At 38.1% G+C, this 225227-nt stretch overlaps 2 protein-coding genes across 7 annotated transcripts; both read right to left on the bottom strand.

Annotated features, from left to right (window-relative positions):
* Positions 1–9891: 9891 nt before the first annotated feature.
* Positions 9892–149079, bottom strand: ARHGEF3 (Rho guanine nucleotide exchange factor 3). Of its 5 annotated transcripts, XM_026723740.2 has the most exons (13): positions 148659–149079; positions 135672–135764; positions 102740–102803; positions 90086–90148; positions 30022–30129; positions 25879–26049; positions 20760–20822; positions 18919–19015; positions 17850–17926; positions 16951–17208; positions 15016–15186; positions 13025–13211; positions 9892–12729 (listed from the first exon to the last, which is right to left on the bottom strand). In XM_026723740.2, the coding sequence occupies exons 1-13, from the start codon at positions 148691–148693 to the stop codon at positions 12383–12385; spliced, it is 1734 nt and encodes a 577-aa protein (XP_026579525.2). In that variant the 5' UTR covers positions 148694–149079; the 3' UTR covers positions 9892–12382. The 5 variants fall into 5 exon arrangements, with proteins under 5 accessions (XP_026579525.2, XP_087779974.1, XP_026579536.2 ...); XM_087923848.1 differs by lacking the exon at positions 25879–26049 and having other exon boundaries at positions 148659–149027; XM_026723751.2 differs by lacking the exons at positions 90086–90148; positions 102740–102803; positions 135672–135764; positions 148659–149079 and adding an exon at positions 52977–53303.
* Positions 149080–157423: 8344 nt separating this feature from the next.
* On the bottom strand, positions 157424–217220 carry IL17RD (interleukin 17 receptor D). 2 transcript variants are annotated; one of them, XM_026723726.2, is made up of 13 exons: positions 216950–217220; positions 177528–177585; positions 174663–174788; positions 172598–172716; positions 171821–171941; positions 170816–170860; positions 170566–170717; positions 169228–169293; positions 167913–167967; positions 166950–167060; positions 165546–165730; positions 161286–162225; positions 157424–160092 (listed from the first exon to the last, which is right to left on the bottom strand). In XM_026723726.2, exons 1-13 carry the CDS (start codon positions 217091–217093, stop codon positions 159977–159979), a joined length of 2238 nt encoding a protein of 745 aa, XP_026579511.1. In that variant the 5' UTR covers positions 217094–217220; the 3' UTR covers positions 157424–159976. The 2 variants fall into 2 exon arrangements, with proteins under 2 accessions (XP_026579511.1, XP_087779968.1); XM_087923842.1 differs by having other exon boundaries at positions 165546–165709.
* Positions 217221–225227: the final 8007 nt, after the last annotated feature.

The raw sequence follows: 225227 nt of genomic DNA, 5'->3' as shown, positions 1-225227 counted from the left end.
TCCATCAGTCCAAGCCAGTATGGCCAGTAGCAAGGAAAGTGAATATAGTAGATATTTTCTGTGCTATCAAAAGATAATTGAAACTTACATTCTTAGCAGTTTTGCTTGGATACCATTTGGATTACTTTTTCTCATCAAGATCACCGCTTGAATCTTTCCATTGTGGTTATCAAACACTTAAAAACCAAAAAGAAATTTATATCAACACAAAGTGTATTCTATGAACCTTGCTGGTTAATGGATAACCCTAATTAGTTAAAATTACTAATACAGAAGTTTGACCTGCTAACAAAAGCCTGCTACTTTGCTTGTTATGAGTTGCACTATGTAATTACTTGCAAACTTTATTACTTGATTACACCAAGAATATGAATTATTCTTGTGATGGAAGGAAACATATTGGGACAAACTCATATAGGATTTGGGATCGGTTGTTAGTAAGGCTTGTAAGAAATGTGATTAAAATTTCATACATTTTAGCTCTTAATTCAAAAGATTGAATTAGGTTTCACAGAACTTATCACATCTTTATTTCACTGAGTAAATTATGTCTTTTATATTTTTCCCCCAGAGGGAGGAAAACCTGCTTCTGATTTACAGGTTAATGAATATAAGAATTGAAAGTTGGTATTTAGTTGCCTAGGCAACACTGCAGAGGAAAAGATCATCATTCTGGATTTGCTACATGTATGCTTAGATGATCCTCTTAGGTGCAACAATTCTCATCAAGGTAATAAAGTTTTAAAGCACATACTTTCATGAACTATAGTCTGTAAAACATTTGTCATAAAAATGTGGCAATATTTAAAAACTATTAGGACAACATCTCATTGATGGCATTTGAACGAAAGATACAAAGGCTGATTTCATTGTAAAAAATGAAGCGGTTAATTTGTGAAGAGGTTTTATTTGGCATTATATCTGGTTTGTTGATTGAGTCTGAACATAATCTCTGAATATATCCATTACGACTCAGTGTGTTTTTTGTGTTTTCATTTTTAAAAATATTTTATTTTTAAAGATAACTACAGTATTTCAAAGATCTTTAAAGAATGAAAACAAGAAGGAAAAAATACATTAAGAATTTACAAAATGTTGGGTGGGGGGTAGGAACAATATTCCACCATTCTTACAAGTAACTTTAAATTTAAAGAGGAAAATGATAACCAAACATTCATCCCAGGTGTAAAGGCACTAAAGTAGAATACTGGAGATTTAGTCCTGTTTTGACACAAAGCCAGCTGGGTGACCCTGGGCCAGTTTCTCATGGCAATAATGGAATGGAATAGAATAACAGTTGGAAGGGATTTTGGAGGTCTTCTAATCCAACCTCCTGCTTAGGCAGGAAACCCTATAGCATTTCAGACAAATGGTTATCCAGTCTCTTCTTAAAAACTTCCAGTGTTGGAACATTTACAACTTCTGGAAGCAAGTTGCTCCACCGATTAATTGTTCTAATAGAGGGAGGCAATAGCAAATCACTTTTAAAAATGCCAAGAAAACTGCAGAAACTTCTCCAGGCAATCACCACAAGTCAACGCTGACCTGAAGGAACAAAACTAAAACTAAATGAAACTATCCTAATGATCATATGTTAGTTTGGCACTTTAAAAACTAGTTTTTTATATCACATCAGAAATTGAGATAATAATTATCTGCCATTAATAATTGGCAAGTATTCTAGTAGTATGCATCATGTAGAATGCCAATTTAAGATATTATGGGACTTGGGCCCACTTAATAGAGAAGCATTATTTATTTATTTTTTATCTTATGATGATTCACTTCGCACAAAATGGGAGGCTATATACATTTCTTTAATAAATAAAAATCAGAATTGCTGAGTTTGTGACTTTGCCATTAAAATACAGAAGAATTATTGAACCTAGTTGTTGCATTTTCCTGCAGTTTTATATGAATTATCCATTTCGACAATAGCTCTGAAGTACGATATCAGTGGAAAACAATACCAGTAAATGATTTCATACCAGTAAACATACTTTTCTTCCACTGGTAATTCCCATTGTTACATATCAATTGTCTTGTTTCAACTTCTACATTCATTTTTTCATTTAAACATGGGCTTGTTCATTTCCTGTATCATAAAATCATAATTTCTATATAAGCCTTAAGAGATTTTCTGTTATAAGCATTCCAAATTGGTCAAAACTTTAAATATGCCATCTTGTTTTATTAGAAAGTGAGAGAAATGATCATGACTGAAATACTGTATAGAAAAACTCCTACCTAGGCAAAGAAGACTGAAATGTTTAATACTGAAAAGTAAGATAATATTTGGAAGCAGCTTAGACAAATGCCTCCCTAATTAGTTGAAGTGTGAGGAGGAGGGGAAAGATAGCATAATGAAACTTGCAAGATTCTTTTATTCATATTTACTTCAGCAAAATATATTTCTAGTCTTCCATTGGCATTTATTTTTGGCCTGTCTAGCAGAACTAACAGTTTTTATAATTCCTTTTTTAACTATATTGCTTATTTAAAAACACTGAAACCATTGAGACATTTCTGAACATTCTAGTGAAAAGGTCTTAAAAATATTTCAGCTTTCCTAGATTGCAAATTAAAACTTGCAGTCCATATGAATAATTTCTCCTACGATTAATTTTTAGCATGTTTGCTTTCAAGAAAATAAATATTCAACAACGAAGCAAGAAAGGAGAAGCCTGAGGGTTTTCTTCTTTTATATTTGTAACATATTTTTAATCGGCTGCATGTAACTGAATACTGTTTGGCATTGATTGAACAGTTGTATCAGACTTGGGTATTTACGCAGGCTTTCTGAGAATCCTGTTCCTTCTATAGTAGTCTAAATGTTAATATGGTCCAATCTGCAACTCGGATAACAACTTGATAGTAGATTAAAACTGGACAGTCAGTCCAAATTTTGCTTATTTCTTATATGCATAGCATATTTTAATGCTATTATCAGTAGTATTAAAATATGCCTGATACTATGTCTCATATATTTCTTTGGGACAGATCCAAATTAATCAGGATAAATTATTTTGCTTAAGAGACTATGTAACCTTTTTGCAAGAAAAGCTATTAAAAGCTTACAATTTATATCCAATATAAGGAGACAGGCCTATTGAACCCAATAGTTCATTCCCTCCTTAAAAACCAAGGATATAAAAGCTTCCAGACACAAAGGAGGAAATGCTTGACATTTATTACCTCTATTAATTGTTTCATCAGCATCCCTTTGAAAATCTTCAACTATATTGCAGAAAAGTCGTCTAGTTCTAAGTATTCAGTTTTAATTTCTGTCTTGCTAAACTTTCTTTAATCTTTTTAATTGGCTTGTTCAGTAATAATTTGATTATAAATTTCATAATCTGTGTTGCATCTAACAACTCTATAATAGCCTTAGATTTCCTGAAGATAAATTGTGGCTTAATATTATATACAAACTAGCCATTATGGACATTGTTCAATAGACAGTTCTCAGTGCCAGTTTTTCCTGTGTTTATTTTTATTCTGCTCTTAATGTTTTCTTCCAAACTTCCAGAAACCGTAAGTGGATATTTGTTGTTGCTTGAAACAATTCCCTCTAGATTTGATAAAGCATATTGTACTATACATTATTCTACTGACAGCCAGCAGTTCAGTTCTCACCAGTCAAGGTTGATTCAGCCTTCCATCCTTCCAAGGTCAGTAAAATGAAGACCCTGATTGTTGGGGGCAACTTACTGACCCTGTAAACCCCTTAGAGTGGGTTGTAAAGCCCTGTAAAGTGGTACATATATCTAAGTGCTATTGCTATACAGCACACACACACACACACACACACACACACACACACACACACACACACACCAACAGCAGTGCTATTCTTGTCATTGTCTAAGTGATTCTTCCTTAGATAAAATCCAGAGAAATCACAATCTAGCTTATACTTTTCCATCAAAATATTAACCAGTCTGATCCTGTGATAGAGAAGGCCTAATTTCCCAAATAAAAGTTGAAAGCATAGTGCTTAGTTTGCAAAAATGTGGTCCCAGGCATACTATGGGGTAAGGCATAAGACATTGTTAGTGTTTGGGGATAAACCCCCGAGCAGAGTACACAGCAGCAGTCTAACCAGGCAGCCAAATGAGAGAGAGAGGCTGGGCCCAAGAGTATACACACACTAGAGACAAAAACACTGTTTGTGGTTTTAAATAGATATTTAATTCACACAGAGATTGAGAAGAGTCATTCAGTCCATATGTCAGTATCCAGTATATCCATCCAGTTACCTAGTCTATAAACAGTAAATACAATGTCTTTAACTGCTTGTAAATCTTCTTCTTCTGATACCTTTCTCTCATAGACAATGCTGAGTATGAATAGCTCACCAAGTAAACACAGTCCTTTTGTTCAGTAGAGAGAAATATCTTGCACAGTAGACATCTCATACAGGAGTAAACAGCAGGCAAACAGCAGACAGACCAGAGACCAGTAACACCAGGAACCAGGAATCAGAACAGGAACTCGAAACCAGGATCAGAAACCAGGAAGTGTTACGTCTCTCTCACTGCCTCTTATTGCAGCTTACAACCGCACCCATAATTATGCAATGACATTGCAGTTTTGAGCTTAAAGCTGCAAACACTTAAACCTAGGTTTCATATATTCATTCACCCAAACCAGTTGGTGTATCCATATACCTAACAGACATAAACAAGAAATACTTGTAGATAGTATTGCTAAAAATGTATTGCTGAAGTTAGAAGAGTGCTGGAAGAACCATGTTATAGCATATGTAGAGATAGTGTGGTTAAACTATAATTTAGGAATAGTGTGTGTGTGTGCATGTATGCATGCATATGTAGAAATGCTGACTTGCAAAAACATCGGTTTCAGAACATGGAATATCTTGTGATATTGTAATGTCAGATATATTATAACTTGTAAATATTGTATAAAAAGCACTGGTAGGAACTGGTAGTTTGAGAGAGATCTCCTTGTGTTCTTTTGCTACAGAATACAATTTATTTTACAATCTTCACCTCGGTGAGTTCACGTCAGCGAAGTGTTGTGGCTTAAGGTTGGTAATATGTATCAAAAATTAACAGCAACCTGTACATAATTTTTTTAAACTATGCATGTTTGTTTGTGTTGTATGTATGTATGTATGTATGTATGTATATGTGCAATATGTATATATGTTTTCTGAGGTTTTCGCAGGTATTTGTATGTGGATCTTTGGTTATTCGGGTTTTCTCCCGCGTAAAATTTGACGTATCCTGGCAATGTTTCGACGAAATCTCATTCGTCATCTTCAGGCTTGTGTCTTTGGCTACTCCGAGAAGCACAAAGCCGAAGACACAAGCCTGAAGATGACGAATGAGATTTCGTCGAAACGTCCCCAGGATATTTCCAATTTTATGTGAATTTTATGTTACCCGAATAACCAAAAATCCATATATATATATGTATGTATGTATGTATTAATGTATGTATGTCTGTATGGTATTCAGCTTTGTATGGGTATTTTCCCACATCATTATAGTTGTGCTTTTAAAGTTGTAGCAATGTTTTGGCAGAATCTCATCTGCCATCATCAGGCTTCTGTATTGTGTTCGTCTGTGAGTCAGACTTTCATAGTTGTTTCAGTTTTAAATTTGGGGCTAGCCTACTGCTGTGCCAGAATGGTTTTTTCTTCATCCTGATTGGTTGGGAGTCTTGGTCTGTGTTTATTGGTCTTGGAGTTTGCTGTGTTCTGCTTGATTGGTGTTTCTAATATCTTCTGTCTGTTTTGTGGCTTTTTTGTGTCTTGATTGGCTGGCAACATTGTGTTCCTGTATTGGAGGCTTTTAGTGCAGCTTGGCTCCAAGTAAATGGATGGCTATCATTTGTTAGGAAGCTAGGTTTCATCTGGGTGCCTGGTTGGGGTGTGTTTGAGCTGTAGGTATCAGGGGGGATCTGTTTGTGCCCAGGTGTTTGCGTGGCTAGTGGTGTGGAGATTTTTTTTATTTGTGAGTGCAGGCTTCCAAATGATTGACAGTCTGGTGGAATCATCTCTTCTATTCATGCTTTCAGGTCTTTTTTCAATCTCTATGGTTTCTCTGATAATTCTGTGGCTGGGGTTTTCTGTAGAGGCTAGGGTTTTGGTGCCATTGAAGTTGATGCTATGACCTGTGGCTTTCATGTGTTGGACTAGTGAGGAAGTATGTTCCAACTTTTTTATTGCATTTTTGTGTTCATCTAGGTGGGTACTTATTCTTCTATTGGTCTGTCCAATGTATGTGGCCGGGCATGATGCACAGGGGACTTCATATATAACTTGGTTTTCCAGTCAATTTTATCTTTGGAGTTTCTAAAGATGGCTGCTATTTTTCTGTCTGTTTTGAAGGCCGTCTTGATGTGATGCCTGTGTAGTATCTTACTGATTTTGTCTGTAGTACCTCTTATGTAGGGCAGGACAGCTGTTCCATAGGTCTGTTCATCTTCTAGGTCTCCATTATGTCTCAGTGGGTTTTTGTGGATCAAGCCGGTGATTTTGCTTTTGTGGAAGCCGTTGGCTGTCAGTACTTTAGTCAGGGTGCATAGTTCAGTCTTTATGTGTGTCTTGTCTGCCAGGCATTTGGTTCTAGCAATGAGTGTTTTGGACACGGAGTTTATCTGTGCTGGGTGGTGGTGGGATTGGGCATTGAGGTAGCGGTTGGTGTGTGTTTTCTTCTGGTATATAGTGTGTCCTATTGTGCCATCTGTTTTTTTTGTAGATTAGTACATCTAGGAATGGTAGTTGTTTGTTTGTTTCCGTTTCCATGGTAAACTTGAGTTTGGGGTGTGTGCTGTTTAGGTGTGTTAGGAAATTGTGTCATCAATGTATCTTAACCATAGTTTGGGTTTGTGGGTAGCATTAGCCAGGGCTCTGGATTCGAAATCAATACCCTGATAGACTAACATTAATTCAGAATGGTTCTGATTAGAGCCATATCTGGTCAGCCAAGTGCCTGACAACCACTATATGGCACGGAAGAGATATCTATATATCTTTGCTACTATCTCTAGGTACCGTAGATTAGTTTTTGCGCCTTAGTTTTCCGTTATAACAGTGAAAACATTAAATGCGTAATTATTATATTTGGGGGGGCGTTCTTTTTATAATTTAATCTTTCCTTATATGCTTAAAACTGTCAGTAAGGGCTATCCCAAGATATTTGGCTGCCCAAGGTGCAACATCAGCAAATAGGCATATTTCCCTAGCCTAGGCTAATTAGGGCCATAAAATAGAAGAGTCCCACAAACCATCACACATGTAATTAACTGTGTCTTTCATGGGATTCAAAATTAATCATCTGATATACTTGCCTTATTACAGTTAATAGTTAGGAATCTGCTTTTCCCGGAAGAAAGTAGGGTAAGCAGAGAAACAATCTGATTTCATGAGATCTTTCAGGACTTGACAAAATAACCAGGTAATAGTCATTACAAATCTACAGGGAAGCAATCATCCAGGATAATCAGAGTTTGTACAATTTATATATTATGTTCTAATGAGATTTGATTACGGATCAAATTTTTAAGCATGTATAAAAATGTGACAAACTTCATTTTGGTTAATTAGGCTACTTCTCTAAAAAGTTGATCCTTGGGTTGAACAACCCAGATTTTTCTTTCCTAGAAAAGAAATTTCCTATTCTGGATTGGAGTCTAAAGAATTTGAGCAGACAAAAGGTAATTGTAGGAATCAGATCTTTAAAGTGAAATAATTACTGGATATTAAGAAAAATAAATAAAAATAATGATGTTCTTCTAAACAATTTTACTTTCATTAAAATAGTACCAGCAGATGGCAGTAATAGTTTAAACAATTTTCTCTTGGTGTGAAGGTTACTTATTCATAATAAATTGAATCAAGACCACATTTATGAAACAAGATGCAGCCTTTTTATCTTCCCTGTGATATTTATTTTGCTTCTTTTGATGATGGAGTAAAAGGTTATAATCCTGTTGCTGCCAAATATTGGAAGGTAAGATCTGAAATTCATTGATAGCAAAATAAGCCCAATAATTTTGAAAATTATTGAGAAGTAGACACTTCTCTTCCTCATATTTTTTTTTTCCTTCATCAGGGCTTTTATTTCAGCTTCATTCTTTTTTTTATACTATAGTATGTGTTTTTCCATAGCCAGTTGAGTTTATTCCTGTTTTTATTTAAAAAAAATTTAGTATGCTCATTTCAGATTAAGCTTTTCTATTTTTGCCTTGGCTTCACATATTGGGTCTTTCCACTGTATATATGATGCCTAATGTTTTAAACAGTGTCATAATATTTTCATGCAATATTAAAGACCTGAGGTATTTATTTAAAAAAAATTGCAGCATGGAAACGGTATTTATTTTTACAAGAAACTCATATAGCTCTTGATTTAAAATTTTTTAAAAAAAATGATATAGAGAGCTCTGATGTTCTTGGGATCTGTTAGGGCCACTCTTCCAACTTTAGAGTCACAGCCCCGAGGGCTTCTACCCCACTATAATCACTTTGGCCTTTATTTTCCTCATACCTCCTATGCCTATACTCTATGGCTACCTACATGCTCTGATGCCTTCAGAATTTTAACATTAAATTTGTAAAGGAAACCATGTTTCCTAAATTTCAAAAATCTACTTGACTGAAGAAGAAACAGATCTACGGTTGCTCCAAAGATACACTTTTCTTGTAAAATAAAATACTTGGCATTGGTTGGCTTGGGAGAACCAATCTAAAATTTCAGCAGAAAGATCACCATAATGTCCTGCCTGCTGTCTTAAATATGTGTAAAAAAATTAGCCTATTAATCATAAAACAGATTGAAGGAAGCTATAGAATAAGAAGCTTCCCACTTTAAATTACTAAGCAACTATAGCACATGAAGCAGGTCTTTTGAATTATTTACACCAGAGGTTGCCAACCTTTTGGACCTCAGGGACCACCAAACTCATAATTTTAAATCCCAGGGACCTCTAAGCGGTTATGTGGGTGTAGCCTAATTTGTGGGTGTGGCTTGGTAGTCATGTGACTGGCTGGGCATGGCTTGTATGTAAATATTATAAATATTTATATAAATATTGATTTTTTTTTTATAAAAAAGAGCAATTTTTACCCAAAATCAGGCAAAGCAGGCAGGCAAGTTGAGTTGCTCACAGAATCATTCAGTGATCTATCTATCTGCCATCAGCTAGCTCAATCTGCCACATAAAATTTGCTTGCCGTGAGTCTGCACTGAATAATAGAAACTTCAGTCCTAAGGAAGGTTTGGCTGTGCTTAAAAGCAGAGCCGAAGAGCTAAAGACTAGCTAGAAAGCAAGAAATCCAACCATTTCCTGCTTCCTAGCTAATCTAAATCTCCAGCTGATGGTCCGAAAAAGGAAAATTTAGCAGGCAAGTTTACCAGGTAAGGAGTGAGCAGGGAGGGTTCCTGCAGGCCATGTGGGCAGCACAGCCTTGTGTTTCTGAACAGCCTGGATTAATTGCTTGGGGGCGGGTTGCTCCAGGGGTGAGATTTCTCTGCGGCCCACCAAAATTTTCTCACGGGCCACCAGTGGGCAAACGCTGATTTACACAGCCCTATTGCATTTGCTAGAACATAATGGAAGTTTGCTTCCCTTTAAAAAAAATAAAATCAACTCCTATTGTAAGATTTCTAAGATGGTATGCATTTTGATCCTGGACTGCAACAATTACCAGTGCTTGTTCCTGTTCAGATATAGCAAACATCTTTAAACTGATGAAAAAGAATTTGATAAAGTTCATTCTATAGCTGTCACATTTCAAAACCTTCATAAACCCATTTTGAGCATCAGTAATATACAATAGGTTTAGCTAAAATGTAAAATTAATAATACTTTGAAGTATAAGATATTCTGCCTTTCCCAATTAAGCATGGAGATATGGAACATAATTCAGTGTAATTTATTTGAAATGTTTGAGAACAGTATAAGACTATTATGCAAAAATATTTAATCACTAATACAGTATTTTTAATAAATGAAAACCATAAAATTTTTCTAACATTTTGGCAAGTATTTGTCAGTTCAGTAGTTCACAACTTCAGCACACAACCCTTGGTATATTTACTGAGAAATAGTCCCACTATGTCATTTGGATTTATTCCCATGTGTTGTAAGATTGTAAAAATCGTTAAGATTGCAATTTAATGTATTTTCTATTGCATCTCCTTTGTAAGTATTACTCCAGTTCCAGTCTGGAACATTGCATTAAACCGTAAGTCACTGGATCTGTTTCCCTTGATTGGTGAACATTTTCCAGAATAAAGCAAGTTAAATAAATTACAAGTTTGAAACATGATCATTATATTTTAATCCTATACATACAGAAATGTCCTAAACAGTGATATTGGTAATTAATACTTTTTTAAAAAAAAGAAGTAAAATAACCTACTATATACTGATTATTTTAACATTACTTATGTAACAGATTGTGAAACATAAAAACCTGACACCTTATTTACTCCACTATTTTTTCTGTAAACATAAAATGCTTGATGTACATATTTTGCCAATATTACTGTTGTACTGAGGTTAGACTCTATACTGTATGGAAAATAATAGTAATTATATTTCAGTGCACTAAGTTGCATATTATAGGCCCATTTATAAGAAATCAGCAAAATACTGAATTTATTGTTGTTCAAACCTATTTGTAATTTTTTTACTCAATTTCCCAGCTTATTCACATTTTCCCAACTTTAACTTTAAAGCTAATCAAAGAATAGCTGGACATTTTTCTGAGATGTTAATCAGAACACTTTGCAATTGAGTTGATAGAATAACAATAGGTGCTACAGACACAACAGAGAATTATAGAATGGTACTGGTGCTAAAGAAGCCAATGCTTTATTGGGAGGTCTGTTATAAGAAAATATCTGAATCATGGTTTTAATCATGGCAATCATGGCTTATTTTAATCACAATTAGCTTAAGAAATTTAAATTCCTGATAAAACATTATAAACATGAAAGTGAGTTAATTTAAAAATCTGCCCTTTCTAATGTTTTCTAGTGGTGCTCCCTATTTCAAATTTTTGCTAAGGTTGCTAATGTTTTGTTTACATCTAAATCATATGTATTCTGAATTTTAATATAAAAAGCATATTAAACAAGTTTCTTACACAGAATTCATGACAGAAAGTATATAGTCTCAGTGGTGGCAACAGAATATGATGCTTTTGTCAAAATGAGAAAAAAGAGTCATCCTCTAATTTGTCCCTATTTTATGTATTTGTGATGTCACAAGACATGTATATATAAGAGGGGTGGAGCTTGTGGCTTCTTTTATTATTTGCAACCCTTTCCCTGTCAGGCATCTCCATCTGTACCTGCAATGGAGGCTAGAAATATGAGCAATCATGGAAAATGAAAAAGAGAAGGTTCATTTGCTGCTCACCCAAATAATTTCCCCAGGATAGGTCTTGATTATAATTTTTATTTATAAAATGTAAGAGAAACCAAAACATGTAAAGAGAGAGCACCATTTTATATACAAACTGATATGTTACCTTAGAAAGGCTACACAAGCAAAACAATTGTTTAAATGACCTTAAAATATTTCAGCTGTCAGTTTTTGTGTTTCCATGCTCTTCTAATGTTTATTGAATCTGCTTATTTCACAGCACAATCATATGAAGTTTTAGATTTACCCTATTAATGAAGTGCCAATTTTCAAATTATTATCTTGTATCTATGCACTTGGAGGAACCTATTTTATTGCATTAGCCATGTTGACGTGTATCTTTTCACCCTAAAAATGTAAATCAAGCTGTATTTAAGATTCCTGCCGGCTTAGTATTTTAGTTTATCCTAAAATATAGCACTACTTTATAAATGGTTGGACATCACTTGAGTTCTCATTATTTTTGAACACCATCCACTGTCGAATACCCTACTTGCAAGTGATGTACTTAATGTAATGTACTTATGTCAAATCACCAGGTAATAAGTTGTAACTTCAGACTTTTTAAAACCTTGCTTTACGTAACTTCCTGACTTTGATACTTTAAAAATGCCATGCAGATAGCTTTTGTTAAGTTGCCATTTGACACATCAAATGTGGGAATTTTATAAATAGGGACACCTGCTATATAATATGTCTAAAACTGGTAGTTTAGAAATCTTGTCTACCAACAGGACGTGAAATATTTGGTCAAGTACCTGTCTCAGTCATTGAGACATTTACAGACTATCACAAGACTATAGTTGTCACACATTCCAAATCACACATACCGGCAGTTACAGTATTATGGTCAACAGATACAAATATAATAGGGATTGAATTGACATTGTCACAAAAATATTAAAAAGTGCTTCTTTCTCCACATATGGATGCAAATACATACATAAAAGACACTGAAAGCCTCATGAAGTTTTTGTCAGACATTGCTTTCTAATTCTCTGTCATTCTCCCAAGAATCTGTCTCTTCCATGTGATCACACTCAAGGCTAATTTCACTAGTGTCCATGCTACAGTTTGATCCACTGTCTGATTGGTCCATTTGTTCTGACTTGGATTCTTGCTGGAATATTCTGTTCCTACTTGATGTTATTACAGGTCCTTCCAAATCAAGGACTCCATTCTCACCCGAGGCATGCAAAATCAGTTCTTTGGCTTGACGGATAGAGTTGAGCCAGAGTTGTTTATTGAAAGTATCATTTGCTTGTAATGAGTGGGATTGACTTTGTGATCCATTTTTGAAGCTGATTCTAAAGAAGTTTTTAACTGCAAGAAAGGAACTAAATCAGTACATGGAATGCTTTCTGTAAGATTATTTAAATGCTGTGTTAATTTTGAAAATGTTGGATTTTGATTTGTAATTTTCTACAAAATGCTAAGGATTTAAAACAATGGCACATTATTAATAATTTAAGAACTGGGATTCTCTACGTACCAGCTATATGAAGGATATGTTAAAATAGCTCCTTAACAAAACAGCAAAATGGATAGAATTTTAAATGAATAAAATTCTGAAATGTCATTATTTGACAAACATCAAAATAATCTAACCAATTCTTACTTCTCTCATTGTTGCTAAACGCACCACGTATGGATCCACCTAATCGCACCTCTCCGTCTTGCAAGTCTTCCAGCGTAAGATCCTTCACAGGGATGGGCTGGCGATACATTTGATAGCAGAGTTGTTCATTATGAAGAATTGCCCGAGTAATTACTAGCACTTCTTGGAAAAGAAAGACATGAAATTTCTAGGAGAAAAGGAAAAAAGCTTGAGTGTCTTTTCTAGAAGTTTCTAAATTTCTTATTTAAAAACAACCATTTACTCTAGAAAAAAAACAAATATTCAATTTCCCTCCCTCTTGTTGTGATCCACCGGCAACCTGTGGAGACAGCAGCAGAGTCAGACAGTGGGGAGGAACATGGGCCAGTACAGGAGTCTGGGGAGAACTTGGACATGTATCCGATACAGAGAGGGGGCCAGAGCCATCTGGGAGTTATGTGCTGACTCCGGAGCCTCCAGAATCTGACAGCAGTGAGGCAGAGGAACAAGGGGAGCCTGTTCCCAGTGCGCATGTGCGCAGAGCTGTCAGAAGGCAAGAACAGTTAAGACAGGAGTGACTCAGGAGTAAGACTTGGAGGTGATTGGCCCTCCCATAAGATGAGGAGCAAAGGGACACGAACCTTTGCAGGAAGCAACTTTGTTCGTACTGGTCAGTTTGAAATCTGAAGTTCTGTGTTAAATTTGCTGTTTGGCACTGGCAGCATTTCAAGGAAGATAAAGGTGTGTGCTTATCACACTTATCCTGAAGGACTCTGGCAGACTTCCATGGGACTATTTACAAACTCTTTAGAATTTCTTGTACTCCTTCCTGATGCTATTATCTTTTAATACTGCTACATCTATTGCCACTGTTATCTGCTAGTCATTGTCTACTACCATGTTGTCTAGTTGATTGGCCAGTACCTGTCTGTCTGGATCCAGAAGTTCCACAGTACCTTGGTGCTATTATTCTCCACAGCCATCTGCGAGGGACGTCTCATTTGGACTTGGGATGGTCTAGCTAGCTCATACACTGTGCAGATGTTCTTATACACAGTGTCAACTACTTGGTTGTGCTGTTGAATGTATGGTGTTAGTATGTCTTGCACCTCTGCATAATTTGCATCTTGGATCCTCTTAAGTGCAATCGGATCTCTTAAGTGCAGTCGGATGCTTCCATGGATCTAGTGCTCAGTGGCTGTTCTTGTGCTGCTCTGATCTGTCTCTCAGTCAGCCCTTCCCAGCCATTGGTAGGACTTCCCAATGTCTGCCACTTTAGCTATCTGTTGATGGTACATCCCATGCAGGTCTTGTCTTCCCATGGCACTTTATCTTTCTCCTTGACTTTCTTCTCATGTCTGCTGTTGCTTCAGGCATTTTCTTTGAAGCTTGTTTTTGGCTGTCATCTTACTGATGTATTCCTGGATGCTATGGGTTTCAGACTTCGATACTCAATAGATCCCACTCCTCCCTCTTTCTACCTGGTGCACAATCTCTGTTGGACTTGTTGAACATTCCATATATTGTGAGAAGGTTCTGGATCTTCATGTTCTGTTTTGACCAGCTCATTCTCCCAGTAAGATACCTGATGGCTCACATAGTGTATTTGTTGATGGCATGGATCTTGTTCTTACAATTAAGTTGAGTCTTTAAGATCTGTCTTATCCTTTGATGGTGGTACTTGTGATGCCACACTTCTCCAGTCCTAATGAAATCCCAATATCCTCACTGTAAATGTGTGTCAGATGGATGTCTTGCTCACTCTTGCATGCAGTTTTATGTCATCTATGTACAGATAATGGCTGATGGTAGTTATCCATATCACTCCTTGTGATTATCTGGTAGAGGAGATTCAAACCTGTGTAGCAGCAGGGTCAATATATCGCCTTGGAATATATGCACTTGATGGTTAATTTGAGAGTATGGTTAATTTGAGTAACAATCTGTTGATGTATAAACCAACATTCAAAGGAAAGAGAATAAACTATCCCAGTATTTTTTAAATTCCTTACCGCTCCCCTGTTGTTTTTTAGTTCACCATGACAGCAAACAACACGTGACTCATCTATCAGGGAGTCCCTTTGGGTATCATCAAGATATATCAGCCTCTCTTTGTAATACTGACATTCAGATTCTCCTGTCTTTTTATTGATTTCTGCTACTATGCCTTGAACAATATTCATCTAGAGAAAAAATAAAGAGATTATTTACAAGGAGGTCAATTTCCAACACAGGTTGACAAATAGCTGCTAAAACAAGATCTATTGAAAATTAAGTTTTCAATATTTTTCTGGCACAGTGTTTCTCAACTTCTGGCAGCTTGAAGGTTTGTGGACTTTAATTCCTAGAATTCTTCATCCTGCATAGGAAACCCTGTTCTAGATACTACTGAGTGGTTCAACTGAATGTGCAGGAATGATATCTGCAGGAATTTCTTGGTTATCATTAGAAGAAAATATTCATAGCTCAGGGTTGAAATGAGGGGTCCTTGGTGCTCTCTGAGCTTAATTGTTTCCTTGCAGACATTTCATTACCCAAATTAGGCGACATTATCAGTGCTGGACAAGTGAATGACATGTCTGCAACAACCTCAGGGAGCATGAAGGATCTTTCTCTTCTTGGTTATGTTTTGCAAGCATATGCATATGATAATCAATATGAATACATCCAGTCTTTGTTTAGTGACCAAGTTCCATTCCAGTGATCAGGTTGTTAAGTGAAATAATTGCTAAGCATACCCTTCATGCACACGCATGCGCGCACACACCACGGACACAGTGAAGATCAGGTGCTGCTGTCTCATTCAGATAAAGTTCTCTTGTATGGCATTAATCTCACTGTGGTGTACATTTTCAGGCGTATGAATTTCATCATAAATATGTGCGCTGGTTAGAATTTTTTTTTTACCCTTTATTACCATTGTATTTACAAGTGATCTCTAAATGTAGTAGTTGCTAAATGAATGACACTTTAGCACATTTATTCATTCAAGTAGACTGAATGAAGTAGCCTATATCATCAGAATCCTTTTACACATAAACAGCAGGACTTCGTTGTTTGATTTTCTAACTAAAACCACTAGTATTACGTGTGCTTGACCCCAAATCTGTGTTGTAACTTGCTATGCTATAATAAATAGGGATGATTTTCTAAATAAACTTAAGTGATTAAAGTTAGTCCTGCAGACTTCTGGTAAAAAACTGTTGTACTGAACTTTCACATCTGCATTAAGGGGAAGGAATTCTAACATTTATGGAAACCCTAAGCACTTAGTGTGTTTGCTATTGCAACATGGCTAACATACAATATTCCTGAATCCTTGGTCACCCTTTGAATATTTAAGCAGTAGCAACTATTTCCAGAGGATTAAAGAAAAGTTTTGGCATAAGTAGCTTTGGCATGCTTCTGTTTCTTAGAACTATATCTAAGAAGCAACACTATGGAAAGGAATATTTGAAGGTGGGATATTTAGCCATAAATACATACACATATACGCACAGTCATGGTAAGACATGGTTATGTGTTATCAGATTGATTGTTTCTGCTTCAACAGCTGAATACAATATATGGAACCATTAATATGACTAACTAATTTGGGTTGTGGAGGTCACATGACCTGCTGTGTCAAAGGAAAGAGACTACTTGATTCACTTCATTAAAAAGGGGGCTTGAAGGTAGATTCATCTCATACTGGGGCTGCTTAATCTGGAAGAACACTTAGCCAGCGGAGCAGGAGAAAGCACCTTTTCCACAGCCTCTAAAAACAGTATTGCTTTTCTACTTCTACATTGCTAATTAACTGTAAGTAATTTTGCATATCAAGCACCTACAGACTCACATACATACACACACTATTGTAATTCTAATCCAAGCAATTGCCTTGAAATGGATAATTAAACATTTTTTAAAAAATATCTCTACTTGCTATATTGTTGCTAAACACATACAGCTTCTTCAAGGTGCTGATAATCTGGATGATCATTTGGTGTGTGCCTCAAAATCTCTCTGAGTAGCAGTGGATATTTCACCAGACGGCTGCGTGGGATATCAAGGAAATTCCATAAATCTAATTTACGACTGAAAGGGGATTCCAAGCAGCGCTGTAGGAAGTCCTGCACTCGGTGGTCCTGTTTTTTATGATCCAGCAAAGCTTTAGCAGCCACTTGATTGCTACAGTAACTATCGTAAGCATTCAAGAACGGCAACTAAGGGAAAAAAAGAAAAATAATAGGTGGCAAGAGTTTTTGCATGTTATATTCAAACATATTTGTTGCTTTCAGATAGGTTTGTTTTCCAATCTTTAAATCTGCTAGTCTAAGGTTCTAATTATGCAGTATTGTAAATTCTAAAACCTTTATTTTCCTACCTACAGTTTAATGGATTTAAAAATGGTTATTGTGGCCTTGTATCCAACGATGAGTTTAAAAAGCACATTTTCTGAATAAGTCCAATATATTTGAGCTAATATAACGATGAAATATTCTGAAGCAGGTTGATATATATTACCTTAGAATGTTATGTTTAACACTGTGCAATGATTATATATCACAAGCATTGCTCATTGGCCACAAGCAAAGCTTATAAAATAGACATTTCTTAATATATGAAATTTTGAAAAGAGTTTGAAATTTTTAATTTAGCCATAATCTTCTACAGTGTTGGAAAGGTGCCTTAAGTGTTAAAATCACAGGTCCTTTTCTTTAAAAAAGTATAACTTTTCCAACTATATTAACTCAAATATTCACAAATCCTGTTATTCATGTTTCTGTAAACATGTTTGTAATGCCAAATAAGATCAGTATTGGAAAAATAGGAACAAGAAAACATATATGAGTATTTTACATACCCAGCTCACAAGAATGTGACCAACTGATTCAGTAGATCCATCAGACTTCCTAATTTCCTTCAGTCTCTTAAGAAGATCTGATGAAAATAAAATACTGAATATTATGGAAATAAAAGGAAGACTTGGTTTATGAATCATTCACTGATATTGTTCATAACATGGCAAGCCAGGCGTAGCAGACAATGTAACCCTGGCTTTTACAATGGACTAGGCTTTTGAACTTTTCTGTGAATCAAACATACTGGGTTTCCCTATATTTTGGCTAAACAACAGAAAAGGGAAGCTTGTCAATTTAGTAGTAGTTTCTACTAATAAAAACTTTGCCAAATGACATTAAACTCCCTATCATTTTTATAAGAAAGTCAAGTGGCTGCAACATACCTAATAGTTTCTTCATACATCCGTTTTGACTGCTGCATTGACAGTTTCAGTTTTGATAAGAGCAGAATGATTTGGTATTTCTTATTACAAAACATTTCCACATTTAAGCAACCAGCCCACCCTCTAAAGATGAAACAATTAGAGGAAAAGCAAAACAACCAATAGCATGATCCTCACTTCAGAAATGACCTTTTTTGCAATAATGTTAAGCCTTTATTCTAATACTGCTGCTAAATTTGAAATCAGTCCCTCCCTTCATAGCACCCTTAAAAAAAGACAGCAGTAATTTCAGGAAGTCCCAAAAGTAGCTCAATAGAGAGAAAAAAAACCAAAGACACACATACCATAATTTTACAAATCTGAATAAACTGAAATAGTCAGCTATGTAAAATAACTTCTGGTATGTACTCCAGAATTACTAATAGTATTATTAGTGGTGTTGTTATTGGATGCTGATGGTGATGGACAATTTGGTTTTACTAGGAATACTCAATTCCATAATGAAACATTAACAGATTCCAACCAATTCCAAGAAAAAAGTCATCCTCCATAAACATAAACCTACATAAATATTATAGAAAAATGTAAATATTGGACATTGCTGCATATTTCAGCTTATAGATTTTGCACACTACTATAAAATTGTATACAACCATTTCTCCAATATACTGAATGCAAGAAAATATACCTTCATGAAGAGGAATTAAAGAATCTAGTGTTCCAAAAATTTGCTTTAATTCTTCTTCAGACATTATAGATAGCTTAAGCATTGGATCATGGTACGCCTGTGAAAAGACAGAAAAGCCATACAATAAGCAAATATTTAAAATCTTATTAGTGATCATATACGCTGCTCAAAAAAATAAAGGGAACACAAAAATAAGACATCCTAGATCTGAATGAATGAAATGTTCTTATTAAATAATTTGTTCATTACATAGTTGAATGTGCTGACAACAAAATCATACAAAAATTATTAATGGAAATCAAATTTAGCAACCCATGGAGATCTGGATTTGGAGTTACAAATCCAAACAAATCCAAGTGGAAAGAAACAATACAGACTGATCCAACTTTGATGTAATGTCCTTAAAGCAAGTCAAAATGAGGCTCAGTAGTGTGTGTGGACTCCACGTGCTTGTATGACCTCCCTACAACACCTGGGCATGCTCCTAATGAGGTGGCGGATGGTCTGAGGGATCTCCTCCCACACCTGGACTAAAGCATCCCCCAACTCCTGGACAGTCTGTGATGCAACGTGGCGTTGGTGGATGGAGCGAGACATGATGTCCCAGATGTGCTCAATTGGATTCAGGTCTGGGGAACAGGCGGGCCAGTCCATAGCATCAATGCCTTCATCTTGCAGGAACTGCTGACACACTCCAGCCACATGAGGTCTAGCATTGTCATGTATTAGGAGGAACTCAGGGCGAACCGCAACAGCATATGGTCTCAACAAGGGATCTGAGGATCTCATCTTGGTACCTAATGGCAGTCAGGCTACCTCTGGCAAGCACACGGAGGGCTGTGCGCCCCCCTAAAGAAATGCCACCCCACACCATTACTGACCCACTGCCAAACTGGTCATGCTGGAGGATGTTGCAGGCAGCAGAACGTTCTCCACGGCGTCTCCAGATCCTGTCACGTCTGTCACATGTGCTCAGTGTGAACCTGCTTTCATCTGTGAAGAGCACAGGGCACCAGTGGCGAATTTGCCAATCTTGGTGTTCTCTGGCAAATGCCAAACGTCCTGTACGATGTTGGGCTGTAAGCACAACCCCCACCTGTGGACGTCAGGCCCTCATACCACCCTCATGGAGTCTGTTTCTGACCATTTGAGCAGCCACATGCACATTTGTGGCCCGCTGGAGGTCATTTTGCAGGGCTCTGGCAGTGCTCCTCCTGTCCCTCCTTGCACTAAGGCAGAGGTAGCGGTCCTGATGCTGGGTTGTTGCCCTCCTATGTCCTCCTCCACATCTCCTGATGTACTGGCCTGTATCCTGGTAGTGCCTCCATGCTCTGGACACTATGCTGACAGACACAGCAAACCTTGCCACAGCTCGCATTGATGTGCCATCCTGGATGAGCTGCACTATCTGAGCCACTTGTGTGGGTTGTAGACTCTGTCTCATGCTACCACTAGAGTGAAAGCACCACCAGCATTCAAAAGTGACCAAACCATCAGCCAGAAAGCATAGGAACTGAGAGGTGGTCTGTGGTCACCACCAGCAGAACCACTCCTTTATTGGGGATGTCTTGCTAACTGCCTAAGCTTTCCAGCTGTTGTCTATTCCATTTGCACAACAGCATGTGAAATTGATTGTCAATCAGCGATGCTACCTAAGTGGACAATTTGATTTCACACAAGTGTGATTGACTTGGAGTTACATTGTGTTGTTTAAATGTTCCCTTTATCTTTTTTTTGAGCAGTGTATATGCTCTAGCTTCTAGTCAAACCTTTTCTTCATTAGCATTGATCACAGAAATAGTATTAACCAGTTTCAGATAGAATACATAAGCATGCAATACCTTCTTTGCTAACTTTAAGTCTTCAATCAAGTCTTCTTCTCCTTGTGAAAGTTCAAATATTGCCTGTAATTTTGAAAACAATTTGAAAAAGAAAGTGGTATTTTTATAAAATAAACAAATGTACTCTTCTGATATTTCAGTTTGAAATAATGCTAAAGAAACATTTTTGTTTTCTTTTGCAAGGAAAAAAAGATGATAAAACCAATAATTATGTAGTCGTTCTGTTTTTTATGTATAAGTTATATTCCAATCTACAGCTTTTGTGTTGACAATGATTTTGTATGACTAATTATATAGTGCATTTTGCTACAACAGGAAAAGTTATAAAACAATGGATGCTAGTATAACAGATTCTGACTTTCAGATAGCATACTTCTTAATTAGAGAATATTATTTTTATAACAGTATTTCAGAATGAGTTTCATTTATTTACACATAGACACAATTTAAAGACTCCAAGTTATGACCAATAGTAGGGTGAAATCACCAGTGTTTATTTTGTCCATTTCCCCTATATGTTGCTTGAAATATTCAGTTATTATAGCCTGCCTGCCTGCCTTCCCTCCCTCCTTCTCATCAACTATCAAGATTTTTCAGTGGTGTACAAAAATATCATTATCCTCTTAAATGTGTGTAAAAAACATGCTGTTCTTGCTTTAGTTCTGGGGCACTCAATTTAACAGATTAAGAAAATAAAGTTTTGGCAATCAGACCCTATAATGAGATGGCATCATAGAATTCAGCATTACTGAGCAGTTTGTGAGGACCACAACTGGCCAGAGAGCCAATAGCTGCTAGAGAAACTAAGAAATGCTGTGTGCCTTTTGTGCAGATTCTGTTATTGTGATTTGTAACCAGTAATCAGGGAATGTGCACAGAGCACTACGTATAAAGCTTTAAAAAATAGATATTTTTTCCTTCCTTTTCATTCTGCTCAAAGGAGAAGAGGAGAAATGAGAAGACCTTGCTTCTTTTTGTCTTTTACAGGTAGTTCTCAACTTACAATCACTACTAAGCCCAAAGTTTGCATTGCTAAGCGAGGCAATAGTTAAATGATCTATTTATGACTTTTTTGCCACAGTTAAGTGAATCACTGCAGTTGTTAAATAAATCATGTGAGTCATTAAATGAATCTAGCTTCCCCAATTCATTTTGTTTGTTGGAAGCCATCTGGGAAGTTTATAAATGGTGATCACATGACCCTGGGATAGTGCAACTGTCATAAATACATGCCCAGTTACCAATTGCCGGAATTTTGATCATATGACCATGGGGAGGCTGCAATGTCGTGTGAAAAACAGTCATAAGTTATTTTTTTTCAATGCTTCTGTAACTTTGAACGGTCTCTAAACAAATGGTTGTAAGACAAAGACTACCTGTATCTTGTATGTTTCCACTTTCTTAAATTTTAAATGCAACATTCATCCTACTATTGGTTTCAGGACAATTTGATGTGTGCAAATTATATTGTTTCCTTTAAATAAGTTGGTGTACATTGTATCTTCTTGCCCTTTACAAAGTGTATTTTAATAGCTTCAAAATAATTTAAAACAGGAGGATGAATTGTTCAAATGTTTTTTGCCCTTGCTTTACTCATGAATTGTTTCAAGAGATTTTTATGCTACTCATGACTTCATTCAAGAGATTTTTATGCTTAAAGTTCTTGGAGTGCACAATGGCTTTGCATGGGGTTTTTGTGGCAAAGCAAATTGACTCATTTGATTTCCAGATGAGACACAATCTATTTGTATAAAAAATAAGAAAAGCTACTACTTTAAGCATGAATGCTTGGAATATCAAATAAAATGCCTTGCTTCTTATTAACATGCACTAGATCATTCTGAATGAACAGCTCAAAGGCTAATCAATTTACACCAAGAGACTGGAATGAAAAAATAATAATTAGTACCACATGCCTGATAGGCAATGAATACTTCAAGGCAAGAAGATATAGGGGTGGAATAATATTTCTTTGAACCATCTCTGTGTTAACAATGACCAAATATTATTTCTTCATTCATTAAGCTGCAGTTCTCTGTTAGCATATACTATGCGGGCTGTAAAAATTTGGACAACAGATAACAGATAATCAGAGTTGGAAGGGACCTTGTAGGTCATCTAGACCAACCCCCCACCCAAGCGGGAGACCCTACATCATTTCTGACAGATGGTAGTCCAATCTCTTCTTGAAAGTCTCAAGTGATGGCGCTCTCACAACTTCCGAGGGCAAGGTGTTCCATTGGTTGATTGTTCTCACTGTCAGAAAGTTTCTCCTTATTTCCAGGTTAAATATCTCCTTGTTCAGTTTCCATCCATTACTCCTTGTCTGGCCTACAGGCGCTTTAGAAAATAGCTTGACCCCTTCCTCCCTGTGGCAGCCCCTCAAATATTGGAAGACTGCTATTATGTCTCCCCTGAGCCTTCTCTTCACTAGATTAGCCAAGCCCAGTTCCTGCAAACGTTCATTGTATGTTTTAGCCTCCAGTCCCCTAATCTTCCTGGTTGCTCTTCTCTGTGCTTTTTCTAGAATCTCAACAACTTTTTTATAATGTGGTGACCAAAACTGGATGCAGTACTCTAGGTGTGGTCTTACTAAAGCTTTATAGAGTGGTATTAGTACCTCCTTTGTTCTTGATTGTATCCTTCTGTTAATACAATTTAGGATTACATTAGCTTTTTTGGCTGCTACTGCACACTGGTGGCTCATATTTAGCTGATTGTCCACTAAGACTCCAAGATCCCTCTCACAGTTACTGCTGTTGAGCCTGGTTTCACCCAGTCTATATGTGTACTTTTGGTTTTTCTTGCCTAAGTGTAGGACTTTACTTTTCTCTACATTCAATTTCATTTTGTTAGATACGGCCCAGTGTTCTAGTCTGTCAAGATCCATCTGGATCTTGAGCCTATCTTCTTGGGTGTTAGCTATTCCTGCCAACTTAGTATCATCTGCAAATTTGGTAAGTTCCCCTTCTATTCACCCATCTAAGTCATTAATGAAGATATTGAAGAGTACTGGGCCTAAGACGGAACCTTGTGGCATCCCACTGCTTACTTCCCTCCACGTAGACTTAGTCCCATTAAGGACTACTCATTGAGTACGGTTTGTCAGCCAGTTGTGAGTCCCTCTAGTGGTGGTGCAATCTATTCCACTTTTTTCTAGCTTACTAAGAAGTAGGTTGTAGTCTGCTTTGTCGAATGCCTTGCTGAAACCTAAGCATTAGATGACAGCAAAATGTTCTTATTTTGGGGTTCCCTGTTTAGTGGATCACCTGGATTTTTCAGCCCACATTTGGTAAGTCTTCTCTTTATAGAATATTTACATATTCTTTATAGAATATTCACATATTCATTAACCTTATGATATAACATGCATTTCAGAAATATATTGTTCTCCATCTCATTGCTAATAAAAGTTCTAGATTGATTATCTGATAATGTTTTCATAAATTGTCAAACTTTGTTGTATTATCTCCAACAATTCTTGCCAATATAATCCTCAGTATAGCCCTTCAATTGTAAAAATGTTTAACACTTTGATCTTATTCTCATGACACAAATATCAAGGCAGTGGAAGGAGTGTAAGCATCTCACACATGCATTCCAAAACTGAATTAACACAAGTAACAGAATAATGGAAGTTAGTAGGTTAAATTCAGCCTCAAACAGAGCCATGTTTTGTTAAGCTAAATCTTTATTATCTTCCATTGTTATGCAAATTATTTATCAGAAATTTAAGTATTCCTTCAAATGTCTAAAGGCACTTTGTGAAAATGGAGCTTCTCTAGGTAATAACTCTAGTTGTTTGGGTTTTCATCTGACCCTTAATCAGGAGGCTGGAAAGGGGCAGAAAGTGATGTATATTATTCACTTGTACCTGATTCTGGGGGTGGTGTCTCAGTACCGAAATAATGTTTTTTCCAACTCTGGAGAGGGAAGTGGGTGGGAAAGCAGACATGAAAAGGGCAGTAAAAATGACAATTGGATGGCTAATGGAGCCATGTGCTAGGAAAGCACATTTAAAGGGTGGTAAATGTGTGTTGTGTTAACATCTTGAGAGCTGCACATGTTCAGGAAGGAGACCTTCTTACCTCATAATTATTGTCTAAGTAATCATTCTAGAACTAAGACAGGAAGCAAAATGTGCAACCATAACTTTGTCATTTTTTCCTGCCTTTCAATAATATTAATCAATGGAAAAACATTTGTAGTAACAATTCACATTGGCTGAGTTCACATATCAAAAAAGTCTATAATGTTCTTTGTTTGCTTTTAGCTTAATATATTATAGGTGCCCAACCATTGTGGTTTTTAAAGTACATTTTACAGCTTAGCACACAATAGATTCTACATCACTTTCCTTGCTCATTTGACTAATGCTCCATTTAAAAACAAATCAGAAGTACAGAGGAATCTTTTCTTCCTATTTGTAAACTCCACCCACCCCTCAAATTATAGCTAAATGAGGAAAATATCTGGGTAGCAGCAATAGGAAGAAAATAGAATAGCTACAGAATGAGATGATATATTTTTTTAAATGGCCCTGTCCTTATATTCAGGCTTTCTTCCTTGATCCAGACTTGTTCTGCCATTACACTGCTATTCGCCAAGGATTATCTTGGCTTGTGAATATAAAACAGAGGGGGGAAATGATTTGTCCATTGTAGTATAAGCAAAATAGACAAGAGCTCTGTAGCAGGAGCCAATCTAAACAGGTGCTGTGAGAGTCACTTTTACAGACAGGAATAGAAATGTATTAACAGTTCTTAGCAATATCGTACTCAAAAGATATGTGATATGTGGCTCTTTGAGCTTATTGTTTGCTTGTAGATATTTCATTACCCAGCTAGGTAAAATCTTCAGTGTACCGCTTAATGGGGTAATGAAACATCTATAATCAAACAACCACGCTCAAAATATACCAAGTTTCCACTGTTCAACCCGGAACTGTATATGTTCTCTTTTATAGATATGTGTCAATTCTATCACTGCCCTAAATGCAAAAAGACGGAATGTGTTTGTGGAGAACGAATTTACTGTACTCAGTCAGGTACACATACACTTTTACCTCTTAAATCCATTTCAGGAAAAAAAATCTCAAAGGCAATGTAAATAAGCAAACCTCTTGGCGCTTAATTTCTTTGGATGTGAGCATCTGATTGACACAAACATCAAAAGTCTCACTCCAGAGTTTACTGTCTCGTCGCTTGGTGCTAGCTGAGGGTACATTTTTCATCCAGGAACGGGATGCAAGTAGATCAGATCGACTGTCATTACGAAAACTGATAGAACGCTAGGAAAAAGGAAACTATAATTACTACTTAGATAACATTTGATTTAAAGTATAGGTGCAGAAGCAGGATGAAACTTGGTTGCTGATTTTGGACCAGCCTAACTCACTGGTATCATGGCAATAACATTAGGTAGGAATCCATATACTACTTTGGTATTTTTGGAGGGAAATTATAATAAATACCAATTTCTTTTTAAAAAATTATGGATAACTAAACTTTGTCAAAGAAGAAAATTGATAACTTTGAATATATAACTTGTTAATATAATCTCTTTAACAGATGTCGTGTTCACTGCTAACAGCTATTATTTAGATACTGTCTGTATGGAGGGAGGTTTCTAAGCAAGGGGCACTGGCTTCAAGTAATTCAGTTTCAAACCATTTAAGGTTTTTAAATTAAACAATAGCACTTTGAATTTGGCTTGGAACCAAATTTACAGTTGATGAAGTTTGCTGAAATATAATTGAAGGAAGTACGAGCAGCCAAAAATCTGATTGCTCCCGTCTTCTCAAATTGAAGTTTTTAGATTATATTTTCAGAGGTCTTAATATGATTAGGTGGTTACTGCAGTACTTTTAGCAAAGCAAACTCAATGTCACAAAGGCAATCTGGATTTTGTAGTCATGTGTTGAATTCAGGAGCATCTCCAAAGTTCCAACCATTTTTTGAGGGGGGGTGGATTATTCACTCTGAAACAATTCGATAGATTTATTTAAATTAAAGAAAAATTGGAGAATTGTGTATCTACAGGACTGAATTCTTAATATTCATCCTTCCTGTTTATCAAACAATGTGCCCTAGGAACTTTTTATCATTGCCACTATTACAAAGTAAAGATACCAAAACAAATGCAACAATCTTAAAGCTGCCAAAATTTACATGTTTTATCAATAAAATATAGAACATTCCAAAATAAGTAAAACAAGCTGACACAGCAAAATCCTGAATATACTACCTTACCTAACTCTAATTCTCATACATATCAGAAAACACTTCGTTGAGTAAATGACAATGAAATAAAATGTAACAAAAAATATTTTTAGTCTCACAGTTGTTCTTGATTAGGTTTCATTACTATCTCAATCTTTAGAGGAAGTGATTAATAAATGTAATAGATGCATTATAACCATGCCAGCAACATTATCAATTACCACAAGAAAGAGTTGTCCACATTTTTATAGATGATACTGAAATATTCTTTATTAAAGGATTAATATTTTATAAAACAAATACAACAAGAGTTTGAACAATTCCTTTTAATTATAAACAGACATTCTTATATTTATCAGAATATTCATGAACTGGCAGAGACGTGGCAACTGGGTCAGCCAATGAATAGGCATGGCAACTGGGTCAGCCAATGGGGGCTGTTTTGGAAACAGAAACTTAAGGAAGGAGTCTGGATGTGGCTTAGCTCTCTGCTCAAGTCTAAAGTAGTCTGGACTTGTCTGCCTGCTGAACTGAAACTTACTTATAATCTCTCCTCTCTACCACTTTGGAAGAATCTGCTGTTGGTATTGCAAATTTACTTCATGTGTTATTATACATATAATTATATGTATATAAAGAAGTTAATGAATCCTACTAAATCAGTTATCTGTGTGTATTTTCTGGATTTGATTTTATGCAGCAAATTCTTGACAATATTTACTAGTTGCTTAGGACACCTTTAAGGTATCTATATACCTTATTCTAAGTGGCTTAATAGGAAAGAAAAACAATCAAGAAGTTAAATGAGAAAAGATTGGAGTTAGGGGGGTTAAGAAACGTTTGAGCATATATGAAACATACATGTAAAATATATATTTTATGAATACTAAACAAGAACCTAATTATGCACTTGAAACAGAATATTAATTGAATTGTATAAAATAAAGATGCTAATACTGAAATAAAAGATCTGATAAATTACTAGCCAGGGAACTCAGTGGAGAAACTATAACTAATAATGGTGAGAGCTAAGAATGTATCATGATGTCTATTAAGAGTCAAGGAAGATATGGATCAGCCCATCAGGATGGAGAGCATTCAGCTAAGTCAAACCCAAAGTTTTTTATTGTCTCATTGATACAAAAGAGCCTGCCAAAGGTGGAGAAGAAAGAGGGTTGAGACATCAATGTGAAAAGATTCTTTGCCTAACTGTGGAGAGGTTATATAGGCTATCTATTAGTTGACTCTTTTGCTACCAAGGTTGACTGTGGTAAGAAAGATGCTATGGAAGTTACAGTATATCATGACCATATGCTTTGCAATGATTTTATAACTATTCAGGTGCCAAAGGTGCTTTTTCAGGAGACAACTGGATTTTCTTGTTTTTTCTTTGAAGATGTTTCACTTCTCATCCAAGAAGCTTCTTCAGTTCTGACTGGATGGTGGGGAAGAGAAGGATTGATACTCATTGCAGACGGCTGGTCATTTGCATTCTTTCTGAGGGTCATTGAAGCACTTGGAGGGTCACCTGAGTAGTGCTCCTGGTTTCTGTAGTCTGCAATTTTTGGAAATCCATTCCTATTCCCACGCTCCAAAAGCTATTCCCAAATTGCATAGCTAAAAGTCTGTAGAGATTCTCAGCCATCCAGGTCATGGTTGTCCAAATGGGCTTTTTCAGGAGCCAATTGGACTTTCTTATTTTTTCTTTGAAGAATTTTCATTTCTAATCCAAGAAGCATAAGCTTCTTCAGCTGTGACTGGATGATGGGGAATGGAAGGATTTCACTCATTCAGGACCTGGCATCATTATGAAAAGAGATGCATGTACAATAATAAAACTTAGCAACCTTTAATTCACTTTTCACTCTGAGCAACAAAAACTAATGAGTCATCTTTCTCTCTGGGTAATACTTTTATTAAAAGTAAAAGAGTAAGGTTGCTTCAAGCCAGAAGACTTCTGTTGTTTCTTTTTGACTGGAAACCACAAGAGAAACTAAAATTTATTTTTTAATTTGGTCTCGCCTTTTTTGGTATATATTCAATTATGTTTTGTCTACATCAATTAGTTCAAATAAAGAAACTATTTCAGAAAAGTATTTGTATTCAAGCAACAATAATCACTGGTGCATGTATTTCATGTTCGTGCTTTCTTCCATCTCCATCCTCATTTTTAAACCAGAAATGGACTGGACGGCTTTTGAAAACACTGCTACTTTCTCAAACTGAAAGTGGAATGAAATGAATATGAATTGCTTCATATTTATATTGTCTGACTATCTGTAATCTAACAATCTATTTTCTCTCTCCTCAAACAGATGCTACACAAAAGCAACTACTTAGTTATATAATCAATATTGATCTACTTTCATGTATAATTTAACCTTCAAATTATCAAAGCAGTTGATTCATCAATATTCATTTTCATGCAGTCTGTTCAAGTGTAAACAAACAACTGGATCTTTTTCATTAAAATCATAATTATTTTGCCTTGAATTTGCATTTTTAAATACATATTTGAAATCTGAGTTGAGTGCATCAATTGAAAAATCTGTTCATGGGATATCAACAAAAATATTGTTTATTTAAAATTAAAGCAGAATTATCAAAATAATTCTACTTGTATATTTAAATATTTTAATTATTATGCTTTCCTATAAAAGTTATAACTTTAGGCCAAAAAATCTCTAACTGAATATTTTACATAACCATTGATGAGAAAGTAAAATACAATGATATTTTAACAATAAGTTTTATGCTCATTTTTGTCAGAGAAAAAAGAAGGGTTTAAAAAAGCAAGCAACCCTAAACGGAACTCTCTATTTGGTTTCCCAAAGTGAGAAAACATCATATTTTTCAGATTTTGGGAGCATTTTTCACTGATACATGTGTTCAGTATGGAAAATTGCTCCAGCTTAAGACCAGAAAAATTTCATAAGCCAGTTATATTCATTACACATAATCTCACTTAATAATTTTTAAAACATACTTAACCATATCGGGGAGATGGGCAGCATTATAAATTTAATAAATAGATAAAATACCTGGAGTGTCTGACCAAATCGCTTCAAGGGAGTTGTTCGGACAGGAGGAATTAAGCTTGCTAGTGATGTCACTCTAGAAAGAGGCTTGACCCGCTTGTTACTGGGCTCCTGTAAATTTTAGACAAATTAATTACATATAAGCATCGTTATATAGGTGATTGTAATGATAATACAAGGTAATACAAGAGGAATAGATAATACAAGAGGAAAGTCATACACATGTTATCTATCCAGTTACTATTACTACCCCCAGGGCTCTAATCAATAATGGGGATTTTTTTTTTTAGGCAACTGCTGACAAGTCATATTTACAAAAGGGAAAAAAACATGTTTATTCTTATATTGTGTTCTGGACAAGTGTAGAGGCTCAGATAATCACTCCCATTGAGATCCCATCATCTAGATGATCTCGTGTGACAATGAGAAGATAACAGATTTGTATGACACTGATTTGTAATGACCATTTTTCTTTTGGGGCTCCTGAGGTGTCCTAAAATAGTGCAAAGAAAGAATGTTATGCTCATGCTTTGTATGTGTGTATTCAATTTTTATGGGTCTTGAGTGCTATTAAAATATTGTGTGTTATATTCTCATGCAGGCGTATTTACTATCGCCCTATGGCATTCTCTCCTCCCAACACACACATTTAATACCCTCAGCATTTCATGATTAAGTTGCTCTCTTCACTGTGATCCTCAGGGTTAAGTTATCTTCATCAAATCATTCTGATGTTTCTTTCTTTTTCTTTTTTCTTTTACAGAGTAATATTCTTTTGTGTTAGGGATGGTTTTTTAAAAATCTCTATTTGTTGTTGTTGTTTCAGTGCAGTATACATGACAGTTCCCTTTCTTAAGCTGGCTCCTTGGACCACGGGTCATAATACCTGGGATGATGGGAACTGTAGTCCAACACATGGAGGAAACATTAGGGATGGCTAAGCTATAGTAATATATTTCCTAAATAAAGATATTTTTTCTCAATACACCCGGCTCTAGCAAACATGAAATGTCTGCAGTTACAAGAGACTATGTGTTTATTTGTTTCTGTATGTGTAGTGCGTGTGTAAGTAGTGGACACATAGCCGAAAATGAAGGAGATACTTTCTTTGAAATTGGGCTTACTATTTCAAAAGTGTCTACAGAATTATATTTTATTAAATAACCTCATTCCAAAAATTCAGTTCCCAAAACAATTTCTTATCTCTTTTAATAACATAAAAGATTCAGCTGCCTATGGACGATGCTATGTTTTGACGAGCTCGTTCCTCCTGAAGGGCATAGATATAGTGTAAAACAGAAATATTTATTAGCCTCAAATATTTCTCCCTCAAATCATTATACATTTCTGTATTCAATAATTATCGTTTGAAAGAGACAAAAGTTAGAACATGAAAATTACAATATCTGTAAAGAACATTTGCACATTTAACATTTTTGTTGAAGTATACACTGTTCAACATTCTATCTTAATCTAAATGCACTGAAAAATATTAGTATATTTATTATTTTTAAACATTTAATAAGCATATAGCATTGAGTAAGAGACATAAATAATATACCCTACACTATTTAAATTAATGTTTCAAAATTTTCTGAAGAAATATTAAGGTACTTCTGCATGCCAGAAAAATATAAACAAAATTGACAAAACTAATAAATAATTTTTAAAGTTGATGATTACCCTTGCCTTCCTAATATCCATCCCGCATTGAAGGGATCTTGGGTAGCACATGTAAAAGGCAAAATCTGAGAGAAAAAACTGAAAATGTTCCAGGTGATGTGAAATTTTTTCCCAAAAATATAAAAAATAAAAACAGAAAAACCTTAGGACTTCTAGAAGATATGAATTTACTAACTCATCAAAAATCATATTTTAAAGAACATTTTAAGCACAATCATCTCTCTTTTTCAGCCATAATTATGAAGTTTACTTAAGTACTTTATAATTCCAGGTTTGTAGGGGGGAAAATTCCCAGGGAAAATAAGCCAGCTCTTACTGTAATCTTCCATATGTTAGTAAGTTCATGGTAGCAATTCCTCTTGTAAACAACAACAAACAAACAAAAACCAGGACCATGGCAGCTTCTTTAATTCTAGTCAAAAATACTATTTCCATCAGTATAGATATGGAAAGGAGAATCAGATGCAAAGCTATATATTTATTTCTCTACAGATAAGCTGAAGTTCATCACGATCCCCTAAAACCAGGCACTAAAATGTGAAAAAGCCTCCCATATATCAAGACCCTATTCCATTGTGGATGCTCAGCAAACAACAAAAGCCAGCTTGCCCTCATCTTTAGCCAAGGTGGATTCAATTTCCTTTGTCTTCAGCAGCGGTGACTTAGCTCAGTCTTTTGGATGGTACATTTATTTTTACGCTATTGCAGCACCACCAGAATACTGAACACAGGAGGGAAGTCTTTGAGCATCCGTTCACTCTCGTTCTCCTCTAAATGGCCCTTCAAGCTCCCAGCTGCTTCTTGCTCATGCATGCTGTTGCTGCTGTATGTGCCACTGTTCTCCTGGAGGCGGAGAAAGGTTTCTCATCATTCCCACTGCAGTCCCAGGCACCTAAGTCCCAAATGCATGGGGCAGAACTATGCTGCAATCTCCTTTTCTGAAGGGGCAATGTTCTTTAGAATATAATAACAATAACCTATATTCAAACTAGACCGAGTCACAGCTTGGTACCAAAATTGCATTTCAGATATTATTAAAAAATTGTTATTTCTACACTGTAACTCCAGGAAGTAAAACACAGAGATGTTTAGAGACTTTGAGATGTTTAGAAACTCCTTGTTAATTGTCTGATTTTTCTCCATGAACAATGAACTTCACAAAAATAAAATACTCTAACTCCAGATAATAAGAGGAAAACTCATTTGAGGTACTGGTTTGTTCCAACCTTTGATGTTGGAACAAAGTATCTTTTAGACATTTTACCAAACCTTTGAAACCATGCTCATGAACAGCACCTTTGCAGTTAAGGAGCAAGGAGGTTAAATAAATTGTCTGTCTAGATCCAAAGACCTTTCAAAGTATTCTGTCAGGGGCTGCAGGTGGATGAGGCCACATTTCTACCTTCCCACTTTGTCAGACTAGCTGCCAGTGGAGATACAGATCACTGATTACATGCAACCTTAAGTTTAAACTATCCAACCATATGGGCAAGGACCAATTGCTTTGATCTTTTTGCAGAACGAATACTCCCTGTCCTAGTACAAAATTAATTTCCAGAAGCCATATCATTGCTCTTTGACAATCCTCCCCATTAGCATTCATGTCCCAGCATTTTGCATCTGGATGAAAAAGATCTCTAAAGAACACTCAAATAAAGGGACAAAGGTCAGAGGTGATATATATTTACATATATGATATACTTTCCTAAGCTTAGTACATGCCTGACAATGGAGAATGCTGCTAGGCTAAACTGCTAGTGTAGTTAGATGGCTACCAGGGCTTACCGTGATAAGACAGTTGTTGAAAAAATAGCATCATGCCGGGTCTTTCGAAGTGGTACAGGACTGGCCCTTTTTGTTTGTTATGTTTCCAGCTATTCAATAACCATTCATAAATCAACCTATCACACACTGCTGGAATAATCTCTGAAGATTATTGTTTAATTTAATCCCACTCTTCTTGGCAATTCTGTAAACTTCCATAGATCTTTTAAATCTTCTTTTTCTCTTCTAAAGAGTTAGCCACTCCTAGTTTTTGGCCACAAATGTTGTTATTCTCCCCCTCGATTCAGATCATTAACAAAAATGTTGAATAACAGAAGGCCTTGTACAGCCTTGTAACATGTCACTTGATACTATTTACCAGGCTGATCTGGAACTACTTATGTGTAATGCACCCAATAATGAATTCATTGAAAAGCTGTATCCTAACCTGTGTTTTTATCTTTTTATTAACGAGGATATCATGAGAGACTTTCAGAAATCTTTTGCTGAGATCAAGGTATAGTACATCCTCCCCCAATCTATTAAGCTGCTACAGCTGTCAAGAAAAAAGGGCAAGATTAGTGAAACATGACTTGTTTGTGACAAACCCATGCTGGTTCTTGTGGACTTTGCATTTCTGTCTAAATGTTCATAAGCATGCTGTTTAATAGCCTGCTTCTGGATTTTGAGCTGTCAAACTGTAATTTTCTAGGTCCTTCATCTTCTGCTTTTAAAGAAGTTGATGCTTGCTTTCCTTGTTTTTCTAGGCCTTGCCAGTTTTTCACTGGGACTCAAAAATTTCACTTAGTGACTTTGAGATCACCTCTTCAGGAGAATCAGATGTAATTCATCCTCCCTGGAGAGTTGGATTCATTTAAAATTAATGAAATGCCCTTATTACTCTCTCCTTGTCTATCTTAAGTTGCAACTTTCTCTTCCTACTATTGGCAAAAAAGGTGTAAGAGTGGGTATAGGACTGAAAGGTTGAAACCTTACACATGCACACAGACAGACACAAACACACAATTGCAGATTTTTCCATTATCAATGAAGAAAGCTGCTTCCTAGCCAATGCACCATACTGCTTTGAGGGAAGAATCTCAGAAAATTTCTATCAATGTACTTTCATTAAGATCATCGTGATTCTAAAGTAAAGAGCACACATGCTGGATTCCTTGTATTACTTATTTCTTTCGCCTTAATTTTTTTCTCTAAAACCAACTGGCTATCCAGAGTTCTTTTTCATTATGAAAGAAGATAAATATAAAACACAAGTATTCCATCTTTTTGCCATCTCCTATTACTAATTCATATCTTTCCTTTTTTTTTTTTCAACAGTCCTACAGCTTCTATGCCTTTCCTTTTTATTCCTGATATATCAGAAATAGCCTTTTATATTGTTTGGAGTATTTTTCACAAGCCACAGCTCCTTCTCAACTTTAGGCTTTCTGCCACAATCCCTAGAATTTCTGGCAACTGCTTTATATCCTTTTTTGGTTATGCAATCTTCCTTCCATTGCCTATAGATATCTTTTTTCTTTTTAACATTTCAGGAAGCTATGTGTATCCACACTGATCTTTGTAACAGTCTACTACTAGCTTGTGATTGTGCCTTTTTTTTCTTCCACTAGCAATTGTTTGTGATTGTACCTTTAATTGTTTCACAAGATTTCCCATCCTTCTCAGTCATTATTCTCCATCAGGTTTTCAACCAATCTGATCTAAAATACCTTTCATCTGAGTTCCTTGAATCCCTGGTGTGTTGTAATAATCCAGAAAGTAGTTTGGGCTCTCTTCGGGCAAGAAGTCAAACAATGCACAGAGTCATGTAAACCACCATTAAATTTCCTTTGCTAGCCATGTTTCTTAGAATCTTCTGTAACATAGACCTTGTCAAATTCACTAAAAACTCCTGTATGCTCACTATTCAGTCAACTTTCAGATGCTGCTTTTCCAGATGTGTATCAGCACTCCAATGAAACCTCCCATTTCATTCAGCACTCAGAAACAAAGTTTATCCAAGTAAGAATTTATTAAAGAAGTCATACTGGCACATCTGGGAAAACCAAATCTTAGAGTTCCGGGTTTTCCCTCTGTAATTGAAAATCAAACCCCATCCCCTGCACCCACCAGTCCACCACATGGTCCAATCAACCATGTCCCAACTGGAGACATTCCTCCAACCCACTCCTTTCCAGGTGCAGGGTAACTTGTCCGTGACTTTATGAGAAGAATGTTATTATGTCTAAACCTCCCCCTCTCATGAAAGCCCCCCCGCCATTCCCAGGCACTAAGATGTGGCAGTGTGGAAGCTTCTAAATAAAATATGGCTTCCAAAGCTGACAATGTGCTCTCACCTGGACTAAGACTTCTTCCCATTGCAAGGAATATAGCCTTACATCCAGTGATACACTGGTAAATGTTTAAGAACTAGTTCTTCCAGTTCTATTGCCACTGTCATTCCCTACTGGTACCCACAGAATAGCTGATCAGCATGCTAAGTATAGTGGCTCAATTCTGTTTGCAACTGGCTTGCAAAATTCCACAAAAATTAACAATTGGTTCTCATGAGCTAGTATGAGCAAATGCTGGCATACCACTTACATGTAGTCTTAGAAAATGTCTCATGTGTCTGTCTAAGTTACATTTATTTATTATTTTTCTATATAGTTCTTTCAGCAAGACTATCCTGCCTTAAAATTTCTTTCTGAACAATTAAAAAGCCATTTCCATTTTTCTTACAAACAACAAGCCAGTTTTCCTAATGATTCAGTATAAAAAGGCACTGACCTGAATAATCAGTGTTAAAAGTTTGCAATTCTATCAGCACAAATATTGCAAAAATAATGTTATCACATTTGCTGTTTCTTAGGAAGCTATTTTTCACCAAATAAAGGCTGAATACATAAACATGCTTAGGACTAGGAAGTTGTTTTAAGAAAAACCTTCTCTTAGTACAGTAAGGTAGAACAACTGCACAAATGGGGAAAAAAACTTTAGAATGATAAATCCAGAGGATCTACTCTAAGTCTAAAATTTATTCATGTACTATTCCATTTTACTCAAGAAAGTGCCAGATTATTCTTTTGGTCATTCATACTGCGAATTAATATTACTAAAGGTTATAGAATTTATCTTTGATGCATATTAGTAACAGCCGGGTTATAACATGTTTTATAATCAGTTCTGAAGAAAGTAACCCTTAAAAAATAATTATAATCATAAATATTATATTTGAAGATACTTTACCACATTATATCCCCTATATTTCTAGAATAGGTATTCCAAAATTATGTCATACCCTATTGCAAGTACATTATAAAGCAAAAAAAAGTTTAAAAATACCTAACTGAAAGTGGCATATATAATACATAGGTGCTAAACAGTATTTTTATGGTATTAAAAAAAACCGAGATGGCAAACCATTTATGGCAAAACTAGATAAAAATAAATATTCGCACATATTTCTCAACTAGAGTCTGTGTTAACTTTCAGACTGGGTTTCATACACAACACTGCAGTAGCCTACCATGTCTATGAGGTACCCTTCATGACCAAGGTTGTTTGCAGATTGTTAGTAAGTGTCACTAATTTTAATAATGCCAATGAGGCACTGCTAGCCTAGATCAACATTCATCACAATTCTAGTTTACTATTGATACCATCTAAACATTTTATCTGGTAAAATCCCTAGACATTCCTGCACAGACTATTATGTTCCTGCATTGAAAACCATTATGCTACATATATTTTATATAGTGTAGTATGAACTAATTATAAATAAAAGTCAAGAGACCTTCCAAATATGGGAAGTGTTTCAGGAATACATAAATGTTGGGGTTATTTCCACAGCACTGAGCAAAGGATTAAGGCTAAAAATAGGCAACCTAGAATTGTCAATAATGTCATAAAAGATACTAAAATTGAGAAATGTAGCCTCTGTTTCAGATATAAATTACTGGTGGGGTAACTAAAATGAAATAGAAAGGTTTTGCTGTGGACACACTATTTCTCAAACAGTTTCCATATTTTACTTTCAAAATTTCTAATTGTTCAACATGGTTAAAAGAATATGAATACAGATGCTAGTAGTGGACAATGGGGGTGGGGAAAGACAGAGGTCTACATTAGTTTAAATTAGCACTGGATGAAATTAAAAATGACAGACCAAAACCTTTTAGTGAAAAAAATACATCATAGAAAACCACATTGGATCACTCTTCTGTAGGATACTCCTGAAATTAAGAACTGAAGGGATGAAAAATATCCCTGAAATCAAACCAATTTTTCTCAGTAAAATCCAGAATCCCTGAGGTGTATTGGAGAAACAGACCACCCACCAGAGTTGCAAAGAAAAGTCTATATTTAGTTTTGCTTCATGTTTGTCACAGCTAGGCCCAAAATAAATCATTTCAATTTTCAAACATAGCAGACACTGCAAGATCACAGAAGTATGGAGCTACTTTCAGTTTTGCACAGAATTCTTATGTAAAAATGCATAATTGAAATAATTGCTTCCAAGTGCTCAAGAAAATGCCAAGAGAATGATGAAAAATGTAAGAATGAAGGGGTAGATAGTATGGGAGCAAAAATGTTAAAATATGGATGTGGTTTGCTTTTGGATTGGTTCTGTGATTTGTTTGTTTGTAAATACGCAGCTGTGCCCGAAGATTGGAAGAATGCTGTTATTGTTCACTTGCACAAAAGGAAACTTAACGTGAATGTGAGATAAACAAACTAGAATTTGTTAAGTGTCTAGAAAATTTTGTTTTGCAGAACTTGGATTGAAAGGGTACAAGAAGCACAACATCTGGAAAGTGCAATATAGCTAAAATTATTGTTGTACGCATTGTGACAAAAGTCTGTGATAAAATGAATAGGTGTGAATTATGAATTTTTTTGTGCATGGAGTTAAGACTTGGATGCTGAATAGAGCATGGATGGTACACGATAGAACTAAATTATGTGCAAGAATAGATTGAATGCTTAGTTAATGGTATAATGTTGAGCAAAGAATAAATGTAGTGTCCCCTTGTTTGTTTAAGGTTATTGATCAGCTTTCTGCTTAACATTTGAATTAGGCTTCCCTTCCCATATTTTTTTTTTCAATTGATATTGTACATATTTTCCAAATTGCCAAAAGTATGATTTCTCTCTCCAGTATATGAGCAAAGAACTATAATCTTATTCGTGATTTGCAAAGTGGATAAACTCTCCTTTTAATTAAGCTTGGTTTCCTAAATAGACATGTAATGTCAAAATTGTTTTTGTTATCTGCCTCAGCAGAAAGCTGGCATAAGTAGAGCTTCTCCCAGACAAGCTATGCTAAGGAGGCTTATTAGTCAAGGTAGGAATTGCCATTACGAAACAATTCTAATCACATTCAAATTTTTGCACCTCTTTTTCCAACCACAAGAGGTAACAGTCTGAATGCATCCTTTTGGGAACAAGGGATAATTTCTGCCTCTGTTTCTCTGTATTGTTAGAGGTGTAGTCTAATTTCAGGCTATTTTTGCCTGTAACCTTCAGAAAATTGATTCTCACATTTTTCTTGGTAGCACTGAGGAAGTTTACTATTCAATTCTTTCAGTTTTTTGTTTTAATTTTCCAATTCACTCTATAAACATGGGGTTATCTGATGAACTCTCATTTAACTACAGGTAGTCCTTGACTTATGACCACAATCGAGCCCAACATTTCTGTTGTTAAGTGAGACATTTAAGTGAGCTTTAACCCATTTACCACCTTTCTTGCCATAGTTATGTAAAACATCGCAATTGTTCAGTTAGTAACACAACTGTTTAGTGAACCTGGCTTTCCCATTGACTTTTGCTTGTTAGAAGGTTACAAAAGGTGACCACATGACCTTGAAACACTGCAATTGCAGTGCCAAGCACTCCAGTTGCCAAGCATTCCAATTTTGATCACATGACCATGGAGAGGCTGCTACAATCCTAAGTGTGAAAGATGGTCATAACTCACATTTTTCAATGCTGTTGTAACTTCAAAAGGTTACTAAAAGTGGTTGCAAATTAAGGACTACCTGTAACACCCTTCATCAGCCATAACATCCAAAAAATAATTTACTGTCTTTTAGCTCTCTTCTCCCACTTTTTAACTGAGACTACCATCCAGAGTGGCTTTGTGTGATAAAATGAAGGAAAACCCCAAGATATACTACCTAGTCTCCTGAAGAAAACTGGGGAAATAAATTGAATACTTTCATGAAAACCAGATACAATATTGCAGTGTTCTTGGTAAAGTATGGTGCCTGCAAAAAGCTGATTCCAATATTATATTGCATTGTACTGCAATTCTGCCTTTTTCCTCCTTAATGGATTTTGGGGCTGCAGGAAGACAAAAAAAAGATAGGAAAATTAAAATTAAAGCTATCATCTTCACACTGCCCCTACCCACTTGCTCAATATGTTGTCTGTTTAAAATAAAGCAGGAAGATGGAAGAATAAAAGGAAGTGATTGGCTAAATCAATAGAAGTTTTACATTCAGTCCTTCACATTGATTTTTAGAAGGGAAAGTGACTTTAGGGCAAACTATCATCTATCCCTCTTCCTTTACTTGCTGATACTTCCAGCACTGAACCTCTCCTATCCTGGCTCAAAGTGCCTTAGGTTGGAATTTCTAATAAAGGTTAATAGAATAACACCACTGGTGTTATTCGATGGGAAAACTAACAGATGAACTCTGGCAAGGCTACCATTTAAGTTTTTGAAATATCCAATCCAAATTAATTAACCATTATAGATAGAATTGTTCTTCAAAATCAAACCTAAGTACATAAAGGACCCAATTCTCAGATAGGCCAACTCAAACTTTTTTTTTTAATCCAGAATCTTGTTGAGTGATGGCAGAAAATAGCACAAGACACCCTTGCTTATGCCCCCAATTTGATAGTGACAGTCCTAGGCTGCATTAACAGAGAGACATCATCAAGATCACATGAAATGTTAATACCATTTTTTAATGATCTGGTAAGACCAAACTTGAAATATTGCATCCAGTTTTGGTTGCCATGATATAAAAACAATGTTGAGATTCTGGAAAAAGTACAGAGAAAAGCAACAAAAATGATTAGTGGACTGGAGTCTAAAACATACAAAGAATAGTTACTAGAATTGGGTATGTCTAGTTTGATGAAAAAAAGGACTAAGAGTGACATGATAGCAGTGTTCCAATTATCTAAGGGGCTGCCACAAAGAAGAGAAAGTCAACCTATTCTCCAAAGCAGCAGTCGCCAACCAGTGGGCCACAAGAAAATTTTGGTGGGCCGCAGAGAAATATCACCCCCAGAGCACCCCCCGCAAGCAATTAATCCAGGCTGCACAGAAACACAAGGCTGCGCCGCCCACATGGCCCGCGGGAACCCTCCCCACCCACTCACTCCTTACCCGGAAAACTTGCCTGCAAAATTGCTATTTTTCCTTTTTCTGACCATCATCTGTTCTGCTGTACCGGGAGATTTAGTTTAGCTAGAAAGCAGGAAATGATTGGATTTCTTGCTTTCTAGCTAGTCTTTAGATCTTCGGCTCTGTTGTTTAAGCACAGCCGAACCTCCCTTAACACTGAAGGTTCTATTATTCAGTACAGGCTCACGGCAAGCAAATTTTATGTGACAGATTGAGCTAGCTGATGGCAGATAGATAGATCACTGAATGATTCTGTGAGCAACTCAATCTGCCTGCCTGCTTTGCCTGATTTGGGATAAAAGATGCCCTTTTTAATAAAAAATTCAATATTTATATAAATATTTATAATATTTACATACAAGTAATGCCCAGCCAGTCACATGACCAAGCCAAACCCACAAATTAGGCCACACCCACAGAACTGGTTAGTGATCCCTGGGATTTAAAAGTATGAGTTTGGTGGTCCCTGAGGTCCAAAAGGTTGGAGACCCCCGCTCCAAAGCAGAATAAGAAACAATGGATGAAAATTAATCAAGAAGAGAAGCAACCTAGAACTAAGGAGAAATTTCCTGACAGTTAAAACAATTAATCGGTAGATTGACTTGCCTCCAGAAGTTATGGATGCTTGTGAGGATATGTGCAGAGTAACCCTTGTATAAAAAGGATATGCACAAGGAAACAGTTTATGAGAACAGTTATGAATAAATATACAGCCACACAGAGTTCAACAAGTTGTATTAATGTTTACTTGAAGAAATAGCACAGTCCAATAAACAGTCCATGTCATACACATTTTTAACAGTCCAGAAGTACCCAGTTACAAAGTCTTCTTTCTGGTTTCACGTCTTTTTACAGCAGACAAATATCAAACCATAATACAACAGATAACCTTCGATATCAACAGAATATCAAAATAAACAGGGTTAGTCAGTATCGGTCCGTAGTCAGTAAGTATCAAGAGAGATCATCAGTAACAAAGAAAAAGAGAAAGAGAATTAAACCATGATCTATAGCTCCCTCTTATGACAACTTGTAGCATAATTAACCAACCAGAACACAGCATAATACATTACAGTATTTTTCCTTAAAGCTACGAACATATATATTTGCAGTTTATATTTTGTCAACCCAACAACGTTATTTACATATACATAACATTCTTCCCTTTGGGTTGGTCAATATATAATACATTACTTCTTTAATTCATAATTTTTTACAAAATTAATAATTCATAGAATTTCATAGAGATTAGAAGATTCTTTATCTAACTCTACATACAATGCTTGTTTGAACTCTGTTGTATTTACACCTCTCTCTAATTGACCTTCTAGAAAACTCAGTACATGTTTATTTTCTTCCTCTACCTTCCCTATCGAATCTTTTGCAGTTATAGATGGTTCTTCTTTTACTGATTCATCAATATTCCTATCATTTTCATGATCAGTTAATGGAGTTTTTATAATAATACTATGTTTTTTATTATTATATTTTTGTTTAAACTTTCGCCAGCCAACATGCTCCAGAAATTTAGCACTTGCACTCCAATATATATTAGTAGTACTGGGCTCCCAAAATTTAAATAATCTATGATTAGCTCCATAACTTACAAAATACAATTTCTTAGCTCTATATTGTCCCTTTTGCCTTACTTGCGTGGGAATATGAACCCATGATGGGGTTCCAAATGAATGCAAATAACTAAGGTCTGGTTTTCTTCTATGCCAACGAGTAAATGATAATTCACCAGTCGGTAAATTTATTACATTATTCAAAACATGGTTAGCACACATTATTGCCTCATCCCACAGTTGCTCTGATATACCACAATCAGACATCATATTCCTAGCCATAACCTGTAATGTTTGTCTTCTACATTCAATATATGAGTTATGTTGTAGTCTATAAGAATCAGAATGCTCATGTTCAATTCCAGCTTTTCGTAACATGGTTTCAAATTTGTTATTAGTAAATTCAGTATCATTATTTGCAATTAATCTAATAATTTTCTGTTCCTGTTTTCTTTCAGTAAACTTTAGCCAGTTTACAAAATGCTAGTATGTTTCTTGCTTTGTTTTCATTAGGTAACAGAAACCATACCTGGAAAAATGATCCATAATACTCAATATATAACAGGCTCCACCTATACTAGGTTTTCTAGGTCCAATGATATCAGCAAACACAACCTCTAATGGTTTACTGGTTTTCAGTCCATTTACCATATTTTCAGAAATTACCTTGTTTTCCTTTTTATTACACATATTGCAATCTACATATCTTATAAAGATTTTAAATCTATACCAGTAGACAACTCAACAGTTTTCTTGATCATTTTGAAATTTATATGACCCATACGTCTATGGAGCAGATGAATACATTCATCATGAGGCTTCTTATTCTCATAAACTGAGTTAACATTACTTGATGGATCATCATTTATAATAAACAAACCATTTCCCAATCTTGCAGTAATACTTTTACCATGTTTGTCTATTAAACATGTATCTTCCTTAAATGTTACTACAAATCCTGCTTTTTCCATTTCTCTTACAGCTAGCAAATTAAACTTCATTCCAGGTACATACAACATTGGTAAACTTTCATTTATACATGAACAATATGCAGTACCTTCTCCATATGCTTTCATTTTCTATCCATTAGCTAATGATATATGCTATTCACTCTTTCTCATGTTAACAAATTTCTCTTTACTTTTAGTTATACACTGTGATGCTCCACTATCAACTACCCATATATCATGGTTTACATTTGTAGTTATATTTGATATTGCTAAACTAACATTCTTATGAGCTCTCTGTATATTATTCTGTTTCTTACCCTTTTTAAAGTATCTGGCTATATGTCCTTTAGCCCCACAAGAAAAACATTTCCTAACAATATAGGCAGTTGAAGAGAGTTTTTCTTCCTATGGTTGTCTTTCTCTCAGTTGAATTCTATCTTGCCTTCTTCTTGAAACTCTTCTAACAGTCTTCCAGTTATGCAAGTCAACGTAAGTTCATCTCTGTTTAAAACTTCCAGTGAAGACACATAATCATCATAAGTTTCATCCAAAGAAGAAAGAATAATGTAAACTTGCTATAACTCAGAAAAAAATCAGTTCTTTTTCTTGTAGCTCCTGAAAAGTCTTTCTCATAAACTCCAAATGAGCTAACATATTGCCACCTTTTATAAGACGAGCTCAAAACAGTTTACATGTAAGATATATGAGTGCCCCCACACTATCTCGAACATAAATCTTCTTCAGAATGTCCCAGCATCTAGCAGCAGATTCTTGACCATGAATATGGACTAGCTGAGGATCACTCAGTGCCAGTCCAATTATACTAAGAGCCTTTTCATTATCCTGGTTAAATTCAGCTATTTTCTCTTTATCTTCATCATTCGATGGTTCCAAAGTTGTTACATCCAGTGGATTATTCACTACAGTCCACAATCCTTCTTTATGCAGAAGTAGGCTGCACTTCATAGACCAGGAAACAGTTTTTTCCATCCAACAGGGTTATCAGGGATAGACTGGTTGACTGTTCTTGTGCCATTGTAACAATTAACCACAATTAGCTGTCTGAATATGAAACTGTATATTCACACTGGTTCTCAATATCTCTCTGGGCCCATAACCAATGTTAGGATATGTGCAGAGTAACCCTTGTATAAAAAGGATACGCACATGGAAACAGTTTATGAGAACAGTTATGAATAAATATACAGCCACACAGAGTTCAACAAGTTGTATTAATGTTTACTTGAAGAAATAGCACAGTCTAATAAACAGTCCATGTCATACACATTTTTAACAGTCCAGAAATATCCAGTTATAAAGTCTTCTTACTGGTTTCACGTCTTTTTACAGCAGACAAATATCAAACCATAATACAAGAGATAACCTTCGATATCCACAGAATATAAAAATAAACAGGGTTAGTCAGTATCAGTCTGTAGTCAGTAAGTAAGTATCAAGAGAGATCATCAGTAACAAAGAGAAAGAGAATTAAACCATGATCTATAGCTCCCTCTTATGGCAACTTGTAGCATAATTAACCAGCCAGAACACAGCATAATACATTACAGTATTTTTCCTTAAAGCTACAAACATATATATTTGTAGTTTATATTTTGTCAACCCATCTATGTTATTTACATATACATAACAATGCTCCAACACTGGAGGTTTTTAAGAAGAGATTGGACAACTATTTATCTGAAATATTATAGGGTTTCCTGGTTGAGCAGAAGGTTGGACTAGAAAACCTCTAAGGTCTCTTCCAATCCTGTTATTCTGTATTCTGTTATAGTATTTTTTTAAACTTAACCATGTAGACTTCATCTCCCAGAGTTCAGCATGCTGGCTGGAGAATTCTGCGTGTTGAAGTCCACATGCCTTAAAGTGGTAACACTGATACATTGTGTCAATGCTGCTCTTCAGGAGGTGACAAACATCATGTTTTAGGGATGTAGTTTAACATCCTTAAATGTCATGTTTTAGAGATGTAGTTTAATATTAGGATCTTTAGCTCTATTTCTTCTAATGATTATATTATCACATGAGGTATTTTAACTCCATATAACACTATAACAAGAGATCTAATATATATATGAACTAAAGAATGTTTAAATATCTGAGGTGCCATCATATGAGCCACGGTGGTGTAGTGGTTAGAGTGCAGTACTGCGGGCTACTTCTGCTGCCTGCCGGCTGCCTGCAATTGGACCGTTCAAATCTCCCTAGACTCAAGGTTGATTCAGCCTTCCATCTTTCCGGAAGTGGGTAAAATGAGGACCCAAATTGTTGGGGGAAATATGCTGACTCTGTAAACCACTTAGAGAGGGCTGTAAAGCACTGTGAAGCAGTAAAGCAGTATATAAGTCTAAGTACTATTACTATTGTTATATAAAAAATTGCTATTCATCCTCTTTTTAAAACATTCTTTAAGGGGCAGATATATAATTATATTTTTGTTGAATTTCATTTTGTATCCTAAGAAGTATATTTCAAATTTTGAAAAAACACCTAGATCTAAGGATTTCCCCAAAACAGGTACTGTAATCTCATTTCATAGTTCACATACATAACCAATATTTAATTTTACTTTTTTACTACCTTTCCAGCTGGCTGACATGGGATGTGGTGGGTATGCCTTGCCTACTGGTTCTATCTCTGCCTCCTATGCCATTTCTTACAAAACTGTTCAGCTGTCTGACACAAAAGACTGGATCTTGGGGAGCGGGGTATTTCTTATTTTATTTTTAACAGGTTGGTAGGAAAGGATGTCCATTTTGTTTGGATGAAATACCAATCTGTCACTGTAACCAAAGCAGAGCACAGGGTTGAAATGTGGAGCAGGGTTTCTTAAACTGGCCATTTCCAGATTGTTTATACATAGGAGACAAACAACTAAAGGCTACATTGCAGAAAACCCAAAGATTCTCAGACTGGATTTTTTTTAAAGACTATTCTGAAACTGATCTGAAGAGACAGACATAACACATCATCTGTTATCAGGGATAATAGAGGTCACACCAAAGCACACAATCATCTATTGCAGGAAAATCAATTTTGTGAAAAGCCATGCCTTCCCGTAGATAATGATTTTAGTTTCAGGTTTTGAAAAGCTACAAATTAACCCTGAAAGAACAGGTGGCAGAAACAGAGTTGACCTCTCTGCATCCCAAATCTTTCATCTTCTATTGTGTCCCACTCAGGTTGCTATTTTAGACAAAATAAAGTTGAATTAACAAAGTTCTTTACAGGAGAAACAGCTTTGAACACTCATTTTAGAGGATGTTATATTTCGCTATTTTTTTCTCTTCTTTCCCTTTTAAACATCCATTAAAAATAGATGTTTAAAATGACAATGTTAAACAAACAAAGCTAACTAACTAACTAACCAATCAATCTTGTGACAATGGATTTGTTTACTACTCTACAGTCTGAAAATAAAATGTTTCAACTTTGTTATGCCACACATAAAATAGCCTTTGGAAAATTATCAGGTCCTGTCCCTTGTTTCTCAAAAAACATGATTGATCTGTTTGCTATAACTTGTATCATTTTCCACTGAAATATTTAAATATTAAAATTAAATTACAGTTTAATTTAAACAATTTTTTACTTCAGTAAAATAAAAATACACAAGTGCCAGACTCCTAATTGAAATCCCAATCTGAATCTGCTAATATTACCTCTACATCTCAGAGATGAAGACTGCTTCTAGACAAATCTGATATTTCACATTGATTTCATTAACTTCAAAATGTTTCTCATTCTAATCCTCCACTAACCAACCTCTCAACTCCCTCCCTTTCTGTATCTTCCTCAGAACTTACTTCTTTTTATCCAACCCCCTCCCCACCAGTTTGTGTATGAGCCTCCTCTATGTTTTCCAAGCGGCCTAATTGGAACAATATATTCCAGTCTGCCTTATGTTTCGAACTCACATTGCTGCCACAGGAAGGCGTTACGCTCTTCAGAATTAGATCTGAGGGTTTGCTATCTCACCACAGCACAGTACATATGTTGGGCAGATGAGCTGATTTATTTTTGACTCAGGTGTGGTCTAACCCAAACCCTGGGCAGGTAGAGGAGAGGGGGAAGAGACAGTTTTTCCATTTGCATCACTGTAGTACTGTAGAGCTTCTGGGTAACGTGTTTTCCTGTAACTCTTGCCTCAGCCCACCTCCTGGCTCCTGGGCTTCAGCTGATGTTCCTCTCCCTTCACAAGCCCTTAAAAGAAAAAGGCAGCCTGACAGATTCCCCTCATGGCAACCTTTCAGAAGCACATCATTCTGCAGAATCCACCTTAGACTACAGCCAAGACTGTCAGTTCTGCTTCGGCTGCTTTCCGATTCTTGGAATTTTTCCAGACAGCAAGGAAACCCAGCAAAGGAAGCAGGGGTGATGTTGACAACAGCCTTGTCTGCTTCCCATTGTTTCTGGCACAAAGCCAGCTAGCCTGCTACAGACCAGGCTGCTCTTTTCTTGTTTAACTATTTTCAGGTGGAGATCAAGGAAGAAAGAGTCTAGCCATTTCTTTTCCTTCTTTACTTTTGGTTAGAGAAGAGAAAAAGGTATACAGTAATTGATTTTAAATGCAGCGGTGCCTTGCAAAGTATGGTTTTAGCTGTTGGGAACATTACCTAATTGCAAAACTGCTACCATGTTATTGTTTTACCCAGCAAGAACCTTCCACCTCCTAGAAAATTTTCAGAGCAACAGTGGAATAGAGACCACGCATTTCTGCAGCTATTCCTTTGTAACAATTATTCAAATTGTTTGTAAAAAGGTTTTTTTTTTAAAAAAAGTAGATAAACATGGGAATTACATACTAGAAACATAAATGTGTGTGTCCATTCTATTTAGCCCCCCCCGCTTTAGTGCATGTATGTGTATGCATAGAAAGTGGCATCATTTTTGCTCCTTCGTGTAGCTTAGATAAATTACTGAAGAAATTATTATTATTATTGGACTCTCATATTAGTCAGCTTGAAAGAGAATACTGATGGGCTCATACTTTCCTGCCTTGGCATTTCAAGGCCAGCAGAAGACATCTACAATCAGGTTTAAGAGGGACAGGAGAATGAAAGAAGCAGTACTACCATGTAAGAAGGACCTTTAGAAAACAATACACAGTGTTAATTTATGAAATAGATGAATTGGTTAATACAGTAACAGGTAGCCAGAAAATAGAAGGAAATCCCATTCTATAAGATTTAGAAATAGAAAGAGTTATAGGACACCTTGGCCTAGTAATGGAAACAAATGGGTAGAAAAACACAAAAGTTCACAAAAATCAAAGTTTGAGAGGCCATTTAGAAACTGGAACTAAAACCTCTCAGATAGGCTTTTAAAAACTGGAAGGGCGAGCTCCATTTCTGTTTTTGCCTTCTGCTTCTGTTCCTGTTTGAGCTCCAGCTATGGCTAAAAACCAGGGTGAACTTGGGAAAGCAAAGTGCCTATTTGAATATGAATTTCCTTTAGGGTTTGGGTTGAATTAACCTTATCTTCTCATTTTTTCCCTTTTTTGTGTCTATTTTTAGTTCTTTAACTTTGATTGACATATTGTAATAATGGCATAAATTCTTAATGCATCAGTGGCAATTATTTTGAGTAAAGAAGATTCTTATTGAAGCAACCTATTCAAGGAAGAGATTATTGCCACTTGTGTGAGCTAACTGAACTCAGGCCAATGTTATTCAGATCTGCACATACATGCATATGCACCATTGTACAGATCTACACAAAAATTATGACATTTCTCCAAGATACCAATCTATCACTAGAGTGCACTCCTAAATTTTCACAATGTTTTGGTCTTTGCTTAACCAAGATTACTTTGTGTAGCTTGGTGATGGCACTGTTCAAATTACAACCTTACAATTACACAATTACAAACTGTGATGCTCTGAAGACCTTGAGGATAGTTTTGCATCATCAGCATCTACAAAGTTTTATATTAAGTCCACAATTATTATTTTTGTTTAAAAAATCCTTTAATGATTAACAAATCTCTTGATTGAGGGCAAAAAAAGGATGGAACGGCAGAGAATGAAGTGGCTGGATGGAGTCACTGAAGCAGTAGGTGTGAGCTTAAATGGACTCTGGGGGATGGTAGAGGACAGGAAGGACTGGAGGAACGTTGTCCATGGGGTCACGATGGATCAGACATGACTTAGCAACTAACAACAACAACAACATCAAAACTCTTAAAAAGTGTTCTAGTTAGGGGCTTTGATGCTATTGTTGTAAAAAGAAATAATCTTATTTCAGGTTAAATTCAGTTCCTTGTGATTTCAAGGATACGTTCATGTTATTCTTTTAGCAGTAATATGGAAGTGTTTTTCTTATTTTTTATTGCAGGATTTTTTCAACTTTCCAAAAGCTACAGTTCTGGAATTTCCTGGAGATTTCCCATCAAAGGTTAAGCAGGTTTACTATACATATATTAAATGCAGAAAGTATTAATATATAGGTCATTTCCAACTTTTCTTTATCTGTATTTGCATCCCTGTTTTTATTTAAAAACAGGATGGTGACAAGATGAAAAACATGCAAATTTATTGCTTTAAGTAGCATTCAGTCTCCTTTGATGTCCACAATTGACACTCCCTAAATATGAACCCACAGAGTTGAAGCTTACTATCATTATGAATCTAGGTTACAGTGTATAAAATGGTTCTCCTTCTTCAGTCTTTATCCCATTATATTGCAGTTCAAAATTCCTGATTTTAGATGGAGTCACAAAACTGAAAAATTGTGAAATTATATGTATTATTAACTTTCCATGTATTTGGTTTAGTAATAACATACAATATATTGTATGTTATGAAAAAGCCTTGTGCCCATTTTAATGAAATCTACTGACTAAATTAATACATATACTAATAAATAAAGACAATGGAAGCAATTTATGACTGCACATCTGTTCACTTCATTTTGAGATGTAATTTCTCTAACTGATATTTGTGAAAGTATCATTGTAACCAGAATTTCCAACATTAACTGACAACAAAAAATGTTAGATACGAAGATAAAGAAAAAAGCTCTGCAATTAAATGGGCAATCAAAATAATTCTTCCTTACCAAAGAGCCCTAAAAGTTTAGAAAAGTGTCTTGAACTGGACATCAGTATTCTTTTCTATACTCTAGAAAATAAGAGCATAGAACTTGGATGGAACAATTAATCTAAACTATATGGCATTGAAGCAGACTAGGAGAACTACATCTTCCACTATTGGGTTGAGCATCTCTCAACCCAATAAAAATCAGATGACTTAGCAGGCTCAGCCGAAAAAGGTAATTTATTTACAAGCTGAGCTGGCACAGACCGAATTCGTAAGCAGTGCTTGGCTTGTATAGCTTTTAATACTACTCTTCATTACTTTTTTTTTATTTTATAAAATAAAGTAGCTCTTTCTGGAACTGAAAAATACAATAAAATTGTAATAAGATATTGCTTTCTTCCGATGTTCTCATTCATATACACTTTCCCTCCCTATTTCCATTTCAGGTGTATATGCAAACCATTCTTGAATTATTTAGCTACACAGTCCAAATTTCTTATACACACCTATATCAATCTACTTTTCCTGGTAAGCCTCCTTTCAAATTCTTATGATTTTATATCATGCCACAAAGATGTGCTCCTAGGAACGAGCAAGATTTGTTCCAACAAATTTCAACAACTGTCTAATGATGACTTGTTATACGGTACTTTACAATACTTTCTGATATTGTAATAATAATTTTGATATATTGATATGAGTTTTCCAAAATACCAACTTGTATGGACAATATAAGATTATAGTACTCTTATAATAAAATCAAGAATATCATTTAAGACTAAATACATGAATCACACTTTTAAACGCAGGACTGTAATATCACATTCTTTACTTCGCTAACATTTTTTAAAGCTATAGACATAATTTCAACCTGTTTCAAATACTAATGGCAAATGAGAGAGTGATATTTTCTAGGTATTTAGCTACTTTCTTTAATAATCTAATACTCTTTAACCAGGAGAAACCAGAAAACCATGAGTTCTAGTCTTTTTTAACCATGAAAGCCAGTTGGGTGACTTTGGACCAGGGTTGTTGTAGTAGGGAAAATAGGAGGCATGTTTGCTGCCTTGAGTTACTTCGAAGTAATAAGGGTGAGTTAAAATCAAAAGTAAATCAATAAATAAACTGGTACTAATTTCACTTATAAAATCATAAATGATTTTGATCAGATTTGAATAATCACAAATCCAAATGTGCAGTATTCATATTCTTGCATGCAATCACTTTGCTCTTTCCTTTTTGCAAGTGAATAAGCTGTGAGGCTTTTGTAGACCACTTGTTTTATGTTCCAGCAGGGAATGTATTAATAGCCCCCCAACTTCAAACCATGGTTCAATTTTTTTGTTTTTTTGGAAACCATAAAAAATAGTTTCCCACTTACAGCATAATGGAAAGCTATAATTAACCATTTCCTGGCTTTTCTTGCTCACCTGCACAAAGAATGAACTGAAACAACTGCCTGTGAAATACAGGAAACATATTCTTATTTTAGACTACAAAATGGAGATTTGTCAAGTTATGTGGATATCGTACTCTATAATTTCAAAAATCTATGCATTTATTATTTTTAAAAATTCTTAAGAGAAAACATCACTATAATTAGAATAGTGAAATACAAAAATCACATCTTCAGGACTCATCTTCACTTAAAAGTACAAAATGTAATTTTCAACCTCAAGGGTCAAAATTATTATTCTTAAAAAAATTAGACTTTTTGACAGATATGGAACAATTACAGCTTCTTTAAAGCATACATGTTAAAAACTATTTTTAACTAATTCAAAGAAGTCAGTTCTAGAGCTTATATTTCATGCAATTATGCATCAAAAACAATACAAAATGTAATATAATGCTTATTAAAATATAACAAAATGCAAAGAACTTTGCAAAGTAATATATTTTATAAGACATAATGGCAAAATATTAAGCTGATACTTAAAAGAAATGACTAATTGTCAAAAAGTTATGAGATGTATCAAGTTAACATAAATAATGTTTAAAAGTTGCAGAAAACTACTTGCATAGTAAATTATCTCAAAATTACATACATAAAACAATATGTCTTCAATATTATCATTCATTCTTTTAGCCTACTTGTTTGCTAGTAGGGTTGCCAGATTATAATAATTTATCAATATTAAGTCAATATTAAAATCCTTAAGAATTTTAAGTATATAGTAAAGATTTATAATATTTGCCTTTTCTACCTATGAAAAATATCACTGTGTATTTTACTAAATCAAACCAATAATATTAGACAATTAAACACACATTAATACTTCTCAACTATCTACTGTACTGCAGCAATTAATCCTGTTTTTTAAGAAAGTATATTCTGTGTCTATGAGTGTGCATCACTGCACTGTTCCATTTGTATAAAGCCTCTCAGTGCAAAATATGACATCAATATCCACCTCTGAGGTTCTGAGTCATTGTTCTCCCCTCCTCTAATGTAGATTCTTTTGATTAGAAAACTACTCTGAAGCATTTCAAATATTTAAAAAACATACCTCTAGCTCTCGTGCTGAAACGCTTGCTGTCTGTACTTCCAAGCCACAATTTGCTCTCTTGACTGTGAAATAAAAGGGATAATCCTTTGCCACCATGGTGGCTGAAGTGGGAGCAGTTTCGGAGATCACTGCTGATTCTGTAGTCTACTGAATACTGAAAGGAAAGCCAAGTTTTCTCTTCACAGCCTGTGAGGCATTTAGCAGCTTGGCGTTTGAACCTCCTCCTGCTGCTGCATTATCAATGACAACTCTTGTATCCCACAGAAACAGGAAGCAGAACAGCACTTGAATGTGTCAAGAAAGTGTAACAGAATACAGCTTATTCCTGAGATCCACCCACTTGACACTGGATGGGAGGAGAATGGCTGACATACATCAGTTTACATCAGCAATATACAGCAATATACTCAAAGCATATTCAGAAGTCAGTGAAAAAACTGCACTAAAACCATATATATTCAGAAAGCAGAGAAAAACAAGACAGACTGCTCATAGACCTCATCTGTTTAAAAATACTGTGTGTGAATAATGAACGTTTACATCTAAAGTGTAACATCCAAGAGTATTAGCATATATGTACACACAAAAAGAAAGTTAGAATTCTGTATCCTTAGTTCTACATTTTTATAAAGATCGTTGACATATACAATTCCTCCTCCATCCCTCCCCACTAAAATGGTACACTCTCCTCAATCATAAGTTATCTTATGAAAACAGATTTTGAAGATGGCATATCAAATATTTACATATACACACATGCACGCACTCATTCAAACATACATAGGCACAAACTACATTTATGTGAGTAGTGTTAATTATGTATATGCACTTAAAAAATTAAATGTCTTTATAGATACGCCACTTCAATATTACTTTCTGAACTGTACTTATTGAAGTAGTGATTTACTGGGGGGGAAACAACTCAAACACTTGTTTATCTACCATTGTTGCCTTTTCTCATTTATATATATAAAAAATTATTTGTATTAAACTTTTCCCATTAGCTGTTTAAAGTGCAATTGCAAAACATCATATTCAGGGTGCAAGAAAAATAATTGTGATTTAAGCTATCAGAAAAGGAAAAATAACTTTTTAAAAACATTACAGAGGAAATTGCAAAAGTTGCAAAAGTTATCAAGAATAGTGTATGATTTACTAAAGATATGGACTGTTATGTATTTTTTTTAAAAGTGTAACCAAATTACAGCACTTAATTCTTATAAGTTTTGTAAACAAATATTTTAAGGAGGCTTTAAACCTAAATTAAACTTTGCATTTTCAGATATTTTTCCATTGGATATGTTCTGTCTTTTTATCTAGTGATTTGGCCAACACATTTTTCTTAGAGGTAGCTTGTTTTAAAAGTGTAGAATCAATTTTTGGGGAATATGTTTTAACTTGTTATTAATAAATCTAGAATTCCCAAGAAAATTGAGAAAAAATGTAAATATTCCCATTCTATTGTCAGACAAGACTACATATTGTTATAACAATCTATCTTTTCCAAAGTCTTAAATCATTCAGCACTGAGTATTTTTTTTTTCTCATCCTGGGATCTGGATGCTAAACACTTTTTCTCTGCAAATTCAATACAATGCCTTCTTACTACAGTGCAAAATAAAGCTGATACAAGGTCATTTATGAGAATTTGAGAATTATACAATATTTATTTCAGAATTTGAATGCGGGTCTTGGAGAAACTCCAAATTAGGAAACGTAAGAGACACCCGGAGCAGTCCTGGAAGAAAACAGAACCTCATCTAAATATAGGAAAGAGCTTTTCTTAAAGATTACCTATTAGCAATAAGGCCAGTAAAATTATTATATCTTCAGAAAGATGGCAGGTAGCCCTGATCATCTAGGGTTCAGGAAAACACTTACAGGATGGCTGGGAGGACTGTTCTACACTTCTATTAATTAAAGTTACTCAGATTCAGTTGGAGTTGGAATCTGAATATATAGATCCTTTGGACTTGCATCAGGTATGGTCTCACCAAATAATTTGATGATTCAGATGAAGCAGATTAGGATCTTTGGAATTATGAGTTCATCTCTCTGTTTTTCAGATTAAGGTTCACTCCTTTTAAGAGCTAAGAGTTAAGGACTCTCAAGAGGTAGAGAATGCTTATTTGAGAGAAATGTTATTTCCTCATCTAGAAAGAGGAGGTTGTCCTCTTTGATACTTTCTCCTCAAGACCAACAGAACTGCATAATTTTCATCCATTTGAAGGAAGGTAGTTTGGTTTACAGCTGCAGAAGGCCTTGGAGGAAGCAGATTATCTGTATCTCTTTCAGTTGGGATTAACGAAACTTAACTCATGATAACTTACATAATCTCCCATTTGGATTAGTGTAATGCATATTACATGGAGCTTTCCCCCGAAGAGAATTCAGAGGCTGCAACTAACAGAAGGACATCCTGCATGGCTCTTCTATCACCAAGTGTCATCTTACTAGACCCCAAAGCCATAATCTATCTGTTGCATCATCTGCTCTACGGAACTGCATCCCACCAGATTTGAATGGCCTTGACCTTGTTGGCCTTTTGCAAGGCATTACAGACTTCGCTGTTCCCACAGGCATTTGGGCTGGAAAATTAAGCAGGCTCTGCTGGTTGATCTGGTTGGCTGTTGTTTTACTGCTTGTAAACTAGAATTATTTTTAGATCTCAGAGATAAGCTATGTTGATTATTCAAGTTGTTTTTATTTTTACTGCTTTTGGTTTTAATCCTTTGTATACTGCCCAGAGCAACTGATGTGAGACGGGTGACCATTAGATAACTCAAATTAATAAGGGAGTGGATAAAACGTAATGCTAGTTAATACTGGCCCATGAAAATAAACTTTTAAAGGGAGGCGGTCTCAGGAGCAAATGCTAAGAAATTGCTTTCAGAGAGAATGGAAGGGAGAGAGAAGTAAAGTTCTAAAACAAATTATAAAAAGTAAGGAGGGAGAGTTTTTGTGGGGGAAAAATGGAAACCAGCTTAGAAGAGGAAGAACTGTCTCTGGAGAAGAAATCCAGGCACCATTACATCTCATAGGCTGGATCATGGATCTATCTCATCAATAGCTCTAAGGGGCAAGCAAGAATAGGACACTGGCAGGGTAGAAAGTAGAAACAAGGAACTGTAATATCCTTTTGTGCTGTATCAGATCCTATCTTCCTTTTAACCTTCCTTTTAATCTGAACAGCATAGCAAGATTTAACTGAATTTACATGACAAATAAGCACAGATTGATTTTTAATATATTAATCAAACTTATACACCACCCATCTCACTAATTAGTCTTTTACAAAACAGCATTCAGTAAACCAGAGGTACTTTTCTGCTTTCCATCACTGTTTCCCATCCTCATTTTTGGAACGGTTTTTTCAGAAAAATTAAACTTCCTTTATTCTTACAATTTGAGTGGAGCCTGACATTTGCTTTCTACAGATTTCTAAGTCATCCTCCTCCCCTCTGTTTTAAGGGAAGGCCCTTGACTCTTCCCATGGTTGTCCCATGTCCCTTTTCAATTTCTTCCACTTATTTCTCTGTTCATTGAGGTCTTTTCCTGGGAATGCTCCTTCCCATTACTCAAGGAATCTGTTTATTCCCTGATTCTGGTGTGTCTATTTAGGTGTGTCCTGTCCATCTCAGATATCATACATAGATACATTCACCACAAAACAACTGACATTAAATACAAACCAGGTCAGAAAGTCAATACGATTGTTAAAGAAGAAGAGGGTGATGCATTGATGCAAAATTAATATGATTTTTCTATGTATAATTTATCTACTCAATCTTGGATTTTTAATTCCCATCTCAATCATTTATATGAATTCACTGTTATCATCTGACACTGTTACATGCAAATCCTAGTTTATATTATAGGTAATTTTTCGGTTATGACAGCAAATGGAGCTGGCACTAAGTGATGCAATCATAAAGCACAATATCATATGACCTTAGGCTTAGATAATTCTTATCAATGTCTTAGCAATCCATGCAGTTGCCAGCATCATAAGCCTAAGGCTTGTGGGTTGATAAATGGGAACTGGCAGGAATCCCAGGTAAGGAGCAAGGGAGGGAAGTGTGACAGGGGTTGTGGGAGGCTCTTGGAGGTCCAGTGAAAACCACATGCAAGTTAGAAGAAAGGGTGCTTTGGTGCAGTAGGAACACAGGGAGGCACAGAGAAGGCAGATGCAAATTGGTGCAAGTGCAAGGAGACCAAGGGAAGAAGAGCACAGGCTGGCACAAGTACAAGGCAGCTGAGCAAAGAAAAGTGGGGTCAGTGCTAGTGCCCAGAAGCTGAGGGAAGGAGAGCACTGCATGGTGCACAGGAAGGTCAGGGAAGTACATACCAGAGTGATTTGCAATCTTCTGTACTGGCTTCCCCATTGACTTTGCTTTTGGGAAACTCTCAGAGAAGGTTTCAAATGGTGATCACATGACCACAAAATGCTGCAACTTAAGTGTGAGCTGTTAGCAAATGCCTGAATCACAATCACATGACCGTTGGAGTACTGTGACAGCCAGATCTTTGAGAACTGGTCATAAATACTACTTGGTCGGCGCCATTGCAACTTCAACAATTGCTGAACAAGTGATTGGTAAGCGAGAACTACCTGTACAATAAGTGTAAATGTAGGTCACAACTGATTAATAATTAAGTTTTATTTAAATGATACTTTGTTCAAGGTTATCATGTATAAGTCATATACACAAATGACATCATAACCACAGAATGTTGAAACACATGAAAAAAAATTGGGCTAAATTAGGTTCTGAAGATCAGAAGAGGGATTTTCAAGCTTTTTTGTTTGGTAATTATTTAAGTGCCAGCAGACTCCAGACTGACTCTGAGGAGCTCAAAATAAAAGAACCAATTTTATGCAAGACAAAAGTTTACATATTTATAAGCATTATTTTATTAATCATTTATGGTAATTTTTAAAGACAACCAAAATGTCAAAATGATTGAAATGGCCAGGAAACAATGTCAAGCTTCCATACTGCCTTATATCTAATTTAAGTATTCCAATTTAAATGAAACTTTAAAAGAGTTATAGTAATCACACATGCATGCATTCATTTGTGTTATTTTAAATATATGCATACATGAGCATCCAGCATTAAAAAAATGCTGATGTCCCTGCAAAGAATGAAATATTATAACACAGCACACTCAAAACAGGCCATTTTAAAAGTCTGTGAAGAAGCTGAAGCTGATTCAGAATGCAGCCACTACACTAATGTACTAAAATAAAACAAGGCCTTGAGAAACATTCAACAGAAAAGGTTTGAAAAAAAGTATTTCTGGACTTAATTTGCAATATTGGTGCTGACCTATACCATCTTAATATTTCTTCTCTCATCGGAAGCTACCAAAAGGCCCAAACTTATGCTTGATATTCCGTCTCTGCCTATGACACAATGAATGCTAACTTCAACCATCCTGATGTAATTCCAAGTTCTGCTGCAACTATGTACATAAGGAAGATTGCTTTAATATATAATAAATGAATGTTTCCTTTTTCTAAAACAGTCCTCCTAGGAAGTTGAGTTTTTCATGAGATTCAACTTCTTTCTGTCCCCCTATCAAAGGGAAACAAATTAGCCCTGTTGCTACTGAAAATCAAAGTGAATCTGGCAGTCAGACAAACAATCCAACAAATGCACTCATCTTCCCTGACAATGCTACACAAACTCTTGCAAAGTAGTTATAGAAATAATTGTAAAGTGCAAGTAACAGGATCGAGTTTGAGCCACATGTATATCTTCATGCCTGCAGTGGATCGCTCAAGGCTGACCTAACGAACCTGCCCTTTTTCTCTTTGCAAGCTGACACTTGTTTAAGCTCTGGTAGGACAGCTACATCCTATTAAACTACAAGCAAAGGGTCATGCTTCTGTCACAACAGAACAAGGACCTTTAATCCAAATCCATGTTCCACATGAATTCAGTTTAGAAAAATGATTACTACCTCACAGGAACAACTTTTATAGACTGATAATTAATTAGTTAAATTGTTCCTATTGATTTGGATATCAAACTGCTATTTGACTTGAATCACCAGTTTTCAAAGACATGTAGATGACATTCTACAGTAGTTGCTAGCCAAACAAACGTGTGTGTGTGTTTCTGTTTGTGTTTGTGTGTGTGTGTGTGTGTGCTTCCCTCTCCATTTTTATACATCTATATGGAACACAAGTCTGTACTTACTAGGGTAGCAGATTGCTGAAGTTTTTTTAAACAGAAGATCAAGTCTAAAATATTATCAAATCAAACTAAAACATTGATACTAATACTCTTCATGGAACAGAAATGATTTTATCTTTTCCTTCAGATTTCTTTGTTTAAAAAAACCCAGCCATCTCCCTTTCTAATCTTTTTCCTTCAGACTAGACACAGCCATATGGTGATGCATGCTTCAAAAATGAGTCAGAAATGTTCAGCTTCATACAAATTCACCTCTCTGCTATTCAATATCCTACTTTCTTCAAGTTTTTGTGTGAGCTTCAGAAAAGGATTCCATTCCTTTAAGTGTCTTAGTTTTAATGATTGGATTTCTTAAAGTAGCAGTGCCTTTTCTAATAAACGCATATCTTCTGAATCACTTTCAGGTACAGACAGCCCTTCTGTGTTTCATGTTTTTTCTATTCATTTCTAAAATTCAATCTTTTCCAAACACCACTGCTCTCATCTGGGTTTCCCTATTTGGAATCAAAATTTTATTTCTTCTCTATCTAGTCTAGGGCACATGTCTCTGTTTCCCCCTTCTCATTTTCTGTTATCATTCTCTTCTTTTACCTTTCCAATATAGTAGTTTAGGAATCCAAATTGTGATTTCTCTTGTAATACTAACATAGCTGCAGAAATAACAGTAAATCAGAGTCAAATGTTCTTCCTGCCGGCAAAACAAAGGAGTGGACCCTCTTGGTTCCCGGAAATAATGCAGCATTGCTTACAATTACCCAGATAAGTGTTTTCCATTTTTCTCTGATTTTTAATTATAGTCATGCTCCACCCAGTTCTTATTATACCTGGAACCAAGTGTCTCTATCTGTGCATGGCTGCTTTCTAGGGATCTTGTTCTACAGCATAGGAGATTAATGCAGTTGCCTCAAGTAAGAACAAGGCAGGGTAAGAAGCAATTTGTCTTTAACTCTGGATAATATCACTGCAGAGAAATTCCTACACAAACTGGCCCTTAGTCTGTCTTTGATATTCTTCTAATATTGCTATTAGTAGGATACCTTCAGTTGGCAAATCAGATTCTTGCCCATTCCAGAAATTAATATAAAGTTCATAGATAGGTCAGTTCATTCATATTCCCAAAGCCAAACTGAAGAAGTTATAAACATGCTTGGAAGATTATAAATTTCTACAAGTTGAAGATAAGTTGCAGGAACAGGGGAAAAATAATTATAAGGAAAAGAATGAAGAATTTATATGGGGGGGGACTCAACTTTTGACTATTGAAAGTTTCCTCAGCTTTCATCCTTTTTACTGCCAAATATAAAAGCAAAACCTTTTGACTCTAGAAGTTAATATTGAATCTTGCTCTTTACAACAAACATTGCCATGTTTTCAAGTGTTTAGGTACATCCTCAAGAAGAGTAAAACATACTCTTATAACCTTTCCTCCATGGCCCCAGCAATCTCAGAACATCCACAAAATCAGGGAGAAAAAGTAAGTTTAGGTTTAGGATTGTCCACACCCATCAGTTCAGGGATCCAAATCAAAACCTCTCTGATAGGTGTCTTATCAGCTGTCTATAAGGCCTCCAGTTAAGGGGGACACCTTTGCAAATAATTGATTCTGATGTTAAAGGCTCTTACCAGTCTGATTTTTTTTTTTTTGCTAATATTTAATAATTTGCCTTTCTGAAACAAACCCATTATTCTGCATCTAACAATCTGGGAGAATAGATGTTCCTTAACTTTTTTGTGTGAAGCACCTTTTTTATTTTTACCACTTAGGTACTTCAAAAATGTTAACATTTTCCTTCTTACTCTGAAGACTTAGGTTCAGATCCTCCTCATTGCCCTTTTCTGAACTCGTTCCTGAATGAAGCCTAAAACCTTCTTGAAGAATGGTAGAAAAACTAGGTATACACTTCAAGTGGTACCAGATCAATCAATAACACAATTACTTCCCATAATTTGAAAATGATACATATGTACAGATGCAATCAAATTCTTTTTGCAGATAACATTACACAGTTAATTCATATTCACTTTTTAATCACATATGAAATGCCAAACCAGTTATCCCGCAGCCTGTACAAGTCAATATTAATTTTGTTTATAAGGATAGAACAAATTTTAATTTTGTGTCTTCTAGATTATTAGTTATTTTGTCCAAAGCATTATTTCCAAATTGGGTGAGCATTTTCTTCTGTTCTTTCTCCAGGTAATAAAATATTAATAAAAACTCTGAAGAGTGGAGACCCAGAACTGAGCACTGTGGCATCCCATTTGGCATCCCATTGGCATCCCATGTGGCATCCCATTTGATATTTCCCTCCAATTTGATGAGGACTGTCTCTGATTACAATGTTAGAGCCACCAACCATATTTACTTAGCTTGTTATTGAGAAGGGTAAGAACACTAACAATAGTGAAGGTCATTAGAAGACTAAAAATTATCTGAGTCACAACTATTTTCAAGAATAAAAGTCACAAAACTGACGGTGGGAGAAAAGATTATATAAAACCAGCACATGCATTTTAGTACATACTTAACAAGGTGTCCAATTACCAAGTACTTATTAAAATAGTGATAATATAAAATGTGTACTGTTCGTTATTTCAAACCAATCCTACATTTGAAGACTTATTTGAGAATTGTTACTATAAATCGATTACGCATTTGGCCAATTATGTATGATTATCAAAAAGTGAACTATAAAGTAAGCAGAAAAATTCTTACATTTACGCTAGATATTAGATCAAGTATGTAGGTGGGGATGGAATTTATTATTCACCTAGGAGCTTTTTTATTGTTTCTTCAGTCATGGAAGCCTATCACATTTCCTAGTTACTTATCTTTTCTAAACCTGAAATGTTTAAATTTTGTATCTCGCACAAAGTATACAACATAGGACAGACATCTCTAAGATACTTGCCAGAACAGGCAAAAGTTTCCCCTGGCTGTTTTCTAGCTTTTCTTTTTCTAAATGATCCAGAAGAGAGAATGTTGTATTGCCTCCAAGCATATAAATCTGCAGAAGATGCACACTTCCACCCAGAAGATCAATACCTCCATCTAAGACCATTTACCTCTATAGTATAAAAAACTACACAGATGTCCAAGCAATTTTATTGTAACAATTTTGAGCATCTTTTAAAAAAATATAAAATCATCAGGCTTCTGTATTGTGTTCGTCTGTGAGTCAGACTTTCACAGCTGTTTCTGTTTTAAATTTGGGGCTAGCCTACTGCTGTGCCAGAATGGTTTTTTCTTCATCCTGATTGGTTGGGAGTCTTGGTCTGTGTTTATTGGTCTTGGAGTTTGCTATGTTCTGCTTGATTGGTGTTTCTAATATCTTCTGTCTGTTTGTGGCTTTTTGTCTTGATTGGCTGGCAACATTGTGTTTCCTGTATTAGAGGCTTTTAGTGCGGCTTGGCTCCGAGTAAACGGATGGCTATCATTTATTAGGAAGCTAGGTTTGTTTCATCTGGGTGCCTGGTTGGGGTGTGTTTGAGCTGGAGGTATCAGGGGGGATCTGTTTGTGCCCAGGTGTTTGCCTGGCTTGTGGTGTGGAGTGTTTGTGAGTGCAGGCTTCCAAATAATTGACAGTCTGGTGGAATCATCTCTTCTTTTCATGCTTCCAGGTCTTTAAAGCCATAGAGATTGAAAAAAGACCTGAAAGCATAGCAATACACTCACAATACATGACTACAGGTATTTCAGGATTAGATTACTACATTTCAATGCCATAGTGCACACTCCATTGGAAAAATTACTGACAACTTCATGGTTCCCCTCCCACTTTACACAGCATCAGTACAAGCTACTAACCATTATTGGTCCTTCTCTAGAGAATTGGCAAGGGCATGGAATTGTAACTTCAAAAGCACTATTTCTTGTAAAAAAAATATTCATTAAAATTATTGTCTGGAAAATAGCCCAACAAACTCCAGTTTATTATGTTTTCTTCCAAATCCTGAGATGAGATCAAAACAATTAATGAATATATTATGATTTTTACTTATTTGACTAACAAGAGAATCTTGAAGTCAATTCTGTGTCTGGATTTCACAATTTTTCCTTATATTTAACTAAAGCCAGAGGGTAGAGAGGGGGAAAGGTTCCCCAAACAACCAAGTGTCCTATTTTTGTCATCTGTCATATTTCTTTTCTCTCAGTGGCTTCATTCCAATGTCAAAAATCTCACCAAACAAGTCACTGTCCATTAATTATTTGGAACGTAATGGATATTTGTAATATCAGTGCTTTTAATAGCAAAAACAGACTTTCTGTATAATGTGTAGAAGACAATGTAAAGTGCCTACCCTTAGAACCCATGGATCCTATAACTACTATTTCAAAATACTGTTGGTTTCTGGATTTTTTTTAATATTAAAGATAAAATGAAATTTTCCAATATAGATGGGTCTTGGCTGCTATTGACCCCCCCAAAAATAGCACCATAAGAAGATAGATTCAGATAACAAGAAACTTGGTCACAATAAATACATCTCCAATGTTTGTTCTTTTCACAATTGACACAACCAGAAGTTTCTCATTTCTTAGAAGGGAAAGTCAAAGTAGCCAACAAAAAAAACACCTTGTGGTGATGTCTTGAACTGGTAGTCTAGTCTCAAGGATTGTGCTCTTAAAGACCACTGAGAGATTAGTGAAGTAACACTGCAATGAAATAATTGGCTGATGACTCCAATGCAGCATGATTGGTGTAAGAAATAAGAACAGTTCTAAACAACATGCATGCCACAAGAAACTTTATTGCTGCCACCAGGAAGGATCTGTCATTACCCAAAAAGGCACACTGCCAAGCATCTCTAGGTCTCCCAGATATTAACACCTACAGTGCTGCTGCCATCCACTAGCCACCCAATTGCTGATCAGTCTGCTGGCTATTACTTTGCAGCCTGCAATTATTTTTAATTTACCAGTGTGGCCCTTTTTCTTCTGCAAAAGTTATTCAGATCTGATCTATGTTAGTCTTCTGCGGCAGGAGAAGAACCTATGACATTGCTATTTTAACTTAAAAAGTTTTATGATTAAAATGCCATAATGAACTATAATTGCATCAGACTTTAACACAGTGCTTATTTTCTCAGAAATGGTTTTTAAAAAGCCTTCTTGAATGTATTATGGAAATATGCTAGCTTTTAATTGTTCAGGTGCTTTGGATAGCATGATATCAATCTAACTGTGGAAAATATAAATCTGTTTTTGTATTGTTACTGCAACAAGAACATGAAATTAATCTCTGATCACATTTACATTTATAAAGTCTCTACATTTAATGATGTTTAATAAGCTGATATTTTTATCCATGCTCTGAAAAATGGGTCTTAACATCTAATCCATCTTTTAACTATTAACTAGCTATTACATATTTATTCTTATATGCTTTTAAATCTAGACTTACAAAATGAACTATTCATTTTTGGTTAGGTTCCCAAAACATTTCAGCTTTTTAAAAAGTATATCCTGAATATTCTACGATCAAATGAAACAGGGCAACAAAGTTAGAACAAAAACTCATCTGTCACATCTAATCCATCTTTTAACTAAAAGGAATGGAAGCCTTTTTAATTATTCTAATAGCAGATGAAGTGGCCTCTTTCAAAAGTATTGCCTGAGGCCAGATCAAGTCCAGTCTATGTCATGAAAGGGAAAGCCCCTTTTACAAAGAAAATGCAAGAGAAGGCAAGATCAAAGAAGCAGAAAATTTTTTGAAAGCATGTTTCCTTAGTTCAAAATATTCTTCTAAAAAAAAGGAAGATTCATATCCCTTTACTGCACCACTCACAATATCCCTATTATATAAATAAAAGAGAGGTAATAAAAATATAGCTCATTGAAAACGAAGAGGAAAAAACTTTATCTCTTTTTAACTCCTGAAGGCACTTGTTTTCTTTTTTACCTTGGCTTTTCTTTTTTGCCTTTTCAGTAACAAGTCAGAAAAATCTCCTAGAATCCAGGACCTATATTAATTTGTTAAAAGTTATATTCACTCCCCTTTCTACATATTAAATAACACAAAACTTTTCTTATTTATTTCTAAAACTTAAGAAAATCTGTAGCACCTGTTCACTTACAGTAGGTCTGATAAAACCAGGATATAGTCCATAAATAAAGCACTTAATGATGAATATATGTCAGGTATGTCTGAGCATGTTTGAATTCAGACACCACCCAAGCTGATCCATTTATATCTAGCTTTACCTTGACCGATGACCTGGAGATCTTTATGAATTCATTTTAATAATTATGATAGACTAGTCATTTTATGACATTTGTTTATGCAAATTAGTGTGGCCACCCATCTTAATCAAACAATTCTGACGGCTAATAAACTATAATAGGATTTCCATGTGTGGGTGGAAATGGTTATTGATAACCTAACTTGTTAAAGCTATGTTGTACCTTTATAATGTCTCATCTATACTAGTCTCCCCCCATCTAGTGCCCTTTAGAAGATTTGGAATGCTAATCAACAATTCTTACAATTTAGCCTCGATTAGACTTTTCTGTCACTGCGTGTCAAGGAATGTATGCATCTGTCATTTTGGGACGGTTGCTTAGGTGTTGCTTTTATAGTTTTTCAAATGTTAACATACTCAAACAGCAAAGCATGCAAGGCGTACACTTTTCCACAATGCTCAATTGGGGTTTGGGAGGTGTGCACATTGGCCTGTCTGTAGCCATCTGCAACCTACACATGCCCATCAACCACTTCACAGCATAGGTATGCAGCAATGCCTACATATAGTTGCAGGCATCTCTAAATCAAGCTTTACTAGAGTTCTAGGCTAATACTTCTGGTGTTCCCCAGTTTGGGAAACTACAGTATAATCTATATTCTCATGAAATTTTGTTTCATCACAGAACCTTATTATTCCATTCAGCTATCTGTGTTGACTACTTGTCTACATCATAACAATCTTAAGGTCTGTATTTTCAATATTAAATAACTCAGTTTGCTCTCAAAGGTTTTTGCTCATTTATTCTTGGTATTAAATAACTAATACCTAGATTACAACTCAATCTGCTAAACAAACAAGTTTTAGTTTCAATCCTTCTCTTACAGTGATCTTCATTATTGATCCTGGGAAGAAAAACACCCATCTACAGTCTACTAGGCAAAGCTAAACAACTGTCTGAAAAGGCAATTTTCCTTTATCTAGCTTCAAAATTAGCCTAAATGCTAATTTTGAGCAAAAATGTTGCTCCAAAGGGAAGGTATTTGATTAATGGTTACAGAATTATTATATTAGTTAATTTAGTTCTGGCCTGGCTTAACATAATCTGACATAAAGAAACAGTTAACCCGCGACAGTATAATATTTTCATCTTGATACATATAAATATGTAAATGTTGTAATTTTACTTGAAAGGCACTTTAATTTATATTTGCTCATAAAACAGTTGGAGTAATATGATTTTTTTAAAACATTGATGTTTTTTCATGATATTGTGTAATTGATGTGATCAGTGCAAGTATTGAATGCCAGTTCTGTTAATACAGAATGTGTAAACTTACTATTTGTTTCTCTGCATTATTAATACAGTTTAGTTTTAAATTTTACTAAACTTCAGGTTCATGAAATATTACATCTATTTCAAGATTATATATTACAATGAACAGTGTTTCTTGAAGTAAGCATTCAACTTCTTAAAGACAAGAGTTACATCTTACTGTGCTGGTGCTACTTCTTTTTTTAATTAAACCTCTTGGGAAGAATAGACAAACACCCACACAGAAGCTAGGTCCTTCCTTAAGCTTAAAAGGGCTTCACACAGAAAGGAGGAAATAATTAGAAGTTCCTGACAGATTAAGAAAAAGGAAAATATGACCTTCAAGTTAATTCAAAAAGCCCACTTCTTCCCTTTGAATGCAACTATGCATTTTTTAGTTGAAGCAGAAATTTTACCAGTAAGATATTATCTTTAATGGATAATAGAGGATTCAAACATTATCACTGTAAAAATGTACCATGGTCTTAATTCCTGTTCATATTTATTTAAGTAAAAACACATGTAAAGAAAACATATCCACAGCATAAATTGAGGGCCAGTGCATACACCTGAAGTTTGGGAAGCATACACTGGCATATTTTCACAAAATGCTCATCATAATGACAAGTCATAAAAAAAACATCTGATGGAAAAGATACCCATGTGCCGCTGTCTCTCTCTAAAGCATCTACAATATTTTTTACAATATAACATTCAGCTTTTGGAGGGCTAGTATAAGGACATCTTTTCAATTTCGATTCAGCTGATGACTATACTGACTTAAATGATTAGAGTAAATAAATCTGCACATTTTAATTGATCTTGATTTCCTCTAATATATTTTAAAAATGCTAGACCAAACATTCTTTATTCAGTATTTTTTATTTGGTTTCTCTAATTTCATAACTCAGTTTACAGAAATTACTTCAAATCAGTTTATTAAACATTAGAGGTTTATAACTGGCAGGACTTTGAAGTTAACTGAAAAAAATGCTTTTTAAGAAACTCTAAGAAATATTTCCCTTAATTTTTCAAATGTCACATTAATCTTTCTGTAAACCTAAGAAATGTATTCTCAGTCATACTCATTAGTTTTCTATTATCATTTTATTCTTGCAGTCACGATAGAATTACATTTATTCAAGTAATAATTTGTTAACAGAAAGTAGGCTTAAAACTTTTTTCCTTCTCCATTCTTATGTTAACCGAGTACAATTACCTCCTTCAAAACTGTTCCTGTTAGTGTAGCTGCATGAAAGCTGATATTCTGAGGATAATTTGATTTTTCTATCAATTTTAGCCAAATTACCTTTATTTTTGTTTATGAACTGGAAGAATATTTAGGAAGTTCAATAAAAAAGTACACCACCATGATTGTAACAGAATTCTATCTGTGTCCCTCAACTGGGCTGTGTGCCTCCATACAAAGCAGATCCATAATCTCTTGGTCTCAAAACACTGTAAAGAAGATTTCTTCACAGCTACACCATGTGCACCAGATGCCTCCATTCCTGTATCAGGACACTCTGCTGATCTTTATACAAGCCTTTGTCACCTCATACTTGCCTACATGGGTCATTCCCTGAAGATCACTGGGAAATTAGACTTGGTCCAGAATGTAGCAACCAAATATTTATGAATGATTCAATATGTATGTTTTGGACCACATTTTGGGAATTGAACTAATTATTACTAGGCACAGTTCAAAATAGGCTTCAAATTTCAAAAATCAAAATGCTAGTTGTTAATCTTTAAAACAATTCAAAACTTGGATTGCCTTTTCTAAATTGAATCAGCTCGTTTAGAAAGATCAAGCAGGAGAGGCTTGCTTTATATCCTGACTTCCAAGGAATGTTATCATCAAGGATGCCAAACAAAATCCTCTTTAGCGCTCGCCTCCTTCTTCTAAAATAACCTCTGGAGATATAAATATGGAGAACTATGAACTGTTGCCAAGATTGGCAAACAGTGCATTATACAATTTTTGAATCAAGGTATCTAAAATCTGCTAATTTAAAGAATATGTCAACAATTTGCGACCGATTATTTTGTGAAGTTAAAATTTCCAAGATGTTCCCACCACTTTTAGTCATAAAGTTGTGGCCGTTTCAGTGCACCCATTGTCATGTAATTATGATTTCCAACACTCCCTGCCAGCTTCTCACAAAGTCAATAGAGAAGCCAGCAGGGAGTCAGAAGTTGCTCTGACTATGACTGCCTTTTTGCCTGCCTGTGATCATTTTATTTATCTGTTTAGGTAAGAAAATATTAACTTAGGACCATCCACCATTGGGATAAAAATATAGTCAGCCTAAAATTTAATATTTATTCTGGCCATATCCGATTGCACTACTTTCTCTCAAAGGATAACCCAACAGGTTACAAAGTTGTTTATTTAATTATACATTCATCTACCTAACTTTCCCTTCATCCACTCACATGTTTTTGTATTTGATTTGTGGCCTTATGGCCATAATAATGAAAGTAGACTATTCTGATTTTTATTTTTTATTTATTTATTTGATTTGTCAATTGCTTACAAGATAATAGGCATAAGTATAAACACAGTTATGAATACATGAAATAGATACATATAAGAAAAATAAAAAGAAACAGTTGGACAGGGACGGTAGGCACGTTGGTGCGCTTATGCATTCCCCCTACAGACCTCTTAGGAAAGGGGTGAGGTCAATAGTAGACAGTCTAAGGTTAAAGTTTGGGGGATTTGGAGAAGAAACTACAGAGTCAGGTAGAGTATTCCAGACATTGACCACTCTGTTGCTGAAGTCGTATTTCCTGCAATCAAGTTTGGTGCGGTTAACCTTGAGTTTGTATCTATTGTGTGTTCTTGTATTGTTATGGTTGAAGCTGAAGTATTCGTTGACAGGTAGGACATTGTATAAGATTTTATATACTATACTTAGATCGGACTGAAGGCGCTGTGGTTCTAGGTTTTCTAGGTCTAGAATTTCAAGTCTGGTGGCATAAGGTATTCTGCAACAGGTAGAGGAGTGGAGAACTCTTCTTGTGAAATATTTCTGGACTTTCTCAACTGTGTTAATATCAGATACATAATGTGGGTTCCAGGCTGAAGAGCTGTATTCAAGTATTGGTCTAGCAAATGTTTTGTATGCTCTAGTTAGTAGTGTGATATTACCAGAGAAAAAGCTACATAGGATTAGGTTAACAACTCTTAATGCCTTTTTGGCTGTGTAGTTTCAGTGGGCTCTAGCACTTAGATCATTAGAGATGAGTACTCCAAGGCAACTGGTTCTTTACTGATTAACCTATGGGGAGTATAAACTGCTTAGCTAGTTCTTTTTAAAATGTAGTATGGAAGACCTTATTAAATATGTAAACAAACGTTTAGATGCAGTTGCCTACCTTTCTTGACAATGAAGAGCTATGAAGTCTGATTCAGCTCTATGATGCAATAGTCTGTCACAGCTTGCCAAATCTGAAAAGGCAAAGGTCAGCTAGCAAACCAGAAAAACAATTATAACCTAGTAGGACAGAAAAAGAGAGTACTATATACCCAAACCTTGTCTCTCCAAAAGAAGCCTAGACTCATAATCTTAAGGTTATATAATACTTCCAAAATCTAGCAAATTTTCTATGCAGAAAAAAAAAATCACATAGTAGAAACAGTTAGAAGGTTTTGCGATTTGAACACTTTTGCTTAGACAATATAGCTGTGTCTTGGAGTCTTACTATTCATTCTTTGGGGAAATGCTTTTTTAAAATGTTAAAAGGAAATGACCGATATGGAAAACTATAGAATTAAACATCATTTTCCCTCATATTTTTCTTTTATCCTTACTGCAGCTAACTTAGAAATATAGTATTAAAATTCAGAATATGAAAGATACAGAATTCCATATAATATGTGGTTTGATCCTAAAACTGACTCTGACAAAATAGGTTACAGGTGCAGGAGAACAACATTCTAAGCTAGTCTAAACTAGCATTCAAATATCAATGTCAAGGTTCTGACTAACGAACCCAACCAATTCAGCACTCCAAGATGGTCAGATTTCTCTAAGAACTGTTTTACTGAGTACAATACAGAAGCTCACCTTGGAAGTGAGACTGAATGACCAAGAACTGAAAGCTATCTAATAAAAAAAACTCTGTGTCCACATGCCTTGTCAAGTACACTATCCACTTTCTGTGGATCAACCTCAGTTAGTTTGCTTGCATTCATACATGTACCATCACTTATTTGGACTGGTGACATCTTGCCTTCAGCCAGTCGCATCTCTTTATCCTTACATTTCTTTTCAATAACCTGTCAAAAGTTATTCGATTCATATGTGTATCCAAAATGTCTCAAATGGAATCGCATACCATTACAAAGGGAACCTTTCAGTTACTAATTCAACCAGAATGTCAGGTTCATGAATCCTGTCAGGCCTATATATTCAGTGACTCATCACTAAAGCTTCAACTTCTGCTGTTTTTCCCCTTGATCTGCTTTGACCCGTCGGCACCAGTTGCCTTCTGTTATAGGAGTCCTGGTGTACCTGTCATATTTTAAAGAAGGATTGCTTCCATTATACCAGACATCCATCCCCTCCTTATCCACCATATCACAGTTCTGTCAGTTCAACAAATGTTTTGTTGAAAAAGGATACGCTGAATGTTTTGAGGAAGGCAAGCCAGCCAGTAAGTTGTTTGTGTTCTGGAAATTTCTACGATTTAATTTTATCTCTACTTGCAAATGACTTCAGAGAAATGTCTTCGTTTCCTGACTACACACTAAAAATTCATATATGTGCACGCACAGTATGAATAAACAATAAAATAATGCATACAACTACCAAAAGAGGAAATGCCAAATAGGCAGACAACATAGCCATAGATAGCAATAGAGAGATACAATTGCCAAGGGAAAATTGCAAATTGTCCAGCACAAAGAGCAGTAGCAGGTCCATCAAACTGAACAACCAAGAAACTCTGTCATTAAATAGGCTATTTGGTTGATCTCCTGGGGAGACATATTAGAAATATGCCTGGCCTCAAAAAATCAGTCATGCCACCCCAGCAAAGGCAGCTTAAACAACATACTTAAAAATAAAGTCTTGTTTCCAAGTGCTATGCTATGGAGCAGAGAGTAAAATCTATCAGCACTATCAGTGATGCCCATATAATTCACCCTCCACCTCCACAATAGAGGCTGTTGTGTCAGCCAAGCATTGCAACAGTTGCAAATTAAGCAGGCTAAGGCAAAGTAGATGTCTGTCTAGATTCCCTTCCTACCAGCCACGTCCCTTTGGAATTCTGCATCAGCTATTGACTTGTGCAAGATGACACAATCAGGTACAGCCTTCTGCCTATAACATCAAGAGATCTCCATCATTCAGCAATTCCCTTGGCTTTCTGATGTCTTCCTAATGTATGTACCAACAGATGTGGAAGCAGAAAATTAAGTGCACTCTAAGTTGATTTTGCTTTTCAAAATTCATGCACAGTATTAAACTGACATTAATAAAGGTCTAAATGGTGTGGGTGAGTGTGGGTTTTTATATTTATTTATATATCAAATTTGGAGACCACCCATCTCACTCACAGAGCAAGTATGTGTGCATATGTAAATAAATATATAAAATCTAGGGCTTTATTAATATGAATTATTAATCTACAGACTTGATATTATTTAGTACAAGAAACACTTTGCAGCATAACAGGAAAAAGACCAGCTGATCTTTCTCAAGTGTGAGAAAACCCTACTGAATCAATCATAGACATATCAAGGCAGCATGCCATCTCTTACAGTTACTCAAAAGATGCACCTAGAAAGCTTGCAGATAGAGGAATGACAGCTTTCCTCTTCCATTATTGTTCTTGTACTCCGAGCATGTTTTGATAGGTTGTTCCTATCCTGAAGGCTGTTCTCTAGCAGGTACTGATAAAGCTGTCCTTTAGAAATTTGTCTAGACCTCTTCTGAAGCCATTGAACCTATCAACCAATGCATATTGTGACAGCACATTGCACACATTAAACCTCTATCATATGTTCTTGTGTCTTTTCTCTAAAAAACAGCTTAAACCACTGCATCTTATCCTCATGTAGAACATAAATTCAAGTCTCTAGATCAAGGGTCTCCAAACTTGGCAAGTTTAAAACTTGTGGACTTCAACTCCCAGAATTCCTGAGCTAACATGACTGGAGGAGGAATTCTGGGAGTTGAAGTCCACAAGTCTTAAAGCTGTCAAGTTTGAAGACCCCTGTCCTAGATCATCTTGATTTTCATGCCCTTTCTCCAGGTCCACAATTTCTCTCTCAGATGTGGCTACACAGTAAATTTGGATTGGTGCATTGTAATATCAGCTGAACTACTGTGTCTAATCCCTTTTCTGATGACTTAGCAGAAAAAATGTTTTCTTAACCATTGTTGCATACTGCACAGATGGATTTCACTTAACCATCATTTTACAACTGCCACAAGAACTTTTTCTTGGTTGACCATTGACAGTTCAGTCCCCATCATTTTATAAGTGAAGCATGGATTCCTAGTTTCAATAAGATTTTTACACTTACACCACATGAAGACTTGGGAACAAGTTTTTTTATGAAAAAGCACTAGTGAGTTGATTTTTTACTCCCATATTTCAGAAGTAGATTATAGCAAGAAATGAATGACATACATTTGATGGTCATAATTATAATCTATACAGGATAAATTGATTGCCAAACAGTATTGTATGTGCAATGAGAAATTTCATATTTATATTTCTAAAAGAATTTATTTGGAAAATGATGACATCACAACAGAGTGACAGTTCATTTATTTAAATAACTTAGTTCATATTTGTTTTTGTTTTTTAAAGAATCAGGGAAAAAAGCAGGTGTGAGTATCTTACCATTAAGCCAAAATATATCTTAATAATATGTTTATTCCCATACAATTACCACTCACCTTAAACTTAGGGATAGTTTATCAGAACTTATTAAATTATAGTTTACAAAGTGTTGGCTCCTTTCCATGTCCTCTTCTCACCTCATTAGCAACGAAGACTTTTATAAAAGCAAGTGTTGTGATGTGCATATACTGATGTAACTAATCCTTACGAGAGCAGGGAGCTTCTGTTTTCAGATGAATCATAATTGATGGAAGAAGCTGAAACTGTTTTAATCACTCTGCTGAGGATGAAATAATCCAGATACATGCAGCAGAATATCAGACCAAAGAGACTATAGAGCCATAGAAGGAAATGTATATGCCAAATAGATTAGGAACAAGACATACCAAGATAGATGAGCTAAAAGTGCTTTATTTTAAATGAAAACATAGGTAAGGAATTGTAAATACCTGGTGGAATGGAGTAAATACCTGGTGGAATGCTACCAACTATTTAGACTATACCAGATATAAAAAGGCTTATTGAGAACTCCATCCAAAGAAATCTGTATGATAGCAAAACAGGGGTTTTCAAATTGTAGTCTAAGCTTTTGGGGAATTGTGTGCAAATCTGAGAAGCATCACACATTTTGGGGCATGACCACACAAAGCTGGATTGCTGTTAAAACCTGGTTCTGTTCTGCCCAGACAAACTATGTTCTTAAGTACATCATACATAATTAGAATACAAGAAAACCTAAGACTACCCATTACACTTACATTTCTACCTTAAACAAAATAAAGAACAATGAAGAACAATGTTTAGCTTAATTGTTAAATGACTAAACAATAACAGAAAAGCAAAGATCTCTTCTTATCAATTAATGAGATTCTCATAATACTAAGAAAGTCATAAGTATAATCAACAAGATTAAAAATATAACAACAGGTTATATGGCTTATCTGTTTAAGTAATTACTAATCTTTTTACAAAAGAAGTAATCTTTACAATGCTATCTAGAATACAAGGCATTCAGACCAGGCACTCTGAGAACATTCCATTATTCTTATATCTGCTGCTATTTAATTAGTTTTGTAACAATTATTTAATTACTTGACAGAATTGTAATACCTAATGGTTGGGGGAATGTTTTTAGTGTTGATGTGAAGCACAAGATCATGGCACACAAGATGGCTTACTGTATAAATCTAATAAATAAATAAATGAGATAGTGTGTAAACCTCAGAAAAAAATTATTTACATTTCAAATTCTGCCATAAGCTACATTCTTAGGTAATGTAAATAATGATTCTAGTTAATCAGAGAACTGTCTTATGCTTAATATTCTACTATTCCATACTTCAGCTCATAAAATCTACATGCATTACTTCAGTGATAGAACAAGATAGGAAAGTAGTTAATAAACCTATTGGTCCTTCAAATATAATTTTGAAGAAGTTCTTTGGAATATGCAGGAACATGAATGCATGATCTCTTCAAAGTTGCGTCATTAAAGCAGCTGCATTTGTGGGGGAGGGTAACTGAAAAAACTGAAAAAGATACTATATAGCTCTTTTAAAGAGGTATTGTGCTCCCACATTTTCAAAGAAATTCTGAGGATTTTTCAAAGCCCACATAGTGCTAAAATGCATCTATTTTATAGACAGGCATAAATGTTAACATGTTATTTTAGATCACATACTGAACAATTTGATCACCACTAAGATAACTTGTTAGCTTACTCTTTATTACTCGATCATGTGGTATGAACTCTGAGGGTTATACTTGATCATTACTATAGTAATGACTAGTTCATATTTAATACATGTTCTGAGACTAAATAGAAGTGGCCAGCTAGTATAAAATGGGCGTTGGTATAATTACCTGAGAACGCCCTTTCTATCTACGCTGCAAGAGAGTCTAGGAATGGGTATGACTCCTCTGTCTGATGTCATCGAGCTGAATCTGACACTATATAAAAAGCCAGCTGCTAGCTGGTTCCCCAGCTTTTAGGCAAAGATGCTTGATAGACGTAACATGTCTCTGGAAGATAAACAGTGAAAATTAATTCATCCCCCGCCACCAAGACCAGACGCATAAGGATGGGCTGGACTCTCTTGCAGTGTAGATAGAAAGGGTGTTCTCAAAGCCCATTCTCATACACACTGTGATGAGAGTTCAGGAATGGGACATACCAAAGCCTCCATGTCCATGAGAGGGCCATCGTCTAGTCCAATCACTCTGATTGTGGGATGACCTTTTGAAGCACCCTTCGTCCAAACTCTGCTTTAGCAGAGGCAAAGGAACCCAGTGATAATGCCATATAAATGGCGACCGAGATGCCCAGGTGGCTGCCCTGAAGATTTCTTCCAGAGACAGGCATTGCCTCGGCGATTGCAGCACTTCTGGTGGAGTGGGTTGTTAGTTTCTTGGGCACAGCAAGAGACAAAGTCTGATAGGCCTTGAAAATACATGCCCTGATCCATCTACCTATGGTTGGGGAAGAAGCCTTATTCCCCAAGGAAGTTGGTTGGAAGGTCACAAATATGGCTTCAGTTCTCCGAAATGTTGCCGCACGTTTGATGTAAATACATAGGGCCCTCCTTACATCCAATGTATGCCACTTATGCTCCAACTCATGGTGCGGTTTGGGACAGAAATCTGGTACCACTAAGTCTTGTGCCCAATGAAACCAAGTATTTATTTTAGGCACAAAGGTAGGGTCTAGCCTTAGAACCACTCTGTTCTCATGAAAAATACACAAGTCTTGTCTAACTGACAGAGCTGCCAGTTCAGAAACTCTCCTGGCCAATGTAATGGCCACTAGAAAAACTACATTGATGGTCAAAAATTGAAGTGACATAGATTGGAGAGGTTCAAATGGAGGTGCCGTAGGGCCTGCAAAACTTTAGTGAGGTCCCAAGTGAGATATCTGTGCACTACAGGGGGGCACAGATTAGAAGCCCCCTTCAAAAACCTGCGAACTGAAGGATGATGAGATAAGAAGGGATAATTTTCCTAGGACAATACAGATGACAGGGCCGCCACCTGATGGCGGAGGGTGTTAGGTGCGAGTCCTTGATCTAGCCCATCCTGAAAGAACATTAACACCTCTGCAACAGATGCCAAGACAGGATCTCCAGCTATCTTAGAACACCAATTACTGAAGACTTTCCAGGTGGCATCGTAGATGCGTGTCATAGAAGACTTACGGGAAGCCTGGATGGTTTCTATCACCCTGTCAGGGAGATTAGAATCCCTCAGATATTGCCGCTCAAGCACCATATGGTCAAGCGGAACCACCGAGGGTCCGAGTGGAGCAAGGCTCCCTAGTGGAGTGAGATCCTGTTGGTCAGGATCCTGCACAGCTGGGCTACAGACAGATTCACCAGATCAGTGAACAAAGGTCTCCTGGGCCAATGGGGTACCAGGAGTATTAGCTCCGCCTTCTCCTCCAACACCTTCCCAATGACCACCAAAATGATGGGAAGGGGGGAAAGGGCGTAGAGGAGACCTGGGGGCCATCTGCTCCGAAGTGTGTTGGTCCCCTCCGCTCCCTGGGTTGGAAATCTGGTGAAGAACCTGCTTACCTGTGCATTTTGGGGAGTAGCAGTCTACTGCAGGTGGACCGAACCTGCGAGACAGATTTAGGAGCAAGGATGGATGGAGGCTCCACTCCGATTGATCAACCTTGGACCAACTCAACCAGTCAGCCTGGGTGTTGTTGACCCCTGAGATGTGGTCCACCCTGATGGAAAGAAGATGCCTATCGCCCCAGACATTCGGCTTCCCTCATCAAGGCCCTGGACCTGGTCCCCGCCCCATCTGTTGACATGTGCCTTTGCGGCCACATTGTTTATCATGACTAACATGTGGCCACCTTCCACCCTGCTCCGGAAATGTTTCAGGGCTAGGAAAATGGCCCTGAGTTCTAGCCAATTTATGGGGCAGGCCCAGTCTACCTTGGACCAACTCTGGAACCACTTTCTCTGGACTTAATTGGGCGGTGACTAAGGCCTTGTGCAGGAGTAGTTTAAACAAAGATGGTTTAAAAACCGCTGCTGACAGAGGTTGATCATACCTAAACCCCTCCTCCTCTGATAAATTAGGATCCCTAATCTCACCTTCCTCCTTCTCTGACATGGAGGATTGACTGTGTTCTGAAGGATTTGTATAATCCCCTTCCTCATACTCCCCCCAATCCGATTGGGTGGATGGGCAACTGTTGCTGTCTGGGCCAGGATGGGACCCTTTGATAGTAAGCAGGGAACAAGGAGTGACCACTATCCCCTACGAGGTGGAGGAGTTGTTGGAACCCCTCACCTAGGCTCTGCCTGATGCCCACTGAGACCATGTCCCTAATATCATCAGGCCTGCCACCTGTGGAGGGGGTCCACTGGCCACAGGCCTGCAGCAGTGGGGGTGAAGGTTGTCTCGGGCCTAGCCCTATGGCCTCCTTGTATCATCTGACCTAAGGATGGGAGGAACCTGGACTCCATGCAGCCTGTTTGAAGTTGGACCTAGATCTGCTTAAATCCTGGGGCAAACACTCTTCCTCCACCCTCTCTGGGGACCAAGCTTGAAGGTGGCTGGTGGAACTAGTTTCAGCCTCCCCCGCCCTAGCCATGACCTCTGGGCAAACCTGCAATTCCCCTGCCTGGGAAGATTGTTTCATCCGGCTTCTCATCTGCTCCAGGGTCTTGGCAAACTGTTTTCCCAAAGTAGCATGCCTTCGTTTCTCAGCCCTGACTTCAGATTTGGATGTCTTTTGGGGGGCCAAGGCTTTGGCCCTGATCTTTGCTGCAGCCTCTCTTTTAGCTGAATAGTCTCTTTGTCTTTTCCTCTTCCTCATTGGAGCCTGAGAACCCTGTATTTCTTCCAGGCCAGTGAAGTCTGGCTGGGCCCTTTTGCTCTCCATCTCTTTTGCCAACAGGACTGACACAAGAGGTGCTGGGAGCTTCCCCTGTGAGAGTGTCACCTGTTGCATGGGCCAGGCAAGCAGGGGCAGCTGTGATGCCCCAATAATGGTCACTCCTGCAAACAAAATGGCTGACCACCACTCAAAATGGCCACCCGCCGGGTGCGTTGGCCCCCAAAAGGCTTCACTGCCTCACTGGTTCCTTAGGCTCTCTACAGGTCCTGAGCAATCGAAAACCACTTATCTTGCTGTCAGCTGAGAGGTGATGAAATGGAGCTCCGAAAATCAGCTGCGGAGCGGTCATTTGGAAAGTGCAAGGGAAACTGCATGGGAGGCTCACAGAGCACTCCCTAGGCTCGCAGCTTCATAGAAGGGCAACACCGAAGCCTCGACACTGCAGGAGAGCAGATCCCCGCTCTCCTCGTGGCACAGCTCAACCGGAGCCCCGGGAACTGTGTCAAAGCTTTTATCTCTTCTTTATGTTAACTGTTATTTTAGCTTTTTTTCTCTTTTTCCTAATCAGAGACCCTAGCTCTTGTAACAAGAAGCTGAGTCAAAAGCTGGGAAGCCAGCTAGGGGCTGGCTTTTTATATAGTGGCAGACTCAATGACATCAGAGGGAGGAGTCATACCCATTCCTGGGCTTTCATCACAGCATGGATGAGAACTGCTTAATTATCAGAGGCTGAAGCTAGTACGGCATCGAAAGTACAATTCCGGATGGGAATTATTACCTATAAACGCCTACATGATATGGGCAGTGTTGGGCACAGTATGTTTGAAGGGTCACCTTTCTTCTATTGCTTCTACCATTAAGTGAAGCAGAAGGGAATTTTCTAGGACTCCATTAATCAGATATTGTCACCTTGTGAGATTCAGGAAGTGTGCCTGTTCTGTAGCTGCACTAGCCCCCTGGAACATCATACAGCTTGAAGTTTGGCTAGTCTTGACTTTACTCACTTATCAAAAAGCTTGAAGACATGCTGTTTTTCCAGGTCTGGAGACTAAGAGAGTAACTTAGTCCATGCTACTGGTCAATGGTGTTTTCAGGAACCTCTCTGTGCTAGTTGGGGCTGGGAAATGTAGCTATCAGTCCTATGCAACTTAAGAATGGGAGGAGGGGTAAGCAAGATTTAAACTTGCATTATGCCTGTCCGTATATGCCTGGACTCTTTATTTTGGCAGAAATTGATCTTTGTCTCTTTGGGTTGCTGTGTCTGTAATAAAGGAATGTAACATGTTCAAGTTGAAACCTGTGACTGCACTGAGTTCCTTGTAGAATTACTGCAGACATCTGAAGGCAACCTTTACATTTATTTTTTCATTTAGCAAGTAGACATGATAAAGCATTAAAATATACTGGATTTTTTAAAAAGGCTGTAGCATTATGACAGCCTTTATGTGAATAGATTAAAAGTTATGTAAAAATTCTATGCTTCCAGCCCTTTAACCGTTCGCCTACAGATTTAGAATCTCTAAGAGAAGAAGGCTCAGCCAGCTGATCAATCTCAGTCTCTCCTCTGCAAATTAGAACATCTTCATGGTTCCATCTGCTATCTTGCCTTTCTTTTTGGAGGTAAGAGTTCTCCAGCAAAAGTACAGGTAATCCTCAATTTACAACAATTTGTTTAGTGACAGTTCAAAGTTACAACAGCATTGAAAAAAGTGACATGACCACTTTTCACATTTATAACCATTGCTGTATCCCCATGGTCATGGGATAAAATTTGAACGCTAGGTAACTGATTCCTAGTTATGATAGTTGCAGTGTCCCAAGGTCATGTGATCACTTTCTGTGACCTTCTCACAAGCAAAGTCAGTGGGGAAACCAGATTCACATAACAATTGTGTTACTAATTTAAAAGTGCAGTGATTCACTTAATAACTGTGGCAAGAGAAGTTGAAAATGGGGCACAATTCACTTAATTAATGTTTTGCTTAGCAACAGAAAGTTTGGACTCAATTCTGGTCATAAGTCGAGGACTACCTGAATAACACTCTGCCTAAACATGCAAAGACAAAGCCCTAGATGCTCTGCCTCAGACCATTCTCACTGAAATTCATGTTTGAAATCCAAAATCTGTTTCAAAAAGGTAAATTCATCATTAGTTTAGTCAAACTGACCTATTTGGAATTCTTTTTCTTGCTCTTTTATTCTTTTTTTAATACTTTTTAAATAAGTTCCTTTTTGTACCTTGAGCATTGATCCTATTTCAAAACCAGATTTCATATTAAAATCCAACTCACATGTAAAGAAAGAAGGTTCACCCTTTCTATTCCAGCACAACAGCTGGTGAGGAAAGACTCGGAGAGGAACCATCTTGGGGAAGTAGAAGTGTGACTGAGAATTGGGAAGCGGTCTACTCTACAGAGCTACATCTTTCTAATGGGAAAACAAAAGAGGAGAGAGAGTGGACATTATGGTTTGGTCTGCCTTGATTAGAGGAGATATTGATGAATGATTGAGGATGATGGTGGAGTGGCAGAGGGGAGAGAGAACATGACCATCACACCAAGAAAGAAGATAGAGAGAATGGGGGTGATCAGTGAGGGAGGCATAAATGGGCTCTTCATCTCAGCCATGTTGCACAAAGAGGCCAAAAGATGGGAGGTAGATATGGTGGATCTGGGAAGTTGAAAGGAAGGCAGTCACTTGCCTTGGAAGAACTGAGGCTGGGGGTGGGATGACATAGATCAGGGTGATTAAGTACTGCTTGGGATTTGCTTAACAACAACAACAGGGACTCCAGAGCTGCTGACACTAAACAAGACAGTTATGTGATGTTTTGCTTGACAAACCATTTTGCTTAGCGATGGAATTGCTTATCCCAATTAGGATTGTTAAGTGAGGACTACATGTAATTAACTTTGGAAAGATCCTCATCCCTATCTCTTGATCACTTATGAATCTTGGGAGATGTGATTTCTTCCAATCTTCAAATATGACTGTTCATTTATTACTACACTCTAATTTCTAGTTTAAAACAAGTTATACTTCCAGATTGTTATAAAGATTTGAAGGGGGAAAGAATAAACATGTATAATCCTATTTTCAGGTTCAGCATTTCAGCATTTCACCAGGCCATATTCTTCTGATATATAAGCAACAGAGGGTAATATTACCAGTGTAGATTGTCCTCAGACAGGATTACAAATAGATTAGACACACTGACTTTATTATCCATTCTGAATCCAGATTAACATTGGCCTGCTCTATTGGAACTAGACTGGCATGCATAATTCATGAACATAGAGAGCTACAGCTTGAGGTCTGCATCCTTTCTACCCATACTGGGTATCAATTTTAAATTAAAATCAAATAATAAAAGCAGCAACAATATATTTTTCATTATCTCAAGTCCAGTAATCAGAGCTGTAGTTAATCCCTTCTTATCATCTGAATATAAGCTTCCTAGAATTTGGCAATTACGTTTTATTAGCTTTAATTAGATATAAAGAATAGTCAGCAAAATTGAATTTCTCATAGCCTCTCCAAATTCAGGGTTAGTCTTTAAAGCTATCAAAATCCATGCAGAATCCATGCTGCCAAACAGTACGTGCATGTGTATGTGATCCAGAATAATTCCGTACACAGAATTCATAACCCCCAACTAAGAACATTTCTAATCACTTAATATTACACCAGGTCAGAATAAAATATTAAGAGTATTCATTGTTCAATGTCTGCTACAACAGGCGTTTATGATATATTCTCAAAATTTGTGGTGCCAAAAATACACATTCAGAATGATATTCCTTATTTTATGTCACAGACAACCATATTACATACGCATTGAAGAAAAATACAGTATATTTAAGTGTTTTAACCATATAAAACCACTCTGGCTAATACAACAAAGGTTACAATTTGCCAGCACTTCTCCTACAGCAATGATTGATGTATAAAAATAGATTAAATATTGCACGTTCGTTTTCCAAACAAATACAACAGAAATTAATTGTATTACATTCAATTTTTAGCATGTTTAATTAAACAGACAATTTGTACAGGTTTTTAACTCAGTCTCCACTGACATATAAATGGGAGCAACATAAAAGAACATAACAACAATCTAATGAGCTAAAAGGGATATGAGTACACCAACTAGGAAGCTAGTTTTCAAGATTATACAGATAATCCTCATTTAGACCATTTGTTTAGCAATTGAATTTATGACAATGTTGTAAAAAATGATTTATGACAGGTCCTCTCGCTTACAACCACACTGCAGCATCTCTGCAGTCACATGATCACAATTCGGACATTGAGCAACCTTCACACATTTACAACAGTCACAGAATCCCACAGTCTTGTTATCACCATTTGTGACCTACCAGCTTCTGATAAGCAAAATCAATGGGGAAATTGGCAGGAGGTTGCAAGTCATGGGCATGTGATATCTTTTTTCACAACCATAACCAGGAGTGCCGGAATTGCCATTGTTAAGTAGAGGTTTCATTTAATGACCACATTACTTAATGATGGAGTTGCCAGTCCTAATTGGGGTCATTAAGTGAGGACTAGCCATATGCCCCATTTTTAGTCTTTCTACAAAAGGCAATAAGCATTATTAAAATACTTGTTACATGGCTAGATTATTGATGTACAATAAGAAATATAAAGGCAGCTCTAATTTTTAAAAAGGTAGACACATAGTGATGCTCAGTTAATCTTCATACCAAGTGAGACCTAATTCTTCAAATTGCATTTTAAAAGGGTAGTTATACCATTTTTCTCATCAAGAGATTTGTGAAAATGTTATTGGTTTGTCCCAGAGATTTCTCACTCCATCCCCACCATTAAAATGTCCCTCCCACACATAAATGGAGAAAACAACACACTGCTGAGCCTTCTTTTTCCTGTAACTAGGTAGTCCTTTTAAAAATGGGACGTTGGATTAAAACCTCTGATCCCAGAGACTGTTTCCACTGCCACTTTACATGAACACCCTTTTTTCTCTTATTTTAGTTTATTCAACACTAGTAATATCAATAGTAACCCTTGTCACTATACCTGTAACCTACCTATTAAAAGTATCAATATTATCTTTCTCATTTTTGGGTCATTGTTTCAGCCTTAAATGCATACTTATGAGCATTCTTGCCTGCTAAATGGTAAGAATTTCTAATCACCACAGAATAGATTATTACAGTTTTTATCGATGTAAACTGAATGTGTTGCTGAACTGTGGTAAACAGAATGCAAAAAAGAAAGAGGGATGTACACTGATGAATTATGCATAGCTGCCTTTAATTTGTATCACAGCAGGATAGTGTTCATCTGGATTCAGAGTTTATAATCAAGTCAATATAGCTAATCTACTTTTAATACATGCCAAGTAAACAAGCATAATATTAAGGCACTGTGAACCCTTTCATCAAATCAAGCAACCTCCACATTACTGAGCTACCATTTCCACAACTCCTCATCAAGAGACTGGTAAGGGCAGTAGGCTGAGTTCTCAAGATCTTAAATTATTTAAATTATTCTTCCCAAAGAAACTTTTAAAATTGGATTTTTTAGTCTTAATATTCATTTTGACAGTAATATATTGCTTTAATAATGATGCAATATATAATTAATATACTGTTATCCTTTAAATATTGACTATTTTGAGAATCAAGAAAAATAGTATTTGAAACAAAAAGAATTTAAAATATTAGATAGTTACCTTGTGATATTTCCATTATTAAAACAATGTGACATGATTCAATATATTTATTTGGAACTTTATAAAATTGAAGAACAGCAACTAACCACTTCAGGGCAGAGCATCCCCATTAAAGTGGTAGTCCACACAGGAGCAGAAATAGTCCTTTTTAGAATATAAAATACAGGTAGTTCTCAAGTTATTAATGTAATGGAGCATGTCCATTCTATTCGTAACCTGAGAATTTGTAGGAGTGAATCTCGTATAATGAACGCAATCACTCTCTCCTTTTCCCCAAGCATTCGCTAATCAAATGCATGTCTCGTTAAGTGAACATGAGGTATCTCGGGATGGGGAAGGCCATGGGGGGCCTAGTAATGGAACAGGCCACCTATTTCAGACCACCTAAGGCCTCCCCCCAACCCACAGATACCTCATTTTCTCTCCTTTAGGGTCCCCACAATTGCTTCCTCCCCAATCCTGCCACACCTGGTGACTTACCTTATGAAGAGCTATTTCCTCTCCAGCCTGTTTCTTTGCTTGCTTCCTTCTTTCTCTTCAGCAAAGGGATGAAAAAGGAAGTGCGGAAGGCTGCATGCGGCCCTCCAGGCCTCCTTTCTCACCTCCAGAGCCCTTTGCAAGCTGCTTGGTGATGAAAAATGTGGACTGGAAGTACACACAAATGGCTTGAAAGGAGCTCTGGAAGCGAGAAAGGAGGCCTGGAGGGCCACACGCAACCTTCCATACCTCCTTTTTCATCACTGAAGCCTTCTTCAAGCTGTTCACGCGCATTTTCGGTCTGCATTTTTTGCTGCCAAATGGCTTGAAAAGGGCTCTGGAGATGAGAAAGGAGGCCTGGAGGGCCACATTTTTCATCACTAAATGCTTGACGGAGGGGATAGGTGGGGTGAATGTTGCAGGGCCTCTGCAGTCGTTCATAACAGCGAACAACTACTGTGGTGCTGCAACATTTGTAATTTCGGGAATATTTCGTAAACGCTAGGGGGCGCTTATCGTAACTTACTGTAACTTATTGTAACATCCAATAAGGAAGCACTGGTAACCCGGGATTACCTGTAATGAAACCATGCATTCTGTGTTCTGCACTGATACTTTTTTCAATTTCATTGTACACATGTTGTGCATTGACAATAAACGTTTGATTGATACTCTAGTGATACTTATCAGCAACTATGAGACACAGTTCAAAGAAGAGATTTCAAGAAAGGTAGAGGAAAATATAGGCTTTGCATATAAATTCATCTTTAATGAACTGTTGCTATTTAGAAAACTAATACTGACACATTTAAATACAGAGGGAGTGAGCAAAATATATTCTCTGGACAGAATAATCACAGAAGAAATTAGTGAGTAAATGAAATACCCCATCAGAGTTTCCCAACACTTCAGAAACTTCAGCAAGTTAGTGGGCTAACTTACATCAACTCAGATTCTAGAAAGCTATAATTTTAAAACCAGAAATGCAATATGGCTCCAACCATTGACCACTAATCAGTCTTCAAATTAAGTTAAGAGTATGCAACTTCTGTTGACATAAGGCCACTCCAGATTTTAAGCTTAAAGGTCGGACTTCCAAAATAAGTGAGGCCTGGAGGTTGTAGAGAACAGTTTAAGGGGTAACATGATTGTCCTCATTGCTGCAAAACATAACAAATCATTTTTGCACTGAACTTACCCAAATTCCAAAAAATGCCCCCCTAAAGACTGGACATTTTGCCCCCACTCAGTCAGAGGACTGTAAAAATAACTCTGTCTGACAGCACATTTTTATACCCCTGAATTGAGACAAACCTTAATATATTTAATGAAAACACAAATATTCTAAACATTTTAATATTTTCCTTTATTTTAGTCTGTTTAAGAATTTCCACTCATAGATTATCAAAATTCTCCAATGTTTACAAAATCTTTTATGTCTTTTTTGCTGATCATCAATGCATTATTTATCCTTCTCTCAACTTTATAAATACATAAAGCAGAAAAGAATTTCCACAATGAAGAAAGCATCCAATACAAGTATTGCTCTGATTACTTAACAGATGTAATTAAAAACTATTTTTGATTATGAGACAGTAATGTATTACTCAATCAACCCAACAAAAATCCAATTCAAGTTTATATATGGAGAATACAACACAAACTAAATGTAAGTAAGTCACACAAATATTTCTCAATATTTATTTGCTACTTATTGGTCATGTACTCAAAAAAGACAGTAGATTCCAATTAATAAACTGCATCTATGCACTATTTGTTTAATTAATTTGCAGTGTTATGCAGGAGATCTCAGTAATAAACTCTTTCTTAATTAAAAGGGGTTCTAATTTATCAGCAATATCAATTGTAAGCAGCATCTCCTTTTTCAATCTAGTTCTATGTGCATATTTCAATTTTTGCTTCCTTTCCCTTCTCTTACTTTCAGTAGGTTATATTTTAGCTTATATCTACTTCACAGTATCAGGTATAACTCTTATATCTTTCAAAGGGTAGATAAAATAAAACTGTAGAATTTATGTAAGATTTCTAAAAAAAACAACCTGATAAAGAATACACAAAATAGGAATTGTGTATGGCAGCTTACCTTCTACAAATTAAGGGTTTTATTAGTTAAATATTCCCACACAAAAACTTCTGAACACCTTACAAATTACTTGTATTGGTTAACTATACTTTGAACTATAAATTTTAGATAGATTAGAATATTTGGATTTAAGTCAAAGTAGCGCCTTGAAAAGCACATAGTTTCACCTGACTGAATTATAATTTATCATCTCAAAACTCCTATTTTCCAGGATATGGGGACTTTATGATTCAGTCTGCCTGCCTATATACACCATGCCATGATTTAATACTTTATGAAAAAGCTTCATGCTCAAGACCACTTTTTCCTCCTTTATAATTTAGCAGAACATTATAGTCTAGAATTACATATAAGCCTTAGTTTATTTGATTAAATTGCTAAGGCAAACTTACTAGAGTGTCTGGTAAATCAGAAGTGAGAGGCAGAAATTACTGATTGAAAACAAAAAAGAACAATGGGGGAGGGGGGAAATGCTGGGTTTACTTAGGTACAAGAAAATACACTTATCAAAATTCTTAGGAAGTTTATTAAATTTAATCTTTTTCTCAGATTAGGCTTCAAACAGCAAACTGGTAAGGAAAAAAATGCTAGCTAATTCATCTCCTGTTTGGAAACAAGCTGCTTCTTACTCATACAGTGTTTTTGATGAATACTTGAATGGATCTTATGCATGTATGTGTTTGTGAACTTTATTTAGACATAAATCAATTTTTAAATTAAATTGTTTGGTTATGATGATGTTATTCATTCAGTTGAATCCAACTGTTGATGAGTAGCAATTAAGTTATAATAAAAACAATTTTATTCTCACATCCATTAAGTCATGAATCTTGCTTAACATGAATGTGCTCACTTCCAGCTGTTCCTCACCTCAAGTGGCATGGTTAGTGAACCAGCCATCCTTAACTGATTTTGAATTCTATTCTGAATTCTTCTGAATTGCAGGCTATTTCTGGCCACTCTAAATTGGAAAACATCGTCATAAAGAGATCTAAAACAGGACATGTTTACATTCTCTAGTTAGTTCTGAATTTAATATTGCCTTTGTTCTGCATTCTTAGAGATGCTTAACTTGAATAAATATTGCATAGTGATGATGGTTGGTGATTAACCATTGAATTCAGAAGTTGCCAGAAATTAAGATCACTTTAACAAAGCATTATTACTCAGTGTGATGCATACATTAGAAAACTCTTTCTTATATATAGTCAACAACTTAACTTCCTTTTCAGGGATTCTTGTCTTCCTTCTTTCTAGTTTTCCCTGATTAAGCAGGTATTTATCCTTCAGATGCTACAAAGCAGCCCATCCTCTCCTGAGTGCTATCCAGATATGTGGACTCCAACTGTTACAATTATTAGCTGTGGTTAAAATTTGGAGCATCCATATATCTGGAGGCTGGGAAAATTATAACACTATCATGCGACCATAAACATTGATAAACAAAGAAACAATATATTTCCAACCATACCATCTTAGCCTTACAAGCTTGCACCCTTCATATTTGCATTAACATATCAAGACATAGCTGTTCAATTTAAATATAATCAACATAGAGATCCATCTTCACCCGAATCTTCAATAAATCACTAGAGTTGTGCTATGTTCCTTCTTGCTTCAAACACTCTACTATCATCCCAGTGCCAAAAAAGCCCTACAGACTACAGACCAGTTGCTCTAACATCTGTAGTTATAAAAACCTTTGAAAGGCTAGTGCTGTCCCACCTGAAAACCATTCTGGACCTGCTGTTAAATCCCATGCAGTTTGCATACCGAGCAAATAGATCAACAGATGATGCTGTTAATATGGTTCAGCACTACATCCTACAACACCTTGAATCTCCAAATACCTACGCAAGGGTCCTCTCTGTAGACTTCAGTTCAGCATTCAATACCATCATTCCAGACATTCTTCTAACTAAACTAAGCCAGCAAGCAGTACCTGAACACACTTGTAAGTGTATCATAAGCTTCCTAACAGACAGGAAGCAGCAGGTGAAGCTAGGCAGAATCACATCTGATACCTGTACAATTAGCACAACCCCCACCCCAAGGCTGTGTGCTTTCGCCATTTCTCTTCTCCCTATATACCAATGATTGCATCTCAAACGATCCATCTATTAAAATACTGAAGTTTGCAGATGTTACAACAGTGATTGGTCTCATTCGAGACAATGACGAATCTGCATACAGACAGGAGGTTATACAACTTGCCCGTGGTATAACTGGAACAATCTGGAACTGAACACACTCAAAACCATAGAAATGGTGGTAGACTTTAGGAGAAACGCTCCCATACTACCACCTCTTACAATACTAGACAACACATTATCAACAGTAGAGACGTTAAAATTTCTAGGTTCTAGCATATCACAAGACCTAAAATGGATACCTAACATCAAAAACATGAGAGGGGGGTGGGGAGACTTTTTGCTTCATGCAAGGAAAGCAGCACAAGGAGCAGAAGTCCCTAAAGACTCATTTCTGATGGAGTGTGGGAGAGAGAGAGAAAGTCTTTTGCTGCTTTCCTTGCGTGCAGCCAAAAGAAGAAGAAAGAAGCGGAAAGAAGCAGCCTGGTGGCCAGGCGAGGCACATAGGGTGAGTGGGGCAAGCTCCCCCCATCCGCCCTTTCCCCCCTCCCCTCACTACCTCATGTTGTTCGCAATGCAAGTGACACAAGCCTTGTGTTCCTGCAGGCCACGTAGGGGGCACAGCCTTGTGTTCCTGTGCAGCCTGGGTTAATTGCTTTGGGGGGGTGCTTTGAGGGTGTTATTTCTCTGTGTACCACGAAAATTTTCTTGTGGACCACCAGTGGTCCCGGCCCACTGGTTGGCAACCACTGTTGTAGAGCACTGCACACCAGAACAACTAGACACAAGGAAAGTGTTTTCCCAAATGCCATCACTCTGCTAACCAAATAAATCCCTCAACACTGTCCAACTATTTACAAAGTCTACATTACTATTACTATTAATCTTCTCATCACTCCTTATCACTCATCCCCTCCCACTTTTGACTATATGACTGTAATTTTGTTGCTTATATGCTCTACGATTTATATTGTTTCCTAATATGATTTGATTGCTTACTGTACTCTATGACTATTATTAAGTGTTGTACCTGATGATTCTTGACTCTTGACAAATGTATATTTTCTTTCATGTACACCGAAAGCATTTGCACCAAGACAAATTCCTTGTGTGTCCAATCACACTTGGCCAATAAAGAATTCTATTCTATTCTATGCTGATTTCAAGCTGGACCATACAACTAGGACACTCAACAAATGAAACACAATTCCACTTGTTTGAACTGAGAGGGCAAACAATACATTATGTTAACAAAACAAATTGGACTATTTCATTAAACAATTTCATGTTCCAAATACTTACACTTGAATCAAAGCTACACACACTGATTGCATCTTCATCCTGGGTACTCTGCTTGCGTTTCTTCTATAAAATTAGAACAATACAAAATAATTCAGTAGCAGAAGATAGAGAAGCATAATATAGCACTATACTGTATGGTATTATAAATATTTTTTCAATTAAAGAATGTGTTTATTTACAACTGCTCACACACTGTGCATGCTCTCAAATTTCTTACTTAGTATATCAAGAAATATCTACACACATACATGCATTCCTGAAAGAATTTGGAAAAGGAACATGTATACATTTGATGGATATTTATAACCACCTTATAACATGCTCCATTTCAAAGAAAATTCCATTAATATTTTAAAACTACAAACTGATTATAAAATTTGAAGTGCAGAAGGCCAGCATTAAATCAAAATTGAATATTTTCTATTTTCTACTTACATAGAAAAAATGAGAACATACAAATTCAGCCAACCAATGATGTTATCTGAACTAAGCTAATGAACTATCTTAACCATTTTCCAGAAGACAAAAGTACAGAAATCCCAACCTTCCAATTCATTTATTAGTCTATTTACCTTTTGTACCAAACATCTGGATACAAGCATCACCCCTCCTTATACTATACTATAAGTGCAATGTTAGCTGATTAAATCCAAATTCAAGAAAGAGAACTCTGTTTTATTCAAATTAAAGCAATGTTTATTTCAAAGTTTTACTCTAGCTTTTAAGTTGTAACATTATTGTAGCTCATTTGTTGTCATATGAAACAAGTCCACACCTGAAGATTCAAAACTACTGATTTATTGCTTCCACCTATACAAACAAATCTTCCCAGACTAATGGTTTACACCTGAGTAAAACTAGATAAAAACTAGAGTAAAACTCATTCATTTGGACTTTGTCATCTTATGACTACGTAAATACTCTAAAACTGATGCCCACTTAACTCCACTCCCTGGTTTTGATAGTCACCCTCCTACATTTATCCGCATTAAAAAAATTAACCATGTAAGTGATAAAATTATTGATGGAAGAAAAAATAATCAACATTACAATTTTTCTAGGTCAAGTTACCCATGTGAACAGTTATTTGTTAAGGAAAGGCAACTGTAGAAGAATGTGCAGTTCCAAGATAATTTTCTAAACGTTTGTCTTAAATAAGTTTACTTTCTTATCTACATATCAAACTAGATGTTAAATGCAGTTTTGACACCTAACAAGATAGCTTTTAACAATTTAGATTAGAATGCAGACAAACGCAACTTCTTCTCTTTTCTTTCTTTTTCATCATCTTTTCTTTTAAGCTTGCTTTTAATGGGAACATTATTGGCTCAAGCACAGACTCAAGAAAAATATTAAATTCACCCTTCACACTTTCTTTGTCCTTGTCAATTATTTATCTATTTCCAAGTTAATGCATTTCCATTAAAACATAACAAACAAGTGTTAAATGCAAAAATACAGAAAAAATATTGTTTGGCCCTAAGCTGGAACATTGTTAGGCCAAATAGTATAGCAGTAAACATTTTATAAATTTCATATTTAATGCCTTCTTGCAAATTCTGTGCTCCAATCAATGCAGAATGACAATTGATCCCAAGACTCCTTAAATGATCACAAACTAGTCTTTATCTTTTAGCCAATCTTACCTGGTAAGGCTGCTATAACAGTTTTGGAAAAAAAACATCATGAAAGATGGAAACTTGTAAAATTATCAATAAGTGCTGTGAAAATATAATGGACGAAATTTACCTCGAAGGTCTAAAGCTCCAACATAGCAATATAGTGATTTATACTCTGCCATTGATAAAATTGCCTGCAACCCTTTTTTAAAAAAATCCTGAACCTAATTGCTTCCTGAACACAAACATCTAACTAGATAGGTTCCACAGCTTCTACCATTAAATCAAAGAATTTGGCATCCCCCAAAATTATAAACAAGGAGAAGGAGGAAAAATAGAAAGCAAACACCCAGTTCTCATAGGGACTGGAAAATTAAAAAGGTCAAGTTCATATGTTGTTCACAAAGAACTGGCAACAGGACAACAGCAACACCCTATTCCAAGCTATAATTAACAATGGGAAATCTAAAATATAACAGCATGGTATTTAGTTTCTAGGGCAAATTAAAAACAATTGAATTTTTCTCTTATATCAGATGCACTTTTAAATGTTATATTTGGTTTGTGATAGCTTTTATGTACTGAAAAGAAAGAAAGGGACAGATTTCTAGTAAAATTGACTATTTTTTTTACTTTTAACAATAAGCTACACTTACAGTGATAGTCAATGTATCTTAAAAGAGGTTAGTGAAAAATATTAATTTTTCAGTCATTTACTCTTATCTTTCAAGGTTCAATGGATAATTCTATTTAGAAGCAATATGTTATGATTTACAATACATTTACAACCAGTAGAACTCCAAATGCTAAAGTTGCCACAAATGCAAAATAGAGCTTCTCTTCTTTTTACTGTAAATGCAGTTGTAATTAAAATTAAGTTGCATAAAAATACTGATTAGCACTGATACAGAATTCAGTTGCTCCTCAGTGTTTACTTTCCCAGCCAGAGAAGACACTACTCTCATTTTGAAGATGGATGCTAAATCTGAAATGGAATGGCTGTCCCAGTGAGCATATGGCTGTGAGATTTGAATGAAGATATTTATCTTACAATTTACCCTGCTACTACCACACAGCTAAATCAATGCATTGAACTTTGAAAAGAGAATCAGAAGGCAACTCCTAGCCAGATTCCCCTTTTTGTTAAAAAAACACACACCTATAAACCACTGTAAATTCAAAATCCATTAATTATTGAATCTCTGCCAACTAAGGCTGGTAGAAATGATGTTCATGAGTTTTAAAATGGAATAATAGGAAATGTTGAGACTATGTTTACAGACAATTATGTGACACCCACTTCAAATCATTTAATCAGGAATCTCAATTTCTGTATAATGAATCATCCATTTACATGCTTCAGGCTGGTTTAAACAGCAAGTTTGCACTTGTTAATGTTTTCTATTTCATCTTCACATTTATACAAAAGAAAAAGCAGCAATTGTAACTTAACAATGTGACACAGGAAACCCCAAAAGAAACATCAGCATTTTCCAGTATAACTTATATCCAGTAAGCTGCCTACAATGCAATCCAATAAAGAACTGCACAGAGTGAGTGAGTTTAGGCTAAAAAAACTGATAAGTACGCATCAATCTGGAAGTGTATATTTGGGGATAAGTATTACAATTGTGTTCAAATATTGTCTTAGATGGAAAAAAAAAACTTGAGAAATGAAAGTAATCAAAGCCACAGTTTATACTACTTATACAGTGAAGTTAGTCGGGTAATTTGTACACTGCGTGTGAGAATGACCTTCATATTCAAACTAATTAGATAACTATTGCACATATTTATTTATTAAATGAATTTATATGGCTGCCCAACACATACATGAGTCATGAGGTGACTCAAGATGGCGTACAACAATGGTTAAATGACTCATTTGTTTTTCAATACAGCCTGTTTGCAACTAATTAGATGAATTAACTTATCTTAACTAAGATGACATTAATATTAAACATCAAACTAAAGCTACTTAAATATTTAAATTTTATTAAAAAGTGGTCAGTCCCATTTTAAAACAGGTATGCCATCTTCCCCATTTTTCTGAAAGATTTGTGCCCGCTGAAATTCATGTAAAAAGTTATGTTTTTGCCAAAACTATTGTTTGTCGGTTTAGTTAATTTAACTCTATTTAATTATTATTAATTTAAAATTATTTAAGTCTGAATTATTGTGATCAACCAACTACATCTCAGTTTTCAGATCCAATGTTGCACTTAAGCCTAAGAATGTACAAATGAAATACAGTTAAATTTTTCCTGCCCCATTATCAGTTTCAGACTTTGAAGAGTTTTGCTTTTGAGACAAGAAAGAAGAAATATATATGAAAAGTTTCCCTAAAGTTCTTTTGAAACTTTTCTTTAAAAACATTAATGCATTAACCAACCCAGAAGAAATAGGAAAAACTATTTTTCCCCTAAAATTAACTATGACATTATATGATATTGTATTAATTATACAATATTATATATTTTAATTGGTACTTTTTATTTGAAATAGGCTACAGGCATCTCTTAAACAAATATCGCACAATGAACTGCTGATAAGATCTCTACCTTCTTGCCAAAATAAACTCTCTTGTTCCAGCAGAAACAAATCTTTTGATTGTACTTGACAATAGGCCTAATGGCCTGTTTATATAAACAAAATCAATAATAAATAATACCCACAGAAAAAATGTAATGAGCACCGAAGAGTAATAAGGCAGCGTGTGCTCTCAAAAATCACCCATAAAGTGCAAATGCTCCCTGAAAATCACTCAGTTTGCAATTCTATATTCCAGATGTGTTATCAGGGAGTGTATATGTAAGATGTGCTATTTTTTCTTTACATATTTTGTGTTTCAGATTTAAATCTGTACCATTCTAAATGCTCTTTGAGGTATATATTAATACGTAAGTAAGATAATATGATACAAAAATTATAAAATAAAATGCTATTACTCTAAATCTAAAACAATAAAAAATATAACAGTAGTACTGGCACAGTTCTCATTGTACCTATTGACCTCCAAAGGCCTCCTGAGAATTGACAAGTCTTAAATGTTCTCCAGAAGGTCATCAGCCATTTTTGTTTTAAGGCATCAATTGTTCTATATAAGAGGCACAGCCATCAAGAACACCTCCCTTCACATCCCTGCTGGTGCACCTAATAGTAGCTCTAATAATAAAAAAGAACTACCCATTAAAATTGCCCCAGAAAGATTGCTTGCTAAATCTGAAAACTGATATTCAAGTATAGTCTTCAACATCTGATTCCGATGATTCAGAAGATCACAACTTCATCTTGCTTGCAGCAAATTCAATCTAGAAAAAGGGCGTTGGTGCTTACCTGAGACGCCCGTTCTCTGTGAAGGGAGTAGTAGTAGCAGTAGTGGGAGAGGCTTCAGTCTCTGCTGTGATAGACTGGGATTAATTGCGATGACACTCCTCCTCCTCCATGGGACTCCTCCCTGGCGTCCCCCGGTTTTGGCAAAGTCTAAGTTATGAAATCCTCGTATTCTTCACCCTTTCTAACCGTTGGCTGGAATAGAACCCCACCAGACAGAATTTGGGTGGGCCTGGATGCTCTTCACAGGTCACCAAGAACGGGCGTCTCAGGTAAGTACCAATGCCCTTTCCCCAATGAGCTGTTCAGAGCATCCAGTAGTGGGACATACCAAAGCTTGGCTTGTCCTACAGGAGGGCCTTCATCTGGTGTGAAGTCTCCTCCTGGTCCGTATGGACCCTTTGCAAAACTCTCCTACCAAACGAAGCCTCCGCTGAGGCAAAGACATTTATTTTATAGTGTCTAATGAAGGGCGATGGAGATGCCCAAGTTGCTACCCAACAAATTTCTGTTTTTGGCACTTGCGTGGCCCATGCCACCAACGTTGCAGTGCTCCTGGTAGAATGTGCTGTTATGTCTCTAGGCACTGGGAACGATTGAGTTTCATACGCCTTAACCAGCGGTGGGATCTGACAGGGTTAACTACCAATTCGGTCATTTACGAGGTTTGGTGATTTACGATGTGCTTCCCTGCACGCTGTGGGCGCGCGTCTGTAAATCATCATCAGCATGTTGTGTGCAGAGAAGCAGCCTTTCAAAAAGCCCTTTTTTCCTGCTTTTTTAATTGCAGTTGTGCCTCGCACGGCAGCTGAAGTTGTAAAAATCAAGAAATAAAGGTCAGGTAAGAGCCTGGGTGGGTGGGTAGGCAAAAACATCAGCAGACATAGAACCAACAGACACAGAACCTGTTCTTCAGAGCTACAGGGTCTACAGAGGTGGACAGAACTGGTAGAAACCCACCCCTGGCCTTAGCTATCATGGACCTCAACCACCTGCTGATTGTCAAAGAGGAGACCTTGCGCCCCTGAGTGGTAGGCTGAAAGGAAACAAAGAGGGCCTCTGTTTTCTTGAAGGGAGAGGTACACTGTAAATATGTACACAGGGCTCGTCTAACGTCAAGCTGGTGCCATTGGCACTCAAGGTCCCAAGTTGACCTTGAACAAAAGTTCAGGAGAATTAGTTCCTGTGCCCTGTGGATGGCCAAATTAACTTTTGGGGTGAACGTTGGATCTGGATGAAGAACTACTCTGTCAGAATGAAAAATACAGAGATCCTGTCTGATTGACAGGGTGGCTAGCTCCAAAATTCATCTTGCTGATGTTATTGCCACTAGGAAAGCTACTTTGTATGTGAGAAGATGGAGACTCGTAGCCTTCAGGGGTTCGAAGGGAGCTTTTGTGAGTGTATTGAGAACCCTGTTAAGGTCCCAAGTCGGATAATGGTGCACCACAGGGGGTCGTAAATTTGTGGCACCACAAATAAAGCTGCGTATACATGGATGATGTGAGATGGATTGCAATTCTCCCCAGGTGATAACCGAAGCTAGAGCCACTATCTGTCTTTGCAAGGTGTTCGGTGAGAGACCCTTGTCAAGGCCTTCTTGTAGCAACTCCAGTACTTGTGTCACTGATGGGGAGGTGGGATCAATGAGAGATTTAACACACCATCTACAAAAAATAGTCCAAGTGGCATTGTATATATGACTTATTGAAGGGCACCTGGCCACCTGTATGGTGGAGAAAGTCTTTTGCTTTTCAGATGTCTCCGCTCAACCTCCATACAGCAAGGTGGAGCCATTGTGGGTCCGGATGTTGAATCTGACCCTGGGTGAGGGACTCTGTCCAGCGGAATTCTCCATGGATTCTTCCCTGAGACCTGCGAACCATGGACATCTGGGCCAGTAATGGAGCCACCAACAACAATTCTGGTCTCTCTTCCAGGAGCTTCTATATCACCTTGGGAATCACTGGAAGTGGAGGGAATGCATAAAGAAGACCTGGGGGCCAACGGCAGCAGAGGGCATTGGCGTTTTCTGCTCCTTGAGATGGGTACCTGGAGATGAACCTGGGGAGTTGAGAATTGAAAGGAGAGGCAAACAGGTCTATGGAAGTTTGACCGAATCTCAGGACTGCTTCCTGAAACAGACTTGGATGCAGGCACCATTCCGCCTAATCAATGGTGGCCCTGTTTAACCAGTCCACCTGGGTTTGACAGACTCAATATGTGCTCCGCCTTGATGAAGAGCAGGTTGCTTTCTGCCCAATGGCACAATCTCTCCACTTCTTTCATAAGTTGTTTGGAATGTGTGCCCCCCTGTCTGTTTATGTGAGCCTTTGTTGTGACGTTCTCAGTCAAAATAAGGACGTGTTGGTTCCAAATTTATGGAAGGAAATTGTGAAGAGCCAGATGGGCTGCTCTGAGCTCCAGCCAATTTATGCCGCACGATTGTTCTATTGAGGACCAACAACCCTGGGCTGTGAGAACTGGCAGTGTGCCCCCCCTCCAGACAGGCTGGCATCTGTCGTAATAGTGAGTCTGTGGGGTTCTTTGAAATGGCAACCCTTGTTGATGGTTGGCCTGGTCCACCAGTGAAGGGATATGAGAACTTTCAATGGTACGTTGACCCGGGACTTGGAGTTGCTTTTTCCTGACCACTGGTTCGGAAGCAGGAACCACTGCAGGGTTTTACCGTGAAGTCGAGTCCAGGGAACAATAGAGATACATGAAATCATCTTCTCTAATAACTTAGGTAAGTTGGCCAGGGGTACCCACTTAAGCGTTCTGATCTCTGACTAAATGTCTAATGCTGTCTTGTCTGTCTGGTGAGAGGAGAACCTTCCTTGCCTTGTCTACAATGGCTCCCAGGTGAATCAATCGAGTCGATGGACTCAAATGGCTCTTTGCTCAGTTTATGGAAAACCCATGTTCTTCTAGGGTTTGCAATGTGATCTGAATACTGCCTGTTGGGTGGATGCTGACAAGAGTAAGATGTCATCAAGACAGCACTGTAGCCAGATGGGCCTACTGCTGAGCTGGGCGGCCAAAGCTGTGAAAACTTTCGTAAAGGTTCTAGGGGCAGAAGCTAAACCAAATGGGAGTGCTACATACTCATATGATTATTATAACAAAATCTAAGAAATTTGCTGTGAGATGGCCTAATTGGGATATGTAAATACGCCTCATCAAATCTATTGACGTTAGGATGTCACCCTAACGCTGAGCAGAATAGATTGCAAAGTGCTCATTTTAAATTTACAATAGACCAGTAAACAGTTGTGGCATTTTAAATGTAAAATTGCTCTCCATCCCCCCAAACACTTTGGAATGACAAACAGATGTGAGTAAAATCCTTGACCTCTCTGATTTGGATTCACCGGTTGAATGCCTCGGATTTCTAGTAAACAAAGTATAGTTGTTTCCATAAAAGTCCTTTTCTAGAGGAAGGGCAAGACATGAAGAGGTTCAAGGGAGTGGAGTGAAATTCTAGTGCTAGGCCGAATCTAATGGTCTCTCTGACCATCAGATGTTGAAGAGTCCCATTGGTCCGTGAAGAGTTTAAGCCCTCTGCAAATGGGAGCGTTGGTATTGTCCCTATTTGGAACGGCAGAATGACCCGTTTCCTGCCCCTCGGAAAGATCTCTTGGCTTGTCCTCCCCTCCTATTTCTGTCCCCAAAGTAAGTTCTATCCAACTGCTGCCCTGGTCTAAATCCTGAGGTTCTCTGAAATCTTGGGGAATATGGTCCCTGGTAGAAGGGACGAAAGCAACCCCTCCGAAAGGACTGGGTATTTCTGCTATCTGATTTCCAAAAAAGAGAGGGGAGGATCTTTTTCTTATTTCTAGTTTCAATCAGTAGCGGATCAAGGGCAGAGTCAAACAGTTTTTCTCCTGAAATGGGGGATGAGGCAAGGTTCCACTTGTGCTTGGTGTCAGCTTGCCAGTATCTAAGCCATAGTAATCACCTCACTGTAACCTGTGATGCTATGGCTCTGGATGAAAATTTAACCGCATTGAATGGTGCATCCGCGGAGAATTCTGCGGCTGTGATCAGTTTGGCTATGTCCTGATGCACCCTTATATTAGAGGTCGGAATAGTTTCCCTTTTATGAGAAAAGATCTCATAAAAAAGGATGCGGCTGTGGCTGCTCTTACTGCCCACACATCTGACTGATGTGCCTTACAAAGAGCTAACTCAGCCCTTTTGTCCTCCGTTTTAAGCGCCTCCTCGGCTTCAATAGGGATAGTGGAGGAAAACGCTAGGGCTACTATGGGGTCGTCAACCTCTGGTGTATTGAGGGAGTTTGTGAAATCCAATGCCAGATTATAAAACTTCCTATCATATCCTGTAGGGGCAGGGTACACTGCTGCTGAAACCCATTGTTTATGTACCGGTCCAAGAACATGTGTAGGACTAGGATTATGTCCGCCTCAGCAACTCGTTGGGAAAAAATTAAATCCTCTGACTTCTCCTGCAACGTTGTAGGTTGGACAGGGGGAGTCGACCTGTCCAGGCGTGCAGTGTTTTTAGCTTGAACAAGAGTGACTTAAATAACTTAACAGCAGAACAGACCTGTAAATGTCGGTTGATCGGGGATGAGGCCCTCATCATCTGACATGCCTTTTTCTAGGGGATCTGCCTCAGACAAGGTGGGGTCACTATCGTGTGCTGACCCTGACTCAGCTTGTTTCATTTGGTCATCTTGATCATCCTCATTTTGAAAGCCCTGAAGAAGTATGTCTGAGATACCAGAAATCTGCCCTTGGGGTTGTACCTGAGGGTAGTGCTGTTCCATCCTGCTTAGTGACTACAACAAGTGGGAATCATCATCAAAGGTCACAGGTTGCTGTCTGGCCAGGACGGTCTGCTGCACCCCCACTGCGATACCTCATTGCTATTTCCATCCAAGCTTTCATCCTCACAGGTATCTCATCCAGGAGGACCTCTTCTTGTCGAAGTCCAGCCACTGTTGGGGTGAATGTGGCCTTGGGGGCCCTTCGTATAACTGGGATTACCCTTGAGGTACTCAATTGGACTTACAAGACCGTACTGCGCCTGGATGGCATGGACAGATCCAGGGGAGGGTTGGAGGCCCATACTGACTTAGGTGGGGAGGAAGCCTGAGAGGCTCTCTCAGTCTCCCGCATGCACTTTTTCATATGTTTTTCCAGTGTATTCTGGCGCCTCTTGGCATCTTTCTCTGCAGCCCTGGAAGTTTCCCTGGAATTTTTTGACTTGCTCTTGGTTTTAGACATTGCCTTTGAGGCTGTTGCTCTAGAGCTACTACCACTTGCCATTGTGACAAAGGTTAGAGTACTAATGTAAATGGAGGCTATAGCGTGGGACGGTTGGCATGTCCAGGGGCCTGTTCCAGGGAGGGACAGGGAACTCTTAATAACAATTTGCTCCCCCATTTTGTATTTATTTATTTAAATAATAACTTCTGTTAATAAGGACCAGTAATACTGCTGATTAAGTATATTTTCTACTGAATTTGATCAAATTAGCCAAATTTTGAGAACACCTGATAGGCCAGATAAAAGGTTTTAAATTTACTGGCCTACAACAGCTGCCATGTACAGGGGGACTCAGGCCTTGGTGCTCACTGTTGTGCTGCTGGGTAAATTGAGCTGTGAGGGTTAAAGCAACTACTGTTCTCCTAGAAGATCTCCAAAGTGGAGAAAAAGGGAACTTAACTCTCCTGGGTTTCTGCAATGAAAAACCTCACTTGAAAACAATTCCTCTCTTCAGCCTGTAATACGGTGCCGAGCATCACCACACGGTTCGTAATTGGAAAGATGGTGCTGGCAGTTAATTTTGGTGCACAAAAATCTGGTACCAGCAGCAATCTTACACCGTGTGGGGAAGTAGCCTGAAAATGGCTTCCCTCAGCAATCTAAACTGGCAAGCAGGGATTATGCAGGTGCTAATGCCTGCACCCCAATCGGCATCCTCTGAGAGGAGAATAAGCCTAGGAGCACTTATTACGCTGTTTAACTCAGGTTGCGTCGCTTGCAACGCCTCTGCGAGGCTGGGAGTCGCGATGGCAAGTGGTGATTGTTTTATTTTGGGCTGGAGGAGACGCGGCTGAAGCTGATGCCTCCGACAGCCCTGGGGTTGTCGAGAACGCTCCCTGGTGTTTTTAAGAGTCCTGACAGTCAGCTGAGATAAAAGGAACTGTTCTGGCTCTTTTGACTTCCGGATGACTCATAGAGTCTGGAGGAGATAAGATCAATTCAAACCTGAGGTTTTGAGGGTAGTTTTGCTCTTATTCTGGCCAAGGGAAGATAATAAAGCTGCCTATCACCACGAGGCTGAGCTAAAACTGGGGATGCTACGGAGGAGTCCCATGGAGGAGGAGAAGCATCCTCATAATTACAGATACAGATAATCAGAGTTGGAAGGCACCTTGTAGGTCATCTAGTCCAACCCTCCACCGAAGCGGGAGACCCTACACCATTTCTGACAAATGGCAGTCCAATCTCTTCTTGAAAGTCTCAAGTGATGGCGCTCCCATCCCAATTAAGCCCAGCCTATCACAGCAGGGACTGAAGCACCTCCCACTACTGGATGCTTCACAGCTCATTGGAGAAAGGCCAGTCAGATACTCTGCCCTAAACAGGTCCTTCCCTAATTATGAACAATTCCATCTATTATGAAGGACAGATTAGCATATTTTACATTCTAGAGAACAGCTTCCCAATTTTGGCAACTTTAAGGACCCAGAATTTCAATTCCAGTATTTCCCAACTAGTCATGCTGGGAGTTAAAGTGCCTTTAAGTTATCAAGATTGGGAACCCTTGCTCTAGAGATGCTCGGTCCATAGGATTCAACACTCAGAATCCTTACAAAATTTGAAATGAAATGTATTTTTAATACAAGAGAAGAAAATTATTAAATATAGCATTGAAGCAACCTTATTACATTAATTATATGAAATCAAACCACATTTATTTTTTATCCTGGGTTAAATTACTTTGTGAACTATGCCTTCTGCATGCTGCTCAAAGGCCATATGCAACTCCCAACCTGGACAAAGTTATACACTCCTATACTATACATATGGAGCACTGGTGGTGCAATGGTTAGATTGCAGAATTGCAGGCTAATTCTGCCCACAGCCAAGAGTTCGATCCTAATAGACTCATGGTTGAGTCAAACTTCCATCCTTCCGATATTGTTAAAATGAGGAGCCAGGTTGTTGGGGAAAATACGCTGACACTATAAACCATTCAGAAAGCGCTATAAAGTACTATGGGGAGGTATGTAAATCTAAGCGCTATTGCTATATATATAGGACCCATTCTTCCCTTATGAATACAATTCCTCTTTCCCTCATTAATCATAGAGAAAGAATTGAATTAAAGTAGCCTGGTTTACCTGATAGGGATGAGATTTCCCATCTAGGAAGGGGAACAAGTGTAAAGTCTGGATAAGGTTACAGTTATTAATGTCCTCAGGCATTTTTGATTATATAAAAAGTAAACTACCTGGATAAAAAAAATGAAACAAGCCGAATATCTGTATCAATTTGGCTCCTGTAAAGAAATACAAATTGAGTGACTGTTTTGAACTTAAATTCTGTAGAATGGCCTCATCTTACCTTAGGTGACATTGCAATTATGCTCTGGTGGATAGAATCAGATACCAGAAAGAAAACCTACATATATATTATATACTAATCATTAAAATAGAAGCACTTACCCCTCTGAAATTCCAGGCTTTTGTGGAAGGAAACAAGGAAAAGTTGTGCTGTTGTTCTTTAGGCCTGTAAGATGCAAAGAACAACATGTTTTTTTTATCCTTTTGATTCTATCACCAGTTCTTGATGGCCCCTCTGGATTTATATACACAATACTAATATGCTAGGTAAATTAAGTTTAAACTGTATGGAGGCTTATTTATTTTACAGCTTTTAAACATACCAAGGGGAATAAAGTTAGTTATGTAATAAATGTTAATACTCAGGTGGAAGCAAGGAAAACTTGCAAGCAGGGGTGGGGGGGTGCAGCTTCATGATCCAAATCCTGCCCCCTTTGATCCGTGTCTTGAGGATTATAACTAGTCTCTGTTGTTGATGTTGCTCAGTTTTTGTTTTTGCTTTGTTTCTTTGCTTGTTTACCATGCATATTCTGTATTTCTTTATTTCCATCTAGGTGTTATTCAGACTTTTGTAGCCCAGGTAGAGTAATTATAATAAATCCCCAAGAGGAGTCCCAACACTGTCATGATACAAAATTGATTTACAACAATTCTTCAAGCATTTGTTCGTTTCCCCAAATCTCCTGAACAGAATTGAGACACTATTAAATCGGCAGGATTAGAAACAGATAATGTATTTACTGCCAGGAAAGGCAAAGATTAATAAACTACAGATATTTAGTGTAATATAAATTAATAGGTGACATATAAAGGTAGTCCTTGTTTAGCAACTGCCTTGGACAGTGACCATATGCAGTTATTACAGTGATGAAAGAGTAACTTTGCAACCAATGCCTGCTTTTATCACTTCTGCAGCATCTCACTCTCAATCATGTGTTTGCCATTCTAGTCAATTAGTATGCATGGTTCCTGCTTGAGCATTTTTCTTTTCTTTTTCGCTCTTGGAAAATGACTGCCTAAACCATCTCTCTTCCTGAGCTGCTTTTCTCCATAGCATAGCACATCCCTAAAATATGCTAACGATTAATTAATAAGAAAAGCTCTGTAAACTTAGCGCCTCCTGCCAGCTTGTATTTCTGCCTGACACGGACAAGAACCTAATCAATTTCATGCTAAAAGATTTTATTTATCTCCTAAGCAGCTCATAGCATGCAGCTGCAAGCAAGCTAGGAAATAGCCAGCATCAGCACATTCCTTGTTACATGTGTTCCCTATTTTGTGCCTGCTTACTCTCTTGTAATCCTCTCCTCTCCAATGAATGTAAATACAAACATCAATTCTCTTCTGGCTAATTATCTTAGCACCTGGATGAATATTCCAAAGGATATGAGAGTAGGTAAAAAAGGGTTAAGATTTGCTGTTTTACCCAGCTTCCTGTGAGTTAAGTTCTGGAAACTCTCCTTGCTGTTTAGGCTAACCTAGCTGTTTGGAGGTCAAATCCTTTTGATGCTGTAAAGCAAAGGAAAGCTGAAGTATAAACTGTTCTCATAGACATAGTTATGTAATTTTCACTTAGTGACAATTCACTAAAGACTCAATCACCAGAACCAATTACAGTCATTAAACAACACCTATCTGTAGCCAGAGACCACACATGGTATAAATGAGCCCAACTATCTTGCTGGGAGAACTAGGATTCTGTGTACATTCACAACCTGACTTTTTTTTCCTGTGTAGATTGTTTTCTTAATCCCTCTTTTTCACATTTTTATGTGAAAAAGAAATTATATATACTTTTACTAGGGATGTAAGAAATTAGGGGAAAACAAGTTACTTATATTATGCAAATAAGGGTTCTTATTAACCCAGCCAAGGCCCATTTTGGGAATCCTGGCATTCGAGTAACAGACCTGCTATAGGACTGGATTTCCTGCAAAAGCAATTCTTTCTAATAGTATAGCTTATGTTCCTTAAAATACATGGCAAATAATTTGTAGGACTGATTTTTGTGCATTTTTAAAGCTAATGCTATTTAATGCATCCAATAATTCTTCATAGTTTGTGAGAAGTATGATTAATATTCAAACCATTTGGAAACCAGAGTGATTTATTATGATTTACATTAAGCATCTGACATTAAACATCTGACTTGTTTAGAGCTATACTGTGAAGATTTAGAACAGAGGTGTCAAACTGGCAGCCCATGGACCATGCACCATGTGGAGGCCAAGCCCACCCCAGCTTTGTGAAGGGGGAAATCGTCAGGAAACATGATGTGACAGCAACATGATGTAACGAGTTTGACACCTGTGATTTAGAGGATTTGGGTTTTTTTTTCTCAGCTGGCATTCTCACAGAGGTGTTACTTGTGTGTACTAAATACACCTTTTAGAAGTTGATGTAAGACATATTCTTGAAGATGCAGTGGTGTCAACCAAAGATTTGCAACATTTTGTGTGGTTGAATTTTATACTGAGTCAATAAAGTGATCTTGCAGATATTATTGAATAAATATGCAGTCCCTGTTTTACCAGGAAAGATGAATATGAATGTAGGACACTTCAAAGTATGTAGTATTAAGCCTGCAGCATAATTCCTTAAAAGCTCTAGAAGTAAAATTAAGCCTCAGCTGTTGTGTTAGTTTGTATACAGATGGAGTTTTAATCAAAGGAGTAGCCAGAAACCCCAGCAGTAAGGTTCTCACATTATACTTGTGTTGCTTCCTCTCAACAATTATTAAAACAGCAAGAAAACAAAACTCTTATATAGCCTATATACAGGTCAACATTTAACATGAATTGTACATGTTAAAGAAAGTTTCCATTTATGGCTACAGAACAATTCTACAATAACAAAACAAGAATGATACAAGTTTAAAGAAAACAGGGCAAGCTTACCATAAACACATTAGAATCAAGTATACCTTTACTATTAATAGCAATACCACTTAGACTTATATACCGCTTTATAGTGCTTTACAGCCCCCTCTAAGCAGTTTACAGAGTCAGCATATTGCCCCCAACAATCTGGGTCCTCATTTTACCACCTCAGAAGGATGCAAGGCTGAGTCAACCTTGAGCCTGCTGAGATTCGATCTGCCAAATTGCAGGCAGCTAGCTACAGCAGAAGTAGCCTGCAGTACTGCACTCTAACCACAGCGCCACCGGGGCTCTGTTAAAATCAATGCTTATATAAAAAGCACTTTAAGGGATTCAAATCACTAAGTTTTCAGTACTTTAATGCTTAGTAAGTGTTAGGTTGTTCAGTACAGATATATGGACTAGCAAACTGCATAATAAAATGGAAATTATTCAAATATTTCCTTAACTCAAATCTACAGCTTTTAGACATCTCAGCAAAATGTGTTATGTGTTAAGTTGCCTCATCAAATGCATGTTGACTAAAATGACATATTAACTAAAACAGATTTCCAATTGGGAACTCATGACAGGCTTTCAAATTCTTGCAGCTTCACAACCCCACTATCTTCCAGAGTGGCTAAAAAAGGACTAATATACCACTGGACAACAGAAGTATCCTGCACAAATTAACAGAAGTACTTCAAACTTGCCTCTTTTAAAAGCAAGTATTTAAAATTAATAACTGAGGAAACATCACATCTTCTTTATGGAAATTATTAGCTTATTTACCCCAAAAGAAGATGACTTTAAACAATTTTTATAGGAGATGAGCCTGAGGGAGAAGTAAAGCACATCATTAGACTTGAATCCCTTCGTGCTCATAAGAGATCTAAGTCAAGTCCACCTTCAATTCCACAGACTTTTATCTAAAATCAATTTGCTTTGATTGTCAGCAGTTCAGATTCTTGTAGAGAATGTTAATAAACCTATATTATTTGAACAGCCTTGGCTCCTGATCTTCTGCGTTTAAAATGATTCTCCCAAAGAAAATTATGCAGGAAAATGTTTTCAATCAGCAAATCTTAGGTAAGATATCCATTTTAAAATTATTTATTAGGGCAAAATTCCTGGTCTTCCTTCCAAGCAAAAACAGTACTGTATACAGAAAATTAATACACTGTATTATTTAAAAAAACTAGTATATACCACCCTCTGGTGTTCAAATTGGCTAGGTCTTCATTTTCACAAAGGATAGTCTGCTGAAAGAAAAAGAATGGCTCACAATGCCTTTTTAAAAAAGCTTCTTTGTTGTGTTATGGTGAAGTATGTGCTTTACTGCATCTGTTTTCAAATTCTTTATTTGTAATATTGGCCAATTTTTATAATTTCTGACACACATAAGTCTGTATGTGCTGTCGGCACTTTTATGACTGGTGATCCATGAAGAATACACAAGGAATTTCCTTTTTCTGAACAAAAAAAGGCATCCTATAAAGATTTGAAGCATGTGAGAACAATATTCTTTTTCAGAATACTGTATATTCAGTTTGAGAGGTTGAGATATTTGGTTCACATATATTATACTTTGCAGCATTTTTGTTACCAAGCTAGCTTAATATGGCTTCTTTGTATCTTCTTTATTTCAAAAAATGACTTTTTCTGTCCTTTTGTTCTAATTTGTTATAAATGTAAGATACAGTGGAGCCTTGGTCCTCGTCAGTAATTTGTTCCATAAGATGAGCCAAATATTCAAACTGATGAGTAAAGAGAAAAGTGTCGTTGGTTCTTGCCTGATACAACCTTTCTCTTTGAATGAAAATAGCATCCAGGATTGGGTTATCAGTCGCTGCTTGCTGATTGGACTGAATCTGTCAGATCTTTGAGGACACTCCCCTGTTGCTAAGGGTGCCCCAGAAATTGGCGAAGGAATAGTGACAGACTGACATGTTTTCTTGTTGTAATAACGTGCTCCACTGGATTCGGAACGACCCACATCAGAGTGGGGCTGGATTCTATCTCCACCCAAAGAGGTCAAAGTTCATATCAGGCAAGAACCAATGACCCTTCTCCATTGTGGTAGAAATAGCATCCAGGAATGGGACATACCAAAGCTGACTGTCCTACGGTGGGCCTAGTGCAGTCCCCTAGACAGGGGTGGGCCTGCTCATTGAGATCCCTGCTCAATTGAAGTCAATTGAAGCTACTGGGGTTCCTGGTGTAAATCTGGTCCCTGACTGAGAGACATTCTGTCCACCGGCATCCTCCAAGGGTGGGACACAGATAGGTTTACTAAGTCTGCAAACCATGGCCTTCTGGGCCAATAAGGAGCCACAAGTATGAGTTCTGCTCTTTCCCCCAAAGGTTTCTGAATCACCCTTAGGATCAGGGGCAGAGGAGGAAAGGCAGAGAGAAGCTCCCTCGACCAAGGACTGCATAAGGCATCTCTCCCTTCCGCCCCCAGAATCGCAAACCTGGAGTAGAATCTCGGGAGTTGCACGTTGTCCTGAGAGGTGAAGAGATGCACTGCTGGCAGACCAAAGCGCTCTGACAGCTCCTGAAACAAAGTGGGGTGCAAACGCCACTCTGTGTGGTCTATGGTGGCTCTGTTAAGCCAGTCAGCCTCAACATTGGTTACATCTGCAATGTGCTCAGCTCTGAGCAATACCTGGTGCCCCTCCGCTCATAGGCAGAGCTGTTCTGCTTCCAGCATCACTGGTCTTGAATGTGTTCCCCCTTGGCGATTAATATGCGCCTTGGTTGACACATTGTCAGTTAAGACCAGGATGTCCCTATCTGAAACTGTGTCCTCTAATTGCCTCAGGGCCAGATGGATCACCCTAAGTTCTAGCCAATTAATTTTATGGCTCAAATCTGCCTGGGACCATTGTCCCTGAACCATCCTGGATTGGAGATGGGTTCCCCAGCCAAAAAGGCTGGCATCTGTGGTCAGCACCAGCCTGTCAGGGTACTTGAATAAGAGCCTTAAGGAAGGGGCCTCAGAAGACCACCACTGAAAGGACTTAATGACTTGCAGAGTTAATCTGACCTGGGAATGGGAGCAACTCCTACCTGTCCTCTGATAAGGGAGAAGAAACCGTTGGAGTGCCCTGGCATGCAATCTAGCCCAGGGCACTATATTAATGCATGACATCATCTTACCCAGGAGTTTAGAAAATATAGCCAGGGGTACCCTGTTCTTAGATTTTACTTGCCCAATCAACTCCCTGATATTCTTCTGACTCTCCTGGGATAAGGACACCCTGCAGGAAATGGTATCTATTATAGCTCCCAGATGGAGCAAACTATTGGTGGGAGTGAAGTGACTCTTGGCCTTGTTGACAGAGAAGCCATGTTCCTGGAGCACCTGAATGGTGATCTCTAAATTTTCTGCTGCTCAAGATGGGAGGATGATTGGACCAGTATATCATTCAGATAGCACTGGACTCTGACTGGAATGGCCTAAGGTGGGCCGCCAGAGCTGCCAATAGCTTCATAAATGTTCTGGGAACAGATGAAAGCCCAAAGGGCAAAACCCTGTACCGAAAATGCCTACTGTTATAGCAGAACCTGAGGAATTCCTAAGGGCCAGAAGAATGGGAACATGAAGGTAGACCTCAGTTAAATCTATGGAGATAAAGAAATCCCCTTCCCTAATTTCCTTCAGAATAGACTGGAGAGAATACATCTTAAACCACCTGTATTTTATCCAGTGGTTAAGATGCTTCAAATCCAGAATTGCCCTCCATCCCCCCGAGGCCTTTGGGATTACAACCAAGATGGAATAAAATCCCATACCTTGTTGGGTCTCAGGCACCGGCTGAATAGCCTGGATCTCCAGCAGGTGCTGAATAGCTTTTTCCATGAGGACCTTTCTCTGTTTTTAGAAACAGGACAACAAATGAAAAACCTCGGGGGGTATAGAGAGGAACTCTAGGGAAAGGTCCGAAAATGGACCATCTCCAGGACCCAGGTGTCTGTGGTTACTTCCTCCCAGCGCCTAGCAAACAAGACCAGATGTCCCCCAATGGGAGGGTTGACAGCAGGTTTATCTGGATTGTCGGAAGGGACAACCCCCAGCCCCCTGAAAGGACCACTTGTTATTAAGTGGGTGATTTCTACCTGTCCTGTCCTGAGGTTGATCCTGCCTGGGGATGAAAGGCCTCTGGGGTCTAGAAACCCCCCTCCAGCTTTGGGTGTCCTATAGTAGGGATGTCTGAAATAAGGCACCGATCGGAAGTCACCCCTTCTGGATCTGGAAGGTAAGATCTTCCCCTTGTCTTGGAGTCCACCAGCACCTTGTCCAGGGCTTCTCCAAACAATTTTTCCCCCTTAAAGGGGACAGTGGCCAACCTCCATTTATGTCTCATATCAGCCTGCCATTGCCTGAGTTAGAGCAGGCGGCGAGAGACTATAGCCAATCCTATCATCTTAGAGGCAAATGTGGCTACACTGAGAGTGGCATCAGCTGAGAACTCCACAGATGCTAGGAGCTTATTTATATGCTGGTGTGACCTGACATACTCAAGTAGAATTCTCTCTTGCAAGATGAGAGATGCCCTGTTGAAAAAGGATGCGGCCGTGGAACCTTTCTGTTCCTCCTCTCCCTCGAAGTCAGTCTCCAACAGGGTCATGACACCTTCTCTGCCCATGCTGCTGACTGATGGGTTCTCTGTAACATTTGTTCAGTCCTCTTGTCCTCTGCCTTCAACAAGTCCTCGGGCTCCCCAGGAATATCAGAGTTGGATTGTACGGCCGCTACTGGGGCATCCACAGCGGGCACTTCTAGGCTTTGGAGAAATCAGCTCCCACACTGAACAACCTTCTGTCCAGGGAGGAAGGGCTTGGACCTGACCCAAGACAAGACCACTGCCTTTGGATGACTGTTGTGAACATCTTTGGCACAGGGATGACATCTGCTGTTATGGTCTTTTCCGAAAACAATGGGTCATTGGGGTCTTCGGAAGGATCTGTTGGCTCCTGTGGTTCAGGAGCCATGCCTAGCCCTGTGGCATTAAAGAGGAACGACTTGAATATGGCAGGCTGGAAAAGGCCTGAAATTGCAGTTTGGTCAGAATCAAGGCCCTCATCAGAATAATTTCTATATATCAGCTGCCCTATGTCAGATGGATTGTAATGAGTACTCCCAGAAGGAACATAAGAAGCAGACCCTGACTGAATGGAGAGATCATCCTCATAATGAGGATGTCTCCTGCTATGCTTTGAGGAGGAAACTGAAGCCTCAGAAGGTGATTGCCTGGTTTGTTTTAAGACAGCTGATACACCCTGCTTCACTGTCTCAGCTAACAGAGCCTGCATGTTAAATTGGAATTCCGGCTCTTGTCCCGCTGATGTGGAAGTAAAGGTGGTCTCAGGGGCCACTCTGGTTCTATGGGCAAACAAAAAAGAAACTTCTAATTTCAGAGCCTTCAATAGAATCTTGCATTAGATCCTGGCTCTTCAGCTCCCCCAGTGGCCACTTCTGGTAAAACACTTCTGTCAGATTGAAAAGACTTGGCTCCTCTTTGTAATGGTTGCTCCTCGTTTTGGCGGGAATCTGTCATGGAGCTGTTAGGCGCCATTTCTGAGCTCTTTTGGGCCGCTTCTTGTCCCTTAGCCTACAATCTGTCTAGTGCTTTATCCCTGCAGCACTCATCCCGCTCAGCTGCCTTGAGGCTCTTTTGACCCCTGCAGCTCTATCCCTTGGCTTGAGGCTTGCAGAGGAGGCTGAAATATTTGGGGCTGCAGGACTGAGAGTGTGTGACGGCCTGCGAGCCATCTCCTCCACTCTCCTGTTCACACGGCTAGAGTGTTGGGTGGAATCCGCCATCTTAACAGTCCCCAGTGTTCAAGTTTGCTCAGGAATTATTGCCCTGCAGCTCTAAGGACGTGGAGAAAACTCCCCCAGACTAGTTACCCCGGAGAAGTCCACCCATTAATTCTGATCTTTATCTACAGCTGGTCTTCAGCCCCATTTAAAGCACTGCTGCAGTAATTACAGGGTTTTGAGGCAGCCGTTTGAAGCCACCAAAAGCCCTCCCAAGCCAAACACAGGAAACAGTGTGGATGTTTAGTCTAACACACCTCCATGAAATATCTCACAGTCAGTGCAGATCATCCTCAGCCGATCTGTTGATGGATGGTCTGGGCCAAAGCCCCGACCGATCATTTGTTCCGTTTGGACAGCTCCCTAAGTAGTAGACCCATCTGGCTGCCCAGGAAATAGCATACAGGATTGTATTTTGAGTAATTTAGGCCTAATTTTCTATAGATTTTGACATTTTGTAGGAGCAAAAAAATACACGTTGTCCAGCTAGCTGACTGAATCAATTTCTGGGGCACCCTTAGCAATGGGGGAATGGCCTCAAAGATCTGACAGATTCAGTCCAATCAGCAAGCAGCGACTGATAACCCAATCCTGGATGCTATCTCCACCACAATGGAGAACCATGTGACTGACCAGATGACCTGCTATTTCAGCTGGAAGAAATAGCAAATTACAAGACAGCCATCATCAATCAGTCAATGAATCAGAATAGAGCTGGAAGGGACCTTCAAGGTCTTCTAGTTCAATCTCTTGCTCAAGCAGGAGACCCTAACTAAACAGATAGGTGGCCGTCCAGTCTTTTCTTAAAAACCTCCAGTGATGAAGCACCTACAACTTCTGAAGGCAAGCTGTTCCACTGTTAATCGTTAATTTCCATCCAGTGTTTCTTGTCCTGACCTCTGATACTTTGGAAAATAAGTTGACGCTCTCCACTTTGTAGCAGCCCCTCAAATACTGGAATATTTCTATTCCATCCCCACTAGTCCTTCTTTTCAGCAAGTTCTTCCTTACACGTCGACTACTGGGAGAAAGACAAGCATCAGTACAAGATTTCTGCTTCAAAACACATTGAATATCGAGTTTTGAAACAGCTGAGTGCCAAAATACAACTTTATTACATTTATTAAACATTAAATTATATGCAAGTGTCCATTAAGAATTGAAATATGCTGATATGTTGAGCAGTACACACTGTATTTTCACAATTGGAATTAAATTGCAACAGGAGCATGAATATGAGTAAAATTAACACAAGGAAACAATATATCTATATCTTAAAGGTAATAGAAGCTATACTTAGCAGGCAAATAGTAACTTTAATATTGTCCACCTCTCTAATGAGACCCTATTGATGCTTAGTCTAGAACCCTATCTTAAGCTAGAGGTTAAGAATAGGTAATTTTTGCAACTTGATAATTATTTCAGAAATGACTGATATGTCCACTCCATACTATATGCCTCTACACCATCTACCATATACATGTAGCCCCTTGTGTAGCAACCACAACTGGGACCAGCAACTTGATTGTTGAGCAAAGTGGTTGCAAAGTATGCCTCTAATCTTACGTCAGTTTGCCTTCGCTTTATAAACCTGTGAAGGTCATAAATTCAAGGATTAATCACAAAGTTATTTGTACTATAATACCTAAACAGCAAACAGTTGCTAAATGAGGCATTTGCTAAACTACCTGTGGTTAACTATTTAAAATATGCACACCCTTCATGTAGACAGAGAATGGGGAAATGATTTGCTGCATTGGCATGCTTTGTTCACAACTTCTGGACCGTGACTTCTGCCACTCTGAAAGCTGAAAAAAAACTGTTTCTCTATAGTAAGCAAATTACACATTTATACATGGGCATATCAATTGAGATTAGAGAATATATAGTTTCTAAAATAAATTCCCACATTTGATAAAAGGCCAGAAGGAGCATTGGTAGATTTACCTGAAAACGCACTTTCTAAGATGGTATAGACAGGATCCATGCATGGGAAGTATTCAGCTCTATTCAGATATAGACTGAATAGAAAAACTGAAGACACACCCCTTCCAGGCCACCGTCTCCAGTTCTGAATGAAGTCAAGGACTTCTAATAGATGCTGCAAAAAGTCCCATCTTGTATAACATTCACAGTCAATGATATCTTAAATTTTAGTCCAATATACAGCACGATGGCCAGAGAAAATAAAAAGAAATATTGGGCGGGTCTAGATCCTGTCTACACCATCTGAGAAGGCGCATTCTCACGTAAGTCTACCAACCCTCCTTCTCCAGAATGGGTTTGACAGGATCCATGCATGGGATATACCAAAGCAATGTCCGATGAGAGGGATTCTGGCTCTAATGATTCTGCTCTTCTGGCAATACCTTTTGAAGTATTCTCCTTCCAAATGCTGCTTCTGCGGAAGCGAAACAGTCAAGTTTATAATGTCTAACAAACGGTGAAGGAGTGGACCAAGTCGCCGCCTTACATATTTCTTCCACTGAAACCTGAGTACTCCAAGCTGCTGTAGTGGCCGCGCTATGTGTTGAGCGAGCTGTGATGTGAGATTCAACAGGTAACCTGTGCTTTGTAAATGTTAGCAATGTTTGCACTAATCCATCTGCCTATGGAAGAAGACGACACCTTTTGTCCTAAGGAGTTCTGATGATAAGAAATAAACATGGCTTCTGTCTTTCTAAAGGAAGCTGTCCTTTTTATGTAAATATGGAGAGCTCTCCTTACATCTAAGGTATGCCAAAATTTCTCTCTAGGGTGAGACAGATTTGGACAAAAATTTAGTAAAACAAGTTCTTGCACCCTATGAAAATGGGAATTGACTTTTGGTAAAAGTAGCATCCAATCATAAAACAACTCGATTGGTGTGAAAAATACAGAGATCAGGTTTTACTGACAGAGCAGCAAGCTCAGATATCTTTCTAGCAGACATAATTGCCACTAAAAAAATTACTTTATATGATAAATGCTGTAGGCTGACAGTTCTCAAAGGCTCAAAAGGTGAAAGCGTAAGGGCTTGTAGTACCTTAGTAAGGTCCCATGATGGAAATCTATAAATGAACCCTGGTCTTAAATTTGCTGCCCCTTTAAGAAAACACGAATAAATCTGAACTTGTACATGAAAGTATCAATGAGAGCGCTGCAACCTGTCTACGGAGAGTTGCTGGAGCAAGACCCTGGTCCAATCCTTGTTGTAAAAAATCTAAAACCTGGGAGATCAAAGCCTCCCCAGGATCTGAACCTTTATCCTTGAACCAATTATAGAAATCTCTCCAAGTAGTCTCATAAATCCTAATAGTGGACTGTCTTCTGTCTGCCTGTTAGCGTAAATAACCTGTGTGAAAAGATCCACCTTTTTTAACAGTCTCCTCTCAAGTGCCAGGTGACCAATTGAAGCCATTGAGGCTCTAGATATTGAATTGGCCCCTGGCTGAAACCCTTTCAGGAGGAATCCTCCAAGGACATGACACTGACACTGGGCCAATACAGTGCCACAAGGATAATCTCTGCTTTCTACTGTAAGGTCTTCCTGACAACTGCTGAGATGAGAGGTAATGGAGGGAAGGCATAAAGGAGTCCCTTTGGCCACTGACAGCGAAGAGACGGAAATCTGGAGAAGAAACGAGGCAGTTGATGATTTGTCTCAGATGTAAACAGATCCAATATTGGGTGGCCAAATCGGTTGGAAATTTCTTGAAAAAGAAGCGGATGCAAAGTCCACTCTGTCTGATCTATCGTGGATCTGCTTAGCCAATCTGCCCTGACATTTTGTGTCCCTGAAATATGTTCAGCTTTGATTGAGAGCAAATTCTTCTCTGCCCATCTGCAGAGACAGGAAGGTTCTTTTTGTAGTGACTTGGACTGTGTTCCTCCCTGATGATTAATCAGCATGTTAGCAGCCACATTGTCTGTTAGGATTAACACATCTTGTCCCCAGATTATTGCCTCAAATTCCTTGAGAGCTAGGTGTACTGCTCTTAATTCTAACCAATTGATATTATGTTTGAGGTCATTATCATTCCAAATGCCCTGTGCTACCTTGTCTCGACAATACCCCCCCACACATCCAGAGAGACTAGCAACGGTAGTTATTGTTGTAAACTCCCTGTCTTTAAAGGAGCATCCTTTATCTAATGCCGAAGAAGTCCACCAAAGCAATGTTAAAACCTTGGTTGGCAATCTGATTTGGATGGAAGAGCTACCTTTCATGGATCTCTGAAAAGGTAACAAGAACCACTGCAATTCACAAGAATACAGTTGTGCACATGGCAGGATATCATTTTGCCTAGTAATTTTGACATTTGGGCTGGGGATGCCTTTCTTGTGCAAAAGAAATGAGCTGCTAATGCTTTAATGTCCTCTCTTCTTTGCTGAGAGGAAAACTAAAACTAATTCCGAATCTATTATTGCCCCTAAATGTTTGGTAAATGGTTCAAAATGACTCTTTTCCTGATTAACCAAGAATCCATGGGATTGTTAAGGTTTGTAAGGTGATGATCAAGTCTCTAATAGCTAACTCATGGGAGACTGATTGTTTTAAGATATCATCCAAGTATCTAATTAGAACAGTTCTAAGGTGGGCTGATATAGCTGCCAGGATTTTGGTAAATGTCCTGGGTAGAGATGCCAACCCAAAGGGAAGTGTTCTATACTGAAAGTGTCGACCTGCATAACAAAATCTTGCAGTGGTCAGGTAAGATTGGAATATGCAGATACGCTTTGGTAAGTTCAATTGAAACTAAATAGTCCCCATGTCTCATGTTCTTCAAAATAGATTGAAGTATGTGCATCTTGAACCTATGATAAATAATAAAAAGAGTTTAGTCTTTTCAGGTTTAAAATAGCCTTCCATCCACCTGATGATTTGGGAACAACAAATAACAAGAGTAGAAGCCTTGTCCCTGTTCCTCCTCTGGGACTGCTTCCACTGCTTGGATTCTTAGGAGGTGCTGAATTGCTTCCTCCATCTTTCTCCTTTCTCCTTTTGTGTACATTTGAAGATACTGGACACCTGATAAAAAATTTGGGGGGCCTGGCTCAAAATTCAAGTGCCAGACCTTCCCTTGTTGTCTGTCCAACCCAAAGATCCGTTTGCTCCTACTGGTCTGCAAAACTTTGCAATCTACCACCAACAGGAGCTTCCAAGTGCCTATTTGTATTTTTGGAACAGTCTGTTCGATGAACCATGGAATGACCATTTGGTCTGTGGTTGCCTTTCACGGTTCCCTTGAGTCTGTTCAAAATCTTGCCTCTGGCTGAAGTTTACTTGACTTCTTTGGCTGGTAGACCTGTAGAAAGGTGCGTGAAAGGAACATCTGTAATAGGGTGAGAATTTGTTGTCTGTCTGCTTTAAGACTGACGGCAATATCTTACGTTTATCCCATGCTTCGACAATAACAGGGTCTAGGGGTGCACCAAATAGCTTTCCACCTTTGTACGGTGCAGACGCCAGCTTCCATTTCTTCTTGGTGTCTGCCTGCCAATACCTGAGCCAGAGTAACCTGCGAGCTGCTACCGCCAAAGACATGGCCCATGAGGCGAATTTAACAGAGTTCAAAGTTGCGTCTGCCGAATATTCTGATGCAGCAATAACTTTGTTAAAGTCTAAGTTGGCTCTTATATTGTCTATTGGTACCTGCTGCTGTATTTGTCTTAGCCATATCACAGCTGCCCTAGTGAAAAAGGATGCCGCTGTGGCAGTTTTGACTGCCCATGCAGCTGCCTGGTGTGTCTTTCGGCACATTAAATCAGACTTTTTGTCCTCTCCTTTTAGGACATAATCTTCATCGTTGAGAATAGTTGAAGCAGATGCTAAAGCTAGAACCGGGTCGTCAACCTTGGGTAGATGCAAAGTTGCTGTTAAGGGTGTGTCTATATTGTAAATTTTTTGTCAAATGCAGTTACCCCAGGACCCAAACTGGGAAATTCTAATTGTCTCTGCACCATATTAAAGAATATTTTGTAGGAAGAGATAACTTCTGCTTCCACTTTTGGGTCCATGAAAAGAGCTGCATTGCCCCCTGTTTTGTGAGTAACACAAAATGTCTCTGTTCAGTTCTAGGCTGGTTGCGTTCTTGGCCTTGGCTAATAATGCTTTAAATAAATGTGGTTTAAATAGGCCTTTGGTATCTGATATCTCTGGTTCTGTCTCCTCTTCAGACAGAGATTCTATTTCTCCTTCCTCTACTGAATAATCGGATTGTTCATCCTCTGATGTAGCAGGAGAACATGTTTTAGTCATAAAAGTCTATCTAGGGGGATGGGAATGTTTCCTACAATGGGAGGGACCTACTGTAGACTCTGCTTGAATTGGAATGTTCGTCTGAAGTCCCCCATCATTCCCTGACCAAAAAGTTGTGTAAACCACTGCTGGACAACCAGTGGCATTAACTGCCCTCCTGTTTCAGGGTGTTGCATTGGCACTGGTCTAGGTAAAGGAGGAGCCATTGGTACTGGATGACTCCAGAAAGAACACCCTGGTAGTTCAAAGTCCTGCATGTTTGTAACTATTTGGCCAAAATTGTCCATGTCTGATCCCACTTGGGAGAGAATTGACTGACTTGTGTGATCCTCCTTAGGAGGATTTAATTGCAGTGACTTCATTTGTTCTTTTGAATTCTTTTTTACTTGCTTTACCAATGCATTATGTAGTCTACGCTCAGCCTGCTCATCAGCTTTGGTTTTCCTGTTAGCATTGGCCCTGACCCTGGCCCTGGCCCTGATTTTATCAGCTGCCTCCTGAACTGATCCTTTGGTCTTACAGGTTCTTTTACCCTACCTTTCTGCTGAGTGGAAGCAATCTGTTGTGGAGACAGCGCGTTGCAAGATTCCTCCATAATGTCTATAAATGACGGTAACAGTATTCTGACTATATCAAATAAAAATAGAAATAATAATTAATTGTAATGCATCTGATCAAATCCTTTAAGAAAGCCACTATTAATAAGTCAAGAGTAGAAAAACTGAGGAAAAAAACCTTTTGTCTTTTTCTGAGGCTCTGCCCCTCAGGACAGAATTCCGCCAATTTCAAAACAATTAAATAGCTCAATAACCAGAATCTTTCAAGGTTAACTGTCTATGAGCAGTACAGTTCGAGTCGTGAGGCACACTAGATTTGGCTAGAAAATGGCTGCTTTTACAAAATGGCGCTCCCGCCAATTTTAACCATTGCTGCATTGATTTTACCATTGCTGGAACCTCGTTATGGCTAGCACTGCAGCTCTGCTTAGACAGCACTCCCTTATTTAGGCAGGCTGTCTGACAGGCTTTTCGATCAGGGAGCCTTCTGATTTCGATCTGAGCCATCTCTCCGTCAGCTGTTTGGCGCGAAGGCTCTCGGCGTTATTCCTGATTAAAGTGCCAACTATGCTCAGGCTGTTTAGCACTCCCTTAAATAGGCAGGCTGCCCAGCCAGCAAAAGTCTCTGCGATGCCCCCAAATTCCTTTTCTAGGTCTTTGGGAGAGATCTTTGAAAGATCAGGGCAGTCGCTGTGGCTTTCCTTGTAAAGCTGATAGGCAAAGAACCAAGGCTTATGATTGTAGTAAGCACTGAGAATGTTGAGAAACCTGTGGTGCTATTAGTCCCTTAAGGACTGTTGTGTGGTTAGTCCAAAATAAAAAATCTAAATAAAATACTGCCAACTAAAAAGTATAGAGGAGCAATATAGGAGACATCTATCTCAGCCAAGACTGAATAGAAGAATTAGGGATGGTGGCACAGAAGGGGTGTGTCTTCAGTTTTTCTATTCAGTCTATAGCCGAACAGAGCTGAATACTTCCCATGCATGGATCCTGTCGAAACCATTCTGGAGAATGTTGTATTCCCAATGGGCATTATATGCAATTAGCTAAAAGGTAATGATTCTGTAAGTCAGCATCTCCATACTCAAGTGATTAATCTCAAATTGAAAAAGAAATATTTTTACTATTCATTTAACACTTAAAAGGGATGTCTACTATTGCTTAATTTCATGTTATTAATGAGTACTGGTTTGGTGCTAATTAGAAGGGTTTAGTGCTTTCTTAAAAATGTTGAGAATGGGAAGAATATATGAGAGCTGTGGGTAGAAGTACCTCCTGTGCATAAATTACTCTATATATACCCAAGATCTCGGTCATGCATAATAAAAATTGTGGATTTCTCTGAATAGAAAAATTTCATGTTAATTCACAATCTGCTTTCAGACATTTTAAGAAATTATCAATATAGTATCTAGGAACACCGAGACATATTGTTGAGGTTGATGCTCAGCAAAGTTGGCTCGTTCCTTGGTACGTGCATGCCCCAAGGGGAATGAGGCAAGTGAGAAAACAGTCAGAACAGAGATAGGAAAAAAACTAAATACAAGTGTAAATTGGCATGACAATCAGCCCAATTACAAGATATTCTTTGGCAATTTTTCTCTCCTATCTCATCCTATTAGATGTATTGACAACCAGGAGGCACCACATGATCCATTTTATAAGACTTGTTAGGCATAGGCAGCCAGATGTTATTCCTAGGAATTGAACTCGGGGACTTTTGTGCTTCAGATGACTATAAATAGTGGCTCATCTTTATCAGCTATCCAAATCCTAATAATGGCACTCTCAGTGAGTTATATAGTATCTATTGGTACATACAGCTCACCTTTCCTTAAGCCCTTAGATGTTACATTATGTGATGTCCCTGTTACAGGTACTATTCCCAGGTATAGGTAGTCTACTTACAACTATTAGTTTAATGACCATTTAAAGTTACAATAGCACAGAAAATAATGACTTATGACTGTTGCAGCATCCTCATGGTCACATGATCAAAATTCGCAGGTTTGGCAACTGGTATATAATTATGATTATTATGTCCCGGAGTCATGTGATACCTTTTGCAACTTCCTGACAAGCAAAGACAATAGGAAAGCCAGATTCACTTAACAACCATGTTACTATCTTAACAATTGCAGTGATTCGCTTAACAACTGTGGCAAAAAGGATTGTAAAATGGGAAAAAATTCACTGTCTTACTTAGCAATGGAAATTATGGACCCGATTGTGGTCATATATCCAGGACTACATGTAGAATGAAATGGATCATAATGCTTGTCTTCTGGTGGCTAGTGTAATGGAAAGCACCAGACAGGAATTACATTGTATAAAAGCAAAGAAATTCCCTCACCCTCAAGATGGATAGTGATGGTGGTAGTGGAAGCCTTATAAAATTCCATATGCAAGGGATGACATAGTGTAATATATAGCAAGCATGCAACCCCATGAAAAGATGCAGTTTTTCTCAAGGAAGCCTACAAGAGCTAATCTAAACAGAATATTTACTTCAGCCATTTTTCTCAGTCAAAGATGAATATTATTTTCACATAAGTCTTAGATTTATTTCAGTTTCTACTTGCCTCTGGGACCTTGTATTTTCCACACAAGGCCTATTTTTTTGGAATACATGCGCACACACACGAGTCTGAGATCACCCTTGGACTGTCATCACTGTGTTACCAATAGAACACAATGTTTTGTATTCCTTTCTGGGCGTGCACTACAAAATCTTCTACACTGTGTGACTCATCCTCTCCATGTGAAACCTCAAATCCACAGAATCTTTGCCCATTTTAATTAAGCAACTTAAAGTTTCAGTATCTAAGGCAACTGGATCAATAGATCAAATCTATTCATTCCAAGGATACAACACAAGGAGTGATACTTTAAATAGTTATCCTTTAGAAGCCAATGTCAATATAATGTGACAATTACTGCTCTACTGCACATTCTGTGAGATCCAGAAAGCACGAAGATACCCTTTTATTAAGTTTTCATTGTACACTTTAGGAATTGCATCCATAAGAAAATCATGGAGGCTTTTAAGAAAAGACTAGACAGCCACATGTCTGGAATGATGTAGGAACTGCTTGAGCAGAGACTCTAAGGTCCCTTCCAACTTTGTTATTCTGTCATTCTTTGTTATTCTGTCATTAAATCTAAATATAGGAGTTTAACCTGGAACATTAAAAGCTCCAGACTTGACATAATTAGAATAAAAGTATGTTTAGGGGGCATAAGACTGACTTGTTTTCAAGCAGGACAAGATAAGGCTCTGCCTACAAAGAAAAGGTTAAGGAAATAAAATAAAAAATTATTATAGATATATTTTGTGGCAAGGTAATACAGTACCTTGTACAGAAAGTACAGGTCTATACCACAAAAATAAAACAGAATCCTGTATGTATGTTACCAAAAAAGATGGCAATGCTATTTTGATCATTTTTAGTTTGTTTGATAAGGCACAAGCCAGGCATTCTCTACAAACTTGGACTGAATCTAGTTGGACTGCCAAAAAGAAAAAAATATATTATTAAAATATAATTCTAAGATACAAAATACCTACAGTTTTCTGTTTCTGTATAGTTTTAAAAGCCCTGCCACAGTCTTAAAAGCTATAAATAATAACAAAGACTACACAAAACAAAGCACTAGTTAGTAGATTCTGAATGTACTTAGTATATATTTGAACTCTGTCACTCCCCCTGTCAACTCCCTATGACTCATAGCATCTTCTTATGAAATAGGGCGTTGGTACTTACTTGATACACCCGTTCTCTGTGAGCTGTGAAGAGCATCCAGTAGTGGGAGGTGCTTCAGTCTCTTCCTAGTTAGGCTGGGATTAATTGTGAGGATGCTCCTCCTCCTCCACGGGGCTCCTCCTTAGCATCCCCAGTTTTTGCGAAGCTGAAGTGATGGCCCCTTCTATGCTTCATCCTATCTAAGACCTTTGGCCAGAGTAGACCCCCACCAGATGGAAATGGGTGGGGCTGGATGCATTTCACAGCTCACAGAGAACAGGCATATCAGGTAAGTACTAACCCCTTTCTCCCATGAGCTGTTCAGAGCATCCAGTAGTGGGACATACCAAAGCTTGGAACTGTCCTAAGGAAGGGACTCCATCTGGATTGATGTCCTCTCCAAGTCCGTGTGAACTCATTGCAAGACCCTCCTACCAAATGAAGCCTCAGCGGATACAAAGACATCGATTTTATAATTCCTAATAAATGGCGAGGGCGAAGCCCAGGTTGCCGCTCAACAAATCTCCTCTATTGTCGCTTGCGTGGCCCATGCTGCTGATGTTGCTGCACTCCTGGTGGAATGAGCTGTTATGCTTTTGGGTATAGGTAGCTAGTAGGAATCATATGACTTAGAGATTGTGGCCCTCAACCACCTGCCAATGGTGGAAGAGGAAACTTTGCGTCCGAGAGTGTTAGGCTGAAAGGACACAAAGAGGACCTCTGTTTTCCTAAAGGGTACCATGTGATCTAGGTATATGCGTAGAGCCCTTCTGACGTCCAGACGATGCCATTGGCATTCGAGTCTGTGAGATGGAACTGGACAAAAATTTGGGAGCACCAGCTCTTGTGCTCTGTGAAATGCCAAATTGATTTTTGGAGTAAAGGTTGGGTCTGGTCTAAGGATAACTCTGTCTGAATGAATGATACAGAGATCCTTTCGCACAGATAAGGCTGCCAGTTCGGAGATTCTTCGTACTAATGTAATTACAATTAAGAAGACAACTTTATAAGTTAGAAAACGGAGGGTCGTGGTCCTTAGGGGTTTGAAAGGACTGGTAGTAAGTTCCGTTAACACCTTGTTGAGATCCCAAGTCGGGTAATGGTGTACTACAGGGGGCCGCAAGTTCCTAGCACCGCGGAGGAAACTGTGAATGTGTGGATGATGGGAAATGGAGGTGAGATCCCCTCAAGAGATGCCAAAGCTAGGGCCACCACTTGTCTCTGCAGGGGATTTGGTGATAGACCCTTGTTCAGGCCCTCCTGCAAAAAATCCAATAGTTGTGCTACAGATGGAAAAGTGGGGTCAATCTGAGACCTCATAAACCAACGGCAGAAGATGGACCAGGTGGCATCATAGATACGGTTTGTCACAGGACGTCTAGCCACTTGTATGGTGTGAATGACCTGACTGGAAATGTGTTAGCCTCTCAGACATCACCGCTCAATTTCTATATGGCTTGGTTGAGCCATTGCGGGTCCGGATGTAGACCTGGACCTTGAGACAGCTAGACGACCGACGATGGGATCCTCCACAGCGGTTCCATTGACAGGTCCTCAGGTCTGCAAACCATGTGCGCCGTGGCCAGTAAGGAGCCACTAACAACAATTCTACCCTATCCTCCACAAGCTTCTGGATCAGTTTGGGAATCACGGGGAGGGGTGGAAATGCATATAGCAGTCCGGGAGGCCAGCAACAACGGAGGGCATTGACATCCTCTGCCCCCTGCAATGGATATTGCGAAATGAACCACAGTAGTTGGGCATTGAGGGGGGAGGCAAACAGGTCCATAACCAGTTGACCCAACCTCTGGACTGCCTCCTGAAAGATCTTTGGATCCAGGCGGCACTTGGATTGGTCGATCGTGGCCCTGCTGAGCCAGTCTGCCTGGACGTTTGCTAGTCCCGATATATGTTCCGCTTTGAAGGAGAGGAGATTGTGCTCGCCCACAGGAACAATCTTTCTGCCTCTTTCATTAATTGACTGGAATGAGTGCTCCCATTTATATGGGCCTTTGTTGTTATGTTGTCTGTTAAGACAAGGACGTGTTTGGACCAAAGCTGTGGGACGAATTTGCAGAGGGCCAGGTGGACCGGTCTCAGCTCTAACCAGTTGTGCAACTTCTCTGGGACAGTCCAAAGACCTTGCGCCATGTGTGAAAGATAGTGAGCTCCCCAATCCCACTAGGCTGGCATCTGTCATGATTGTTGATCTGTATGGATCCTTGAAGGGACAAACCCTGTTGATCGTAGAGTGTGTCCACCATCGCAAGGATTTCAGGACATTTGATGGAACTATGACATGAATTTTGGCTTTGTCTCTCCCAGAGTGCTGGTAGAGCAACAGGAACCATTGCAAGTTTTTTGTATGAAAACAAGCCCAAGGAATAATGGAAATACAAGAAATCATCTTCCCTAGTAATTGAGATAGGAGAGCTAGTTGTACCCTTTTAAGGGTTCTGATCTCCTGTGCCAGTCCCCTGATGCTCTCCTGCCTGTCTGGGGAGAGGAAGACCTTGCCTTCCACAGTATCAATAATAGCCCCTAGGTGAATCAATTTGGTAGAATATGATAAATGACTTTTCGCCCAATTGTTAGAAAAACCATGCTGTTGAAGGGTCACTAGAATAATGTGAGTATCCGTCTTGGCCTGATGGATGACGCCAGTAGCAAAATGTCATCCAAATAACACTGGAAGCGGATGGGCCTGTCTTGGAGGAATGCGGCCAGGGCAGCCAAGACCTTGGTAAAAGTCCTGGGGGCTGATGCTAGGACAAATGGGAGAGCAATGTACTCATAATGTGTGTTGTTGTAGCAGAACCTGAGAAATTTAGTGTGGGAAGGCCTAATTGGTAATGTGTAAATATGCCTCCATGAGATCTATAGAAGCACATCACCCCGTCTGATGCTAAGCAAGATGAATTGTAGAGTGGTCATTTTAAATTTTCAATAGACTAGGAATCGGTTCAGGCGTTTAAGGTCCAAAATTGCCCTCCATCCCCCTGAACTTTTCGGAACCACGAAGAGGTACAAATAAAAGCCCTGACCCTGCTGGTCAGGTGGGACAGGTTGAATGGCCCAGATCTCCAATAAGTGTCTTATAGACGTTTGCATAAGAGACCATTTCCCGGGATCCCTGGAAAGTGGGCACCTCACAAAAAAATTTGGTGGGATGGACTGGAATTCTAGAGCCAAGCTGAACCTGATAGTGTCCCTGACTCATGCATCAGAAGTAGAGGAATCCCATTGGTCGGCAAATAATTTTAGGTGGCCGCCAATGGGAATATCCTGGTGGTCCCTATTTGGGCCAGCTGAAGGCACTGGTTCCTGACCCATGAAACTGCCTCTTAGTTTGACTTCCTCGCCTATTTCTATCCCCAAATTTGGGTCTGACTGTTGCCTATATCCTGGTGGTCTCTGATATCTGGGATAATAGGGTCCCTGATAAAAGGGATGAAAGGAGCCTCTTCGAAAGGACTAGAGAGTTCTGGATTCTGATTTTCGAAAAGGAGAGGGGAGAATCTTTTTCTTGCTCCTAGTTTCAATTAGGAGGGGGTCAAGAGCGCTGCCAAATAACTTGTCCCCCGAAATGGGAGCTGAGGCAAGCCACCACTTATGTTTAGTGTCAGCTTGCCAATGTCTGTGCCAGAGTAGTCTCCTTGCTGAGACTTGAGACAATGGCCCTTGATGAAAAATTTACAGCATTAAAGGTGGCGTCCGCAGAAAATTCTGCAGCAGCAATCAACTTGGCAACGTATCGGTGTGCCCTTATATTAGAAGGTGGAATAATATCCCTCAGGTGGCAAAGCCATCTAAGGGATGACCTAGTAGAAAATATGAGGCTATGGCCGCTCTAATGGCCCATGCATCCAAAACGTGTGCCCTTCAGATAGCCAGTTCCGCCCTCTTCTCCTCAGGTTTGAGGGCTTCTTCTGCCTCTCTTGGACTAGCGGAAGAGGATGCCAGGGCAATTATCAGTTCATCCACTTCCGGAGTATTGAGGAAGTTGGAAAACTCGGGTGCCAAATTATATATTTTTTTATCATATCCTGTAGGGGCAGGGTATGATGCTGAAGCAGCCCGTTGCTTCTGTACTAGGTCAGAAAACATATGAGGAATGGGAATTACGTCCGCTTCAGTGACCGGTTGGGAGAATATTAGATCCTCTGCTTCCCCTGGAATCTCAGTTGGTTGGGGGGGAGGGTTCGCTTTGTCAAGGCGTGCTGTATTCTTAGCCTTAAACAACAAAGATTTAAATAACTGTGGGCAAAACAGTCCCGTACATACAGGTTGGTCAGGAGTGAGGCCCTCATCGTCTGACATCCCCTTCTCCAATGGGTCCACCTCTGACAAGCCCTGGTCTATGGTGAGAATTGACCCCTCTTCCATTTGTTCAATCCGATCAAATTTGTCTCCCAGGTCATGCAGGCCCTGTGGGGGCATGTCTGGGGAAATAGAGAGCCCCATTTGGGGGGGTACCTGAGGGAAATGCTGGTCCAATAAGCCTCTGAGAGGGACCCGCAGTCTGAAGCTGTGGATGGTCGTCTGGCCCAAACCACTTGTTGTACACCTACCGTTGTGCCCTTTTGAATTGCCAACTCCATCCACGACCTCATGCTGGCGGGGATTTCCTCCAGAAGTTCCTCTTACTAATGAAGGCCAGCTGCAGTGGGAGTAAATGTTGCCTCCGGGGCCCTCCTTGGGGCGGGCACATTGGATGGGGCCTCTTGAGAAACCTGTCTAGCTGTGCTGTGCCTTCTAGACAAGTCCAGGGGCGAGGGGAAAAGACTTAGGGCCTGAGCAGTGTTAGGCGGAGTCTGTGATGATGAAGCGGCCTGTTCCGTTTCCCTGGTATGCTTTTCGACTTGATTTTCTAAGGCCTGATGACGTCTGCATGCATCCTTTTCAGTTGCCTTTGAGGGCTTTTGGGGCTCCGTGGACTCATCCTGGGCCTTGGATGCTACTCTGGATCTGGAACTGTAGCCGCTTGCCATTATAGATCTTGTTATTCAAGCTCAATATTAAAGAAGATTGTGAGATATGGTGGCTGGCACACCTAGGGGCCTGCTCCCTCAAGGGGCAGGGGATCCTTGCCAATAGTTTGTCCCCCTTTATGTTTTTTTTTTTTTTTGCTATGCTCTGTAGAGGTATAGAATTATTTTATATTGTGGGAAGGTATTGAAAACTCCTTGAATCTGGGTCCGAATTAATTAACCTTCCAATTGTCCAATGAGAAGATTTAAAAAAACAAAATTTGAATTAAAAATTTTTTTGAATTAAAACCAATTCTAGAAACAATTTCAGAACGAATTCCAATTCAGCTGCAGAACACCCCCTCAGACCAGTTCCCTGAATTAAGGGGGAAAAGGTCTGCAACTGGTAACCTGCACAGGCGTTAAAACCTAATGCACACAGTTCAGCTGCTTAATTTGGGTTGCTGTGAGGCTGTGCCAACTGTCAAAAATTCCCTACCACCCAGAGAAACTGGGGGTAGGGAAGCCTGTCCCCAGGAAGGGAAACCTAGCAGGGAAAAATCTCTCACAGTCAACAATGAGAAAATGATGTAATCACCACTCAGCTGGATTAAAATGGCAGCCATCACATGGCACGATTTCGATCTACCGCCCGATCTACCACAGACAAAACCACTCAGCGGGAAGGGTACAGAAGCTCTAAGTTTCTGCCCGTAAGGTGTTCTGCAGGGGGAAGCCTCAGCCTCTGTCTGCACGCTCGTTGTTCAGAGCTGCACAAGACGATCGTAAAGAGAAGAGCTTCTCTTGTTTGCGATTTTGGAGGCTTTTCGCCTCAAGTTGAAATTGAAGCACAGCAATCAATCTCAGAGGGGTTTTACGAGCCCCGACGGCCTGGATGATGGTAAAAGAGCCATCGGGAGCTACTGGGTTTCCTCGATGACAAAGGGATTCCCCAAATGAATTTGAATACCAAACCTTGGTCTGCTAATATCTGTAATCCGAGCTCTACTTCGGCCAAAGTAGAAGCTGCCTATTCCTATGAAGGCTGAGCTAAAACTGGGGATGCTAAGGAGGAGCCCCATGGAGGAGGAGGAGCGTCCTCACAATTAAGCCCAGCCTAACTAAGAAGAGACTGAATCACCTCTCACTACTGGATGCTCTGAACAGCTCACGGGAGAACACCAGTAGGCTCACAGGTAGACCACAGCCATACAGAGATGCTGCTTGGGAGAACCTAAACTGTATCAACAGTTTAGGAAAGGGCAAGATATGGCTCCCTAGAAAATCCAACTCAATCTTTGATTAGACAGCAAAGCTAGCAGTTACAGATTATGGGCACTGTAATCCAATAAATATAGCATTTTTCAAAAGTTTAAAATACAACAACAGTATGACTTTAGTCAATTCTCTTGCTTACATACATTGCCTACCACAAATCTGATTCCATTTCCGCATATTCTCAAAATAATTTCAAAGGAATCAGAAGGAAATAAAAGCATACTAGGAACATATACTATCACTCTGCAAGGAATAAATATGGTCCTTTTGTTAATCTTAATAATGCTATTGTGGAGATGTAATATAAGATGGTTTTTAACACATCAGAAAAAAAGATTATTAATCTTACCATTGGCTGGTTCAAGTAGTTACTTATAAAATTATGCAAAAAGAAAATTGTTCGTTCATTAAATGATTGAATAGTATTTCCTGGAACTAGAAGTTATTCTTCTCACTGCTCTTGTTTAGTGTTTATGTTCAAAAATATTCCAAACAATGCAAAAAGCCCAGCTAACTAGCACAAGGCTTAATTATCTCTGCAATTCTTCTTCTCTAAAAGTTCAGATGCATAACAGATGCTTCAGTGCATTACATTTCATATGTCTGGGGCTGACTAAAACCATACACAATCTTGTTTAATACCCATGACAAATAACAGAATTTACCTCTAATAATTCAAATAATTGCAGAGAAATCACCTCAGGAATTTGTTTGAATTAATCTTTCTTCACACCTTCTTCAATATAAGCTTCTCTCTTATAGAACACCCTGGTAATGCCCTCTTAATTATCTGCTCTCCAAGGTTACTGAGATAGCATTCAGGCAGCTGGCACAGTTTCTCTTTCACAATTCTGATGCTCACAAGATGGAAAATTGTATTTGTGACTGAAACAATGTGTCAAGATGGCATCTCATCCACATTTGCTCTTTGTTAGGATGGTTAGCTTAGGTTTGTCTGGGTTTAATTCAAAATTGTAAATATCATATTGAAATAAAGAGCAGCTGGTACAATTTCTGAATCCTTGAAAACACTGAAGCTCTTTTAAATGTTCTTATGTGAGGTCATCTAACTAATTGGCAGAGCTAGGAAAACATTCAAAAAGTCCACAAAATGGCACTGAACTATCTTCATTTATTATTTGTGCATAAGAAATCATGACCAAATTAACTGTAATTGTATGATTGATGCTTACACAGGGTTATGCAAGGGTAACTATTAATATGTTGAATTACTTATGACAAAAATTAATAGGTTTAAACAAAACATGAATAGAAAAAAATATATGAGATGAATATACATCTTTGTATTTTTATATTAAAATGTTCACAGGAAAGATGCATGCTCAGGAAGAGACAAATTTGCTTATAATAGAATTATGACGAAAATTCACTTCTGCATATTATCTTCCCTACCTCATCAATTTTAAGATATGTGGATTTCAATTCTTGAAATGAAGGATGTTGAATGCTGGCTGGAGAATTCTGAAAGTTGAAGTCCACACATCTTAAAGGTTGAAAAACATTGAAGAAAACAACGTTTGAAAAAGTATGAAATAATAAGCATATCACTGCTTGTAGTTAAAATATACAGTATGTGCTTTGGAATCTCACAACCTTTTGAGGAGGCTACTAACAGAACAAACAAAAATAGATTAACAAAATAAATCTAAGCAGACAAATTTTACTGCTGTTTTTGCTGATTCAAAGGAAGGGGGGGCATTAATTTTCAATTCCAGTTTTTCCTGTTGTTCCAAGTAAGGTTTTATTAACATGAAGTAAGGATAATTATTATCCCTAATCTTCAGTCCATGTTCAGAAGGATACAAAGAGGATATTAATAGATAAAACATGATTAACAAGTTTTGAAATAATACATGAATCTTTCATCTTTTTCTCATCTAATTTGAAAACCTGTACCAATGTTTAAAGCTGTTTAAACTTCCTACAACACTGGAGCTGTTAAAGAGAGCAAAAACTACATATAAGAATATAGAGACCATGCTGGCTGGAGAATTCTGGAAGTTGAAGTCCACACAACTAGACCCAGTTGCCAAGGTTGAGAAACACTGATCTATAGTTAGTCAGGTTTCTATACATTCACTCCTAAATTGGATGCTAACTTGTACAAAGGCACTCACTGGTAAAAAGTCAGTACTATATACATCTTTATTCCATAGTTGCCTACAGGTTAACAAGACTTGGGCCTTGTACACATGACCCTCGCAATGGGATAATCAAGTTATTCTAGTTCAATCAAGAGAAATAAGAATAGTAAGCAGAGGATGGAAAAATAATCAAGGAGAGAACCAACCTAGAACTGAGGAGAAATTTCCTAAAAGTTAGAATTAATCAGTGGAACGACTTACCTCCAGAAGTTGTAGGTTCTCTAAGGTTTTTAAGAAGATTGGACAATCATTTGTCTGAAATGATATAGGGTTTCCTGCTTGAGCAGGGGAATGGACTAGAAGATCTTTCCAACTCTGTTATTGTTTCTGTTAATAAATCTGATAGTAAAAGCTCCACAACACAGTCTCATCTTAAACCATATTGATATTTGTAGCACCAAATTAATAATTAATGGATATTAAACCAAAATAAAGATTTATTACTTTAGCCACTTGTTAATATGATATAATCCAGACTTTTTACATAACTAATAAATAATATTCATGTTAGTCATACTGTTTATTTAAAAAAGAACTCTCAGTTGGCAATGGAGTTAGTTGAATTTGTGATGACAGTTTTCTTGCTGGTTAAAGGGATACTTCCTCTTTTTATCACATCTCTATTGGCAAGCAAAACACTGATTTTATCTTTAATTTATAGTGTTAAATTATTGGTATAGTGCTAAATTATTGGGCAAAACTTGAAAAGGCAAAGAAAATAAGTCACTCTTGTCTTTTTCTATAAGAAGCTTCACAAGTAAGCTAAAAGACAGCTGAGTTAAATCACAAGCAGAAGTAAACCAGAAAGTTGGATAGTGTTTATCACTTTAAAAGCTGTTTTTCATGATTTACAGAATTTTGGAATGGACCAATTAATGTGAATAAAAACCTTCATGAATTGTGTGAATCAGAGCATATTGGAGCTGAAGAAGATACTTCATGCTTTAAATTAGAAAAGGCAAAGTAAAAACTGAATCATTGATTTGTCAAAACATGAATTACTCGGCTTTAAAATAAACATGCCATGGATGTTAAAGCAATGCTGAAATCAAATAAAGATGTTCACAATGAAGGATTTATTATATAGGAATAATTTATGGTTTTTAAACATTCCATTTAACATTGAGGAGAATTATTAGTAGCAATCTTTATAGAAACATATATGAGAGGGGGAGGTTATTATAGCTGGAATACAACTTGAAGTTGAAACTAATTGTATGGATTTTCATTTCTACTCAATTCAAAATTCCAATCCAATTGTTGATTTTTATGAGCTATAGTGTAGATCTTTTCCTGAATTTATCTTAGTGGCATGGATTTTTATAATGGAATACAAAGAATATATATATTTCCAGATTTACCTTCTCTTCGCTAGCTGTTTAGAAGTAGAAGAAATTCTATAAAGCTTGTTTGGCAACCACATAAGTGAAGAGTTTTCCTTCTAAAATTGTTTTATTTATCGCTGGGTATTAGGATAGATAAGGTTGTTTGTTAATTTAAATACCACTGTGGAATTTATTGTTCTGAGTTCATCTAAACCAAAATTCTTTCCTTCCTTCCTTCCTTCCTTCCTTCCTTATTTGTATAGGCATCTGAGCTTCATTGAGCCACATATTACTGTGATTTGAAGGTTGTGAAAGATTCTGATGAAGTAACCTATCATCTAATTTCCTTTTTCAGTGTTGGTACTAAAATATTGATAGCAACCATGTCATTCAGACTATAGGTGATATTACTTCAATTGCAATATGCAGTCCGATTTCATTTTCCTGCCTTTGCCCTTGGTAATTATTCAAATACACTCATCACTATTTCTTCTAAGTTAATGTTTGTTCAAATTTGTTAAGTGTACACAATGCACACAATATAACTGCACTGCAATTATTTTGAAGTCAACTGCTATTTATTTTTCAAGTCAACTGCTATTTATTTTTCAAGTCAACTGCTATTTATTTTTCACAGAATTGGTTCAGCCTTCTATAACAGTTCCATTTAGATTAGATTAACAGAGTTGGAAGGGACCTTATAGGTCATCTTAGTACAACCTCCCACCCAAGCAGGAGACTCTGCACCATTTCTGACAAATGGCAGTTCAATCTCTTCTTGAAAGTCTCCAGGGATGAAGCTCCCACAACTTCTGAAGGCAAGCTGTTCCATTAGTTGATTGTTCTCACTGTCAGAAAATTTCTCCTTATTTCCAGGTTAAATCACTCCTTGTTCAGTTTCCATCCATTATTCCTTGTCTGGCCTACTGGTGCTTTAGAAAATAGCTTGACCACTTCCTCTCTTTGGTAGCCCCTCAAATATTGGAACACTACTATCATGTCTCTCCTGGTCCTTCTCTTCACTAGACTAGCCATGCCCAGTTCCTGCAACCGTTCATTGTATGCTTTAGTCTCCAGTACCCTAATCATCCTGGTTGCTCTTCTCTCCATTCTTTCTAGAGTCTCAACATCTTTTTTATAGTGTGGTGACCAAAACTGGATGCAGTACTCTAGGTGTAGTCTTACTAAAGCTTCATAGAGTGGTATTAGTACCTCACTTGATCTTGATTGTATCTCTCTGTTAATGCAATTTAGGATTGCATTGGCTTTTTTGGCTGCTGCTGCACACTGCTGGCTCATATTTAGCTGGCTGACCACTGAGATTCCAAGATCCCTCTCACAGTTACTGCTATTAAGCCTGGTTTCACCCAATCTATACGTATGCGTTTGGTTTTTCTTGCACAAGCATAGGACTTTTCTCTACATTGAATTTCAGTTCCTCATGTAGCCCTTTGGCAAAATTAATTGCCCACTCCTAGACTAAACGAATTCAATTGTTAGATGGCACACTGAATGGGCAACCTTGTCAGACTAGAGGTGAAGAGAAGTCCTGAATCCAAACCACAAAGATTTCAGAGATCAGGGAACAGACCTGTTTTACTGGAGCAGAGGGGAAGCAGAAAGTCTACATGAAGAATAAGCTTCATGAAAAGAGGAAAACTATGTGTCTTCATACTAACAGTGAGATAAGTGCTAAACCTTGGTTCAGAAATCAATAAGTACTAAGCAAAAGTGCTCCTAACACTTTAAAGGTTATACTTGGGAGTCCCAACATTAGTCAGGACCACCTACTGAGGAAACTGACATTTTTAATCAGATTCCTTTAAGATATTTTAGTCTGCTTTGTGGAGTCTTGTATTTTGTGTGTATCAATTATTTCAAGGGATTTGCCTCTTTTTTATCAGAAGTTTATTCAACCTTCTGCAAATACAATGCTTATATGTTTTTGCTTCATCTAATCTATCTGAACCGCAGATACTGTATTGCTCATCTGAATCTGGATCCAATGTCCTTATAGCATTCTATGAGAGGCTTGTGTATGATGTGCCATTTGTGATCTTATTGGTGCTTCATTATTTCTTCCACTCAGTTGTAAGGACTACCTCAAACCAGAAGATTTACTTTTATAGTTTTTAATAAAGTTAATTCTTAAATAATAATGGTGCTTGTTTCAACCTGTCAACAGGAGGCAGGGCTGTTGCACTCTGACCACACCAAGTTCCTAGGATTGGAAGTGAGTTTAGCTGCCCTTATTTATCATTATCAGCACTATCAATACTATCATGCCTAGTTTATTTGCAAGAAAACTTCATCTTTTATGCAAATCAATGTTAAAGGAAGAGCCAAGGCAAAGCTTTTCCTTCCTCCTGGAATGTGAGTGCTTGCACCAGAAAGTACTACATAGGCAATAAGCAAAAGCTATAACAAGCCCTGCATGAATGGGGTCCAGATCCTATTGAATACAGCAAAGTGTTAAATTAGATAATTTACCTTCTAACTCTACAGTTCTATGATTCTGCAATTTCTATGATTCTGCAATTTAACTGTCATCATACATCCATCGAATTAAACCCTAACACATAAATGTGTGATACTTCAAAAGGATAAGAATCAAATTCAGGTGAGTCATATTTTGGTTTAATAAAAGATTTAAAACTTTATGAGGTTTCTAACTATAATTATCTGATCCACAGGCAAAATTAAAAGTAGCTCATTATATCTATGCAAAACATCTGGAAAAAATATTAGTAATAGCACTGTTAATGTAATCAACATTAAAACAAATCCTTTTTGATCATTTATTTAATCAGAATTATTGTATATCTATTTTATTACAGGTAGACCTTGACTTAACACCACAATTGGGACCAAAATTTCTGTTGGTAAGCAAGGTGATTAAGTGAATTGCGCCCAATTTTATGATCTTTTTTGCCATGGTTGTTAAGCAAATCACTTCAGTTAATTGATTGTTTGGACATGAAGTGAATCTGACCTCCTCCACTGAATTTCCTTGTTTGGAAACTAGTAGGAAAGGTGATCACATGACCTCAGGATGTTGCAGTTGTTGTACATACATGCTGACGTGTTTAAATTTTTATTCTGTGACCATGGGAATGCTGCAATAGTTGTAAATGTGAAGATTGGTTACAGGTAGTCCTCGATTTACAACAGTTCATTTAGTGACTATTTGAAGTTACAACAGCAGTGAAAAAACTGACTTATGACCATTTTTCACTTATGACCGCATCCCCATCGTCACATGATTTACATTTGGATGCTGGTTCATGTTTATGTCGCTTGCATATCCCAGGCGTCATGTGATCATCCTTTGCAACCTTCTGACAAGCAAAGTCAATGGGGAATCCAGATTCACTTAAAAACTGTGTTACTAACTTAACAACTGCAGAGATTCACTTAACAAATGTGGCAAGGAAAGTCATAAAATGGGATAAAACTCACTTAACAAATTTCTCACTTAGCAACATAAATTTTGGGCTCAATTGTGGTTTTAAGTTGAGGACTACCTATACAAGTGACTGTTTTCAGTGTCATTATAACAGTCTCTAATTGAATGGTTATAAATTGCGGAGTACCTATATGAATTTCTGCTTACGTCATAACTGATTGATTGACTAAGTGTTTTTTTTCTCTTGTACAGGAATATGAGTTTATGTTTAAAAGAAAGTGACTTAAAATTTTAAATTACTCAGTTTGACAGGTATCTCTGCCTTCTTTCTTGAGGACAAATTCTTGACTTCTTTCTCTTCATTTCATATGTATATATTTTTCTTTTTCCAAGTTTCATTCAGTAATTCATGTTCAGTACTATTTAGTTCTCTCACATTTCAACTTGTAATCTTGTACTTCCTATGGTTGTCTCCATGTGGAACCACAAAAACTGAATTCCACTGCCCATCATGCCTTTGATCAGTCAAAATCTTTACATAATTTTAACACCAAAATAAAAACTGCCTGTTTCTAATCTAACTTAGAATTGCACTTAATTTTCTCATTCTTTTCTTTATTTTAATGTTAATTAAAAACTAAAATCTAAAATATTGACTTACCATGTTGTGTCTTCCTCCATTCCCCTTTTGGCACAGTGGGGTATTTCTCTAGGACTGTTTATACAGTTTGTGGGTCTGCTTGCATTCATTCCCCTTAAAAAAAATAGAAGTCTCTGTTGAACATTTATAGGGAAAATAACCTGACAAATTACAAAAATGCAAGCAGAAATGAAATGAGCACAAAATTTACTGTAGTTTACTGATAAAAAGCATCATTATAACCACAAGAAAACAAGAAAACTACTGGGTAAGTATATTCATACTTAGCACTTGCTTTGATATGTTCTTTATAAAACCTGTCAAATAACTTTTAGATGTTTCTTTATAAATGAAATATTATAGATTGCTATGTGGCCTGGAAAAAATTGATATTGATCATTTAAAATGATGTGTGTTATTGATTTGATTTATTTTATTTCTAAAGCCGCAAATCCCAACAAATGAATTTTGGCATCTTGTTGGATTAGCCTACAAGATCACATACAGGTAATCCTCAACTTACAACCATTTATTTAGTGACTATTGAAAGTTATAATGGCACTGAAAAAAAAGTGACTTATGACTGGTCCTCACACTTATGTCTGGGACAGCATCCCATGGTCATGTGATCAAAATTGGTAGCTGCCATATATTTCTGACAGCTGAAGTCCCAGGATCATGTAATTGCCATTGGCAACTTTCCCAGCCAGCCTTCAACATAGCAAAGTCAACAAAGGAAGCTAGATTCCCTTATCAATTGGTTGATTCATTTAATGACCATAGTGATTCTCTTAACGACTACGGCAAAAACGTAATAAAACTGGGCATGATTCATTTAACCATTACCTCACTCAGCAATGAATTTCCAGTCCCAATTATGGTCATAAGTCAAGAACTAAATAAATTTAGAGAAGATACAGATGCAAGTATTTCCAGAGTTGAATACTGTATTACTATTAATTTCCTGAGACACAGTAGTTTGAAATATGACTAAATGGTTTAATTTAATGTGGGATTATGTTTTATAAATACAACAAATCCTCTGCTTTACAACAAATATAAAACATTCATCTCAATATTTGATTCTCAATATTGAGAATAACAGATAACAGATAATCAGAGTTGGAAGGGACCTTGTAGGTCATCTAGAACAACCCCCCACCCAAGCGGGAGACCCTACATCATTTCTGACAGATGGTAGTCCAATCTCTTCTTGAAAGTCTCAAGTGATGGCACTCTCACAACTTCCGAGGGCAAGGTGTTCCATTGGTTGATTGTTCTCACTGTCAGAAAGTTTCTCCTTATTTCCAGGTTAAATATCTCCTTGTTCAGTTTCCATCCATTATTCCTTGTCTGCCCTACAGGAGCTTTAGAAAATAGCTTGACCCCTTCCTCTCTGTGGCAGCCTCTCAAATATTGGAAGACTGCTATCATGTCTCCTCTGGTCCTTCTCTTCACTAGACTAGCCAAGCCCAGTTCCTGTAACCGTTCTTCATATGCCTTAGTTTCCAGTACCCTAATCATCCTGGTTGCTCTTATCTGTACTTTTTCTAGAGTCTCAACATCTTTTTTATAATGTGGTAAACAAAACTGGATGCAATACTCTAGGTATGATCTTACTAAGGCTTTATAAAGTGGTATTACTATCTCCCTTGATCTTGATTGTATCCCACTGTTAATACAATTTAGGATTGCATTAGCTTTTTTGGCAGCTGCTGCACGCTGCTGGCTCATATTTAGCTGGTTGTCCACTAAGACTCCAAGATCCCTCTCACAGTTACTGCTATTGAGCCTAGTTTCATCCAGTCTTTTGGGGTTTTTTGCCTAAGTGTAGGACTTTACTTTTCTCTACATTGAATTTCATTTTGTTAGATACGGCCCAGTGTTCTAGTCTGTCAAGATCCATCTGGATCTTGAGCCTATCTTCTTGGGTGTTAGCTATTCCTGCCAACTTAGTATCATCTGCAAATTTGTAAGTTCCCCTTCTATTCCCTCATCTAGGTCGTTAATGAAGATATTGAAGAGTACTGGGTCTAAGACAGAACCTTGTGGCACCCCACTGCTTACTTCCGGCCATGTAGACTTAGACCCATTAACGACTACTCATTGAGTACACTTAGTCAGCCAGTTGCGAGTCCATCTAGTGGTGGTGCTATCTATTCCACTTTTTTCTAGCTTACTAAGAAGTAGGTTGTGGTCTACTTTGTCAAATGCCTTGCTGAAATCTAAATATATTATGTCCACAGTATTTCGCTGATCTCCTAATTTAGTTACTATGTTGAAGAATGAAATAAGATTTGTTTGGCATGATATGTTTTTAACAACCCCGTGATGACTGCTAGTTTATTACTTTACTTGTTTCTAGATGTTGGCAGGTCTGTTTTTTTATTATCTTTTCCAGTATCTTCCCGAGTATTGATGTTAGGCTGATTTGTCTATAGTTTCCTGGGTCTGTTTTTTTTCCGTTTTTGAAGATGGGATATCAGCTCTTTTCCAGTCCTCTAGTAGTTCCCCGATGCTCCAGGATTTTTGAAAGATATGGTGCAGTGGTTCTGAGATGACCTCTGCCAGCTCCTTTAAAAGTCTGGGATGTAATCCATCAGGCCCCAGTGATTTGTGTTCATCAAGATCAGACAGGTGTTCTTTTACTATTTTTTTTACTTATTTTAACTTTTATTTCTGGTCTGTCTTTTACAGTTATGTTTTTGGTGGGTTGAGCTATAATTTCTTTTTGCGTGAAGACCGGTGCAAAGAATGAGTTTTCTGCTTTCTCTCTGTTGCCTGCTACTTCCTTACCATCTTCTCTCTTTAGTGGACCAACTGTTTCCTAGATTTTCTTCTTGTTATTTATAAGTTAGAAGAAACTTTTTTATTATCTTTGACTTTTGTTGCAAGCCTTTGTTCATTCTGAGCCTATCTGCAGATATTCTGCCTTAATTGTATGTCCTTCTTTCCATTTTTTGTACTTGTCATTTTTTTAATTTCAATTTGCCAGAGAGATCTTTGTGCAGCCATGCTGGTTTCTTCTTGGATTTCCTTTTTTTCTTTCTCAGTGGAATTGTGCTGGTTTGGGCTTCTCTGATAGTACTTTTCAGAATTTCCCAAGATTCTTGAGTTGTTTTCCCCTTTAGGATTTTCATCCATGGAATCTTTCCCAAGTTCTCTCTGAGTTTATTAAAATCAGCTCTTTTAAAACCCGAGATTCTGGTGTCTTCTATTGCTAGTGGTTGTGTTATGATGAACATAGTCACTCTCACCCAAGGTTCTTGCAGTTTCAACTCCCTCTATCACTTCTTCTCTGTTTGTAAGAATTAAGTCCAGTATGGCTGTCCCTCTAGTTCCATCCGCTACCTTTTGGACAGCAAAGTTGTCAGCTAGGTTGGTTAGGAACTTATTTGATTTCTCACTTGGTGCAGAGTTCTATTTATTTATGTATAAAAAGTATATAGTCACCCAGCTTTATGCAACATAAACCTAGGCAACTTATGAATAATATGGTGGGTTGATTTCCACTTGCTGTTATTCAACAATACAATATTTCTTCAACTTCAGTATCCATCTCTGTATTAATTCTTTACTTATTCGTGAAATGTATAGGCTGCCACAATCATTCATGATTCCTATCTTACAAAATAAAGCACAAAGCATGAAAGCACAAAGATCACAAGTGGTGGTGGGGGAGAATCTGGAGAAACAATGCCAATTTTTAAAATACACTGATACATATATATACACACGGAAGTACATCATACATTCTAACCCAAAGACAGGGGAAACAACCAGGTCTTGAGGGATTGTTTAAATAAGGTCAAAATGGGGTCACATGAATCTAAGGGAAAATACAGGTCCAGAGGGAAAGTACTGTTTTAGCAAGAACTGGACTTACGTAATTCAGACTGCAATCTGTCTCTAAGGTATCAGAAGGCAGTTTTCCTACTTTCCTGACTGAATTAGCTGACCAGAAAGTAACTTTGCAAGCAATTTGCACTTGCAGGTACTTTTCTGGATGTAACTAATCTAATCAGTGAAGGAAGCAGCTACAGTGTACTGCTTAATCTGTAAAAGAGGTACATAAACAAATAGGCTTATGTTCCTGGCACTGTTAATAAAAACAATTCTGGTTCCTAGCAGTTTCACAAGCGTCTGTCTTTGTTGTTATGGCTACTTGAGCCAAACTGTTAGAATAAACATCAAAGAAAAAGATGCAAGGTAAATGTGAAAACAGGACCAGCCTATCTGATTACTTTTGGAATAGTTGCATATATAGATGGACTTTAATAGGATTTATTCCTAAATGCAAATGGAACTGGATAATAAAACAATATAAATTCAATTAGCTGCCATGAAAAACAAAACAGTATTCCCCATTTTTGAATGTTATTGTTTGCTTCATTTGCCAGCAGCCTTTCATGCAACTATAATTACGAAAGGAGAGACTGAAATAAACCTCTAAATTATGAATATTAACTTTGGGAAATTTCAGATCCAAAAGGCAAGTTTGGAGACGTATCTTTTACAATCATACTGGATTAAACCCACCCACCCACCCAAATATTGTGTGCATGTCTGTGTGTATATATATACAGTATATCAATTGTCATATATTGTGGGATTACACCAAACAATTCCAATAGGACAAAGGAGAAAAGTGGGTTTTGTTCCAGATAACTGACATGAAGTCTCTGCAGGCTTTTGACTTCTGCCATACCACTGGTCTTTCCATTTCTAACATCCAATGTATTATAAAATGCAACATGCACCTACATATCATCTTTACCATCTGCAAATCTAAGCTGCTTTCAGGCCAATGACTATATGCTTGTGGGCTGCAGGGTGTAGAGATTTTCTTTTCAGCTTTTTTTTTTAATGTATTGCTTTATCATAGTCTGATGTTCAAACTACCTGACAGCTGATCACAAATAATTGGTGAACCAATGAATGCTCACTTTTGTGGTTTCAAATAGTCAACTACTTACTGAATATACTGCTTTCGAAGGTTACCATGTATCATGAATTAAGAGCCCTTCCCTCTTCTAAAAAAAGAAGCAAGTAAATTTCTAGCATCCCCATATAGAATCCCGATTTCTGTTCACATGTGGTTGTAAATATCAGATTGATGCTTTGCAAAATATTTCTCGCAATAGGCTGCTTTGTAGCAATTGTAGGAGAAATTGGCTTTTAACTTGTTAAATATTAACTGAGAAGCTTCAAAAGTCTTCTGGGTTTCTGCCAGATTCGTGTTACAAAAAGCATTTTAGCAAGACCTGCAAGGGTGTTGCAGGGCAGCAAATCCCAGGAGAGTACCATGCCAGCAGAAATGTATCTGCTGATTTTTTTCCCTTAGTTGGGTAACATAGATGCTACAAAGGAACTATGAAAAATAGCAGTTGGCAGGCAGAATCTCCAATGGGAAATAAAACTACCCATGGATGTAAGATAAACTTGCTGAAATGTAAATTTCATCCTTTTTATTTGAAGCAAAGGAGAGGAAAGCAAGTGGCTTTTCCAGTGTGGCAAAGAGAAGGAACTTAGAGAAATGTGTGTTTCAGCAGCATTATGCAGGCAGCCTATGAAGTTCAAGAGGAAGTGAAAAAACAAAATACGAAAACTTAAAAAGTTGAAATGTAGTATATTTCTAATTAATGTTAAAGGTAAGGAGAGAAAAAAGAATCTTGCTGATATGAGGCATTGGGAAAAATAGCATTCTTCTACAAATTAATCTTCCCCAGCCAGCACAAATTGCCTTTGTTTGTATTTCTGAATGTGTGCCAGGACAGTTGGTGTTACCATATTATGCCCCAAAGCTGTGCAAAGTAGAAAGAATTAGACTCAAAAGCAGCATTTAGAACTTAACTTCATAATTTATACACTATTAACCTTTAACTTCATACTATTATACACTACTAGCATTTAACTTTATAATATACACTATTCACCTTTAAAACTGTAAAGGTTAAGTCAGATTTGTTTCTAACTCTTTTAAACAATATTGTAAGAATTTTTGTAAGATATCCATCTTTTTAAAAGGATTGTGTAAGTCTAAAGTATATTTTTTTTGCATACTAGCTGGGGAATTTTGGGACTTGGTATCCACACATCTTAATGTTGCTATAGGTGAGAAGCACAAGTCTACAAAGTATTTGATATTTACTAATAGTGCAGGATTGTTCAATCTCCCATTTCTCAAACTATACAACATACAATGCTAATATTAGTTACTGTGAAAAGAATAATGGGATATACAAGAAAGCCCCTTTCTATTGTAGCACCTTCCCTCTTGAAAAGCATAGCCCCACAATCTATGTTGCACAAGCTGAAATAAAACCACTGCTGCTGGACTTGATGACAATTGTAAGAGGGAAAGGCAATTTTGATAAGCTTTTCAGTTCAGCAGAACAAAATAAAAAGAATCCTCTTGCACAAAGAAAAGGCAGGAAAGAGATGATCCGAAAAGCGTTACTAGTGGAAAGAGGCTGACACAACCTGCTTTGGATCTCTACATTTTTCAGCTATTTCAAAAGGCAACCTGACAGGGATTATTTGCTTCAGCATCTGCCTAGAGATGCAGGAGGATTTTCTGACTTCACAATGGATTCTGAATCAGAAGACAAGGCTTTGCAATTTATTTTAATTCATTCCATTCGCATGTTGTAAAAAGTACTTTCAGGATTTTTGTTGTGGGTTATTAAAACAAAACCAGGAATAGGTAACATAGTGCTCAAATGCTCCAAGGACCACTGTGTTCATAACCCCTCTCCGTTTGTCTATAAATTTAATTGTTTGTTTAAATTTATTGTTCACCCAACTCCAATGGATTCTGAGCAGTGTATAAAAAAACCTTTTTTAAAAAAAAGCTTTAAAACACTGAATCCTAGAGGTAGCGCTGATTAAAGAAATCTTTAAAGAAAAACAGCAATACAAAAAAGGGGTCACTGAACAAATAATAAACCACAGCCCCAAATCTGGGACCAAAGCCAGATTTTTAAGGCTTTCTGGAACCCCAGGCGAGAGGGTGCCATTCTAATTGTGGGGATGCTCTTCCAGAAGACAGTGGCTGCAACGAAGAAGGTACACTTCCTCAGTCCCACAAGATGGCAATGTTTAATGGAGGGGATCTGGAACACACTCACTCTTCTGGATCATATAGGCAGGCATAAGTAGTCAAAGACAAGCAATCTCTCAGATCCCTAGGTCCTATTCTATTCAGGGCTTTATAAGCAACAACCAGCACTTGAATTGCACTCAGAAACCAACTAGCAATCAATACAGTTTGCATAGCCAATGTGAGAGACGAACACCAAAGAGGCACGCAGTATTGCTTATGTTGTTGTGCCAGCTGTAGCTTCTGGGAGTTCTTCAAGGGCATATGTTTGAGAATGTTGTCCAAAAATGATATAGCTAGACTTTAATGCAACCCCATTATTTTTAGGTTTATAAACAGGGAAGGGCCACTCGGTGTATTCCAGCAATATAATGTTTCAATTCAAAGGCATGGGGGGGAAAAAAGGGAAACATTATTATGGAAAACCAGTAAACATAATGTAGAAGCACCTATAATCATGCAAAAAGCTAAAGATTTTTTTTAACACGTGGATAGATCAATATTTTATTTTCATTTTAAAATATATAAAGAGAAAATTTATGTAACTGAACAAAAATAATCTATGAAAAACTGACTGCAATTTCTCCCACAAAACAGTAACAGATATAGCATTTCCTTTTGTGGGAAAAAATAAGCCCATTCTTGGTTCTAATAGCTGGCATTGGTCCCTTTCACAGAAACAACCTCAAGGTCTAATTTGTGCAGCTTCTTTCTAATGGTAGACTCATGCACTTTGACCTTAGTCATGGTGAGACAGACATCCATAACCTTCTTTCTTAACGCCTCAGAGAGCAATTTCAATCTAGTTCTGGTGTAGTTCTAGTTCTACACACATTAGCAACAAAGATAAAATCAAACTAAATATCTTATGCTTCAATAGGACAGGTTCATCCCAGATCCTCTCTAATGATGTTATAATAATCTGCATCCAATCTGGTTCACCCAGTTCTAATTTTAACTATTTGAGATATCAATAAATATAGGAATTTACTTTTTCCATATGTGAAATTTCTGAATATTTTTATTTAAATTACAGAATGAACAATGCATGATTTTTGCTACATTATATCCCCTTTATCTATCAATATTGTTGAATTAGAGATCAAGGATATCTATGTTGAAATATATTGAAAAAAATATCAATAAGATATTTACTGTTTCACATGACTCATATTCCCTTATGTAGGAAGACTAGTTAAACCATAATCCAGTGGTGGGATTCAAATTGTTTTACCATCGGTTCAGTGGGCATGGCTTGGTGGGCGTGCTTTGCCTAATGCCAGTGCACAGCTTTTCCCATACCAGCTGAGACTGCAGTGCCAATCAGCTGAGAGGATAAAGAAGAGAAAAGCACAGGGGTGGGTGGGAGGGCCGATCCTGCCCTTTTCTCTTCTTTTTCCTCTCATCTGATTGGATTCTTTTCCCCTCCTCTCAGGGCTTTTTTTTAATACCGGTTTAACCAAACTGGTCCGAACCAGTAGCATACCATCACTGCCATAATCCTCAACTAAAGTTTGGAGTGTACTTAAATATGTTAGTGATATCTGCCCTTAACTCAATTTCTAGCATAACCAACACCAAGAAAAAGATCTTCCTTTTCTGATATTAAAAGAAGTAATTGTAGAAAAACCAATCAATTACTATTTTCAGAATAATTAATAAATAAGCAATTTCAGAAGGAATCAAAGCAAAAGGTTATTTTAAGACTTATTTTGATTTAGATACAAAAACTGTGAAGTAATCCATTCATTTCTCATTCAGAATTCTAACCGTATATTGCCAAATTCATAGCGTCTGGTGAAACTCAGCGAACTTTCACTTATCTTGCAAAATCAATCAGGTCAGACCTCATTAGACTTTGGATTGGAGACCCCTTGGAAATCCCAAGGCTGTAACTAGACTGGGAAGCTGAGATAAACATGTCAGAATAAGGCAATGGCAAACCACTTCCATGTCCTGGCGAAGAAAACAAAATGGACTATGTAGTCGCCAGGAGTGAAGCTCAACTTAGCTCAAAGGACATTTACTTCTTTATTGCCAATATAATATTGTATTAAGAAATGCACTCATTGGGGACCTGAATTATGAAGTTTCACTATACAATCATGAAGCCTTGCTGGCCGTAAATCCCATTATTGATTGTTTCCAGATGATCAACTCCTGACCTAATGTTGCCATTCAAAAGGCATTTTGCAGGAAAGGCACTCTGCAGCATCAGACTGAGTCCTGCACATTCCAGTGGCATACTTAAGTCTACCATTGGCATCATTGTTACTTGTGGAGAAGATGGGAAGATTACCAAACAACTGACCAGCATCCAAGCCTCTAGGTTTTGCCACACTAACATCTCATCAATACAGACTTCTTATATGGTTGATCTTTTTCAGTTACTAGTAACTTCTATATCTACCCTGCCATGTGACAGAAATTTACTATTTATTGTTTTTTCTGGATTCTGGATTTTTCAGTATACTGTTTATTACTGGAAACAGAAACTGTACACCAAATGAAACAAATGTGTGAATTCTGTTAGTCAGATACAATATGTATATTAGTGTCTATACATTTATATTTAAGTTTTGTTGGATTTACAGTACAGTATATTCCACCTTTAAGGTGCTGTGCATAGTATTCTTTCCTCCATTTTTTCTCTACAACAACCCTGTCAGATAAGTTGGGCTAAGGGACACTCACTGACCAAAGTCATCCAGTGAACTTTCATTAAGTTAGGAGGAAAAAATACCCAAATATCCATTGATCAGAAAACACCTTAAAGCTTGAGATTCATATGTGTATGTGTGTGTCTATATACATATATACAAGGCAAGCAGGCAGCCAAGACTAATTTCATGTATGACTTCTAGATTATCATCTTCTAAATTAAGATTGTATAAAAGTAATTTAGAGTGCATTCTACATTGGATCTCCTTTAACTCTGGGTCCCCATTTTCAGATGCAGTTGTTGCTTGATTGAAACTATTGTTATAATGTGCTAAAGTGTCATATACCAATGCAAAGTGTTATCATTGCAGAAAAAATTGAAGGATGTTGAAGATCATGTGTTTTATTAACTGAACTTGTAAGAACACTATATGCTACACAGTTCTGCAATCTGGGAAAAGTTGATGGCTGCTTTAGGTTTCTTTTTTAAAAAACACGACAAAAGCATATATGAGAAGGTATATGGATTTTTAAAAAAGATTGTAGTTTTTAATTACTTACATGCTGAAAATTAAGCTTAAAGAAAAGTGACAGCTGACCCTCATAACAAATGTCTGTCTGCAAATGTCGTCTTCAAACATAAAGTGAACATGGGAAGAAAATGTTACAAAACCAGTTCTGCTACTGTAAACTAAAGATACTTCCACTGATACGAATTACAGTACCACTTAATTAGAATATGCATTATTCAGCAGTACATGGAAATTGCACTCAAAGATAAAATTCCTATGATCACAATCAGAGGGGGATATATTTAAAAATAAACTAACACATGCCATATTTCTCAATGTCTTGGAATTCACTACTGTATCTATTTTACTTCAATTTTGTCAGCACTCAATTATAATTTGCAGATAACCCTTTAGAATGCTGATAGGTTATATCTGCACATATTTTTTGCTAGGAAGAAGAAATAAGAGAATATCAGTAGCACTTAGACTTTATATACAGGCCCATAGTGCTTTATAGCCCTCTCTCTGTGTCAGAATATTTCTCCTAACAATCTGGGTATTTCATTTTACAACCTCAGAAGGATGGAAGCCCGAGTCAACCTTCAACCAGTCAGGATCAAACTGCAGACCAGTGGTCTCCAACCAGTGGGCGGGGGACCACTGGTGGTCTGTGAGAAAATGTTGGTAGTCCACAGAGAAATGTCACCCCCAAAGCACCCCCCAAAGCAATTAATCCAGGCTGCACAGGAACACAATGCTGCACTGCCCAAATAGTATATATTTTGGTAAAAAAACAAATTATGATTGAGATTTATTACAACTGATCAGTGGATTGTGGTGCACAAGTTGTCACATAACCAATGGCTATTTTATTACGTTATTATACTAAGTGCTCTACAGAACAATCACAAACTTGGATTCTTCCAGAATGGGGCATAAATTCTTGGCATTTTTATTAATGTTTAATTGCAAATATCTTTGTATTGAAAAGTTCTGAATGCTACTTTCAGTTCTTTGGAAATATTATTATAGATCAGATGTGGACAAGATTTGTTGGTTAGAGTCCACATTTAATGTTGAAGGAGGCTGATAGCTAGAGAGTGCAATTGTTATACAAGATGAATGGAGCTGCATCACACACATTGGAACAGACAGGATTTTTCTGAGTTGGAATTTACTCTTTTTAAGGCTGAATTAAGCCTACATACATTTAGATGAAGTTCTCCTGGCTTACAGAGATCAGTACCAAAATAAAGTTCACATTTTTGGCAGAAGTTTCAGCAAGGCTTCCTCAATTCGACAGCATAGAAATGAAGACTGTTTTGCAATATTTACAGTCTGTGTGGAATTTGAATTCTTTGGGGTTAGTAACTGTAGACTTCTTGGAAAGTATTAGTTTGATCGCTGGTTGGGAATCTAGTTCTATTCTTATTAAGCCTATTTTTCATTCCAAAAGGATGGGAGATCATTTTAGCATTGCATCAAGATGACAGTTTGCAATGGTACAATTGAAGGGGACTCCAGGGCCTGCAGTTGTGGTGCTGCATGCTTATCCTTCTTATAACTAGATATCTGGGTAGATGTGAGACAGAACAAAATTCCAAGAGTTTTTGACTCTGGCCACCCAATTCACAAGATTGTGTTCATATAAATTCTATTCTACTGCCATTTTCAGCATGTTATAGTTATCAAGATAACTAGCATTATTCTAATTTAAAAGACATATAAAGCAATTGTGGTGATGAGGTATCTTGTTAAAGGCGGGATCTGTGGTTCTCTGGAACCTGCTTAAACTCCCAACACAGCCAGTGGTGAAGGATGCTGGCAACTGTAGTTCATCAACCCCTGGAGAACATAAGGAGCATCTGTAGAACATGGATCTAATAGGAACAGATGGATGTTCCAGCCTCCGGGATAAATGTATTGCACTGGGCTATACAAAAGGATGATGTGTAAAGATTAAGCAAGGCGTTTATTTTTCCTGTACCTTTTTTGTTCTCTTCCAAAGAAAGGCTGCAAGAATAAACAAGATAAGCCGGTAAGAGTATCTGTGCGCCTTGAAATTTTCTCAGAGAGCCTCCCTAGGCAGCGGTAACTTTTATCGGCTACATGTAAATACTTTTGGTTTTAATCGTTTTACAAAGATAAGTTTCCTAGCACTTGCTACTTCATCGTCCAAGGGATTTTTCTTTTTAACTGCAGTAAGTAAGCGGCTCCCTTCTGCAACTAGAAAACGGCCGGGATTATCCATTTCGAGGCCGGTTAAGGATTGAGCTCAGGAGCATGTGAGCCTCTCTCTCCGAGACACAGACTGTGCTGAATAGGAAGAAGCATAACAGAAGGTTTCTGCGGCACAACAAATGCAGGGGCGGGCGCGGGGGAACACACCACCATCAACTCGCACCCTTCTCTTCCTTCTCCTCCCAAAAAAACACCCTGGTCTGAACTCAGGGGAATTTTTCAAACTTTCCAAACTCGACGTATGACGTGGGGGGGGGATTCTGAGAGCGCAACTCCGCCTCCGTAGGGACACAAACCGATTCGGGTTTTTCCAACGGTTGCATTTCGATCGCCAGGATCTCCCATGCCCTGAGGCGAGAATCTCCTTTGACAGGCGGGAGCTGAGTCCCCGCCCTGACCTCAACTAACACTCCCCCGCTTCTCTCTTTCCTCCCCCCCCCCACCTCCCCTCCAGGTCTTCCCCAGCGACCCCTCCCTGCACGGAAGCCTCACCTGGTGCTTTCGGGCTCTTCCTCTCCCCCCTGCATGAGATCCTCCGAGCTGCGGGCTAAAGGCAGCAGGGCTCCTCCGGGCTGATCGCGCAGGCACCTGGCAGCTGAGGGAGAGGTGGGGGGGGGGCGGGAGAAGAGACCCGGGGCGTGACGTGGGTCCACTTTCCTCCCCACGGAGAACTTTTTTGCGTCCGGCGCGGGTAGTTCGGCGAGAGGCGGCGGCTCTATAACCCCAAAGGCAGCTCTCGCCCGGCATCAGCGCGCGCGCACGCCCACACACAAAACACCCACTCAAACCCACACTCACTATCCCCACAGCGCGAGAATCACAGGAATAATAGTCTTCTTCCCCCCCCCCCCTCCGCCCGCCACTAGCTTTGCGGTTGCGACTTGTGTCCCCGCCCCTTGGCTCGGTTTTTCCTGCAACTGACTCCCGCCTCACACTTTTGAAAGAGCGAGAGCGGCCCGAGGAGTCGTTGAAGCGCGCCCCGTTGCGGGGGGGTGGGGGGGGGAGAGAGAAAGGCGTATTATTACATGAGCCTTTTAAACTCGTGAGAATGGGCTTTCCGGGCAAAAACCGTTTATTTACATCTGGGCGGCCAGGAATCGTTTGCAAAACCGCTTCGCCTTCGCCAGTCCTCTTTGGCCCGACTCTTAGTATTGTTCGCTTCCCCGTGGTGATTTCGTTTCGTGTCATCCGCCCTTTTTTATTTTATTTTGTTTAGAGGGAGTATTCAGAAGGAGTTCCCTCTTGGAAGTATCTGTGGTTATTACACGTCGAGGTTTAATTTCTGAAAAATTGGGGGGAGGTTCTAACTAATGGCGGAAATCCCAGCTGTCCTGTCTCAAGAGACAGTCTTCCTATCCCTGACTGTAAAACCTGTGATTTCAACGGCAAAGAAAAGTAATTTTCCATTATTCTTGCTAATTGAGGATTTTCTTTAAGATGTGAGAGATCTCGATTTTTTTTTTTAAAAAAGGTTAATTCTTCAGTAGCTTACCCCACTGAGTCTACAGGTTGCACGATGCATTGTTTAAACATGTTTTGTTGAATAAACCACAAAGATTAATTTGCCAGTCGAGCCAAAACTAAGCAAAGCACATTATGCCCTATTATTTATGAACCCGACCAGTTTCCTGTATAGTTAATATTGTCCTCTCCTATAATATAGTCCTGCTATAGCAGAAACGAATGTGCTGGCTCATTCACTTAGCCCGTGTTTGGAAATGAAATAAGCAACACTGGATCTAGCAACATTCCTCCTTATATTGAAGCATATTACGGATTTACGTTTTTGTCTCTTTTGCTTTTTTTCCCCCCTCTGGCAGGCAGGTGTGCTTTAAAGCAAATGCTAGCCTCCAGCCATTGATATACTTGGTTTATAAAGGCCACAAGAATCCAATCAGATACCCAAAGGCAAAAAATCTGATTACAGTAGTCGGTGCAACCCTCTTTTACCAAAGGTTTTGGTGCCCTTTGTAGGTCACGTTTAGAGCAGCTGCCATTCTTGTTATGCTGTAATTTAAGTCTTTGGGTTAGAGATTTCAATTTCTGCCAAAAGAAAAAAAGTAAGTGTTGACTGTTGGCAAAGTACATATCTGAAACTGACTTGATTCCAAGCAGCCGAATGATAACATATTCACATTTTCTATTCAGATCAGGTAGGCATGTTAAGAAACATCTGGATAATCATCCCTTGTTTTGGGTCTCTCTCAGTTGTTGACTTTAAAAAAAAGAAGGAAGAAAGGGTGGGAGAGGCAGCACTGCAGCTTGAGGATATCAGTGAGTGACTGTAAAAGGGAAAGCAGAGTGACCAGGTGGGGAGATTAGGGCTGGCAGTGAGCCCTGAAGTGACCTGAGATAGGGCAGAATGAAGTAAATACAGTAGAATGGCAAGGATGGCAAACTGATAAAAGGAAATAATTAGACCAAGACTACAAACAGATATATAAGTCCTCCGCTTACCTTATTTGTTTAGCAATTGTTAAAATGGCACTGAAAAAACAAGTAATTTCCAACTGGACCGCACACTTAACAACTTTCAACATACCCACAGTAATACAAACAATGTGTATGCTTCTCAACCAGCATTTATTTATTTATTTGATTTGTCAATCGCTTACAAGATAATAGGTATAAGTATATACATAGTTATGAACACATGAAATGGGTACATATAAGAAAAATAAAAGAAATAGGACAGGGACGGTAGGCACATTGGTGCACTTATGTACGCTCCCTACAGACCTCTTAGGAAAGGGGTGAGGTCAATATTAGACCATCTAAGGTAAAGTTTTTGGGGTTTGGGGAAGAAACCACCGAGTCAGGTGGAGTATTCCAGACATTGACCACTCAGTTGCTGAAGTCGTATTTCCTGCAATCAAGTTTGGTGCGGTTAACCTTGAGTCTGTATCTATTGTGTGCTCTTGTGTTGTTATGGTTGAAGCTGAAGTATTCATTGACTGGTAGGACATTGCAATGTATGATTTTATATACCATACTTAGATCAGACTGAAGACGGCGTAATTCAGGGTTTTCTAGGTCTAGAATTTCAAGTCTGGTGGCATAAGGTATTCTACAACGAGTAGAGGAGTGGAGAACTCTTCTTGTGAAATATTTCTGGACTTTCTCAACTGTGCTAAAATCAGATACATAATGTGGGTTCCAGACTGATGAACTGTATTTGAGTATTGGTCTAGCAAATGTTTTGTATGCTCTCGTTAATAGTGTGATATTACCAGAGAAAAAGCTACGTAGGATTAGGTTAACAACTCTTAATGCCTTTTTGGCTATGTAGTTACAGTGGGCTCTAGCACTTAGATCATTAGAGATGAGTATTCCAAGGTCCGTTTCAGAGATTGGATTATCAACAAGGTCTTGACTATTCAGCTTGTATTTTATTTTTTGATTTTTTTTGCCAATATGTTAGACAGAGCATTTATTTGTTGAGATTTGAAGTTGCCATTTGTTTGACCATTCTGATACATAGTCAAGATTTTTTTTGAAGGGTAGCAGTCTTGTCTGTGGTATTGAACAGCTTTACATCATCAGCAAAGAGAAAGCAGTTGCTCTTAATATGATCACAGAGGTCATTTATGTAGAGTATGAAGAGAGTTTATGTTATATTTATGTTGGTTGCAGCATCCCAGGGTGATATGATTGCCATTTGTGATCTTTCTGGCTGGCTTCCAACAAGCAGAGTCGATAGGGGAAGCTGCATTCACTTTATGACCACTTGATTCACTTAGCAACTGCAGTCATTAACCATCATGGCAGAAAGGTCTGAAAATAAGGCACAATTCACCTAACAACTGCTTTGCTTATCAATGGAAATTCTGATCTGAATTGTGGTCATAAGTTGAGGACTCTACCTGTACTCTCTGCTGTTGTGTGATGTTGGTAAGGTCAAAGGAACAGCTCACTGTTCTGGAGCTACAAACCCACTTTTCTTTATGGAGCTTCTCAATTATAGTTTCCTTATTGCCTGCAAAATAACAGTTTTATAACTAACTACTTACATACCCCTCGGCAATCATTTTAGCCTTTTTGTTACAGTACTTAACATTTCAGACTTGGTCTCTGGCTGCCAAAAGTTGAAGACTGGTCAGGCCCATTGTTTAAATTTCTAAAAAGAGCCATCAATGGGAAGAGGAAGGCATTGAGGAAAAGGTTACCATAAATACAATTGTTTGATTAACTTAGGATAAAATAAATCACAGAAAGAATGGCAAAAAGATAAAGAAGGAAAGGAGGGAAAAGAAATTAATTACAAAGACTGAATAATTAGAAATGACATTTTTCTAAATTTAATTGCGCACAAGTTGTCTCCAAATACTAGTTAGACTATTAAGCAAATCTTAAAACTTGATAGGAAGTTACATTATAGTATATATTTTAGACCAAGAGATAATTTGTGATTGCTGATCCTGTTTTAAAATTTAAGCCACTCTCTTCTAAATAAAAAATCAGGATATAAATACTTAGTATTTTTATATTTCACATCTAATTGCCACCTATCTTTTAAAATGTTTTGCTCAGACACAATAATTTAATAAACATTTTAATAAAATGGTCATCATCAAGGTGACTCAATAGCAAATGTATTTATACACCCAAATGCTGCCAGAATAAGTAATACATTTTGCCAAAAAGATAATGGAAAGAGGGCTAGCCAGTTTGTCAGAAATTTGAGTCCAAAGTCTCAAACTAAGCATCAAGTTCCTTCTCCTGTGTTCCCATCAAATGCCTTCTAAAAGAAACTGAACAGTCTCTTTCTTTTCCTGTTCTGTTCCTGTTCTGTTCTGTTTCATATTTTCTATTCTATTCTGTTCCATATTCTAAAGAGCCATACTCAAATATTGTATTATTTAGTCATAAAATATACTTTTAAATGTTGTTTTGGTTAAAAACAGCAAGAGAAATCCACAATATAAGCCTAATAAATAACATTTATTTTACATAAATGTATCCATATAAAAATACCATGTCAATATATATTAATACATGCATAATTACTATGTGCAGTAAATGTGTTATTCTGAAAATCATTGTGGCTTCCTCTTAATTCTCACTCAGCATTTTGGCATGTTTGCAAATATTTTAATGAAGGGTAGCTACCTTTGTTCTTTTATGACTCAAGATGAATATTTACTGAAACATTCACAAACACTCAATTATTACATGCTATGCTTCACTTTTGGGAAGTACATTGTAGCAGTCCTTACTTTTACACTATACATGGGAACTAGAGTTATACAGAGCTGAAGAAGCTTCTTGGATGAGAAGTGAAACCTCTTCAAAGAAAAACAAGTAAGTCCAGTTGCCTCATGAAAAAGCACCTTTGGGATAGCTTTGTACTTCTTTAAAATATTTTATGTTTTGCATTAGTTCTTTAAAAAAGTTTTTAAAAAGCTATGAATATTACTGAAAAATTTTCAGCCCAAACTTCATAGATCCATTAATATTTTAAGAGAGCACTAAAATATGATTGTAGAATTGTCATAAAATGATATCTAATGAGTTCTGGTTTGTTTTGGTATAGTAGTTAAAGGCACTGTACTAGAAACCAAGAGACCTGGTTATAATCCTGCCTTAGGCATGAAACTAGCGTACAATTAGCAAACTGGTTGTTACACCAACAGCATCCCACCACTGAAGTAAGGTCATTTGTTGACACGAGAAAGGTAGCCAATATAGCAATAGAAATAGCACAGACTTATATACCACTTCACAGTTCTTTGCAACACTCTCTAAGTAGTTTAGAGAGTTAGAGTATTGCCCCCAACAATCTGGGTCCTCATTTCACTGACTTCAGAATGATGGAAGGCTGAGTTAACCTTGAGCTGGTCAGGATAGAAGGAATCAAATTCCTGGCAGTGTGAGCAGAATTAGCCTGCAATATGCTAACCACTGAGAGAGAGAGGGCCCCGTTTTGTCACTTCCAATATTTTCAGAAAAACAGGGAGTGATGAAACGGCTAGTTTTCAGCCTGCAGAAGCCTTCCTCAAGCCTTTGGGAGGCCAAAAAAGGCCTCAAACCCACAAAAAATCAGCTGTAAGTTTGCCTGCAGCTCACGTGCTGGCACAAATGGCTCTGCATGTCACGTGTGGCATGCATGTCAAAGGTTCGCCATCATGGTCATTGGGCTATAGCCTCACCCTCACAATAGTTGATTTACAGATTTTTGAAACCAAATAAGTTTCTCCTAAAGCTCTGGTTTTTCTCCGAGAGCTAATTTATTCCATATATAATATTCACTAAAATAATTATAAACTAAAGTCCCCTGCATTTCATTAGAAACAGAAGAGCTTCTAGATACTAAATTTTTATAATATGTTGTTTTATTCCAAACAATTTCAATTTATTCGCAATTATGTTTTGTAGTAACAGCTGTAAAGAGATTTTATCCCAAGAAGTTAATAACAATGGATAAAGAAGTACACAATTTTTATTGTTACTCTTGTTGTGAAGCTGTTTGAAGAAATGCATGCTTACAAAAACAATCTAGCATAAAAACATAAGCAATTCAAAATTATTTTTATGACCTTTTATTCTGATGTCAATTTCTAAATTATGGCAACATAAAAATAAATTCACCCTAATATCAGCTATTACCAAGAGCTTATATTTTTGTACATAAACATGAAAATCACTACATTTACTTAAGTATTGACCCATGTTGATGTTTCTTACATATTTCAATTTAATTCATACAAGAATTATAAGCATTTATAAAATATCTCCATACCTGTAAAGTCTTAAAAAATAATGGTGAATTATGTTACAATATTAAATTTGTTTGGCATCTCATCTAAAACAATACTAAAATAATCATAATCTAACCTCTAAAATGTATATTAATATTTTTGGCTTTCAAGAAGCTTTCCTGTGATCCTAATGAAGGACAGAAATACTGAACTGTGGTGGTATGAATCCACAGCTTCATTAGTATCTTATTCAAAGGATGGTCAGTTTTCTCCTGCAACACAGGGTGACTATGGAACTGCCTGTTCTACTAAGCAAATAGTGTGAGGATGCAGAACAAAAGGAAGTCAACAAAAATTACTTCAACCTCTTCTTTCAGTCTGGCTAAATTTAAATTCCTTCATGAATGGAAGGGGCCATTCTATTTGCACAAGGATATTGGAATACTCCAATCTTGCAAAAATCTAATATCCAAGAGACGCATACCAGGCAGATTTTAGACACACTCAAGTTTAATTTCAGTGTAAGTACACAGAATCTATGAATCAATGTTATCCAATGTTTTCTGAGCTGCATAAAAAGATAATTCATATTTCAATAGATTTCTAAATGGAATTTATCAGATAATCAAAGGAGCACATATTCCAGGCAAGTATGTACAGAACTTGTTCATGGGAAATTCTATCCTTTCTCAAAAATTCACCGTGATGATTGAGCCTTTGGTATACCTTCAACATTGGAAAGGAAAAATAGTAACCTCACTCTAAAGCATACAGAAATATTTTGTATGACAATTTCATTGTTAAAATAGTTAAGTACTTTTAATTTAACGTAAGCTGGGAATTGCCATGTCTTTTAAGGAGAAAAACAGCTTGTAAGCTTCTGTGGTGATTGCTTAATCCAAACAAACCCAAGTAAATTATTTCTAGCTAATGCCATCTTATAATGGTACTACCTAAAAAGTTGCTTTTTCTCATGGACACACTAGTATATATGGAGGTCAAGTGTATACCTAGTGCACAAACGCAATTGAACAGCAACTATATTTTAACTATATTGCCTCTTCTTTGACTCTAGGTCTACTTTATGTTCCCTGTAGGCTATTGCTCCAGTTACCACTATTCCTAACTGAACAAATCATGTTTAATTCTGCATAAGGTTATGGTCAGTTTATAAGTAACAACAAAGGGAAGGGAACAGAAAGTCCCATTAAGCCTTCAGGCAATTTAGCAGCCTAAGATTTTTCCTTTTGATTGAATTCTTTCTGGACTTCTACACCAGAAGTGAACACAACATAACTAATTCTGTCTTAGAAAAAGGAATTACATCCCTACTTCAAATCAGGTTTTTTTAAGTCTGCATAAAAACCATAAAGGAATTGTATGCTTTTCCAATGCTCAAGTAAACTGAAAACATTTCAACCTATCGTTCTTAAAAAATGTAAGGAATTGGACAATTTGTACAGTATTAGCTTTTTATCTATTACATGACAAGAATTCACTAGCATTCTCATAAATACTTGATTTACCTATTTATCTTGTAAGCCCTTTCTGAGTTTTACTCAAATTTATGAAGCACAATAAGTTCAATATCCACACTACTCTTTCTTGCGATTAATAGAGTCTGGAATCTGTATCTCAGGATTGTGCCTAAACCAGTGTTTCCCAACCTCAGCAACTTTAAGATGGCTGGACTTCAACTAATAATGTTGGTTGGGGAATTCTGGGAATTGAAGTCCACCTATCTTATCTTAAAGTTACTGAGGTTGAGAAATAGTGGTTTAAACAATCAATTATATGCACCTACTTTTTGACCTATTTTTCTAATATTCTTATTCACCCCCACCCCCACACCCTATCTTTTTTGATTAGCATGTTTAAGAGACTTCACTAAATTTTTATTCTATTTTGTAATCTGTTGGTTGGACTTATAGAATGGAGAAAGACTAACTCCTACGTGTTCTCCAGAAGAGATTCTGTATGCATGCTTTTGGGGGAAATTTGGGTTTTTAAATTTATTTTTAATTTTTTGGTGTTGGGATACGAGGAAGAGAAAAGAAGTAACAATGTAAAAGCAGTTGGTCAGGAAAAACGGGCCTTTATTCCTCTGCAGGAAAAAATAATGCCACTTTTTATCTCTTAGTTTTAAAACCATGAAGGGGATGAAGAGTTCCTTTATTTTTTTAATAATAAATAACAAACCATGGAAATATATAAATTTCTATGGTCATTGGTTCTCTCTGAACAGAAAGTGATAAATGGTGGATTAATATAATTAACTGAAGATTGCTAAAAGTACCATAAAAAGAAAGGAAATGACTTATTTTATAAAGATTAAAATAGAGATGTTATCTCTGATAATCATTAATAAACTTCATTAATTAGAACAATGGTGTCTTTAGTGAATTGTTTATAGATATGAGGTATGGGAAGAATAGATACTTTGTTGCATTGTTAGAGAGGTTGATAAGTTGTTAAAATAGTTGATACTTTAGATGAAGAAAAAAGTCATTTCTTTATATATTTCTTTTCTTTGTTTCCTACCTTATTTTTTTCTTTTCGTTCTATTTTTCTTTTCTGCATTTTTATTCTTTTAGCTTGTATTAAATTTTTTTGTTTTTAATTGTAATGTTAAATTATAAAATATAATTAATCCAATAAGAAGTAATTGGTAAGTAAGTTTCAATGAATAGTATTAGAACAAATAAGGAATCACAAGCTGGCTGTAACCAGTTTTTTTCATTCCCTTGAGTTGGAAAATGATTTTGAAAAAGAGAAGAGATCTCTGAAGCTGGCAGAAATTTTTTTTAAAAAGATGGTATGCAATATTGAGGCATTTCTTCACTTGCATGAATACTTAAAACATGCAAGTAAAACATAAAAAATATGCCAAAAATATCCCTGAGAGGTATTGCAAATATGACATCGATAAAGGAAACTGTTACCTATTCTGAGGAAGAGACAGCTGAGAGTGGAGGGAAGTGCTGATTTGGAAAAGTAGTAATTTTAGTGGTAATCCAATTACCACATTAGGTTAGTTGAAAAATCATTGATATGATTTTAGAGTTGTTAGTTCCTAAAACCGACGGTATTTTATCAAAATGATGGATATAACTTGAAATAATAAAGATCAAGTTATTTGTATGTTAATTAAATAAAACTCAGATTGTGAAGATATGATTGAGTACAAACTCAAAAACCACTGGAAACCCAGAAAATATAGATAGTTATCTATATGCTGCCCTGAGGAAATACTGGATTTTAATTTTCATAACTCTTAAGCAGCATTAGTAAAGGAAGGCCACTTCAGATCCTCAAGGAATATAAGAGATACAGGAACCTTTCCATGATTAAATGTTCTTTTGGGAAAATCCTGATAGGAATTCTTTACCACATATGTTCTTTACTTTAAAAAAACATTAATCTTATTTTAAGGAAATCCTCCAGAACTGTTGTATGGACTTTCAAGTAATCAGGATACACAAGCAACATTTTCAAGTGGTCAGCAAATATACAGAAGGGACAGTGCAAGGTTTAAAAATGATTATCATATGTGTATCATTGTTTATGGAAAAAAATTTTCCACAAAATTATTGCCCCGCATTAAACTATTTAAGAAAGTTTAAATTCCTTTCTGGAATAATTTTGATTTTAAAAACAAAAAACAAAGTTTAAAACATGTAGTAAAATTGCTGCTATCAAAAATGACTCAATTTAAGGTAAAAAAAAATGAGAACAAATTGGGGAAATATTTTAATCCTTATCTACCACTTTCCCCTTAATAATGTTATATAATGACTCAAAAAATTGCATTATCTACATGAAAATGGATATTTGCTAATGTTGAAGCATATTTTTTTGAAAAAAGCAAATGTATCTACCTATGTTTCTTTTCAAATATTAAACAACCTGGAAAAATGTCAGTGTAAGGTAAATGAGTTAACAACATCCTCAACAAAGCCAGGGCAACAGTTTAAAGTAAATACAACTCTGGTCACAACTTTAGGTTTCAAAGATAGGGGCTAGAAAAGGGTTGATATGATCCTAAGAATACTTTATCATTCATATAAACAAATACTCAGTTATATATCAATTATTTATATTCTTAATCTTTAATTAATTGTTCAACTGAACTTTAATATTTTAGCTTCTAAAGTTAAAAACATTTAGAGAGATACTTAAACAATGAAATATTAATACTAGCATGAATGTCAGCAGACAGCTTGGAAACACAATTGAGTTTAAATTTAAACTATTTTTGAATTGGAATGGCAAACTAGTCATTAATATAAGTTTGCTCACAAGTAACATAAGACACAAAACATTTTTTTTAACTTTTTACTTAAATATGCTAGGTTGGGAAAGCAAAATTCAACAATGATTGCTGTTTTAGTAAAGCCTATTTTTATAGGTCTCATCTTTGGTATTTTAACACTGAATCCTGCTTTCCAATCTCCAAATATTACTGAACATTATATTATGATGTCCAGTTGCTTCAGCATTTACAACCAGGAACCAGATACATATAATGCACAGAGCATCAGAGGATCAAACATTTCCTGCAGTTAAATAGGCTGTTACACTGAATTGTAGTCAGTTTCATTTTAAACTACTTTCAAACCATAATTTTATGACAATATAAGTATTAATCAGAATATCCATTTTAGACAGAAGAGAAGCATAATTATAATTAGAACCAAGCACTCACTCTGTCTTTCCTCTTGGGTATAAAAGAATTAAGGATGGAAAAAGCATATACTTGTGAAGAATCACAGCTAGGATGAAATTATAGTTCATCATGGAAGTCAAACATTTGGTAATTTCCAAAAACTATATTTCATATTAGAAAGTAAATGGATTTTAACCCTTGTTAATACAACATTTCTCTTAAACCCAAATTGATAGTAATATCTATCTTTCCATTCTTGAAAGTTTTCTTATCAAAACAGAGAACTATATAGGAACAAAGTATAAAACATGAACTCCTCTAGGAAGCAACTCCTCCAGGAAAGCATATTTTCTTTCACATAAGTCAAATGGCTGTAATGATAGAGAGATTAATGTATAAACAGATGCTGTTGATAAAGTGGCAATGCATAACAATCTTTCAATCCACTATAAAGGTGCAATTGCCTGCAATTCTTCTGTGTGGATACAGCAATGAAGTTCTGCTTTACATATTCCAGGCACGAGGGATTTGGTGGCAGCAAGCAAAGGCGGTTCATCTTCTCCTAGGAAGAAAGATGTTGGAAAGGTCTTGTTAGTTCATTGGTTTATTGCCAAATCAGAGATTTATTCATTGATATGCTAATACTCCTATGCTATTCTACACCCAACAGCTGAGTTACACCATGTATAATATACTCAACATATACTACCATTTATTTTGTTACATATAAAATAAACTTTAAAACAATACAATAAAATAGCAGCTTCTATTAGCACTGAGCCATGGTAGTGCAGTGGTTAGAATGCAGGCTAACTCTGCCCACAGCCAGGAGTTCGATCTTGATATGCTCAAGGTTGACTCAGCCTTCCGTCCTTCTGAGGTCAATAAAATGAAGACTCAGATTGTTGGGGGCAATATGCTGAAGTTGTAACCAATCAGAGATTGCTGTAAAGCACTATGGAGTAGTATATAAGTCTAAATGCTATTCATGCAAAATTTAAAATTCTACTTGTGCAACAGAATTTCTCTTCCAGCCACCATATTATTTCAAATCCCGTACTGTGTGGTATTTCCCAACCCTGCAGCCTAGATTTGGAGAACACCTGATGAACTGCGGATGGGAGGCTAAAACCTGATCAGATCACAGGAACTATTGGAACAAAGAGCTTAAGAGAAAGTATTCTTGATGGCATGGATTTTGAGAAGCTCAAGCTTCCTCTTATTAAAAAGCTTTGGCCACCATGTTGGGTGATGCAGGAGGAAAGTCCTGATGCTATTGAAACAAGGTAGAACTATCAAAGCAGAGGAAAATATTTTCCAGATCCAGGCTATACGTCATAACTATTCATTTCTACTGCTTTAAGGGAGTATTTTCAGTTCTTCTATATAACAACAATTTTGAAATATTTAGAGATATAAGGGAAATCTCAGAAGTTACAAGATTTTACATACTGCATGCCACCCTGTCTTCTCTCACAACAATTTAACCTAAGTATAGATCTAATTGAAGCTGATCCAGTGCAGTATTTTATGAGAAAAAGGCTTCCAATTCCCTATGATCAAATTAAAGCAACACTGGAAGTTGTCACCATTATCAAAATCAAAAGCAATGGTAGTTTGTCAAAATCTACTGACTTTGATATTATTCAGGTCTTAACATACAGACTGTAAAACCCATCAACTTTATCATCTTGTAAAATTTAAAATCTTAAACATGCGATTCTACAGTGCAGCTCTTTCTCTACTACATCTTACCAAGTCCTGATGAGGAAGAGACACTCTCTGTCATGGAAGATGTTTCAGTTTGATCTGTTAGGAGCCCATCCATTAAAGGTAGTGACAGTTCAGATGAAGGCACAGAGGAATCATATATTCCTGAATCTCGGGGCATGTCTGGTAGATTGGCAGTTTTTACAACATGCAGCAATGGCTGAAGAATGGAGCTAGTATTCTGAATGTCCTGAGATTCTCTATCCAACCCAAGATTCAAGTGCTGTGTCATACAAAGAGAGTCCGAATGTAAAGGAGGAACAGCATTTGCATCTATTTTTAGATAAAAATCTCCATCAGTCACTTGTTTATTGACTAAGTCATTTAATACCAAGCCAGAGTCAAAAGTTTCTATCACAGGATCCGGACAACGTAAAGGTGTTGGGAAGAAAGACACAAACTGCTTCTCAAACCAGTCAGGCTCCTGGTCAATATACTGATGCATGTTGCAAATGGCTACATAGAGCGAGCGTCCAGATTTACTCCTGAAATAGTTTCTTTTGCTAATATGTACAGGATACAATTCTGAATCATGAAAGCTAAGATCTTTGGATTTTAAATGAGCATAAAGCTGGGGCAGGTTATCCATAAGCTTGTACTTTGAGGTTAAATCTAATACTCCAGGAATGTCACCTTCACAGGAATAATCAAAGTAAACAGCAATGAACTTGCAGAGGTCACGTGAATTTTGCTTTGCATGACGTAGCTGCTCTGCTATGGTAGCTATGGCAACCAGAAAGAGTTCTCCTTTCCCGGTATCCTTTTCCTTGGACCTCTTGTGCTTCCAGCTGCTTTTCTCCACAAAGTATTTCATTCCTTTTGAACATACAACAATGATATATTGGGATTCATTGATTTTCCGATGAAGCCATTCTTTCTGACCTTCTTTAGAGTTTTTCAGATCTTCCCATAAATCTAAAGAAACCTAGGAGAGAAGATTATAGCCTTTGTATAATGCCTTGACTTTCAACCACTCAGCCTATTTCATGAATATGCATTTATGGGCTGACATTTATTACAGGTGCTTAAGTGAGTACTTACTTGGGATACTTTTTTTTAAAAAAAGCAGAATGTATGTGTATTTGGATGCATAGATATATACATACATGCATATTCACACACACACACACACACACACACACACACACACACACACCTATATGCACATATAAATACACAAACACACAGAGAAAGAGATACACACACACTATAGAGTAGTGGTCGCCAACCAGTGGATCGGGGACAACTAGTGGTCCGCAGAGAAATATCACCCCCAAAGCAATTAATCCAGGCTGCATGGGAACACAAGGCTGTGCCACCCACATGGCCCGCGGGAACACAAGGCTTGCGTCGCTTGCATTGTGAACAACACAAGGTAGTGAGAGGAGGGGGGAAAGGGTGGAGAGGGGAAATTGCCCCACGTGCCTCGCCTGGCCACCAGGCTGCTTCTTTCCACTTCTTTCTTCTGCTTTTGGCTGCACACAAGGAAAGCAGCTAAAGTCTTTTTTTCTCTCTCCCAAACTCCACCAGAAATGAGTCTTTGGGACCTTACAAGGCATCCTGTTCCAAGAGGCTGTGCCATTCTGGTGGAATTTGGGGGGGTGAGAGAAAGATTTCTGCTGCTTCTGCTGCTTTCCTTGCATGAAGCCAAAAGTCTCTTTCTCTCACACACACACACCTGAAAACGGAGCTAGAGACAGTATCCTGCGATCCCAAATAAAGAATGATCAATCAGTAGGAAAACAGGATGGGGAATTTTCCCAGAGTGTCTGGTCCACAGGATTTAAAATTATAAATTTGGTAGTCCCTGAGGTCCAAAAGGTTGACGACCCCTGCTATAGAGACAATGCACATTACATACATACATAGGGAAGGAGGGAGAGAGGGAGGGAGGGAAGGAGAGAAGAGTTGGAATTACAAATTAAGGGTAACATCCACATAATAACTGATGGGGAATTCTCCTGATGCTGTAAGTTGATAATGTGAACTCTGCTCTAGGACAGCCAGAGTAATATGAATTGGATCATGTCTTCATTCATCACCTGTGGACTTCATTGGGAGCTTTTAAGCCAATCAAGTTGTCTCACTCAGAACTTACAATACTGTTGTTTGGAGGTTAAAATAAGGAGTCCTTTTCATCTACCCTATGCTCCCACAGAAGAAGAGACTGGACTGCCATTTGTTAGAAAGGGTGTAGGGTTTCCTGCTTGGGTGAAGGGTTGGACTAGTTGACCTACAAAGTCCCTTCCAACTCTGTTAATCTAATCTAAAGAAACCCCATGAGATGTATGCCAAATATTTATTGAATCTACTATATATGTTATAGGATCCGAGGGGTCCGTAATGCTCTTTGAGCTTGGCTGATTTCTTGCAAATGTTCCATTACTCAAACTATGTAACACCATCAGTGCTAGTAGAGAGTGGGGTTTGCTCTCAATTTATATTTTAGTGGCTTGCCTTGTCAGGGGATCCACATGGGTTCTTATAGTATGAAGGAACTCATAATAGATAAAGAAACTCTTTTGTTAAAATCATAGAATCATAAGATTATATATGAATAATAATGTTACCTATATACAGTTAGGTTACCTATAATAAAAAGAGTGGTAAATTAAGAGTGTATCAAATTAAAATAGATTGTAAAGAAGACAAAACCAGTTCTTAAAGCATAATTTAAATGAAATACTTGGCAAAATAACTGCCTGTTAATCACTCCAAAATAATATAATTACAGGCTTTGTATTTGGTTTTTTTAATCAATTAAACAAAATTTCCTGCTAATTTTTGAATCTTCAGAATTGCTTTTGGATTTTGTGTCTGTGTATAAATGTGTATATTATATATAATATACATACATCCAAAGTTACATCTATAATTGATTCTGACACTAGAACACTTTTTCCACTCTTGAACATTCTAGCTGTACTAGTCTTTACCATTATTATAATTTCTAGCTAGCATAGCAAACTAATTTGTGGAGTTAAAAGTCCAACATAATCTGGACAGCATCCCATAAGGAAAGATTGGATTAGGATTATTTGTAATAGTTTTATTGATAATGATATGAGCAACAGATAAACATAATCATGCAAGTAATTTAAATTATATGTTTAGTAGTTCTAAGCTAAATTTCCATATTTTCTAAATGCAAAGATCTTTAACAATGAGGCAGTCTTTCATATTTATACCCATTTCTAGCATGTTACTAATTTATGAGGTGCTTTATCAGCAAAAATATGTTTCACATTTGTACAAAACTTCTGATACATAAATGGATTTCCATGGGGTCGAGTGATTCCCATTTTCTTCTGTATCAAGGATGGCTGGCTGGCTGGAGCTGTGCCCCATACTGAAGTGAACTTTTAAAAGAAGCTCCAAATAAATTGATGGGAAGAGATGTGTTAACTAGAGTTCCGGAATCAAGGCATTTGAAAAACCCAGCTGAGCTTTTATTCTAGGCCATACTAGAATATTCTCATTTTTTTCTAGAACATTAAGCACATCCAGGGGTGGGATTCAAATTTTTTAACAACCGGTTCTGTGGGCGTGGCTAAGTTGGTGGTCATGGCTTGGTGGTCATGCTATCGGCTGGATGTGGCCAACTCAATATCACTCACATTGAGGCACGCATCTCCTCTCCTGACCTCTCATGACTTGTGGGGATGCTGCAACAGTCGTAAGTGTGAAAAATGGTCATAAGTCACTTTTTTCAGTGCCATTGTAACTTTGAATGGTCACTCCACATAAGCAAAGTACCAGAAAAGGAGGAAAAAAACTCCAGAGATGTTCCTGAGACAAGAAGTCTAGTCCTGCCAAGAATGTAGTAAGGGTTAACAGAGAGGCAGTTTCTGTAAGCAACACCAGAATGTTTCCTTCCTGCCTTTCTTACAGGATTAGGCCAGTAATTTCTTCTAAACAACCGGTTCTCTGAATTGCTTAGAATGTTAACAACCAGTTCTAGCGAATAGGTGCGAACTGGTAGAATCCCACCCCTGAGCACATCCCTATTCCAAACTTCTACTGGTATCTAAAAAGTAACTAGTCCAAACAAAATAAGCAAGGATTACTTTTACTCACAGCTACCACTAGAGGTCAGACATGCTATAAACATCCTCATACAAAAATTTAAAAATATAAATTGAATGTTAAGATTTGTATTCATTTCAATTCAATTAATGCCTTACAAGAAATGTGTTTAATATAGCACAAAGAAGCTTCAAGAAAATTAAAACAGGGCCAATTTACCTCGCAACCACAAAAGTCCTGAAGGAAAAAGGCAAAACACTGGATGACATTAATGTGCTTCTGGCAATCTTTATTGGAATAGCACAGGAAGACTTTAGGCCGAGGCTGCTGCCTTTCCACGTGGAGAGATGCAGAGTAGGTAGAAGATTCAGAACTCTCCTCATCTAAATGGGAATAGATATTTTCTAAATTGAAACAAAAAAATTAACAGTGAAGCATTTTGCTATCTACATATGGAGAAGAACTGCATTATTTTCCCCTTTCAGCTTGGAAAATTCAAATTCTTGTTTTTTTTCTCTCCTAATTCCAAAGGAGTCTGGTTTCCTCATTCTTAAGGTGATCAACTTTTTTACAATGAAAAGGAGGACACAAATAAATTGAAGAAATAAAACAAAGCCACTTGTGCATGGCACACTCTCTCAAAACAATTCTCCTGTGTGAAGCGCATGCGTCTCATAATTGCGTCTCGCCGCACTGCACCGAGCCTTGATGAATCGTCATGTCAAATACAAATATGTCACATCACACACAACAGATCGGATCGGCATTGATCAAATATGGAGATTTACAGATTAGTCTTCAAATATCAAAAAGGAGGACATGTAGGAGGACACTTTTTGAGAGAGGACAGAACTTACAAAAGGAGGACTATCCTCCCTAAAGGAGGATGGTTGCTCACCTTATCATTCTACATACATTGGCCTGAGGTTTTTTTTTCCATCTAGGCTGCAGTACATTGAGCTGGTGACACTCACCCTGTCCATGCCCACTCGGCCCACCGAGGTCAAACACAACCCTGATACGGCCCTCAATGAAATCAGTTTGACACCCCTGCACTAGATCGTGTAGATATGTACTATGAAGTCCTCTATAGCTGCATCTACTCAGAAATGCAAGCCCTACTCAGTGCAAGCACAAGGGCTCCTTCAAAACATTAAAATACAAGCGTAAGGCAAGTGTAAGGCTCTAGAATTCATTTATCTGTAAGCACAAATCTGTAATGCCAAAGGAATTCCAGCTTCTTTCTGGACTCAATTGAATGTGAGCCTGCAAACAGATCTCCAAAAAGCAGATCACCCAGATGCTGCACTGCAAACACCTGGTTCTCTAGGATATATTAGGTTAATTCTATCAGTCAAAAGACAAGGTTAACTGCAGGCCCCTAGCTGATCACAGCAATGCCACTGCTTGCTTGCTGTATAACAATATTCCAATGTTGTGTTAAACAGTTTTGCTAAACAGAAACATGTTAATTCCGGTACCAACATGGACATTTCAGAACAAACACGTTCAGAGGAGGTGATTTCTGGCAAAGGCATCCAACTTTTTAACGAATTAATTTTCCCATGACTAGTTTTGTAAGGGACTTCCACCCCTCAGGTCATTTTGAAGCAAAATGCCTACCTTGTTGCTTTTTGCGACACATCACTGTAAAAAGTGTTGCAAATGCAGAGATGACAACCAAGGGTACTGTAATGGCTACTGCTCTTATTGGACCTGCCCATGGAGAGTGCACTTGGAGAAAGGTGGAAGAAAAATACCTAAATTAGCTTTTCTTAAACTGAGGTACTAGAAACATTGCATCTTCCCACAGTTGAAACATGCAAGGCAAACTAATTTTAATTAAATTACATTTTGTGATCCTACTCCACTAAATAGTATGAACTAAGGCTTTCTGAGGTGAATTTTCAATAGCCACAGGCTTTGGCTGAAGCCTTAACTATAGTTCAGCACAGATCTATGAAAGTTGTTTCCTCTTGAGGGGACAAACAACTCTGTTGGCTATAAAAAGGCCACTATCCATTACTTTGGGGAAACCTTTTTCATTTTTTATTATCTTAATCTTCTGGTGTTTTACTTTAATTTAAAAATAAAGCGCTGAGAGCCTGTGATACATGGTAGTACAAGAAAGTCAAGTAAGTACACAAGTACACAAAAAAACAGATTCTCCCATTTCTGTATAATTTGAATGTCAGAGAGGCTATGGCAAAGGCTCTCCATCCCGGACTGCTAACTGTATCCAGTTGTCCTTCATATATTTTAAATGAAATAAAATAAAACAAACAAATTCAATCTGAGAAAATTCACATGCATCACTCATCCACCTTCAGAGTTGATTAGCACTGTTTTGCCAATGCAGAACATTCATTATATAGGAAAGAATCAGTAATAAGAGCTGAAAGAATGACCAGATGAATCTGAACACGCTCTCATCTCTACTGCTATGGAATCAGTCAATTTCAAAGTATAGGCTTAAGGTAATGGTATCCTCTAAAGCTCTTTTTATATGCATGTATTCTACTTATAGCTATCTTATGAAATATTAAGAATTTTTTCATTTAAAAACATTATTAAAGATTTTTATACCTGGCTTTAACACATAGTGCATTGATTTTCTTGTTGTGTTGGTATCATCAACAAGCTTAAGGACAAAGCAAAACAAAAGTAAATCATATGGCAATATTTATTTTAGAAACATGACAAATCACTGTTTAATACTTAAATTTTAAGAAAAAAAGTAAAATTATCACTAAGAGATAGGCTAATTTACAAATGAATTGTCCTATAATAACTAGTCTCTGATTTTTTATTAAACTGATTTAACACTATAGTATTGATTACACAGAAAACAATCCAAACTATGTCCAAATTTGATTAAGAAAGAATAGTTTCAAAATATCCATGTATTGTACTTGGTGTTCTCAATAAATTAAGAAGAAAAATAGTTTGGAAACAAGACAATTATTGTCCAAAATTATTAGATTAACCCTCTTAAGAAAGGGACACGCCATTACACCGTTCAAGGCTAATGGTATTCACCCTCTCTCTTCAAGAAGCCATACCATTGCATGAATCCAATTGCAAGTCATCTTCCAAGCAGCCTTGACAGCCCTAAATCTAATAAATAGGCAGCCTAATACACAGTTTAGAAAAAGCTGTCCACTTCATGGGAAGTTATAGAAGTCACTCAGCCCAGTAACCCACAAGGCACAAGGCAGCCAGACTTGCCCAGTTGGTGTCTAGCTCCATCATGGATCTGAATTTTATATAACTGTCTATCCATCTGAACAACCAATCCAGTTTCTAATTTTCCAGCAATGTCATGTATGTACAAAAGAGCCATGCAAACAAAAATTCAATTAAAAATTTACTTCAGTTCTGAAGGAGGGTCAACAATAGCTGATTTTGCCATTTCATTTTTATGATATTGATGTTTTTTATTAACAAGTTATTCTATATTCCCAGAATTATTCTATATTCCAAGAATTTGGCAAGAGTGCTTCTTGCCTCCAGAAAGAAATGTCTAAAATTCACCAGAGATGAATTTAAATAAAACTATAAATCCTAAAATGCATATAAATGGCAATGATTTGATGAGATTGTCAGTCTTGAAAAAGAATGCTGACATCTACAAGATCCCCTGATAGAGTAGGAGCATTACAAGATCAATTTAGCATTCTTGTGAAATTTCAGGTGATTTTTTTTATGATGCTTGGGTGAACATATGAGATCAGATTGTTAGTGCCAAAGTCTTGAAAAAATGTACAGACAACATTATTCTATATTGTAATGCAAAACAAAGATAAGATACTAATTACTCTCCTAGTTTCAAAGGAAATAACTGAACGTTGGCTACAATATCTTCTACACCTATCTTCTTCTACTACAAATAATTCATTACCTCAATGATATAATCTCCAGGTGAGACATTCTGAAGAATACAAGTTATTACTTCTGTATTCTTTTCCTATGAGAAAACCAGAACAATTATTCCTGCATTCATAAAATATTTTCAATATTAGAAAAAAACTATATTTTCATTACAAGATTATCACTTTTGAAAGTTATACCAATTCCCAAGCAATTAAAGATACAGATTTATAAATAAAGTACATAAATCATTAATCCAAAAACCTTTGGAGTTCTTGTTTTATTAAAAAATCTCTCCCTAGTCCAGGTTAACAAAAAAATCTTTCCCTAGTTATAAAGAATTCAGAACCAATACTCAAAACAGAGGACAAGGTTTTTCTTTCTCATAGCCTTTTCTGGATTACAGCCAAATGTATCAAATAGCAAAAGGAGGAGTTTCCCCAAATGAATGCATATCACTGAATGCAATCAGCATTTAAGCAAAGAAGAGAAAGAAAACAGCAGTACCCCTTGAATTATATTTCACTGAAAATCACATTAACTCCAAACTACTCTAACTCAAAGTAATTGTTTTTTATTCCCAGCTGAAATAAATAAAAATGTAATAAAGTAATAGCATTTACAAAAACTTAATTACAACTTTTATCTACATGTCATAAATATTGATTAAAAATATTGTATGTGCTTTCAAGTGCTCTAATCTAATGCTTAAATGTTGCATGAAGTTTCACCCTGCAATCAGCCAATGTAGAATTATTATCTCTAAAGCATTACTTCATATGTCCATCATTTCAAATAAAAATGCAATTCAAAATGCAAAAAACAGAAAAGAGTGGAGAGAAAAAAAGATAGATCATAGAGTCTAGGGAACATAAACAGCCCCACTAAATACAGTATAATAGGACTAGATTTTTTTTTTCATGCTAAATCTGGAGCTAAATGTAAGGTTCTGCAAAACTGAACAAGCATTTGAAGTATGGTGGCGATCAACATTCAGCAGGAGGTTACATCTCCTCTATGCCATCCTGAACTTGCCCATATGGTTATTCCATTTCAGCTGCTCCATCACAGTGTTTCTCAACTTTGGAAACTTGAAGACATATGGACTTCCATCTCCCAGAATTCCTCAGCCAGCATGGTTGGCTGGGAAATATTGAGAGTTTTAGTCCACCTGTCAAAATCGGAGAAACACAACTGTGTCAGAACTCTTCCCAAATTCTTTATGATGTTAATGTATCTGCAAACCCACTACTATAGGTGAATCTTTCACCAAACCCTGTTAGTGTCGGCTAAACTAACCTGATATAAGAGTGGTCTCTAAATGTCTTAGAAATTAGGTTAGATCCAACATTATAAAATATGAGCAAACCTGTTTACAAATCTTCTGTTTGAACTGTCCATCAGTTTTGAGCTTGTAGTGCAGATAGTAATATCTGAATCCAAAGTTATGTGGTGCATGATCAAAAGATACATACATATTAAAACCTTGCTGCGTAATATTCAAGCTTCTTGGCTTCCAAACTATCAAGGAAGAAAGATTTAAACAACGATTGGAACATAGTTTTTTTAACTTGATATAATCTTAGTAGAGACAATGTTAAAATTGCAGTTCCACTTACAAGGTTTGCAGACTAGGTTGTCTGGTTGCAGCAGCAATTCACAAGCTATTTAAAGAAAAGGAATAGACAAAAGCAAAATTGTTTCAAATTTCAGGTCTTCCGAAAAGCTAACTTCACAAAATAAGGTTTTCATTTAGACGGGAATATTTTTTTGCCTTCCTTTGTATAAAAACTTTAAGAGTCTGTGTATCAGACAGAAAAGGTGGGGCTCCTGTAACAGTTTGGAATTTAGCCATAGTTTGAAAAACTCTACCTTGCCAGAAACCTGGTGCTTATTTTATGTGAACAACTTGTTTAGGCTAATTGGTACCTGCCCGTATTTGCGAATAAAAGAGAGTTTAAATCCTCCAGCAGATATATAGAATAATCCTTTGATTTTATGGTGCACATTACAAAAAGCATATGCATTTTTATATTAATACAAACTAGAGATGAAGGGTTCATCTGTTTCCTTCTGCTCAAATGTAAAAAGTAGCTAATGGTCACTTTGGATTAGGACTATGCAAATATTTCAAAATACTTTATAATTCATGAGAATGTGTACAAAGCATCTCTTTTCAAACTGTTAGAGCAGCAGCAGCACTTTTTAATCTGTTGCACATATCTTGAAAAGATATGTATACTTAGGTCTCCAAATGACATGAAAGACAATAGAAGATACCAAGTCTTAATATCATATACCTCATATATGTATAGACTGATGGATTTTTAGACCAGTCATTTAATTTCCCCCAAAAAAATAATAGTTGCTGAGAGAAAGGCATGCACCCAGTTTTTTTACAGGAATGTCATAGTAAAATCAACTCAGGGTGTCAAAATCTTTGTAAATATGTTCCCATAATTCATCCATATTTTCTCTCCAAGGCCTCCAATGCCATTTCACTTAAAGTAGTCTTTGATGTGAATTTTAACTAGAAAGCATGCAATTCAGCTGCTATCAGCTTTCATTAAGATTCAGGATACAAAGATCTGTAAGGCAGAAAGAATAATTGCTGTTGTACTTACGCCGAGTTCTGAAGAAAAAAGGATGGTAGTTACTTTCATTCTTAAAGGATGGAAAAGGAATAATCTTTACGAAGTAATCAGTTTCAAATTTCAGATTTAGGAAGGGCTGAGATTCCACTCTCTGAAAGGGAAGAAATGTAAACCAATTAGTAGCATGTTTTTTGCATGTGCCGGATAATCACACAATTGTTATTTTCCTAACATAATTCCAGATTTCCCATTTACAGGAATCAATGTTAGCACCAGAAGACCAACTTCCTTATCTTTTATGACAATCCAATTAGTTAAGAATTTAAGAAGAATTTAGAGACTCTAGTGGGTGCGTTAGTTTTTTATTAATTACTCCGACTGGACTCTCAAAATTCTTCTTTAAACCTTAACCAATTAGATAGTCATAAAAGATAAGGAAGTTGGTAGAAGGTGTAGTCCACAATCTGTTTCCTCATAATTCCATATTTATTTTTCATGCAATTATAAAATGTGAAATTAAATATATTCAGATGCTGCTAAATTGCAACTTCCTCCTGCCTTCTTAAGCATGAATCTGAAAAAAAAAAATGCCACACATTTAAGGAATCTACAGATTAAAATTATGGCAATACTTAGAGCACCAGAGTCCTTCTCAGGGTGAAGTGTGCAAAACCCTAGTGAGGGGTCCACAGACTCTGATATTCCTGGCAAATATTGGAGATAAAAATATCCTTTGGTAAAGTGTCCCATTGATTTCAATAAGGTTTCTGCTCTGAGATTTCTATGATTTTCAACGCTAAGACTTACAGTCCACTTATAACTTGAGTTGAGCTGCTTTGGATCTTTTAAAAGCAATTGCTGACATTGTCTTCTTTCCGATTTTAATTCTTCAAGTATAACTCGAAATCCTTTCAGAAATTCAATACCTGCATATATTTAAACAGATACATACTTTTATTGATGAATATGTTTTCCTTAGATTTATACAGCTATTTCAATTTGCAAAAAGCAACTCTGACACACTTATAATGTGTAATAACTTCAAAATATGGAACTAGAAAATAAAATACATCCCAGACAGAAAAGAGAACAGAGAATTAAACAAAAACAACAGGAGGTGTATCAGGAAAGTTTCGCCCTTTGTTCAAGCTCTAGACTCCTATCATTTATGGAGCAGGAAGTGTATACATCAAGTCTCTATATGACTATCGTTGAGAATTCAGGGAATTGAATTGTGTGGCACTATACCAGTGGTGGATGACCTTTTGGGGCTCCTGTGCCAAAAATTGTGCACGCGCTTGCAGGCTCGCACTCACCTGCCAGCACCCAGAAGACAATGCACGTGCCTCCTCACGCCCCCTACATATGCACGCGTAATCCCCGGTATTTTCGGAAAAACAGGAAGTGTTGAAACGGGGCTAGTTTTCAGCCTGCAGAAGCCTTCCTCAAGCCTTTGGGAGGCCGAAAAAGGCCTCAAACCAGCCAAAAATCAGCTGTGAGGCACACGCATACCCAGTGAGGTAAGTTTGCCTTCCGCTCGCGTGCCGGCACAAATGGCTCTGCGTGCCACAGGTTTGCCATCATGGCATTATATACATCAGGTAAGCATATAATTTAGGAAAACTTGGCAATTACATTTGCATTGTATGGCATTCTTAAACAAGCAGATCCTAAGAAAATATTCTAAGAAGACCAGTGTAGCTGCAATTGTATCTTCCCATGCTCCTACAATACTTAGGACTAAATTTTTTAATTTATTTTCCTTGTGGTTGAATTTGGTATTTAATTCATGTACGTTAATACAAATATTTTCAAGATCTAAGTGATCTTGCAACAAGGGAGGCAAATCAACTACATCCTTGTCCTTAATATTTAAAGGAAGAACAGTACCATTTATGCTGATATACAGACAATGAATAAGAAAAGTTAACCAGATCCCTGTTACCTGAGATCCTTCAACTTCACTTCCTCCTTGATATTTTGAGAGGGATTAAGTTCTGATCATTACAAGAGAAAATGCCAAGCTTTGTAGGCCTTGGAGATTTAATGCAACCAAGTCTGCAGATGCAAATTAGCAATTCGGTAACACTGTGCTCTTAGAAGCATTGAATATCACTTCCACATTCTTTGTAATAGCTACCCATTGTTTTCTACTCAGATTAGCAGCACACTCAATATAATGAAATACATTGTGATTTATCAACATTTAACCATCCCTTTTACCGTTTCCCCAAAATATATGTAAAATGCTTTTGCAAATGTGTTTCTATCATCAGTTCACTATTATGGCCCCTTTCAAAAAGCTGATGAGGTTTCAATGCAGCCTGTACAAATTAGAACACAATTAAAAATGTATGTGGGAACACATTATTTCAGAATTCAGTACATCTTTACTTTACTTTATATTTAAACTTCTCTAATATTTATATCTAAGCAAGTCTGGGAGGAACTTGCAGGAAAAGGTTAAATAACATGGAGGGAATAAAGTTAAGTTAAGTTAAGTTAAGTTAAGTTAAGTTAAGTTAAGTTAAGTTAAGTTGCATCAGTCTGAATGGCAAGCATTAAGAGCACTCCTATCTATTCATAGATGAAGATGATTTCAGAATGACAGAGAAAATGCAATTTGGAAGTAGAAGTGCCTTTAAACAGAAGGGAGAAATTCTCGTTTATATTTGGCAACTTAGCCTGGCTTAAATGGACTGTCTTGAATTCTTTCAGTACAGACTTTAATGTTAATAATGTTGGGCAAAGCTTAATTTCAGGAGATCTGAAATATGGATTCAATGAAGGTGAGAGAGTTTAGGAATGGGGAAAAAGTAGAAATTTCCAATGGTTTGGCATCTGTTTGAAATTCAAGTTTTTCTCTACTTACCAATGGGGTTGGCTGTCCACAATACAGTCATTGCAACTTGATCAGAGCATGCATATTGACTAATAGTGATGTTCTGTACATCTCCAATGACATGTTTTCCTATTGAATTTAAATAAGGAGTACAATCTGGGGAAGAAACAATTAAATACATTTAAAACAGAAAATGTCTTCTGTGTTATTAGAGAACATTCAGAGAAAATGTTCTTAACATCAGTCCAATAATATGTCTATGGAGATTCTAAATTATCCACCCAAAGCTGCTTTTCAATAGACAACCGGACTTTCTTGGGGTTTTTTTCCTTTGAACCGAAAAAGCTTCTTGGATGACAAGAGGAACATGTTTCAAAGAAAAATCCAAGAAAGTCCAGTTGCCTTCTGAAAAGCACCTTTAGGAGTCCAATGATATCATTCTATTTTTAATCAATTACTAGACAACCTGTGAGCTGTTGGGTCACCATTCTATGGTTTTCATTGTCATTCTGGAGACCTGAAGTCTTCCATCTCTTTCCTTAGTTGTTCTTTGTCTCTGATCCTGGAGACATACATTACTCTCCTCCTTTGTCTTCTCTTCTTTGTTTTCTTTCTATGCCTCTTGTTGTTATTCTGAAGACATGCATGCCTTTCCTCATCTCTCTCTCCTTGTCTCATGTTATTTGTCCTGACTGCTTGATCCTGTAATTGTGTGGCCCTGGTCTCATTCGATTCTTGTTCTCTGCTCCTCTTTGCTGCTTTCTGAAGACATATGGTGTCATCTGATGACCAGGACAGCTTCCTCTCTTTTCACACCGCATAATTATATTGACAATATTTTTTTATTATGGTTGGTCAGACAATCAGTCAGATGTTTAGATTGGATTTTGTATTTTTATCCACCTATTGAGTCCTTCCCAAGGATCTGGGATAGGTAGATGTTTATTTGATGGTGTAAAGTTGTTGTCACAGGATGAACGCTGTCCCACATAAAGCTGCCTTTTGCAACAATTATTTTTGAACTTAATTTTTCCTGCAATGCTGTATGGTGCTTTCATCAACTCAGAAGAATTCAGACTTCCTGACAGGTCCCCCATTGTTTTATGGGAAGTTGGCAGAGAGTGCTGCGGGTGATCATCATGTGACTGTGACCAACTATGGCAAGGCAGTAGTGTAGCTGATTGTGGCAGTGTGGTGCTGCTGAAGTGGCCACATCTTACCAAATTTCAATCCCACATGACTAATGGGCCCTGATTTTGGGCACATTCTTGAAGTTAGCCTCTTTGTGGTACTTTGATTTGAAAATTGTTAGCCTAATGGATTTTGTGTCCATTAACATGGCATTGTTATAAATTAGTGAAGATTCTCATTATCCATTTATTGCCGGAAGAGTGGTTATCCTCTCTTAGCTTACTCAGTTCTTTGTTATATAATAATGCTATTCCTGGAATTGATCACTTTTTATTTAGCTGCTTTATATTTTTTCCTAAGAAATAGCTAAAAGTAGATTTCTTAGAAATAGTAGGATTCCCCTACTATTGTGAATGACAGCAAAAGTTTCATGCAGAAAAACAGCCATCTGTGTAGGAAATTTGAAACAAGAGCTTCCTCCAACATCTGGATCCACTTAAAGGATAGTGTTGCATTTTGTTGGCAAAAAAGTATGTGTTCCAAAATGACAATTTGCCAAAAATCGAGGAAAATACTATAAACTCATAACCAAAAAAAATCCTTACTTTCCATTTCTCCATTTTATTTTTGTACATTGTTAGGCTGTATAATCTCTAGCAAAGGCATATACTTTAAGTAAAAATGCATTTCAGTTGCTTTACATTACACTAAAACTTTAAAATTAATAGCAAGTGTATCCTTGTTGTGATAATAATTCTGTTTAGCAAAGGAACTTAACAGATTGTGTACTTCAGAAATCCCATCTTTTGCTGGGGGGAAAGAATCTATCTGTGTAAGATTGTGATCTTGGCAGGGTTGCCCATTTGTCAAATAACAGAGATCCAAGAGATTATGGATGAACACAAACAGGTTTTCTAGAACAAAATTCAGCTACAGTTGAAATTAGTTGAAATTATAAATTAGCACAACCAAACTTCTCTTTAAAGAGTATGCTTGGATAGACTAAATTGCCAGACAAAATTGTGTCAGATAAATCTTATCATCAGATTTGGGGGCTATATATTTGAAGTTCTAAATTCCTCTTGGTATGCAGCCTTGACTTTCCCTTCAAAGAAGAAAATGAAGAGGCACAACAATTTTTTTTTAGTATTATAAACTCAACGCAATCATGTCTATATTCCAATTGTACTTTATTCTGCATTCTCTCTAGTCTTCTTTTTAATTACTGTTGCTTGTTGCTTGCTGTTTTTTTGCATCTTTTATATACCACAGTATAATGTTTATATAAAGATTCAAGTTTGCTAAAAAAAAACACCAACCCACCACTTTTTTTCTTAAAGGTTTATGGTGCTTCCTGTGTTCGGTACCCTGTTAGCTCTATGTTTTCTTATGGAGATTGTCACACAATAATAATTCAATATTTCTAAAACTTCAGAGGGGAGAATGATTTATTAGTCAGAATCATGTGGAACAGTGAAAGAATTAAATCCTATTTGTTTGCAGCTACAAATGTTAGGAAAGCACAGAAATAACCCAAAGTGTTCTGCCTTTCTTTCATATATTCATCAAAATGTAAATTGTTTTACTTTATCTTATTTAGGTAAAATTTGGATAAAGATACCATGGCTGAACAAAATAGTTTTAATTTACCCCTTAAATTTTTAATTGACAATACATTTTTCTCAAGTAAAAGTGTAAGTGATTAAATAAGAACAAATTCAATGTTATTTTCGAGAGAAGTCATGATGCAGAAGGATAACTTACTGTCATATTTAAAGGTAATATTAGGCAGCCCAATATTCTTTCCATTTGGAGAGAGGCCCTATAGAAATACAAGAGAGAACACAGTATAAGCCAGTGGCTGAGATAGTAAGTCAGACCTAGCTGATGAATGAATTTATTTGACTACTTCATTCCAATGTGATACAGCTGAATATTAGGATTCCATCCAGTGAAGGATATTACATTCCTGAGTTTGATGAAACTCAGGAAAAATTCTTAACTCTACAAAGTTTGAACATTGTATGGTTATCTTAAATGTTTCATGCTTCCTGTTAATTACTGATGAATATGGTTCTGTAAATAGACTCTTAACATATTATAGAAAAAATACAAAGAGAATCTACAATGCTTTGGGATCTGGGGAAGAGATACAAAACAGGAAAACATTGAATATATATAAATTCTTACAATATAAATACTGCATGGCTGAGAAGATATCTTCCTAGATATAAAACAAGGAAAATGTTGAATACATATATATTCATCGAATGTCATCAAAAGGATACACTATCAATGAAAAACTTTCAAGAAAGCTATTATCCAAATATGACAAAGAACAGTCTCATGAGAAATTTCCCAAATAATTTTAAAATTTGTCCAATTTTAATGGACTGTGCAATACACAGTGTCCCACAGTGCAATACACACTGTGCAATACACAGTGTCCAATAGGATCACAGGTGATAAATAAAAGTATTTTTATTTAATAAATGGCATCCAGAATCATTCAGTTTTGTCAGGTGCAGTCTTCCTTGCCAAACTATTTAGTGTTTTTTTTTTTTAAAAAAGGAATGAAGCGGTATTTTAAAATGCAATCAAGTAACAATCACTGCAAATCAAACGAGATTTGTATTATATGAAGCAGTCTATGTAAATAATACATCTACTTTCTAAAATAAACTATTCAGGCTCCTTCTATAGTAGGGATGTCAAATTGAATTTCTCGGAGGGCCGGATCAGCATTGTAGTTGTCCTCCATGGACCGGGCCGGGCCGGGGGAGGCAGACGGAGATGGGACGGACGCCTCCTGCAGCACTCTGCCAGCCAAAATGGAGTGGGGGTCTACATGCGGCCCCTCCCTGTACCCCATTTTGGCTGGCAGGGTGCTGCAGGAGGCCATCCAGGCTGAAAACAGAGTATGGGGGGGCGTCCTCACCCCCCCGCACCTCATTTTTGCTAAAAGAAGCACAGCAGGCCAGTCCTTTGCTATTTCCAGGCCAGCCCCATGGGCCAGATCTAAGCACACGACCACGGGCCGGATCCGACCTGCGGGTATTGAATTTGCCACCCCTGTTCTATAGCTTTGCTGGTACAAAGGCTCCCCTTAGTTAGTGGTGTTACTTAAGTAAGATAAACAGGCTAAATATAAAGTATTTGGAAGCTTTGTTGATCTAGGAAAAGTCACTGAAGTTAAGGCAGTGGTCCCCAACCTTTCTGGCTTTGCAGACTGGTGGTGGCCATGGTGGGCGAGAGGGGCGGCTCTGTGCAAGGAGCTTTTCCTGCTGCTTGTGAAAGTGGAGCTGCATGCACAAATGCGTTCACCCCACACTTGTATAGCCCAGTTCCAAACAGGCCACGGCCCGGGAGCTGGGGACCTGTGCATTAACGACTATATATCTTGAAACTGCTTGATACATTTTTAGTCCATAATGTCTTTTAGTGAAGGCCAGACAACATAAGGTAATCCTTAAGCATGCTGCAAATCTACAGAGAAACCACAAACAAAAGAAACTCACACAAGAAGGAACAAAATTCAGTTCCTTAAGAAACCCAACTCTCATTTACACAACCAAGACATCTTAAAATACTTCTATTTGAGTGCTGATATGGTCCAAATCTTCTGAACGTTTTTTGTTTTCCTAAGTGGAACAGAACAGTGATTTGGCGACTTTCATCATCCACAAGTGAAAAGGGTCTTCCCCTCACCCTTCAGCAGGATATTTACTGAGGTAAAGAGGGAATAGCACAGCTTTCCCCCACTCACCCCCATGGACTCCTGGACACTAAGCATGAGGTAAGGCACCATCACCTGGAAAAGATTCCCCTCCCCATTGTAGGAAGCCATTTCTAGTGTTAGGATCCTAGAAGCACCTCTCCCAACTCTGGCCCAGGAAAGGGTTATTGTCTAACGTAGGTAAAATCCCTAATCTGATTGTTCATTGCTTGTTTTAAATACATAGCCAGTACCTGGTAAAATCTCAAAAACCGAATAAACACTTCAGTGACTGAGAACATGTCTACCTAGATCTTTCAAAGTTTCTTCATAACTAGCAAACCCAGGAAAAGTTACACAAGACACTATGCAATTTTTTTTCAAGTTGCAGAATTCACACTTCAATTCCACCACTTGGCAGCCTTATTTTATAACATTTAATTTTAAAAGCCTAATTTTATAACATTCATCTTCGGGGCATTGGATATGGTGACTGTTAATGCTTTCCTAGGAAGGTAAATCAGTTTAGCTCTAGCAGTCATAGCTAATTGATAAATCAAATGTCAAGTAATGGGAGATCTGTAATTACCATGTTTTGTCTGTGTTTTTAGATTTGAACAGTAACAGTAAGCAACCACCAAAGGTATTATGTAGGCCTAACTTTTGGAACCTTTAAGTGGCCACCCAACATAAAGTTTGCAAAATTTCTACTGTACCTGCCTCTAAGCTAGCCATCCAGACTCTCAAAATGTTGCTGCACGACACTGTCGCTTCATCAAGCGGTTTAATTTGGTACAAGTAGTGTTTGACTTATGACGGTTTGTTCAATACAGGGAGTCCTTGATATACAACCACAACTGAGCTCAAAATTCCTGTTGCTAAGTGAGACATTTGTTACGTGAGTTTTGCCCCATTTTACAACATTTCCCGCCACCATTGTTAAGCGAATCACTTCAATCGTAAAGATAGTCACGCAGTTATTAAGTGAATCTGGCTTCCCCATTGACCTCGCTTGTCAGAAGGTCACAAAAGGTGATCATGTCCTAAACATGAGTCAGTTGTCAAGGAGCCAAATTTTGACTGTGAGACTGTGAGAATGGTACAACGGTCACAGCTCACTTCTTTCAGTGCTGTTGGAACTTTGAATGATCACTAACTGAATAGTTGTAAGTTGAGGACCACCTTACGAGTCAGTTTCCAAGCATCTGAAGTTTGATCATGGGATGATGCGGTGCTGTAATGGTTGTAAAGTCTGAAAAACACTCCTAAGTCACTTTTTTCATTGCCATTATAACTTTGAACGGTCACTAAATGAACTGTTGTAAGTCGAGGACGACCTGTATCTGTTCAAAATTATGATAGTGCTGAACAAAGGGACTTATGACCAGTGCTTGAGAACACATCCATTGCAGCACCCCACAGTCACATGAACAAAATTCAGGCGCTTGGCGACCCAAGTATAACAGAATAGAATCGGAAGGGACCTTGGAGCTCTTCTAGAATCTAGTCCAATTCCCTGCTCAAGCAGGAAACCTTATACCCTTTTAGACAAACGGTTGTCCAATCTCTTCTTAAGAACCTCCAGTGTGGCAGAACCCACAAAGTGCAAAGATATAATTAGAAAGATAATGAAAAGTACGATATATTAACAAGTGCTTGAAAATCCAGTTGAAAGAAGAAAAACGAAATGTTTCAAACCATTTATGTACATAGTCTACACAAAATATTCCAATGCTGTCCTTCCACCTCTTTTAAGATCACAAACATTGATATTCAAGAATGAAGAAAGAATAATTATATTATCCAGCAACAATTTATTTATTTTTCTCCCACAAAGATTTAGCTAGACCTGCCTGGACAGATTCTTTAAATCACCCCTAAGCATTTTGTTGGCTTCCATTATATTGACAGAAAAAAAAAAAACAACCATGGTTTTCTCTTCCCTCAGAACAATCAATGGATTAAATCATTTCCTTACCTCCTACAGAGTTGCAACACAAATGAATTTAAGTTAGGACTCCAGGGCAAAAAATTGTTTTTCACTTATACTGAGTTTTTTTTTTTTTGAATCCTGTGGGAATATACTGAAGTGTTTTGCTAGAAAAAGGAATGATCTTACATTTCAGCTTCTGACAGTTCAACCAAGAATTTTTCTAATTCCTAATCAAACTTTTACTAATTATGAACAAGCAAGTATATTCTTGTTCTATTGAATTAGTCAATAGAATTTAATGGAGAGAGATCCTCACTATTTATGATGCTGTTTTAATATTCCAGATGCAATTGTATTCCTCTTTTTCAGGATTCTAAATTAAAAGCATTTCAGACAGGAGTTTAATTCAAGATTATGGCAGTTAAAATCTACTACTAAATTCTAATTGCACTTATAAAACATGCAGAAAAGTCAATTGATATTACTCAGATATGTTGCTATTATTTGGAAACCAATCACAAACCTACTCATGTGAACTTATATGATAAATATGAATAGGGAGGCTTCCTTTTTATATTGTGTATTTCCCCATAATTCATTACAGTACAACAAACATATTTAAAAGAAGGACAGTGGAAACATTCTATAAATAGTATATACAGGATATATTGTATATCTGTCCTTCAAAACACATGCAAAACGTGGAAGTCAACATTTTTTAAGAATCTGAACATTTATCAGGCCAGCTTAAAATCAGAGCTTAGATAAAAAAATCCACAAACAATACATTTAAAGCAACTGTATAACAAACTATTGTCCTGTTAGTATAAGAAGTAAGCAAGCAAGCAAACTCACAGGTACCTTTTACTTAGTACTTAGATCTTCACTTCTTTCCATCCAACCCCAGCCTTTTTAGTGGCAGTCTCTATATCTTCCTTTCCTATCTTCTATCTCAGGGGTGTCAAACTCACATTTTCACGGTGGCATCACATGATATATTGGTACTTTTTTGCCCCTTTGCTAAACCAGGCATGGGCGTGGCCAGTGCATGACACATCCAGCCCATGGACTGGGAGTTTGACAGCCCTGTTATATCTACTGGGCCATTTTGTGAAGGTGCGCATGTTCAGAGTAAAAGAAAACAGTAGTGCCTTGTTTGGTGAGGGCCAATCATGTATCCAGAATAAGAGATTGGTGAGCCACCTGATAACACAGGGCTGTGGTGGTGAACCTATGGCACGCATACCAGAGGTGGCATTCAGACCGCTCTCTGCGGGCCCACAAGCTGTCACCCTAACTCAGCTCTGCCGTGCATGCGTACACCTCCTGCCAGCCAGTCTGCAGATCTCTGCTATGCATGCATGGGGGGGCAGGGCACATGCGGGGGATATGCGTGCATGCGTGGTGGTGGGGCACATGTGCAGGGGGATGCATGTGCATTGCATTTTGAGCACTCAATGCCGAAAAAGTTAGCCATCACTGACATAGGGTCTATTAAAGCTGGTAGGGTATCCCAAGGTTCTGTCTTAGGCCCCAGTACTCTTCAGCAGTTTCAACTTCATTAACTGCTTAGACCAGGTGTCTCCAACCTTGGCAACTTTAAGACTTGTGGACTTCAACTCACAGAATTCCGCAGCCAGCAAAGCTGGCTGAGGAATTCTGTGAGTTGAAGTCCACAAGTCTTAAAGTTGCCACGGTTGGAGACACCTGGCTTAGACCACAGGATAGAGGACAGGGGTGGGATCTGATAGGGTTAATTACCGGTTTGGTGATTTACGAGGTTCGGTGATTTACGATATGCTTCCTTGCACGTGCACCTGTAAATCGTCATCAGCCTGGTTCCGGGACAGCTGAGCAGCACTACGTGCTGAGAAGCAGCCTTTGAAAAAGCCCTTTTTTCCTGCTTTTTTAACTGCAGATGTGCCTCGCATGGCAGCTGAAGTTGAAAATGCAGAAAATAAAGGTCAGGTAAGAGCCCAGGCGGGTGGGTGGGCAAAAACACCAGCAGACATAGAACTGGTTCTATGTCTGCTGCTCTTCAGAGCTACCGGTTCTACAGAGGTGGACAGAACCGGTAGAAACCCACCCCTGATAGAGGGGCAACTCATTAACTTTGCAGATGATACCAAGCTGGGAGGAATAGCCAACACCTTTGAAGATAAGCTCAAGATCCAAAAGGATCTTGATAGGCTTGAATATTGGAGACCATCACCTAGTGGTGATGTTGTCTATTCCACATTTTTCTATTTTACCAAGAAGTAGGCTGTGGTCTATGCTATCAAATGCTTTACTGGAGTCCACGTATACAATGTCCAAAGCATTTTTCTGGTTCACTAATCTAGTCACTTTGTCAAAGAATGCAATATGATTTGTCTGGCACAATCTGTTTTTGACAAACCCATGTTGGCTTCTAGCAACAGCTTTGCTATTTTCTAGGTTTTATCTGTATCTTTCGGGAGGGAGGAGGTTCAGATGAATGCCTATCTGGACACTAAGAAATATCTTCCTCATATAGCTGCTGAGCTAACCAGCAGCGAGATCCTCAAGTTAAAATGTTTGATGGCTTCTGATTTGCCGGAATTTCAGATTAGCAACTGAATCTCCTGCTAATCTAAAAACTTTTTAAATAGAAAACTTGTGAACTGAATGCAAGATAAAAAGTATGTAGTCCACTGCCCAGTTCCGGTCTTTAACATCATTGAATTTCAGGAACTGAATAAAATCTTACCTTACCAAATTCAAGTTTAGGCATATTTGCAGGATGTCAAAATTGGTAACAAAAAACAAAAGGATTTTGTATAACCAAGAACATGTAAAAACTTGCAACTATATAAACTGCTAACCTTAGAAGTCAAAGGCAGGTGTAAGGAAGGAAAAACAAGGCATCTGAAGGTAATTAGTATCTGAGTTAAATCTCTTTTCAAAAGATGTAAACTGCTGCTTAAGGGATCAAAACAGATACTATTTAGTGATTTCGGAATGCACCTTATAATCGGGGACCCTGTCTAGCTTCCTTTTCATTTGCTTATCTTATCTTTAGCTTTAAGCATATCAAGTTTAAAAAGGTTTCCTGAAACAGGAAGGAGACAAAATTACCTCCCATTAGTCTCATCTGTTGTTACTCATTCATGCCTTGTTCCAAGCAGATGAAAAGCCTTTCAGTCATTTACTAGAAAACAAAAACTCAGGCCAGCCAAAAAAAAAAAAAGTGGAAACTTGGTTGTCCTATAATTGTGGTCTTTTTTAAAAAAAACTTTTTTGAGGTTTACAAATCCATACATTTTATGTTGCAGATGCTCCCTCTATGGCCTACGTAAATTAAAAAAAATGGGCAGTTTGTTCAAATTATAAGTACCATATAATTGATGCAATCAGCATCAGTTGCTTTGATGATAAATCCAAACTTATTAGGCAGGCATACTGCTGGGAAGGGAGAAAGACAAGAACCATCTGTTCTGAAGTCAGCCTCCCTGGACTTCAGGGTAGCTTGGGGGGGGGGGGGGAGATTGATATATTGTGGCTTTTCCAGAAAGCTGTATTTACAGAGGCATGGCAAGATTTGGTTCCTTTTCAATGCAAGAGAGTTGGAATATTCTTACTATTCTGATGGTCACACATTCAGAAGCCATAGTTCTTATCAGCATTGTTTGTTGGCCTGGCTCATCCATAGTATTAAGGTAAAAGCTGTAGTTTCCTAATCACAATCAATCCTATCTTATCACATGAAACCATAAGCAGTTCATGATGCAACTGTAAAACCTGGACAATGTGTGGTTGATAGATGCTATAGGGTTCCTACGAAATGTCAAAGCCATGCATGTAGTGTACTAACAATAGGACCATCCGTTCCGGACTACACACACTACACAGCTGATTAAGAACTGCAGAACAATGCTTTGCTGCCATCAAAGCTGCCAAATCTCCTGAACTCAGCCCACATCAGCTAAGCCTAACAAAAATTACCTTGTATTTCTACCACATAATGGCTAAAGAGCTGCGACAGTTAAAAAAAAAACATCATTCTAAAAGGCAACTCAAGATTTAAGTTGCTTATTTTTTTTACCCATTTTTAAAAAAAACAAAGATCAAAGTGCTTTCCAAATTTATGTAGTGTTAGAAATTGAAGCTTGGAATCATAAGGCAACCTCTCTCATAAAACCAGGTTTCATCTCTACCTTCTAAGAATTCCTCGGTTGGATCTAACATTTTGTTCATCTCTTCCCAGCCTCAGTGCTGTGAGAATTCAATCATGTGTGGCAATGTTAACTTATGAATGTATTTCTCTTTGCCATTTTAATGTCATAATTATAAAAGACATCCATCTGAAAACAAGTGTCACACTGAATCATCCAAGGAGATTCACAGCTGTTTTATAGACTGAAGCACATGAGATTCACTGTAGCATTTAGGGGTGCATGTATACAGATCTGAAGTGGATAAGTGTCCTTCAGCTCCAATAAGAGCATCCTCTATCTGTCAGATGCAAATTAAAGGAGACATGCCCATTCCTGGATTCCCAGAGCAGCCATGCAGCTCAAGAAATCATCCAGCTGTGTGTCTATATTGAATCAAAAACATCTGCGCTCACTTTGGATCCAAATACTGTGTATCTTTCATCATGTCCTTTAAGGACTATATATCTCAATTTCTGGTTATGTTCACACAACACAATAAGCCTGAATTCTGCGTGAACCCCTACCTGAATCTTATTCAATCATAAACTAACCTGGAAGGCTGGATTTGTGCATCATCTTAATGTAACTTGTAAGTTGCACCTTCCAGAAAGAACAAAATTAAATCTTCATTTGTTTCATCAAGCACTTTTGGGAAATCTATCTGTTTCTATAGTTTCCACCAATAAATATACACTGCTCAAAAAAAAGGGAACACAAAAATAAGACATCCTAGATCTGAATGAATGAAATATTCTTATTAAATATTTTGTTCATTACATAGTTGAATACGCTGACAACAAAATCACACAAAAATTATCAATGGAAATCAAATTTAGCAACCCATGGAGGTCTGGATGTTGAGGTACACTCAAAATTAAAGTGGAAAAAAACACTACAGGCTGATCCAACTTTGATGTAATGTCCTTAAAACAAGTCAAAATGAGGCTCAGTAGTGTGTGTGGCCTCCACGTGCCTGTATGACCTCCCTACATCACCTGGGCATGCTCCTGATGAGGTGGCAGATGGTCTCCTGAGGGATCTCTTCCCATACCTGGACTAAAGCATCCCCCAACTCCTGGACAGTCTGTGATGCAACGTGGAGTTGGTGGATGGAGTGAGACATGATGTCCCAGATGTGCTCAATTGGATTCAGGTCTGGGGAACAGGCGGGTCAGTCCATAGCATCAATGCCTTCGTCTTGCAGGAACTGCTGACACACTCCAGCCACATGAGGTCTAGCATTGTCATGCATTAGGAGGAACCCAGGCCAACCACACCAGCATATAGTCTCACAAGGGGTCTGAGGATCTCATCTCGGTACCTAATGGCAGTCAGGCTACCTCTGGCGACCACATGGAGTGCTGTGCGGCCCCCTAAAGAAATGCCACCCTACACCATTACTGACCCACTGCCAAACCAGTCATGCTGGAGGATGTTGCAGGCAGCAGAACGTTCTCCACAACATCTCCAGACCCTGTCACGTCTGTCACATGTGCTCAGTGTGAACCTGCTTTCATCTGTGAAGAGCACAGGGCACCAGTGGCGAATTTGCCAATCTTGGTGTTCTCTGGCAAATGCCAAACGTCCTGTACGGTGTTGGGCTGTCAGCACAACCCCCACCTGTGGACATCGGGCCCTCATACCACCCTCATGGAGTCTGTTTCTGACCATTTGAGCAGCCACATGCACATATGTGGCCCGCTGGAGGTCATTTTGCAGTGCTCTGGCAATGCTCCTCCTGTCCCTCCTTGCACAAAGGCGGAGGTAGCGGTCCTGATGCTGGGTTGTTGCCCTCCTACGGCCTCCTCCACGTCTCCTGATGTACTGGCCTGTCTCCTGGTAGCGCCTCCATGCTCTGGACACTATGCTGACAGACACAGCAAACCTTGCCACAGCTCGCATTGATGTGCCATCCTGGATGAGCTGCACTACCTGAGCCACTTGTGTGGGTTGTAGACTCCGTCTCATGCTACCACTAGAGTGAAAGCACCACCAGCATTCAAAAGTGACCAAACCATCAGCCAGAAAGCATAGGAACTGAGAAGTGGTCTGTGGTCACCACCAGCAGAACCACTCCTTTATTGGGGATGTCTTGCTAACTGCCTATGCTTTCCACCTGTTGTCTATTCCATTTGCACAACAGCATGTGAAACAGACTGTCAATCAGTGTTGCTACCTAAGTGGATAGTTTGATTTCACAGATGTATGACTGACCTGGAGTTACATTGTGTTGTGTAAGTGTTCCCTTTATTTTTTTGAGCAGTGTACAATATATCCCAATTTTTGAATGTGTAAAGTGTGTAGTCACCCAACTCAGCTCTAATTGCAATAGCTGCTTATCCAGTGTAGTCCTCAAATGATATGATTATATTTGGTCTGAGAGTAATACATGTTTTAAACCCATACTTCAGCTCCATGTAAGACCACAAGTCTAACTTGAATTCTGTATACAGGAAGTCCTTGATGTACAACAGTTCATTTAGTATTCGTTCAAAGTTACAACGGCACTGAAAAAAGTGACATGAGCATTCTTCACACTCATGACCATTGCAGCTTCCCCATGGTCATGTGATCAAAATTCAGACGCTTGGCAACTGACTCAAATTTATGATGATCGCAATGCCCTGGGGTCATGCGATCACCTTTTGCAACCTTCTGACAAGAAAGTCAATGGGGAAGGCAGATTCACTTAACAAACTTGTTACTAACTTAATACCTTCAGTGATTTAGTTAATGGTGGCGAGAAATGTTGTAAAATGGGGCAAAATTCACTTAACAAATGTCTCACTTAGCAACAGAAATTTTGGGCTCTATTGTGGTCATAAGTCAGGAACTACCTGTACTTTAATAATTGGGACTAAATACCCATTAGTGATTCACTAATTTTTAACAGAAAATTCATTCATGCTGTCAATCTGAGTGGGGTCCAACAATAAAGAAGAAGCCATAAACCTGTCTCAGGGGAAAAAAACCTACTCTTATATAAGGAAAAGTATTGACTTGTTCTATTAGATAGATAGGCAGATATAATTCTTTATCGGCCAGGTGTGATTGGACACACAAGGAATTTGTCTTGGTGCATATGCTCTCAGTGTACATAAAAGAAAAGATACATTCATCAGAGTCAGGAATCATAATCAGTACAATAAACAATCAAATCATACTAGGAAACAGTCAATATAAATCGTAAGGATACAAGCGACAAAGTTACAGTCATACAGTCATCCCCCAAGTGGGATGGGATGGGTGATAAGGAGTGATGAGAAAATTAATAGTAATAGTAGTGCAGACTTGGTAAATAGTTGGACAGGGTTGAGGGAATAGCAGAGTAATGGCATTCGGGGAAAAATGTCCTTGTGTCTAGTTGTTCTGGTGTGCAGTTTAAAGGGTAGGAGTTGAAACGGTTTATATCCAGGATGTGAGGGGCCTGTAAATATTTTTACAGCCCTCTTTTTGACTTGTGCACTATACAAGTCCTCGATTGAAGGCAGGTTGGCAGTAGTTTTTTTTTTCTGCAGTCCTAATTATCCTCTGAAGTCTGTGTGTGCCCTGTTGGGTTGCAGAACCAAACCAGACAGTTATAGAGGTGCAGACTCAATAATTCCTCTGTAGAACTGTATCAGCAGCTCCTTAATTCACCATTCAAAAAAAAATGTGTCTATTGTATCAAAAACTGTAAGCCTTGATTTTTTTTGTTACGTGCCCTCACGTTAGTGTCAATTCTTAGCAACACATAGATATATTTTCCTCATGATTTGTTCCTAACCTTCTAACAGTAACTTGTGCTGGTCATCTTCTTCTTTTGTGTCCTTTCAAGTGCACAGCACTAGCTCTATTCTCCAAAGAACTTTGCACAAATGTGTCCAATGTATGACAATTTGATCCTGGTCATTTGTGCCTTGAGTGAGAATTATGGATAGATTTGTTGATGATCCACTGGTTTGTTTTCTTGGCTGTCCATTGTATTCTTAGGAGTCTTCTCCAACGACAAAGTCCAAAAGCTTCCATACTCTTGGATTGTCAGTAAGATAACCAGACTATTACTGTAGCAATAGAAACCAAATCTTCTTAGCAGCCTACAGAACATAACTTGCAAATACAGTATATAAGTTTTCATCAGCATAAAGCAAGTGTTCACGTTTGTGATCATACCTTTATTTATATACTACTTGTGAACTAAATGAACTACTTTTCCTTAAAATAATTAAAAATTTGTTTTATACCTTGTGTATATGTACTTCATAGTTATTCATCAGGCCTGGCATGTCATTGATATATAGGCTAAATAGTATCAGTGCAAGTATATATCCCTGCCTTACTCCTTTGTCTTAATTCTTCTTTTCATGGCTTTATTGACTCCAAATTGCACTTTTAGGCAGGTGATTCTCTGGAGGGTTTTGATTAGTGCAATTAAGATGGGCTCCATATTGTGGCTGATCAGTTTCCTCCATAAAATTTCTCTACTGATCGTATCAAATAGTGAACTAAGAGCTATACAAGCAGCTATGCAAGCAGCAAACAACTTCTTCTCCTTGCTAACATATTTAATAACTAGATAGGTCAGATGTAGAGTAAGGAAGAGCTTGCTGATGTTGGTGTGTGTGTGAGAGAGAGAAATCCAATCTAACCTCAGGGGGCTGGCTGTGATGTGCTCTCTCTCTCTCTCTCTCTCTCTCTCTCTCACACACACACACACACACACACACACAGGTCCCTCACACACACATACACCCTCCAAGGCAGCCACATTCCTAACCTGCTTTTCAGCTCTGTTCTCGTGGGGGGGGGGGGGGGGGGGACAGAGAGAGATGGTATTCTGCGATCCCAAATAAATAACAATCAATCAGTAGGAAAATGAGGTGAGGGATTTTCCTGCAGACTTTTTGGGGGATTTTCCCAGGGTCTCTGCAGATAGAGACCTTGGGAAAATCCCAAAAAAATTCTGCAGGAAAATTCCCCACTCCGTTTTCCTACTGATCAATCATTCTTTACCGTCTCCAGCTCTGTTCTCAGGGGGAGAGAGAAAGAGAGAGACAGACAGAGACAGAGACAAAGAGACAGAGACAGACTTTTGCTTCATGCAAGGAAAGCAGCAGAAGCAGAAGTCTCTCCTCCAAACTCTGCCAAGAATAAGTGTTTGCCGGCACAGCCTCTTGGAGCAGGATGTCTTGCAGGGTCCCAAAGACTCATTTCTGATGCAGTTTGGGGGAGAGAAAGAAAGACTTTCGCTGCTTTCCTTGCATGCAGCCAAAAGCAGAAGAAGAAAGAAGTGGAAAGAAGCAGCCCGGTGGCCAGGTGAGGTGAGTGGGGCAAGTTCCTCCACTCTGCCCTTTCACCCCTCCTCTCACTACCTCATGTTGTTTGCAATGCAAGTGATGCAAGCCTTGTGTTCCCGCGGGCTATATGGGTGGCGCAGCCTTGTGATTCTGCACAGCCTGGCTTAATTGCTTTGGGGAGTGCTTTGGAAGTGACATTTCTTTGCGGACCAACAAAATTTTCTCGCAGACCACTGGTTCCCCGGCCTACTGGTTGGCAACCACTGCTCTACTTCTTTCTTCTTCTGCTTCTTCTTCTTTCCTCCACTTCTTTCTTCTTCTGCTTTTGGCTAACCTATTATTCCAAACTCTTTATTTTATAAATTATTTTAAAGAAGAGAAATTTGAAGACATTGGGTTGAAGATTCTTCTTGATTAGAATGAACATTTTGAAATGCTGCCAACAGCAGTGGTAGCAATGTTTCCAGAAAATATGAACAAATTATCTCATTCCGTTTGACCAAAGACATCAGATCATTCATTCATTTTATTCCGAAAATGCCTTTCCATCACTACCGATGACATTTCAAAATGTGCTAATGAGAATGCTCTTAATTTTGTGGAAATAACCCCTCAGTTTTAAAAACCTAATAGTCCAAATTCTAAAACTCTTCTTTCTGTGCTAAGATGTATTATGTAATAAAACAATAATAATGTGCTAAACATTATTACTTCATATCTAAAATGTTAATGCAGATTTTAGGTCTGTAATAAAGCAGAAAAAGTAGAAAAATGTATAAATATAAACCAGTTCAATATGTGTGTAAATACTTCTAATCTCAGAGGATGCCTGTCAGTATCTATTTATCAGAAAACTCTAGCCATAAAAATAACTACTATAAAAGGAGGTTTATATATCAGATTATACTGGCCAAGATGTTGGCTATTAGGCTGGGTGTAAGAGTGCAAAGGTTAAAAGATCCTTTGCTCTACTAGCACAGCAGCTTATGGCAGATCAAAATCAAGAGCAAAACACAAGAGAGCTCATTCAGATTCCTTTCTGAAATAAGAACCAATATTTAAGAACGATTTGAGAAAATAACAACAGCAATCTTGGGGAAAGGAACACAACATTGTATCTTTGCAAGATACATCATACATCATCTGTGTCTTTGCAAGAAAATAGACTGTATCTTCAAAAAGCTATGAGCAGGTGTCATACATACAGCTAATATATGGCCAAAGTGTGATAATTGTATGAAATTGATTAAGTATGCTTAAACTCCAGCTATAACACATAATACAGTTTCCCAGTAGGTACTATTTCATCTTTCATTAAATCATTGAGCCAATGCTTATACTCTGCATGAGTTTCCATACTTTTGAAAAATTGAAATGTACAACTACATTTAATATTCTGTCAGAAATGTTTGGAAAGGACCTCATGGAAGATTGAAAAAAATATATGGACCTCAATCCAGCTGGTGTTGAAATGACATATTGATGTGAAAGTCTCATACAAGTAACCAATTTTATACATGTATCTACTTCCATTAACTCCACATGTTTCTACGGAAAATGGAAAACATGCATTTCTTTGTGCAAGTTTTAAGAAATCCCCTTGCATATGACAGTAATACTCCCAATTAAAATGGGAAAATTCACCTAGAATTGCATTAGCTGTGACTTCTTGAATAAGTCATAATGGCTTGGTTCATATATATTATCCTTAGATAGTATTGCCCATAACAGAAGGCCTACTTATCATAAATAATACATACTCCACAGCTTTTTGTCAAGGTCTGGAATTTAGGACAGTTATACATTCCAAAGAAAAGTTTTCCCAAGGCTTTTGCAAATACAGGCCCCAACTTGCTACATTTAAATGCTATATAAATTAGTTTAGTAGAGACATCTAAGCTGGCATGTCATTTTAAAGTAAACAGGTATATAAAAGAACACAGCTGGGTGAGGGAATACTCAGCATTTACATTCTAACAAGCATATATATGCATTAGGATGGGCAAAGTTAATATAAAGTTGTTTTAAATCAGCGCTACACCATATATAGTAAAGTACAGCCTCTGTCACTAGAATGTCAGCAAGCACTTAGAAATATTTTCTGATGAAAGGGAGAAAAGAAAAGTATATTTTAAATTTTATTTAAAATTTAAATAAAATTGTTTCAGGGGATACAGGAAAAGAAATATAAATTTCATGGCTTGGTTTGTTTCTTAATACTTAATACTTAAGGAAACAATACTTACACTACTCAACATACAATAGTTCACACAGATTTCAAGGTAATGAAGGACCACAAAGAATGCCATATGCCAATTCTGTGCTTGTAGTTCAAAATCCATCTTCAAGAATGTAATGAATTATGTTTAATTCTAGACCACTGAGAGAAAAATAGTTTTATTGCTATATGTTAAGTCTTCTTTTTGAATTTTAAAGCAAAAACCCCAGAAACTGTTGAGAGGCCTAAAGGTGCAAAGGCCTCTCTGTCACCAAACCCCCTTCAGTTAAAATTACAACAGAAATTAGATTTCAAATTTCTCTGGTGTGGTGAACAATTTAGACCAGTGGTCCCTAACCTTTGTGGCTTGGCAGCCTGGCTTGCGGGGGGGAGGGAGATGGGAATGAGGCCATGTAAGTGGTGGGCCTGCGTGCACACAGCTCATAACCACAATTGGGACCACAATTTCCATTGCTAAGCAAGGCGGTTGTTAAGTTGTACCCAATTTTACAGCCATTTTTGCCACAATTGTTACTACAGTTGTTAACAGATTTAACAGATAATCAGAGTTGGAAGGGACCTTGTAGGTCATCTAGTCTAACCCCCACACCCAAGCAGGAGACCCTGCACCATTTCAGACAAATGGCAGTCCAATCTCTTCTTGAAAGTTTCAAGGGATGGCACTCCCACAACTTCGGAGGGCAAACTGTTCCATTGGTTGATTGTTCTCACTGTCAGAAAGTTTCTCCTTATTTCCAGGTTAAATCTCTCCTTCTCCAGTTTCCATCCATTATTCCTTGTCTGGCCTACAAGTGCTTTAGAAAATAGCTTGAGCCCTTCCTCCCTGTGGCAGCCCCTCAAATATTGGAAGACTGCTATCATGTCTCCTCTGGTCTTTCTCTTCACTAGACTAACCAAGCCCAGTTCCTGTAACCGTTCTTCATGTGTTTTAGTCTCCAATCCCCTAATCATCCTGGTTGCTCTTCTCTGTACTTTTTCTAGAGTCTCAACATCTTTTTTATAATGTGGTGACCAAAACTGGATGCAGTACTCTAGGTGTGGTCTTACTAAGTATTTATACCTCACTTGATCTTGATTGTATCCCCCTGTTAATACAACTTAGGATTGCATTAGCTTTTTTGGCTGCTGCTGCACACTGCTGGCTCATATTTAGCTGGTTGTCCACTAAGACTCCAAGATCCCTCTCACAGTTACTGCTATTGAGCCTGGTTTCACCCAGCCTATATGCATACGTTTGGTTTTTCTTGCCTAAGTGTAGGACTTTACTTTTCTCTACATTGAATTTCATTTTGTTAGATATGGCCCAATGTTCTAGTCTGTCACGATCCATCTGGATCTTGAGCCTATCTTCTTGGGTGTTAGATATTCCTGCCAGCTTAGTATCATCTGCAAATTTGGTAAGTTCTATTCCCTCGTCTAAAACATTAATGAAGATATTGAAGAGTACTGGGCCTAAGACGGAACCTTGTAGCACCCACTGCTTACTTCCCTCCATGTAGACTTAAACCCATTGACTACGGCTTGTCAGCCAGTTGCAAATCCATCTAGTGGTGGTGCTATCTATTCCACTTTTTTTTTAGCTTACTAAGAAGTAGGTTTTGGTCTGCTTTGTTAAGTGCCTTGCTGAAATCTAAATATATTATGTCCACAGTATTTCACTGGTCCACTAATTTAGTCACTATGTTGAAGAATGAAATAAGATTGGTTTGGCATGATCTGTTCTTAACAAATGATATGTTTTTAACAACCCCGTGCTGACTGCTAGTTATTATTTTACTTGTTTCTAGATTGGGCGTTGGTTCTTACCTGATACGCCATTTCTCTTCGAGCTGCGAGGATCATCCAGAGAGTGGGAGGTGCTTCAGTCTGCGTCGTTGTAGGCTGAGCTTAATTACTGAGGAACGCTCCGCCCTCCACCACGTGGCTCCGTTGCCGGCGTTCCCCAGTTTTTGCGAAAGCGAGAGAAAAGAGAAATTCATACTCTCATCTTACTAGACTTAAGGTTCATTGGCCGAAACAAGACCCCACCAGACGGGAAAGAACAGGGTGGGGCTGGATGATCCTCGCAGCTCGAAGAGAAATGGCGTATCAGGTAAGAACCAACGCCCATTCTCCTTAGAGCTGCTCGGATCATCCAGAGAGTGGGACATACCAAAGCTTGGCTGTCCTACGGGAGGGACCCCGTCTGGTTCATGAGCCTCTCCGTGTCCTGAGGACCTGCTATGGGACTCGTCTGCCCAACTAGGCCCCCGCCGAGGCAATGTGCCAAACCTGTAAGGTCTCCTTAAGGGAGACGAGTAGGCCCGGGTGATGACCTGGCAAATGCCAATGACTGGGCCCTTGGAGGCCCAAACCGCCGAAGAAGCCTCACCTTGGTAAGATGAGCTGTAACTCCGATGTTCCTGGTGGAGCCTGTGACAAGAAGATCTAGCGACGGAGAATGAAAGAGGCTGACTTGGGACTTATGCCCCCACGTGCGGAAGGAATTCCGAGTGGTATAGTAGGTTCAGGTAGTTAATGACCGACTGGAAGCGAAGATGGCATCACTAACCTGGTCAGAGAGATTCTTGCTTCCCAGGCAACTCCATTCAACCTGCCGGCGGCTAGGGAGCCGCAGGGAATCTGGATGTGGGGGCCCTTGAGGAGGGGAGGTCCCATTCGGAGGAATTTTTCCAAGAGGAGTCACCAATAGGTTGCAGAGGACTGCAATCATGGGCACCTGGCCAGAAGAGGGCCACCCGAAGCAGTTTGCTTTTTTTGTGGAGTAAACCTAGAATGACTGCGTAACTAGGTTTAGTGGAGGGTATGCATAAAGAGGCCCTGGGGCCAGGGGTAACGGAGGCATTGTAGTTTTCAGCTCCTGGGAGGGGAGCCTAGAGAATCTTGGGAGACGGCATTGAGAAGGGATGCCAAAGGACCCCTATCGGTAGGCTGGAGGTCGTGGGGACCCTCTTGGAGGGAAAAGAGCTCTACTGTGAGACAGAGAAGATGCACACCACCCGGTAGCAGGGGCGCTAGGCTTCTCCCATCAACTATATGGACTGTGTGGTCTGTTAACATGAGCCTGGTGATAATGCTGCCCGAGAGGGTAAGGACAGGATGCCCACGTACCTGTAAGAGGGAGCTATGGAGGGCCAGAACGGTGGTGTGAGTTTCAACTAGTCTGACCTACATGCCCGGTCTTTCTCCGACCGTTTGCCCTGAACTGGAGCGAGGGGGAGAGGCGCCCCTCTGGCCAGGCTGTAATCTGAGGGAGTGTGAGCTGTTGGGGCTCCTAAGGGCAGACCCTTGTTGATGATGAGGTTGGTCCGCTCGAGGAGAGAGCGAGAGGACCCTGGTAGGACCTGGAACAGGAATTTGAATGGCTTCTGTCGGCCTAGAAATGGGAGCAGTAGCCCTGTAGGGGTCTGATGCATAAGCGGGCCCAGGAACAAGGGGAATGCCCGAGACCACCTCGGCCAATAGTTTAGGCCCTTCTAATAGAGTTACTCCTTTTGGGGCACGGAAACGCTTGACCGAAGTCCGGATGTAAAGGGGACTTCTGAGGAAAAGGGGAGACCTCTCCCTTTAACTGGAACGATTACGGACCCTAAGGGTTATGCAATTAGATGGCGACCGATGGCCCTTGTCAGTTTGCGAGAGGTGGTCATAGAGGTGGCGGAGTAGCTCTGGTGTCCCTTTGTTTGGCGTCTGGGGCGGGACAGGATGAGGCGTCATCCAGGTGGCAGTGGAAACGCCGGGGCGTTCTGAGAGAAGCTGCTAGGGCGCGAGGACCTTGGAAGGTCCTTGGGCAGATAACAACCCAAGGGGGCACCTTTTGGAGCGGGGGATTGTATACGCAGGAGTGGGATGTCTGGTATGTAGGAGAGAGTCAGTTCCCTCGTCTGGAGCCCAGTAGAGGGACTGTAAGGATAGCATCTGAAGACTGCGGTGCCAGAGGGGCGGGGGGGCGGGACCTGTATTGGGTGTCGGAGGGCCTTCCACCTGATCCCCTGAGGGAGTCCCGTGGGAGCCACCCCTGGTTCCTGCTGCCCGGTCGGCGGATTCTGGAGAAGGAATGGCTGAAGAGGAGGTACCTGGGCGGGGAGAGAGACTGGAAGAAGGTCAAGGGCACTTTCCGAAATGGCTGAGGGTTGTGGCTCTGATCTCAGAGGGGAGGACTTTTTCTCTGCTTCAGCTCTCAGCTGGCAGAGATTCCGAGGCTGTGCCGGAGAGTATGTCCCCTCGGTGGGGCCGGGACCAATCTAACTCTGTAACCAGGGAGGTTAGGGTCCTAGAGGAACACTTAACCTAATGCCGTGGTCGTGAGTACAGCGATGTCCTGATGAGCCCTTGGAATAGAGGCGGGGCATGCCGATTTAATTGGCGAAGCCACCGGGTTGGAGGCCTGGAGGAAAGGAGACGGCCGAAGCCGATCTGGTGGCCCAAGAGAGGCTTTGGGGAGCCCGGCCTAAGGTTAGTTCGGCTCTCTTGTCCCTGGGTTTCTGAGCCTCCGGAGAATCATTAGCGGAGGAGGAGGATGCGGAGCCAACAGAGGGCTCATCAACTTTGAGGGATTAAATCGGTGAAAAGTCTGAGTCGAGGTTGAGGTGAAAGACCTGATGCCCGGGCGAGGTGGGAGGGCCCCTGTGGAGATCAGCTGCCTTGATCCCGGATCAGATGAAATGAGCGGGGCCAGAATAACATTAGCTTCCGCCCTGGGCTGCCTGGAAACGGCATCCCTGGGCTCCCCGCCAAGAAGGGGAGGACAGAGGGAGAGTAAGAGCCCAGGCCAGAGATGGCTTGGCCTTAAGGCAAAGCAGGATAAAGTATGCGGCTTGAGCAAGCCCCCAAAGGAGGGATGGTAAGGGACCTTTCCCTTTAACTGGGGGTCCTTATCCTGAGCATCACCCCCTCCATGGGCTCCGTCCCTGATAGGAGTTCGCTGAAATGAGTTGACCCCAAGCGGTTTCTCCTGCTCCCTGTTCCCTTTGGGAGAGGGCTGTCCCTCTGAGAAGGTACCTGACCATGGTAGGAGCCGACCTAGGCCGGGCCTGATTGATAGATACTCATGATCGGGAGACCTCAGGAAGAATCCGGTCTGGACACCTGTTTGAGACCTCTCGCAGTCCTCTGGCAGGAAGTCAGCTCCATCCATGACCTGGTTTGTTCTGAAATCCCGACTGGCAGCCTCCTCCTGCTGTCCGTCTGGTCATTGACCCGTGGTCCTGGCGCCCCTGGGGTGAACTGCGCCTGGAGAAGGAAAGAATCTGGAGAGGGGGTGAGCAGGGATAGGAGGGAGTGGAGGGTGGCAGGGCTGGGGTCACCTGGAGGGACCCGCTGGATAGCCCGTCAAGTTCCTTCTCCAGTGACTATGACACCTCAAGGCGTCTCTGTTACGGCACCCAATACTCCCAGATGGACTCCCATCCCAGATCAACCAGGTCTAGGCCCGTTTGGCTTCCGATATCAGGAGAGATCGGGTGAGTTCAGGCATAATAAACTGGAAGGGACCTTGTAGGTCATCTAGTCCAACCCCCAGCTCTAACAGGAGGTCTATTCCAATGTTAGCCTTTACCTGGGATTGAGCAGCAACCTCTGATTGGGAGGCGGTGCTCCATCTCTGGGCCACCTGAGAAAGGGCCTAGTGGGAAACAGGTTGGGAGGGACCTGGGAGGTCATCTGGTCCAACTCCCCTGGTGGCAGGGGAGACTATACCATTATTGTTGAGTTTCCTTAGCCTGGATGCGCAATGGTAAGATTTAGATTTGGCCTTCAGAGAAGGGCCATTAGAAGAATTATCATCTGCCGCTTTACGAAGAATAATCATATGAGAGAATACCAGAGGCGGTTGGCTCGCCTAGGGTTGAGCCCACAGGAGGCTGGGAACCCTTATCAGCTGGCCCGCGCCCCCTTTTGGAATTTAATGTACCGCGGAAGGCGGTGAATACAAATATCCATCATCATCATCATCATCATCATCATCATCATCATCATCATCATCATCATTAATATCTATATTAAATATCTTTATTCACTTATGGATATATACGTATGAATAAGTCTTGTATACGTGATTATTGTCTCTCCTTCTATTTATTCCTTTATTTTTAATTTCAACTCTTTGAAACTGCTTGATGCTTAATCTGGATCCTGGACCAATAAGGCCTCTCCCTTTAACTGGAAAATCAACCCAAGTGTCTTTTATCCAATCAGTCAAATGAACGCCTGAGGCCAAACACACTGGGTTGGAAAGATAAGGCCTCCAGCAGCTGAACTCCCAGACAACAACCGGGAGGGGAAGAAGGTGCTGCATTGCTTCGCCCTGAGCGCGGCTGCGGATTGCCAACATAAGTTTAGGAGCGAGACTCTGTACAGGCTGATAAGGCCTGTGTGAAGCTGGAGAATACTCGCAGCAGAGAGTGCGATGGCACCCGACTGCGGCGGCGCCCAGGAGGCGGCCGCCTACTTGCTGGATGTCGAGGCTGCTCAGGGCGGAATTGGGCCCCTCCGGCGAGTTAGATGCCGAGAGGGACCACGAGGAAGGGTACGCCCCTTCCTGAGATGATCGGCGTTCGGGTGGGGGAAAACCAGCAGCGCTTTGGAGCGCTTAAATTCAAGCCGCTAACGAAGGCGGCGTGGAGATCGGCAGGCAGGAGATTCAAAGGAGATGGGGGGGTTAGCGCCGGAGCGCTTTTGAACCACCCGCTATCTGTCTCCCCCTGGGGGCGATGAACGTGCTCCCCTGAGTCTGAGAAGCAAACCTAATTGCGCAGAGGCTAGGGAAAAGGAAAGAAGCGATCTTCCCACGATCTTGAAGGGTGAAGGAGCTGCACGAAAAAACAACAGCCTAGCCTTGACAAGGCTGGGCGGGATTCCAACGGAGGCAGCGAGCTAGCCTTCAGCACACATTGCAATTAACACACATGCAATTAAAGCGGTTAGGGCCAGCAGGCTCTGTAGCTTGAAGGGGCGCGCTGTAGCGATCGGAAGATAAGGAAAAGGCGCCCTACCATGGGGCGGCGGCAAATGGCGACTGCCTGCGATGAGGACTTACAGGGCTCCTGAACAGCGGCCAAAATTCTCCCCAGGGGCAATCCGAGGGCCCCAGGGGGAGGGCAAGGAGGATAGCTATTAAGCTCTCATCAGCTAGCCATACCCTTGGGATTTGAACCCAGGCTATTTACATATTAGGCAGATGTATTAACCTCTAAGCCATGGGCTCTCCTTAGGCAATAAGGAGGAGGGGGGTGGCTAGAAGGTTAGCTAGCCTTCCCCTAGGCGCCCCCTGAGACTAGGAGACTTCCCAGGAGAATGGGAGTCGAAAAATTAAGTTAAATTTAAGTATTACCTATAGCTCTATTTCAAGCTATAGGTCTGATCAGTTAGCCCTGCCCATCTGGGATATGAACCCAGGTTACATGCTTATTAGGTGGATGCTTAACCTCTAAGCCATAGAATATCCTCCTGCACAGGGCTAAGAAAAGAATAAAACAATACAACCTGATAAGAAGAAAGTTTTCTTGAGACGGCCAAGAGAAAACTGAAAACACTGCCTACTCTGCACGAGGCTGAGCAAAAAACTGGGGAACGCCGGCAACGGAGCCACGTGGTGGAGGGCGGAGCGTTCCTCAGTAATTAAGCTCAGCCTACAACGACGCAGACTGAAGCACCTCCCACTCTCTGGATGATCCGAGCAGCTCTAAGGAGAAGTTGGCAGATCTGTTTTTTTATTATCTTTTCCAGTATCTTTCCAGGTATTGTTGTTAGGCTGATTGGTCTATAGTTTCCTGGGTCTGTTTTTTTTTTTTCCTTTTTTGAAGATGGGAACCACATCAGCTCTTTTCCAGTCCTCTGGTAGTTCCCCGGTGCTCCAGGATTTTTGAAAGATGTGGTGCAGTGGTTCTGAGATAACGTCTGCCAGCTCCTTTAAAACTCTGGGATGTAATCCATCAGGCCCTGGTGAATTGTTTTCATCAAGATCAGACAGGTGTTCTTTTACTATTTTTTTGCTTATTTTAACTTTTATTTCTGGTCTGTCTTTTACAGCTATGTTTTTGGTGGGTTGAGCTATAGCTTCTTTTTGCGTGAAGACAGATGTAAAGAATGAGTTAAGAGTGCTGCTTTCTTTCTGTTGGCTGTTATTTCCTTGCCATCTTCTCTCTTTAGTGGACTGACTGGTTCTTTGATTTTTTTCTTGTTATTTATATGTTGGAAGAATTTTTTTTATTATCAGTTTTTTTTAACAGTTGTGGCTGTTAAGCAAATCTGGCTCCCTCTATTAACTTTTTTTTTAATTGAAAACTAGCCAGAAAGGTCACAAATGATCAAGTGACCATGAGGGTGCTATAACATCCTTGTCGCCAAGCCATAAAGGTTTTAGTTGAATTCTTTCAGCCAATGAAAAACAGTGACTTTCCATTAATTTCCAGTAGAAAGAACACATGTATGTAAAGGTTTACATGTGCATGCACACGCACACACACACACGCACACACACAAGCCACTGAATGCCTTCAGAAATTTTGAATTAGAACCCTGATCATCTTTTTCATTTGATTTATTGGTTGGGACCAAAGCAAACAGAACTCCAACACAGCTAGAGGGCATGCAATCAATTTTCACTGGCATTGAACAAAACTTTTTTAAAACCTTAGTGATATAATTAAATCAATTAAATTACCTTCATTACACAGTAATTAGTTACTTTGTTGGAATGACACTCTTTTTTGCTCTAGACTATAAAAGATTGCAGTGATCTGGTGGAAATATTTTATGTCCACTTTTTGCCAATTTTGTTCCCAGAGTGATATAACAGATGACATTCAGTACAATAAATTCTTTTATTAAGCATACATTTGAGCTGCTTTAGGGATTTAGAGTGTTCAGTTTCATGCTGAAAAATACGTAACGTTATCCATAGACTGTCAATGTGTGTAACCAAACAGAACCACAGGTTTCACTACTTTCATTAATAGGAGGAGGAAAGGAATGCAAAAGATGCGAAAACTAGCTGACAAATTCAAATCTTAATTGTAAAAGTTCCAAAATTGAACTATTTGTCAATGAAACAAATATTTTAGATAATGTTTTTAAAACATTAGGTGGACATTGAATTTCAATTCAACAATAATTACTGAAAATATACAATTATTAATGGTTTTCCCTTTTAATTAAATTAAAGCTGTTTGGCTTATCAATATTTGACATGCTTTAAGGAGGAGTGGGTTCTAACCATTAAATGTACACCTTTAGCAGATAAATTGAATTATTATATGAAACTATAAGCCTCTAATCACTAAACAATTCTGCAGAATATGTGTGTGTGTGTGTATACACACACACATACACACACACACACACTATTTGCAGGTATCAAATTAAAAATTAAGAGCAGTGAGAAAAGAAAGTAGAGATATTAGAATTTATATGTTTTATACCTTAGATTAATAGTTCACGCAGTCCTTGACTTATAAATACAATTGGGACCACAATTTCCATTGCTAAGCAAGGCGGTTATTAAGTAAGTTGTACCCCATTTTACGGCCATTTTTGCCACAGTTGTTAGACAAATCACTGCAATTGTTAAGCTGTGGCTATTAAGCAAATCTGGCTCCCCCCATTAACTTTTTTTTTTAATTGAAAGCTGGCCAGAAAGATCACAAATGATCAAGTGACCATGAGGATGCTTTAACAATTGTAAGTGCGATGACCGGTTGTAAATCACTTTTTTCAGTGCTATTGTAACTTCAAATGGTCACTAAAAAGAATGGTTGTAAATCGAGGACTGTATCATCCCACATAAACATCAGATTTGTAGGTTCAACTATATTTTCACCAAGTGGCTGTTACAGTTGGCACAGTCAGCTAGGAAATGTGTGTTATCCGAAGCAAACAGACGAAGCTGCTTACTCCCATTCTTTTCAGCCTCCAAAATGCCCTCTAACACTCTTTTCTTTAGGGCTGATGGGCACATTGGCAAACAAAACGCCAACCTTCTTCACCCAACTTTTTTATTTTCTAAAAATACTGTGGATCCTACATCACTTTACAGATATTGTAAAGAAGCTACTGGGGGCTGGCCTTAGCAAGTTAGTGTTCCATTTCTAAAAAAAAAAAAAAATCAAAATCTGAGACAGAAAACATGGTAGTACTCTTATCACCCTCAGCTAGAGCAAATAACTGAATATTCCTTGAATCACTGATCCTCTTTATGTAAAAATATACACCCCGCTCTTAATCTAAAAGCATGTATATTTCTGGTAACAAAGCTCTGGCATAAACTCCTGTTATAAAGGGTATCTGTTCTCCCACATGATAGCTGAAACAAAGCTTTATCTGAAAAATCGCACTCATTCTATTTTCAAGAGAAAGCAACAGCCTAAATACTTAAAACAACACAGATCTTATTATTTGCTATTAAAAGGCGGACAATTTTCTTCAGTTCATATGATGGCTTTCCCGGACGTCAGCTTGGATGATGAGGAAGGGCTGACTCTGGAGACTTTGGGTGGAAGTGCCAGGAAGTTGATGAGGACTCTGAGCAAGAAGTGGAGAGGCCAGGGACATTGTAAGGGTCACTAAAGGAACATGCGGACAAACATCCAGCTGGAACAGAAAAAGGTGAGATGCAAGGGCAGCTGGAGAGCTCAGAGGCTTCCCCTGGATACATGAGATTGGGAAGGCATGCAGCTGAACAGTGGTGATGAGGGGGAAATACATCCTGTACCAGATCCACCAGATTTGCAGGACCAAGCAGAGGCAGGCATGACAGTGGTAGGCAAGGCTACTCGCAAGGAAGCAGCTTCACCCCTCCTGGATGAGTTGTACCAGCTAGCATCTATTTAATTGGATGAGTGGAGTTGGGGGTTATTGGGGACAAACAACCCTTCTTTTCCATATCTATTCTTTGTCTCCGTGATCTTGGCTTCCTTGACTCTTTCTGGACTGCATTTGACCAAGTGTTTGGACTTGTTTGTGGATTTTGAACTCAAACCTTAGACTGCAGACTGGACCTCGATTGTGGACTTTGTGGATTCTTCCCGTGCTTTTGTTCTTTGCTCAGATTTGAGAATTGGTGGACTCAATAGGGCCTTGCCTTGGGTGAGAATGGCGGCCCAGGCAATACATATTAAGGGCTTGGACTGTAAATAAAGTCCTTAAAACGTCCTTGCATCTGTGCTTGTAGATAAAACAGGATAGTTCAGATGGATGGTAGTATTTACAGAGTAAACCAAAATTTGGATACACATTGGTTTTCATAGCACAAATGCATAAAACATATACCATCACGTAAGAAAAAGCACACAGAACAAGCAAATCATTTATTTATATTAAATGAAGTTCTCACAAGATATGTTGTACACAGTTAATATGTGGATATGACAATGTACAATAGCCTCCCCCATTTAAACTAGAAGGAACAGAAGTATTCACACCTATTAAAACTTTTGGATAATATGAGGATTTTAGACCCTCATTCATCCTGTGGGTTTGATTTGTTCATTGCTGATTAACCAGAGGAAAAGTTCTGTGTAGGCAGCTCATTCTTTTCCAAACTGAATGTTCCATTTAAAATCTCTCCATGTGATTTCACAGCTAGTGGTCCTTTTTGAAAAAGCTGCATGATTAGAGTATTAATCTTAGAAATGCAACTATTTGGGGATATCTAAGCCGTGCTTTCTGTCATTGTCCTAAATTTATGAATAAAAGATGGGATAATTTTTTTTTGTTTCTAATTGCATTCCGGAACAATGCATAATAAAAAGCTCTTCTCACCTATGGAGAGTCAATTCTTACCAGTATATTCATTTCTACTCTGTTATTTACAACAGTCGTTTTAATCAAGCAATTAAGTTTAGGCAGGTAATAGCAGAATTTAAAAGTCTTTTTAGATTTAGATTTTAGAAACAAGGGAGGGAGCTATTGATATATAAACAAATTAAAGATGTCTGTAATTTTAAAAACTCCTAAACTTCCCAAATCCTGAAATGCAAAACTAAGTTTCTTATTTTGGTCAATTCTTCAATTTTTATGTGCTTTTTGCATCTTTAACAGATCTGTTGAAATTTCAATTGCCAAATTCTTTTGTTGTCTAATCAAATTTCCCTTTGGTTCAGTGTCTCTGTGTGTTTAAATCAGATCAATAAATACATTTTTAGCATCACATTTGCAACTGCTGTAGGTAATAAGTGATAATACTTCTGAATGAAAAAAAACCTTGGTTCATAATTTAACCACATTGTCAAAGGAGGCCACGCAACATATTACAATGTTAAAAAAACAGATTTAATATGACACAATAATCATGTGAGATAGTATTATCATGGATTTCATTGTCTAAATCAGGAGAATGTTAAATATAGTGTGATGGGCTGTTTGTGATTGTGCACTTTTATTCATATGGATCTGAAAGGGATCGAGTGATATTTCTGCTTCAAAGCAGCCACAGGCCTGTCCTTGTACTTCTCTCTTCATGTTCCAAAGCTGAAACATGATAAAGCTTATCTGGAGAATGCTTCCCATAACATCAATATGACCCCAATGGAGCAGCAGTAATCAGGGAAACAAGAAGGATAAAAGGAGCAAATCTGAGTATTTTCTATGCATATCTAAAGAGTCTTCCACAGCTGTTCAGTGACACTCCAAAAAGTCCATTTACTTTTTCAAACAGAGCACTGATGCTGTTATCTTGTTTGGGTAATGGAATGTCTTCAAGAAAATAACCAAATTCAGAGAGCACCAAGGACTCCTCATGGATGGACTTGTTGGTTGTGAATTCTGGAGACCAAAGTCCAGATATCTTGAAACTGCCATATTTACAAAACGCTGGTCTTACATAATCTACTGTAAGAATAAAACAAGAGGGGGATTATTTGTCCAGCCTCCCACTTTCCAATGGTGTTTTTTAAAGCCACGGGGGTACAGCTGAACCTACTGAGTCACAGAATGGCTGTTTTCAAGTTCAGTGACTTCATTTGAAACTCAATGCCCAGGAGTACAGCATGACCCTGATATCTAGGATTTCCTGACCTATTCCTTCTTCTAACACCTGAAAGCAAAGAAGTAAGCCACGTTTTTTTTTTTTCTTCCTGAGATAGATGCTAAACTTTCACTGGTGCTGTACAGGACAAAATTGGTATCCTGGCCAATCCAGCTTGGTATTGTTTCAACAGACTAGCAGCTCCCAAAAGATTTGGGAAATTTTATTTATTACAATTGCATTTATGCTACTTGTAACATCTAAACAATAATCAGATCAAATGTATTATGTAATAATTATATAATTAAATAGTCATACTATTATAATCAAAGAGGGTGCAATGACTCAGCATTAAAGATGCTGAGTTTGTCAGCTGGAAAACTGACAGCCCAGGTTCAAGACCCAAGCACAGTGTGATGGGGTGAGTTTCCATTACTTGCGTCCCAACTCCTGCCCACCTAGCAGTTTGAAAGCATGCAAATGCAAGTAGATAAATTGGTACCACTTGGGGGGAAGACTGTTCTGTGTGCCTTGGGATACAATCATGCTGGCCACATGACCACAGCAATGTCTTCGAACAATGCTGGCTCCCTTGGCTAAGAAAGGTACATAAGCACCACTCGCTAAAGTTGGACACGACTGGCTTTACCTTTAATAGTATAATCATAAAAATAACATTGCATCATGTACAGTATTATAAGAACCAATAATTCTTCACATAGCAAGTGACTTCCACATCCCAACGTTATTTGAAAGAACCAGGAATTCTACAACTTTTAACAGATCTTATGTCTGGTTAGAGATGTTGACAGGAGTTTCTCACGAGTCCCCTCCTATCACATCTGATAAAGAAGAGGGACTCTCAGCAAACAAGGTAAACTTGAATAGGCAGTTTCTATTTGGAGCAGGCACTCTGATAGCCAGCTATCAAGCCATGTAGGACTTGGTGGGATTCAAAAATTTTTTTACTACTGGTTCTGTGGGAATGGCTTGGTGGGCGTGGCTTGGTGGGCATGGCAGGGAAGGATACTGTAAAATCTCCATTCCCTCCCCACCCCACTAACCTGCTTTCCAGCTCTGTTCTCCAGTGCAGGTAACAAAAGAAGACCAAGCCAATCAGCTGGGACTCAGGAGGCAGAGGATAGATGGGGGCAGGCCCAGTCAGAGGTGGTATTGCCGGTTCTCTGAACTACTCAAAATTTCCGCTACGGTTTCTCCAGAACTGGTCAGAACCTGCTGAATACTATCTCTGCTGTAAAGGGCATGCAGCCCCTTGAACTTTTCCTGGAAATAAGCCAGCTACCAATGCAGCTCCTATAATATTCATGTTATATTTCAAACTCAGATTGTTTTGAGATGTTACTTTGCGCTCGTTTGTGGGTGGTCCCCAAGATCAGTGCTACATAAAGGGCATTAAAGTAGATGATGAAAGCATAAGTGACTAGGACCAATGCCTTGTGTTCTAGAAATTGGTTCAACTGGCATACCTGTTGAAGCTGGGCAAAAGCCTTCTTGATCAGCTTACACCAGCAAGAACTAGGAATCCAGGTGCACTCCCAGGTTGTACAGGAATTCTTTCTGTAAGAGCACAATCCCAACTAGAGCTAACATCAGTATAGTTCAGTGAAACTTTTCTTACCTGAAATTTATAGACATATATTAAATTTCAAGTGGCTTCAGATAAATCTCAGGACCTCTCTACAAGATAGCAATTAAGGCTTCTGCTTTTTCCCTGCAGCTAGGGCCTGGTGAGTGGGTCAGTAGGAGTCAGTAGGAGTGCCACTTTTAGCTCTCTCTCTATTTATTTGGTTTGGCTCCACCAAAAAAGGTGGGTTTACATCAACAATATCATACACATCCTCCATTGTGTATGAGAGCAAACACTCCTCCCTACAAGCATTTATGATGTTACCTAGCTTAGTAATAAAATATCTGCAAGAAAGCAACCAAGGCTACACCCTTCATGATTGGATAGCATTCATCAAACATAGTTTTTTCTGCCCCAAACACCCATTTTCTTAAGGGCTGATAGTCAACTTTGATCCTTGAGTGCCATGCCAGTGGCTGTACTTCTAAAAGGAACAGGTGGAGGCAAACCAAGAGAAATAATTTAAGAGAGTGTTTAATTTAAATTAAACATAGTCAATGTAGTTACTTTCCAATAGTTTACATCCACAAGATATCTTTTGTTCTTATTTTAGATCTGCTTTAAAAAGCTTGATAGCACCTTGGCCTTTGATAAGCAGAATCCATGTTGGTGCTATGGTATTAAGGTTATCTCAACCCTCTAAGAAATAAAACTTTGTTTACAGTTCCTCAACTATCTGTAGCTAGGTAAATCCTTTAGGATTAAAGTATTAAAAATCAGGGATTTAACAGTAAGATACAACACCCCCAGAAAGGAGAGTACAATTAATTAGAACTCACAGCTTGAGAGGAGAGCTTTTTATCAGGGTCACCTTAACCACTTTTGATGCTGAGGAAACACGGTAACTTTTTTCTTCTTCACACAAAAGCAGCCAACAGCAGAGCACAACCAGATGTTACCTTTTCTTAAGTTTCTGTAAACCTCCATGACCTTCTTCAAATTAGAAAAGGCAATAGAATTTTTTGAAAGCCACAGGAGCTATCATTAGTGAAGCATTGTAAGGATTTCCATTAATTCATAGCCAGCCAACCAGGAATTTTCCCACAGCTATATACAAAAAAAGAAAGAAAGAAAAAAAAAGGCAGGGAAGTCACTAAGTGCCTGGCTGGATCTGAATATGTTCAGAAGTAAGATCAGAAATATCTAGTTAGAAATGAAAACCTAAAGCAGTCTGCTAAGATAATATGCTCTACCAAGTTTTGATTCATCACAGAAGCCATTCATGGCAAACAAATGAAAATACTTTCACAATAGCTGGAAAAGACATTAAAACATGTCTTTCACAACAGAATGTTCCAGCAATGCTGGGCTATACTTTTAATAACAAAAACAATGCATTGATTACTAAATGCCATCTTTGAGACTTCCTTGCTGCATTACAGAGCTTCTTCCACCATTTAATAACAATATATATTGCATTTAATGTTTCAATTCACAATTATGTTGCATTTTTTTTACAAACATTAAAGTGTGAAAACTCAAGACACAACTAGAATGCAGAGTATAATTAATTTAGGGAAAAAACGTGAAACATTAAAAACACAGTTTTTGTCACTTACACAAATATATACTATTATAAAAGTCTTCTAATAACAAGCAGTGTAGCTACAAAAAATGTTGCAAGATTACAATGTTGAAAAAGGAAACTATACAGGAAATGTCTGTTTCCCATATCACTGGAAGAAAACCCAGATAAATCATTTAGGATTTTGAGCAGGCCACTGTATCTCCCTTCCACTGTTTCTACTCTAAGTAGTAAAATGTTTTTTTTAAATCTGTCAAGACCAATAACATGAGCAGGTGTGGTCTAGTAGTCACTAAGAGTCTAGTGCAAGGGTCTTCAAACTTGATAGCTTTAAGACTTGTGGACGTCAACTCCCAGAATTACTGAGCTAACATGACTAGAGGAGGAATTCTGGGAGTTGACGTCCACAAGTCTTAAAAGACCCCCGATCTAGTGGTTAAGGCACCCATCTAGAAATCAGCTGACTGTGAGTTCTAATCCTGTCTCAGGCATGAAAACCAACTGGGTGATTATGGGCCAGTCACTGTCTGTCGGCCCAACCTACCTCACAAGGTTGTTGTTGTGAGGAAAATAGGAGAAAGAAAGAATATTAGATATGTTTGCCCCCTTAAGTTATTTATAAAAATAATAAAGGTGGGATTAAAATAAAACAAAGTTACTTGAATTCAAGCAGGCAATCATTTTATATAATATGTTTCACTGATCTATGGTAATGGATTGCTGAATGCACGCTTGCTGTACAAACTGCTCCGTGTTTGAAATGTATCCTGGGTAAAAACTTCTCACGGATTTGTTCTACAGTCAATCTCACAAAGAGAGGACAGGAAGCCAGAAAAGGTTTTGTGAGCCAGTGCCAAAATTCATTTATTGTTATCAATGATGTATAGCTCAAACAAAATGATTTCTAACTTGGTTTACACTTCTTGTTAAGCCATAATATGATAACTTTTGTATGGGATCACTCATAATTTACAAAGTATGGTTTCTGGCCTTGGTCCACTATGTGAATCTAGTCAGTATTGATATGCTGTACTCAATGGTTAAGCAAACAATCGCTCCTTGATATAGAAATACAGATAGTGCTCAACTTATGACCACAATGGAGCCCAAAATTTATGTTGCTAAGTGAGACATTTGTTAAGTGAGTTTTGCCCCCATTGATGACTTTTCTTGCCACATTTGTTAAGTGAATCACTGCAATTCTTAAAATACTAACACGGTTGTTAAATGGATCTAGTTCCCCCACTGACTTGGCTTATCAAAAGGTTGCAAAAGGGGATCGTCATGGCCCCCTGCGACACTGCATCCATCATAAATGTAAATCAATTGTCAAACAACCAAATGTAAATCATGTGACCATGGGGATGGCTCCAATGGTCGTGTGAAAAATGGACATAAGTCACTTTTTTCAGTGCCGTGCCGTGGTAACTTTGAAAGGTCACTAAAAGAACTGTTGTAAGTCAAGGAGTACTTGTAATCAGAGCAAAAGGAAAGGAAAGAAATTTAATGGAAAAGGTGAAATATTCAGCAGAAAAATATCCTTTTTGTTCAGTCTACACCAGTGCTTCTCAAACTTGACTACTTTAAAGATGTGTGGACTTCAAGTTATGCTGGCTAGTGTATTCTGGGAGTTGAAGTCCAGGCATCTTAAAGTAGTGAGTTTGAAACAAAAAACAACAACCTGGGCAACACATTTGGCTAAGTGAGAACATTAAAAAAAAATACCTCAGAGCTGTGGACAGGAAGGCAATCACCCACTAATGCACCTACCAGCTTTTGAATAGTCTGTTTGTAATTCTGGAGGGAATAAATAGCCACCAGTGATAATAACCATAAATAGTCTGTCCATTAATCTGCCAACATTTTTTAAAACTGTTTTAAAACATGCATCACCAGTTTCATCCTGTGGTGTAAAAAAAGTACTTCCTTTTGATGGCTGCTATTCTCCCTATTTAGTTGTAATGGATAATATTGGGCTCAAACATTGCTCGAGAGGGTGAAAAAAAGTCTGTCCTTATTTTGTCTCGCTCTGTGCATAGTGTGCACATGTGTGTGTGTAAAATGAACACATATAAAACATATGTTCTCCCCTAACTACTTTTTTCCCTTTTCCAACACTGATCCGCTTCAGTTTTATCATTTAATCATTAACTATGATTTTCTTTAACTATACCTGGCTAGGCTTGGCTAGGTCCACACAACCAAACAAGCCACATGATAGCATAGCATGATGGGTGACTCCCAATTCAAGTGCTGTTTTATCTGGGGGCTTCTAGATGCAAGACTATTGGATGGTAATAAGTTGAAGAAAACTACTTGCAAGTATGTGTCAGACTGACAGTATGTTGAAGATGTTAGCTGTATGTGAGAAACAGATCAATTGCTGAAATTCTTGCAACCTCATATTTTCTTTTTTTTAAAAAACTTTCTTGGTAGATTTTTGTTTTAGACAGATGCAAAGAAACTAAAACATCTTCCAGTCAGGGCCAAGAAGGGGGAATGAAGGTTAATCATTTCATCTAGTTATCAGGATATTGAGGTCCTAGAGCAGCACTGGAAAACAGATCTACGCTTAGACTATTATATACTGTACACACTGTACACTAAGGTCTATGCTGTTGTTGATCAGACCACTGTAAAAATGTTTAATGATTTTTGAGGGGGGAATCATCTAAGGAAGTAGCAGCTTCAGTGGTGGGATTCAAATTTTTTTACTACCGGTTCTGTGGGCGTGGCTTGGTGGGTGTAGCAGGGGAAAGATACTGTAAAATCTCCAGTCAGAGGTGGTATTTGCCCGAACTACTCAAAATTTCCGCTACTGGTTCTCCAGAACTGGTCAGAACCTACTGAATACTACTTCTGAGCAGTTTCCTTTCAGTTTTGGAGGACAGCAAAAGACCAATAAATTCTACAATGTCAATTCATAGGATAAATCTTTATCTCACAATATCAGCTAAAATGACTGCTGAGTTCATTCCCAGATATTGACTGTATATATATTCTGGAACAACAATGTCTGTAACATGCTGAAATAACATCAAACAATGATTCATGCACATGGTCATAATATCAATGCTGCATTTTCAGCATTTATGTCAGCACGTCATTACACAGATATCATCACTGCATCTCCCCAACACCCACATTAGCCTTATTAAAGTAAATTGTACTCAGAAGCTGTGGGGTTTTTTTCCCTGACTTGGAGCCCTGACTTTGAAACCCTGAAGTTACAGAGATTCTATTAAATTCCTTTTAAATGAGAACATGACTTCAGAGGACCTAGTCCAAGTTTTTTCACTCCTAGGTTTATTGGTACTACAACTTCCACATTATTCAGCCAGCTTGCTATTGGCTTTATGGAAACAATACGAAGAAATGGTACAAGGTTGGGGAAGGGTATTACTGAGAGCATCCTCCCATCCACCTATTTTACAGAAAAGAATCAAGTAACATGGGCTTGATACAAATACCTTCATTCTTCCCCTCCTATCGCATGGCAATCTGGCACACTGTACATCTGATGTAACAAGTCTTTGATAAACTTATTTGCATGACTACAAATGCCTAGCTTTGTTCCAGAGGATTAACCAATTAAGCAAAGATAACCCTAGCATGTGTTAAGAAGAAAAAGGAACCACGGGAATCTTCTTCAGCATTTATGCCCCTTCCTAGATCAGAAGGATTACACAGATGAGTTTTCTGGTACTACCCACTCCGCCACATCATTGTCTCCACCACCCTCTTTTCACTCACAATTTTTAGCCCAGTTTTGAACCTTAATCTTACAGGGTCCTCTAATCACATAGATACTATCCACAAGCACAAACAACTTCCTGCTGCAGCAATGAACCCCACTATCACAATACACTACAGGGCAGAGAGTATAGAGCCATTCAAAAGGCAAAAGGAGGATAACCCATGAAAAGGGGGTTAAAAAACACTCAAGTAGGTTTAATGAGCGTAGGGAAAAATCATCTCCTTGTGAAGATTGATGTTTCTCCTATTTCACAAAATTAGAGGCAAACCAAAAGACTATAATTTAACAATTAAAAAGATCATTTTGCTGCTATTTTGATAGGCAGTTGTGGGAGTTCATTTATCAATGCATGTTTTTGTTTAATCTTGGTTTAAAGTATTGTATTTGTCATTATAAACTATATTTTATTGTTCACCAAATTTGGAAAATTGCAGTATACTTAATAATGATTTACTATGAACTGTGAATCCAGTCAGTCTACCCTCCCAGTACAGAGCTGGTGTTATTCAGGACAATCACAAGGCGTTTTCTAATTTACAATTTGATTATAGGTATTTTCTAATTTACAGAGAAATTTTTATAGGTGACGAATTTCAAAGTACAACAGAAATTTTCTATCTGACAGCAAAAAATCTGCTTCCATGGATGCAGTGTTGCATTCATTGCAACATTAACAAATAATACTATTATCAATATGAAAGAAATTCTTAATATTTCACACAAAACCATTTTGTAAACCAAACAAGTAGCTCTGGCCCATGTTTTGGAACAACCTAACATTTTTAAATGGGATATATCAGATTTATCAGGTTTTGTACAAAATAATATATTTTATTATCCTACCTAAAACATTATCTTTTGGTAAAAGGCCAGTTTAGGGGTTAGGGTTAGTTTGTATATCAAAGGAAAAAGTAAAACAATTTTCAGTTTCAAGTGTGGAATAACTATTTTAGTCTTATTGTTCACCATTCACCATGTCATTTATTTATATCCTTAATATAATACTGAAAGGATGGGGCCATAGCAAATCCCATCTTTTAAAAATAATTAAATGGTCAAGTTCATTTCAAAAATTTGCACAATTATTTTAGACTGAAGGAAAACACATGTTTATTAAACAAATTTTTAAAACAAGGCTATCAAAAGTTTAGTTGATCAATCTGCATTATACAACCTATAGCATTACATTGAGCAAGTTTACTCATAAGTAGTATGTAGAGGTCTAGGCTATAGCCTCCCTCTAAGGATAGTATATGCACACTTAGTAGAGCATGAAGTCATCTGGACCTACTTTAATTCAACACATCTTTTTTGCTCTTTCTAGATTTCCAGTTAAGGTGTATCAGTAAGTTACCTAAATACTTTGATCCAAAGTGAATAGGATGCTTCCCATCTTGTTTTTAACCCTCTCTTTTATCACATACTACAAATAAGGAACTTGAGGATTATAAATAAACTATACTAAGCATTGCTGTCTGAATGAGATGCAATTACTTCAGTCCTTGTGCTTTTTCAATCAGCCAGTGTCCCTGCAGTGTTTAGAGTGGTAAAGGGGAAGTGGCCTGTGGTTAAACAGAGGAAATACCGAGGAATTTTAATACAACAAATAGCCGTTTTACTTCCTACAGGATAGCACTTCAAAGGCAGCCTTGCCCCAGAGCAGACAATGTGTTACAGGGGCCATCAGTCATTCAATAGTATGGCAAAGTCTATTCAAAATGTACAAACAGACCAAGACAATTGCTATGAAAACAAGGCAATTGGTTTTATTCCGCAATCAGTGCTTATGAATGTGACCCAAACTGTAATCAGTGTTTTCTCTCCCCGCCACAAACACAAAACATTATAGCTTTTTCCTAAACAATGAAATGAACCAATTTCTAAAGCTAAGAGCAGAAAAAATGTGATGATAACTAAAAGCAATCTTTAGATGAGTGCAAATTAATTTTGTTATGATGGAATGAATTCTGTCTATTTTTTCAGCTAAATTTAAATTTCTGTGGCTTTTTTATTCATAGAGCAATTGATACCATTTTTATTAGAAAATGCAACAAATCTTTGGGAAGCATTAGAGCTTCTAAGGTTCTCATGTACATATACTAAGACTTTAAAATCTGCAAATCAATTATTAACTCTAGCAAGTTGTCCCTCTAAAAGTTTAGTTATTTTCCTATAGCTGTGTATGTATTTTTACACAAAATTCCCCTTCCAGGTACAAACACAACTAATCCATGCCAGTGGGTCACTTCCTTTGGTTTTTTACAACTTATCTTACAATTTATCTCTCCAATTTATTGAGTTGCCCATCTCAGGGTGGCCTATAACAAAGCTTAACAGTCAATAATTACCTAAAAGCCATTATCATAATTATTAAAAATATTAAAACCACAAAAGACTATAAAAATAAAGCAAGAACAAAGAAACAGCAGAAGAAGGGAGGTTAATAATACCGGAGCCACTTCACTAGTTCACCAGTCTCCTAGACCCCCCCCCCAACCCCCACCCCTCTTCATGACCTGATCCCCAGGAAATCTTTGTGGCAGTTTAACAACAACAAAAAAGAACGTTGAAAGTCACTGGTGCCAGTCATCTGGAATCTTTAATAAGGCTGAAAACTGAAAGGAGCAGGTTCAGAGGAAAGCGGTCTTTTGTTTTTTGTTTCACACACACACACACACACACACACACACACGGGGGGGGGGGGAATCACACTTAGGGAACCCAAGAGGGAAATTGCAACTTCAGGGAGAGACAAAAGGTGAAACCCTAAATCTCTTTTTTATCACCTTACCAACACTCCCAGTTAGTAAAGATCAGGCCTGTAACCAAACCAGCCTGCAGTGATTAAAATGACAAAGGCCAAGCTATCGCCTTTTATCCTCTTCTCCCAGGACAGGTCTAGTTAAGGCGGGAGAAGAATTAGGGAGACAGGCGCATAAAAGACCTGTGGCGCTACTTCACACTTGTTGCTCCATCCCTCTCCACTACCCAGTCCCTCCTTCCTCCCCAGACTCCTTTGATGCGAAACTGCAGTCAAGCTCTGCTGCCAACCATCCCAAAAGCTTACAAGTGCCAGCTGGCCCTCTTGTTTGCTAGATGGGGAGCCCCAGCAAGGAACAAGCTGAGAGGGAGGGAAAGAGGGAGGGAGGGAGGAAAAGAAAGAAAGAAAGAAAGAAAGAAAGAAAGAAAGAAAGAAAGAAGACAGGAGAGAGGGAAGGAAGGAAGGAAGTAAAGAAAGAAAGAAGTAAAGAAAGAAAGAGGGAAGGAGGGAAGAAGAAGGAAGGAAGGAAGGAAGGAAGGAAGGGAGGGAAGGAGAGGAGAAGAAAGGAGAGAGGAAGGAAGGAAGGAAGGAAAGAAAGAGGGAAGGAAGGAAGGAAGTAAAGAAAGAAGGAAAGAGGAAGAGGGAAGGAGGGGAAGAAGGAAGGAAGGAAGGAAGGAAGGAAGGAAGGAAGGAAAGAGGGAAGGAAGGAAGGAAGTAAAGAAAGAAAGAAGAAAGAAAGAAAGAAAGAGGGAAGGAGGGAAGAAGAAAGGAGAGAAGGAAGGAAGGAAAGAAAGAGGGAAGGAGGGAAGAAGAAAGGAGAGAAGGAAGGAAGGAAGGAAGGAAGGAAGGAAGGAAGGAAGAAAGAAAGAAAGAAAGAAAGAAAGAAAGAAAGAAAGAAAGAAAGAAAGAAAGAAAGAAAGAAAGAAAGAAAGAAAGAAAGAAGAGAGGGAAGGAAGGAAGGAAGGGGGAGCCTTGCTTGCACAGCTGTGCTTGCAGTAAACTGCAAAGCGGGCACACTCCTGCCATCGCCCGGCTGTCGGTGTCCCGAAGCGCTTTAAACCGAAAGGGTATCTGGCACCGGGCAAACTTGGTGCCTTTTCCTACCTTCGGTCGGAATAAACCGAACTTGGGACCCAAACGCGCCGTGGTCAAATCCAACCCAGGCCAAACCCAAACCGTCGGTCTGCCGGACTTACCATCCAGCCGCAAGCCTCGCTCGCGGATCCTTTCCTGCCCCCGCCGCTGCTACTGGTCCCTCCGGCAGAGACGGCCAGACGCGGCCCATCGAGGCAGGCCGTGAGGGAGAAGAAGAAAGAGCAGAACTTGAGCCAAAGGGCCATCGCCTGCCTGGGAGCCTCCAAAGTGCAAGTCGGAGCGCCAGAAGTTAACTTCAGGTGGGGGAAAACCAGGAGGGGTGGGGGGAGGAGGGAGAAAGCCAGCGGCACGCATGCGCGACGGAGACTCCTCCGGGACTTTCGTCCAGGGAGCTCCTCGGCCACCCACCCACCCGTACCTTGCGGATGGGGGAAGTAGGGAGGGGGCTGGACCCCCATTGCCATTTGTCTAGGTGCGGGAGAGGTCACTTGGTACACTCCCCTTCGAGGACGCTGTGATTTAATTCAGAACAGCTGAAATGCTGTACAATCGGCGCAGAACGTCTTCAAAGGAAGACCTCGAGGGGGGAAAACCGCTCAACCACCATCTGTCTCTCAAAAAAGGAAGTTAAAGGAAGGGGAGGTGGTGGTGGGGCGCTCCGTTCAAATGTGCAAGCGTTTATACCAGTCTGGGGCAAGAAGTAACAAACTATCCAAAGTTAACCTCCCTTGAGTGACGCGGGTGGGGTGGGGGGAAGAGAAAGACTGCATTTGAAAAAGACTTTCTCCTAAAACTGATTTCATGCCAGCACAGGATTTGCTTCTAAGCTTTTGTGTTTTCGGGTGCTGAACATCATAAACCATATAAGACTGAAGCACGAGTTTTTTTTAATCGTTTGTAAAGTATGACTTTACAGAACCTGTTTCATCCTTCCTCAACTTGATGCTTTCCTGATATCTTCCCATCACTGGCTTCCCAGGAATTGGAGTCATAGAGAAACATGAGGTGTAGAATGGGCCCTAGGTGTACATACAAGTCAGAAGGAGACCAGATGCAATACTTGTAAATAGTCTGTTGTGAATATAAAGCTATATTCTTCAGTATTGGAACCTTTAAAGTGTGCTTTATCCAAACTCATTGCCTAGCCAGAATAGTACCAAACTTACCTGGAGCATGATGGAGGGTGGGGAGGGGATTATAATCCATAATCCAGTTTTGTTATTATCCATTTACATTAGTCCTGGTTTTGGCAGAGAATTCATTTACATCTTTCCAGCCTACTCCTCCAAAAATATCTGGAAAGCAATTAAAAATGTATTTGGCGTTATTTCACCATAAAGCATCCTCAGAAATAAAGCATTTTTTAAAAATAGTATCTTCCTTATTAGCTGATGCTTTGTACCAGGCATTTGTGGCATGTGAATGGCTTGCAAGGAAATAATCAAATCCCTTTGGGTGCCCAACATGTCCTTTGCCTGCAGTGTAACTCTCTGCAATGCTGGATTATCCTGAGTTTAATGAAATAGTTAGGTTTGGGGGAAGATTTAAATTTACACAGTACCAACTTTTCTCTGGTCTTTTCACAGACAACTGAATAAAGTTCACATACATGCTTTTAAAAAGTCAAGTTGTGTACCATCTCCATCCGAGATTTTAGGATATAAGATGGACTATGTATCAAAAAGCATTTGAAATGAGGATTTACAGGCGGCTGTTGCATATAAACTGGGTTGCAAAATCAGAAATGAGGAGGTGATAAACCACCTGGGAAAGCCCAGGGAAATCATGAAAACCATTAAAAAGTTGAAGTTAGAATATTTCAGACTGTGATCAACACACATAAAAATATGGCATACTTCACACTCCAGGGAAAGATTGAAGGCAAACAAGGTCCAGGCAGAAGAAGAACATCATAGCTTCAAAATCTAAGGGACTGGTTTGGACAAAACTCAATAGCACTTTTTTTTTTGCGGCTGTTGATAAAAATAGGATTGCTAACATGATCGCCAACATCCAATGATGGATATGGCACAAGAAGAAGAAGTATCATACAATTAAAAATGGCTGAATATATTTGGCCTTACTTTTTTCTCCTTGTCCTCCTTTTTAAATACAAAAATTATAACCAGAATAGGATATATAACCAACGACCATCCTTATCCTATATTTGCTTTGGAGTACCAGTAGATATTTGCTCAAAAACACTTAGGCCTATATCTCTTATCATGGGGATATTTCCCAACAAGTCACTGGAAGAAGGGATCAATTCAATATTTTCAGTTCTAATCCATTGGCAATTATGGACAAAGATAGCCAAAGGGCTGTCATGCATGTTCACCAAGCAAGGCATACTGAATAGAATTTTATCTTGATAAACAGAATATTGGAATATCTTGAGAGACACATTAATTTGTGTCAATTAAATAAAAAAGGATTTATTTGCAAATGGAACATACCTGCTTTTAATCTTCAGTTCTGGCCATATCACAGGAAAAAAAATAAAAGCTTGAAAATGTTTTATATTATTTTAATTGTATATGATTTTTATTCAGAGGTAAACCTAGTTTGTTCATTGTAGCTTTCTCCATTGGTCCTGAGTTAACGTTAGTGTTTAACATAAGTTAGAATGAGAAAATATTTCAAAATTAAGATTCCCTTGACTCCTTACCCTGATTCAGTAGATTCAAGCTAGAGCAGGCAGTCTCAGAGGTAACCAGACTCAGAGCCATATAGGGCATTAAGGATGACAACGAGAACCTAAAATTGTACCTAGAAGTTAGTGGTAGTATTGGCAGAAGTGGAGGAAATTTAGCCAGAAGTGTAAGCAAACCTGGGTTGCTACCTGCTGAATCAACGGAAGCTTCTGAATTATTTTCAAGGGAAGCCCACGTAAAGAAAATTACAGTAGTCCAGATGTCAAAGGTAAAGAATACTGTGAACAGTTGTGATATTACTTGCCAAAGACAGATAAAACCTTATTAAAATTCATTAGTTGGAAGAATTTGAAGAGTATGTTTGGATATTTCTTATTGAATTCTTAGAATTTAAGAGGCATGGGAAAAAGGTGTATTTATTTAGCTGTTTTGTTTATACCTCATTCCTCCACCCATGAATTAAAAGATGTCTGCTTGGTTTGTTTTCCCAATTTCTCTATGAGATTAATTAGGTTAGATTAAAGGGGAATAAAACACCAGTGTGTCGCAATCAAACATTTTCTACATTATCTTCTAAGATCAGTTAAAATGTTGCAGGTTTCATTTTTTTGCTGATACACAGTACTTAACTTTCATCACACAACCACACATCCCATTCCAATGTTGATCAGAAGAATTGTGCATGGGATTGCTGTTTCAGTCCCACCCTCTTAGCTGTTAAGAGATTGGTAAAAATGATTCAGCCATGCTGCCCCTCCCCTTCCCGCCAGATGGACAGGAAGGCACAAATTGAAAAACAATTAGTAGGTGAGAACTTTTGGTATACATCCCAATAGAACCTAGTGAGTCTGGTAGCACCTTTTCCTACTAACATCTGGTGAAATTTACTGCAGCTTACAGAAGTTTTTGCTTTAAAAAAAAAACTGGTTTCAATTTAAATTTTAAATTTAAAACCCTTTTTAAAATTGGTTAATCATAAAAAGTGCTGCCAAGTTCCCTCCAATTTTTTTCCCCCCATTATAGACCAACATAGCTCTTCTATGGTAGACTCAAATCTTGGTTCTAGAGAAGCTTTTCATCCAAGCCTGATAAGATTTTATTTTTTTAAGTACAAAAAAATTGAACAATATTTTACTGAAGTTCCATATCTCATCCTTTGGCAATCTGTTCGTTCATAGCTGTGCCTTATGAACACATCCAACAATACTGATGTATTTATATATCTGTATTTTATTTCTCAGTGGAGAATCAAAAAGCAAAATAAATCATGGTGTAAAATGCTGCGATTTTGTGACAACTGGGATTTCCGAGCAGTTCTATCTTTCTTCACAATAGTCTTTTGTTGCTGAATAAAAATAAGCACCCTTGACTTGGAGCCCTTTCAAAAGTCATGGCTATCAGTCTAATGAGTTCTGCAGATGGTTTTAGTTGCCATTACCTCCTTGCTTCCAGCTAAAAACTTCCTTTGCTTCTGCAGCAGCTGCTTCCAGATGGAAGAAGACACGCAGGGCACAATGACTCCCCTAAGGAAAAGCGCAGTTTTGAAAATAACAGCAGTAGAACAGATAGTTTTGCAGTATGAGCTGCTGTTTTCCATCAGTTTTTCTATCACTTAGCAAAGCAAAAGCCATTAAAAAAAAACTGGAGCAATTTTCTTTCCCTCTCCCTCCCTCCCTCTCTCTCTCTCTCTCTCTCTCAGTGTGTGTGTGGGTGTTTTATCTATGTGCTCTATGTGCGTCTATGTATATATGTCTATATATCCAAACCTTCTGTGTCTGGTACTGGCAAAGAATGCTATGAATTCCACCATGCTGGGACTAATGCCTGGGAGGGTCTGTACTGTAAAAGTGATTTTGAAGTTAGCTATAGCCTTAATCTCACTTACAGAAGATAAACTTTCATGATTCCAAAGGGAATTTTTATGAAAATGTTATTAGAATTTAGACTGACTATTATTATATGCTACTTATTTCATTGTAATTCTTGTTGAAATCAATTGAGCTTGCTTTTAAGTAAATAAGTGGCAGGTTAAGAGTTGAATCAGAGAATAAACACATTTCATTGAATGTGTGTACTATTTATTCCTACACGCATGCATGCTCCCAGAATATATATAAAATTTAAGCAGAGAGAATTTTTCCTTTTATTATATTAGCATCAAATGCTATATTTGTAAATGTCCGCGGTCACTGAGGGGGAGTTGGGCAGCCATATAAATTTTCTTAAATAAATGCTCATCCTGAAAATAGCATTGTTGCTTTTCCATAATATCTTTTACAGTCTCCCTATAGAGGCAAACACTCTTTAAAATAACTTCTGAATCCATTGTTCCAAAATATCCTTCCATATGCTCCATTCTGTATGAATAAGTTAAATTTAATTGTTGTTCTTTAGTTGTAATATTTCGTTCCTTCTAGTTCTCTCTGGTGTCCAATCTCCAAACTCCCATCCAATGATTTTTTAATAAAAGAATTCAAAACAATGCTTTTTCCTGTATAAACTTAGAGAGATGGGGGGAAGAGAGAAAGAGACGGCTCTTTGGAAAGTAACAAAAGGACTAAGGGTCCAAATGGATTATTCCATGTAGACCCTTAGTTCTTTTGTAATGTTCCAAAATGCCCTCTCTTTCTCCCACCCCCATCTCTTCCTTAAGCTTATAAGTTACCAGTATTTTCAGACTTATTGATCCAAAGATTTCTAATAGCTGAAGAATAATTAACAAGCAGTTTCTGTAAGTGATTAGAAAAGGAACCATGCAAACCCAATGTTTTTTAAAGGCCATGACCTTGGCTTGAGCAAGATAGCTACTCCCTCATCCCTCAGACCGCTTAACCTGCCAGAGACTGCTGTCTTGTAGTCTCCTCATGAGGAGCAACTGCCTGGAGCATTTGTGAGCAATCTCAAGTTCTCCCCTTGTCCAAAGAGGAATTATGAAAAGCCAGTCTATTTGCTGGCTCTTCTTTCTATCATGGTCTCTGCTTTTAGCAGAACTTCCTTCAATTTGTCATTTTTCTCCCCAGAAAGCAGGCAAAATAATTATGGTTTTATGGATCTGGGGAAAAGTGAGTGTTCTTCAGCTCATTAAATGTGGGCTACCCAGTATTAATACAATCTGATGGAATGGGCTTTTGAAGGTCACAGATTTTAGAATTTCAGGATACACTATTTTCTTAACACTCCAACTGCAACTTTGTCTAAAAATATACACTTTAATAGTTTTAAAGCCAAGCATTTGTTTTGACTACCAAAGTGAATGGAGCTTGCAGTCTTCACATACAAGTCCAGTTTAGATTACCTCAAGATTTCTTTTTAGAATAGAATAGAATTCTTTATTGGCCAAGTGTGATTGGACACACAAGGAATTTGTCTTGGTGCAAATACTTTCAGTATACATAAAAGAAAAGATACATTCGTCAAGAGACAAGAATCATAAGGTACAACACTTAATGATAGTCATAGGATACAATAAGCAATCAAATCATACTAGAAAATAGTCAATATAAATCGTAAGGATACAAGCAACAAAGTTACAGTCATACAGTCACAAGTGGGGGGGGATGGGTGATAAGGAGTGATGAGAAGATTCATAGTAATAGTAATGCAGACTTTGGAAATAGTTGGACAGTGTTGAGTGAATTATTTGTTCAGCAGGGTGATGCTGTTTGGGAAAAAACTGCCCTTGTGTCTTTTTGACAACATAGTTACATGGGAGAGGCATAATGTTGATATTATTGATGCTAGAGATCATCTAACTTTGCTAATCCACTACAAATCATTCAGAGATCTTGACAACACATTAAATGAGAGATTTACCAGAAAATCCATATTGCCCTTGTGCCTCCTCAGCTCTATACTGTTTATTGATAGAGATAAAACTATTCAGATTTTACTTGGGAAGGATGGCATAAAAATCTCCTATGGTGTAACAGCAAGGTCTGAGTCTTTAAAGGTATGGGAGTGTTTCAGTCCTCTCTCTGTTTTCTTTTTCCCCCATTCTTGTTAACTTTTCTGCTTACTATTATCACTACCTATTGTACGGTCAGGAAAATTGTTTTTTTTTAACCTCTAAACACAGACTTGTGAGAGAGGGTGGATGATTCATGTTCTGAGCACTTACTCAGATGGTAATGATGATGAAGAAGAAGAAAACGAGGTGGTCACAATGAAGTTGGTGAAATGATAAAATCACAAGCAGCATCTTAAATATCAGTCTCCCATAAAATATAATGGGAATATGGAGCATAGATCCATGCTGGATAGAACCAAGGCTTAAAGAAATTAAGAGGGAACAAGAATGGAACAACTGTGTTTGTAAAAAAAAATACAATAAACTTTAGACATTACAATTATACAGGACAATAACTAGAAATGCATTTATTTATTTCCATTTGTGTGGCCACTCATCTCAAATTAATGACCCTGGATGGTTGACTATGTTAAAATATAGAAACAAAAAAAACCCAACACACATAGAAACAGAGCTGGGGTAAAAACAAATTTATCAATCACAAATCAACACAACCAAGCTCAGGTACAGGTACAGGCTCAGGTACAGGTACAGGCTCAGGTTTCCGGTTCCCCTACCCCTACACACACACACACACACACAGAAAAATGTTGTGTGTGTGTGTGTGTGTATTTAGTCTAATGTATTGATTCCTGTGAAACAACAGTTACCTAGCTAACCCTGTCAATAAATTAGATACTTAAAGACAATTTAACCATATTTCTTTGTTTTCCTGAAAACTTCTAGGTGCTGATCTAGAACTTCTCCTTTCATTCTATCTTCCACGAGTAAAATTTAGTTCTTTGTAGCATTGAACTAGACCTGAGGAGTTTTATTTTTCCCTGAAAATTTTCAGGTACCAATCCAAAACTTTTAATTCATAGAGATCTTCTGCTTTCTTTCCCCCTAGCTATATATTCCAGTGATTTCTCTGTTGTTTCTCCTCAATTTCTTTTTTTGGTGGGGTGGGTGGGTGGGGGTATATTTTCTAGCATTCTCCTTCTTACATCCCAAGGCAGCATTTTAAACAAAAAGAGACTGGGGAAAATTTTTGGTTTTCATCAGGCAAAGCACTACTTGTCCTCCTTCTTTAGCCAGGGATTAAAGGATTGTTCTCTCTGGCCAGAAGGAAGGAGCTGACTGTCATTCCCCCAGCCTGCATGTTATTTAGGTTGACTTCCTAGCTGAGGAGAATTTGTGTATTGGGTGTCTGGAATGTGGGAGGGATGGAAGACCCCTTTGTTTTGCTACATGTGGGCCATTTTGGAATCAGTTGGGCTTGCCCATTCAGTATTGGGATGTGCTCACTAATTGTATCAATGTATAATTCTATAAAATTACATTAGGACCAGATTTACATATTGTGATTATGTTATATCTTCTGTGCTATTCAATAATCACAATAAGTCAACACTTGGCAGTTTTTCATCAAACCATATTAATAATTTTACTTTCTCATCCTAAACTTTTTTTTAAAAAAATCATTGTTATATGGAAAAAGAGAAACATTAAAACAAAAAGCCTGTTATGTAATAAAAAAGCAACCTTTCATAAGAGTCCTAGTGGACAATCATTTAAATATTAGCCAATAATGTGCTGCAGACACCAAAAAAGCCAGTCCAATCCTAGGCTGTATTAGCAGAGGGATAGAATCAAGATCACATTGAGGTATTGATACTACTTTATAAAGACTTGGTAAAACTAACTTGGTCACCACAA

Source organism: Pseudonaja textilis, chromosome 2, assembly GCF_049901715.1.
Source record: "Pseudonaja textilis isolate UNSWEBS1 chromosome 2, rPseTex1.2, whole genome shotgun sequence".
Taxonomy (NCBI): domain Eukaryota; kingdom Metazoa; phylum Chordata; class Lepidosauria; order Squamata; family Elapidae; genus Pseudonaja; species Pseudonaja textilis.
Note: the sequence above shows the minus strand (reverse complement) of the source record. Positions and strands in the feature narration are given on the sequence as shown.

Coding starts and splice junctions, on each gene's coding strand:
- IL17RD (XM_026723726.2), bottom strand. CDS start 217,093: ATGGCCCTTTGGCTCAAGTTCTGCTCTTTCTTCTTCTCCCTCACGGCC. Junction 167,968..169,227: donor CTGGAGATTATATCATTGAG/GTAATGAATTAT, acceptor TTTGTCCTTAAG/CTTGTTGATGATACCAACAC. Junction 162,226..165,545: donor AGGACTTTTGTGGTTGCGAG/GTAAATTGGCCC, acceptor CTTCTCTCCTAG/GTTTCTTTAGATTTATGGGA.
- ARHGEF3 (XM_026723740.2), bottom strand. CDS start 148,693: ATGCAGGGGGGAGAGGAAGAGCCCGAAAGCACCAG. Junction 26,050..30,021: donor GATTTGGTCAGACACTCCAG/GTATTTTATCTA, acceptor CCTTTTTCCTAG/CGTTCTATCAGTTTTCGTAA. Junction 19,016..20,759: donor ACTTAAAGTTAGCAAAGAAG/GTATTGCATGCT, acceptor GTCTTTTCACAG/GCGTACCATGATCCAATGCT.